The 202,946-nt window shown below is 38.2% G+C and overlaps 10 protein-coding genes and 1 long non-coding RNA gene across 23 annotated transcripts in view; 5 read left to right on the plus strand and 6 right to left on the minus strand.

Annotated features, from left to right (window-relative positions):
- The window catches only part of dntt (deoxynucleotidyltransferase, terminal), a 62,061-nt gene extending 43,003 nt beyond the window's left edge, over positions 1–19,058 (minus strand). The window contains exons 1-7 of the mRNA XM_088421616.1: positions 19,014–19,058; positions 17,304–17,478; positions 12,887–12,997; positions 8,217–8,387; positions 4,874–4,945; positions 4,534–4,657; positions 2,873–3,005 (exon numbers count right to left, since the gene is read on the minus strand). Coding sequence (XP_088277742.1) covers positions 2,873–3,005; positions 4,534–4,657; positions 4,874–4,945; positions 8,217–8,387; positions 12,887–12,997; positions 17,304–17,387 — 695 coding nt within the window. The 5' untranslated portion in view covers positions 17,388–17,478; positions 19,014–19,058. The remainder of the gene's footprint in view (positions 1–2,872; positions 3,006–4,533; positions 4,658–4,873; positions 4,946–8,216; positions 8,388–12,886; positions 12,998–17,303; positions 17,479–19,013) is intronic.
- A 7,227-nt stretch (positions 19,059–26,285) lies between these two features.
- On the plus strand, positions 26,286–42,254 carry blnk (B cell linker). Of its 5 annotated transcripts, XM_088422221.1 has the most exons (21): positions 31,915–31,965; positions 32,091–32,110; positions 32,456–32,502; positions 33,933–33,998; positions 35,365–35,411; positions 36,169–36,212; positions 36,425–36,518; positions 36,770–36,873; positions 36,997–37,069; positions 37,228–37,308; positions 38,362–38,387; positions 38,516–38,567; positions 38,756–38,780; positions 38,886–38,910; positions 38,993–39,023; positions 40,137–40,215; positions 40,316–40,344; positions 40,491–40,540; positions 40,622–40,705; positions 40,795–40,956; positions 41,898–42,254. In XM_088422221.1, exons 3-21 carry the CDS (start codon positions 32,459–32,461, stop codon positions 42,048–42,050), a joined length of 1,269 nt encoding a protein of 422 aa, XP_088278347.1. In that variant the 5' UTR covers positions 31,915–31,965; positions 32,091–32,110; positions 32,456–32,458; the 3' UTR covers positions 42,051–42,254. The 5 variants fall into 5 exon arrangements, with proteins under 5 accessions (XP_088278344.1, XP_088278346.1, XP_088278347.1 ...); XM_088422218.1 differs by lacking the exons at positions 31,915–31,965; positions 32,091–32,110 and adding an exon at positions 26,286–26,402; XM_088422220.1 differs by lacking the exons at positions 31,915–31,965; positions 32,091–32,110 and adding an exon at positions 26,297–26,397.
- znf518a (zinc finger protein 518A) lies at positions 42,110–50,486 on the minus strand. The gene is made up of 3 exons (XM_088422217.1): positions 50,346–50,486; positions 44,975–47,071; positions 42,110–44,030 (listed from the first exon to the last, which is right to left on the minus strand). Exons 2-3 carry the CDS (start codon positions 47,055–47,057, stop codon positions 43,369–43,371), a joined length of 2,745 nt encoding a protein of 914 aa, XP_088278343.1. The 5' UTR covers positions 47,058–47,071; positions 50,346–50,486; the 3' UTR covers positions 42,110–43,368.
- A 2,783-nt stretch (positions 50,487–53,269) lies between these two features.
- On the plus strand, positions 53,270–57,582 carry ccnj (cyclin J). 2 transcript variants are annotated; one of them, XM_088421751.1, is made up of 6 exons: positions 53,270–53,340; positions 53,828–53,920; positions 54,525–54,735; positions 54,809–55,108; positions 56,490–56,649; positions 56,790–57,582. In XM_088421751.1, exons 2-6 carry the CDS (start codon positions 53,852–53,854, stop codon positions 57,076–57,078), a joined length of 1,029 nt encoding a protein of 342 aa, XP_088277877.1. In that variant the 5' UTR covers positions 53,270–53,340; positions 53,828–53,851; the 3' UTR covers positions 57,079–57,582. The 2 variants fall into 2 exon arrangements, with proteins under 2 accessions (XP_088277877.1, XP_088277876.1); XM_088421750.1 differs by lacking the exon at positions 53,270–53,340 and adding an exon at positions 53,522–53,587.
- A 1,075-nt stretch (positions 57,583–58,657) lies between these two features.
- Positions 58,658–75,082, plus strand: btaf1 (B-TFIID TATA-box binding protein associated factor 1). Its single transcript, XM_088422067.1, has 38 exons — positions 58,658–59,054; positions 59,772–59,895; positions 60,779–60,893; positions 61,021–61,155; positions 61,638–61,837; positions 62,459–62,592; positions 63,126–63,255; positions 63,336–63,404; positions 64,302–64,391; positions 64,470–64,565; positions 64,719–64,895; positions 65,102–65,242; positions 65,376–65,500; positions 65,699–65,819; positions 65,973–66,077; positions 66,224–66,373; positions 66,629–66,771; positions 66,891–67,065; positions 67,160–67,363; positions 67,852–68,272; positions 68,363–68,547; positions 68,630–68,783; positions 69,157–69,266; positions 69,479–69,680; positions 69,784–69,932; positions 70,029–70,181; positions 71,420–71,541; positions 71,611–71,778; positions 71,847–71,924; positions 71,990–72,119; positions 72,243–72,384; positions 72,462–72,592; positions 72,707–72,829; positions 73,034–73,186; positions 73,357–73,565; positions 73,652–73,811; positions 73,920–74,090; positions 74,280–75,082. The coding sequence occupies exons 1-38, from the start codon at positions 59,041–59,043 to the stop codon at positions 74,427–74,429; spliced, it is 5,559 nt and encodes a 1,852-aa protein (XP_088278193.1). The 5' UTR covers positions 58,658–59,040; the 3' UTR covers positions 74,430–75,082.
- Positions 75,083–79,054: 3,972 nt separating this feature from the next.
- Positions 79,055–113,270, minus strand: cpeb3 (cytoplasmic polyadenylation element binding protein 3). Of its 3 annotated transcripts, none has more exons than XM_088422231.1 (11): positions 113,135–113,270; positions 110,994–111,829; positions 103,588–103,672; positions 96,935–96,991; positions 91,809–91,832; positions 89,976–90,143; positions 88,641–88,730; positions 83,314–83,432; positions 81,990–82,104; positions 81,148–81,329; positions 79,055–79,649 (listed from the first exon to the last, which is right to left on the minus strand). In XM_088422231.1, the coding sequence occupies exons 1-11, from the start codon at positions 113,268–113,270 to the stop codon at positions 79,422–79,424; spliced, it is 2,040 nt and encodes a 679-aa protein (XP_088278357.1). In that variant the 3' UTR covers positions 79,055–79,421. The 3 variants fall into 3 exon arrangements, with proteins under 3 accessions (XP_088278357.1, XP_088278358.1, XP_088278359.1); XM_088422232.1 differs by having other exon boundaries at positions 113,035–113,233; XM_088422233.1 differs by lacking the exon at positions 91,809–91,832 and having other exon boundaries at positions 113,135–113,264.
- Positions 113,271–113,671: 401 nt separating this feature from the next.
- Positions 113,672–128,897, plus strand: marchf5 (membrane-associated ring finger (C3HC4) 5). Of its 2 annotated transcripts, XM_088422333.1 has the most exons (7): positions 113,672–113,743; positions 114,001–114,095; positions 120,849–121,051; positions 126,227–126,357; positions 126,529–126,712; positions 127,569–127,735; positions 127,851–128,897. In XM_088422333.1, the coding sequence occupies exons 1-7, from the start codon at positions 113,672–113,674 to the stop codon at positions 127,965–127,967; spliced, it is 969 nt and encodes a 322-aa protein (XP_088278459.1). In that variant the 3' UTR covers positions 127,968–128,897. The 2 variants fall into 2 exon arrangements, with proteins under 2 accessions (XP_088278459.1, XP_088278458.1); XM_088422332.1 differs by lacking the exon at positions 113,672–113,743 and having other exon boundaries at positions 113,757–114,095.
- Positions 119,302–122,801, minus strand: LOC148420160 (uncharacterized). The gene is made up of 3 exons (XR_015866497.1): positions 122,698–122,801; positions 121,394–121,451; positions 119,302–121,072 (listed from the first exon to the last, which is right to left on the minus strand). It is a non-coding gene; the product is annotated as an uncharacterized LOC148420160 (long non-coding RNA).
- A 645-nt stretch (positions 128,898–129,542) lies between the features above and the next one.
- On the minus strand, positions 129,543–147,527 carry ide (insulin-degrading enzyme). 3 transcript variants are annotated; one of them, XM_088422326.1, is made up of 25 exons: positions 147,395–147,527; positions 145,367–145,551; positions 144,885–145,092; positions 143,667–143,836; positions 142,639–142,761; positions 141,917–142,029; positions 141,639–141,801; positions 141,442–141,534; positions 141,251–141,342; positions 140,915–140,995; positions 140,692–140,795; positions 140,500–140,602; positions 140,257–140,379; positions 140,067–140,149; positions 139,444–139,588; positions 137,456–137,566; positions 137,233–137,353; positions 135,203–135,294; positions 134,701–134,812; positions 132,994–133,161; positions 132,568–132,840; positions 131,632–131,693; positions 131,437–131,509; positions 131,301–131,368; positions 129,543–130,171 (listed from the first exon to the last, which is right to left on the minus strand). In XM_088422326.1, the coding sequence occupies exons 2-25, from the start codon at positions 145,524–145,526 to the stop codon at positions 130,076–130,078; spliced, it is 2,937 nt and encodes a 978-aa protein (XP_088278452.1). In that variant the 5' UTR covers positions 145,527–145,551; positions 147,395–147,527; the 3' UTR covers positions 129,543–130,075. The 3 variants fall into 3 exon arrangements, with proteins under 3 accessions (XP_088278452.1, XP_088278453.1, XP_088278450.1); XM_088422327.1 differs by lacking the exon at positions 147,395–147,527 and adding an exon at positions 146,974–147,099; XM_088422324.1 differs by lacking the exon at positions 147,395–147,527 and adding an exon at positions 146,758–146,896.
- Positions 147,528–147,909: 382 nt separating this feature from the next.
- On the plus strand, positions 147,910–163,235 carry kmo (kynurenine 3-monooxygenase). Of its 2 annotated transcripts, XM_088422328.1 has the most exons (15): positions 147,912–148,056; positions 148,457–148,526; positions 148,629–148,726; positions 149,960–150,049; positions 150,986–151,034; positions 152,071–152,158; positions 154,310–154,475; positions 154,553–154,624; positions 157,317–157,438; positions 157,924–158,071; positions 158,150–158,207; positions 158,599–158,681; positions 159,648–159,749; positions 159,878–159,937; positions 161,536–163,235. In XM_088422328.1, the coding sequence occupies exons 1-15, from the start codon at positions 147,994–147,996 to the stop codon at positions 161,680–161,682; spliced, it is 1,416 nt and encodes a 471-aa protein (XP_088278454.1). In that variant the 5' UTR covers positions 147,912–147,993; the 3' UTR covers positions 161,683–163,235. The 2 variants fall into 2 exon arrangements, with proteins under 2 accessions (XP_088278455.1, XP_088278454.1); XM_088422329.1 differs by lacking the exons at positions 159,878–159,937; positions 161,536–163,235 and adding an exon at positions 159,448–159,483 and having other exon boundaries at positions 147,910–148,056.
- opn3 (opsin 3) lies at positions 163,003–170,479 on the minus strand. Of its 2 annotated transcripts, none has more exons than XM_088422331.1 (4): positions 170,127–170,479; positions 167,431–167,750; positions 165,212–165,463; positions 163,003–164,753 (listed from the first exon to the last, which is right to left on the minus strand). In XM_088422331.1, exons 1-4 carry the CDS (start codon positions 170,431–170,433, stop codon positions 164,508–164,510), a joined length of 1,125 nt encoding a protein of 374 aa, XP_088278457.1. In that variant the 5' UTR covers positions 170,434–170,479; the 3' UTR covers positions 163,003–164,507. The 2 variants fall into 2 exon arrangements, with proteins under 2 accessions (XP_088278457.1, XP_088278456.1); XM_088422330.1 differs by having other exon boundaries at positions 163,003–164,774.
- Between the last annotated feature and the right edge of the window lie 32,467 nt (positions 170,480–202,946).

Consider the following 202,946-nt stretch of genomic DNA (forward strand, 5'->3'; position numbering starts at 1 on the left):
TGTTTTGATTTATGCAGTTATAAGTCAATTCCCTTAATGTTGGGGTTGAAAATGAGGAAAAAAAAAAAAGTAAAACTACTCAGAGAAATACAGTAACCTTTTCTTATAATGTTTATAGGCCTAAATGTATATTTTTTTTTCTTCTGAATACATTTATCAAACCATTTTCTATACCTTGGGTTTTTTTTTCAGCTTATTGTTATTTAGAATTGTTTTCACAAGATTCTGCACTTACATACACCAGTTAAGTTGTATCAGAAAAGTTCCAGCACTGGTGTCACAAAATATATCTCTCAGACAATGCCAACCAAAACTCAGCATCAGTTCTCCATTCTTATGATAACGAGCATCTGCAACTAATACAGCAGCCAGCATTTGTGCACAACATGATGAAGTGAAAGCCTGCTGCGGTTTGAGAATTTGAGAAGCTGTTCACTGTCACTAAGTGACAGTCCTGATAATTACGATTTTGAGGAAGATCCACAGCTAAGACTTGCTGGTACCATTTGAGAATTTTACATACATTGCTGGCAAAATATGTGTTTTCCAGCCTAATCTATTTTTAATCCCCCTGAACAACATTTTTTTGAATCTTGTCACCCTTCTTCCACAGCTGTCTTTTCAATAAGGCTAATGTCAGTGGCATCAACAAATCCTTGTTGTGTTACCTTGCTCTGAAGCGCATGACAGCTTGACTTATACTGCAGTGTGTCAGCTACCATTTGCAAATTTGGGTTTGGCTCACACTTTATTGTATGCTATCTGGATGCATCTATTTAAGGAGATTAATAAAGGCTGTTGGTTGTAAGTAATTGAGCTAATAAGGGACTTCGAACCATGCTGGAAATTATAGGTAATTACAGCTGTCGAAATTTTAGAAGGGTGCTTTTTCAAGAATGACACAATGAAGAGAATTAGTGGGTGATTAGCAGTGATGCTGGCAATTAAATGAGCACATCAACTATTTTTGTTACACCCTAACTAGCATCTACTATTTCAAAATAAAAGGTAGTAATGTTTTTTTCACCAAAAATAAAGTATATTCATCTTTTACTGACTTACAAGTCATCGTTCTCCTATATAGTTCTATATGCTTAAAATTAGATTTCAAAGAATACTCTTCAAGAACACACCAAATATGAGAAGGATATTAAGTGTGCTCCATCTTGCTGAGTTTGAAGTCATAAAAGCACTCTCATCGGGCCTGTTATGCTTTTCAGCAGACTGCTCTACCATAAATCATGTACTGTTGCTCCCCATCATCTTGATGTTAACTATCCGTGATGCTCCGATCGTTTTTTCCCCCCTCATCTCTTTTACCACATTTTCCCTTGAGGAGCAGTTATTTACATAATCAGACATCATTCCAGCTGTCACTCAGCCCTTTGAAGTTAAGAGTTACGATGTAGTACATGGAGGAACTCACCACTCATGTTTCTCTCAAGTCAAGAGAACTTGAATTCCAAACATTGGAGCAACCAAACTATTTTATTTGAGCTGTACCTTTAGATAGCCATTGTTACCTAATGTTATAATACTATTTTTACCAAGAGAAAATGGCTTCAGCTCCCTTGCAACCCTATTGAGGGAAAGCAGTTTGGAAAATGAGTGTATGATTATGTTCAAATCTACTATTTACTACATACTCCTGAGAAAAAGAAAAACAAAGCATAAACAAACAGAGAAATGTATTAATAAAATAAAATGTATGAAGGTAGTAAAGCAAAATGAGTACAAGAAACCAATGGGGTCAAAAATGGTGTTAAAAAAAGCTGAACAAACTGCTAGTCAGTAGCCAAACAAACTCACTTGCACACCTATCTATAAAAAAATAGAATTCAGAAAATGTTGTGTTGAATTAACTCAAGACTCATGTTTTGAGAATGTGGTAAGAATCCACAGGGCCTGACGGAAGCCATATCAGGAATGGGGATGATAAGCAAACGCCGCAGGAGGGTCTTAACGATGATTCAAACCTAGAATCCCCCAACTGTGAGCTGGCCAATGATGCAAACCACTGTCACTATGTGTTGCTGAAAAAAATCCAAATTGACAAAAAAAAAAACAACACACAGCCATTACACTGCAAATTTATGAGGAACCTAGTAAGGCAGAGATGATTTTCTCATTTGGGTTATCTTGCAATGACAATATTTGTTGAGTGCTTGTACATTGGCCTTGTATGTTGGTCAACTAAATACTATTAGAGACCAACAACAAAGTGGGAGCTGTCATCCATGTTGACTTAAGTGCATTTCCTTACTGCCCCTATATTGCTCCTTCTGAATTATTTAACACACATAGCAGACACCCTACCGAATATAACAGTATTTTTACAATACCGGGACGAGACTGTAGCAAAAAGGGTTAGATATAAAGAGGCGACCAGCTGATGGCGAAAAGAAGGCACTAACAGCTGCACACAGTGGGTTAGACCACTTAATAGTCAAGGTTTGGGATAGCCAGAAATAGGAGAACTGTCAAAGACTGGTTTGACCTTTGACCCTGTTTTTCTGGAGCATTCTGAATTGGAAATCAGTTCATCTGTGTAAAATTGTCCATAAATCAGTTCAGGGCTGCAGAGTGTGGTTGGGGACCACTGCGTACCACTATTACAAATCTAAACAAATTGATTAGCTAATGGAATCTATAATGCTTAACTTTAGGAATTTCATTGTGCAAGTCAACTCTCACAGATCTAATCTGACTCATTTGTGGGCACTTGGCAACACAAAGTTGCTCTCTCAAATTGAAGGACATTTTGCATTCCCATGAGCATAAACAATATCAGGAGAACAAAAGCACAAAACAGGAATAATTGCTCTATGTCAACCACCACATCAACAGAGAGAGGACGAGACAAGTCTTCTACCTGCGGAAGCCACCTGTCAGTGCTATTACGGCGTCCGATGTGATCAAACGGACAGCTTCGTCAATAATGTTCTCCAGGGCTTGAGCCTCCGCTTTAGTGACAACCCTTGAGATGTCTCCATAATGCAGAAAACCTGCAGGGAAAAGACCATGTGGTTATTAGTCTGGGAGCCAGCCATCAATCACAGGCAGTTGCTTTGGGGAAGTGGAGAGTCGGGGTGAATTAAAGGGAGATACAATGTGATATGTTGTGCAGGAAGGCGACTAACTGAAGCACGTCAGTAAATGATGAACGGATGTCATTTTGGTTTCATCTATCTCAACCATTTGTTTTGTTTTTGTCACATTGTTCCAGGGGAGAACATTAACTCTATTTAGCTTGGAAGAACATAAAACACCCATTTCTAACAAAAATTGTAAAAATGCCTTATCATATGATCCACTCAACAACACCTTGCAATGTATAACTGTGATGATAGGAGTTCCAGGCATCTTTTTCCATCCAAAATGCTGTATTTGTCTGCGCGGAGCGGTCACTACTCTGTTTAGAATGATGGATTGTGACCAGTTTGATGTAGATGTCAGGGAGTGTGTGCTGTGTAATCTAATATTTTGAATGACTACTTCTTGTAGCACTTCCATCCAACTGCATTGTGAGCAGTGAAAAAAAATACAGAAATGATTCATCCATCCATCCATTTTCATCCTCATCCGTGCTCGGGTTGCGGCGACTGCAGCTTCAGCAGGGAAATGATTCAGTAGTCTCATAACATGCATAAAACTAAAAGGTTTATTTCACTGCAAACAATTTGGAAAAGTGGGATTTAGCTCTCAAAAGGGGAGTTTTTGGCTCCTCTTGCAGGTGGGAGGCCCAATTCAGGGGCCCAAGGAAGACATGACAATGGAAGATTATGGGCGATACCTTCAAATATATTCCCTTACGGCAACTTTGATGAGGCTAGAGTTGAATTATCAGAGAAACAGCTCAGGTTTAGCCTACTGCATAAGGGCAAAGCCCCTAGGTGCAGCTGCAGAGACTGCTAACAATAGCAAAAAAGATGCTGACCATAGCGAAGCTCTTTTGCAAACAACAGTAAACTCAAGAACACCCCACATTTGAGCAAGTACGCTACAAACAAAGTGTTAATGTTGAGTTCTATTTATTTGCCAGTGGACTCAGGAAAACAGCATCATTGCTCCTGATGGTCGAAACTAAAGGTTGCAGGCAATACTTGGGACCAGACTTAAATAAAGCAGTAGGTAAAAGGTAAAACTGCATGTGTTAAAATAAGTAAAGGACTGTCACCACTTTTTGGGTTATTTTATATCAATCGTTTGGGGTTTTTTTTCTGCCACAATTACACAGTGTATCTAAAACTAAGTTTTTACATCACACAACCTACTTATTAAACACAGTCTTATTCAACATTTACAGAAAGATAGCTCCTCAACTTCTGATTTCTAAATCATTACATGATTTAAAATTCCATGAGTCCATTGTGTTTTCCTGGAAATATCCTTCAATTTTCATCATTCTGTTTTAACTGCAGATTCCTTGCTGTAGTCATCTCTATTTAAAGGAAACATACAGTGTTGCAGCCCCCCTCCCCTCCCTTGAATAATCTGTGAAATAGGAAAGGAGATGATATGATGTTGACATACCACTTTGCTGCATCCGGTTGAGCTGAATGCTGGGTTCTGCCAGAATGTCACTAAATGAGCGCAACCCTCTGCGGTACCATTTCTCTGCCGTCTTCAGTCCAACCCCAAACACACTTGTGAACAGCTGTCAGGAAATCAGGAAAGGGCTTCATTAAGAAGCTCTGACATGACAGCTCTTAAGAAGGGGTTAGCAGTCAGAGTTTTGAAATGCTATATGGATGGCCTTTAGAGTGGGAAAAATGCAAATCATTTTCAAAGCAGTTTGACTTCAATCGAGAAAGCAAAGGGTGACAGATTGATGATGATATAGAGCACCTGGATTTGTTTTTTATCTACTGACCTTTAAGGTCTGATACCTTTCGCTGGAGAGTATTCGCTCAACTTCAAATGAATGGCCACTTTGAAGGATCTCCTGGAATACACAAATCGGTCATTTTGTAACCAATGATCTTTTTACCGTGGAGACATGACACGGCATTATTGGTAGCTTGGGTTTCCTTGCATTGTCTCACATTAAATACACAGCATTTTCTTGGTCAGATTATGACAAATCTAGGTCAGTACAGTAATTTTCCAGAGCCCATATGGATTGAAGAACTTTTCATCAAAATGTTCTTAATATTTTTTTGTCAAAACAAACCCTCTTTCCCATTAAAAAAAAAAAAAAAGTTGACAATGGCACATCTCATTAGGGTTAATCATTAACAACATTTCAGATCAATGTCGTTCAAAGTGTTGATTTAAATCTCTGAAATGACTGTTCTGGTCTGAAATTTTTTCTACTTTACACCTTTCTACAAGTGATCACAGTAGAAATCCTCTACAATGAAATCATGTTTACAGCCGGGAATCTTTCACAACAGGGGACTTTTAACAATAGCAAATCTATGTCTCAGGCGTAAACATAAAATACGTTCGAAGCAATCTACAATCTGACTGAAGTTAAAAACAAAACCATCCAACATTGAAAAAAAAAGAAAAAAGAAAGAAATTGCCAAATCTCTAATAAGCATTCATTTACATATATCAATTTCTTGCATAATGTCTTTCACTTTGCTTCATCCATCTTCCATCTTTATTACTTTGATCCCGTCTTCAAGTGTTAAACTTGGTTTATGTCTTTTTTCATGCAGGGGGGTATTTTTGCACATGCAGGTTTTGTTGCAGAGGAATTTTACTTGTACATATTAAGAGTCTACATAGAAAGAGTGTATGTTTTACAGCCTTCCTTGATTGTAATTTTGCAGTCTTACAATCTTACTAAGGCCAAATACAGAATTGAAGCTGATGTTTGACTTACTGTACTGTTTTCTTGCTCGCAATGTGCTGTAATATGTCTTTTAACCTATTTTGTCCTATATATGGAAATTTCCCAAAATAGCAGTGTTCTTTTATACTGTGCCTTATAATCTGGTATGTTTTGTGTTCTGAAAAAGATGGTACTCTGAACAGCAACATTTCTCCTGCCTCCCACTCCAAACTTGGTGCAGCCCCACTTGGAGATGACAAGTTACTATAATACCGTGATGTATTATAAAACGATGGAATATGCATTTTTGTTTGCGTGACAAGGAATTGGGAGTTAGTCCGGTCACTTTTTATTTTGTCCCAGAATGTCCCCCAACACCATATAACCTTTTTGCAGAAAGGCAATAACCAAGTTATTGTTTGCTTTGAAACTTCAGGGTGTTCCCACTTTAATTGTCTGCCTCAGTAGAGCACAACTAATTAACTGGCCATGGTATATTGGTCTTCATTAAACGTAATGGGTCAAGTCTGTCATCATCTCTTTTAAACGTACTAAAGCTTGAAGTTTAAGGTTGTATTTCTGTTGCACAATACATTTCTTTAGTGTTGTGAATAAAGTGATGACCTCACAAATCAATTTGTCAATGAACCTAACATCTATACACAAAGTACAGTGCAGCAGAAAACAGCACACACCCATCTGCCTGTCATCACCTTTACCATCTTAGCATTTCACATACATACATATGCACACACATGCTATTCATCTCAAACTTTGCCTCAGTGCTGCCAACCTTCACTTCAGTCGGTTTCTTATCTTCATTCACTTCTGAGTGTCGCTCTAATATTCACAACCATATCAAGCATTTTGTCTTTATCTGCTTTTGCTTTGTTTTATGTGTCATGTCATTTTCTTGCTTTGATCTGTGATCCATCTGCTCAAAATAAAAGGAAAACTGTAGTGGTGGTTGAGCATCAGAATGCTGCAAAGACAACAAGAACAATAGGTCATTCATTGCCAGTCTAATTTAGTCTATTGTGGGACAATCATGTTGGTTTATTCTGTGATTCTATCTCAGAGATGACAGAGCTGACAGATTTTGAAACATGCACCGAGAGATGCACTTCATGCTGTAAGTTTAACACGTAAACTAACCTTGCATTGTCAAACAAGGCCTATCTTCAAGAGCATCGTTGCAATTTTTTGCCTGACAACCTAGCATTTTCTTATCAGGCAAAAGAAAAAAATGACGGACAAGTGACCCAAAAAGACCCCATACCATAAAAAAAAAAACAAACAAAACAAAAAAGCCAAAAAGCTATGCAATGTTTGTATGTGCATGTGCAAAGTTTAGTTTAGCTACTTGGAAATTGATGCCTTTTTGAAAGATGAGATTAAAATGGAAAATTAGTAATTATTAGTTATTATAGATTAGTATAATTTTTACATAGTTGATTTCTTTATATACTGTAATTTAATTACTTTATTGAGCACATATTTTGCATTAGAAACAATGTCACAAATGTATACACTGACTGCACTGTCGTTTTTTGATAGAACAGGAAAACCCCTACTATAAGTGAATTCCACAAAGTAGGATTTGCTGCAATTTGTTTCATTAATTCTGCCAGTATCTATATATTCCTGGCATATAGATGAAATAAAATTGTATAATTTATCACAGGATATGCTGACCTAAACAATAAGCGGAATGAAATTACAAAGACCACAATTGGTGTTTGTGTCCACGATCATTGACGTCATTTTGGGAACATACAGAATGAGAAGTAGAAAAGTCCTTCAAATCAATTTGGACTAAAGGCATTGTAAATATTGTCACCTCCATGTGTCATTCCTTTCTTTGAATTTTGTTAAAATTGACACAAATCTGTTAATGAACTGCATACATTCTTTTTATTTAAATGGAATTCAAACATTATTTTTAGGTGTCGCACAGGTTAGTGCCTCCGCCTCACAGTTCTGATGTCTTACATCTAAGGAGTTCAGTACAGTATGTCCCATAACTAAACCCAGGAAAGAGATGAGCCATGATAATGGTTACCTGAGCCTTACAGGCTCATAAGATATTAAGAGGCTTTCTAAGATGTCTGGCCTTATAAGATGCCTGGAACCTAAGTGGCTGCCCTCTAAAATAGCTTATATAGCTTATAAATAGCTGCTTAAGGCATATTCCAAAAAGGCAATATTAGTCAAAATCTCATGTTTAAGATAAGCAAGAGTGCATAGAACATATTTGTAAAAAAAAAAAAAAATGTTTGAGTTCCAATTTTAATGGTTAAGTGTAAATGGTCACTGCATAGTGAAATATGAAAAGAAATTCCTACAGCCACACATTTCACAATTTCCTCACAAAATTTATGTTGTGTTTCTCTGCTCTTTGTAAGCATTTTCATTGACTGCCTAAATGTGATACCTCCATGATTGCCTTGGTGTGCTCCTCCAGGCAGGGCAAGCCCTGAGTGGCCCCTATGCACTGCACGGTCCACAGCAGACTCTTCAAGACAGACGCAGCTCTCCTGAAGACAAGGCTTGAGCTCTTGATATCATTGAATTCGTAATTCTCTGCCACTACTTCCAAAGCATCCTGCAGGTAAAAGAGGCCAGGACAGATCAAAAAGAGAAAAAAGGAGGAGAAGTTAAGACACATTATCTTGCTGATACATAATATCGATTGTTTATTTTCTCCTTTTGCATCAGTCACAGAGTAATAATTAGCTTTTTAGTACCTAGATTATGAAAGCTTGACCAAGCAAACATGTATCAAAAATATTTATTTATGCAATGACCCGTTCAGAATAGCACACAGTGAACTGCTCTTTTTGTCCAAAATAAATAAAAAAGTAAAAGACAGAGTGTCAGAATTCTCTTCTGGATTACAGGGCAGAGAACTGGTGGTGAGTCATATAGTAGGATAGGATTAGGGGTGTAAGATTCAAAGAAATCACAGTTGGGTATGTGTCTTGATTTTGTGGTCACGGTTCGGTACTAGTTTGGTAAAACAGGGAAAAGCAACAAAAAGTCAAAAGAACATTTTATGGTTTATTTTCATTAAATTGTTTTGCAGACAGTAGAGCAAATATGGCAGCTCTGTGATGCACTGGTTAGCATGTCCTCCTCACAGTTAAGTGATCCGAGTTCAAATCCAGCTGGCTCTGGCCTTCCTGTGTGGAGTTTGCATGTTCTCCCCTTGCCTGTGTTGGTTTTCTCCAGCCACTCCAGCTTCCTCCCACACTCCAAAAACCGCATATCATTTGTATTGGACATATTAAAATGCCATTAGGTATGATTGGGCATGTGAATGGTTGTTTGTTTCTGCAATTGGCAGTTCAGAGTGCAAACTGCCCAAAATCAACTAGGATAGGCCCCAGCAAGCCTGGAGGGAAAGAGCAAGTCACTTTGAATTTTTCCTGTTTCAGACTAACCTCTAACCATGTATAACCTCCCTAAAAGTACAAATAAGATTTGTTGAAAGATTTGTTTTCTTTTGTTAATGTTAAAAAGGATAGACGTTTATTCATTCTGAATCAATTGTGCAGTGTGTCATTTGATGATGTTTGCCATTTCTAATACTGTGTATGAATCACGTCAAAATTTTCAGCAATTTGACCAAACCAAGGAAGACTCCATATTTATGCCTGAAGCCAAGCCCTGGTTTGAGGCTGCTGCACCACCCGCTGTCTCGCGCAGACATGCAGCCTCGGGTCAGTAAACAGGACACTAGCTCACCCAGGGATGCACTGACCCGCTTAGTGCACCACATGGAGATGAACCAACTAATTCGCTTGCAAACAAACATCCACAGATGACTCTCAAAACAGCGTGCAATGCACAGAAGCAGAAAGCTGGGCTGGTGAAACAGCATGTAGTATGTGTCCTGGATCTGTTACAAGTACAAGTAGTTTGTCAGTGGTGTGTTGTGGTACGTCTCTGAGATGACTACCTTTATTTATTTACTTATTAAAGAGCTCATTTACAAATATTCATTTTTCTGTGACTGGCTATTTCCTAAGTTTGGTCATGTGGCGTTGTGCGCAAATATGTCAGTCAACAGCAAGTGGCAAAATGGCCAACCCTTGGATGGCTAATGCTGCCTAATTCATTATTTCGCAAATGTGACATTAATCAGAGTATCTTGTCTAGACCACTGAGGTTGCATGGCTCATTCTATAGTAAAAAGAAAAACAAAAAACTTGACTTCTCCATTAAATTGGACACCATAATATTAATAAGCAATGACTGTTAGTATAATTGGTCTTTACACCAAAAAAAGTCTAGCAAATGAAGCTGGCAAACATAATGAGCAAACAATAAAGCAAACAAAAATATTTAACATAATTTTACCTTACCCTATACGAGCACAAACTAACCCTCATGGAGCCAGTCAGTTTCTGGTGTTGAATCTGCTAAAAGGAGTGAGTATAGTGAGCAAACACAGCACGATGGGCCTCATCTTATTAATGAGGAAATATGGCTCATTGGGGGGGAATACTGCACACACGTTGATGCAGCATGTCAATTTACCTCCCATCACCACATATTGTGGCCATGCCTGGGAGTCATACCCACATAGGAAACTGCCTCGCTGCATGCGTACATGGAAAGTGTGAAAGCACGTTTGAAACCCCACTGAGAAGTAATTAAACACAGTTAACAGCTACAAGGGTTTTATTTATAATCATCCCATGCACCGATCACTTACATGAAATGATTACACCTCAAAAATGTGTTTTTAGCCTGTGGAGCTGGTGACAGTGAAGAGGGATGCTGTTTTGATGATATGTGAGGAATTATAGAGGCAATTGCTTTGGGGTGAAGGACAACACCTCATTTTGTGTTTCCACAAAATGGTCTCACATTGTGCTTACACGCATGTATATAACAACAACTCTCTATCCCTTTCTTTCTCTCTCTCTGTGGGGGGTTGTGGGAAGCAAGGACACCGATGTGATCAAAAATAATAATTTAATCAGACAAAGACAAAAAGTGGGAAAGGTCAAAATTGGCATACGAAGTAACAAACAAAACCCAGAAATGATCTTATTTCAGAAAACGTGGATAGACTTACAGAAATGTTGTCTCGCAACTCAAGAAAAACAAGAATGTAACTTTTTGAACTCCAAAGCTCTGAGAACCCCCTTTCTGAGAAAAAAGCAAAAACAATCTTTCACAAGATAATATTCATTTTTTTCCTCTGTATTTCATGCTTCAAACAGTGATTTTTGTCGAAAATAGCATGAAAAATGAACCGACACCACTTCACTGTATTCAGCATTGTTTTGTTGGGTCCTCGTGGCCATGGCTTTTTCTTACCCCACTGTAAAATTTGCATTTTCATCAAGTGGCCCTCGCCTATTGGCTCCTACCCATACACATAGCAAGAAACGAGATAGAACGACGGGAAGAGAGACAGACGGAGACCAAGCAAAAGAGAGAGAGAGAGAGACATAGACAGATCATTTTTAGCACTTCCTGTGACTTGAACTAGTAAAAATAAATAATTAAATGAAATAAAATGTTTGCGATCATTTCGAATTTCAAACTCCTAATACAGAAATATGTGTTGTAAATCATGGGAATACACCGCATGGATTACATAGTCAAACGGGTGTGTGCATGTGTAGGTGTGTATTTAATGCAGCCCGTCTATCGTCCAAGACACAAATGTCAATTTTTATGTCTGCCTCCGTCAGATTTGTGTAAAAAGGATTACTCTGGGGGCTCAGTCGAACGAAGATGACAAGAGTGCAGCCTTGGTTTGTGTCTGTGCAGTATAGATTATGTGAAACAAATTAATAGCTGGACTAAATTATGAGGGTTGAAAAATGAATGGTGGTTGGATACGTGAAAAGATCGCAATTGGTAGTGGCGCGGTAATGAAAGTGTAAGAAATGGAAATGATCACCCAACAGTTCATAGTAGTGAAACAAAGAGTATCTCGTGCACAAATTATAGTTGACAGCCATGGCTGTTGGTCATGGTTGCACCTCTCATCACTCTCTGGTCATACCACAACACACTATTTCCTCTGACTGGCTCAGATGCATAAATCCCACAAATGTGTCCTTCCAGTATGCTAATTGTCCTCTCTCTGGAATTAGGAAACAAGAAATGTCTTCTATAAGAAATCGCAAATGTTGCATGTTTTTTGTCTTGTGCAGTCACTCACCAGCTTCACTGGGATTGTACTAAGATGAAGATGATTTCCCACTGCTACATAAGACATCGATAGGAACACTAGTCAAAGCAGTCTATTTTGTGAGCACACTGCTTCTTTACAGGTTGTATTTTTTTAACCACAAAAACATGGCATATGAGAGTGTGCGTTTTTTTTATATATTTTATATTATATATTTTTATATATATCAAATAGGTAAAAAAAAAAAGAGTATTCATTACAATATATTGCCTGTATTTATCTTCACTCTATCTATGGGTTCTTCAATTTAAAACAAAACTATATCCAGGCTATGTACTTTCCCTGTTTTTTCAATACCACATATTGGGAGTGTCAGTTTCCCAATCTGCTCCAGCCCCCCAACACCGAGTCACAGATTTATCATTGCAAATGCCATGTCCGTCATTCACTTGGCCAATCAAGTGCCTGAAGGTTATGTATATGTCAGCTCTGTGCCACGGGTTTGTGAACATGTCAACTGTTATGCTTCCAGGGTGTCGCAGCTACAGCTACAGAAGCATTTCATTTACCACTTCAACCCAATGTGTGGACTGTATTTCAAAGTGCTGGTAAGCGCAATAGCAATAAAGAACTATTATAAATATAATAATCTAAAAAAGGGATTCTTACATGAAGCGAAAATGGAAACATCGCAGGAGTTCTTTTCGTATAAGAACTTGGAATTTTGCTGCCAGGATTATTGCCTCTTTGTCTTGAGGGACAATTCTGGGAACATTTTTTTTTTATTAATACATTCAGGCAAAGTTAAATCGTCTCATGTATTGAGAAAGAAGAAAGGTGTGGCTCAATACATGATTTTGCTGACAGGTTAGGTTAGGTTTGGTTAGGTTTGGTTTTCCAGAGAAAAATAACTTAGAATGGATTGTAGAGAGATACATGTTTCTTACTGTCAATATCTTGTTTTTGTTGTTTGTGCTTGTCTGTCTCTGGCAGGCATATTGAGAAATCATAGGAACGGGGGCAAGTGCCGATCCTTCTTGCAATGGAAGCATTTTGTCCTGTGAACAAAAACAAGCAGGCAGTTCAAAAAAAAATACATATTGCTTTTGTGTATGTCCTTTCCTAGCAGGTAATATGTTCTTTCCTAGCAGATACTTGAAAGATGCTGAGTTCTGTCTAGATGTCTAGATGCATCTGCTAATTTACATATATGCCAAACAGAGCCAAACTTCAAGCTGAAAAACATAAAAATGTAACCGTTTGCCTTGAAAAAGTTATTTTATAACGGCGTGTCTCCAGGGCAACAGGCTAATGACACTCATCTCACAGTCTGGCGGCATCCAAATCCATTACAGCGCTGAACCCATGGCATTACAAATCTGCTTGCCATCATCCAATTTGCCTCCTGTAAATTGCCTTTCAAACTAGCAAGAAAAGGTTCAACATTTGTGATATTTATGTCAAGGGCATAATAAAATATATTCAGATAATTAGACATCACAAAGATAATATTGTGTACATCCAATTAGTCTTGGATTTAGTCTGAGAACCTGGACCGGCAAAAAAGGCGTGCACTTCAGAAGCAAGCATCAAAAAGGTAATGAGAAGAATTCTCTCACTACTTGGTTGAAGGAACTGTACAAAATGTTGATCAAAAGTTTTTGTATACATAAAAGCAGTGAACAGAAGCTTTGGTCCTTGTGAGGTTGTTGTTCAAAAGCAAAATTGTATATTACATTTTCATTTATGCGAAACTAATCACATGATGGATTTCTCCTAAAAAAAACAAACTATAAACATTAATATGCAAGATTTTATTTCTAAAAATATTCATGAGTTATTATAGTTTCAAATAATCACGTCTACAACATGGCTACAAGCTCACAACGTCCCATTAACTGATATTTTTTTAGTACCTGCCTGCATGAAGGCTCCTCATGTGGTCCTTGGGGCTACCTGCTGCTGGTGGGCACCACATTAACGACCCAAGTTGTACAATACATAATATAAAGAATTTCTTAATGTTTTTTTTTCCTTTCCATGCCTGATGCAGTTCATTAGACACAATGCAGCTGTTTTGTGCAAGCAAGGTCCCACCTCTTCTTGAATTTTGCACCTGCCCCTCTATGACTACATGCTAGAATACAAACAAGGTTTATACGCCTCTGTGGGCCAACTGCAAATATTGCATAGCAATAAGATATATACTTTCAAATTTACTTTGGCTTTCTGAATACCATTTATGACTTAAAAAACACTTTATTTCCACAATATCAACAAGCGTAAAACATAAATGCCCCTGAGCATCTATTTGCACTTTTTCTTTCATCTCTCCATGATAGATGCTCGAATGAATTTATCGCTCTTGTACAATCGCCAATTCATGCTCCCTTGTTCACTTTGCTGAAATTGTGCATCACAACAGAAGAGAGTTTACTGTTACCTGGGGACAGGCATCAATAAATGCCAGCATGGAATCATTTGTGCTGTCATTAAATGACGAGGTTTGCAAGGAAGATAGTAACAATGCCCATGTGTCATTTAAAAAAAAAAAAAAAAAGACATACATTTCAGGATTACCTGTATATAGTAGCAGTGTGGCAAAGTGTCATTGTGACCATTTCAACCTAGAAAAACTTCATGGGTATTTCATTCTTTTGTTTGTTTGTCTGTTTGTTTGTTTGTTTATTTTAGATCAATATGGAGCAGTGGTTCTCAAATAGAGGTATGGGTACTCCACCCAGGAAGGTGGTACTCGATTTTAAATACAACAAACAAACATGCAAAAAAAATCCGTAATAAATCATTTTAAAATAATTAATGAATTTATTAAATGTTTCTGGAAAATGTAAGTTTATAAAACAAACTTCATGTTCAGTAAGTTATTTATTTACATTATTGTAAAAACTCAGATTCTCCCCTATACTGGAATGGTTTGATCCAACTTGTCACGTACCACCTGTCGTTACCTGTCATGTTAATGATTTATTTTTGTGAACAGATCTCTAGTATATCCCAAAAGAGGAGACTTTTAAGTTGAGATTTTTTGTGGACCAATATTTATTTGTAATTATTTCTTTTTGAGAAATGGTCTGACATTATATGTTGATTATTTTTGTGGACAAATCAATATTCATAATTAAGTTAATGATTTCTTTTTGAGAAGAGATCTCTACAGTTATCCAAAAAGAGGATGCTTTATGTTTAACATTTTTCTGTGGACAAAGATTTCTTTACAATTATTCCTTTCTGGGAACAGGGCCTGACACTTTATATTGATTGTCTTTTTGTGGACAAATATTTATTAAAAGAATTAGTTAGCTCTTTTTGGGAATAGATCTCTTCTATGATTCAAAATAGGACACTTTATGTTTAAATATGTTGAAAACCTATTTCACAGGGGGTACATTACATTACAGAAAAAAGGTTGAGAAGCACTGCTATAGAGTATAGTGATCAGATTTTGAAAAAATAAAAATTGGGTAACAACAAATTTGCTGAAAAATAAATATACAATTATTTCTCACCCGGAACTATTTTCTAATAAGTTTAATCGCAACTGACCGGTGTTGGGTTATTATTTAAACTTAAGTTTATTGCTATCTTGGACGATTGATCAACAACGCCATACCATTCAATACAGTCGTATAGAGCCTACCTATTTTGCTTGGTGCCGCTGTTGAGCCAGTGTAACAAAATTTGAAACTTCTGCCCATCCAACTTCAGTTGACATTAGCTGTTCTAAATTAAAAAGGTTTGTCATATTAAAAGTAAAATGTTTCCATGTACCTGCAATGGACTTACCATTGCTGTTTGGTGCACTGAATTAGTATTTCTATTGATGTTTGAGATGTCCTATTGCGCAGGTGGTCAATGAACGCACCTCTAGCCAACCGCATGCTCAAGTACAGTACTCGCGTTCTTATACTACTCCACATAACTATCAATCGTTAAATGTGAGCACTTTTTTTGTAAAAAGAAAAAAAATGTTTACAATGGTCAACAGTCTAACTTCATTTCAGTCAAAGTAAAGTGTTTGAATTTATTTTAAATGTGGTTTGTCATGTGTATCACTAAGACAGCCCTGTGATTGACATAAGTATGGCGCAAAAATAATTGGCTTGCTGGACTTTAAAAAAAAAAAAAAACTCAGAATGCGACCTACTTAAAATCAGGACAAAACAATGCGCCTGGCGAAATCCATCAGAACACGAGGCTCAAAACCAGGACTTCCCCGGTTTAGCCTGGACCTCTGGTCACCCTACTCTGAAGGAACTCAAAAACCCCATCTGGGGAAAATAAAAAACCTTCAGAAGGGGCCGGAAGTGGGAGGAACACCCTTCCGCGTGCAATAGGTTGTGCTGGATGCCGAGTGCCACAAATGACACATTGTCCCACAGTAAGTTAAGCAGTACATCTCAACTAGACCAAAATAGATTAAAGACAGAGAAAGGTATTTGTTTGGATTGCCATTTAGGTGTTTTTAGTTTGTGAGCAGAATCATGGAAAATGTTACATATAAGAAACTTTAGAATGTGTTCAAAATTGTGAATTGTGATATGCAGTGCTCAAAATATTAAAATGAGAATGTGTTTATATTGTGTTAGGAACATTTGGCAAAAGTTCGCAACCTTGAACAAACCCTGGAAAATCACTATACCCCTAGCAACCATTGCAAACAGTCGCCCTCATTGGGATAGGGGCTTTAAATCTTCATTAGGAAGACACTTGGCTACTGAATGTGACATGTATATGTTGCTCTGTTCACCATTTAAGTCCAAATGGAAGCTTGGACCTGCCCCGTTATTGAGTTTGGGCTTCTTTGTGTTGATTCATCTTGTATTTTAAACCTTTACATGCCAAAGTAGCAAAATTGCAATAAGCAACATTTACACTGTATGCCGAGTAATATATAAATAAATTAAAAAATAAATAAATTAAAAAAAAAAAAAAACTTTGCAATTGCACTCTTGGTTAATTTGTTAACTTGCCTGAGAAAGATCCCTATCTCTGTATACAATGCATTCTGATCTATTGCCTCATTTCTGTCACTGTGCATTCTTTTGATTGCAGAAACTCCTGCTTGCCAAAATGTGGTCCCATGAAATAACTTGTCGTATTTATGCAAGTACACTGCGCACTGTACACTAAATTTCTTTAATAGCTCAACCATGTCGAAGGCCAGAACTCGCACTAAGTGCTATTGTATGAATTGAGTGATTTAATGGAGAGAAAAAAAAATCAATTAAAAGTAAGGTGTGTTTGAAAGGCTTGGTTGTATGGTTCAAGAAAACACCCTACTGCTCAGTTTGAAGAGTCTTTTGTGCTAAGGGTTTCTATTTCTGTGTGTTTTATGACCCGAACCTGAATGAGGTGTCTGTTCTCCACAGCAGCAGGCTTTCCCATTCTCATGCTGTCAGTGAACCAGCTGATATGCACCACTTGCATCTTGGAAAGATTCTTCAGATCACACTCCTTTAACCACGCCCAGAGGGATGATGCCCTGCTGTCTTCGGATACCACGTGAGTGATCTCATCACTGTAAAGGAAGAGGAATGACTTCTTTGTTTTGTTCCAGTGTCAAATAAAATACAGGACAAGTTAAGGTCACATGCATTCACCCCATACTGCAAAGAGGCCATGAGTTTTCTCAATAAAGTTTATGCACTCCTGACACAATATTGTGGGTGGTGCTTAATGAGCAAAAAAGCAAATCAATAAGTCAAAGAAGCATCATATAACTTTGACAAGAATGATATAACCCCTGGAATTATCTCATAGACCACCAGTGTCTTCCCATTTGCACCATTGTCACCCTCAGAATAGTGACAAAGCAGATCCGAACAGAACTCGGGATACTCATTACACACAGTCGTAATATGCCATTTAAAACACCATGATAGCAGACAATTGATTAATCATTTGTGCTATTAACTAGGGGTGTCAGATTAACAATGTTTTTGTGATCAATTCATTACAGTCACACTTAAAGTAACTTCTTTTCAATCGTATCACTCTAATTTTTAATCACTGTTTTCTGTATTCTGATTAAATCCGTTTTTATGCATCAGGCTTCTTGTGTTTGAATTGTTGGGGGTTGGAAAACAAAAGTCAATCACACGCCAAAGTACACACTGGTTGGCTGTTATTGTATTTGGCATAACTTGATAGGCTCCTGTTGTGGGTGGGAGTGCAAGTTCGGAAACAGAAAGAAAACATAAAAATGGAAGAACATGTGAGTTGTCAGTCCGATGTATGGTATACTGTATTTAACTTTAAAAAATGCCTCAACGGGACCGTTTATCAAGGCAGAGTGATATGCAGGTAAAAAGGAGCTTGCTTACCACAGAAGTAACTTAAATTTACCCTACCACATAGAGGCAAAGCACACTGCAAAGTACTTGTAAAACTAAACATGAGAACAAACCAAAACTGAGCAAGACAGCAAAAGACAGAGTAGAAAATATGTTATTATTCGAAATTATTTAAGAATTTACAAAACAAAACATCACTATTCTTCCTAATGGAACTAAAGGTTGCAGTCAACCATTATTTTGGACTAGTCATAAATGCAGAAGAAGGTAAACATTTAAACAGTATCTGTGGAAATCTGTTGAAGTAAATGACAAAGGCAACATTTACATCACAAAATATCAATCGTTTGATATGGCACAACAACACAATGTACCTATATTTTTTTTTAATGGTTGAGGGTTTTTATTACCTCTAAAAACTTTAGGTGACATTAAAAAGAAAGTAATTAATCAAATAATTACTGAATTTGATTAATTAATCTCACTTTTTTTTAATCTTTTGACAGCACTACTCTTATCACCATCCTAAGTGTAGCAGACCCCCCGATCAAGGTTGACGCTTTTACTGGTGCTTGGATCCTTTATTTATGAGCGACATTGTCATTTTTCATCTTCATCACCATCACCTTCACCATCACCATCACCGTAAGAGCTGAAATCAGTGATCAAGATCAAACATGTACAAACAAACTCAAAGTATTGTTCCGACTGTGATCAAACGTACCCGAAGTGAAAATTTAAAAAGGAAATGAAAACAGACCTTTTGCCTCTTCGGAGGGACTTGCTGGCTACTGTTCAAACAAAACAACCCTCAAAACTCAAAGCTCCGTGCCAACAATCAAGCCATCTTTTATATACAAAAAACCGGAAGTGCGAAAGAAAAATAAAAGTGTACGATACAAACCGGAAGATGCCTTTCTAGGAAACCATGGCCATAATGGTTATTTACACTAAGTATTATATGAAATAAGAACACTGCAATTGACTATTTTACAGGCAAGAATTTAGAATTTCATGTGTATCATCAAAAAAGTCAAACTAACATGCAAATGAACAAGAAAGCCCAGAGGTGAGCCTAGACACAAGGACGCGTAAAGGTCAGAGAGCTCTGATATGAAGAAGTCTCTGAGGTCAACTCTCTACTGCCCAGTATTTTTTTTTTTCCCAGCCAATAGCTTTTAATTTCTTCTAAAGAAAAATGGGGACTGGATGAGAGTGACAAGCACAGAAATGAGAAGAAAAAAAATCTGTTGCATTGTTTTGCTCTTTTTTTTTCTTAAAAGCAGCTATCTGGACTTTTAAATGAAACATAAAATTAAGCGTCATTGTCTTAATCACATGGATCATACCATGAGGACATCATTGTTAAATAATGCAAACTAGATTCGCTAGTTACACTTGCACAACCAAATGAGACGACGTGCGAAAGCTGTATGAGATTTTCTTTTCGAAAAGACAATGCAGTTTCTACTTTGAGGCATTTGTTCAACAGTGCAAGCTACAACCACAATAATACACCTGTGGGTGAAATTGCTGTAATGCAGCTCTCCACTTAAAATTTCCTTTGTACCTATTGAAAGGGCCTCAAGTAAATTCTGATCAATGCAATTAATAACTGTATGACAAAAATAAAATAATAATTTTATTTATGTGAAAAAAAACTGACACAACAGTCCAGGAAAATTTTATAGTTCATCGCTTCAAGGGTTTTCATGGAATAGTTTATGACCCAACCTTAGTAAGCTTATTGGGAGTGCGGCATATGCAGCTACCTGCATCTGATCAGGCCATATGCATTTGGAGGGCAGTGTGCCTTTGACTTGTGTAAAACTAGAAATGTGTGCTCTTGCTTTCAAATCGCAGCTGATATCAGTTTTGTCGGCTTATAGAATTAATGTCAGTTTGAGGTAGGCGCGCTCTATTTCCTGCCGTTGGTTTCAAACTATTGTATCAAGCCGAGTGTAACCGAAGCAGCGTTCAAGCTGTGTTTCTGGGAATGCTGCCATCGCCAAGCTGTCACGCTGCTGGCTGGCACACAGACACACATACATGCATACACACACAAACACACATTCACATTTATGGTTATACAATACTCATGAGGACCCTCCATTAACAGTTTACGCTACATACAGCTTAAATCAAAAATAAAAGGAATTGTGTGTTTAATGTATAGAGAATAAGACAAATGATCGAGGCTAATAAAGAAAGCAAACTTGTTTTATGAGCATGTACTATTTTTTCACAAACCAGCCCTGCTTTGGATCGTCAAAGAGTTGCAACTCACTTTTGAACTTCCTTTCAAATAAGTTCCCATTCTGGGCCTATCATAAAGATCACATTTTAAAGACCTCTTCCTGCAGATTTTATTTGAAATTGTGGGTATTATATTTTAAGATGATAAAGATGACAAAGATGATAAAGTCTCTTTTTTTTTTTTTTTGCCAATCGCTGTTAGTTTTTGCCAAGAAAATATATTTTGGATGGTCGCAACATTTGTGAAAACATATGAATCTTTGCACACACATTGTGCTTGGCAAAATAATCAATGTTCCATTCATTTTTTGTGCGGTAGCACTGTGAACTAAGTCGGTGTGAATGTGCTGCATTGACAACATCACCGAAAAGGAATCTAACTGGTGTCTCTGTGTGCCCTGTAATTGGATGGCAACTAGCTCAGGGTGTGCTGAATATAGCTGCGATAGGCTCCAGCAGGCCTGCCGCCCTGGTGAGGATTAGCAGCTATGAAAACGGATGGATGGATAAATGGATGAATGGGTGGATGCATGGATGCTTTGTTTTCGATCATAAAGTGGAATATGTGTACAATTTTGGGTTTACCATTTAATGGGCACTGTAACAGTTTGGCATATGAATTTTAGAATATTTTTTCAAGTCAGCCCCCATATTTGATTTAGTGTGTACTACTCAATATGATCAGAAAACTTGTTGGAAGGAAAAAAATAAAAGGAAGTACTGTAGTACATTATTTTTTTTAGGATATTATTTAGACTTATGAAAACATTTCTTTACATTTACTTTTTGTGTCTCTATAACATGGAAATCCAATGGGGGTTTTTTTCAGTTCATTTTTTTTCTTTTTTTTTTCAGCCATTAAAGGGTTGATAACACCTTCAATAACTGAGAGAAAAATAATAATCAAGACGTCACATTCACAGGAAGCACACAACAGTTGATTCATTATGGACTGTAACAAACTGACAGAAAAATGATCCCCGCCAATGGATTAGGCAGCAATGTACTGAATAAATTCAAATAAGAACACATAAAACATATATAAAACATATATTTTTAAAAATAAATAAATAACAAGAGGCCAGTTTTGTACTTATACTGACCATATTATGAAATCCAAAGCCAAAATTCAAAACCTCTGCAATTGAAAATTGCATTCTTAAAGACAGTGTGTATCTTAGAGATCTTAAAGATAAAAACAAAGCACAAAATGACAAATAGCACTTTTTCCTAACCTGAGTATGTCATCCACAATAAAGCCTTTTGACCTAGCCAGTTGAGTCAGAAAGGTTCTCCTGCTGGAGCCCATTTTTCTCTCCACAAGGTAGAGTCTGATCTCCTTAAACTTCACCACATGCCTGGGGACATTGACACTCGCTGGCTTTGACCGCTTCCTAATGCAAGGCACAATGGCAGCATGGAACATCTTTTCTGGAATGAGCAAAATGCTTCAGCATCGTTTCTCCATCAAGAAAAAACTTAACAGTTCCTGTTGTTTTTTTTTTTTTTTTCTTTTCTACGAGTGTAACAGTTTAGAATGTTTCTGGCAACAGGTGTGGAAGTTTTGGTGTTTACCAGAGTAACACCTGCAATGTTTGATGACTTGTTTGTTTTCCTCTCCTATGAAAGTGGCCCCGTTTGCCAAAAAAGATAAAACACCAGTGATGGGCTTTAAGAGGAAGTGTGCCTGGCAGCGTTGTGCCCAACAAGTTAACTCAAAAGTTTGACTACAAGTATGCTCTCTTGGAAGGAGTGAAGCTTCTCTCCAGAGAGTTGCCTGAATTCTGGTCACCTCGCACAGCTGTCCTGCCATGTCCAGTTCATTTTGCCACTTGCTCACACATTATGTCCAGACCAAGTCAGCACCATCTGCTCCACCACTTTAATTAGTTTACTGTCTAAAATTGAGAGTCTTTGAGGAATTTCATCCGCAAACTTTGCAAACACAGGTAGACAAAGCTGATTACAGTATGCCTGAAGGAAAAGTGGTCAGAAGAGCAAAAACTGAAAACTTCAAACTATTTGGAAGGACAGTCTATTTTTCTTTCACTGTTGTATAGCTGTGATGCAATTATCCACAACAAAAAATATTTTAATTGAGATGGAAAAAGACTCATAAGAGACTTTCCCTCGACAGTGTATTGAGTAAATGTTTCTTCATCTTTCTTCAGCTGCTTGACAGAATATGTTACACCGCTTGCGCATAGCTTGGCTTTCTTTTGGTTAACGTGTGTCATAGAGCAGAGTTGACTAATTTGACAGTTTACCCCTTGCCCGCAATTACTCAGTAGGGCATGAAGGTGTTTGGCCTCCTCTCCAAATGAGGACCATTACATATTAATACCACTAGGACAAATGACTTGACTCCCTGTAGCAATGTCTGAAACTGCATTGAACCCAATTTCTCAGCTGATTTCCTTTAACAGTCAAATTTGGACGCCAAATGATGTCATCCAATAACTATTGGAGGCTTCATAAAAATCCATATCTTTGTCTAGTAGTTGCTGCCTTCTTTATTGTATCTCCAGGCTTGTTTTTTCTTTCTTACTTACTTGGGTGGCAAAAAGCAGCAACTGCCATCTTTACTAAAAGCCATCCAAACTATTGGCAATAAATCAATCAAAACAAAATATAACATTTAATTTGAAATTTATCTGATATTTCCTCTATAGACTGTATAAAGATTTGTCTCAGCAGTTGAGATTTAACTTCCAGTCCAAAACCACCTCTTTCAAGAAGAAAATGGCCTTCTACTGTGCCAAAAATAAAAGAAAAACATCAAGTGCATAATCACATTAAGCTGTCCTCAGCATTGAGAATAAGGCTGCATCTATCAAATATATTTGACTTTATCCTATTGAAAATCCATGTAAATAAAACAGTAAAAAAATTGCTTGGTTAAAAAATATATATATATATATATATATATATATATATATATATATATATATATATATATATATATATATATATATATATATATATATACACACACTACTCACCACATTATAATACAATATTTTTTTTAAACAATGTCATAATCACTACAAGATATATTTAATGTACAGTATTTTTGTGGTGAAGCATGTCAGGTCCCATATTTTGTCAAGAAAAAATGCCAGCTTTGTCAAAACCTTCTAATCCTAATTTGAATTGTCATTATCTGAGTTAATTCTAAGAAAGCTTATTATTCCACAGAAAGCTTCTAGTCAGTGCATGACATCTGAACACAAAAAGCTATAAATGAAGAACAATTGTTTGCATTGTGTGCACTTCCTCCATGATTTGCATTTTCTGTATTAAGTTAATGAGCAACTGTCGCAAAGTTGTTTTCATTGGAGTGATTTCAATTGACGTTATTTAATGCAACAGTAAGCACATACACACAATCTTCTCCCATTATGTTGTAGTTAATAGCTCGAACACGCACCCATTGAGTGTCATCGGTATGGACAAATTATAGTCTGACATTTCAGGAAACATTCTCATCGAAAAAAGCGAATGAAAATTGTAAGCAGAACAACACTGACAAGTGTGTGTCCATCCGTTTTGAATAATTTTACCCTTGTTAGGGTCATGAGAAGTAGCCGGGCCCATCTGAATTCAAGTGAGACACCATGGACTGGCTACCATACAAACAGCTATTCATACCCAAGGACAATTTAGTCTTAAATTAACCTAGCATATTTGGAATGTGCGAGGAAGTCAGAGTATCCGTAAATGTCTTCACATGCATCGTTTCCACAATCGTTAAACAGAAATCAAACTGGGGGATACAGACCTCAGCTAAATTACATCTGGATTTACTCTGAATTGTTTGAGTCACAAAAGTCAATTTTTTCTGCTGGTCGGCTGAAATCGTTCCCATCATGACGATGTTAATGTGTGAAAAAAAAAACATCTGGCATCAGATATTTGGGGATCTAAATCAGGCCTTAATCATGTGGGTGAAATGGCTGCCAGAGACCTGCTTGCTTGTAAGAATCTAGGTTAACCAAATAGAGTACAATATTTATTATTTTGTATTATTTATACTTCCATTTGTCAAACCTCTTTAAGGCAAAGCCCGTCCGTAGCAGTGTTTACATAAATTTTAACTGTGTGATCATTTGTATTTCAGGTTTCACTCAACAACTATGGCTATGAGTCATTTCATAGTTAGTTATTTCCAGGATAAACAAAACAAGAATGCAAATGCATTTATAAACAAAAACATTCGAAGCAGTGGCTAACATTATGGTGATAGGCACCAGTGCAATTTTTTTTTTCATGCACATGTGCGTGCACAGCCACTCTAGAACTACTACTCAACGACAAAGATTTTTGCATGGCCTCCAATTTTAAAATTGTGGTTTTTAAAACTGATATTTAAAAGATCACAAAAAAAGGTTTCAGTATGGATATATGTTACAACCTTTTGTTTGAATTCATGCAAAAGACTAATTACAGCACCAGAAAACCATAAAGTGCTTTAACATAGAGCTGACAATCCCACTAACTTCACTCCCTATCCCGTTGTGTCATGTATCAAATCAAGATGAATCCATTGGTTCGCCAACATGCACGTTTGTTTGAAAAAATGGCAAAGTCTGTCGTATTTATATCGGCAAAGTCCGATAGTCAGTGTTTTTTATGCAGTCTCTGTTTTGGTAAGGTACAGTTTCCGCACATTTGGAGTGTACTTGTGGTAATGCATGCCAGGGACATTTTTCTAAATGCACCCTTATTTGTCCATAGTGAAGATGAAGAAGATAAGCCTAACCCTAACATAAATGAGGTATTTGAACACAGGGCTTGTTTCTTCCTGGTTCTCAGTTCAAATGCCTACAGAGCAACATAAGAAGCCAAGCTGCACAAGACATTTTGAAATGATTGACGGATGTTAGGTGTGGACATGGTGGGAGAGAATGCGGACTTAAAATGCAGGGAGGCAGGCAGGCGGGGTGTGCTAAAAATAATAATTTAATAAGAAGATGACAAAAAAGACTTGACTATAGTATTGTGAAAACTCAGGAATTGAAATTAGTAGAGATAATGAGGAACTCAAAGCAACAAACCACAGTGACATTTCGATTCTGACACGAACTGAGAGAAACAGGCAAATAAATACACTCAAAACTAAGTAGATAAAGAAGGAAGACCTAGGCATGAAACAATAAAAGCAGTGAGCTGATTGGCAGACATGAGAGAGGCAGAAAAGTATTAAATCACACCCCTATGTCATTATCGCTTCCATTACATCGCTTCAAAGTCCTAATAATGAATAACATAATAAAACAGTACTGTATAGTAAACAAGGTCAGGAAAACTGATGCACATGCAGTAGTTTACAACAAAATGGTCCATTCTATTTAGAGTAATATCTCTTGAAAGTAGTTGTAAAACATTTGGGAAGTGAGCACTCAATCAAACAGGCTCTTTTGTGTGTGCAAACATACAAATCATGTTGATCGAATGTTGCATATGGTCATGGGAAAAAAGTTGCACTAATTTTACATATGACCCAAAAAAGAACACATCCAGAATGTTTTTACATTTGAGTTGCAATTTAGCCTGAAATGGACGCAAAAGATCTCAAATGAACTCAGAAAGGACTGGAATGCTCGCAACCTCGGATGCATAGGTGGAATCTCAATGTGCGTTTTTGACCATAAATTGCTGCATTAGTAAAGGATGTGGGAGACTAATAATGAAATGACCTCCCACTGCGCACTTCTCTGTGCTGAAGCCGAGAGCTGGAGCTGCAGGAAGTGACAGGTCAGTCTATTACTGTACTTCCAGGGGCACGCGCACTTCAACTCGGAGTCTCCCTGCTGTGACTGAAATCAACTTTCCATCCAGTGAGCAGTGTGAGGTGTAGGACCAGAGCCAAGTGCCCTTATTTATGGGTAAGGTGAGTGATAAGAACAACAATATGAAGTATGCTGAGAGTGCTTATGTATGCCAAGAAGGCACATTGACCTATTTCCTCTCTAAATCAGGCTCTTTTGATTACTTTACAGCACCTTAAGTCATCATAACATAAAAGATGACAAGAAGGCATCCTGTATAGATTTAATTAGGGTGGCTTGTAAAATAAAATGTCAACATTTAAAATAATATACTTGCAGTGACTGACTGTTATGGACCATCCGTCATTAGACAGAGGAGACCATCCAGTTTATGAAGAGGTTTAATGTGGACTCTTGAATGATAGAGGAATTTTAACATTGAATCCATCTTTAAATAATAAAATGGGAGTCATGCAAAGTCATGCTATCAGCATGAACAGTTTTCTTTCAAGAGTTTCTACACAATTGTGTATCAAACATTACAGAGAAAAGAAAGCATACTTTTAGAACGTGAACACTGTCGATTGAACTGAATGTCTGCGGTTGTCAACAAGACTGAGAATAAGCGAATGGCGACTCATGAGCAGCTGCCAGTATTGTTTTATTTTGCTTTTTCAACTTGAATATAACGACCCGTTATTTGTTCCGAGGCTCATATCTGTCTTGCAGATATGGAGTTTGGCATTCTAATTACTTTCAAATAGGCACATCCTATTAAGCAATCGGATTATGCTATTACAAAAGCACAATGATCACATACAAAGGAGGCTGTTAGTAAAAAATGATTAACAGGCAATTTGGGATGCTGTGCATTCAGTGCAACATTTTGTATACTTTTCATAATCACACTACAGTATTTCCAGTTGAGTCTCTAGCTTGTTTGATTCTAAATCATACATGCATTATAAACATGACCATCATGATAAATACAAAATGAAAAAAAAATCAGTTGCCATACTTCTCTTTGCAGTGGATGATTAATCAACTCACATTGTTGTTCTTGTTGAACTGGAACTTCTGCTTCCACTTTCTTACTAAGAGTAAAGAGTTTGTCATTGTTTTGCCTACGTTGAGGCAATCTTCAGTGCACCTCCAAATTCATTATACTCATGTCTTTATATTTCACGCAGCTCTCAGCATGTTACTATAGTGCAGTTCTATTTTGCCAGTGAATGCATGGTGCCTTGAGATATGAGCCAATTACCATCAATGAGCTAGTTTGCTTTGACTTGCAAACAAGATTTCAATGTTCTATATTTAAAATGAACACATAGCATGGGCTATCAAATAACATCTGTATCACAATCTTTTAACTTTTTAAGAAATGCAAATGCAATTTAATCACAGCCATTAAAAAAAAAAGAAAAAAAGAGAACCTGCCAGCCAATTTCAGGCATTCTTACAGACCAAAGCAAATGATTTTGTTTAATTTTCCCAAACCATATCGCCATGAGTTCCCATAAAACGAGTAAAAGTTCATTGACATCTATGGCACTCCTTATAAAGTTTTGAATGTCCTCTTACAGCCACAGTGCTCAAAGTGTTAAAGAAGACATTAAAAATGTTTTCGTTCCTTTTTTGTGGAGGCTCGAAGGGTTAAGGGCATTTCCATTCATTTCAATAAGAGAACAATTATTTTAGACATGTTTTGAATTGTGAGTGTGGTCACTGAACCACTTAAATTTGTATCTCAATATACCACTTTACTGTTAAATTATTAAGCCTGGCTATTCAAAAGTGAGTTTTATTTTTTGTGTAAGGAGGGTTTGAATTGAAGCGCTTCACAAAAAATTGTTTGTTATAACACAAATGCATTGTCAACCATTTATCCACTGTAACATTGTATTTGTTCAAGTAGAAGATGGTGTGCATAGTGAGGAAGCCGACGAGAAGAATTTCCACCCAAACGTTCTATATAATATAATTTATAGCAATCACATGATGAGTTCAATGATTTAAGAAAAAAATATGAAATAACCTTGATCTCTTGGCAATTTGAAACGAGGGCAGTTTTCTGTCATAATTTTCACATTTTCAGTACCTTTTGGAGCTTGAACACAGCACAACCAACTTGGTGAGAGGCAATGTGGAGAACCAATCACAAGGCATATACACAAACAACCAGTTTCTCAGTTTTGGGCAATTTAGAAATTTCATTGTAATAAACACGCATGTTTTCAGAATCTGCACCTGGAGAAAACCGGGACAATACAAATAATCAAGATTTAAACCCAGACCCCATGCTTCCTTCAGCAGAAACAGTCTCGTGCAAACAAACCACAACATTAAATGTTGGATCTCATCAAGTTTTTAATGGGCTGATGCTTTTGTTATAGCTGACATCCATCAACATCTAACATCCCATTGTCTAAATTGTGTTATACTTATTATTACAAACTGTTAAGCTAAGCTTGTAAACTGGATTTTTATAAGTTAAAATCATATGCAAGTTGAGTCACATGATGCTGAGGCAAGCAAAATAGCCACACTGCCGTCACTGTTACTCATGCTCGAATAACTTCAAGAGTCATTAAAATGAGGGATTTTTAATTTACCTCCGCCAGGCAAAGATGATTGCTGTTGGTTTTATTGCAAATCTGAAAGTGATGGAGAAAAAAAAAACGGCTTTATTTTCCAGTATCATTACACAAAACTGCATTCAAGTGTTCCAGTACACATACAGTATACCGACTCGAAAACTCACATCATTAATGGCAATTTTTGAGATGTGAGTGAATCTACACATGATGAGAAAATAATTGTGTATTCTTACTGTTCTTATTGCCTGTGTGTGTACTCGACATGATTGAAAACCGCACAAGGCCATCATATCGTCATTGACAATCTAGACAATCCAGAAAGACTAATATGAGACAACAAATCAACAGTTCAGCTTTTATTTCCAGGTATTTACAGGCTTTCACTGCAGCCTCGTTAAGATGTTGTTTGTTTTGGAGGTTTGTTTCCTTCAATCTCCTCTTCAGCAGTTGAAATGCATGCTCTATAGGGTTCAAATCTGGAGACTGACTTGGCCAGTCTAAAACATTTCAGTTCTCACCCCTGATGAACTCCTTTGTTGTTTTTGAAGTGAGTTTTTGGTCATCTTGCTGCATGATGAAGGATCTCTCAATCAGTTTGGTTGAATGTTTCTTAAAAAAAAAAAAAAAAAAAAAATACACACAAAATACTTCTGTAGACGTCTGAGTTAATTTTGCTACTTCCATCAGGTGTTGCGTCTTCAACAAAGATTAACGAACCCGTCCCAAAAGAAGCCATGCAAGCCTTAGCCATGGCATTGCCCCTACGATGTTTTACAGATGAGATTTTATGTTTATGATCATGGGAAGATCCTTCTTTTCTCCAAACTTTAGCCTTCCATCACTTTGGTAAAGGTTCATCAGTCCATAAAAGTTTATCCCATAATGTTTGAGACGAGTTTCTGTATGTTTGGCCAAAATCTAGCCTTTTCTTCCTATTTTTTTGCTGATCAGTGGCTTGCATCTTCTGGTGTAGCCTCTGGTGTAAGAGAGACTGATACTTTCACTCATGCCCTCTGGAGGTTGTTGGTGATGTCGCTAGCAGTTGTTTTGGGCTATTTCTTAGCAGCCCTTACAATGTTTCTTTTATAAACTGTTGTTGTTCTTGATGGCCTGATAGACATCTGTTACTTACTTCACCAGTGGTTTCTTTCTTCTTCAAGACATTCCAAATAGTTGTACTGGCTATGACCAATGTTTGTCCAATGGCTCTGGCTGACTTTTTAGATTCTCTCAGCTTCACAATTGCTTCTTTTATCCCCTTAGACAGCTCTTTGGTTTTCATGCTTGTCACACCTCTCTTCTCCACAGAAAAAACACATCTCTGAAACTGAGCACTACCAAGATCAACTGTTTTTTATTTGAAATAATTATTTAATTAGTTATAATATATTAGTCATAGTATATTAGTTATAATTAATTAGAAATTAAGAAACACCTGAGCAACAAAACATACCTGTCAGTCACATGTTCCAATATTTTTGATCACCCAAAAATGTAGTGCTCCCTTATAAATAATGTTCTCCTCTATGTTGTGTATCAGAGCCAGATTTAAACACCAAGAAATCAAAGTGGAAATGTTGAATTTTAGTAAATTATAGTAAATAAATAGAAAATTAAATTTAAAAAAAATAATAAACTGAAGAAGCTAAGCTATTAACGATGTACTTTGCAGTTGCAAGGTCTGGTACTTCACATTATACAACTGGGCAACATAATGTATATAAATTGGGCACTAAATAACTATATCTAACATCCAGACAATACAAGTACAAAACTGAGCCCTGGTCATTTTTACACTTCATCTTCTAAGAGACTGTCAACTTGTTTATATCATGAGCCATAAGTGTGATTCTCAAAACGTAACTACCCGGTATATCACAAAACGGGAAGAAATATGAATTGGTCAATTTTTATTGGAGATGATAGGGGTTTCATTCTTCTTAAAATATATTATAATGTTATTATATTCACACACCTGCCATATTAAAAAGAGAATGCATAATAATGCCATTCAAACACCATTCTTACAGCTTTTGAGTTATTAAGATTTGAAAGTGGCTCTTCACATGGCTTCCGGTGTGCAATACAAAGGAGAGATAGACTGCAGCTGCGAGAGAAGTTGTGTCTCATTTGAACAAGCACAGACATTCCTATAAATAATTCAACATTGGGATGGTGCCTAAGTATCCACTGGGGTGGATTATTTGATATTTTATTCGGTGTCAGAAGGCTAAATCTGATTTATACAGACACCTCTTTCCCCAAATGTAGGATGCATGATGATGAAGTGTGGGGTCAAGGTTCACTTTCTTTGAAGGAGGTAAAGCCTTTCATATTAAACAATCGTGCTCAGTGATTTACACATGATTAAATCACAAGACTGTTCTTTAAAGGGTTTCACTGAATGCTTATTTTGGGTGCTGAGTGTTACCTGGAACATTCTCCCAAAGGTCATGTCGGATGCTTTAAAAGGATCTCTGAGGTGCTCAAGGCAAATGTAAATGGATGTTCTGTATGTATTCAAATAAAATACCTGTCCATAAAACTAATAACTGCCGATATTTAATACAGCGCGTGAATGTGTTTCTTTGATTCTGTTTGTTTATATGGTATTTTACTGTGACAGAGTTCGGTGACATTAGGACAAATTTAAAACAAAGAGCAAGAGAGTTGGAACAAAGAATGACCTGCAGCTATGAATTATGAATGATGAAGGGAATACATAATTTAGTTGGTATTGTTGCATATTTTATGGTGATCATTTTTCCTTTCATTTACGATTGTCTTGCTGCTCAACAGATATAAAAATTGCCTTAAAAATTACAACTAAAACAATTTTTTTCCAGTTATTGTTGCTGGCAATATTGCATTGGGGTTCAGCGGGTAGCATGTCTGCCTCACAGTCAAAAAATATTCCAATCTCACTGTGGACCTTTATGTAAGTAGTTTGCACACAAGGGGCGGAGCTACATGGTGGCCAGGGGGGCCTTGGAAGTGGGCACATCTTGTCACTCTGGCCACATTTCTGACAAACCTCATACCTTTTGATTTATGCGTTTTTTCTGCCATGGTTCTTTATATAAAGGTCTGTATGTTTAATTGTATGTTTAATTCAGACACCATGTGACAACTTCTTTTTGTCAGGTGATTTGTTTTGTACATTTTGGACTAAAATTGTTCATACAGCATGTGTATGTTCACGTTTTGCAGACGATTTACAGAACTAAGAGGTCTGTCCAGGGTCAAGTATCACAATTCAGGAACACCTTTTGCAATGCTGTTCATTGTCTGTTGTTTTTATCACACTGATAGGGCTGCAGTGCCGCTTAATAAAATATGGAAATAAATGTGTGCCCTGGAACATCCCAAAGTGACTCCGGTGACACCTCCAAATGACATGCAAGTTGCATGAAAAAGCTCATTTCAATGAAGGCAAAGGGCATTCACAAATTGATGAAGAGAAATACTGCCATCCACTGTTTGTAAATAGGCTGACATATGTAATATCACCGACATTAAGACCTCGAGTTGTTTATCAGCGCTTTCTTTATACAGTTGGTCTTTTGTTTGAACAGAAAATGTCAGATGGCAAGATAAGCAAGTTCAGCCTGCTCAATCTACCGTAAGTAACAATGAACACACTCTAACCCTAAAATATTTGTTTGTTTGTTAATTTTGGTTTGAATTGTTGAATTTTTGCATTATGTTTTTCATCAATGTGACACTGCAGATGTTTACGTCTTAATTAACAGTCGACATTGGTGCATCCATAGGCTGCAATGTAAATTAAAAAACATAACTTTTAAGAAAAGTGAGGGATACATAAACATGTGACATGCAAGTTGGGGCAGTTCCACAGTTCAGGGATATTAAGAGAACGCTCTATCTCTCCTGATTTTTTAACCTGGCCTTTGGGACAGTAGGGTTCTTCGGAGTGAAAAGATGAGAGGTGATGACATAATTGTACAATTTTAAACACAATTCTAATACCACTTTGGAGTCATTGTAATTTAGTTTAAATTAATTAAACTACTGCGATGAATTTGGCATGTTCATATTACAGACTGAAGAAGGAGAAGCAAAGTTTGACAATACCTGAAAGCGACCACGAAAGTGCAGTCTTACAGAGCTACTTAAAAGAGCCACTTATGCAGAGTTAGAGCCACTGTATGACTTCATATGTTGCAAGTTAGCAAGTGCCTTGTTCATTTATCATGCTTTATATCCAAGGTGGAATGGTGAATAACCGACGACTAATCATAAAAATCATCATAAAAAAAACTTGGTTACATCTAAAAAGGACGTCTTCATTTGCACCATGAAATGCTGGAAAAGAAACCTGGATAAGTTGATTTGTTTGACACAACTCAAATAACATCAAATTTAAATAGATTCCCATAGTAGTCCCATAGTTTCACATTCGTTACCTCCAGATGTGTTCAGTACAATAGTATAAAATAAATTTACTGCATAGGGAAGTGCAATCACAAGCTTAACCAACACTAGACGATCTCAGCACACGCATCTGTTGATGCAAGAGGTTTGTTGAAAACTGTGGTCACACAAATGTGTGCGTATTTGTCTGTGTGTGTGTTAGTTTCTGTTTATGAGTGACATGGAAAAGAAAAGAGAAGTGATTCTTTTTTTTTTAGCCAATCATATTCAATTTCAACCTCTTGATGACAAAGGTGTGATTTATTTAGACTTATTTTAAGGAATGACATAAATGACATAAATGTAAAGCCTTGGTTTGACCAACAACATGGATGTTATAAGCAGAATCAAAGCTTCGGCCACAGCAAAGATTCGGTAAGCTCTGTGAATTTTTCTCACCATGTGAACTATGACATCACCTTTTTTCTTGACTTTAATGAAATAGGAATGTGTTAAAGCTATCGCTGTAAACACCAAAGGCACATAGAACCTAACTTTGCCTTTGCTCTTCTAAAAAAAAAAAAAAAGTTAATAACAGGAACTCCCCATTCAATCTGCTACCCATTCATGTTTTTGTGGCAGGTTCATACTGACCAACAAAGTGATTCTTTTTTCCAGGCAGCTTCAAAAGATCACTCAGGACATCCAGAAGAATGATGGCTACTACCTGAATAAATTTAGAAGGTATATTGAATCTTTTGACATTTATTTTTAACCTTTGTATAAGATGGCTCTATCTTGATATTTGACAGAGGTTAAGACTTTCAATGTCAGTCTTTCAGTCCGAAGTTTGAAGGTATTTTTAAAAGGATCCCCAAATACAGAAAAATGACAGTGATTGAGGATGTGATTCGTTTATACCTGTCAAACAAAGTATAGAGGCTGAGGCTGTTTCACGTGGAATTTGATGCATTTTAGTGTTTAATCTCATATCCATTTTGGTAGACTTGAAATAGATTTTTGATTTCCCACTTTGTGATGAATCAAAGAAAATTGTAAATTGTTTGGTGGGAATCTTGAAAATGTATATATCTTAATTGTATTTTTATAGGACAGTAGTAACAGTATTCAATAGTCCCAATAACTGTCTATGTTCTCCTACATTTGCACAAGTTCCCGCAAAACATGCCCCTGTTTGTCATTGGAGGATGATGACAAATCTCAAAAGAGAAATAGCTCATGTCATGTTTATGTATAATTTTTACAGGTCAATGGAGAGGGTTTTCAAAGGAGAGTTTGAAACAGTCCATGCAGAAACATGCACCTGTTTTTGAGGGGTCAAAGGGAATCCTAAAAACAGTGAGAGACTAAAACAGTATATGGATGACATATAAAAAGCATCAGTAACAGAAATCAAATCTGTAAAATAAAGACCTGCTATTTAGCAAAGTATCGACTTCATTAAAAAAAAATAGGAAATGAGTCACGCTCATTAAACGATCTGAGCTGATATTTCCATGACTAGAGTTATAGCAGAAGGACATACTGTATACTGAGTTTCTGGATTGAAAAGAATAGTAGTACAAAACATGGCAAAATATACATTCTCTTTTCTCTGAAACCTTGATTCATTAACAATTAAAATTTGTGTTATTACAACATAATAATAGCTACGTAAACATTTGTCTGTGTATTGGTGGAAAATGTTTCTGATTTCACAGTAATTTCCATTGGAATCGTTACAGTATAAAGCCAAAAATAGCTCAAACAGATGGTCTCTGTTTCACTTACTTTTTTCTGATATGAATCCCCTTTAGGGGAGAAATCACTCAAAGTTGTTACACAGGGGATTTGCGTGACTGAACCTGTTTACATGTCTGCTCAATTGAAACCTGTCTCCACCTTCTAACACTTTTATCATCTTTATATTCAGTATAATAGCAGGCTCAAATTTATTTATATGGAAATCAACAATATACAACATACATACGTCATACAACAATATAACATACTTTGTGTTTAAGCAGAAGAAACACAGTATTGGATGGATACCTTACTGTATACTTTTCAGCCATTAATTCTCTGTTTATGTTGTCTTTCCATGTGGCAGACTTAAAAGCAAACCAGTTCCAGAGGTACCAGTGAGAGACTACAGAGGTAGGATGTCACTGAAACACAAGAGCTTAGTGAGATTTTTTTTATTTTCAGTGCAGTGGCATTTTCCAGAGTAGTAGGGATGTTTTGCTGTAGCATCTGTTTCCCTTTTACAGTATTTTTTTGGGGTTGTGTTAAGTAATTTATTAGAAATATTTTGTAATCATTTTATTACAATAAGTTGTTGCATCCATTATTTCTGTCTCAAGCTGGTTTCGTTTTACCTGACTTAATCTTCACTTTATGTCTGTCAAGTTCTTCAATGCCTTCTAGAGGTCATTGTGCGTCTGCCAGTTTTGGACGTGGAAAAAGTTCTTAATGCATTGCAAAAATCCATTGGTTTATGTATATTATTCAACAGATTTGTTTATATCAAGAAACAATATACAAATATTTGAATTAAATACATAATTTAATTAAATAGACATACAGTATTGCCACATCTTGTAATGAGATTGCTGATTGTGAATCAGGATCATGATATACGCCAAAAAATTTGATTGTTTAAAGTTTAAGATTGACTATACAAATTTTAACATGCAGTTTTTGGAGGCAGATAAATCACAGATTTCAAATTTTTCCCTATGTGTGTTAGAGGCCAAAATTTCCAAAAGGTTGCAGTCTCCACCACACCCAACCATGTAGCTCCGCCCCTGCTGAAACAATGCTGACTGAGGAATAGAGAGATGTGTTGTAAATTTAACATTAAGGTTTTTATGAATTACTTCATATATTAATTGTTACAATATGGTGATTGCAGATGACAACATGGTTGGTCAAGAAGATTTTTGTGAATCGGAATATGTGAGTTTTGGAAAAAAAAAAAAAAAAAATATATATATATATATATATATATATATATATATATATATATATATATATATATATATATATATATATATATATATATATATATATATATATATATATATATATATATGTATGTATGGCAAAATTATTTTAACAGCTCTACTGCGCTAAAGGTGCACACCTTTTATAATGCATGTTCTTCACAGGATAATGACCACGATATCAACTATGAGCCACCTCCCAGCCACAAAGTCTTTACCACAACCTCTTCTTCATCTTGCTTAACTGGGGACTATCTTGGTCAGTGTACCAGTCACTATCACTGGCAGTGAACATACTCGGGCCAATTCCAAACTTAAGCATGTTTTGACTCATTTTCTGTAACTTTGATAGTTTATCTCTTTTTTTTTTAATACAGCACTACAGTAGCACTAGTTGAATTATCTGCATTCATGTAGAGTTTTTAAATAGAAATACTGTCAAACCAGCAGCTCGCAGAGATTCCGAAGAGAGCATTATGCAAATGCTTACACTTTGCTTCTCCATTCCAGACAGCAGCCATAATGGGCCTAACCTGGAACACAGAAAAGCCTTCAAACGCGGCAAAGAATCACCAAAACTGCCCCCAGAGCCCACATGCATGAGCAGGAATGATGTAAGATGATGTTCAAGATACAGGACTTTTGATATTTTTCTAATGAATTCAAGCTATCTTGTAGATGAGCAAATACTTTTCTCCAAAAGTGTGCAAAAGTGTACTGTTTTTGTGGCTCTACAGGCCGACTATATCAGTCCAGATGGTGGCAATGAGGATGACAACTATGTCGAACCTGCAGACAGCCCCACTGCTAGTAAGCTACGCAAAAAAAAAAAAAAAAAATTATATATATATATATATATATATATATATATATATATATATATATATATATATATACACACACACATATTGTATATAATAAAAGCTGCTACTAAATACATCAATGTTTTTTTTCTCTCTTATTACTAGATCCTAAGATATACAATGCAAACAGAAGCATGAAAGAGGATTCGATGTTCCAACTAACTTCACTTTGTCAATCCAGTCCAGGTAGGTGAAACATAGTGCAATAAAAGTTTTGGAATACCCTAAACTTGTCGACTAACATCTTTACCCTTTGGACAGGCAAGCACAAAAATAAAAAAATAAATAAAAACATCTGTGGTGAGCTGTACTGAAAACATATTTCAGACCATTTTAACAACCGGTTTAAATGTCAAACACATTTCCATACTGTAGGAAAGTCAAAATTATTCAATTAATTGACAAATAATGAAATACCAAATTAAGCTACAAATATTTTCATAAATGAAAAATGGTTTAGGACCAAGCCAGAGCCTCTCATCATTTCTATAGTCCTTTATGAAAGTAAGCTGATTAACTTTGGTCTTTATTGAAAATAAGATATTTGCAAAGATTTTCTTTTAGTTTAGTAGAAAACGACAACCGAGGAAGTACTTGAATGAGTCTCCAAAGATTTGGGTCCAAAATCAAGCCCTCTCGTGTGATATTGTTCAGTTTTTAAATCACAAAACAATACCAAACAATTGGTAAATAAACTAAAATTGGGGAAAACAGATTTGTGATACACTTTAATGATCATCTTATTTGCTCAAGTTATAGAATAGTCAATACAAAAATCATTTCTAAAAAGATTAACTGTACTAATGACAGCCCTACTTGTAACATTCAATTTCTATAGTTTAAAAGGTCTAGAAACAAAAATTTTCACTTAACTTTATATTAATTGAAAATGTTGTACATGTTTCATCATCATCTACATTTTTGTTAAGAAAATAGTGTGCTGTCTATAGTTTACCATTTTCTTGTAACTTAATTGTTTTTTATCTTTTTTTAATAAACCACTAAACAATATTAAAACAGCAATAGCAGATAAAGGGGGAGGATCATTTTATATTCCATTCTACAGAAAAACAGAATTCTATCAGATAGTTTGATTAACCAATGGAATAATCAATTCGAAAATGATTCAACAGTGGCAGCCTTAATATGGGCTACGGTAATCACAAAGAAATTCACTTAATAATGTCCATACATTCAGCAGCAAACTGAATCCCAAATTTGGCTTCTTTTTCTTTCCAGATTTTTATGAAGTTCCAGACCAAAAGGTGGGATTTTTTCATTTAAGTATAAATATTGGTTTGACCAGTAACAATTACAATGTGTGTGTTTGTGTGTGCGTGTGTGTGTGTGTGTGTGTGTGTGTGTGTGTGTGTGTGTGTGTGGGATCAACCAGGAGCAGCAGACCGAAAGTGATTCTTCATATGAAATGTGGGATCATGACAACCGTGAGTATCAAATGAAAGAAACGCCAATTATCTGACACTAATTATCTGTAATTACACTGCAACATACACAGAGAAATGTATTGTGTTACGCCACCTAGAGGAACCGGTGTTACAACAAAATATACAATGACGCAAGCAAACCTTCAGAAAGCAAACTTAATTCTGTGATTTCTTTTCTCAACCTGCAGAGCCCCCCATACCTTTGCCAAGAGGGTAAGTAACACACGCACACACACACACACACGCACACACACACACATATACTACTCATTGACATTACATTCTATGATATAATGAGGCCTGTTTTAATTTTATTAGGTCATCAAAACCTCTCTTGGGGAAGGTAAGTTCAATCAATCAATACATTGCATTAGTTTGAAATATGTCATCTAAATCTGAAATTATGTGCATGGCTCTTATTTCAGACACAAGATGTAAAGCAGAGAGAATTTGAGCGTAAGTACTTGTGTTTAAATGTTTAGTATGAATGTAGGCAAAAAGTGACCGTAGAACCTGAAGTTGAGCTAAAACCTATATAAACTACTCAGTCTATTTTATAAATAATGTAATAATGTGAATATCAAGTACATACTTGTTTTTACTTTACCCAACTTTTATTCAACAGTCAAATGAGCCGATGAACCGTACAAGGCGGGTAAAATCTTGTGACTGAAGCCAAATTGTGGCAGGGTTTTTATTTTCTGGACCTGATTTTCCTGTCTCAGATGAATGCAAGTCGCAAACAATGTACAAATATGGTGCATTCAAATGCCGTCTGGCATTTCATACTAAAACAGAAAAACCTGTGCAAACGCCACATGTTGAAACACCACGGGCAAATGTTGAAACCACATGGGCTTCTTTTCAATCTACAAAAGCTGACACATATAGTATCAAGAAGATTGATAGGGTGAAACTAAGTTGATATTTTACTTTACAACAAATGGTCTATTGGTCACTCATGTTTATAATACCTAATCAAATAATTAGACTTTTGTCTACCATTCTCATGGTTGATATGTAAATGAATCAAAATAAGGAATAAATCTGCCTTTGTTATTAACTATTTTTTTTTATAACATTTACCACAAAATAATCTGGAGTACAATTATCTCAATGAAAACAAACAGGTGTTAAAACACTAAACAAGAACAGTATACAGTTTTACTTTGTTTCCATCTGTCATTTCGAGACCTGTACAGGTGCGACGTTACAGCCCAAAGGCTGTCGTGTGGTGGTGTGCAAAATATTTTTTTTCAGTTAGAGTTTCGATTTTTGTCCGGGTGTTTCTCATTTTCAGATGTTGGTTTCAACCACACGTTTTAATTTCGGCTCAACCCTAGCACAGATTAATTCTACGCATAACTTGATCGATACGGCTCTACTGTACCGTAAAGATTTATTAGCTCATTACGTGAAAATTGTCTTCAAATTAGGTAGCCAGCTGGGCATATCTGCTCATTTGACCATGATGTGACCCTAATGAGAAGAATCTGTGTACAAAATGAACAGTTGAATACTGCAATGAATAAATGAATGCATACTGCTTGATGTCTGTGTGGATTACAGGACAAACACTACCAATGATTCATCCCGATCGTAAACCACATCCTCTAAAATCCCTCACTCTGGACGTAAAACAACAAAAGTAAGGCACATGGAAGATTTTGAGTGCAAACCCAGTGTCAAATTTGTCTCATTTTAAGTTTAGCCATTGTGACCTACTATTTGCCTTGCCTTTCTTACAGAATATCACTTCCAAATCTTGCCTTTCTCAGTAAGTAACGTTAGAATTTTGTTGGCTACTCAAGTGTTGGCTACTCAAGTAAACAACCACTTTTGGGGAGCTTGTGTTTGGCAGTGTGCAAATAACTTTTTTCGGGGTTTTGTAATCCTGGCACTGAAGTTGTCTTTGTGTACCAGAACAAACTGACAGCGATTCTGTTGAAAATGGGACCACAGACCAAGACAAGGTTGTCCTCGAAGAGCTGTAAACATGAAATGAAATCAATAAAAACTTGACATTGACTGATTTAGTTTCTTCTATCTTTTAGGATGCAGAGGTCGATGGGAAACCTTGGTTCGCCGGGGACTGCGATCGCAAAACTGCAGAACAGCTGTTGTTTTACTCAAATAAAGTATGACTCTTATCATCTTCCGCATTTGTATTACATATCGGTAAGTACTGAATGAGATTTGCTCAACCCTGTGCTGGTTTCCGCTTCAGGACGGGGCCTTCATGGTGAGAAAGAGTTCCGGACTGGACACAAATCAGCCCTACACTTTGGTGGTGTATTATAAAGGCAGGGTGTACAACATCCCAATCCGCCTCTTACACACACATGCAAGACAGCAGTATGCACTGGGGAGCGAGAAGAAAGGAGAAGAGGTACAATTTGCACATTTTGTCCATTTTTTTTCTTATGTCATAAGGCCATGCCAATTATAGAATCAGTAACTGGAATTTTATGAAACAACATAATTTAAATAGTAAAAATTAAATCATGAGATCTCGCGGTGCTTTAAACGGGCGGATACACAGCACTTCTCAATTTTAGCTTATAGCAAACTTCACGAGTCCACCGAGTACCCTTTTTTGTTATGTTTCTTTGTGATACTCAGACGACTTCCTTGAGGAATTCAGGTAATCAAAAAAAAAAAAAAAGATTATTATGCTATTGTAGGATATAGCACAAGTCTGGCACTGGTCTAATTGAGTGGAAGAGACATGAGATGCATTCAAATGCATCTGGGCATTTCATACTAAGGCAGAACTGAATTATTTCTTTATTATTTCCTATTATATATTATAGGTGTATTTATTATTAAAAAACTCTATAACCTGTGTTATCCACTGCCTTTACCTTGCAACGGTCAAATGAAGGGATAAGTGACACTAATAAAATACTGATGCCTTCAAGCGGGAGTAATGTTATTCTAAGTGTAATGAATTTGATAACTACATTATTTTGCATGTACAGTACAACTAACACTTTTGGAAGTAAAATTTGCTACTTCCTGGTGACTGAAACTTAGGTCACTTGTACTCAGGTAACAACCAATCACAGCTCAGTTTGAGAAGGTCATTGAACAAAACCAGAGTAAAAGCCATAATTGATCATTTTCTGAGTCGTGAGAACGTGATGTCAGTTCAGCAAGTGAAGAAACATTTTTAAAGCCATTAATTGTACATGGAAAATACTTTTGTTAATGGGTAAATTATTAACATTTTATCGCTGTAAAGGGGTAAACACACATCTCTTTCAAAAATGTGACATTGTGCAACTAACTCAATTCTTAGTTTAAAAATGCTTACTTTTTCCCTTTTAGTATTTCCACAGTGTCTTCCACATCATCCAGAAACACCAGAAGAACCCGCTGGTGTTGATTGACAGCAAGAGTAACAGCAAGGACGCTGCCAGGCTGCTTTTTCCTGTCACATCTAGACATCACTCCAACGTTTTGGATGCATTCTCGTCTTAGTGTGTAACAGCCACCAGCTCAGAAGGCCGCGCATGTGGCACTAAAGTAGCAGACTCAGATGACTTTGCACATGTTTATTGAGAGGCTTCGCAGTGCTCACGCAGTAATCAAATGAACAAAAAGGCTTGCGACAATGTAGCAGAAGCAGGATTTTTTTTTTTTTTTTTTACACCTAGAAGTTGTATTTCTCTTTAAATAAAGCAAAAGCAATATATAACTCAGTCTCTTTTAATCATGTCATGAGGAACACAAAATTTGCACTTATTCTCTGATCAACAAAAATGCTCATGCATAATGCTTGCATAACAAAACCAATTAAGGCACTTAATGGAAAATATCTCATACTTACAGTACCACACGTTTAACTGTACAATTAAAAGTCTCTTAAGTGATAATTTGCTAGTGAGACACAGGCAGGGATGGTCCTGGAATGACAGAAATACACACATTACAGCGCTTGTGCTGTCAATACTGAGAGCAAATGGCTAATTTAGGAAATGTTGTATCACAGGAGGACAACGGTAGAGATTGTTGTCAGTTTGGGGTGAGGTAAAGGAAATCGGAATCCTCCTTTATTAGTGCAAGTAAAAAAACTAGATTATCATTTTCAAGTCAAGCAAAAGTAAGGTTTTGCTTGGGTGAGGGAAAAACAAAAAAGCCAGCCTAAGTCAGATTTTACAAAACTATCATTCACTGACATCATAAAACACAACTTTAGGTATAAAAGCGTAGGATGTTAAAGAATATCTGCTCCCACTACATAAATTTATGAAAATATTTCGGTCACAGAAAATACCAAATATGAACGATATTTGGAATTTACAAAAATTTTACATCATTTCATTGGCCCAAAAATAACGTCTATATATAAGAGCCATAAATAAATGTTGAATAAAACAGCTTATTGCTTTTTCTTCTCCTTTTAACAATACATAGTTTTTGGTATATTTGACTAACTTGGGTCTTGGTATCCCATTCCAAAAACATAAATATGTTAGCTACAGCCTACCCGTACATGATTTAACCTTAAACTGTGTGGCAACACACATTGACAGTGTCTTGTAAAATGGGACAGTGTATTTCAATTAAAAAAAAAAAAAAAAAACACTTGTGTAGACAAACACAAAAAAGATACAAATTAGTACATTGACCCCATGAAACAGTTATAACGGAGCTACTCAAACTGGACGAAACAAAAGATGATGGTAGGTAATGTTACCCTGAGCTTGTCCAGGATGTGCAACATGATTGTCACTGCTTCTGATTATTTTGTTGAATTTTAGTCATCTTCCAGACATATTTTGTTTTCCAGTGTATGCTACATTGAAAGGTTTTCACATTTGGGCCTTTTCCAGTGCATCAGGTGCCTCTTCCTGTGGACCATCCACACCTCTTGCTTTTCAAAGACCCTGCCACAAAACCAGCAACTGAATTTCTTTGCCGCCATCCTGCTGGGCGAGACTCCATCGACCACCTCATATTTTTTCCTGCTCAGTCTCCGAAGCCTCAGTTTCAAAACAAACCTTTCCTTGACCAAGTTCTCTTCGTGCAACAGCGGTTCGGTTTGATCATCCATATAATTGCTGTTCTCCTGGGTCCCGTCGTTCACGGCCGAAAGCGCATTCAGAGTCTTCTGTGATAGAACGACCTTCTGCACCTCTCCCTTGTATCTGCTGACCACATTCATGATCCTGGCCACCTCTGGAATGTCTGCATCCGGGTGATTGAGGACCACAACAGGTTGGTCTCTCACCGGGCGCCTTATCAACTGGGAGGAATTTACAGCTATCAGTTTTAAGGTTCTTTGAAAGCTTTTTGGAGCTGGTTGCCAGCCGCGAACAAAGGCTGGCCATGAGTCCTGTGGGACTGCTTTGTCCAATGGCCGATCGGAATTGCTGGGACGGTCTGGAGACACCCTTATACAATAATCATTCTGTTGTGCAGACACTGCGAGCCTTGCTTCTCCTGGATTGACCACACCTGTGAGATTAAATTCGACACTCATTTAGGCTTTGTACACACATAGTCTGATGTTTTGCAAACAGGAGACATTGTGACATTTTCCTTATCATCCACATGTCCCTGGAGATTATTTCTTTAAATTAAAAAAAAAAAAAAAAAAAAAAATGGAGCAAAGATGAAATTCGCATGTCCCTCCCACTCTGTGTTTGGCTGTGAAATGTTATAACCGGAGTATTACATCACTGTCTGTTACAAATCATAGTGTGGAAATATTAGAACGGAATTTGCAATATTTTCTCTCCATTCATTATGTAGAGGTGCCACTCATAGTTGCCCTGACCGCAAACACATTGTCATTTAACAAGCAAATATGTAAGCAATTGTCACCAAAATTTAAACAGTTCACAATAAGTTAGGGATATTGTGAGAGACTCAGTAGATGTCATTCATACAGTTTTACAGGTGGTGTGTTGATATTGAAGGAAACCGCATGTAGTGGCAATAAAACCTGAGTCTTGGGGAGGACTAAAGTTCAAAGGATAACTTCAAAATAAAATCATTCCAAAAGCATTCTGGCAAAACATAATATCTGACGATGAGGAGTGCTATATAACATATGCGAAAATTTGACAATGTTTTTTTTTCGTTTTATCGGTAGCACAATAGACCAGGAAATTAGTCCAAAATGAGCAATCTATAGCGTATAGGACATTCATTTTGGGGGATTAAGTGAAGTGCATATTTAGATACTTAATTGGTTTGAACATCAGATGTTATTGATATTTGAACGATAATTTCTGCAGGCATAAACTTGTCCTACACGGAGGTGAGAAATTGTTTTGAACTAAATTGGGCGACATGTAGAGAAGGCCTTAGAAATATATGTGTAAAGACAAACATATAACAGTGGGTTAAACCCTCAGCCATTTTCTCACTTTAGAAAGTATAATTTGCAGGCTTACCCTGTGGTGTAATAGCAGGTTGGGAAAGAGGGGGCGACTTGCTGTGACTGCTTTGAGTGGCTCCATCAACAACTGACACATTGCAATCTGGGGAAACATTGGAGGAGGGGAGCTGCGAGGTCTCGGGACACACAACGACTGCAGTCTTTGTTAAAGTGGACACCATGCGCTTGTCAAGAACTGGTTCCAAGATGTGCAGTGATTTTTTTGCACAATCACGTTTTCTTTCTGATGGCAAATTTTCTGACACAATGGGCTGGTCTCTGAAAACATTTTTAGGGTCAGCTGGCTTTGCAGTGCAGTGTGGAGGAGGTTCAGACGCTGATTGGGCATATGCTGATGTAACCGGTACAGAGACCTGTACTGTCGTTTCAGGATTTGGTGGTTCACGATGGTCCTGCATAGGAGGACTGTCAATTTTAAGTAAAGGGCTTTGTGACACCCACTGCCTCTCTTTGACAGGATTTTTCTTCAACACAATCTTCAAGGCTAATTCAGAACTTATTTTCTTTACTTTTTTTGATCGGGACTTTCTTTTCCATTTTCTTGTCAAAGTCTTGTGTTTGTCATTAAATGTGGCTTTCTGCTCTTGGCTTTCATTTGTGTCCATTAGTTCACCAAAATTATTTAGTTCATCTAAACTAAGTTGCACATCTTCAGGCCGAATGTTCCCCCCATTATTCAAGTTGGTCTTTAATTCCTGGTTCTCTCCATTTTCCAGGACCTGGACACACTCAAGTGGCTCATTGTGGTGGGATGTTAATGTATATTTTGTTATATTCTCAAAGCAATGTGGATCATCGTTTAAAATTACTTGACCTCCCTTTTGGCCAACGGCATAAGTATCACCAGCAGAATGTTCAGGGTTAAGAATTTCTTTTTCTGTATTCTCCACCATCTTCAGCTTTTTGGCATAGGCAGCACAATTCTGAGCCATAGTTATCTTGTTCTGAACCGTGAAGACAGTGAGATCCTCCGTATTCGTCATGACGCCATTTTCTGACTTTGGATGGATGTTAATGTCTTGAGGAACATTAGCCAGAACTGACTTGAGAGCCTTGCTCCATTTATGCTCACCCTTTTCCCCCGCAACAGATTTCATTAAAAGCTGCTGGGTCTTCTCTAGTGTAGTTTGGGGATCAGACAAATGACAGTATTTGTCTAGGAATTCTCTACCTGGGAGAGAAAGGCAGTCATCTGTCAACCAGCACATCTCCTTCACAGTACTTCTTGTTAACCGAGGCTTAACTTGACTGTTGTTGTTGTTTGATTTCCTTGCTATGGAACGGATTTCCTTTGTTTTCGGGTTGCCTTTCTGGCAACTATGATTTGCATTAATGTGCTTTGCAAGCACCCACTTTTGAGAGGCTTCAAAGGTGCAATGGGGACAAGATAACTTTCGATTCGCTGTTATGGACCCAGACTGAGTATTGTCCTTGTGAAGATCAATCTCATTTGCTCTTTGGAGGCCGAGATGGTGTACACACAAATGCTCTAAAAACACAGTCACATCACCAGTTGAGAACCGCTGACATTTTTCACATGAATATTTGCCATTGTGGCAGTGACACGTCGTGAGATGGGCACTCAGTTCAGACCATGTGCGCTTCACATCGTCGTTACAAATGCTGCAGTTTGAAAAAGTGTCCTTGTGGCTCAGTAGATGAATCTGAAGGTAGGAGAATTCGTGTGCATCAAAAGGACACATATGACAAGAAAACACAGGTGAACTCCCGATGTGGTTTTCCTCAAAGTGTCTCATCAAGTCTTTGGGAACATATTCCAGATTGTCCTTGCATTGACTGCACCTAAACCTGAGTGCATCTATAGGCCTACTATGGTTTGTCCAGCATTCATTCTGTTGTGCTTCCAGGTGGGGCTTCTTTGATGAAGGCCGCGCTGTACTTTGCTTGCGTTCCTCTGGTAACTTCTTTGGTCCATTTTTAGCTTCACGTTGCATAGTTGGGAGCTGAGCCGCACGCTTCCTTCGGCGAAGCCGTTTGTGCCAAATTCGATTCTTCTTGAGTACACACTGTTTTTTATTTGTAGCAGGGGTAGCTTTGCAATTATCCACCAAATCCATTGGCTATTCCGTGTCTGAAAGTGAGAGGCAAAAAAATGATCACACAAGGCATAAGCACTTAAAATAAACTATCTTGGAATAAATACATGCCACTATTGCAATTTCAAAATAATATATCATTTCTTTTCATTTACTGAAACACACTGTAATTTGTAAGATAATGAGTTAAACCAAATAAAAAGTCTGGACCAAGTGTGTTGAAGAGGGCAGTTAAAGCTCATCCACAAATTTGTTTCATGAAGTAAAAAACATCAGCAACAACAAAAGAAACTAAAATGGCTGTTGAAGAATGCTTTGGTGGGCTTAGTGTGCAAGAGGAGCAACATAACGATGGCAATGACTTCTAGGTGGCTGCTGTTTAACTAACAGTGGTAGGTTTGAAAAAAAAAAGTTAAACTGGTTTAAGGTATCTTAAATAGGAGTCTCAGATTAACAGATTGGAATCAATTAACGAGTCATAGTTAAGGATTTTTAAAAATTGCGTTAATCTAATGTTTAACCTCCAAATGTCTGCTTTCTGTATGCTAATAGATGTGTTTTTTGGGATCCATCAAAGGTCAATCAAACTCTGGAGTGGACACTGAACTGATTGGCTATCACTGTGTTTGGCAAAACATCATAGGCGCCTGCTGTGGGAGGGCAAATTCAGGAGCAGAGAGAAGATATGAAAATGGAAGAGCATGTGAGGGTTGTCAGTCTGATGAATGGTAACATTTACTTAAAACAAACAAACAGACAAAAAGCCCCAACAGCACCTTTGATTAAGTTAGCATGATAACGTTCTTTGGAAGGAGCCTGCTAATCAGCAACCGCTAACAATAAAGAACTAATGTAGCTACCCCTAGCATAGCTGAATGCCAAACTAAACTGGAGAATTGCCCTGGATTTGAGCAAGTCTGCAAAGGACAGGATGGACCATGTTTTTTGTTTTGTTTTGTTTTTTTAAAGTTCACTCATTCGGTGCCATTGATGATTACAGATGTCGAAGATGCAGTTTTACTGAGCTCCACAGACAGCTTTAGAAGTAACAGTTCCATTTTAACTGAACTAGCAGTGAATTAGGTCATTTCTAATTATTTGGTGAATGACAAAGGAAAGCAGCACAATTCATCCTGATGGTTAAGCGTTTCAGCCAGCACTTTGAACTAGTCTCAAATACAGCAAAAGCTAAATGGTTACATCTGTAATAGAAAATAAATGGTTAAGCCACATTTTTGTTGATTTATATCATTCTTTTCATCTACATGTAAAAAATATTAAAATTAGATTCATTTGATAAATTACAGATATTAATGAATTCATGTTTTTTTTTATATATATAAATCAGATAGCACTAATCCAATTCTTTGTTCTTTTTAAAGAAATCCATCCATGTGACCTTCTTCTTTGGATATATTAAATATTGGATGTGCTTTGTAGCCCTGAAATTACTATGCAATATTTTATTAAATTGAATCTTAAACTAAAGGTAAAGTGCTTCACACATGTACCAAATTTGGTTGCAACCCTACCACTAAAATGTTAAAAATCAGAATGTGTATTTTGCTTGAGAGAATTTGTCATTATTTTGTATTGTTTTTTTTTTTTTTTTAAAGTGTTGAGTAAAGTGTTAGGTAAATAGCATCTTTGCTGATGTGAAGTATTCAGATAAACTCCCTTAACACGCACAAACACTTTGGTTGTAACATAAAATTGCTCATTGAAGGACTGTTGCTATACAATGTAAAGTTCTGTAAATTTACAACTTCGTAAAGAGTTGATAACTGTCAATAAGTTGTGTATTTCAAAATTTTTCATTCATCATTACAACTTAATTTTCTCTTCGTGTGTATGTCCCGCTAATTTGATTTGTCCCCCTAGCACCGCCCCTGAAGTCTTACTACAGTATATTGCTCCCTCTTCTCCATACTCCTACCACTTGCTAACAACTGGCATATGTAGGCGTCACGCTGTCCCCATCTTCTGGGCAGTATAAGAAAAACAGTACTGTCAGCAAAGACTTTTGGCAATCCAATACAAATAGGCTACACCAGCTATTTTTCAATTTGTGTTATATATTATATATATATATTATAGTGGTGTATTTTATTTTTGTTTTTAAGAAATTGCAATTGAAAAGGACACTGTTTAGATGTTTCCTTATTCGTTCCAGGTAAATAAAAAAAAAAACAATACATTAGGCATTTAATTTTTGATGTTACCATTTTAAAACGGTAATTAAAAAAAAAAAATGGTTGCATTTTTCTGTTTAATTCTGGTCTCCAAACCTCACAACCTATTACCCAAAGGAAAAACACACACAAAGAAACATAGTCGAAGACGGTGTGGCAGTAGGCGGGGGACACCCTGGACTGGTGGCCAGCCAATAGCAGGGTTCACAAACAACCATTCACACTCATTAATGAATGGCAATCAATCTTGGGCATATTCAGTTTTTGAGATATAAGTGCTTGGCATGCACACTAAATACACACGGGGTAGCCGAGTTCTGGCATTGCACCCCAACAACAACAAAATCTGCATCTTGAGCGTTTAAACACAGTTTGTGTGGGCACAGTATCCGTTAGTGCCGAGAGTAGATAAATGAATGGAGCAGCAGTCCTCTGAGGCACTAATATGGGTGCTGCAGGTCCACCTGTTGCAGACCAAGGTTCAACTTGTTCTGCATGGAAATCCTATCATTTCACTTTGGCCAAACAACACGGAACTCCTTTCAACAACCAGGTGTTTGGGCCATCCTCGCTGTGTATGCAAATTTCATCTTGATCAACATTTACAGTGGAGACGCTAAGGAATACTGTCGTTGGAAATGTCTGTCGGAGTTTGCAAAAGCACCGATCATTTAGGCAAAAGAAGTCTCCAAATTAATCATATCATAGCAGCCTCGTCCCTGAGCGGGGCGGCCATTGTACTATAACTTAACCACAACAAAGTGAGGAGACAGTAAGCGACAAGCGCTTAGGGAATTGGGAAGTGACGATTTGAAAGCAGCAGAGTGAAAGACTTGTCGTTAAAGCAATGACAAGTCCGAGGAAAACGCACTGTGTGTGTTCGCTATCGAACTAAGGGCGAAAATGTTTGGCGAAGTAGCGTTTTGGTTATTTTAAAATAACGTCACGCACCAAGCGCTTGCATAGTCGAAATAACTTGAGGAATAAAACCTATCGCGACAAAAGTTACGACGCTTGCACTTTTTAACGTGGCGCCGCGGTAACAACGTAATCGTGACTACCAGGTTGCACAAATCAAAATCGAAGCAGTTGTTTATACAATTGTCTCGGTTTTTACCTTTTCTTTTGTCGGGAGCTTGACAGCTCAGCGAGTGGCAGCCATGATGGTTTCATCATCCGGGGATTACAGTCTCTGAGCCCCTTTAGCTTTTAGCCTTTAGCCTGATGGCACCAAGCCGCAGCCTGTGCTGTCTCAAAGGCCTCCCGCTGTCTCTACCGACAGCCCGCTCGGTGCATATGTGGATACAAGCGAATTCTCGAGGAATTGCTCTTTTAATCGGCGATGAATGATCTTCTTCACACTGGCCTCTTTTACGCAAAAAAAAATATACATAATAAGCATGTGACTTAAATGATTGTTTGTATGAATGTATGGCAGCATTTAGTTGTTACACTTACTGTTGTATACGTGTTTTATTAAAAAAAAACGATAAAAACATGGTTTGGTGGAATGATAAAAACATGGTTTGGTGGAAAGAGAATAGGTTAAAGTGCAGACTTCGGCCAAGAATAAACACATCTGTCCTGTGGGTGGCAGTAAAGTACCAGTTTAAAAAAAGAAATAATGACTTGAAAGAAATAATAGTCATCAATCTTCTTTTCAATATTTATAAACTTAACATCAGTACATTTTAATTAAATAATATATTTGCAGCACCATGAGTATATTAATAAGCACATTCAAGGTTGATGGTTCGAATCCAGATTTTGGTCTTCCTTCGAGGAGTTTGCATATTTTCCCAGTGATAATGTGAGTTTTCTCCAGGTACTTTAGCTGCCACCTATATACCCCAAAAATGCATGCCATTTTATAAAACAACATGCATATTCACGTGTATTTGTATACATGCAGATGTAAATAATAAAGGAGAAATATATCCATCCTTTATCATCCGACAGGGAAACCTAGACTTTCTTTCCCCCAGCCACTTCGTCCAGCTTCTCCAGGAGGATTCCCAGGCATTCCCAGGCCAGCCGAAAGACATAATCTTTCCAACGTGTTCTGGGTCATCCTGGTGGGCGATGACCGGAACACCTCACCAGGGAGGCGTTCGGGAGGCATCCTAGCCAGATGCCCGAACCATCTCATCTGGCTCCTCTCAATGTAGAGGAGCAGCGGCTCAACATTGAGCCCCTCCTGAATGACCAAGCTTCTCACCTTATCTCGAAAGGAAAGCCCGGACACCCTGCGAAAGACACTCAATTCGGCCCCCTTCATGAGCTGTCAGCTTACTATGATGTGTATCCCAATGGTCCTAAAAGCTAAGCTGCCTGTGGCTTTCAGCCCATGGTAGGGTCACCCCTGGCAAACAGGTCCTAGGTGAGGGACCAGATTAAGCTTGGCTCATTAAAACCTTATGATAATTTGAAATGTTGGATGCAAGTTGCCCTTGTATGCAATCGGGTCACCGGGGCCCCACTCTGGAGCCAGGCCTGGATGTGGGCCTGATGGCAAGTGCCTGGTGGCCAGGCCTGCACCCATGGGGCCCGGCCGGGCTCAGCCCAAAAGTATATAACGTGGGTGCCCCTTCCCATGGGCTCACCACCTGTGGAAGCGTTCATAGGGGTGGGGTGTAGCGTGAACTGGGCAGCGGCCAAAGACGGGGACCTTGACGTTCCGATCCCTGGCTGCAGAAGCTAACTCTTGGGACATGGATGTTCCTCTCAGCTTTTATTGATATTTATAGAGAAGTGGTGGGAATTGATTACATATATAATTCACACTTTTTTTTTTTACCCTGTTTTAATTGCGTATTGAATTTCTCTTCTCTTATATTTCTCATATATTAAATGTATATATTTTGCATGTTATAGGAAAGAAATAGAGAAACATACAATAGTTATATTCAACCTCAAAGCATATATGCTTTACCAGTGAGTTTACAGGAGTCAGGTATGTATATGAGCTATGAGCTCACAATGACATTTAATCTCTAATTCAAGACAGTTCACCAGTTCATCAGTTCACCACAAGCCTTGGTTAGGAGGGAATTGCTCATACGAAACCGTCCACAATGATCCTATAGCGATTGATTTAATGCCCGAAAAAGGAAATGGGCTGGATAGAGAATGAGCGAGTTGCGCATCTCGGATGCATGGTGCACAAAAAAGAGCTGTTTTTAAACCATCTGAACTGCTGGAAAGATTGTTTTTTTTATGTATTCTTTTTTCAATAATCATTGCCTGTATTGGGACAATGCAGGTTCTAAATGACCATATGAGGTGCATCCTGTGATTCAAACCATATTTGATGCCAGCACTGACTTTGCCCCAGTGTATTGGGATAGTACCAATGGCACATATCCCAATGAAATGTCTTTAGAATTTCATGGAACATATTGGATTACTTACTTGCTCAGAAACGTAATGTTTTCACAAATTGCTAATGTTGTGCTTCCATCCTAACACTGGCAGAAAAACACACACACACACATATATACATATATATATATATATATATATATATATATATATATATATATATATATATATATATATATATATATATATATATATATATATATATATATATATATATATATACACATAAAACACACACATATATATATATATATATATATATATATATATATATATATATATATATATATATATATATATATACATACAAGCGGAAATGTTTCTCATTCATAAAAAAAAAAAAAAAACATGACCGAAACAATTAAGGAAAACTGTTCTTGAAGTTGGACTGATCTATTGTTCTGTCTCCATCAGTTTTGCTGTCCAGGAAATAGCTTACCTTACTTAGCTACTGTGTTTTTCCTCGGTTTCAAGACATTCACAAAATCTGTTCAACACTTCTAATATGTGTTACATTTTTAGTCTAATTCTTCTTCTTTTTATCAATACGTTCCTCTGGACTAATTCAGTGGGCAAATGGCTTAAATTCGCAAACACGAGCCTGTCAACATATTCAGTGATTGGTCGTTGAATTTGTCAACTTATCTTTAATTGGCCGAGCCCTGCTGCTTACCCGCGGTTGCTGAGCGCTCTGATGCTTTCAATGACAAATTGTAAATGTGCATAATCAGGTAAATCTGGTTAAACCAAGGTCAGCGTTTCCTTGCTCGGGAATTCCCTTAAACGATTAGTCCATTTTTACTTTCTCGTCAGCAATGAACAATACAAGAATATATGCCTTGGAACGCACCATTGCTTGTTTCGTTTTGTAATTGATGGGAACGCACCTTGATGTAGTTATTTCCGGTGGCGGTGTAGACCGCAGCAGTGTTGGTCGGGTTCTTCTTAAGCGAAGAAGCTACACTGATTACTGGCAAGGTGAGAAACCATGTTCTTGTGAATATGTACTGAAATTTATTTCGGCAAAACTGTCCGCTATATTGCCTTTTTGTACTCACTGGGTGAGTGTTCGAACACTATTTAGTGATTTGAAACATAAGAAGGAACAACACAAAATTGCTTCCAGCGTGAACAGTGGTGCCTGCTAATTTATACGGATGATCGTTCTTCATTCAACTTTATTGACAAACGAATTGTAATTTCATTTTGTCCCTCCAGATGCTGCCAAAGTTCCTGTGTTAAATGGAGCTAGAGGACCAATGGTGGAAAGGACAGCTAGCCAAAGACATTTACCAGGCGCTGCGAAACAATGTGAGTGTCTTGGCTAGAGGTTTGAGTGCCATTGAAAGCAGTCATTCAATGCAGTTGACAGCTCAGTTGGCTGAAGTTCTATGCAGAACGTTGGCAACGTTGTCACTAAGATTGTTAAAGCATTTGGTGACCAGGTGTGTCTTGAGCTAAATCACCTTTTTTTTTATTTTGTCAATACGTATTTTTAAAAGATGTCCTAGTAATCTGACGTCACTAATGATCAACGTTTCGAAACAAGTGTTTTTATTAAATTTAAGGTTTCTGTTGAGTAAATGTGTCACAGTTAATGTTTTTTTTTTTACCATTATCAAATCTTTTTTTCCTTCCCAATTGAGGTTGCAATTTGTTTGTTTAGACATTTTCTGTTTTCTTAACACTAAATGGTGTATGCTCTTGTAGCTGTTCATCAGTCAGCATCAGTAATCGGTTTGTGCCATTGGTTTGTCACAATTACATGTTATGCAGAATTTTAATTATCAACGATGTCTATCAAGTCTTGTGTTATGTGCTTTCACAATGTGTTTTGAGTGTTCAAAGTATAGTGGCAAATTTTGGCAAACTACAGGTGCACTGCTTTTCTCAATTGTTAAATGTTGTCATTCAGGAGCTCAAGCTGCCTTCCTTCAAAGCCCAGTCTCCTCAGCTCAATTTGAGGCGGTACTTTGCTGACCTCATAGCGATCATCAGCAATCACTTCCAGTTGTGTCCCACAGCTAGACACCTTGCTGTTTATCTGCTGGACCGCTTCATGGACTGCTACGATGTCACGGTGCAGCAGCTTCATATGGTCTCAATTTCATGTCTTCTTTTGGCTAGTAAGTGTGAAATGTGCAAGAAGGCTATTTCTGCACTTTTGCATATAGTAATGCTCTGCTATCCTTGCTACAGGTAAATTTGAGGAAAGGGAGGACAGGGTTCCAAAATTGGAGACTCTAAACAGTCTGGGGTTGATGAGCTCCAAGAACCTAATTTTGACCAAGCAGGCTCTACTCCACATGGAGCTTTTCCTGCTGGAATCATTCCAGTGGAATCTGTACCTTCCCACAGCAGCTCATTTCATAGAATACTACCTTTCTATATCAGTTCACGAGGGAGATCTTCATGATGGCTGGCCTATAGCTTGTCTTGAGAAAACGAAACACTACATGGCCAAGTATGCTGATTACTTCCTGGAAGTTTCCTTGCAAGGTAACGGTTGCACGGGTGCTAATTAGTTTCAATACAGTAGTTTTCATCTCTTGTACTTTCAGGTCTTGAATATTTCTGCATAATTATACTGGATCATATCCAAGAGCCATATCATGCTTTCAAATATGTACGTATTACAAATACATTTATCATTGTGGTTTCTTCCGCTTTTGGCTAACCACGCACAGGGGCGAGGCTATGTGGTGGCCAGCGGTGGCAATTGACACCCCTTGAATTGGCTGTTGCCACACCTATGGGGGCAGGTCCCAGGCTCCCTGATTTTCTTCCACAAGTTATGATTATCAACTAAAGAATAAATCATCTAAATGCTATTGTAAAGACATTTGTCTTCCGCGATTTTCTCTTTGAAACTGCGCTCATGCGCAATTGCACACTGCTCTATCCCTCTCAGCATACAGTAAATGTATACAGTGCATCCCCTCCACACACACACACTTTAGCTCATTTTTAAGTATACTGAGGATACATAATAGGTGCTGCTTTTAGAATTATTCACCTGACTGTTAAAATGTGTTTGTCATCAAAGATTTGCAATTTTGATCTTTGCCATCCATTGTTTAATTCATTAATACTCACCGATCGTAGCAGTGCTCCCAATTTCATTGTATACCTGTGTACAATGACAATATAAGGCATTCTATTCTATTCTATTCTCTTTAAGCTTAAAGAGTGTGACTTGAAGAACATTTTCGTGTTTAATTATTTGGGTAAAAATGTTTAGTCATTTAGGTGAAGTCCTTAAAATCTTAAGGATTATCTGCATTCACAGTATTTAATATCACATTATGCACAATTTAATAGTTTATCTTTTCAACCATTTATTCACACATTGTTAATGAAAACCATTACTCGTGTCACTCCTCACTTGATTTTTTATTCCAAAATAACATGTTAAAGGCTTTTTTGATTAAAAATTCACATTTACTTACATTAATTCTGGACAAGTCATGTCCAATCTTGGAAGCTAAGCAGAGTAACTAACCTGGTTAGTTGTTTGGATGGGAGACCACCTGGGAACACACGGTGCTATAAGCGTCTAAGCAGAGCCCACCTTAGGTCTCTTAGGACTTTAGTCCGCGGGGAACAGGCCTCGGGCGCAATAGGCCAACCACCCAATCGCCTTAAAGCCCAAACAGTGACGGAAGCAGAGATAGAAGCAACAGCACCTAACTCTGCCCAATGCCTCACCCTGAGGCTAAAAGGAATCTGTTTGACATGTAGTATCCATAGCTTGATATACTTTTTAGTAACATATGTACCACATCATGTACATCATCTTGTGCACCAATGGCATCCAACTTGTATGTAAACACAATGCTAACTGTCTCCCCTATTATTGTCCTGTTTGTTCCTGTTCTAGATCATGTGTTTTTATGTTTTGCACCCTCTCTGGTTGCTGCTGCATGTGTGGCTGCTTCACGCCTCATCCTGCGCATATCCCCCACATGGGCACCCCGATTGCAGCAGCTCACAGGCTATACATGGGAGAACCTAGTTCCATGTGCTGAGAAACTCCTCATGTGTGTATCTTGATACAATGACTTGGAAAAATTCACTGCAAACCTCATGAAAAAATACTGTTGTCAAGGAACACAAATGAATTTATTGTGATTTGAACGTTTTAAACTCTTTGTTCATCCATTTTCCTTATTTTGTCCAGTGCACATGACAGTGATGTCAAAGAGGCCAGCAAGCAGAAGTGCCAGCAGCCCGGCCAACAGCAACAGCAGCAAGGTCAGACAGTGTACCACAGTTCAAGCCAGACAGCTACTGTGACCCAGTACCTGCACCGGCCTGGTATGCAATATGCCCAGCAAGCAGCACAGCCAGCTCTGGCAACAAACCACAGGCCTGCCTCATATCCAGCACGCCCTGCCACTCTGCAGGTCTCAAATGCCCCGTTGCAGGCCGGCGTGCCCTACAATTGTGCTCCATGCTTTGACAGGTGATGGACTTTTGAGATTTAGTGATTGAGAAGAAACTAAATGGCTGCTATAAGATATTCCATTGAACAAAAAAGAATGTTTTTAGTTTGAAGTGTTGGATTGATGAGATGGATACAGCACTTTGGACCAACGTTAAGGCTATGTGCAATATGCATGCTCTGTAATGAATTTTTGTGGGGAACCAGTTTAGGATTTTTGTTCATCTGATAACTTGTATGAGTGCTGAGTCCTAAGAGTGAGTTTGCACAGCTTTATTACTAGTATCAATATAATTTTTGCATCAGTTGGCACAATCATTTTTCTCATTTCTATTCAAGGCAAAGTACCTTAGAAGTATTGAACAGAAAGTGCCTTATAGCCGTGTTAATGACTGCTAAGTTGAGGCAATCGTGACACAGGATTCGTGTTTGTGGGTGAGGTTGTTTTTTCTCTAATTGTATTGATACTTTTTTGTTCTTGTTTTGTTGTTGTTGTTTTGTTACATATTTGTGAACTGTGCAAAGAATAGAGTCCTAAGAGATAAATTTGTTGCTCTTCTGTATACAAATTATTTCTGTCAGTGCTGTGCACTAATTCTTATTTTTAAATAAAATACAAATCTCTGTTAAACTAAATATGTCGCCTAAAATAATGTGTTTGGGGTCACCTGTATTCATCCAAATTTCCATTGACACCTTTGCAGGATTGCTTAATCTTTATGCCTCATGGATTTCGCTCATGCAGTAGTCTGGGCGGATCCACTGCAGTTGTCCATCAAGAAATTAGTGCAAAATACCATTACAGGGATACCAAACAAAAACAGTTTCATGGCTATTTACCTGCCTTAGTTTCCAATAGAGTGTTAAAAACAATACACTACCTTAGTTTCCAATAGTGTTAAAAACAATACAAGTGTACAATATTTGAAGATTACTGTACTGTACATTTCACTGGCTAAAAATTTGACAGTGGTAAGTTAAATACACCGATACTGTATGTACAGTATATGGTCACTATTTTTGGCAACTGGTGCGCTATTGTAAGAGCTTGAGGACCGTCCTCCCAAAATTTTGGAACATGTTCCTGAATTGCTGGTAGTGTGTTAGTACTTGGCTGCTGTCCAAGGTGACACATTATACATTTGCAAAGGCCACAAACAACTCTAAAAAGCGCACATGACCCTTTACTATTTTAGGTGTTCACATATTTTAACTGGACTTTAAAAATATAAAATCACTCACAGATAACAGGGGAATAGAATAATAATCACGAAAACAAATGTATGACCGCATTTGAAAAACAAAGCCTTGTCAATTACAATTCATAACTACGTTGTTGTGGGGCTTTATGCAAACGCACAAATTGGTGTATTTTCATCAAATCGTGCTTTTAATGATCGCCTACAACTACGCGAAAAAATAATGCTACGTATTAAAGACCAAAAAAAGCGTCCATTCACGTTTTTTTTTCTTTATTCGTCTCCCCTTTTACATGTGCGATGATTGGCCCGCTGTGATGTGTGTAACCAATCAGCAATCGCCTACCACAGAGGAAGGAATAAATGCAAGATGGCTCCTCATATAAAAACAGTCTACTGGGTCGCCCTCACAGCGCCGCAAAATAACTCTTTATACTTAATCAGGTTGAAATATTTATCCGCAAATAGTTCTGAAGGGTGACGCAAGCTATAGATTGATATGTATGTGGTATTTGGTAATATTTTGTGCCTGAAGATACCGGAAAGGCAAGAGAGACAACTTTGAAGCCATGCATCGACTGTGATCTCGGCGTCTTGGTTCGAAACACTTGGGGCGGTCAGTTGCACACCCGCAGACTGCCGGGCCTCGACTCGCTAACGTTAGCCGCTAACTAGCGAATGACTTCGCCTGGTATTATTCGTCTCTTTGGACACATTGAACAGCAATCGCGTTGAGTTCCTAGTTTCGATTTGAATGTGGGACAGAAGGACCGAAAGGATTCCTGAACATGGCTGTAACAAGGTAAGAGTGGCCTGCGTTACGCCAACGGATGATCGTTGCAATTTGTATGCGTTGGACTTCAGTTAAACAATTGGCTAGCTAGCATGCTTAACTGTGTGGCTTTCGGGTTACCAGATATCGGCGTAGCGATAAACAATCAACGGCCGGTTCGCAAACACAGTGTAATATTTGTGCTTGACTCGAGTCACTCGTCGTTGCACACAATGACGATCGTGTTAACGCTGGTTGTGTGTTGCTCTTCATCTTATGATGCAGCGATGTTGAGCACCACCGCTTGCTTAATCGTATTCAAGTTGCATTATAGATGGACGATCACGACAGCGCCATGACATGGTTGGGTTGGCTAAACCTTCTAAACATGGTTAATTTTATTTAACATCATTCTACGTTAGAACTTTGGCATGTGGCTTGTTTTTGGCTTCAGGTATTTTACCTGAGGGCAAACGCCTCGCATCTCTAATCCATGCCAATGGTGTATTTATAGGCTGCTTAAGTTAAGTAAAGTACTTTATACCCCCACCCCCCAATCCCGATACCCTTTTAAACTAAAACAGAATATGAACAAGGTAAAAATGTCCATTCGTGAATTACACCTACTTCCAGCTTCACAGTGCAGGTACTTGTAATTGTAAGGCAATTAACGTTGGCTTATACAACTGCTGCATTCCCTTTTGTTTTTATTGTGATTACCTTATGTACTGTACTTTATATTTCTAGACTTGATCGTTTGTTCATCCTACTCGACACTGGAACAACGCCAGTAACTAGGAAAGCAGCCGCCCAGCAGCTTGGAGAAGTGGTGAAACTCCACCCGCATGAGCTCAATAATCTTTTATCAAAGGTATACTTAATTGTTTTACGACTGATTTTTTTTTTAATGAGTCTCCTGAGATGACTTTGTTTTCAGTTATAATTATCAGGGGTGTACATATTTTTTTTGCACATAACAGTTTTGCCACGGTTCTTAAATGAGCACTAGACGGTGTTTTTTGGCGCCTTTTGATTTTCTAACTCCCACCAATCTCATGGTTCTGTATAAAAGTCATTACAAAATGTTTTGATAGACTGAACAGTGATTAGTGTTGCATAACAACAGTGTATGATAACCTCCCAAATTGTATTTTTACTATGGATTTGAGTCTCCATTAAACTATGTACATTTTTATAGATTTTACATAACTCAAATGAACTAACATTAAGAGCAGCACTTTAGCTTACCTATCTTAACAAAAGGCAGCCAACAATTTACTCACACGGAGTAGTACATGTTATGTATGTATGAGCAAAGAGCTAAGCTACTCAAGGCAAATATCGTCCTCTTCTACTCTTTTATCGCATTAAAAGCTGATACAACATCAAAATTGAATTAAAAACGTATAGAACTCCATTTGGTTTTCTTTAAGAAAACTCAATTTAGCAAAAAAAAAGCAACTATAACATTTTAGCGTTGCAACTTGACCTCTTAGCAAGCAGAAGTTTCTTACCAAAGCTCACACGTGAAGATACATTTGATGCTAAACGTTTTTTTTTGTGTTGGCTGATTAACTTGAAACTGGCTTGACTATTCTTAGCGCTCAAAAATGCATATTTAGACTTAAACTAGAGCACAAAATTCAATTTCTTGTCCTCATCGTTCTGCAGCACCGCTTATGTGCACCCTTGGCTGTTCTGCTCATCTGACACTTGAATTGTCAATGCAATAAATTGGCGCTGTCTTTTCTAAGGTCTTGACCTATCTAAGGAGTCCCAATTGGGACACTCGTATAGCTGCAGGCCAAGCTGTGGAGGCTATTGTGAAAAATATTCCGGAATGGAACCCTTCCCCAAAGCCTAAAGAAGGTGATCGCCAAGACTGGCCACAGAAACACTGCATGCTTTTTTGTTTTTTTTTGTTTTGCGGATGTTAATGGTAAGCAAAACTAAGTAACTGTGCTTTGTGTGGTAAGTTGTTTTTTTTTTCCCTTAGAGTCTTTATCACCAGAAGATCCAGTATGTGACCGGCTGAGTTTCTACCATTTTGACATTTCCCGCCTACTGAAACATGGCGCATCCCTTCTGGGATCTGCTGGGGCGGAGTTTGAATTGCAAGATGACAAAATGGGTAAGTTTTGTGTTTGCGTGCGTGCGTGTGTTTCAATAGTATTTTTTAGATGTTTTACCTCTGAGGCTTAAAACATTACAAACATACTCCCTGTTTACACTTAACTGCAAAAAGGCCCGAGAGCACATTGTTTGCAGTCATTTGTAACAATGTGTGCACCAACTGCTTTTCTAAATGTTTTCATTAGCAGTTTTCTGACTCTTGAGAATCTGTTATGAGAGATTGTTTATTATCTTGAAAACCACAAAACAGTCCTTTGTTGTGCTTCTTATGATAGATTGTGACTTGAACATGTCATAACTGAACTACCAAATGTTTTGCTGAAAGTGTTTTTGTGATTCTAATTCATTCGATGCCATTTATGGATAGAGAAGTCAAACTTTTAATTTAACTGGGCTGGCAGTGAAAGAGTTATTTGTGACTGCTTCACTAATCACGTTACTGGATTGGCCACTCGGTTCTCAACTGTTTTGTATTCTTAGGTGAGATGGATCCCAAAGAACGACTGGCCTGTCAAAGAAAGCTTCTTCAGAAGAAGTTGGGACTCGACATGGGTGCTGCGATTGGCATGGACACAGAGGAACTGTTTAATGATGAGGACCTCGACTATACATGTCCAACCAGTGGGTCAAGGCCTCATGGAAGCAAAAACACCGCAGGACCCAGCTCCCGTAATCATGTTGTAGGTCTTTATTACCATCATAGCTTTTCTTAACCGGGACAGAGCATGTGTAGGCTTTTGCTATCAGGTGTTTTGCATTACCTGTTCTTGCCTGAGACATGTGGTTTGTGGCTTAGGAGTTAGACAAATAATGCAAATAATTCTTAGAGATCATTATTCTGTCCTTATGTTGGTTTGTTAGTAAAAAGGGTTATAATATAATCAAGTATAGATTAGATAACTTCATAGTTATAAAGAATTTCCAGTTATTGTTGAGTGAAATGATTTTAAAGTAGTCCTATCTCCTGAGAGATCAGATTGTAATTCAAATAGCCATAATTCTGCTTCTGTGTTAATCTGTCTTGCACTGAATGACATTAATAGAACGATAGGTTTCAGCAATTTATAGCAATCTTACAAAATTTCTTATCCATGTAGGATCTGTATAATCGTCATTATTACAGCATACCTGTAAAATGTGTGAAGACAGTTTTTGTTGATGGAACAATGTTAAGTCAATTAGATTTCATTTTGGACTACAGCTGCAGTGAATTTGATCATGCCTGAATTTTTGGTGATATATGTGTGTTTGTGTTTTGTCATATAAAATAAAGTTAAAAATATATATGTATTTTTTTCCAGCCTATTCAAGCTGCAGAGTTGATAGAATCCGAATTCCGGCCAGGTATGAGCAATCGCCAGAAAAATAAGGCAAAGAGGCTGGCAAAGCTTGTCGCAAAACAAAAATCCAGAGACTTGGATCCGAATGAAAAAAGGTGAGACAAAGCATAAAGGGAAACTGCACAGTGCGCTTTTACCTTTCAGTTATTTATATACAGTAAATTTAATGTGAGTAATTGTTTCCCCAGTATGCTAAACACAAGAAATTTGTAAAATGTTGGAAGTAAAATGTTAGATTTTATATACAATATACAAAGTACAGGACACCGTTAAATAGTAAGCCTGTGCAATAGTACTGATCTGTCCAGAAGCAATATTTTGGAAAAGTTGTCCTGGATGGGATAGAAGAGAGTTTAATGGACCCACCTCTTAGGTATTTCAGCTCATAAGTCTTTAAGGGTAGCATTGTAAGCAGACACAACTTTATGGTAAAGCATCCTCAAATGACCCTGTCCCATTTTTCTCTTTGATGGAAATGGACTCGAGGTATTTTTGTAGCAGAGAGCATACAAATGAAGTATGACATGTTTTAAGGTTGCTATCCTGAAAGTGGTTTAATTGTAATTGATTTAAAAAAAATAAAATTTGCATGGATAACATGATGACCTTCCATTCCTTATTCTTTCAGCAATGACAGTTTTGAAGGCGAGCCTGAAGAGAAACGAAGGAAAACCACCAACATAGTTATTGACCAGCCAGCGACAGAGCATAAAATCCTCATCAACAAAGTTCCAGATCTCTCCAGTCATTCAGACGAGGTAATGAAACTGGACATTTATTGAGGAATATGTCAATATCTTACAAATAGTCTAAATATACAAATGTTTATTTTTTTTAGACCCTAGAGTGGCCTTTGGAAAGCTTCAGTGAAGAGCTCTGCAACGATCTCTTTAATCCTTCCTGGGAGGTAAAAATAAAAACATTCACGTTATTGAAAGTACAGGTTATGTGTCAATTGGCAAAACAATTTTCAGTCACTTATTAATATACTCGTTGATTAAACAAAGTAATCCACATTGGTGATTTGAATGGAGCCATTACGTCTGCCAAAATGTTTACATCACAAGCAGTTTTACTTTTTGTTAGCTGCACATTTAAGACTGTACAGTTAACAGTTGTGAATGGGGGAATTTACAACATGCATGCAAACACAGGCGTCAACGCAAACATGAACTGAAGAGTGAAAAACTGGTCAATCAAGGGCATTATTGTCCCGTGCACAAAGTACAAAACCCAAGTGCTGTCCCATCCCAAGTTTAGGCACTGCATAGCCCCTCCCACCACACACAGAAGCACTGTCTCATCACATCTGTGCAGCTTTTTCCTCTTTGCTACACCCAGTGGACTCCTTCTCAGGGTGTAGCACTACATTTTCACAATACATATCTTAACTCATTCATATTGTTGCAGTCATGTTTTTCTAGTCAATGCGTGCATGCATTTTTATGTTCCTCAGTTCTGCCTCCTCTCAAACCTTGTTTTACCCAAATTCATTTTTTTTTTGTGAATATTCATCACAATATAAACAACCATAGAGTGAAACTCCACGTGCATGGAAAGATTATTCAGCTGTGTAATGGTATCCAGAAACTTCATTATGCCTGACCAAGTAGCCTGGGGGCGGGAGGACTAAGCAGTGAGCATGTGTCCAAGCTGTTGTAATTTCCTGCACTAATCACATGATTTGGATGTAATTCAAATTAAATCTGAAGGACGGCAAATTGATTGCTGTTTGAATTAGAGCCCAAAAAATGAGTTGTGTCTACAGCCCAGTAGTCATGAATGTGACCTGGCCTGTTCACAGATCCGTCATGGTGCAGGCACTGGCCTTAGAGAAGTTCTCAAGTCCCATGGTGCAGGAGGTGGTAAACTCATGGGAAGCACTGCAGAGCAGGTATATAAACATTGATGTGATTTGTCATTTTTACCAGAGAATTTTGGCACTAAATTTTTGGCTCTTATGTTGGTAAAGATGTTGCGGCAGCATGAAGAGTGGATACAAGATCTTGTCATCCGTTTGCTCTGTGTTTTTGCTCTGGATCGTTTTGGAGATTTTGTATCGGATGAGGTTGGTTTTTGTCTTCTTCTTAACACTAATAATTATTATTTTACATTGTTGTTTAGTTTAAAACAACAAAAAAATATTAGTATTTGTACCCGACTGCTGCAGTCACTACGCCAAGCTCGTATTTTTACTTGACGCTTGTTAATCTCTTACCAGGTAGTAGCACCTGTCCGGGAGACTTGTGCTCAGACGCTTGGTGTGGCTCTTCGCCACATGAATGAGAATGGTGTCTCTATGACAGTAGATGTGTTGCTGAAGCTGCTTAAAGAAGACCAGTGGGAGGTCCGTCATGGAGGCCTGCTTGGAATCAAATATGCTCTTGCGGTCCGACAGGTACCAGCTCTTCACTTTGCCTGTCATATACTGAGAAGTGTGTGTGATTTGATCACCATACGTTTGAGAATATTCTTGGTGGTAGTGGTGGGTGGAGATGTCGGAATAAAATTTTTCCCTCATAGTAGCATGGGTAGCTTGTTTCGATGAAGGGAACGGTATTCTTTTGTAGTGAAACATTTCCGCTGTCTGTTCTCATCTCATAGGACCTGATATCAGTTTTACTCCCACGGTTGCTCCCTGCCATCACTGTGGGCCTTCAGGATCTTGATGATGACGTCCGAGCTGTTGCTGCTGCAGCACTTATCCCTGTGGTGGAAGGCTTGGTTCAGTTATTGCCCAGTAAGGTTAGTTTTATGAGTCAGTAACGGTACTGTTTCTTGAAAATATGTTGCACAGCACTAAACTTGTAGTGGAATTGAATATGAACGGTAACTTGTAGTGGAATTGAATACGAATGGTATTTTATGTGCACCACAGGTGCCGTTCATCATAAACACATTGTGGGATGCGCTTTTAGATCTCGATGATCTCACCGCTTCCACCAACAGCATTATGACATTGTTATCGTCTTTGCTCACCTATCCTCAGGTTCGACAGTGCAGGTTGGTCAAATTGACTTTCATGGGGTAAACGCTGTTTCAAACTTGATTTAGCTAAATTGCACAATAACAGTCCAGTTTTTTTTTTTTTTTTTTTTTTAATGTCCTTTTAGATGTGGCTTTAACACTTATTTCATTGGATATGTTATACGAGAATACGCATTGAAATTGTGTAGATAAACTTTCTTGGTCTCTTTCTAGTATGCAGCAGTCATTAACAGTGCTGGTCCCCCGGGTTTGGCCCTTTTTGAGACACACTATCTCATCAGTTAGACGGTCTGCGCTGGAAACTCTTTTCACGCTGCTTTCTAAATCAGATCAGGTAAAATGTGGATAAGCATTACTGGCAATGAAATGTCCAATGTGTTTTTTTTTGTTTGTTTGTTTTTTTAACTACCGCAATATTTTAGTGTGAAAGCTTTCTGTTACTATTATTATTATTTTTTATTTTTCAATGTCTGTTTTTTTTCATCAGAAATGTGCGATGTGGATCAACCCCATCCTGCAAGATATGCTTCGTCACATTTTCCAGTCTTGTATACTGGAAAGCAATGAGGAAATTCTGGAACTGATCCATAAGGTTTGTTCTACTTAATGCAATACCCATGTGTTTGATGAGCACTGCTAATCAGAAATACGTATTTTCTGGCTGTTTTTGTATCCTATCCATATAGTTTAGTAACCAGCACTGTATGACGATGTGTTTATTGTTTTACTTGCATACAGGTGTGGACAGAGCTACTCGCTCAGGCTCCGCAACAGTATGTGGTAGCGGCCAGCTGTCCATGGATGGGTGCCTGGCTTTGTCTCATGATGCAGGCCTCGCACATTCCCATAGACCTCAACATGTTGCTTGAAGTCAAGGCTCGCTCCAAGGTTTTTTCTTCCTTCCAAATCATACCACTTGAAGTATTTTTGCGGAACAAATTGATATGTGATAAGGAGTGTTCCAATCATGTTAAAGTAATATTTTTTTCTGGGAATAATGCCAAAATATGCTGGCATTTTATATTATATCAGCATAATTTATCGAACTGTGAACATGCCTCAAGCTTCTTTGTATTTATCTGATCACCATTTAATAGAATATTTTTTCACAAGCTATTGAGTAGATTTGTGTTAATATTATAGGATAAAGCTGGGTCAAAGACACGCCAAGGGACCAATCAGGTAAAGGAAACAGTCCAGGAGTATATAGCAGGGGCGGAGTCAGTGACCGATGACCCAGTTTCAAGGGACTATGTGGTTATCCGTGCTCGTCTCATGGCTGCAAAGTAAGTCGTGGCTTTTTTTTTTTTTTTTTTCAGCATGACCAATGTGGCTCTTTCAATACTTTCAAAACATTTGTCTTTATTTAATTAAACTGTTGCTTTGGTTTCTTCCCTTCTTTCAGATTACTTGGGGGTCTATGTAGGTGTATTTGTGACCCTCACCTCAACGCTGCATCTCAGGAGATCCGTCCAGCTGAGTCTCTAGGGCAGCTGTTGCTCTTTCACCTTAATTCAAAGTCTGCACTGCAGCGAATAGCTGTTGCTCTTGTACTCTGTGAGTGGGCTGCTCTGCAAAAGGTGCACTTATTTTTGTTATTTAATTGTGCATAAGCCCACTACTCGTGCATTTAAGATCAAATATTGATTCATCTTTTCAAATGTTCCCACTCAGGATTGTCAGATGGTGTCTAGCACAGTGCGTCCTCGCCTTCTCGCCATTCTGTCAGAGCAGTTGTATTACGATGAGATCGCCATCCCTTTCACGCGCATGCAGAATGAGTGCAAGCAGCTCATCACCTTGCTTTCCGAGGCTCATATAGATATTGAAGACCGCATCAATTGTAGTGTTTTCACTATTGATCAAGCCAATGAGCTGGTATGACTTCCAACACACATCGTCAATCACACATGCATTTTCAGTCAATGAAAAATAATATATTTTTATTTGATGGAGACACTGCCTGATGATTGGGCTGTTTATTTTGTAATATGTGACTCATGTCCCCGTCTGCCTTGTCAGCGGGTGTACAGCAGGCATCTGAAAGAGGCAACTGGATTTTGAATGAAGTCTTTTCACTCCAAATAAATCTTGTAAATTGTAACACCTTTTCACAGTATACACATTCTTTTGTAGTTTTTTTTTTTTTTTTTTTAACCTGCTTCCCACAGCTTAATGCAAAGATACCCACAAAACTAAATTGTTGGAAAATATCATGTGTATAAGGACCTGCTGAATTTAACAGGTGATTGGCAGGTCACAAAATACAAATAGATGATAAACAAAAAGCTTTGCACCCAGCTGATGAACAATGACGTCATAGGTCTCTGCATTTTGTCTTAATGCCCTTTCTGCTTACTTCCCAGTTAACTACAGTCTTTAACGAAACAACAGCTGGTTTGAATATGACGACAAAACCATGGCAGGTATTGGACAACAAACGACAGCAAGCACAAGCCACAGTAATGGAAACCAGCCATGAATGGCAACAGTTGCATCTCCGTGTGCACATGTTCACTGCCTGTGCAGTGATCAACTTGCAATTGCTTCCCGATAAACTCAACCCACTGGTCCGACCTCTGATGGAGTCCATTAAGCGGGAGGAGAACACACTTATTCAGGGCTACGCGGCTTCTTTCATTGCCAAGCTTCTGCAGCAGTGTTGTGGACGCTCACCATGTCCCAATCCCAAAATTATCAAAAACCTTTGTGCATCAGTTTGCGTGGATTCTTCACTTACCCCCTCATCCGCTTGTCCAGTGCCACCCACACAGGAAAATGCTAAAGGTAACACTACTCCAGCCAAACTGGTCAATGGAAATGCACTTTGGATTTGATCTTGATAACTAAGATTTTTTTTGTGTCTTTTGAAATTAGGCGGTAGTTTGGACAAAGACGGCCTGCATCACATAGTTAGTAAAACTCGAGGCATCATGACTCTGTACCGACACCAAAGGGCAGCGTTTGCAATCACCAGTAAAAGGGGTCCTGTTCCGAAATCGTCCAAGACTCCCGCCTCTGACCTTCCTCCAGGCAGCACCATTGGCATAGATAATGATGAGGTATAAAACCATTGGGCTGATGACTCAGAGCTATTATAGTGTTAGCATACAAAACAAATGCACTGAATTTTTGCTGTTTTAGAGGAAGCCATGTCTTATTCAAAGAAGAGGGGCGGAGTTCTCCCTGACAACCATTGCACGGCACTTTGGTGTTGACCTCACAAAGTCTCTACCTTACCTTTGGGAGAATACAGTGGGGCCTTTGAGAACAGCAGTTAATGAAAATCATGTCATAGGTATGTTGAATAAGTAATACCATTCATGATTTTCACACTGTTCTAAGCAACACTCTCGTTCACTGACATCGATGACTATAGATGTTCATAATCCATTTCTACAGGGCTGGCAATGAATGAGCTAATTATTGTATCGGGCACCCTACATTGCTGGGGATAAAAATGCATTAATTGCAAAGTACATGAATGATATTAGTATGATAATCATCTGCCATTTTGCAGAAAAAAAATAAATTCTCAACCATTGACTGCTATAGATGTCAAAGATCCTGTTTTACTGGGCTGCTCGTGAATGATTTGACTATGACTCAGCTCAGACACACTATTTGTTGTAGGTGCTTAAAAGTACATTCCTGTGTTCCTTGTTTTGTAGATAGGCAAGTTCAGTTGGAAAGAGGAGATGTTGCAGCTCAGGAACTGGTAAACTCGCTACAAGTGCTTGAGGTCATGACTGGAGCAATGTCCCATGAGCTCAAGCCTCTGGTATGATACTAATTACTAAAGGCTGCTTGCTCTATTGTAATTGCAATTAACTCTTGGTTCATTCTGTTCAAGTAAATTTGCTGACCAGCCTATAATTGATGTTGACTTGTTTTCTCTGGGCCAGCCAGTCGCAGGCTCAGAATGTTGGTTTGCAGAGGGATTACATGGTTATTGAGCTGAAACAGCATGTTTGCTTTCCTCTTCAATTTCAGCTGCTGGAAAACCTTCCTCATCTGTTTACCTGCCTACAGCATCCTTACACAGCAGTGCGTCACATGGCAGCACGATGTGTGGGCGTACTTAGTAAGATATCCATGCTGGAGACCATGGATGTTTTTCTTGAGTGTGTGCTTCCGTGGTTAGCTGCTATTCATGACTGCACTAAACAGGAAGGGGCTATTGAGGCGTTAGCTTGTATCCTTTAAATAGCGTCACATGACTTGCTCTGATGGCGCATTTAAAAATAAGCCCTTTGTGTATTTTTGGGTGAGATTGTCCTTGACCAACTTACTTTTAGGTGTCATGGAACAGTTGGATGTGGATATTGTGCCTTACATTGTACTGCTGGTTGTACCAGTGTTAGGGCGAATGAGCGATCCGAGTGACAGCATTCGATTCATGGCCACGCAGTGCTTTGCGACGCTCATCCGCTTATTGCCACTGGAGGTAGGGCCTCGCGAATAATCTTCCGTGCGGTGTTTCTAACACTGGCGTATTTAATGGGATTGCCAAGCACTCTTTCATCTATGGCTTGTTTGGCAGGCAGGTATACCGGACCCCCCTGCAATGTCCGCTGACCTGATCCGACAGAAGGCCCGGGAGCGACAGTTCTTGGAACAGCTGTTAGATAGCAGGAAGCTAGAGAACTACAATATACCTGTTCCCATTAAGGCAGAGCTCAGAAAGTATCAGCAGGTATGCAGCTTTCTCAGGGACTCCTGTTCCCTTCTCTTTTCTCCTCCAATCGCACCATTCAGAACAATCGATTTATTTTTATTTTTACCGTCCAAACCATTTTATTAAGCCATGGTTGTACAATGGTGCTGTGGAATCTGTTAAAGCGGTTGTGAGATTTAAATTTGTCTCTTAACCTATCGGACTGGTCAATATACATTTTTTTTTTTTTCCCTACCTCTGGCATCAAGATGTAAATATAGTAGGTCTCCAAGACATAAAAGCAGTGATTTCTGAGTGGCTGTTAAGCTGACTGCTTTTCAGTAGTTAATTTTGTTTTCCCTTTTTTTTTTTTTATTTTTTATTTATTTATCTTTTTTTATTAAATACTGGGTTTCTGCTATATGGTCTAGATCAGGGGTGTCAAACATATGGCCCGCGTGCCGGTTCCAACCCGTAAAAGTCAGTTATTTAAAAATGTTAAAATCTGATAAAACCGGTTTAAAAAAAAAAAAACGAAAAATCCTCATGTATCTGTGCCTTTGGGCAAATTGCAACCCACAGTGAGAGGCGCCGCTCAATGTGACTCATTCTCTTTGGCTGCCTCACATTCACTTCCTGGTTTGTCGTCTTCAGTGCAACTAAGTTAGCTACTGCAGCTAACCACTGCGGCTATCGTGGCTAACATGTTTATCCTACTTTTACAGAGTGTTTTATGGTAAGAAAGCGAACCCTCGTCGACATGAAATGACAGAATCCTCATCGTACTATTAATTCATATACATAGTAATTGACTGATTTGTAACAAAGTACTGTCAATCATTTTTCAAAATATTGTGCATATTGCGCATGGTAAATGTTTGCTATTGTAACAAATGCTGTATTGTATATTTTGTATAAAAATAAGAGTTGATATAATCTTGACAAAAGGCTACCCAAAAAAAAAGATTTTGGAATGATATATTTTAGAGATGTATCTTTAAAACTGCGATACCTTTTTTCTCAAGGTTATCATAGCGTCAGATTCTGATTATCGTCCCATGTCTAGATATGATGTTGTGCTCTTATTGTTTGGACAGTCATAAAAAAATACTAATACATGTGTTGTTTTGAACTTATAGAAATTATATACCATGATTTTAATGGTCTTGCCCACTTGAGAATAGATTTTCCTCCATCAGTCCCACACACTGAAACAATCTGCCCCCCCTCCCCGCCCCCGTCCACATTTGTACTAGTTTCCTTTTTTTATTTCTTAGGATGGTGTGAACTGGCTGGCCTTTCTAAACAAGTACAAGCTCCATGGGATCCTGTGTGATGACATGGGCCTTGGAAAGACTCTGCAGTCCATCTGCATTCTCGCAGGAGATCACTACCTCAGGTACTGTACAAAGCCTAAATGGGGAAATGTAGGTGGAGCTAGCCTTCTTATTGGTTGATGCCTTTTTAGGGCTCAGGAATATGCTAAGACCAAGGCAGCAGATTCTATCCCATTGCCCTCTCTAGTTGTGTGCCCACCCACGCTGACTGGTCACTGGGTGGATGAGGTAGGCAAGTTTTGTGCCAAAGAGTATCTCAATCCATTGCACTACACTGGTCCGCCTACAGAGAGAATGCGGTAAGGTCCTAAGTTTGTGCGGAGTGTATTCACAGAAATCCTGAATGACCCGTTTATTTCACTTCCAGGTTACAACATCAAGTGAAAAAACACAATCTCGTAGTTGCATCTTACGATGTTGTACGCAACGACATCGACTTTTTTAAGTGAGTACCTTTTTTTTTTTCTTTTTTTTTGAAGAACATATTTTAATATGGATTTTCTTTTGCAGAAATTTAAAATTCAATTACTGTATTCTTGATGAAGGTCATATAATTAAAAATGGAAAAACGAAACTTTCCAAAGCCATTAAACAACTGGTTGCAAACTTCCGAGTTATCTTGTCAGGAACGCCAATTCAGGTAAGGGCTGCTACATACATACATACATACACATATATATATATATATATATATATATATAAAATTGTGTGTGTGTATGATTTTTTTTTTGTGCAAGTCTTTATGTCCTCTTTTCGTCCACAGAATAACGTTCTGGAGCTCTGGTCCCTCTTTGACTTCCTCATGCCGGGCTTTCTGGGGACCGAGCGCCAGTTTGCTGCGCGTTACGGCAAACCGATACTGGCCAGTCGTGACGCCAAAAGTTCCTCTCGAGAACAGGAGGCCGGTATGGCAGCACCTTTCTCATTTTTGTGTAAAAGTTTCTTACGATATCAATGTCATTTAAGCGCTCTCTCCTTGCAGGTGTCCTGGCCATGGAAGCGCTTCATCGGCAAGTGTTACCCTTCCTTTTGAGAAGGATGAAAGAGGATGTACTGCAGGACCTTCCTCCCAAAATAATTCAGGACTACTACTGTAACTTGAGTCCTCTGCAGGTATGCCACGGACCCGGCATGCACTTGTCATATTTACATTACGTAGTGTGTGCACGTATGCTTTTTACAGTCTGAATGCTACTGTCTCTGCGTTACTTTCCAACAAACTCTTAGGTTCAGCTCTATGAAGACTTTGCTAAGTCTCGGGCGAAGGCGAGCATCGACGACAGCATCTCGGTTGCCTCCACAGATCAGGAGGAAAAGCCCAAACTCAAGGCCACAGGTCACGTCTTCCAGGTAACTCAACACGACTAGCATTCATTCAGCCCACTGATTTTTCAAGTGGTGGTCACAATCTATTCTAAAACACATATTCGGTAAAGAAGAATTCTTTTTAGCAAGAGAATATTCAAGTGTGGTATACAGTCAAGAACCATTTTAGGATGATTGGCACCGTTATTTGGCTGTTCTTTGATAGTGGAATTCATCATTTTTTTTCAGGCCCTTCAGTACTTGCGGAAGCTGTGCAACCACCCGAGCTTGGTTTTGACTCCGCAGCATCCAGAGTACAAACGCATTACTGAACAACTTGCAGGACAAAATTCCAACCTGCGGGACATTCAGCATGCACCTAAACTCTCTGCACTCAAACAGGTGATCGTTAGACTTCAGTATCCCTTGCATTTGTAGGCTGTTGTTTGACCAAAATTGTGGGTGGAATCTTGAATTTAAGCAGCGATAAATATGTGAAGCATTCTTAAGACAGCTCTCTATAGTGGATCTTTATGGTTCTGTTTACTGATTGAGTATCTGCGATTGTCCAGTTGCTTCTCGATTGCGGACTCGGTGGCGGGGGTTCCGAAGGCAGCACCGAGGCAGTGGTGGCTCAGCATCGGGTGCTCATTTTCTGTCAGCTGAAGAGTATGCTGGATATCGTTGAGCATGACCTCCTGAAACCTAAAATGCCCACAGTCACATATTTGAGGCTGGATGGCAGTGTGCAGGCGGGCCTGCGACACGCCATTGTCTCCCGGTGGGTGTAGTGCTGCTGCACACTTTACCTACACGGAACTCCCCTTCTAAATCTGGACTACTGTGTTTTTGTTTTTTTGGCTCCAGGTTTAACAATGACCCATCCATTGATGTGCTGTTGCTGACAACACATGTTGGTGGTCTTGGTCTGAACCTGACTGGTGCTGACACGGTGGTGTTTGTGGAACATGACTGGAACCCAATGAGGGACCTGCAGGCCATGGACCGTGCACATAGAATAGGACAGGTATACACAAATAGAGCACATTGCTTTGTGGTATGACGATCAGAAGTACTAATAAGCTATGAGAAAAGTGCACATGCTAAAACTCATCTTTTGTGCTATGTCATGCAGAAACGGGTCGTCAACGTGTACAGGCTCATCACTCGAGGCACCCTAGAGGAGAAGATCATGGGCCTACAGAAGTTCAAAATGAATATTGCCAACACCATCATCAGCCAGGAGAACGCCAGCCTGCAGAGCATGGGAACAGACCAGCTCCTCAACCTCTTCACTCTTGACCAAGTGAGAATTCCTTTTTGAAAGGGGCCTGATGTGAAAATAGCTAGCGAGGAAGGCTAATGAACCTGTTTCTGCGTGTGTTTATTTTCCAATAGAGAACAATTTTAAAGTTCCAGACACAAACGTCTATCAGGAAAATTAACTGTATGACAGCGATCTGAAAGAACAAATGTGTATTTCTTGTCTTTGAAGGGTGACAGAGGTGAGAGGGGTGAACAGTCAACGTCAACCTCAGGAAAGACCTCTATGAAGTCAGTGCTGGATGGCCTGGGAGAGCTCTGGGACCAGCAACAGTATGACAGCGAGTACAATTTGGACACCTTCATGCACTCCCTGCAGTAGCGCCGAATGACCTCACATTATGTCACATGGGCTGGCCAAGCAGGACCTGGTCAGATACTGACAAACTCTAGATGCAGGCCTCTGTCCGTATTCGTGCTCTAAAGCTCATTTTGCAAACAGTTCTTCTCAGACTTCCCTCTTATTTTCTCCCTCACAAGATTTCTTTGAATCGTCTACAAAACTGTGAAGGTAATTTAGATCATATAGCCTTAGCAGCGAAAAATCCTGTTTTTGCTTCAGTAGCTGCTGCGACTTATGGCCCGCTGTTTTTTTTCTGAAACACAGCGCCATTTTCTTACTATGCCTTCCCCTCTCTGCGGCAGAAGCACAAAGGAATCACGTTAATTTAGCCAATCCAAACATAAGTGACATACTTGCTGTCACACCACGTTGTCATCGGACTGGCTGAGCACTTCCATCCAACAGATGGCGCTGTTTAGTAGTTATGCAGAACTCTACGAGGTTCACGCGTTTAAAATAACCCGAGGAAAAGCTCTGAGCGTGCAGCTTCACACAGACTAACCCTTTTTCAGGTGCCAAGGTGAACATGGTTTCTGAAATGTCAAGTATTTTAAAAAATGGACATGTACATATTTCTGTAATAGCTGCCTTTTGTTTATGAAAATGGAGTTGTAATAAATTCTACAAAACTGCTTGAGCTTTGTCATGCAAATATAATCCTTTTAGTCCTTTACAGTTGAATACAGAACTGGATGACACAAAATGAGTTTCTATTGAGTTTCTATGAGTTTGTGTGGTTTATTTAATAACTTATGGTGACACTAACATGTGGTTCTGTACTACAGGAAGCCGAAAGAGCAATCACAACATTCATGTGTATTTGGATGCAGATACTCAACAGCTCACATACCCCCAATTATTATTTTGGTAGCTGAAACGTGATGAAAGTTTTATGAATATGAGAGGAAGCATAGATAGCGTAGATCAGTGTCTCCCAACTTTTATTGAGTCAAGGCACCCAGTTTACATTAGAAAAATCACAGCACACCAAACAAATGTCACAAAAGTATGAAATATAGCCTGAAATGATTCTCATCATAATTTACTCATATAATTGGTGGGAAATTTCGGGCTTGTTTAATTGACCACAAAGCTAATAATTTAGTTGCATTCATCGCAGCAGTATGGATAAATACATAGCTTTATTGTACATTTTGCCATGTAATGGAAGAGTTTCATTTTTTGTTTTTTTATGCCAGATGGAAACTAGTCATTTTGGGACTAATGTAATTGGATCATCTATAGCACCCCTGGTGGGCTTTTATGACACACTATTAACGTACCACAGCACCCTGGGTTGGGAATCACTGCCCAGTTTAGGCATACATTTTGCACCGGTCATAAAAAAAAAAATACGCTCACACTTAGAGATACAGTCACACTAGACAAATTAGACCTGGTCTAATGGGTGATTGTTTAAGAAGAGACGCACACTTTACTATGTACATCAAGTCAGCTTGAGCTCATGTGTTAAGTGGGACTTGGCCATGCTGCTAAGAGAAACAAGTGGGATATACAAAGTTTTTGTTTTTTTTTATAAATTGCTAATTTGGTTTACATTGCAGATCACTTTTTCCCCTCAAACCCATATCTTAGGCCCACTTATATCCACTCCATAGATAATTTGCACATTGACACAAAGCTAAGCATTTCAAACAGTCCAGACACATGTGACATTAGATTAAAAAAGAAAAAAAAAATCCAGCTTCAAAAATAAAAAAGGTCAAATCAATTTTAAAGAACATCACAAATTAATTTATTCCAAGTAAAAATACAAAATAATATATTATGAATGACATTGACCAGATATGAAAGTCTCCTCTGTATAAATCTTAAGGGTTGAAAAATAAATCAATGAAGGCAAATACAAAACATAAATGTGGAAAAATTATATGTTTTTTCTTCCCAAAATGATGAAATGAAAAATAGTGGAAAACATTCTCAGTACAAAGGCTACATACTACTGGAAGGTAATATAGCAGGTAGTCAGTAAATACACAGTAGAAAATTATTTTTGTGAATCACAATGAAAATAATTCTGCAGGAAAGATTTATGCCACTTTTTTTCCAGGTATTTTTTTGTCTTTTTTACAAATAGTACAAACAGTATTGCACGTAACAACAAAGAGGTTCTTAGCTTTAGAAGGGGAGGGGGCAAATTCAAGTTTTGTATGGGCAAAAAGCCACCAATCACACTGCAATTTGGGGGCTCTCGATCAAGGTGTTTACTTTCATTGACATTCTTTTCTTCTTATGAGGCCAAGCTATTATATTAGCGTGTTTAAAAAAAAAAAAACACAACAAAAAACACTAAGACATTTGCAGCATACCTTTTTTTTTTTTTTTTCTAGCAAAATTAAATAAGTGTCTTGAAAATACCAAACAGAAAACCCCTTTTACAACTGCGTACAGCGTAGTAAATAAGTGATTATAAAGATACAAAAAGTGGGGACAAAATAGTTTTTTCACTTGATATCTGTGACACGACCGCTAACAAACTAGGCTATATTCTCACACGAACCCAACATTATATTAGTTCTAAAGTTTACCTCCTTCAATTGTCACCATTTAAAAATGTTTGAACATAAAATCAAATAAGCAAATAAAAAACATCTGTTAAATAATTTCTCTTGAATTAAATTAATATATATTTTTTTCATCGAACAAACTTAGAAAATAGCAGTTTCTCTCCTATAATATTTCAAAATTGAGGTATTGCAAAAGATTTTGTCAGTCAGAAAGCAAGCTTTGTCATCTTTTTTGTTGTCTTTTAACAAAAACAACTGCGGACTCAAACAGTATAAAGAGTAGTGCATACCAAACAGCTAGCGAAAAAAAAAAAACACATGAAAAGAAAAACCTGCCTTGGTGGGGGAAAAAAAAAAGGTATCACAAAAACACCCACAATTCACTTCTACAGGGATACACAAGAATCGTGGTTAGCCTCTAGATTCTTTTCATCTTCTTTCCGCCATAAAAAATATATCTTCTGCTTATTTTTACTTTAAACGGACAACACAAAACAAACAAAGGCAAACAACAACAACAAACAGTTTTGTGACTAGAAGTGGAGATGGGATTCGGGGCATGGCACAATCAAACCCCAACAAAAATAAAAAGTGAACATGCGTGACCTTGCCAAAACCTTGGAAGGCTAAGCCACTATGGATTGCCCACAAAACAGCTATAAAACCAGTGTCATCTGCCATCACTGCGCTCCATAACCTTTTTATACAAAACGCAAAGAGATTGTTAGCAGGTCGGTTACTTCAAGCTTTGCAGGACAAAATAAAGGGGGGTCATTAAGGTACCCCCTAATTTGCACATCTCTATATTATTCTACCGTGTGAAGAGAACATGTGCCATTTGTCAACCCTCCAGTAGCTTTGTTTATGTTCTTCCTTATCACTGCCACCACTACATACAGCGCCTCCTTGAGGAAAGCAGGACATCAGCATGCTAGGCTGTTAGCCAACGGTCTCAATTTCTTTGGGACGTATACAAATGATCCAACACTCATTTTCCTTTTCGTTGGAAAGAGCAGCTCTTAAATGTATGTATGCGTGCGTGTTTGTGTGTGAGAGAGAGAGAGATGCACACGTGTATACGACAGAGGTCATGTGAGACATCACTATGTCGAAGATAAACGACAGCTAAAGCGAATCACAGTTCTAGGCATACACTGACCTAACTAGTTACGGTATAAAAATTGCACGATTATAACAACAATCACTGCCATAATAGTACTTCACCTATCGAGAGTTGGTTATTATTTTACACCTCATCGGATTTGTGATATTTCAGCGTGCATCTACTCTTAACTGCCTCTCGATGAATCTGTATTGTTGTGCAATCATGGGTAAATATTAAAAAGTCGATTGCTTGCAGCCGCCTGAAATCAACTCGCGCTTTAATGGCAGCCATCATTGTGTTGGTAGCGCCTGCGGATGTCTTCTCCGGTGATGGGAAAATGAAGCACTTGCAATAGTTTTTTTTACTCTTTTAAATGCTACTCTTAGTTCGGAGATAAAGGATAGTGCAATGGAATTTAATTGCATCTCCGCTGCATCTTTAAAGCAAGAGTGCCACCTTGAGGACCTAAAATATATCACAAGAGCTTCATGAGGCTCCATTTTTCCAGAACTAGTTTTCTCTTGCACGCAAAGTGTGTGTACTTCTGGTATTTGATCATATCACCGATTTAGCAGCAAAGCCGTTACAGCATTACATTTAGAAAATGCTAAGAAAATGTAACTTTACAAAAAACTAAAGACATAGAAATTATTACTAATCTGTTTGCGCGTATAATTATAACTGTGTTATACGTTATTATTTTGGGGCATTACACCCCCCGCCCCCTCCCCCCATTTGTTTTTTTTATTCCACCCAGTTTCTGAGTGCACTTGTTTAACTGCTTTTGCTGACTGATTTTCTCTTGGGGCCTATACTGTATATAGTGTACTTATGACTATACTGTATATGCGTATATATACATATATACAGTATGTGTATGTAATGTATATTAATATGTATTGATGGATACATATATATATATATATATATATATATATATATATATATATATATATATATATATACCCTTTGAAAATAAGTGCGTGCGCTTTAAATTAAAATAATCTATACGTATAGACAGGTACAAAACTAAATTAATATATTTTTTTAAATATTCATAAGGATCCACCTCTATCGTCATGGAGGGAGTTCAGCAGGAGCTCAAAGAGTGAAATGAGAGTAGTCAAGTTACATCCAACGTGTGTGAAGTGGTGTGCTAAAGTGCAAATTTGAAATTTTCACTTCTCGCATCGTTTCATCAGACATGTGACAAAAAGTTGGGCTGGAGCGTGTGAAGGTGGGATGCTTTGCGTTATTTCTCATGATTAGCTTATGGGTGGAGGGGCTATTTTGTGTGTGTATGTATCTGGAGAGCGCAAGGTCGGGCAGACACACTACTCAGCTCCAGCGGAACGACACGTGGCGCGGGCGGTCGCCTCCCTCCTTCACGAGCGGCTTGTGGAACTCTCGGCCGGCCCGCGAGTGGATGCTGGCCCAGCAGTACTCGCAGTAGTACTGCAGACATGTGACGTTGGCACAGAAGAAGGGGGCAAACTTCCCCCCGCAGCGGGCCCCCTGACACTCATCACACATCTGATCGTCAAGCACATACGGCTTCACCTCCACCTGAAAGGAAGATCCAAACGAAACAATCATTCATAAAGGTGCCGTTGGGTAATTTGGATTTTTCTTTCTTCTATCACCGACCGCGGAAAGAAATGAGGGCATAGTCGCTATGGTGACGGCGTCTTGCAGGCATGAATGCAAACTTTTCATTTTAACTATGAAATATGAATATTGGAAAAGAAAACGAGGTATTTTTGTTACACGTGAGAGAGTTCTTTGGATGAGATTTTTGTCTTGGTGACATGAGCGGCTTTTAAGGCAAAGAGAGATGATTTTTTTATATGTTAAATTTTATTTTAGGGCGTGAGAGGATTTCTAAGATTTTTTGTTATTGTGATAATTTTGTTTTATCAGCGTGGATAGGTTTTGTTATGTTAGTTTTTTTGGTAAGTATGACTATGTGTGAACGGTTTTGCTGTGGATGTGAGTTTATTGGTGCATGTGGTGTGAGTAAGTAAGTTGTAAGTGAGTAAGTAAGTAAGTAAGTGAGTATCAGAAGATCTTGTTCACAGTGTAGTTTTATTTGTATGTGTGAGAATTTATGTGTGATAGTGCTGGAGATGTTTTGCTGTGTGTGCTTTCTGGTGTGGTTAAGTGTTTTTGTGCTGTGTGAGAGTTATTTCGGTGTGTGACTGTGTGTATTAGAGTGTTTTATTCTTTTTGTGTAATGAGTGTGAGTTTTGGAGTGAGAGTTAAAGGCTTGTAAATGAACAGTAGAGGTTTTGTCAGGTGAGCGATGGTTATTGATTTGGGTGAAAGAGAGGCTTTTGTTATGGATGTGATTTAGTTTTGTCTTCTTGGTTGAGTGAGAGGGATTTTGATTGAGTGTGCGAGGTTTCTTTGTGATTGTGAATGTTTCTTGAGGCAAATGTTATTTTTGGCCAGTACAGTCATGATTCCCATAGCCGCCTGTCGGTCATCACTCTGTGATGCCGTAGTTGGCGCAAACTTGGGCGCTGCAATATGACTACTTACCCAGGATGAGTTGACCCTTAATCGACTTTGCTTTGTTTACTGGGGCACAGTCACCAAAATATTCCCTCAACGTTGAAGCATAGAATTACTCAAAACATCATGGTTTGCCGAAAGAACTAAGATTTAGAGGGAATAAGCAGTGAGTTACACTCAAAGTTGTGTCTTAGCTGTCTGCTATTGTCCACACAAAATAGGTGGGGACAGTGAGGGCCCCCGCCCTAAAGAGGCTCAGTGTTCTGGCTGACAACCAGTCTTGTTCGGTCACAATCTATGCATGTGCTATTGGTTAGCGTTCCTCACAAAAGCACCCTACAGTAGAGCTCGGGTGGGTCTACATCTATAGGGATGAACTATAATTAAACCAATCGTGTGTGTCTGCAACTGAAAACACGTGCTGGCTCGCGGTGATGAGACAGCCCAAGCGAGCCTCCCTCCACCATAATGAATGTTGTGATGATCACGTAGGTTGTGGTTAACATGCTTCCTTTGAATATATAGAGACGGGCAACGTGAACTTACTCACCCTTTTGTCGATGTCATTGTGTTGCAGCTGAACAAAGCGAGCACTGATGGCGGCAATGTAGCTCTGCTGGTTGGAGAAAGCCACACGGCCCGCCCCTTTTGGGTATTTGAGCTCCGGATCGGTGTCGATGCCCGCGTAGCAAACGCCTCCGTACAGCCGATCCATGATCATAGCCAGCTCCACTGCAGCGAGAGAAAGAGACGGATGATTGTTGGAAAATTCTTAAGAATATTTCTCGGAATTGTACATAACAAACTCATGATAATTACAAACCTTCATATATACTACTCCAGGGGTGTTCAAACATTTTGCAAAGAGAGCCAGATTTGGGTGAGGTGAAAATGTGGGTGGCTGACCATTGTAAATTTTGGTCAGACATTCTATTTTTTTTTTTACATGGAACACCTATTAATCGAAACGCATTTAAGCAAATCACTGCCTTTCGTATTCTTCTTCATTATGTCTTTGGGTTCATTAGAAACATTATATAACAATGGCGAATAAATCTGATTCAAAACAGTTAAATAAGTAACAGTATTTAGCAGTGAAACTTACATTTCATATATGAAATATAACCACTGGCGATTACTAAATGTGCCATGAACGTTTAAATTCAATAACAATGAAATAGGTTAAAAAAAAAAAATCACATACTGGACAGAATGCTGCTGCCCTCTGGTGTGTGAATGTGAAATTACATCTAGCATGTATGTTATGCACTGGTAAACAGGGCTACAGGTTTAGACATTAATTTTATGACAGATCTGTGGGTCGAATAAAATGGACATATGTATCGGAAAGCCATTTTAGAAACTTTGGAGGCCATTAGGTATAGCAGCTACCTGCACGCAGAGGCCGGGGCACTCCTCCTACAAAGATGGTCTTGCGAGGGTCCAAAGGCTGGGAGCCATCCATGACAAAGTCACTGTCACTTAGGTTCCATGGACGGATCTGGACCTTTGGGGAGGGAAGAAAGCAGAGAAAACTGATGTCAAAATTGACACCCAATTCCTCTCTTCTGTTCAAAGTCTGCAAAAGATTTTCCAGATGGATTATTCTGTGTTAAGTACCTCAAAATTCACTGTATATAGTGTATTTGGGAGAAACAGACTGCAAGGCTTTATCACCTTGAGTGAGGGGCAGTTAGTAAAATGCCGTCAGCACACTGCAGGGAGCTATATTACAACAAAACAAATAACAATGGGGCAGAGGAAGTGGGGTCTGAGATATGAGATATATAAGTGACTGTTAAAATTTTGTTCTGAATCCTACAATAAGCAACAAGCCAGTGCAATGACGATAGGACAACAGTCATGTGGTTAAACCTATGGGCTCTAGACCAAATCATATTCTCAAGTAACTTGTGACAGCCAAGTTTTGTCAAAAGGTGACAAGAAATTTGTAATAGTCAAAAAGTGAGGAGACCAAAGCATGAAAGATCATTTTTACTTTAAAATTGGTTCATATGGACATTTAGATGTGGAAAATGCTAGAAAGAGTTAAGCTTTAATGTGTTTAAAAAAAAAAAAAAAAAAACATGATCTGATCCTTTGGCCCAAAGGTTTCTCACGGTGTGATCCTTCTCAGATGGCAACTTGAGAAGCCAACCTGTCAGAGGCAACAATTTCATCCTTCAGTTTTTAACTGCACTGAGTTTTGGAATGGCCGATATTTGAGTGATATATATATATATATATATATATATATATATATATATATATATATATATATATATAGAATAGTGAATAGTCAAACCAGGCATATAATTGACGACTATTGAAATCCATTGGGAGGAAAGACATTTTATTTCATTCATTCTACATTTGTAAATTAAATGATTGGTTATTGATGATCAGTATTTTTTTTCTGGCCAAAATCGTCAGACAATAAAAAAAAAAAAAGAAACATGTTTCCCCATTGAAATGAGTAGAACAACTTTAAGTCTGTTTGAGTCCCCAAAAAACAAGTTTTTACTATGAATAATTGTATTCAACAGAAAACACACATTACTAATATAACTCTATTGGTGCATGCACGTTGGCCAATAGGGCAAATTATAATCCATAAATACATGGGGGCCACAATATAGCTGCAGTAAATTAGTGCTTTTTCACAAAGCATTTACTGTAAGAAGATAAAAAATAAAAGCTTTGTGCCTCATCTCACCGGCTTGTCTTTGATGGTAGGACTGGACACACACAGGTAGAGCTTGCCGTCCTCCTCGATACAGGCATCAATCAGGGCCTGAACAGAGGTCTCTTCTTGGAACAGCAGGAAGGCATAACCTGGGAAATTATGACAATCTTTTGCATAAGAGTCAAAACGAGGACTGCACAATTAATCGAACTTTAATCACGATCATGATAAATTTAGCTGATCCTTGGCATTATTAACACTAAAAAATGCTTTAAAAAATCATCCCATATATAGATGGCAGTAAATGGAGTCTACAGCATACAAATGATCTAAATTCTTTCAAGCATTTTTAAACAGACTCTTCATCTCTTCTCAATGTGGTGCTCGCCAGGAATTGTTTACGGTATTTAGGCCACGGTATTCCTTTTCAGACGAATCATAAAGGTGTTTGTACCGGTGAACTTAGTTCACCTGCCATGTTCGTCTGCCATGTTTTCCACTCGTGAAGAAAGGCCGGAAAATACGCATTGTGGAGTATCTGGTCCGCGTGGATTCCGCACGGAGGGGCGTGGTTGCCAAAAAACGTCATTTTGACAAGTGGAGTCGTGCGGAGATCGCGGACGCATCAAGCATAAAGCACGCTTAACATTTGAAGACAGGATAAAAGTAAAAAAAATGAAAGATGGATGAAAGATGCGAAAAATTGATAGAAGTCTGACAATGAACTACAAAATTATAGATTTGGCAATTTATTTCTTTTTCCTTTTTTATTTTGTTGGATGGTTTGTTTTTAACTTCAGTCAGATTGTGGATTGCACAACAATTTTTTTTTTATATTTACATCCTAGACATAGATTTGCGATAGTGTAAATTCCCAGGTTGTGAAAAATTTCCGGCTGCAAACATGATTTTGTTGTAGAGGAGTTCTACTGTATTTGAAAGGGAGCCAGATATAGTTCAGTGATGTCTTAGAGGCAAAAAGAAAAGGAAAATCAGTCAGTCACTCCATGCCATTGAATTATTTAGCACTGGGAGCCTGACGTTTCCCCGAGGTCAGCACCATTACGCATGAGGAAAGATCAGCTCAAGCATGCTACACTCATTCAACAACACAAAGAAGGTTTTGGATTATTAAGGCGCAGAAATAACTAATATTTACGAACACTTAAGATGTTTTGCGATGACTTTTAGAGCGGTCTCCTCAAATAAGGACATGAGCTTTGAGGATCATGATTCAAGTAAGTATATAAATGAGTACGTAATTCAGTGAGTTAGTTCGTCCATCTGTCTGTCCGTCCATTCATCCATTCATTCTTACAAGCTTATCCTCGAGTCAGCTATAGAAAATGGATGATGGATGTAACACTTTTTTCCCCCCAGTTTATTGATGAAAAATGTTTCATAAAGATAAATCAATCTGTGTCCCAGAACAACAAATTTGACTGCATTAACCGCATTCCCCCCAAAAAGTGTTTCAAAGTGTTTTACTTTCAAAAACCTTGAAACGCACACAACTGAGGCAGCCAATTCATTCAAGTGTATACACTCTAGCGTGTATCGAGGCGTGAGCATGTGCTGCCGGCAAAAACAAAAAGGGAAAGAAGTGGCAGCCACACTAAGATTGCTACAGCACTGAAAGGGACTATTTCACTATTTGTGTGTCAGGCAGGAGTTGTGCTTGTCGTCTTTTACCCCAAGCAGTGATTGGTATTCAAATGAAAGGACATGGACTTGGACTTTAAGATGATTTGAGGTTGGGAGTTGTCATCATAATTTCTCATCAATCTGGGGAGCATTATACAATATAAAATGGGATTGCCATAAAGAGCTGTTGGACATCCCATCTCAGCAAAGCAAAAGAAGTGCAGTCTTAACCAATTAGGAAAAAAACGCAGGGCGTGAAATGGCAGAGCTGGCCAGTAGCTCACAATCTTCCTCAAGAGGGAACAAAATGTTCCTTGACCCCGGGCAAAAGAGCCAAGAATGGAGGGCAGACGAGTGACTCATGGGAGGGAAGTGGGTAAGTGAGAAAAGGTAGAAAAGCAATAGCATAGCACCTGGTATTGTTTTTTTTTTTCTTTTTTTTTGTGACCGCAATCGAGGTATAACGAACATAAAATGCTAATGTGTGGCCTTGAAGTGGATTTAACGGATGCACTCTACTGTCCAGAGAAAGCTAAAAATGCATAATAAATAGCCACAGATTAGTACGTTTTGCTTTATTATTTTCACGTGAAAAAAAACGCTCCCTGCCCCTACTTTTTAACTTTGAGCACCCGCCCTTCCAAAAGTCTCAGTATGCCCCCTGCCTAGCTACCCATGTTGGTTGGTCTATTACCATAATTAGATCTCTGCACCTTACATATTTTTTGAGGATTACTTTGATTTACAAAGATCTCTTGGTCTTTGCAAAGCAAAGCACTGTACAGTACTGAATACCAGAAACCGAGAACACACATCTGCAGTAGCTTGTGCTGCAGATTTATATGACCAGAGAGGTGGGGGGCAGGGTTGTGGCCGCAGCATCATTTTCCACCCTAAAGATTATTGTTTACAGTCAGAGTCCCTCGTGCCTTATTGTAGCTCAAACAATAACCTTCCTGAAATAAGGGCCAACTTTGTCAAAACAGGAAAGGATGGTTTAACTTAGAGGAGCCTGGTTGTTAATCAAAACAGGGACTAGAAAAATTTAACTCACTCACTGCCATTGACGGCAATAGACGAAAAAGATCCATTTTTACTGTGCTGGCTCTGAGTAAACTAATGAATTCACTGCCATTGATTGCTATTGGTGTCAAAGATCCATTCTTACTGGGCTGACAAAAAGTGGTGAATAAGTGAACTCAACTGACTGCCATTGAGAAGTATAGCCGTACAAGATCAATTTTTACTCGGTTGGCAAAGAATACAGTAGAATATGGTAACTTGTTCACTGCCATGGATGGCAAAAGAGGTCAAAGATCATTTTTTTACTCGTCTGGCAGAGAATAAGTTCATTTGTTCACTGCCATGAACAGCAAAAGATGTCAAAGACCCATCTTTACTGGGCTTGTAGGGAATATGTTAACTCATTCACCGACATTGACGAATAGATGAAGATCAATTTTTACTGGGCTGGCACAGGATAAGTTAACTCGTCCAGTCCAATTGATGACAATAGATGTCAAAGATCCATTTTTACAGGGCTGGGAGTGAATATGTTAAGTCACTCATTGCCATTGATGGAGATAGACATCAAAGATTCATTTTCACCGGGGTGGACGTGAATGTCACCCAAATCACTACCATTGACACCAAACAAACAAAGAAACCTACAAAGGGGAATAATGAAAACGTTACAGAATGAAGGTAAATAGGCTAAACTTTAATGCATCTTTCTATCTTCAGGTTACTAAAGTGCTTTTATATGCTTTTATGTCACCAGGTTACTAAAGTACTTTTAAATGCTTTTATATGCTTATATGTCACCAACTCAAACGGTGAAATAAGGAACAAATGTTGTCATTCAATGAAACAAAAGCTCACACTGATAACTACACACTTCAACAGTGTTGCATGATACTTTCCCGAAAACAAAATAAATGGTTAAGTTTTCCAAAAATGTTGAAACCTAAGTTGTCCTCAAAATCTGAAATGACACATAAGAGGTTTGCAACCTTTTAGTCTTTTCAAAGCCCTCAATACAGTAACTTTTAGGTTTGTCAGTTCATACATTTTTATTACCATGCCAAAAAACTGAGACAACCACCTTAATTGTGTTTGTGTTCATCAAAAGATGGCATTAAGATATGGCTGTAGTGGATTACATTGTGCAGAAGTATGATTTTGCTAAGAATTATGCCATTTTTACACACTGAAAGCGAGTGTTCACACGATTTTGCCTTCTGATTTAAAGCCCAGTCACAGACCAAAATAGCTCCTTAACATTTGCAGCATCGACCGTGATGACTACGCTTGGTGATATAGGGCGGAGGTACCTGACATCACCTTAGGGACCGGACTTCATTGTGGTTGCCATGACATCACAGACGTCTGAGAACTGAAGGCTGGCCTGCACTTGTGCCATGATATATATTTTTTTTCATGCCAGAGAATTATTTATAGAATATCAGAAGCATTCACAGAACGTTAGAAGAAAAATAACCGGTTCACATAATCAACATGCACGAAGTGACGTTCAATTTGCAATTGGTCTCCACTGGTGCTCGACTAAAAATACTTGCTCCTCTATTTTCCTGTCTGGCTGATAACAAACAGGTTACTGTAGCAAGCGGGCACACAGCTGACAAGATCAAAGACAACAATTGGTTGTAAAACCAAAACAAAAAGAATATTCTAAAAACACTCATGAGCAATTAGTAAAACCGACAAGTGATAATTAAGTGATCCATGCTTTTTATGTTGAGGCAGCATGGTTCAGTGGTAGACTCATTGTTTCCCAACTGAGAGGTTGTGTGTTCGATCCCCCGACCATTGTGACCATATCGAAGTGTCCTTGAGCAAGACACTGAACCCCTAGTTGCTCCTGATGCTGTGTATATACATTAATCAAGGTATCAGTGTAAAACGCTTTGAGTACCTAGCGTGGAACATTGCTATACAACATACAGTAAGTGTAAATGCATTTACCACTTAAATTGTTCCGTGTCCACTGTTACAAGATAGTGCTGCATCCCAGCACAACAGACTGAAAAAAAACTCTTTGGAAACAACAATTCCCAAATGGTGAATACGGTTTAAAAAAAAAGATACGACAAACTAACAGACTCCACTCCTTTACATTGGCACCATTCCTCCGCTGTTGCAAGCTAATTCCTCTCAAAGATTATCATATTTTTGCTGCTGGGTGTAACGTTAGCAGAAGCAACCATTTTGACAAGGAATCTACCCAATGCAGCAAAATAACAATGTTGTGAAACAGGTGCGGGAAAGAGGTCCTCTAGATGTGGGGTATTACTATGTGTATGGGGAATGCTAGTTAATAGTTTCCCTAATATGACAAACAACAGCTCCTGGGCCAGAGGGCTTGATGAAGATGACGTTGCTACTCTCATTCCTTCCTTCCTGCAAAAGCTACCCTCCAGGTTGTTGAGGAAAACATTGACCTGCCTAAGATAATGTTCCAATAAACAGCCAAGAGGGTGAAATTTTATGGTGTTACGATTACTGCGGCTGGGCTACACAGATGAACAGACAACGTGATGCTTTCTCAGTATGAGCTATGATTTCTGGGTCACATGGAACAGTTTAGGAACCCTGTGGTGGTGAAAAACATCCAAGGTGATACATTATTTATTGGTGTAGTCTTTGATGTCAGGTGGGAAAATACAGCTTTTGTTTGGACAAACTAATGTTACCTTTAGGCGGGAAGTAGGATTTGCTCTCGGCTTTGTGGGGCCAGTCGACTACCAGGTGTCCATAGCGACGGAAACTGTTGGTGATCTCATCTGTTGAAATAATGAAAAAGAGGGGAGGGCAGTAATTGTTGCGCTCATGCGTAATGACTAATATACATTACCACAAGACAAAGTACAGCATGCCATATTTTCTTCAATATTTGGATGGACAGCCACAATCAACGTAAAATAGCCACTATTTGGGTCAATTTCACCAAACTTTCTGGGTTGAATTGCACTAAGGCACTCCCTAAAATTTGTCATTTTGAACAAGACAACCTCAGAAATTGGATTCTTTTTAGTGCTGTCGAGAGATTTAAAAATTGAGGGATTATTTAAAATATGTAGCATTTCATCTAATTAATCTTTTTTTATCTCACCTAAAAAATCTTAGAAAACCCCTTCATGAGAGTTTTCATTTTGAATTGATATAGAGATGTTGTGTTGTTGCGGCAGATCAAAAGATAAACAACAAAACAGTGGCTTCAGTCATCCATTATCTTTGACAAACGTTAAAAGATACAGTTATAACCATTGACCTTCTGCTGTATTTTAGACACTATAGTCCCAAGTACAGGCTGCAACCTTTTATTTCAACCATCAGGGCATATGTGGAGTCTTTTCTATTTCAATCCCCAAATATTTAGAAAGAAACCCATTAAAAAAAAAAAAACATCGTCCATTTTGTCTATCGCAGACTTGCTCAAATGAGAGTGGTCTCGAGTTAGCTTGGCAAAGAGCTTTTCTAAGGCTGACTAAATTAATGTCCTTGTTACTATCGTTAGCTGTAGCTGCAGTCACAGCTGGGTGCTTCACATTTATGTGGTAGGCTAAACTTGAGCTGCTTTTATAAGCAAACCACACAAAGAATGGAGCCTATCATGTTATGTCAAAAGCAATGACGATCAGTGTCCGCTTCAGGTTATGAATGACCTTTGTTTTCTAACCCCCAACAACTCAAACACAAGAAAGCATGATGTATTCAAATTTAACTAAATAACAAACAGAAAGCAGATAGTTAGGGATTTAAAATTCGTTTAACACAATTAAAAAAAAACAACAATTTAACTATGACTGTAAATAATTGACCTTAATTAATCTGACCCCACTAGTTATTTTACACAAAACAACACAGAATGTTCTGTTAAGTTGAACCACATAGTTGGGTTATTTTTGAACGGTTGTTTATAAAGTGTACATTTTAAAAATGTGAAAGTATGATAAGTTCAGTACACTAATTTTGAATGGCATCGGCAAGATTTATTTACTTCAAAAGTAGCATAATAAACAATTTACCTTCATCTATATCAGGAGGTAGGCCTCCAACAAAAACCTTGCGGGAGTAGCGCTCCATTCTCTCTCCGTTCTGACAGCGGGTTGGCGAGTGCAGGCCGGGGGTCAAGGAGAGGTCACCGTGGCCATCATCAAGTAAACCATCTTCAAAGGGAAAAAGGTAGGAACGACCTACCGAAGAGGGGGAAGGCAGGAAGAAGAGCAGAGGGACCGATGGGGGGATAAAACACGAGAGAGCAGATCAGAATGAATGTAGGAGTGGGACAGACGTCCTCAAGGTTTTTGACGCCTTTTCCCTCACGCCAAGTTCCAAGTATGTCAAAACAATTTCAAATTGTGAGGTTAACCTGCGAGTTGCTCATTGGTTGTGCAGATTTCACTTTGAGATCCCTACGAATCTCCTGAGATCCTTCTCAAATCTCAACAACTAAGAGTTGCTCATTGTGAAAGTACTAGCGAGACTCCAACTGAGGACCGGCCCTAGCAGGTGTGGGGTCATAAGCGAAATTTGTATTTTTTGGTGCCCCCCTTTGTCAGTGATTTTGATATGTTTGCAAAAGTTGAAGTTTTATGAACAGCTTTAGTTATTAAGAACATCACAATTTTAAAGTGTAAAATGAAATGTTTTCATCATTTCATTGATGTTGAATATCATGGGTGTGGCATCTAATTTTACTTTACTTTTTCTCATCTTTTATTTCACTCTTCAAAAGATTGACAGTTCATCAAGAAGATTAATTCCTTATATCAGTCACTGGCAATTGGCTGCATTAAATAATGTATTTACATGCGCTAACTGACTTCTAATGTGAAATACTTTGACTAAAAATGTAAAATTTTGCTATGGGGTATTCATCTTGTTTTCACATACCAAATTGCAAATGTTATAAAATTAGAGCAATTTACAGCAAGTAAATTAGGCACCTAAGGGTTAATTCAAAGCAGGTAATGCACAGTGTGCAAAATTGGTCAGGAATGTTGATGATTTCAAATAGCAAGTAATAATTCTTTGTTTAAATAGATTTATATTGAAGGTGACTTTTCAGCCGAATTATGGTGCCCCCTATAGTCCAAAGAACCCTTACTGCCCGTCTTGCCTTATGGATGAGCCGGCCCTGGTCCAACTAACGGAATCAGTTTCTCTGTGTATTTTTAAAATACTTGGCCATGACGATGAATCCAATTCTGATGTGCCAAGACTGGCATAAAGAGCGTGATGGAAATGGAATTGTTTCTTCTCTATTACACCAAAATAAATCACTGCCTGACAGGTTAAAACGCCCATCCATTTTCTGTAGTGCTTGTCCTCATCGGGGTGACAGATAAACTGGAACCAATCCCAGCTTACTGTGTGCAAGAGATGGGATACACACTGAACTGGTTGCCAGCCAATCTGAGGGCAGGTCAAAACCTATTTCGTACGTTAATGCATTATCTCTAAAATGCTAATTTCCTGTAATGAAAATTGCTTGCTCTATAGGATGGCTTCTAGGGTCACTATAGTGACTTCAAACAACTTATTATCTATCTACTTTGCGTCCGTAGTTGAAAAGAAGCATGTTCATACCATTGCAATGGGTTATAAGGTGTATTATAATGGTTATGATAGATATGTAGAAGGAAATAGTGCAGACATTGCTGGTTTATCAATATAGCCTCACGAGGGTGGCAGGCTTGCTTGTGCCTATCCCAGCTGACTTCGGGCAGCAGGCTGGGGACACCCTGAACTGGTTGCCAGCCAATTGCAGATATTAGAATTACTCATTTTTTCCAAAGGGAATACAGCACTGATGTGAGCAAAGCAAGCAGGAGCCGAAAGGAAGAGCTACATATTACCTCTTCTGCGGCCAAAGCTCCGGGCTGCTTGTCGGGAAAGTGAGGAAAAGAAAGACAGATGAGAGACAGGGGGGTCAGGGCATTAACAGGAGTAGGGGAGATACGAAGACATTTTGCGGAAATAACACCAATCTAGGGACATCACAAAGACAACAGTAAAAACACAAATGGCCATTCCTAAACTTGTTTAACCAAAGGAAGAGGATTTTTAAGCTGCTGAATGCAAACTGCTGCACTTGCCTTCGCAAGCCTCTTCATGGAACTGGCTGACGTATTTTGTAGCCTCACGCAATAACAGACACTAGGATCGAAGCTTAATGAACCAGCAATGGCTGACATTTATGCTAATCTTCAAGTTTATTCACAAATGGGACAATAAAGCAGAGTACACACATGACTTAAAGGAGGCCTAGTTAGTCATTATCATGACCTTGGTGAAATATTACAATTTGCGCTCTGGTCAGGAATGGAAACATGTGGATGAGTGGAAACTTCCCACAGGGTATGTAGAGTGGGTGGAAGGAGACTGGCATGCGGAATAGAGATGGACAGGCTGTGGCCTCAAGGCTCATGTTCAATCAATGGAAAGTTAAAGCCACAGCCTTTACTTTTAACAACTTGTTATCATCGAGAGTAGACCTGAGCATTACATAGTCCTTGGGCCACATATACATATATAATTGGCCGTCACACTCTTGTTATGAAGCAAAAATTAAAGGGATATTTTACTTATTTTGCCATTTCTGCAATAAAAAGTGAACATTATTTCTACGATTGGATAGTTTCATTTTTAATATACAGTACAACTAAAAACTTGGGGAGTTAATCTCCAAACCTTCTTTAGCATAATGTTCTATTTACTCGCACTTGTCTAAACGTATCATTCTGAAGACTATTACATTTGTGGAATATGAGTTAAGCAGCAATCCGCCTGTTTCTATCGTTCTCAAGGGGAGGCCATTTTGCCCATTGCTATCGACTGAAAATGACATCAATGTTGTGCAGGACTCAGATAAGGACCAATCAAGGCTCACCTGTTTTATGAGTTTATTCATGTGAAATTTACAAGCTGAGCATTGAATGGTTGTTATTGAATCCTGAACAAATTGCCATGCAATTTTGTTGCCAGCAAGTGACAAAATGGCCACTCCTCGAGATTGGATCCAAACGTGAATTTTACTGATAATTTCATATTCCACAAATGCAATATCAATAATAATACAGTTTAGACCACAGGGGTTGCATGGAACATGTTACTGTAAAATAAAAAAATAAATACAAAATGGGATTGACTTCCCTTTTAAATAACATCACAAAATTACATCACATGTGCTCAGAGCTTGGGTAATGACCAATAATGAGCGCTTCCCTGTTTTCTGAATTCAATCATGTAATGTTGGCAAACTGAACGTTACCTGAGCACATCTGATGTCATTTTCAGGCGACAGCAAGGGGCAAAATGTGCTTTTGAAGGTATTACATGTAAAACAATGAAATTATCAATATAATTATAGCCAAAATATTAACTTTTTTTGATGAAAATGAATATGTACACCTTTAAACTTAATGATTAACCACACTGTAGACGTACTTTTTACAAAAGTTGAAATGAATAGTAACATTATCCTAATGTGTATATGTGTCATGTAATTTATCTATGACATTCCAACAAAGGTTTCATGTTCTAGTTGAAGAAGAGTGGCTCACATAAGTATGATCAAAACAATGCCCCTTGGGAAAAGTGCTCTACCAATAACAATCACCTCTAGCCACGTACATAGTATTTAAATGTGGCAAACATGCTACATACGAGACTATCTTCTTAGCAACACTACCCAAGCTCTACTGTGAGATTTATTTTGACACAGTATCTATGGTACTGTATAATTTTCTCCCATAATACTGAACCCAGCCTGTCTGACTTTTCAGCATATGTTGCTGTCCAGGTCGCAGTACCACGGACTGGTTTGGTGGAGGGTTGCTAGTTTCACAGAGAATGCTCATTTCTGTGTTACAGTGGCTAGTAAGAGAAGAACAACAGGGAAATCCAAATATAAATGTACACACTTTTCTCAAAAACAAAAACAGAAGCTTAGAAGATATTCAAACTGGCAGATTCCGTCAAATTACGCTTGGACCTGTACAGATATCATTTTACTCCAATAAAACACTTGAAGCGTAACGTTTTGTGTTACTGATGACGTCTCACGCTTTAAGAGCAAAATACAGTTTTCTTCAGAGAGAGTTAGTGGGTGGATGATGATTTATAGTATCGCATAGCCCTGGCAGGGGTAAGATTTTCTCATGGGATTATTAAAATACTGTTTATCTTGCCTGCACCCTCCTTCACGCACACAAAAAAGTTCAACATGTCTCACTAAATGCTAACAGCAAGAGAAAAAAAAGAGCTCTTTTGGCTCCTTACCTCAAAAACAAATATGGACCTTTGCATTACAAGGGGGCCATTGTGGGATTATTCTCAGGGAATATGTTGTCTCTGAGGCTCCTCTCCTTCACAACGTTTTCATTAAAAAAAGATCTGACTCTCCAATCCCCAAAAATCTGGGCAGGCTGTCTGTAGTTTTGCCCTTTCTCCCCTAGCCTCGGCTGTAACAAAGTCACCTAGCAACTGGGGAAACACAATACAGCGCGGGGTGCAATCCCATGAAGGAGATGGAGATAAATAATGGATTGAGACTACATCTCAGTGTTAGGAGTTTGATCATGGAGCGAAATGAAGTTGGGTGATTTCTTTGGTCGTGATGACTTGCACATCTTTCAGGTGATGACGTAAAGTGAGCCATGGACATTATTACTCTGTCAAGCGAGCCACACCACTAAGTATTTCGCAGACTGACACTTCAAGGGCTATCTGGGGATGGTTCTTACCTTACAACTTACAACTTCTCACAGCTTGGAGCCTAAAGGCTAATGGTGACAAGAAGAAGAAAGTGCTAAAAGAAACTATAAAGTTAAACCAAATCTTCCTTGTCGGCACCTTTCAAAGAGGCGGAAGCTACTTTTGTTGTGACATCTTTGGAAGATCTGGGTTTCCCTTAATGTAATCCCATGACACAACAAGATAAAATCAAACCCAGACAGATTCTCTGTGAATATGTGACTATGAAGCGAATAACATGAGAAAGGTGCAGTGTTGTCAAAAAAGTTATTATTATTATATTGTGTCCAAAGGCACTATAGAATACTGACCAGAAGTTTCAATTTTATTAGCCGTTATTTCTTACATGAATGGTTTGGACAAGTGACTCAAAAGTTGTGTATTATACCCATCGGAAACCAATTCATGCATTTTTAGAAGGCGATCTGTATGAAACCCTGATGGACCTCAAAGATAAAATGATGATGCATGAGGGTGAAGATGGCAACCTGACCTCTTCATCTGGTTGATTATCTGCATGTTGGTAGACCAGCACCAGGAGATTCTAGTCTTACATGTGGGGCTATTTATAGTGATGCTATTCACAGGTCAACTGTGCAAAAAGGTTCATCCTTGGTTTATGGTGTCAGGGAACCCAAGCCCAAATAAAGGGGAAGCAGGTGCTCCAAATGTTTAGTGGCACTGGACACTGTGTTTTGGGACTACCATAGGAAGTGTCAGAAAAGTCCCAGGACTTCTACTCATAAAAGCCTGACAAAGACACTCAGGGACAGCTTTGTCCTGGGACTATTAAAGCCCTCAAAAACAACAAAACAAGAACACACAGAAAAACTAAATAACGATTGCACTTAAGTGAAACTATTCTATTCTACTCTATTCATTGTTCACATTTATTTAATATGCACCACTTGGAGCGGCCTTCCCAATTTCAATAACAATAGAAGCATTCTAATCTGCACCCAGATTAGAGGGGCCTTTTTCTAATTTTTTAAACTATCGAATTACATTGCTCACATGTACAATTCCAATTAATTTTCTCTTAATTAGAAAATAAAATGGACTCTTCCTGTTATCAATGCCCAACATGAATATGCAGATGGACATGGGCTTTAAAATGTGTTTTCAGTTGTTTGAAAACCCTGAAGTGTCTTCACGTTCCCCAGTTGATAACCACTGCTCTAATATATCACTCCCTGCATTTATTATAATTTCTTTAAAGCACTTTTGTTTTCCTACCAATCTGTATCATTACTATTTAGAATGCACAACCACCAAGTCCTGAATAAAAAACAGGCTTTTATTCTTCAGATAAGCAAAGTCATTAGTACAAGCATAAAAATAAACTGTTCAATTAATAACATATAAATAATCAAATATGCTTCAATGTAAATGATGTGACAGACTTGAATGCCCAGAAGTTGAAGAGTATTTTCACCTGTCTGTTTTGGCCAAATTGATTAAGTTTATGCACCTATAATCTATCGGACATGCAGAAACTTTAAGGAACAGTACACTTATTTAGCTATTTTCAACAGTAAAAAGTTTACATTGTGAAGAATCAATATGAAAACTAAATTATTTTCATGTTCAATTAATTGTTTTAAAACACACTTTTCCATTGTTGTTCTAAAGATTACATGCCATGCGCGCTAGGCTCGGGTAACAACGAACCATGGCTCATCTCTTGGTCATGAAATTCGCAAGCTGAGATCTTTAAAGCCATTTTATGTTGACATCAAGAGTTTTTAAAGGTATTATTGGTACATAAAAAATAATTGTCATCCAATCAATTATAGGCAAAATAATATTTTTTTAACTAAAGAAGTAGATCATCCTTTTATACAGAAAACAAACAGTCCCGCCTCTAAGCGTATCACATTATTTACATGAACCAGGAATAACAGGCCATGCAAACAGTCAGTACTAATGTGACCCGGGTACAAATTCCATTCCCATTGTAACACTTAAGTAACAATTCTCTGTCAACCCATCAACGGTCGCCACTGTCGTACTCCACCGATACACACGCATTTGTACTAATTACAGCTCTCTACCGCAAATAGATGCCTTCCCTAATAAGATGCCTAGTGATCATTGCAACTACTTTGGACCTACTCTATATGAGGAAATACACTATTTGTCAAAAGCAAACATGTCACAAAATACCTCTTATAAGCAAATACATAACTCCTCCTATAGCAAGACATTTCAATGAAATGGTACTTACTGTTCAGTGGCATTATGTGTTCGGCTCCAGGATGATGGAAGTTAATGCCCATACGTCCTGGAAAGGAAAAAAAAAAAGCGTGAACAAAAATGGCGAGAACCTTGGTAGACATTTGGTTGATTCTCTTACTACCACAGACAATAAGAAAAGGACACGTGATCAAAGAGCATAAATGGAAAGAACACAAATCCTGTGAATATGATAAAGCTGTTATTCATCACATCTTTGATATGCGCACACACGTATACAGGCAGACGAAAAAACAAAACAAAGGGATCTAAAAGATTGGGAAATCAACAGAGCTTTCATTCTGCTACGGTGACAAAGGCAACCCCTTCAGTCAATGCCTTCACGGGGAATGGTATGGTGTGAGACATTGTCATTCTGGTTCTGAGTCATTCCAACCATACAGTCAGCAGCAAGAAAAACATTTTGATAAATATAATTAACATGAAGAAACTAGTGTTTCCTCTTGGCTGAACATAATTTAGAATGACAACTTGATTTTGGAATGCCGACTACATTTGAACGCACCACTTGTGCTGTAGCGTACAATGACAATAAAAATTTGGGAAAAATGAATAACAAGGAGCAAGCCAATCTGAGGGTGACCACCACTCCGAGGGAACACATCAAAATAAAATCTTGGTAGGGCTATTGCATTGACATAGTATTTGGTGTGTTTGTTTGAAGCTAGCCTACCTAGAACGTTGGTGGTGGTGTGTTACATTACTGTATGTTGTTGCAGCCTACTTAACATGTCGGTGTGCGTCAAATAAAAAAAAAAGTATGAATATCGGATTTAAAAAAAAAAAAATCCTCATATACTTTTTAAGTACAGTACTAGGACCCTTTTTCACCGCGAATTGCCAAAATCCTATCATATCGAAACTTAAATGATCCAGGTGGGTTTCTTTCTTCTTTCACAACATGACTAATCCTCCTTTTCTGATAGCAATTGTGCAGTGTCAATTGAACGTGCAGTTGACAAAAATTCACACATTGTTTTCACCAATAGAATCAATGAACAATGTCAATTGTTCTGTACGGATCACAGAATGAGCCTAATGAAAGCTAACATTCTTCAACACAAATGAACTGTCGTTTAAAAACAATTAGGGATGGTCGACGGCACTTGATTCTCAGTTTTGCTATTTCATGAGGCACAATGTCCAAAATTTACAATGCAAACAGCGATGCAAAACCACTTACTGGTATTTTGAACTTTGCCGACTTGTGCTTAGGGTTGATACAATGTTTAACTCTAAAGCGACATGTATACGATCCAGAAAAGCTGCATGTCACAGGTTGTTGTCGCGCGAACAAGACGGCATGGTAAAAGTTACTGGATTTGGCTGCAGGCACAACATAGTTGATGAGAGAAGGCCTCTTCGTGGCTTGCAGGCAAGTCTTCCAAGCAGTTAGGCCTATGAGAAAATCAATATGACAATATGCCTCAGGCATGAAGAAATGAACAGTGTTTACTTTAGGATTTAGACTCTGCTTTCTCTTTTTCTTTCACCAACAAAATTTGATGATGACGTGATGTTCCAGCGCCAATGGGCAGCTCTGCAGAAAAACATGCTTTGGTCAACAAGAGGGGAGCTTCTTATTTTGCTAGTTATGGTAGGACTGACTGGATTCAGAGTTCAAATCTGTGCTTCTGTTACTTCCTAACTGAAGATTGTAATATAGCATTCTTGTCCATAGGTGTGAATGTGAGTGTGAATGTTGGTTAATCAAGGTGTGTGTTGACTAACCATCAATCCAGGATGTGCACTGCCAAAGTTAGCTTCAGCCTTCTGGTGAACTTAACAAGCTGGTTTGAAATTGGATGGATGCATGGGCATGGCTTGTAATTTTAAGAGAATCCTAAGGTAAATCTCAATAAAATTGTGAACTTCGAAAAATAAAGGAAGATGAATTAAAAAAAAAGACGAATGTGTGCTTGGATATTTCACTGAATCATTTACTGATAAGAGAGAAAACACCATTGTCTATGGCTGTCTATCCTTCTATGAGTAATTTTAGGGGTGGTTGCTTTTCTAATACCTTGAAATAGCTCGGGCTGTCTGCCATCTGCTCCCCCAAAAAGTTGAGCGGGAAGGCCAGAGGGACCCCCCAAATGGACCAAATGGTTACTGCCAAAAGTCTTTAATGCGTATAATTAACAAGGAATCTGTTGGGTAAAATCTCCATTGACAATTACAACATTAGTCATCGTCATGCTGATAGGTGGCGCAAGAATCCTGAACAGTGGAGCTATTTTAGCTAATCTTAAAATTTGACTGGTGAACCTGTCTTAGGAAACGGCTTAGTTCAGGATGGGGTGGAAGGTGGGAAAGGGGTGGAATGTGGTAATGTAAGAATACATTGTAAAAATACAATGTAGAATACACAAGGACTACAACAATAGTAGTGAGTTTGGTGTATCCTTTTAACCAGCTTCAAATCAGTTTTCTAAAACAGGCTTTATCCTGTTTCATTTTTATTAATAGAAATATCCATCCATTTATTTTCAATAGCCACTTATCCTCACTAGAGTCACTGGCGGGCTGGTGCCTATCCCAGCTGTCTTCAGGCAGTAGGCAGGGGACACCATGAACTAGTTGCCAGCCAATGGAAGGGAAAACAGAGACAAAGGGCAAATTGGAGTATCCAATTCATCTACCATGCAGGTTTTTGGGATTGTGGGAGGAAATTGTAGTACCCGGAGAAAACCCTCGCAGACATGGGGAAAACATGCAAACTCCACACAAGAAAGCCAGCACTGGAATTGAACCCGGGACCTGAGAACAGTGAGAAGGGCCTGCTAACCAGTCTTCTTCATTGAAATAAATGATAAATTAATGACAGTTGTCACTGTCATGCTTAATTGAGTTCAATGTATATTTTTAATGTTAAGTTCTTACACCATTCTGTGGTATTTGCATGCTCCCTCAAAGTTTAAAAAAAAAAAAAAAGTATACAGTGCGAGGAAGCTGGGCGCAATTGAACTGGGCAATCACAATAAACAAATAAAGAATAAATAAATAAATAAATAGTCAAGAGTCACACCACATACACATTGACCTTTGCACAAATAACCCATTTGCTGCAGCAGAAAATCTGCAAATTTCTGTTCCTTTTGGGAAACCAGAGGGTCCCAAAAACAAATAATCTTTTTTGCATATAGAAAAAGATTATTTTGATCAGCATCAGAGCTTGACAGTGACAATAGCAAAACGCGTAATGGAAAAATTCAGCCAAATTGCTCCCCTAAGATGCATGCTGTTGAGCAGGACCACAGCATTTAGCATCAATGGAATACTGAGGGAAAAAAAGCAAATAATACCTAGTGAGAAGCACCTGACATGGCTGGAAAGACTGAGAGTTATTTTCCGCATTTGTCAGCATGACCTACTTCCTCCCGTGCACACTTGCACCAACAACCCAGGATTTGAACATCAACATAGAGAAAATTAATTCAGCAACACAACAGAGAAGGTTTGTTTCCATTGAAAACAAAACTATAATTAACTATCTGAGTCAAAAGTACCAAAAATAAAGGTTTGTCTGTAAGTTTGAGAATTTAGCTGTGTCTGCTCCATATAATTTTTCATTGAAAAAGAAACTTTCAAAAGAGATCCGGACAAATGAACTTCTGATTCACAGTCTGAACAAACCAAATGTTTTTATTATTAATGCGAGGTGAGATTAGCCCAGTCATGATTGCACGAGCTGTGAATTTCCCATCATAACACAATACAATCACCTTGACAGGATTTATTGGACATTAGTAGCAAACTAACCTTTAACGCGGCCACACCTATCATCTTATCTACATGCAGTCACAAAATGTTTTTAAAGTACAGGTCCTTCCCTTTCTTGTAGTGATCATCTCAGTGTAATGTGCTAAAAAGGTTATGAGGTCAGGTCCAGCACGTCAAGCAAGCTAATATTGACCTTTCACCTCAACTTGATTTAGCCTGACCTCTGTCCCCATAGTCTTACTTTCAACATGTCAACAATTTCGGATTGCGTTATGTAAAGATTGGCCAAACGGCAAAGTTAATCTGACACAATCAACTCACACTTGACCCATATGGAGCAAAAGAGCGTAACAGGGGTGCAACATTCCTGGTCAGATAGTTTGTAAACAGACTTCTGGTGCCCACAACTTATTTGACTTGTGTTGTACCTGCAAGGCTTGTTTTGTTCCTGATAAAGACCTCGTGTCAACTCATATCTGCAGACCAACGCTTTTGTCAACAATGTAGAAAGTCAAACAGCTGCAGTATTTGTTCGCTCTCAACTTCTGATAAATTATACTTCCTTACAAATGTCCATTCTATAAATTGAGCAAGAACAAAGACTGAAATCAATACTTCACAGGAAAAGACCACAAATAGCCAACTTGTAAATCAATGACAAGGGGTTGTCTTAACCACATCTATCTCAATCAGTTAGTCCACAACAAGACCCAAAATATTGGGGCTGTTTACAACATTTTACCACTTTTCTAACCCCAATATGTGGTCATAAAAACGCATTTGGCTTACCTTTTTTGAATGGCTCATTGGTTTGTGTTAAGCACATACTCTAACCGCAGTCTTATTGAACAACATAAATCATTAAAATATGTGCTGGGATGCCATTTACCTTGCCGTAGTACCCACATTACATTACCACTTAATGAGCCTAACTTGAACACAGCACATTGATTTGTCTGTCGTGTAATTTAACAACAAAACTCGACATGACTCAAGGACCCAAACTGATTACTTTGTTACTATGGTGAGTGGTGCAAATATGTCTTACATTAACAGTAGAACGTATGAAGCAAGCGTATTTTGTGCGTTGCCGTCTAGATCAGGAGTAACATAATTAACATAACCCTGATCACTAACATATGAAAACCCAGATATTGTACTGTCTATGTTGAAAAACTGAATTTTTTTACACAACCTGATCCTGACCCGAATATTTACTGCTTGTAAGCAAAGCTAATTTACATACTACAATTTGTGTAACAATATTAATGAATTAAAGGGGATAAAAGCACAAAAATTATGCTAATAAAATATAATAAATCATGAGTAGTTATATCTACTCATATCCACATAGATTATTTAAACATATAGGGGAGTAGGGGAAGGGTGATTGTAATTGTAATTGTGTTGAGTAATTGATTTTAAAATAACTTTAAAGTGACAACCCTAATGGTATGTCATGCATTGTAGTTCGTGTTATGCTTTGTCTTAGTCATAATTGTCTTAAGCAGGTGCTCCTTGTTGGCCTGGTAGTTTGCTTGTTTTATTTCCCTGTTAACTTTCAGTCCATGTTGGATCATTTTGCCTTCACTTCAGATCCTTGTCAGTTTTCCTGGTCATCTCACATTCTTTATGAGACACATGATGAATATTTGCATCATGGGATGTAAGTGTTGGTCTTAACACTTAAACTCAAATTTGACCAATACCAATGCAATATATTTGACAGAATGGATGAGGGATGTGAATAGGACCCTTTCAGTTGGGAATGCAAAAACAGGACCTGCTAGGTTAATTTTTTCTGGTGAGTAGAGTTTAAGGATTATATACAGAAAGTGTGTTTTTCAGTAATAACTTGAGATTAGGCAAACTCTCTACATGTTCTCATTAGAATACAGTATATTACACTCTGTTACTGAATGCTTCATTTCCATATTCACCATATAACCTATATGAACAAAGATGACTTTCCAAGCCACAACATTGTGTTAATGAATTGATGCATGTTGCTTCTTACATGCACAATATATTTTTAGATTCCACAGCATGGACCAAAGGAATTGGAGCTCTAACAAACAGGGTGGAGCTGTTCTGTGCGTGACAGGGAATCTTGCAGCAGCCATACGCCTCTCTACATGACAACCACAATGGTAAGCATACAAGGGATGCGCACCCATGTTTTTGCACCACTTACTCTGTGATGTTTTGATAATTGCTGTTAGTATGATGGAGGAAGTGGGCAGATGTAGCGGCGATTGTAAATGCGATTTACAAGCCCAACCATGAATAGGGCCTCTTGTATGTATAAATATGATCACAATCATACAGTACAGTTGCACAAGTTAGTTAGATTATTACATCTTAGTTCCTTGGTCATAAGATCAACAAACAATTACAAACATTGAGGATGAAAGAAAGGGAGAGAATAATTTGCTTAATATTGCATGGTTAACATTAATTATGATGCAGAAATTTGAAGGTTAAACTTTATCAGCGGTATTCATTACGATCAGAAAATGAAGAATCATGCACTGAAGAAAATGGTGTTGTTCAAATGTATTATTTGTCATATTTGTGCACAAAATCATCTAGATCCAGACTTTTTAAAAAATATGTCTATTTTACTTCAAATGATCTGGATTCAGATGCTTTTATTGCATGCAACTACTTGATCCAGTTTGATCCATCCATTCGTCCATCAATTTTTTTTAAAGAATGCAATGCTTTTTTCAGTATCAAGGACCGATAAGATACCGACCGAAAATGATACAAAACAAACCCCACGACCCATACATACAGGATAACATGGGTGTATGAATATTCCTACTCTGCAAAATGATTCCTTCACAAAATATCAGCAATAGTCATTGGTGGGCATTCAGAATGAAGGGTGAGCTTTACCTTTGTCATGGTCAGTCCTTATGATATCCATTAAGGAATTCTCCAAAGAGTGCAAGCTAAACGCATCAAAGGGCCGATTCCGGTCCTACAACATACAATAAAAAAGAGAGGGAAAGAGGTCACACATTTTAAAATACAAAATGAACTCAGTGCAAATCAAAGTATATCCATGATATATAGATGCAAATGTATTATAAACAAAATAAAGTATTGGTAACTGAATAAATTGTATTGTCTTGAAGTCTAGTCCAGAGTGAGAAATAAGGGGCATCCATCCATCCATCCATCCATCCACCCATTATCCAAGCCGCTTATCCATCCATTATCCAAGCCGCTTATGCTCACAAGGGTCATGGGTGTGCTGGAGCCTATCCAAGCTGGGGTACATCTTGAACTGGTTGCCTGCCAATTTCAGGGGCGCACAAGGACGAACAACCAGTTGTATGTACGCACAAACAAACCAAAGGACAATTTAGAGTGCCTTATTGTAAAATGTAGTGATGTAATAATTAGAAAGGCAATTAGTAATCCCAATTCTATGACCAAAGTGTACAGGTATGTCCTCAAAATGAGTCACTTGTTGAAAGGTCCACACTAGGACCTGATTAAATCGGCCGGACGATTTTTTACCAGCCAAAATTAATCAGTCAATTGGTCGAATATGTGTGCGTTATTTTAACGCTTTATGTTTATTTATTTATTCTAACCGTTCACAGGAACTGTATATAAGTAGCAACAGTGTCATTGTTTATTACATTTAAATCTATACCTTGTATACTTCAATACAAACCATGAAATTTGTGAGCAATGTGAAGATGTTCTACAACGACTAGACTTAGTTTACACACAACCTAAAGTCAAAGTTTGCTTCAAAATACTGTGTGTGTGTATTTATATATATATATATATATATATATATATATATATATATATATATATATATATATATATAAATTGCACCATGCAATGCTAAAACCAATCTAAATGCCCGATTGCTTCCATGTAACAGAGATGGCTGTGAAGCTGTCATCAGTGGAAGTTGGGTTAGTTGTCATGGGTCACAGAGGGATTCATTCTGGTCTTTAGTTAGCACAAATGACTAATCATGTGCTGCATATTCTGTCCTTGTGATGAAAAAAACTACAGATCGGTCTTTGATCTCATGAGGCACTTCGATACCTCCCCTTCATAAACTAGAACAATAATCAATACTATGTTGAATGGCTCAAGGTCAAAAGAAGCACTCACAGCTGATCAAACGCCTACTGTCCGTGAATGAATGAGTTAGAGTGACATGTGTGCCAAAGGTGAGGACAGAGAGTGACTCGCTTCAGGCTAGGCTGCATTGTATGCACACCCACACCATTGTTACTCTTTAGGCTGAGCATTCAAAAACGTTATTCACCCACACTCTGGACCAGACAGCAACACGCAGATAAAAATCTGCCCACTTGGTACAAACGCTAAATACTTAAAACGCTGAGCTTTTAGTTTCCTTGCCCTCCCCTCCTCAGTGAGCAGTGTGGATGCGCACAGTTGGGGGCGAGGTCATTGAGCTCAATCTGGTCCAGTGACCTAATTGGATAATACTGTGTACTCTCCAACACAGATTTTACATTTAATGCAGCGTAAAGACACGAGAGGTCAGAATGAAGAGTCAGTTGGTTTTCCCTCCATAACAATGTGTGTGTATGTGTATGTATATATATATATATATATATATATATATATATATATATATATATATATATATATATATATATATATATATACACACACACACACACACACACACACACACACACACACACACACATAAAATCTCTGTCATCGGCCTCCTTGACTAATAGTAATCGGCGGTGGTCCTGGGAAAAAAAAAAGAAGTTCGATCTCAGAAGAGAGAAAGGGCTCAGAGAGTCGACCAAACCCAAGGTTACACTTGCCATAAAAACTTTAAAAACTAAAATTGCGGCGCTCTTTTTTTTTTTTTTTTTGCAATTAGGTTGAGGCAGTTCAAATTGCTGAGTACATTGAACTCAGAACACAAACGGCAGAGGAAAAAGGCAACTGATAATGATTACTTTTCAGATAACAGAAACGTGATTTACAAACTTTACAGCGACGGTTGTCCTGTTTATAGAATACACACTTTTTTTAAAGAACTAATAAGGTTGTTGACAAGAAATTCTGGTGCTTCTGCATATCACCACGTTGTGCTTTTTATCATATGTAGGAAGGTTAAACTGGCAGCTACTTTACAGGAAAAACAGAATGCAAACTAAGAGCCTGGAAAACAAGTCACACCTTGTGTACTTGCTGATGTAAATTTCCTTGGCCACACCCTCAATTTCTTTTAAAGCTCCTTCTGGTTTACATGACCACCATACAACATTTGAATCCTTGTTTGAAGCTGACATGAGATCTGAAGTGATAACAACTACTGATAGCAACTACCATCCCTTCGTATCAAGGGTATCTCCAAAGAGGTTCATGTGACTTTGTGACTTAAGCCTCACACTGATTTGCTAAGAAGAATTCCACACATTCCCCACCTTTAAAGCGGCAGCCAAAAGCCGCCTGGTACACATCTGAGCACAAAGGATGTAAGATTGCACCTGTGGCATTTCAAAAACAGTCAGGACCTGAGTTTCTAAAAATTTGCATACGCAATAATGGGCAAAAACTTTACTTCTCATGCGATTGTGCTAAACAAGCAAAATTCAAGTTAATTTTTCAGGCATGCTGATTAATTTAGCACATGTAAAATGATTTATCAAACCTGATCTCAATTTAGGGGACTAATTTGCGTCTTTAAATACAGCATCTAAAAACGTTAGCATGCAAAATTGGTAGCCTGACAAGCCACACCCACTAGACAGTGGCTCTGGAAAACTTCCCATTGACAGCTGTTCAGCCTGGTTCAAAAGGTACTGTTCGTTTATTTGCTTCATCGTGAGCAACGTCACTCTTCAGAGCTGGAACAAAGTCTGTCCTCCTCATAACATTCAAAGTAGCATGCAGGACAGACATAAGTTTGTTTCATTCAGCATTTAACTCAGTGGTAAATGAGGGGACACTGTGACAACTATGACAGCATGAAACATCATATTTTTAGCGCAACAAAGACATAAGTCATTCACTACTGTATCCCTTCCACTAGCCATGTTGACTTTACTCCGCCTCCATCGTTACTGTTTACTACTTGGTTTCCAATGCATTGCTTTTGTGGCGTCATGTCCTTTCTTCACTATTTGGTTCTTTCAACTTGTCTGCCTTTCATGCTGACTGCCCAGACTCATTCACTGGTACAGTGGTTTCCAGGGTAGCAAAGTGGTGCCAGCCCAGTGATCTGGCACAATGAGAATTGTCAGAGAAAACTTTCAGCTACAATGAACATTTTTGATACACAATGGCCAAAAATCATCTTGACCTATCTATTCAACAATGCCATGTTAAAGCTTTTGAATGATCTAAGAGCTGAGAGAGCCAGTCACAAGAAGGAGTCATGCATATGGCATGTGATAAAACATCTTCAGCGCTGCACTTCCTTGCTTCTGGATCATTTAAGAACATTGAGGCAATTGGTGCTGGTCTCTCCCACTGCAATATTTTAGAGCGGGCTGGTCCAAGATTTGAATTCAATGTTACAAAGGACAGATGCATGCATCCATTGCATGACTCTTTTCTATGACTGAATACAAGGCAACCCTTCGATCAGGATGGGCAACTTCGCCACAATTTTTCATCAGTGCTACTTGAGAGCCAGTCATGTCAGTAACAAAGTTAGTGTTTCTATTTCTAGCCAAATAATCAGATTAAAGTTACTTTTCTGATCACCTTTACCTAATTTGATATACTGTATGTATAGAATTCAAAACGTAGTTAGCTTGACAAAATAGAAAGATGTACAGATTATAACACCAGGATGGTCATTTTTATGATAAGCAGGATGGTTGGTATTTATGAAATGTAACTAATAAAGTTACTTGCAATCTAAGTTGGTTATTTTTTCAAGCAAGTCTCAAGCAAATAATCAATAAAATAACTAACTTTTTCAGGGTAACTGTGGCAACATTGTTGGAGGTCATGTTCACATCTTAAATCAGATGTATGACATAAATGCTATTTTAGACATGGACAAAATATGTTTTCTCAATATATAACATTTTGATGGCATTCACAAATTGAAGGAAAACTCCTTGTTCCATGATTGCCAGACAGGCAATCACCTCTTTAGTGAGGTTGTGTCCATTCTCAACTTGAACATAGTGGTCGGGCCAGAAGTCTAGATGGGAGAAGCAACATAAACGAAACACACACAAGACGAGGCACTTAAAGGTGAGATCTTAGGAACCTCAACAGGCACACCTGTCATGTCATGAGCGCTGCCTGTGACACTGTATGAAAGCTTTGGCCCCGCCTACTGCTTGGCTCAGCAATTTGCCTGAGTTTCACTTCAGTAAACAAACCAGTTGACTTGTGGCACCCTGACCTTGCATTGTGGTGATAACTCCTCTCCAATTATGGTTGTAATTGTTAAGCAGTTAGGTGTGAGCTGTGACTGAGATGACATCAGTGAGGCACCCAAAGACCCTTGAGGAAAATACTTAAAGTTATAGTTATTGAACTAAGGCAATTGCAAATACAGTATCTATGCTAGTAGTGGTATTGGACAGGATTTCAACAAGAATAAGTATGAATGGAAAGTTGCTACACGGTTGGGTGAATGGCTAACTCCTATCATTACATACCGTACTTGTGCATTTGCCACTTTCAGTTGATGCCATTAAATTCTGAATATGCATAACTTTATTTAATTATGACAAATAAAGTCACATGAACATGTAAATGGCATTGCAAAGAAATGTCATTTAACCAGTGTACATTATTTCAACACAACTTGGTGCTGATTGTGACCAGAGTTTTAATAGTTTGGGATTTTACATTGTGGTTAGTATGTATTTCAGTTTCATGTTTATTTATTTATTTTTAATGCTCTGCGATCGGCTGGCAAACAGATCAGGGTGTCCACCGCCTACTGCCCAAAGACGGCTGAGCTATGCACTAGTGACCTTAGTGAGAATAAGCACCTATAGCAGGGGTTTCCAAACCTGCTCCTCGAGGGCCGTGTCGTGCATGTTTCCTTCAAGTGTTTCCCCAGGACACCTGATTCAAATGATCAGGATCGTTATCAGGCTTCTGCTGAGCTAATCATATGAATCAGGTGTGTCAGGAGAAGAAACCTGTAAAACATGCAGGACACAGGCTCTCGAGGAGCAGGTTTGGATGCCCCTGGCCTCTAAAAAAAAAAATGGATAGATGGATGGACGGATAGTTATTCTTAATAAGTTAGGTTTTTTTTTTCATCTAGTAGGTTTGCTATATTTTTGTACCAAATCTGGTCAATTTAAATTGGTAAATGTAGTTTTAGTTAGTTTGGTTAATGAAAAAGTGTTGTTTTTTGGGGGGTAGTTATGTTGTTAGGAGTCATTGGCTACAGTAACCTAGATTGACATTTTGATTGTGTACCTAGGAAGACATTATTGAGGAAACACATCCATGTTGCTTGGCAAATATAGCAGATGCCTGACATTTTCCTATGCTGTAATTGTGTTAAAGGACCTGAGAAAATTTGAAAGGCAATCATATCACTATTTCCTATCAAAGTGAATGTTTAATCCCACAATTCCATTTGAGAGTTATGTTTCTGTACCCACAATATGTAATCATTACAACACTAACAGGTTCGACATATGATCTAGTCTTCACAAACCATGTTGTGAAGTTCTAAATCAGTTTTAAATTTGAGGAGCAGTTGCTGGCCTCTTATGATGATTTATTTTGCAGTCAGCATGTATAAACTAAGGGGGAAAAAAGGACTGGCCATGTGAGAAAGGCAAGTCAGTATGGGCAACAGTTAGGTAGTCTACTTGCAATTGGATATGCCAAAATTGAGAAAGGTGGCCTCTGAAACAGTCTAGAGGCTGTTCATAGAAGTAAACATACAGTAGACGAAGCCTGTGAAAATTGTGCATATCTAACTACAGTAGATCTAAACATGAAAAAACAGGTTATCAAAAACGGAACGGTATATTTCTGTAATCATTAGTATCGAGGTCTCAGATATTTTTTAGTCATTTAAACAGAGAGAGTAAAACATATTTTCACACTAATTGCTGGGAGTGAACACCGGCTTCAAAGGACAAGTCAAATACGTACCTATATATTTTTTACAATTCTACTATGTTCAATGCCCTCACACTAGTACAACCCTTGCATTCTGATTAATATTGTGTTTGTGGAATATGAACTAAGCAGCAAATTCCACTCAATTTTATCCATCTCAGGGGGCTGTCATTTTGCTACTTGTGTGTGATGTCAATTTAAGTCCCAAGCAATGGCAAAATGGCTGCCTCAGAATGATGTGTTTAGATAAGTGAGGCAGTATAAAATATTATTGTAAAGAAAATTTTCGACCTGATTTTTTTTATCCCACGATATGTAAATGCTCCTGAATATTAAATATGACGCCTTAGCGGAGTACACAAACATCTTGCATGTCAACAAAGTTTTCATTAGAAATCTAAAATGAGCTGGGATCAAAACAGTTTTTGGAGAGCGATATGAGTATCTTGCTAGATCACTACGTTTTTAAATGGAAGATGTTGCTTCATTGCAATGTTGCCATCATTCAGTGAAATTATTCTGTGTCTCAATCATTGGCAAAACAGTGTGAATATTTTGGATATTGCATTTTGTTATATTTTCTTGTTCACGCAAGACACAGCATAACACTGAATGCGTCATGTGCCAGTTAAACATTACAGCAGTGGTGTCCTAATTATGGCCCGAGGGCCATTTCCTACCCGCAGAGCATTTTTCAGTGGCCCATGACAAAATTTCTAAACTTGACATCTAAACGTGTCACCAAGGCTACTTTAAATAAATAGTAGCTATTTAGTGTATATACTGTAAAGCTTTTCTTGATATGCCAAAAAAATACATTAATAATTCTAAAGTAATTGTTTAAAAAACAGTCAGGTCTTATATTGTTTTCCTTCTTAGTGTGCAGTGATGGGACAATGCAGTTTCATGAAGCACATGTGTTACTGTTTTACTTCGCTCGAGGGTACAAAATCACAAAATCACACAAAATCTTGAAAAATATATATTTGCCTTATCGCCTTCAAAAAAAACGGTGGTTTGCACTTTTCAATTGCATTTTTGCACATCATTTTTATTTATGTATTTATGATTGTCTTGTACTTGAGCCTTAGAATTTCTTTTTATATCTTCATGTTTTTAAAATGACAATAAAAGACTATTCTATTCTAAAATGAATATTAAGGTGACTTGGAATGTCAAATGGTATAAATAATAATGCCATATCGTGGGAGTGTGTTTACCTGGAAAGGTAGTATATTGCTGTCAGTCCTGAAAGCAGCGTCCTCGTTCCAGGCTTTGGGGGCAAGGGGACCAGGTCTTGGAAATTTCGGGGGTGCAATAACATTGCTGCCATAAGGTTTTTTCATGGGGGAAATTGGGCTCACGGGAGAAGGAACTCCAACACCGACGCCCACCGCTCTGCGCGGATCCCTGCCTGCCTGCAAACCGCTCCAAGGGTGGTTGGAGCCGGTGCTCCACCCTGCGTTTTGGTGATTGTTCCAAGCCGGTGACGATAAAGGGGAAGACGACCCTTTAGCGGCGTTCATGATGGTCTGATAAGCGTTTCTCTGGGGGAAGGGGCCTTGGTTAGGGCTGAGGGGGGATCTTCTCTGCTGCGCCGGTTGTTGATGCGGTTGAGACTGGTGGGCGAGTCCCATCTGCGGGGAGAAATTACCCCCGAAGACTGCGTTGACGTGGTGGGGGAAGTTCTGGAAAAGCATCGTCCCGTTCACGGAGGGTATTCCTTGGAAAAAGCTTTCGTCCACGACGTTAGGGTTTCCCGTGGACCAAGAGCTCCCGAAGGAGGGGGACGGGGAGGAAATGGGACCTTCGGTCTCATGTGGTTGCTGGTGGAAGTTCAACCCAGGCAGGATCGGGGACTCCATCGACACTTTGTCCGCGGTGCTGCTCCCGGTCGACGGACTCTCGGACCCCGATGATGAGGACGAGGGCTCCAATGACGGGGTCGGGGGGGTACTGGCGGAGGGAGGATGGTCTATTTGCGTCGGAGCTTGCTGATGGTGAGCCTGGGTTGCGTTTTTGTCCATCAGTAAATCATCCTGCATGTTTTGAAGAGCTGCAAAACACATGTATTTTAACATGTAATTGTTGTATTTCAGCCAAGCATGCAGCAATTGCCGGGCTGCCGCGCCCGTCCAAGTGGAACAACTCAGGCGAGGCTCTGGCGTTAGCAGGACCATGCAAGTGCAAAGCCCGTTTGGTGACCAACCAATAATCGAAAGGAAACGCACTTATCAAGAATAACACAAACATTCATAGGTGCCACGAATTACACAGAGAATATAAACGTGGAGATAGCCATCCACCCGCTGTCGCCACGTTGCCTTTTCCCCTTCCACGCAGGAAACTCAAAACTGCAACGTGAAACTGAAATGTGTGTGCGCATAGGACCTCCCCTGTGCTCATTTGCATACGTCAGTAAATACAGCTGTCCTCCCATAATAAGAAAAGGAACCGTGACTGGTAATTAGTTATCGGGGTAGCCATGAATTGACACGCTTACCAGTCCATGCTAAATGCTGCACAATGACGCGTATGGAATGCTTTAATAATGCGCATGCATCCGGGCGTGTATGCTCTGAATATACTTGTATGAGGTAGCTCACGAAGCCAAGGGTGCAAAGACGTCCTGCGAAGGCTTGTATAGTGCACTAGTTGGTGGGGGTCCGCAATGATAAAGATGGAGCGCTAGAAAAAAAAACAAAAAACGACGCGTTTGAATAAAATCGTCCGCTATACTATGCGTTTTCCTAGTGACAAGAAAAATATACGTCACATTTCATTGAAACCATTTTAATTAATGTATTGCCGTGGCCTACAATTACCACCACCACCCATTTGCATAATTGGATTAAAAATGAAACAAATACACCCAACTTTGGTTCAATAAATGGCGACAAACAAAAGCAGTCACGCCAAGCGGTGTTCAAAAAAGTCTTTACAAATTTGGCAATATTATTGCATATACAACATCCAGGCGCAGAGACATTGATTTGTCTACCGGATACGGAACACAAGAACAAAACAAATGTACACATCGTTTCAGCTGTGTCATTTCAATAATTACATTTCAATGTAATCGCAACAGCCTGCGTTGCATACACCCGTGCAGTTAATCCACGATTTCTCCCTCAAGAGCTACGCTTCCAAGGTCATCAGAACAGCCCAACTGTCCTCACCCAAAGACGCATTGCCACAGCATGAGTTCACAAACAGCTCTTTCGCACACTAATACAGACGTGCGATACATTTCATGCTTGCCTTGCCTTGAAATCCCCCTTTAATCCATATGTGTGTCCCTATCACAAAACAACACCAGCAGCATGCACCACAGCCGTTTGTCACTCTGTCGCCAAGTTACCTTGATTCTTCACCCTTTGGGGACTCGGATGACAAATATATCTGTTTCCCTCGCCTAGGTTTAGAAATGACAAACGAGCAACCCTTGTTCCGAGGTAGTCAGCAGTTGCTTCAACAGCTGATTGACTGCGGCGCATGGATGATGCCGTAGAGAACTCTGGGAATTGTAGTTTATAAAATTAAAGCGCTGGCATGAACTACAATTAAATATTTCCTTGTATACCGAACGTCGGCAATAATCTTGAAAGTACGATATACAAATGTTATGTATTATATTATATATTAAAGGATACATGCAATTTTTTTTTTATATGTCAAAATTTCCAAAAAGATTAATTCACTTTAGTGGTTATGTTAAACATAGATGTATTGTGATTGTAATTTATGATTACTAAGCTGTAATAAAAACATTTCACATCCATTCTTAAATATCAAGACTACAGTACAGTAGTTTGAGACCGTGCCCTTTAAACTACATTTCCCACGTAGAGGTCGGTGTGTCACGTGGGAAAGTACTGTTTTGATGACGCCATCAGACATGGCCGTGCAGTGCTGCGTTGCTTCACAGCCGCCTGTCATCCGATCGGAGTCAATCGGTCACGACTATGTGGTAATATGAGTGACGGTACTACTAGGCCTTAGCCAGAATAAAGATGTTTGTTGTTTCTGATAGTGTGCGGGGTACAACGAAGTGATAGATAGCGGGCAATGGCCACGAATCAATAGATTTTTGCTTAGTAGTAGGTTAGATAATAGTTGGCGACTCGCGTCAACAGGGAAGGCCTTCGTCGCTAGCTTAGCTAGCACCAGTCCCTAGTGCCCGTGACTAAACGGGTTTGTCGTTCATGTGTTTATCATTCAATTTAGTCATCGGCTCTACCAATACGGCGTCTGAAAGACACATTTTTCCCCTCGACAATGGCGGACGAAGAAGCGGTGGTCTTGCAGCAGAATCTCGACAGGTGAGTGTCTGGCTGGCATGCTAAAGTTAGCCACGTATGTGTCATGAAATCATCTGTTATTAGCCATGGACAGACATAAACACAATAACATATAAACAAGATGAAAATTAATGTGATATAACACAAATAGTCAATGGAAAAATAAATACAACGAGACGTACGATTATATTTAAAACATACTGTTGCTCGTTAAGAACACATTTATTTGCATGTTTTTTTTTTACATTAATAATCATTTGAGTTATTCATTTTTAATGAAAAACGGTCTAAATCTTTCACATTGTCCCTTAAAAAATCAGGGAGTTCCCAGGTTATGAAAAAATGTCATGAAAATAAAAACCAAAACCTAACCAAATCAAAACCAAAACGTGTACCCTTTTTTTTTAATTACAAAAGAAAAAGCAATATAAATCAACATTTAACAACTATTTTTACCGTGTTTATACAGGTTACAGCTTAGTGTAAAACAGCAAAAAAAATAATCAGGTGCAGCGAAGTGCGTGAAACTTTAAAAAAGAATAAAGAACATTCCTATTTGTTTGTTGCCTAAATTGTTGTGTTAGCTTAATTTCTTGCTTTATGAAAATGTTTCCCTGCATATCATACAGTTGTGTTGCTAATTGCAAGTAATAGTCCCGTTGAACATCGCTAATGTCTGATTTTTCTTGTGTGTCCAGGCACAAGAATTTTCATCTTAGAGAGTTAACTGCCAGAAATACAGAGCAAGAATGAATACCTTGTTTTTCAAAGTCTTGTAGATTTTAGTCTTTCCGTCTCCGAGCGTTTCCCACTACGCTTAATCAGATGTATTTTGCGGTCACTCTTCCACGGTCATTTCCGTTCTTTTACTTATGGACTCCCTGATCTACAGGACGTAAATGAATCACATTCAAATCATTCATAAGTACAGCCAAACGCATAACAATAAAGAGTCACTTACACGTTGCCGTTTTGGAGCCGATGATATTAGATTTAATAAATGAGGAGCGTATTCTTCTCCGTTATACGGAGTGTGAACTTCTGTATTCGCGCTAAAGTTGTCCTCTGAATAGGTTCCGGGCTCCGGAAGTTCCATTACATGGAATCGATCGTTAATGTAATATAATCGTCAGAAATTTAATGCATACGTTTTTTTTGTTTTGTTTTGTTTTTTCTTGGGTTCAGGAATTTCCGCTTGACGGGTCCATATTTGGGAATACTTACTGTGTGTGTGTGTGTATATGTTTGCAGATTGAGCTTTGATTGGGCACCTGAGCTCTGAACAGTTGTGATGCCTTCTTTATTTGACAACAAGTGACTAAATGGCCCCCAGAGATGGACTTAGAGATGGATGCTTAATTTATATTCCTTTAAATACAATTTTAATCCGAACACTGTTTTTAGAGTAGTGGGCCGCAGTGAGCATATTATTGCAAAGAAACACTTTGACTTCCTCTTAAAGGAAAAATAAAATTATGCACACCTGACTAGTCATGAATCAATCGCAGGGCAGAGAGAGACAGTCACAGTCACATAGTGGGAACTGAATCCATGATTCTCAACCAAGTCTGGCCAGTGAAGAATGTGTTAGACAACATTGTAATAAAAAGGACACTATTAAATGAAGCCAGTAAAAATGATGTATCAGCATTATTGTGCTCCTACGTCTGACCAGAATTTAAATCTTCAGGTTGAGTGTTGAACAGGTGCCAAATCCACAATTTTTTTTCCCACTAAAATGTATTTTGACACAGTGTTGCCTCATTGTCATCAGGCTTCTCAAAGCATTTTCCAAAGGAGAACGTTGCGATTGTGTAGCCCATTTATATGTTTGCAAAAGACTGTCGGTTTACATGTCAACACTACTTTGGAGTCTGTAAATGAAAAAGTGTCTCACACTAGAATTTTGCTGTGTTTTATGTGCAAACATTAAAGACCCCTTGCCATGAGTTTTATATTTAAAGTGTAGTCATACAAGGGTGCTTCTCAATGCATTTTTGGATCAGAGCCAGATATGTATTAACTTAATCTTAATTAATAGAGGCCAGCAACTGGCATGGCATACATATGTTATAGTGTTTTCTTTTTGTTGATTTCGTGTGTGAAACTTTACAAAAAACACATACACAAAGGGACACACAAAGGAAACTGTTTTTTCTACATTGTTAATAATTTTACCTCTTCCAAAGTTCTGCATCTTATTCATTTTCTTTTGGACAGTTGTGTAATCCACTATCACTTACAAATATGAGACTCCATAAGCTCTTATCTGGGCTTGTTTCAGGCTGTCGTTTCACTTGTGCAACTTGCGAAGAACATGTTGTGGGACCTTTCACAATTTTCTTCACATGCTATCTTAGCTCCCAGTGATCTAGAGCTAGGTTATTTTTCCACTTTGTCAATGAACATATAAATATTTGATTTCCTCTGACTTAAATATTGAAAAAGAAGTGTTGGATTGCACTTACTCAATTCCATTTTGTCAAATAGATTCATGAAATGAAAGCATCCAATCCAGTTTTAACTAGAACATACTTAAGCATTTATCTGGATCCAGATGATTTTATTGTGTTCAACCACATGACATGATCACATTTTGTGTATTCAACATCACTGTTCCCCAGTGTAATACACTTGCTTCAATCCTTTAAGTCAGTGGTTCCTAACCTTGTTAGAGTTTCTGAACCCCACAAGTTTTATAGGTGCATTCCCTGAACTTTTTATCAGTGAAAAGTTAAATATGATTTTTTTTCTTCAAATTCAAGACACATGTTTGTCTTTTTTTAAGTGGTTTTACTACCTGAAAATGGCATTGCAAATCATTCAGCTAGGATGCTGACTCTCACAACATTCAGTGATATACGAGAATACATGTACATATTGATCCGACCACTTTTTTGCTTGATATTTAGTTAAAATAGGTTAAAATATTCAAAAATCACACTCTGTACTAACTCATCATGTTCAGTTATGATGACAATGTTTTGAGCTTTATAAACTCATAATGTTTAGTTAGTACGTCTAATTTTTCAGCTATATCAACAAAATGTTCAGCTTTGATCCATCCTTCCATTATTTCTAGCTGCTTATCCTCACTAGGGTTGCTGGAGCTTATCCCAGCAGTCTTTGGGCAGTAGGCGGGGGGCACCTGGACTAACCAATCGCAGGGCACACAGTGGCAAAAAAAACCCATTAAGACCTAAGGACAATTTAGGGCATCAGTTAGACCTGCCAAACATGTCTTTTTTCTAAATGTGGAAGGAAGCCAGAGTGAGCCCATAAGAGCTCAGAGAGAACATGCAAACTCCACAAAGGAAGGCCGAAGCCAGCTGGAATTGAAGGGGCCCCTTAACTGTGAACCGCACGTGCCAACCACTCATCCGCCAACACTGGCATTGTCAATGAATGACTGTTCAATTCTTGGTATGTTTGAGTTTAAGCATGAACAGAACTATTTAGCTTTTATGAGCAATCTAGGTAAAAAAAAAAAATAAAATCAAAGTTTTTTTACATGCAAGTCTTTGCATTTTGCGTGAACAGTTTAAAACATTCCTCTCACAGTTCAAAGATCGTGGGTTGAAATTAGGGGCCTGGTCTTAATGTGACAAGTTTCCATGTTCTATGTGGGTTTTCTCTGGGTACTTTGGCTTCCTCACACATTCCAAAAACAAGCATGGCAAATTAATTGAAGCCTCTTGTCAATATGTGTGAATGTGAGTGTGAATGCTTGTTTATCTGGGTGTACCCTGCAATGGGCTTGCAACTCTGTCAGGGTGGACCCCGCCATTCACCTCTCTTAGATAGGCTTCAACATACCTGCGACACTGGTGGGGAGGATGAAGTGGTACAGAAAATAGATGGATGGATACTGTATAAACATTCTAAAAGTGACATGCTGCTTGCCTCAGAAGTTTTACTGCAGTGTCATTCTGCTTTGCTGTCTTCCTGTCGCCTGTCTTTAGTTTCATTTCTCCTGATCTCAGCTAAATGAAGGGCAACAGCTATACCCTCGAGTATTGCAGCATTTTCATTTTGCAGCATTTGATAGTGTCATCAAAGTATTAAAATGATAGTATGCCATGATGACAAAAAATGTCTGCTAACAAAATATTGGATTAGAATTCCATATAAGGGAAGCAGACATGACTTTCAAAGAACCCTAAAGGACAAAAACAGTTTGCCTGAAAAAAAATGCTGAACAAGGTCTGCAGATTTTATAGATAATAATAATTCCATATTGTCAACTAGTTCTGAACGATTAACTGTATTTACAATACTAGATGAAGCAATTTCTGGAGAAATATCGCGTGAATACTGAAAGCTGAATCATTATGTTTTGGTAGCATGAGGAATGATGTGGGAATGATTTGGTATCATGGAATAGAATTTGGATTATGTGTAATGCAAGTTAATGAATGGATACTGAGCAATGTGCTGCTCGCGCAATACACTATACGTTTACACTTTATGGATCCACGGTGGAAAGATATTGAACGATATGGAAGTGTTATACAGTAAATCCTTAAGTAAATAAGGTATATGGTAGTAGGGATATGAGTAATAATTATGAATAAGATGAACAGTTTAAAGTTGAAACTTTTGGAAACAGTCAAAATTGGAAATTACAGGAACAAAAAAAAATCATTTCACCTTTTGGCTTTTATTTTGAGATTTTGAAAAAAAAAATATTGGTCAAGGTGACTAAACTGTTTAAATTTGAAACTTGAGAATCTGTCTTAAAAATTGTAAAATTACAGGTAAAAAGCGGGAAAAATAAGATTTGTTGCTTTCATTTAGGAATTTGGGGAAGACAATTCTGGGTATAAGATGAACAATTAAAATTTTAAATGGTTTGAATCACTCAGAAAATGTGAAAATTAGAAGAAACAAAACAAGAAGATTAAAAATGTTGCCTTTTTATTTAAATTTTGAGCTGAAGTGTTCAAATTGGTCAGAAGAAGTAATTTGACAAAAACCCAATGTTAGCACAATTTTCAAAAATTAGGTTTTTCTGCAGATCCCACTAACATGGAATAAAGGGAAAACTGAAGCTCATTTGCTTCCATATTTTCCACCAGAAACAGGTCCGAAGCTGCCGTGCAAGTACTCCATTTTTATCAACCATTTCTTGAATGTATTTTACCTTACAAAACAAATTATTTTTCAAACGGAGGCACTTTTTTTTTTTTTTTTTACTAGGGTTCTGTTAGCTTATGTAGAAGCAAAAGGTGAGCTACAGTCTCACTCTCAAGTTTTGGATTGCATTTTCGTGGTTTATTAAATCTATTCCTGCTGTGAGGCTGGGTTACCAGAATAGGAGCAAATGACTCTGCGGGAGCACTGTGCTTTGTACCCAACTGTGCCCATTTTCTCTGTTGTCATTCTTGAGACATTTTCAGCTCCCTAGTCACAGCTTCTGCTTTGCAATAAATGTACAAGTCACATTAGTGACTTGCCTCTGGTGAGCTCAAAATTAGATGATGACAGATTTACTCCTTCCTTAGTTTAAGTAGAAGTATCCATGAGTAAAATGAATAATCGACCTTGTAAATACACCAGGTTAAAATTACAAACGCCGACTTTGTCAAGTAGTTGACACAACCCTAAAGAGAATTTTGTGGCACGTTGAGAACAGTTGACCATAGTATGAATATAGGTCATACAGATTGACATGTGTTAGTTAGCAATCTCTGCCGCTTATTCTAGGTTCAGACCAAACACAAATTGTTGTTACCCCACGTGTCTCGTGTGATTTTGTTTGCGAGGATGACTACAGTGGGCCTGTTGCAACTGAAGAAGGAGGTGACTGGCAGTTGTATTTACTGTGTTGAATGTTATGCTAAATACTATGCTCCGCTGAACTGCAAGTAGATTTGAACGTATTTGCAAATACATTTGAACGTACCTGCATGTATGTTTGAACAAGCTTGTTGGCCAAAAATACTTTAAACTACTGGTGTCAAACATGTGGCCCATGGACCATATCTGGCCCGTAGGGAGGTGTAATCTGGTCTGCAGGATGATTTTGTAAATTATTAAACAAAATTATGAGAACTGAACCCATTAGTCTGCTGTTCATAATACATCGACAACAAAATCTTACTTTTACAAGCAATGCCAAGATCAGTACTGTAACTTAGAAGTAGAAGCAAAAAGTTGCCAGGCATGTGCAAAATACTTTGCCTTTCGCTTCAGAGGACAGAAAATGGAACCAACCCAGTCCACTCGAGGATAGATTTTCCTCTATGTGTCCCTTGGTCTGAAATGAGTTTTGACACCCTTTCTTCAAACCTAATTTTGGTAGAAAACAATATCAATTACGGATTGATCAGCCGATTAAGAGGAAAAAAATTGTGTTTATGCTGTGTGTGAAGTAGTTTCATCCAGGTCCATTCTTTGCAAAACGTCATTGCATTGCTCCCCTCATTGTTGCTTGTAAAAAAATAACATGTGCTTCCTTGTTTTGAATGACAGGTCTTAAAAATGACATCAGAAAATTTTGTTACAGTATATTGATAAGGACACGAGGTTACGAAACAGATTTATGTGCTATAAATAATAATATCAATGTTAGTTGTATACAGCTGGTGTAAATTGTCAGAGAACATTAAGTCAAAATAATTGGCAGATATCAGACATTTGGCAGAATTTTTTATTTTTTATTTGGCTTATAATTTAAAGGGCCATAATCGATTAAATCGGCCCATCTTTCCTTTTTGACATTTCAGGTTGTGCATTTTCTTCATCAGGTCTGTCATCATGTATTTCTTTTAGGAGTTGCTGGGTATGCTTTGCAACAGATGAAGATGACCGCACAGCAGAGTGGGTGCGTCCATGTCGCTGTCGGGGTTCCACCAAGTGGGTCCACCAGGTCTGCCTACAGCGCTGGGTGGACGAGAAGCAGCGTGGCAACAGCACAGCGCGTGTGGCCTGTCCGCAGTGCAATGCAGAGTATCTAATTGTCTTCCCCAAACTGGGTAAGTGTCGAGCCAAAAGGGCTGGTTAAAAAAGCAGCAGGATTACAAATTTCAGTAACATGATTGTATTTTATTTTCCATGCCTTTTTGGTAGCAATACTAGACTTTCATATAAGTCATTATTGCAAAAGCTATATGTCAGTAGTGTATATTTTATAAAGATAATGTAGGTAGGTAAACAGTAGGTTGTTCAATGTTGATAGCGGTGATGATGTTTGGGAGAACTGACAAGTTCAATTACCCTGACTTGTAAACGTGAGCCTGTTATTTTTAAATATCTGCTATTACAGGTTTATAGCAGATGTTAAAAAAATACACGAGGCCCAAGCCTGCTGAACTCACCAAATTTCGCTTGATATCCATATTTCGCTTGATATCCATTTTTCTGGTCATACATATCCTGCAATCGCATGTAAGGCATTGGTACAAGGGTGCATGTACAGTGTTTATCCTCAAAACACATATTCAGAGCTAATTAAGCACACTTGTTCCTGAATTAGCCATCAGCCACAGGGGTACTCGAATTTTATCTTCAAAGAGCAAGATGCTGCAACGTGAGATGAGACCTGGCCTCAAGACAATGTTGTCTGCAGGAAGCCTGAAAGGTTCATTTATATTTATAGAAACCAAGGCTGCGCTGTCACTCATGTAGGTGCTATAAGCAGAAGCTTCAGCTCACCTCCTACGCCCCAGTAAATAACCTGGTGAATGTGATATTTAGCACTTGGCTGGAAGCTTGCTATTTTAAGATGAAAGCGTTAATCATCAGGATTAATTGGTGCTGAGGTCCCAGAGGAACTCATAATTACTGCTCTACCAATTTTAACACTGACAAAGTTGTTTAAAGCTGAGCATTTGAGCTGAGCGATAATGTTCAAGCATGACTTCCACAGTTGATTAATTGTGTAATTTACTCCTAATTAATAAGAGAGTTTGAGCTCTGGAATGCTTTAGAGCTTGTAACATAAGAGCACCTTCAAAACGTGTGGCCGCCCCTGATGGGCACTGGGTCCGCCATCTTGTTCATCGTGTCAGGGACGCTTTATGGATCCACAGGCTGTAAGCCTCAATGATGGAACAGTGGCCTTAGTACTAAGTTGAAATCAAATAGGCTAGCTGAATTGCTGTATGCTATTCATCAATGTTTGAAGTCCCACTTTAGGGTCTTTGTTATTTTGTATCGAGGCCACTCGTATCCCGTCTCAAATATTAGAAGACTCGCTAGACTAATAGCCACTAGAAATTAGGCCCCGACCCATATGGAATTTCTTGGCGCCGATTCAGATGTTTTATGGATAACCAATTAACTCATCAGTTGAGAACAACCAGTCGTCCACAGTGAATAAATCATACAATGGCAAGGTGGTTTTTATGTCGTAATTTTTATTGAGAGGGGTTGATATGCCGGCCCTTAAGATTGCAAACTGTCTACAGAGGGAGTGGTCCACCATTTTAGTTTGAGAAAAGAGATAATATCAGCTGATTAAATGAGCTGTCGGGCCCAACACAGAATACATTATAATGTTTGGAATCCATCGCTACATTTTTTTTCGATTAAAAACATTTGGAATCATGATATCATTTACAAGGTCACATTATTTTCACCATTTCACCTTATTAATCTATTGGGAAAAGAAAAGATTTACCTTGTGTTGATTTCAAATAGAAAAGTCTTCCAAGTCCTACAGTTTGGTGTCAAGTCTGGGTATTGCCAGAGGTTTGGGACTAGGGAGTTGGAAGGTAAACTAGGTCAAGTGTGAGCTAATAAAACAGCTCATAAAGGCTTTGAAGAAAAGTAGTGTGAGCCTTCTGTTGAGTTAATGAATTGTTACAGCCTGTGTATAGGATCTTACATTATCCAAGCTTTATAAAATTGACTGTCCTATTGATTATTTCATGGGCTAGTAATAATCCCCCACCCCTATTGTTGTTGTTTTTTTTTTCTTTAACCCTTCTAAAGTTGAATGTGAGTCATCCATCCATTTTCTAGAGCAGCTTATCCTCTCAAGGGTTGCTGGCTTGCTGGTGCCTATCTCTGCTGTCTTCAGGCAGTAGGCGGGGGACACCCTGGACTGGTTGCCAGCCACTCGCTGGGATATAACTACGAATTGCCTATTATTTTTTGGATATACAGTTTTTCTTAGACACAGACAAAATTGGCCTTTGCTAACCAGTCTTCAATCTCGCTTTGCAGTAGCACAACCGGCAATTACCGATTAAGGTCAACAAACAATAACTACCATTTAGTTCACATACATTAGTATATGCGCATTACACATGCATTACTCTCTACTTATCTACACTTGAGAATGGAGCTGCCTGTTAGCAGCTATGAGGTTATTGACTTGCTCCTCTTCTTGACTTGCAGACTGGCCCCATTTTGTGATTGGCTGCTCCTTAACTGGTTAAAGTACATCTAAAACCGAGCCACTGTACGGTAGATTGCTCCGATAGGTTATATTCTCGGATAATACAGCCCTCGTACTTTTGGGGGAGTTCTTTTCATTTTGGGAAGCTCTATGTGCTTATTATTGTCTTTAGTATCAAATCAGTAATGTGTTTTGAAGCACACCAATAGTATCAGCCACTCTGCCAAAGTGCACCAAGACAAGTAATTGAACCATAAGTCAAGACCGTCTTTACATACGTGTTTTTTTTCCTTCAAAGGTTTTTAAGCGGTTTAATACTTGATCATTATTTTTCTCACTTTTTGCAAATTGCAAACTCTCCCAAACTTAAGATAAGTTTTGGATTGAGTCTTTCACTCTTGCCACCATTTCATCACTGTGTACGTCTGTGTGAAAAACAGTGGCATAAACATGTTTCCGGAGCTTCAAGGCAGATATTGTTAGGTAAAAATATTTTTAAATTCAACTTAGTCAACTTTTTCCCCCCCAACCCTACATGTGTCTCATGAAAGGCATTTTCTCTGGTAGTTAAGCGGTTTTTCACATATGTCATGCTGACCAATAACTCTTTTGCAACAAAAGAAAACATGGGAAAATTGCAACTGGTTGAGCAGCACGCCTATGACCGACACTGTCTTGGATGGTACGTTTTTGGTATCTTCGTGGCACCCCAGTCCGCATAAGATGCCACGGCACAACACCATTGAAAGAGATGATATTGTAAAATAGACTCTAACCCATCATCCGAGCCATCAATTTCAGCTCACATGTTGCTAAAACATACATAATAAACATTCGAGTGGCAATACAGCGACCCTGCATAATGACTAAAAATGAACGCTTATTGTATAATTAATTAGATAAACTGGGCTTTCTGTTCTATTAACGTCAGCACGGTGAGTTGAAAGCAGTTCAGCCGCATCACTGCTGCAGTGACTCTGCTTTTTCCTCGTAGCCTTTATGTACGCCAAATACTTGATAACTCTGCTCATGTATAGCCATCCTGTTGAGTTTTACTTGTGTGAATGATAAAATTGTCCTTGTTTGACTGCACATGCTGTGCCTTAATTAGATGTCAGAGTGATAGCGATTTTACAGCTTGCTAACACTGATGACAGCTTTCAATTTGGGGGAGGGAGCTAATGAGAGTGGGGGGGGGGGGGGGGTCGTCATCTTCTCAGGGTTCCTGCCGAGCTCATCTCAATTCCACAGATTCCCCGCCGCGAAGCCCCACAGCCACATATCAGCTTTTCTATTTACCCAGCTTTTGTTTATTGTCGGACAAGTGTGGCGCAAGAAGCGATGAGCACTCGTATTCCTGTGCGGCGGCACTCCCATCAGCACCTGCTGCAGAGCCAAAGCCCATCAACACGGCTCAGAGGACGGCGTGTCCTCAGCTGCTCCTCCTTTGCAGTCAGCCTGTGCGCACGGCGTCAACAGAACTGCTCAACAGTCTGCCTGACACGCACATATTACCCAAGCACTTACCCTTTTTAATTATCTTAATTACAAAATCAGCTGTCAGTGCATGTAATGAAATGCCTGGCTCGCCATCCTCCTGGCGGATCATTAAGGGGTCGACCCATTTTCCTCCAGCTCAGGCAGGGAGAGAAGTGGAAGGAATTCCGGTCATCAAAAAAAGACAAATAAATGCACTCAAGCATTGCAAGATTAACTGGATTTAACCACTGGTGTAGTTAAAGGAAAAAGAAAAAAATATATAGCTCTGCGATGTTTAAAAGGCTGGCAGGAGATGGGTTTGTACTAACTACACATATTAAAGTGTCATGTTACTCTTTTCAAAGAGCTCAATGTTTGTATGAGCATGAGAATTTTCCGGGGGGTTTCGCATAAAATATGAACTCACCATTAACAGCAAACTAATGAGAGCCCTCAGCTTGTTTCTTGTGGGATGTCAGGAGCCTCAAACATACTTTTGAGGCTGCCGTCATTTGCGAGCTCTTTTTGCACAGCCATGCCAGATTCACCTCGTTTGGTAACAAATAGGTCCAGAATCCGTTCCTTGTCAGTTTGTGTGTCCGTACAGCAAGAAATCCTTAATTCAAGTAAGACTCCTGGCATTGCTGACCAGAAGCTTTCTTTTTCATCGAATTCTAGGCTCATCATCTGTCTCTCGAGTCCTCCTTTTCCCCTTATCGAACACTTTTGTTTCTTACTCATTTTACTTCATTGTGACCGGCACCGTGGAGCAGTGAATAGCACGTCCGCCTCACAGTTAAAGGGACCCGAGTTCAATTTCAGCTGGCTCCGGCCTTCCTTTGTGGAGTTTGCATGTTTTCCCCAAGCCTGCGTGGGCTCCCTCCGGGTTCCTCCCGCTCTCCAAAAACATGCGTGGCAGGTGAATGGGACGTACGAAAATGGCATATAAACATGTGACACTAAAGTCTTCAAACACACAAGTAGCAATAATAAAACAAGGAAACTTTGACAGATGTTACTGTCCTTGCCTTGTGCGGGAATTTATTTTTCAGTGGATTTTCAACACTTCCTGTAAAATGTGAACTCAATGTCTTTTTCTTCAGTTACTCCTTGCTATGGCACTTTGAAAGACTTGCCAACACTTTAAGCATGTTTCTCAAAAGTCAGGATGTCAACCAAGCAACATTCAAATTGTTGTAACCGTCCATTTTTGAGGTTCATCCACGTATGATATATTTGAAAGGAAATCAAGTTTTGAATTAGAATATATAAATACTGTACCACAGTTTTCATTTGGGCTGATGAGGATCACATTTGTCTTCACCAGGGCCTGTGGTCTACGTACTGGACCTGGCTGATCGACTCATCTCAAAAGCCGGACCCTTCGCCGCTGCCGGCATCATGGTGGGCTCCATATACTGGACTGCCGTCACGTATGGCGCTGTCACCGTCATGCAGGTCTGACCAACAAAGCTGCGATTGTTTCGCTTTGATTTGTCATTTGAAAAAAGCTAGCAGTCAAATTCGGACTGATTATTTTTTTAAAAAGATTCGCATCACAAGAATAAAAGTGGAAGTGACCGAGCCCGGTGGAAGTATGTTGTGCTTGATATTCTGTCCTACCCGCAGGTGGTGGGCCACAAGGAGGGTCTCGATGTCATGGAGCGGGCCGACCCTCTCTTCCTCCTCATCGGCCTGCCCACCATCCCCGTCATGTTGATCCTCGGCAAGATGATCCGCTGGGAAGATTACGTCTTGCGCCTGTGGAGGAAGTACTCCAATAAACTGCAGATCCTCAACAACATCTTCCCCGGTAAGATTTGTCTTTTTTTATGCTGTAGTAGAAATCACAGTGCTGAGGAGGTTTTCATTAAATATAGTCTGTGGGCTTTAGGCATGGGCCGATAATCGGGTTGACTGTTTACCGCGGTGTTGAAAAGTCAAGGTTTCAATACCCGCTAATGCTGTCTGTAACCGGTAATGAGCGATTTTCTTTTGCTCTTAATTGACCCAAGGGGGCATTTAAATGGAGCAGATTGTGTTTGGTTGCTTGCCGAGTTGACTCAAGAAGCCGTCTCTATGGCAGTTGCTGGGTTTTGTTTTGTTTTTTAACCCTCTTGGCGTGCATGGAGAATAAGGGGTCTCTTGTCTTCACCCCGTTGGACCTAAGAAGCATGCTGCTGGACATGACACGTTTGCATGTCTAAACAAATAAATCAAGATACGAAGCTTAGCACACACTGGCCTTTTTGGATCTGAAAAGATGGCTGTCAAAATGCGACTTCAAAAACGGCAAATGTGTGTGCTCACTTCTAATCAAAAACACACGTTTATGCTAATGCTAGTGAAACAAACTTACTTTCTGCATAATTGTAAAGGGTTACAGGTGATAACATGAGAAGTTAATTTGAAAACATGCCACCATTGTTTGAGAGGATTTTTTACAAGATGGCTCTCAAAACATGGCAAATGTTAAGTGCTCATGTTTCATCAAAAACATATGAAAAAAAAAAAAATAGAGCTCTAATTTTGTGACAGGGTGATCGCTCAAGGTTATCATACTGTCAAAATTTGACGATGTCACTGAAGTAAACTTTGATGAGGAGCGACAAACGGCTTTGTCTCTTTTTCGACGTCACAAGTCAAAGTCAGCACGTTCATCTCCGCAGGGATCGGCTGCCCGGTCCCTCGCATCCCAGCCGAGGCCAGCCCTTTGGCCGATCACGTGTCGGCCACCCGGATCCTTTGCGGCGCGCTGGTGTTCCCCACCATCGCCACCATCGTCGGGAAGCTCATGTTCAGCAGCGTCAACTCCAACCTTCAGAGGACCATCCTGGTGCGTGGACCCACAAAAAAAAAAAAAAAAACACCATTTCATGTGATACCAGTTTTTATAAAAAAAAATGTCTATATAAAATGTCAGTATGTGCTAAAACTCATTTTCTCACCAGGGAGGAATTGCCTTTGTGGCCATCAAGGGGTCTTTCAAAGTGTACTTCAAACAGCAGCAGTACATGCGGCAAGCCCACCGCAAGATCCTCAACTTCCCTGAGCAGGAGGAAGCCTGAGGAGCCGAGCAGATGTGAAGCAGACTGTCTCACCCTCCTTAAGATGATCTTCAACGATAACACCCCACCTGAATCCTGCCAACATTTCTTTTTAAAACCACTGACGCTTCTACCTGCTGAAAAGGGACATCGCAAACATGCGCAGCAGAGCTTGTGTACACACAGCAGCGAGTTTAAAAGAAAAAAAAAAACAAACTTTTTTTATTTCATTTTAATAAGAGTTTGGGATATATATGAAAGAGAATAAAATGTAATGTATTGGGAGTGCAAACACTACCAGGAAGCGTGTAATGATTTACCTGCCAGGAATCTTTCTTTAGTTTGCTTCATGAGTTTCCTTCTCAAACGACTCCCAAGAAAACAATGTGAACAACTTTTTTTGTGTTTTCAGGCCTTGGCAATGCCGCAAAGGCAATCACGTCTTATAAAACGAAGGGTTTTTACTGCGAGGAAAGCCAACGTGGACATGCTGGTCCCATAGGAACACAATAGTGAGGATACACATTTTGACGAACAAACTTGTGTTAGGTGATCACTTCTGTAAGGTGGATGTCACTGGAGACACGCGTGAATGTTGTAATGCTACAAGCTCCTCGAGCGGCTCACTCGTTTCCCACGCAGCAGCCTTCATCCAATACTCAAAATGTTCCATCAGCAACAATTAAAGAATGTCAATAGTCATCTGTATGTAAGAATTTAACACTAGTAGCTTTCACTGCTTTTTTTTTTTTTAAACCAAATTGTGAAAGATTGGAGCTGTGACCACAATAAAACCCTGAGAGATTTTTCACGATATAAAACTTCATTGTGTAAAAACACTGAGAATTTAACCTGCAAGTGTTTAATTTGGTGAACTTTTCCTGCACTCAAAAGTGTCACTTCAGTCCTTTGCTATCTATTCTGTGAATAAATGTATTTTCCAAGTATAAATACTGTTATGTTGTAACACATACTAACGAACAAAGCACGTCAGGGACTCTTGTATTCGAAATGCTTTTATTTTGAAAGTCTTCCAGGAAGCACGGCATGACAACTGTTACAGTATTTGACTTTTAGGGCATTAACCTGCCCCTAGAGTCGAGTCACGATGCATAACACGTCAACTTTGTTCTGAATAATAAAACGACCAAACGCTGACAGCATTAGCCGCTAGCTAGATAATATGCACGGCAAAGACTACTTACTTCACGCTCAGGTTTCGGGAGGTCAAAATGGAGTTTTATACTGTAATTAGGCGTAATCCGAGTCCGATCCTGCGATTTTTTCCCGTTGTTCCTGCACTTTTTCATATGGGATAAAACCCTCCCAGGTGAGAAATTAGCTTCCAAAATTGATGAGGGGAATTTCATAAGTCTTTCCAACCATCGCGGTATTCTTGGTGCTTCCAGAAACATTTCAAGTTGTACATTAAAATTTGTGGAAGTGCAGAATATTGACACCGTGAACCGTAAATTAAAAAAATATATATAAAATTAGAATGTTATTAACGTAGGTTAAAAAAAGTCTTGCATGGAACCAGTTGTGGCCATCTACACACACTTATAGTAGTGCACTCAACAAATACAATGACAAATATAACTTGATCATATTTATTTCAATCAACAAAATATGAATGCAGATGGCATACCAATAAAAATTGAGTCTGAAACTGAATTAAAAAAATCAGCATGTGAGTACCCCTGAGATGTATTTTTGAAATATTTTGAGTTGGAATAAAAAATAATAAATAACGTTATCTATGGGTGAAGTTCTTCATGGTAAGCTGATTTAAAAATAGCTCAAAAGGGTCCCAAAAATGTGAAGAGGTTAAAAAGAAAACCTTGCGATGTCTAAAACCATCATGACGAACATGACGATGAGTAGAAAGTTCTTTTGTCAGCTGATGTCTGGTTCGTCTACAAAAAGCTTAAACGGGACTGTGACATCATTTTTTTGAAGTGTTGCATCTTCTGTTCAACTGGAACATGAGGCTCTACCATTTAATCACAACAATTGTCCAAGCATCTCCTAGTGGATCCGGCCTGCTTGCACACACATTCAAAAGTACTCCACGAAACACACACACATGCAGGTTCAGCCAAATCCGAGTCTCGCCAACAGCCCAGCGCTCACAGTTTGGCCGCCATCAAGTTGATGTGAGGCCTGACCAGAGGGAAGAGCGGCAGGCTCCTCTTGAACTCCGTCATGTCCTGGACCAGCGACGGCTACACAAACACATCAACGGTTACGACTTTAAGCTCGTACTCAGTGGAGTGGTTCCAGTTGAAATGTTCACTTTTGATTGAAACCGACGGCGAGTGAGCTATTTTGATCGTTATTGAGGTTTTCATTTTCAGGAGGACCTTCTCATGCGATGTAAATCTTGTGTTAACGGACCAAGCAGGTTTCAGTATGAAAAAGTGGATTTTTTTTTCACAGGCTGTTACCAATTTAAACTAAACATTGGGGGGAAAAGCTGCCACTTAAATAGCCCAAAAAGTATGACAGAGTGTAATTGAGCCCCCCCAAATCTCTAAAAATGTCTTCCACTAACAACCCAGGGTCAACTTAGATCACAGGTGTCAAACTCCAGGCCCGGGGGTCAAATTCGGCCTGCCACATGATTTTATGCGGCCTGCGAAATGCTAATTGCGACTTCAAAAGTTCTGTCTAAAATATCAAATTTGCAAGTTTTCTTTAACTTTAAAAAAACGGTTTTGGGGAAAGTAACTCGCATTTCTTTTCTTTCTTTTCTTTTCTCGCATTTTTTTTTTTGCTACCAATCCCTCTGGAACCGTTTTCACTGGCCTCTGAACTCAACTAGGTAAATATGGGACGATCATATTTAAAATAGATTTGATTTACGGTCATAATGGCCCCCCGTCGGAAACTGGAGGTACAATTTGGCCTACGATTAAACTGGGTTTTACACCTCTGACTTAGATCATCAGTGATTTAGTAAAAAAAAGGAAGGCAAGGCTTCCCGCTAAAACTAATCATTTTAAATATTGCCACCTTGTGGCTTCATAGGACGTTGCAGAAAGAAAACGTGAAAAAGCCTAGCTTTTCAGTACATGGGCACGACAGGAAAAAAATGTGGTTAACTTGTGAATGCTAAACTGGCAACGTGTGAGGGATTATTGCATATTCTATACTCTTTACTACAATAATCATTCTCATCATAAAATCCTCAATGTATAAGCAACAAAGAAACGGTGGGATAAATAAGTACGCTACGAAAAAATGTAAAAAGTAAGATCATTTAAGGAGAATAAATGAGATTGTGTGACTCGTTTTGGCGCTGGCGACAGTATTTCAAAATGCTACACGGAAAGTTAGCTAGTTAGTATTCACCTGGGGTAGAGAGGGCGCAGGTGCCAAGTTAACATCATTCTGAGCGGGAAATTCTCCAACGAGGGGACCTAAATGAAACACGAAGAGGTGAGCCCGGACCGTGCTGCCAGTTGGTCACGCGACTGCCAGTACTTACAGCTGTCCATCTCCCTGGACAGTACGTGGACCGACATCTTGTGTCTTTTGGGCGCGTTCAGCGTCAGGCGATCCTGTGGAGCGCACACAAAAAGGGGCGGATTGAACTGAGAGCATTTTGTTTCACGGTTTGGACGCCGTTCATAAGATTACAGCTCCACCATAGACAAAGTGGACTAAAAGGGGATCTACTTACACGGTAGAATTGCATAATGTCATCTTTACTTAATGTCTTCAGGTGGGCCACCTCAATATTATCTGCAACCCAACACAAAAAAATGGGTGCGTTAGTCAGGCTTACACTGGTCAACATTTTTTTTTTAAACTAGATTCTACAACTGACGCAGAACGCAGAACTTTAATTTGGCATATGAGCTGCACAACTCAACAAAAAACAAAGTGGAATATTATTTTTTTTTAAAAAACATGCAATAACCTTGGTTCCATAAAGAAGCACACCCTCAAAACTAATACTGTACTTTATTGCAGCACTTTTGACTCTTTGCACTAAGCACTCAGGGCTGTCAAAAATTCAAATATTTTTAGAATCAGTCGACCGATTATTCCATAGATTAATCAAATATCAGATCAAATGTATTTTACATTTAAGCTTATTAGAAAGCCATTTTTTCTACTCTTTATGATTGTTTGTTTAGTCATAAAAACAGCAGCTAAGCAATAATAGGACATGAGAAGAGCTGATGTTAATCATCACTTTTCATTTAGGTACAGATTTACTCGTGTTTCAAAAGTAAAACGCACATCAGAATAATCACTGTTAAGAAGCTGAAACCTAAGAACTCGTCGGTGTAATGGCGGAAAAAGCTAATTCAACTTGGTCCAACTTATTTCTAATAACAAAAGCTTAGCATTTGAACGGGGGGTATAGACGGTTTTATCTTTGCAATAAGTATAAGGACACCTTCCGCACAGACTTGACTAGAATGTCTGAGTATGCGGGGACTCTTTGTCCATTCGAACATAACAAAACTTTCAACTGCGGATCCTGAAAGGGCCTCGCGCAGATCTTTGACGGCGTCTACTAAACTTATCCATGCAGGAACCACGACGAGCCGCGCGGGAGGGACTGAAGGGATTTCTCAGAACGCGAGGAACAGCAGCAGCAGCTCACCTCGATCAAAATGATACTGCTGGGAGATGATCTCTCCCCAGTACTTGGCACACTCGGCGGAAAGCTTTTTGGGCTTGTCCAGGCGGCGGATGGCCAAGGCCTGGATGTGCTTCTGAAAGTCTTCCTCGCTCATCTCCTCCACCGATCTCTCCATGGTGCAAAGGAAGGCCTCGATGCGGCTCTCCAGGTAGTGCGGCGCCTTTTCCGACTGGATGATGAAGCGAAGGCCTTGGACTCCGTTGGCCCGCCTCGGCCCGCTGAACACGATGTAACCTTTGGGGTGTGAAGGAGAACTTGGCTCAGAATTCACCATTTTGAACAGTAAACCCTGGTATGGCCTGTATTTTTCCACCACATTAGTGGGGGGTGGGACGATGAGGTCACATTGAAACGTGAAGGCCATTCAGTCAAGTGACGCCATCTCACCCAGCTGCTCCTTAGTTCTCAGCGTGTTGAAGCACGGCTCAGAGATGATCTGGCAGAAGAGCTCCAGCAGCATGTTCTCATGGGTGGTCTGCATGTCCGTCTGGTAGTAGATCTCGATGCCGCAGTTGTTATGCACCTCATTCCTCTGCTGATAAACATACCAGCCACCTGCCAGCAACAAATGTATTCGTTGCACCGAAGCGCAAAGAACATTATTGCTCAAGGAGGTTTTTGGGGTTGACTTCCTCCTTAAGTATTAAAGAATCAGTTGGCTGCTATAGCTAAAAAAACATATGTTATCTCTTGAAATCATTCTGTGCCAGCCTATTTGCAGACATTCCTTTGCAGTAAAAAAGAACCAGGAAAAGAACATCTGGGCACTGTATAAAATTAGTCAATGCTAAATACTTTTGAATATTACGGAGTCATTACAGATGATATGATTTTAATTGTTGGTGTTTACATGAAGACTATAAGATATAAAGATGAAAGGTTCCACATCTTTCTTGCTACGTGCTATCTATGTCAAGCGTTTTTTTTTTTTTGCAAAGCGTTTTACTGCGAAGCAATGAGAACCTGTTTTCACCTACCAGGTACATAGCTGGTTCAGATGGAGGACAGTTGGGATGAAGTGAGTTTGACTTTAAAAGACTTGCTTTTTTGCTGACAGTTCCAAAGCGGACTCTTAAAGTGTTTCATCTGACTTTTTTTTTTTTTTTTAAGAGTGAAGTGCAAAAATCATGCCAGGTAGTCTGGTTCCTTTTGAGCTCATTTTCAGTTTGTGAGTAGGACTGTAATCAAACTTGCTGCCGTGGTATAGAGTTTGGCTCATGCACTCAAGAGGCAGCGAACTCCTTAAGATCTTACAGTACTTGTCCAAAATCTATTGAAGTGATCTATTTGGCTCGTCGGTAGTCGAAGGAAAGAATTGGAAATTCAGAGTGTTCTTTACCTAATCTGCTGATGATACTTAATGCTTTACAACATTGTTTTGTGTCATTAAAACATCCTGTTTTGGACGTACTGTTTTGGTTTTGTCCTTTAGACAAATAACGAAAATGCATTCTTTGCCGTTTTCAGACAAAAATGAGGTGTATTCTTTTTAATATGTATCTGGATTGAACTAAAGAAAGCATTGCAATGAGGTCTATTCTTCTAACCCAATCCGGATTCAGACTACCGTTGAACGATTTTTCAGTTTTTGAACAAGACTGCGATTTCAGAAAAGGTGATCATAGCATTGTTTTCGATGCTATGATCACATAAAATCGTGCAGGTGTATCCAAAGTTGAGGCCAGTGAGTGCCCTTTTATTTCTCAACCAAAGCATTTTTGTGTTTACATCCTGTGCTCCTGCCTCCTTAAACCAAGCCCGTAAACCTTGGTTGCTCCTCATAAACCTGTTTTCCTCTTCAAACCATTTGATGTCCTTAACATAATCAGGGCGGCAGTACAGATGACATGCTTTGCGTGTACTTGCCAGGGGGAATGAGAGTACTTTTTTTTGGCTCAATGACGTAAATTCCCACTTGATGGCCATGAGTCTACTTCTGTTGGATTTCATTAAAGTCTTTTCCAGAATGATGTTGCATCACCAATGACGTGGGCATGTAGGATGGGTGAGGACCCTTGTGCGTGGATGTGCAGAAAACTGACTGGCTGTCAATTACGAGTGCTTCACTGGAGTGTGAGGGAGTATGAGACCTACCGTCAGGAACCTGCACCTCTCTGTAGCGGATGAGCTGGCTCGGTAGGAGTGGCTTAGTGTGGGCATACTCTATGAGAGTGTCCTCCACCATTTGTATCATACCAAGGGCAGACTAAAAACATGAGAGACAAAGAGGGCTGAAAGGCCTTATAAACATCTGATGAGGTTTTACAAGCTGAAAACCATCAAGCAACAAACGCTTTGCCCTCATTTATTTTTGATGAGTTTTAATGTCACAAGTTTGCTTTTTAACTCTTTCAGCGCCAGCAATTTTGATACTATTTTGCTCTTACACTTGAAAAATAAGTACCAGGTGTTGAACATTTACAACCTTGAAAGATGCTAAAAAAAACATCTTTGTGAATGAAGGTTGAAGTTGTCTAGTGAATTTGATTGTTAAAGTAGCTAGAGTACTTCCTACAACAAACTATTATTTTCCAAAATATGTTAAATGTTAAAATTAAAAACACCCTAAACTCTTTTTTAGAAGAAAAATACAAACCTCCTTGGTGATGTTGCCATGGAGAAGGGCTTCAATATGTAACCGTGACAACAGCTGAGGTATGAAAGCCTTGAGCCGCAGGAGAGTTACATCTGGAATACAAATCACAGCTATCATTCTAAGAGAAACATCACAGTGAGATGATCCAATTTGCTGCCAATGAATAATCGGTTAAAGAAAAATGAGAACTATTGTATTTTGAAGGTGAGCCTTGACATCAGTTGTTTCAACATCAACTTATGTGAGCTTGGTGCTTTGGTCAACTTTTGAAAAAAAGCACAAGCTCAAATTTAGTAAGTCAGAACATTCACGGTTCTTCAGGATGTGAACGGGTCTACAATTAGTTGAGTCTTGATGTCTGATTTCTTGACGATTGCAACTTATTCAAGACATGTCGAGGTTCCCCTGCACTCAAAAAAAAATCCATTTCACATTTTTCTAAAAATTTGTTGTTTTCATCGACACTCCCTTTTCACATATATAATATAATGTATACTTAGGGACTCCTTAAAAGCTTTCTTTTTCTTCTTTCTTGTAGGCACGTCACCTGTCACTTGAATGGGCCTTTCCCCTTCCCAAATACATCTGTTTCTCACTCATTTAACTTATTTGTGAATGACATATTGCTCAAGTGACCGAAACGAATCCAAGAGAATCTGGCCAGTTTTCAAAATGAAAGGTTTTTCAAGAAATAGCTTTCAGACTGGGCTAATACAGAAAACAGAAATAGTTCATTATTTCAAGCGCTGCTCAGTACCAGTTGATGACGGTTGGGGAACTCTGCTTTACATGATGCACAAGCTAATGTATAACGTAAATTAGGCTTGCACTTGGGAGTTCACTTGCATTTGAGTTACACTTCTACTGTTGACCCATGAAATGAATGATGTAGGTCTGAATTTCTGCATTGACTGGACGTCTGCAAGTCTTAATTTCTGCATTGACTGGATGTCTGCAAGTCTACTTAGATTCTTTACAGTAGGATTCCTCCCTAGTTTGCAGCGAGGAAACTGTCATCTCAGAATCTCGGGATTCTGAGCATTTCAGTATCACTGCCTAGTTTATCTATACGAAACACAAACAAAACGTCCATCCATTCATCTTCTATATGGTTTTCTTCTGTGCTGATCATTGTGATAACACCCCATATGCTGTTACTTAGATTGAAAATACATTTGAGCGACATTTGCAGCAGTGGAATTCATTTAGCCAGAATAGGAAAAGATCAGCAATTACCCCATTCCAGAAAACTGAAAATGTCACTACAAGTTTATTTGTTGCTTGTGAAATATCTACATCACCCGAATTCGCAAAGATGCTGCTAACTTCAACAAAAACAAGCTTATTAGAGATGCCAAACATAATTTTTGTTTTACGGCCTGCACAAAACGTTTTCAAATCAGACCTCCATGACACAGATTAAAAAAATAAATAAATATAATTCGTAAGCATTTAAAAATAGCTTCTCCAATTTAATTGGTTAGGAAATATAAAATATTCACTTACAAGTCTACGGAAATCCCTTTTGAATCTAGTGTTGCTAGACTTAAACTCAATTAAAACTATGCCTTTTCTTACTATATTTTTTTAGACGTTTTGGAAGACATTTTTTTAAGGATATTACCATATTCCTCATTCATGTATGTAAGTATCATTATTAGGGCTGTCAGCATCGAATCTTTTAAAATCAATTATCCTATTGATAATTCCTTCAAGTATGTAATCACCCTTTTAAATTTACCAAAGTTAAACGCAAGTCGATTTGTTTTGTGATCTACAAAGACTGAATCTGAGTTGCAGTGGATATAACAAGTCATTATGTATTATCTTCTTTACATATTACATTTTGGACACCAAGAAAACTTTCCTATGCTGACGGATTAGCATTAGCACACAAGCTATTAAGGGCAACAAAAACTTCACACACACACACACACGGCGGTCACCATTGCAACACTGCGTACGCCCGCAAGAAAGGTTTGTGTGAATAAGTGCTCAATAAATATGTATATATTAAAAAAGCAATTCACCCTCGAGAGCATCTCTGAGCTCATCTTTGGTCCAAGCCACCTCAGTCATGAGTAGGCGAAGGTAGTACATAGCGTGCTGGTGTGGTTGTTCTGCTCTGAAGTTATTCAAAGACCTCATGTACTGAAGAAAAAATAAAAGAAAATGTAATCAAAGCATACTACACAAGCTCATATGGTAGACTAGCGAGAGAACAGCAGTAGAGATGATGATAATACTGATTACCGCTTCCTTGATGATGTCAAAACGCTTCTCATCGATCTCAAAAGTGGCCATCTTCTCAATAATTTTCTTCAAAAGGATGTCCTGCTTGTCATTGTAGCCCTTAACAGAGAGCTGGAGCAGTGATAAAGAGGACATGGTTTATAAGCATGATCAATGGTGGTCATATGCTAATTGTATTCATTTATGAATTTGATGGTTGTCTCTTGGCTTATGTGTGACTATTAGGTTTGAAGACCAGACAGCCAGAGTTAATAGAGCCAGCCAGGGATGAATGAAGAAAATAAAAAGGAGAAACAATTCTGTTATTGAAAGCCACGACCACCGTGTCATCTGCACCCTTCATGATTCAGCAGTCACTCCAATTCCTACCCACATCAAAAGTCATCTTTCCTAACATTAACCTTGACAAATGACCAGCTGGCAAAACTGATAGTGCTGACTCCAAGTAATTAGACACAGCTCACAGATACACAAAAGTGATGTCTCCAAGTAGAAACCACCATCATTTTCAATTAAAGGCAGTTAATGATCAATACAAACAAACAGAGATTAATGGGTTACCAAAACAATGCAAAATGTTAGTGATAGCATGGAAACGCTTTTAGTAATCAGGTCAAAACCTTGTATTCTCGTTTGTTAAAATGTAGTAGAATCTCAGAATTCAAATTTCGGGATGCTTTGTTTGTTATAAGTGTGATGAGGGAAGAATGCGCCGAAATAAACACAAATCACAACGGTTTTTCACTCTTCATGGGCCTGCTATCTAATCCCTGTGCATGGTCAACAGTAAATATATTGTTACAAAAAAGATCCTTTTCGATTCACAGAATGCAATCCGTGGCTAAATTTATGATGTTACAAGGACATTAACCTCGCAACGAGCTGATATATATACTTAAGGAATACAATGTTATGGTATGGATTTATGTTTAATAAATAATGTATACAACTGCAGTAAATGGCTAGTGTCGTAAGATAAAAAGTTAAAATAACTGGCAAATTTTGGCCATTTCGTTGATGTTTAACTGGCCGGCCGATTAAGCAGTCAGGCCTTAATATGAAGGGCTTTGGATGTACCAACTTTTAGAATCAAATACTTATACTGCATGTAATACTGTGAGGCACTGAAACCTCTTAGACCTGTCTTAAAAATATATAAAAACCCCTACGAAACCTCAAAAGCTCGGAAACAACACCAAACAAGCATTTAAAGTGAGCAGAGACAAGCAAGCCATTTCACTTCCATACTTGAAAGGCCTCAAATGCTCCGATTCCCTGCAGGACTCAACGGCTTACTTACGAGGATGGCATTCATCCCTGAGGCTATGCCATAAACCAGCCCTGCCAGGCGGGCTGCATATGTATACTCTCTTAAATCATCCTTCAGTAACCTGAGCAACAGGTAGGCCATATTGCAGTGCAGTGGATCTGCATATAAGTAGCGACTACAGAAGGAGGGGGGAAGGATAAAACAACAACAAAAGACAGTTGATGGGAATGACAGGCGTTCCAAACATGTGAAGAATGACAGGAAGAGTATGTATATGCAGCCTCATGACTGGCTTTCTGTTTCTTATCAACATCTGGAGAGGGCTCATGCTAACTGCATTAGTTGCGCAAAACAGATACAAGGATAAAACTGCCGCGCCTGACTATATGAGGCACAAAGAACAGAATTGATAGGAATGAGTGTTTTAGGAGGTGTGTGTGTGGGGGAAGGGGGGACCACAACTGATGAAGGATGAGAAGATGTAGATAGAACAAAAGCTATAGTGACACCGGCCAGGTCTAATTTATGCAGATCAGTTGTATATTTTTATCACCATATCATATTAATATTTTTTAGGTTGACTTTTTTCTTTTTTTCAAAATCAATGCCACTGACATCTGGCCGAGCCATGATAGCCCACTCAGGGAAAGCGTAGGAAGGAGTTCTTTAAGTCTGGGATGCAACATGAATTTTAAAGCGAGGGAATCAGAATACTTACATACATCCCATAGACGGTATTTTGAAGGTCATAGTTCAAACCAGCTAGCTCGGCTGCATATGCATACTCGTTGAGGGAGTCCTTTAGGAGCTCCAGGTATAAATAAGCCATGTTACAATGTAATGGGTCCACGTACGCAAATGGGCTGCAGGAAAATAGCAAGGGTCAAAGAAAGAAAGTGCACTAAGTACAAATGAGAATGATTTGCTTCTTTGACATGAGGCATAAATTCTTGCAAATAAAAAATATAAACAATGTAAACTATTATAGTTCAGCAATGAAAATTTGATTCAACTTCAAATTTTGCAGGTCATTAACCATCCTATTAAGTTATAAAATAAAAAAAAAAATACTTTAAAACTCATTAGCTCTTAAGGGAGAAAATTAAAATTGTGCAGCACAATGACCCTTTTTTTTTTTCCTTCTGAACTCCATAATTGTTTTTTTATGGCTCAGTGGTATATGATATTGGCCATAGATAAAGTTCTGGCTCAGTCATGTCATGGAACAGAGGAAAAGATTTCCCCTGAAGGTGTTATGGCCAACCGCTCTGTAATTAAACGTGTGCTTGAAAAGGTAATTTTGCCGAGTAGTCTTCCATTGGCGACTGCATAATTACATACCTGAAGAACTCAAAGTTCAGACACGCTTTTGGGAGAAAGAATTTGTCATCCTGCTTGAACCACACCTTGCTCATTGCTGTGTCCTGAAATAAGACCGCACATAAGCTACTCTCATTTTTGTGTTTACTCATGCAGAAACCAGAAGAACACGGCATTACTGTGACGTGAAATCACAGCAATAAACACTTGCCTTTATTAAAGCAGGAATGGCAGGAGAGTCTTTCTCAAGAGGGTAAATTTCCAAGTTGGTGGGGATGAACTCGTTTTTCATTGGCAACTTGAACTTCCCGTTGAGATCCGCACTGGCCCATTTCTGAAACAAACGTACAAATTAACTTTACCCTGATGCCATTCATCAAAAGAATTTTTCTCAAGCAGAATCCAAATGCCTGCAGAGAGGTTTGATCAACACACTACTTGCAATGACACACACCTTGATGGTCTCCTCAGAGATAGCCTCTTGTTTGTACTGCGTGCCATACCATTCTTCTGTTTTGTCTGTTTGACCTTCAAATGACTTTGACACCAAAACAACCCTGGAAAGAGAGGATAGAACAATAGAACTTCAAATACAAGTAGCTTTTAAGTTTAATAATCTCGTCTTAATAAATAGTCTTACACTAACCTGACATATTCTGCTCTCAGCTTGTCCAGCACCATCTCAATCAAGTCTGGCCTAAAGTCTTCTAAAAGGTACTCTGCTGCGAGAACCTCTTTGAGTGGATAATACTGGGGAGAACAAATACATAAATAATATAACACACTTGCATCACAAAGTGCCAGATGAGAGCCACGAGCTGGGACTGTATTCTGTGCAATCACGTTTTTAAAATGGAAAGGACACCTACATGTAGTAAACCAGACACCTTAGAAGTGTAGCCACGGGGTCGCTCCTTGTCTTTAAACCGGAAGGCTACCTTGTTTAAATCCTACAGAGAAAGGCAGAATTCACAGACAGAAATTCCGATTTACAGTGAGATCAAAAATCAATAAATTGCAATGATGATTTTCTTTTCAAAATTGTACATATGACTAAGGGTGTCAGATTGGGATCAATAATTACAATCAGTTAAAGCGCTTAGGATTTCATCCCCACCCGGGGCTTTGCCTCCAAGGAATGTATCTCTTTTTTTAAATGTCTTGACAGCACTTTTTAAAAAACAAACGTGTGTAATGCTAGTTACCTTGCACTCCTGAAACACCCACTCCTGAGGTCCCACTGTGCGCAGTTTCTGGATATACTGAAACATGTGAAAGATAATGTCCTCCACGTGCACTGTTGATGACACCCACATGAAGGTTATTTACAAGTCCGATTTTTACACAGACAACAGACTGGCAAACACTCCATAGGTAAATATCAAGCACTACTTACAGAGGCCTTCTTCTGTCAAGTCGACATTTATAATGAAGAACATGAATCCTTTAGCTCCTTCTTTTTGACCTCCAACAAGTGTATTGACCCACCCTAAACACAATGACGATTTTAGTATAACGTTTCAATTTTGATGGAAAATGTCGAATGCTAACGTTGTAAAATGTACCATGATGAAGACACTCTGCCTGTCCTACCTTTAGATTTTAATTCAGATAACAAACTTCCAGGACCTTCGTGACCAATCAGATGTCCTAAATAATGCCCTGGGTTTGACTTGTAGTATTTCTGCAGGTCTGGGATGGGGAACGTCACGTACAGATTCCTAATGTCTTTGATGGGCACCACTTTGTAGAATTGCTGGCAAAACAAAAATAAAAAATTAAAATAAAAATTCAAATGTCAGATTAATTAATGTCAAATTAATCTGAAAAATTCATAAATCAACAGCAAACGGTAAATTACAGAAACTCACTTTTAGATATTCATAGTGAAAGGGGTGATCAGGAAATTCCGGGATGGGCACATTCTTGTTCTCTACTTCTGCAAATAACTTGACCACCATAGCGGTCAGTTCATCTAGGGATTCTGTGGGGAAGAAAATGTTTTAAAACGTGAGCTATGAACAACCAAAGCTTGGTAAAAAGAAGAAAAGATGCTTGACAACAATCCATCCGTTCATTCATAAACGACTACTCCACAGCAACCACCCAGGGACTTTGATGATGAGCAGATTTGATTACAGAAGTCCATTTTATTCCAAATGATCATAAAAGTGCAAAATTTAACTTGTGGAAAATAAACTTTAAAATCACGACTTAAGTGTTGACTTAAGGATGTTCATAGTTTACATTCTATCAAGATGCTGAATTTTGTCCACTTATTTCAATATTGAAAAAGATATACTTTGTATATAAACACCGACCCTACATTACATTGTACAATAGTGTATCAGTCTTTTATTATTCACATAATTTGTTCAAAAATCCAATTTCTATCTATTATCCAATAACAGCAATTTCAGATCTTTCGGGATTAAAAACCAATAAAGATAAGGTGAGAAGCTAAACCAAATCAACTAACAGTACTAAGACACACACACAAAAATTTTTTAATACCGCTAACTCTAAGCATAAAGAGTTCTATGAATCACATAACACACCTTTCTCTTAAACAAAGAATATGAATTTGTCTTACCTCTTCCTAAAACACAGAGACCCATTAGATTGGAGGAGTAATACGTCGAGTGAAACTTAAGGAGCTCCTGGCGGACATCAATGCCGGCTTCAGATGGTCTCGTCTCAAGGGTCAGCTTGTTACCTAGAACAGAAGGCTACATCATATTTGTTTCTTGAATAGACCAATATAATTGGAAATGAACAATTCTAGATTGTGTTCTTAAATGGCACATGAGCAATTGTGTGACGTCCAATTTCTAAGCAAAACTATTTTAAACTTAAAATTTTAAAACTTTGTACACAAAGAAAATTGTGCATTAAGTCATGTCTAAAACTTATGGATCTTATCTGCATAATAAAATTATAAATGCAAAATTAGCTTACAATACAGTAAGGGCCAACCCATATATAAGATAAAGGCGGGCCTAAACCGTCTTTCCTGTAGTCTGTATTCATTGAGCTCTCGTATTTAAAAATACAAAACTGCCATCAGGTGTTCATTTTCAAATGTAATACAGCATTCATTTCATTACAAAACATTACTTTCTCGTAAACAACCTTTTTCGACCCAGTTGTCTAGGGCAGCAAACACTGCACTAAAAAAAGTAGCTTTGTTGCAGTAGTAGCCAGTACTAACCATGTTTACCTACCGTCATTTTAATTACATAATAAAATGATGACCAAAAATGAATTGGAATATTTATACATTTTAGATTTGCCCTTTTAGCACCATTACAAATGGAAAATGCATCTCGGGTGCAAGGCATATAGGTTAAATAGGTTTTAAATCAAGTAACCATTTTTCAAGATGAATGATCACAGACAACCAAACTGTATCTTACTTGACATTTTCTGTCACGTCATGAATTTGAACATGTAGCGTACATAAATGACAGTACATAAATCTAAATAAACCGGGGTGACAAATGCCTATCATCGCTTTAAACAAGGAATTTCTATGACAGTCAATCATACTGGGCAAAGTTCTTTCAAGTAAAAATAGAGTATGACCCTTGTATAAAGTGTAGTCTATTTAAGAGGCGCTACCTGTTCCAAATTTACTGAAAGGGTGATTTGGGTTGCCAGTGGCCTTCTCGAGTTGAAAGAGCCTCCAGGCATCATTCATTAGGTTCTTGTCATGCTCAGAGTCCACGGCGTTCACTTCGCGATCCTTGCAGCTCTCATCAAACAGCGGGCACAAGAAGAACTGAGCAAACCTAAAAATTACAATATGACAGTAAATGGTCATCATGACACAGAAGATGCTCCAGCAACAGTTAATTTGAAATGCCATATTCCCACAACCATTGAAGATTTTTTTTTTTTTTTATATATGTCCGTTTTCTTTTGTGTACAAAGATTTTAGTGGAAGTCTACTTTTAAACACAAGGGGCCAAAAATTAAAGAAAAAGGGCAATTTTGGGGGGGAATGATTAAGAGTCACTCGCTTAGCACCTGTGTGGCTCACTTCATTAGGATTGCATCAATGATAGTCTACACTATTTTATTTTCATGAGACCAGATGGGTCACACATCACACCAGCAGTGCACAATAATTAGCCTATTCCACAAACAGGTGCCAGCCACACTACCCCTCATTTACAAATAAGGTAACAGAATATCCCTCAATAGACTGAGTGATTTTCCAAACCATCACAGCTGATAGGTGAGCCGAGAACCCTGCAAAGCAAAGGCCATCCGGATCCTGAACAAATCCCTCACGCACTAATCTGCCTCATCACCAGTCATTTTACCACAGGCACAAATGCACCTTCTAACCCTGCACAGTGCAGGAAAGCTGCTAAATACATATTATGTTGCACTATCTTCCTCATATGAATACAGTTTCTTCACTCATCTATGCCATAATATGCTCAGAATGTAAGTCTATGCATTTATTAGTGGTTCATTATTACTGCCCCTATTGCTTTATGACTGTTTTGTTTTTATTGCCTACCTTATTATTTGCTCTATTATGGAATGTAGTCTGCTTGGGGAAATGAACAGAATAAGAATTTCATGAACTTAAGCCTAAAATGGTGGGTGGGAGCTCCATCAGTGGTTAGAAAAAGGTGACCTCTAATAAATAAACACAACAAACAGTGGGGCTCTATAGTTCTTTAGTTGGCTATTTGGTATTTATTAGTTATTAGGCAATGTCCTGGTATTTCCAGGTAAATAATTCCATTGTGATTCTAGGGGCGATTTCAGAGCATCTAAATTGTTTCTGAAGGCTGAATTATATGTAAATAAATAGTCCTTTACCTATCCAGAGCTCCTTCTAAGTGCTCATGAGACACATCAAAGTAATAGTTAGTGTGCTCGCCACTCGTGAAGGCATTTGAGCTGCCAGCATGCTCACTCAAGAACTGGCTGTACTCATTTTCTTTTGGGTACTTCTTTGTTCCCAGGAACAGCATGTGTTCACAAAAGTGCGCCAGGCCGGCGATGTTTGGCGGGTCGGATAACGAACCTGAAATTTAAAGGTAAAAGGAGAAAGTCAGTAAATTTGCATGTGCTGTACACGGAGTTACATCTTAATGTTTGTAGCACTACATTCATGCTGCACACAACTAATTGGCTACATTGCAGCACACTGCAATATCAAAGGTAATTTGTCTGAATAAGCTTTTCCTATTACAAAATAATTCTAGTAACTGGGTATTGAAGACAAATGCTTATTCAAGAAACTATGCGAGCAATACAACTGGTGGTTATTCCGCATAGCATTGTTCTTTATTTCTTACCGATGTGGACATCCAAAGCAGCGGAGGATTTGTCTGTAGTTGGGTCACTGATTAGCATGGCTTTCAATCCATTTTCAAACTCCAGGCCTCTGTAAACTCGCTTGTCCTCGGGAGAGCGAATTATGTCAGTGACCACTCTCCTCAGAGCTGGGTCAGTCATTCTGAGTGGAGGAGATGACACTAACCTATAATAGAAACAGTGTTGTACAGTATGAGCACATACTGGTATATTAATAAATATACAAATCTTGATTCCAGTGAAGTTTACTGATGTAAATTTAAATAGGTGCACAACACAATGATTTGCAAATCTATTTAAATCTCCAGGACTTCATCAACAATGGTCCTTAACATATAATCAATAACATCTATGCACGCAAGGCATGGCAAGGCCAAAAATTCACTGTCATGTTGCAGCATAAATTGCTTGAATTTTGAGTTTGAATTAAGAGCAGAACATTAAACGTTCTAAATTTGATTAGTAGTTTTTTTTTTAAGTCAATTTAGCTTTGCTTGGAAATATAAAACCCATTCACAAATACTGTTGTAATTTTGACAAGGGGTGTACATACTGTACCATTTACAGTTTACAAGTATTGTAAAATAAATATTATACTGTATGTACAGTAAAACGCCCCCAAAATAAACCCAAATAGTACGAACCGGGTCGGGTATCACTTGTCATTAGATCAGAATTTCTAAAGCCAGAGGTGCCCTGAAATTAAGTGGAGGTGGCCACATCCAAACGTACATCAAATGCATGGGAAAATGTAAAGTTGTGTGATTATTATTACGGTACTAGTATTACATTAGATACACAAGGCTTGTGATCACAATTCAAGTTTATGGGCAATTCTCTAGAATTGATGCGATCAAACAAACTGTAATTATCACTTGGCAAATCCTCACCGGTCTAACACAGAAGACAAAGCATCAGCCAAGTTGGCAACAATGTAGACACTATAATAGTATTCGTCTGCGGTATAAGCGTATTATTTAGTAGGTAAAATTTTGTAAAGCAGATGACTTGTGCTGTACACAGGGATGTGTGGCGCCACCCACTGTGGAGAACCTGACTCATCAACAATGAATGTTGGGCCAGCAAGCGTAAAATAAAAAAATAAGTGTCTATCGAATTTTATTGTACACTTGCGTGAGGAACGATTAAAATGCGCTAATTGTGTTGCCTTTCCACACACACTTGATACCAGGCACGTAATTTAAAAACCAAGTCAATTGGTCATAAAATGGAAAAAACTGAGGTCAACCCGGTTTAGCGGCCCCGGCCGGTGCCTTGCATTACTTATGTAGCTCGGGTTAGCTAGCTTGACTTAACGCTGTAACAACACATTTACTTCCTTTCGCCGCATCAGTCGCAAGTCAACACTTACTTAACTCCTTTGTTGTTATTGGGGTCGCTTACAGCTGTTGGGAAATATCGCGTGCACTTCGCCGTTCGGTTGATGCACTTAAACATACTTTGTACCCATGGACAACAAACCTTGCCTTTCACGCCGCCATCTTAATTCAGGCACATGTAATCGATCACGGATGTCAACGAAAAGATGCGAAACGTGTTACATCGTCCCAAGAACTCCAACATTTACCTTTGTCACGATTGGGTGTAACTTCGAAGGTCATTAAAACTTGCTCTTTGCACACGCAAAAATATTGCGAGCCGATAAGATGGCACGTACGCTTGAATCGATTACAAGTCCTGTGCGTCGAGTGTATTGGACAGATGGTTTCAAAGCTTTGTCTTGTCCTGCGCGTTCACCGGCACTTTCACAGCTTAAAGCAGAATGATCACGTACTTATTTAATATACAACGTTCTATTATAACATAACGTCGTCATGAAATTCGTAAGTAATATGTTGCGACATAGATCGAATAAAAAGGAGCTCAGTCTAAAGTCCATTTGTTGACAACAGTTGAGTTCTATTTAAGGATGGCAAGTATTGGTATTTAGTATTCGCCCTTTTCAGTAAAAGAGCTGCAAAATTAAGAAGTCTTATTATAAAACTCACCAGCCTCCCCAAACTTAGGTTTTCCATTAATAATGACCCCTTATTGAGGGCCTGTGTTTAATCCATTACGGAAACAAATAGCTACAGTGTCTTGTCAAACTAACATAATGCTCATCTCAAGCCTTCAAGTCGCAATGGGTCAACTCGTTTGCCGTAAATGACGTCAACACAAGCAACCACTAGATGGAGACACATTTCTTTACTTGCACAAAACCAAGCCTGACAAGGTCCCCTGACCAATGTGTACGTATTATATCCACAAACAAATCCAGACACTGATTTTGAAAGTATGCAAATACAATACACGGACAGTCCTGTATTTTAAAATCCGCACACCAAAACTCTTTTTCTGGCCTTCATAACAGCCTTGCCCCCTGAACACACACACACACACACACACAAAATAACAATTAGGTTAAAGTACAAAGGGCAACATATGACAAGCAGCTTGTGTTTACTTTGAAAGCAACTTGTGTTTACTTTGAAAGGTCTCACACTAATATCATTTACTTTGCTCCTCCTCTTGTAAAATTTTACACAATGCACCGCTCAGTCGCGGTGGAAAAGACCTGACTGAGTGAGAACCCGGTTGAGCAGGAATGGATTATTCAAGTGACAGGCCGAAGAACAAAAAAGTTGTAGCAGTGGTGGGTGGTGGACTGGTAAGACAAAATAAATAAATGCCCATTATTTTTCTTTTGCTTCATATTGACATTACTAGAGCAACCTTTGGAAGTCACTCAGTGCTTTAAACCTCTTGAGGCATTGTGGTCATATTCTTTCACTTTATGTAAAAGTATTGTAGTATGAGCATCTTAATAAGTGCCACTAGTGTACATTGACACTTTTGAATCTTACATGTGTGCAATGACATTAAAGAAGTTAAACATGATCTGGGTCCAACTGGCTTAGAAACATTATTGATGTTCTGAGAAATAAATTTAGCATGAGAGCCAAATAGACTTAAAGAAGTATACAGATTATATAAAAGTTAACTAGCTTGTCCATTTTATTTTATTTTTGGCAGTCTGTCAGTGACGAGAACATTCATTTTTGTTTTAGGTTGGTGCACTGAATGCCTGCTTCTTTGCCAAAAGAGGTTTTGATGTGCATGTGTTTGAAACTCGTGACGGTATGATAGATGTTTGAATCTTCCTTGACTCATAAATCTAGACTTCATCTGACAATGTGACACAGGGATATTAATAAATTAATTGTTTGACCTCTTGGCCAGATATCCGGCAAGCACAAATTGTGAAGGGGAGAAGCATCAACCTCGCATTATCTCACAGAGGCCGTCAGTCACTCAAGCATGTCGGAATTGAGGAAAAGGTTTGTTGACATTATTTATTTGTACAGTACATAGAACATTATGGTGAATTTGATCAAAACAAAGGCAGACAGATACTTTGTTTAAGTTGCCTCCTGTTTTTAACCTCACATTCAGTATACCCATTAACAATGTCTGTTGTCACACCGTGGCAACCAGAGATATAGCTGTCTCTGTCCAGCCTATCAGTTACTCCACATTTGAAGAGCTGCTTTGAGTGGTGGTGACTTCATTCAGTCCTCAACGCTTCCACTGTGGCGCAGTACGCCCACTTCCAGATCCATTGGTTAGCGCTTGCCCATGAAATTACCAATCCACCTCTGCCATAGTTGGGGCACAAAATTAGAGTCCTTAGTGAAGAAACTCAGAATATAGTTGACACTGAACATGGAAACACACCACAGTATTGGCTGAATGACCTCGTTCCATGTTTTTCCATGTTTTTATATATATATATATATATATATATATATATATATATATATATATATATATATATATATATATATATATATATATATATATATATATATATATATATATATATATATATATATATATATAAATATGCTGTGTTACTTGTATGCCAGTTGTGATGAGATGAGACACACACCTTCCAAAACATTTGACTTTCTTCAGTCCTTAAAACTGCCTTTGCCCAGTGTCTCATTTATTGTTGAGTCAGGAAGTGTTAAGATGTTGTCCTGTGTTTGTGAGCTGGATGAGTCATCTCTGTGCTCATAATGTGGTTTGTTTATGTAGTTACTTCATTTCTCATCCGTCCTTGAATTAATTTAAATCATGGTACTGTATTATGCTGCAGCTTTGGCCCAGTTCATTTTGTCAGACACGTTCTATTCAAGTAATTTCTTGATTGAACAATTTTGAAGGTGATAAGGCTTGAGTATGCTCAGTAAAAATAAACTCAGCTTTATAAAACTGTTATTAACCACGGTTACTTCATGAGATACCAAGGCAACAAGTACCTTTTCCTACATTAACAGATAGCTGTTCCCCCTCCGGAACTAATATCACAATTTAAAAATTGCATTTTATGTTTACTTGGTTGTCGTAAAAATGACATTACATTTGATCAAGCAAGGACATGTCACCAAATGTTCACCAATGTTTACTACTTCATCCTTGCGACGAAGGATCTATAGTTTCATAAAAATTGATATTGGGAATATAGTTTGATATAGCTATGTACTATGATGTATTGCTTCTTCTTTTAGATTGTTTCTCAGGGAATCCCCATGCATGCAAGAATGATCCATTCACTAAATGGTGTACAGTCTCCAATTCCGTATGGCAAAAAGGGCCAGGTGAGTCTTCACTATGTTGTGTTACTGTGTTCAACGTATTATCTTAAAATAAAGAGCATCTTGAGTCAATCATTCTTTTTTAAGTTTACCATGTGGATTCCTTCATATACAATGATGATTTATTTTACTCTTAACATAAGAATGAAATTGATTGTTTGCAAATTCTTCCCACTCCCAGGATCATCACCATGTGTTAAAAAGTTAAATGACAACTTAAACAAGTATAAACTTTACTACAGTTTTCTACGGTAAATCAAGTACAAAGTTTCAAAATAACAGAAATGTTAAAATTTCTTCTATTTTTGGTTTAACGTCCAACAAAACAATTGTGCAGTTTTCTCAGGCTCAGCAGAATCTTTTATGAAGTTAACTGACTCTTTAACAAACATTTCCCTGAAGATGACACTGTTTTATAGTGATTTAATATTGGCTATCAGATTTTATATTTGATGCCAATATTCATCAAAATGCTAAATATTGGTGTTGATAAATGGCCCGGTCAATAATCGATCTATCACTGGTTATCATCATACAAGCACCTTTTGCTCTGTTTATTGTTACAACTACTGTTAGCATTTTGGCAGTTGGAATTTTGTTTTTCACTCAACTGGACATTTACCAGGATAAGCATGTTGAATGGCATTGAAGCATTTAAGCAACAAAACCGAATAATTGCATACATGGCTTGTCAAACATACTTTACCGCTCCCCCATCATTGGTTCTTTTTCATAATTAAAAATAATTACATTTCATTTGTAAAAAAAAAAAAAAAAAAAAGTTTGTCTGGCACGCACTGAGGACATGGAAATAATAATTCTCATTAACAATGAAGCCCAGAGGCATCTGGTTTTCCATTTTCTGTGAACAGTGTGTTGCCTGTTTGTGGAGCTATAGCTTCGGGATCACACATTAATAAAACCATATTTTCACTACAGTACATCCTGTCAGTAGACCGAGCCAATCTGAACAAAGAGCTACTAACAGGTGAGACCATTATCTCGCTTTCCACAAACCTACTGAAACAATTCAATGGATTACCACTGAGGAGAGAAATGTGGCAACTGCAGTCATAACAATGACCAAATTACAGTAGCACTTGAAATTCAAAGTGGCATTAAGATAATTATTTGAACACTGTGAAAAATCAAGTATGGTGGCTGATTAAACTTTCGGTATTATGCTGTGTGCTGCATCCATTTGTTCTCTGTACCTCTTATCCTCATGCTGTAGCTGGGTGCGCAATGAACTGGTTGGCAATTCATAGTGACATTCAACCATTGACAATCATTTTTATACCAGTAACTGGACTAACTTTAGTAACTGGAGAAAATCCACATAGGTGAGGGTACAACATGACATCACATTTCAGCTTGTGAATGTCACATGACCAAACTCAGAAAACAAGTGAGCCGGGATTGGTTGTTACCTTAGCTCTCAGCAACTCTGATTTTATTTATAGTCAACAGCAGGTGGCAAAATGGCCGGCCCCTGAGATGGATGACCAGAATATTGACCAAAAAGGCTGTGTTTAGACTAGGACCCTAGTGAGGATAAGTAGCTATAGAAAATGGATGGATGGATACTGGTGGTAGCTTGGATGGATACTGGTGGTACATTTACAGTATACCATACAAGCTGTAACAGCAAATCCCCTCTGTGCACGGATTAATTGGATCTGAGAATTCAACTTGAAAGCTTCTGTGCTTTTTTTTAAATCAATGAAAAACAGGTTGATTTTACTAATTTAGTGCCTCGGTTTCCGCTGCGAGATATTGTATGACAGCATGGCTCTGTCTTTTAATTAATTCATTTAATCAGACTCCTGCAACAAAAACAAACATGAATACATTTCATGTAAATGTATTTATTATTTTCATTTTATAAAAAGCTTAAAAGAATGGGTGCAGGGGACATTTCAGTTTTGCAGGAAAATGTCGAGTCACAAACTCACATTCAACTGCTCCTGTTATGCCATACAAACTGTTTTGTCTCTTTTAAAAAAAACATTTCACTTCAACAGAGGCTGAGACATATGCAAACACCAAGTTGAACTTTGACCATAAACTACTGGACTGGAGTGCTGAATCGGGTCTAATGACCTTTGTCAGGTAAATGTTTGTATCACTGAATAAAAACCATAAAAACACACACTTAAATGTTAATATATTGATATAGACACAGGAGAACATGCTGCTTATTTGAATTCTTTGTTTTAACTCTTGTTTTATTGATCATGTTTATGTACCAGAATGCAATTGCAATTGGCCATGAACATGTTTACTGCCGAGAGTGTGGTAATCATTCAGCCCCCTTGAAGCGTGTGACTTTTTGACTTTTTTTTTTCTTTTCGTAGCCTTCAATTTGTGTGTCTTTTGAGTTCAATGCAATATACAATTTACTCGCTAATTAAAAGAGAAACACTTCAAGGTCATCTCATGGGAAATATCGGTAAACACAGCATGCTGGAGGGCAACACATGTAATGGATTCTAGCAGGGTTTCTTTTATTCTATATTTAACATATCCTTTTACATCCTGTCGTCTGCTCATTTTTATTTGATGATTTAGTGTCTGGTGGCCAATAATGTAGTTTGCTGAATGAGGCACAAATGGATGCATTTTCATCAGGTTCTGCATTGAAGCAAATGTGTAAAGTGATCTGTAAAAACATGCACCTCACACATCTAGCACACAATCCACACGTCTGCACACTGTTCCATCCTCAACAGCGAGAGCTAATTTGTTGTCTCCAGCTTGTGTGATTACATATACAGGAGCCTAGTTCCCTCCATAATGGGATGAGAGGACGTGATAATAGATCATAAAATACAAGAAACATGGCATGATTTAGTTTTTCCATGAGAGTGTTGCCTTAATCACTGAACATTCATATCATGTATTCAGTATATAATTGGCTTTCTAATTGAAGAGCAAAAGAAAACCTTCATCCCCTTCAATATTTAGAAATAAAATATATAAATGTTAGGAATGTTTTATAACATTTTTCGTAGACCGATAACAATGTGACTCTTGATATTAATACAAAGTTCCGATACCAATAGTTCTTTCGATACGCAAGAAAGATTCACAGACAGTATGTATTCACATAAAGAATTTTACCTTGAAATTTAATGGAATTAATGGAAATTTTCTATTTTTCTAGTTTGCAATACTTGTGCTATACTACTTGTGCTCGTAAAAGCGGCCAATACTAGTATCGGCTGTCATTGTAAGCACCGATACCTTGAAATGACGCTAGCTTTTGTCCCAATGCGATACTTGTATTTGCACTTGCCCATCCCTAATATATACAGTATATGACCAGTTCTGGCGGAAGGATCTGCATACTGATGGATAAGGTTTTGGGTAAATGACAAATATCAATTGTGTGGACAAAAATATAAATTTTGAGATTTCTCCAAAAATACCTTCCTTAACATCTCTATTTTCATTTTGCAGTAGTGAAAAGTTTTAAATTGTAGTCAATGTATATAAAAATAAGGGGTTAGTTGTCATGTTCTGTGGGTATTTGTTGTCTGGGTTAGTATCTGGGTTTTCTGTTTTGGGCTTTTTCTGGGTTTTATTTGTGTTTAAGGTTGTGGGGTTTATGTTCATGGGTTTAAGTTTATGTCTTGTTCCTTTCGTGTCTGTCCTCGTGAGTGTGGTTGTGTCTACCTGTATGCACTAACCTGCTTTCCTTGTGTTGGCCAATCAGCTCCCTCTTCCAATTGTTTCTTGTCCAGGTGTTCTGTGTTCTCTCATTTGTTGTTTGTTTGCTTTCAGTTCTTGTCGAGTCATTGTCTTGCTGTCATTTTGTCCAACTTTTGCTTGTCCAAACGGATGTTCCCGTCAGTTCCTTGGTGTCCTGTTGAATTAGTACCATAAAATTAATATTATTGACAATATTTTTGCTTTAGGCTAGAGGTTCTCAAGCGTTTTACACCAAGTACAACATAAAAAAAACGCTTGATTCTACAAGTACCCCATTATGACCAATGCTTAACAACGGAAGTATCATTTCAGCCTTTATTGTTCATTAAAAAGAATATAAAAGTTTCACATTATTATTACCAAGACACGGTAATATCTTGCATATTTTGAACACAATACATAATACTTGTGGAAAATACATAAATGATTCAATTAGACACTACGTACTGCATATACAATGTATGTACATAAAGTAAACAAAAAGTAGCCAAATAAAAGTTTGAAAAGAAGGTATGTATGAGGGTTTCCATGGTTCCCTTTACTTTTCAGGCCGGACGGATCCACCAAGCAGATCGAAGCAGACCTCATTGTGGGTTGTGATGGAGCCTTTTCAGCAGTCCGCAAGCAATTTCTTCGTCAAAGCCGCTTTAACTATAGTCAGACTTACATCCCTCACGGCTACATGGAGCTCACCATGCCGCCTGTCAGTGGAGAGGTCAGTTCTGCTTCCAGTGCAATAATCCAACTTTTCGGACACAGATGTTTTCACCCCCGCTGCATGTCCACCCTCAGTTTGCCATGAAGCCTAATTATCTCCACATTTGGCCCCGGAACACATTCATGATGATTGCACTCCCCAACATGGTGAGTGGGATTTATGTTTTTTCCTCAGTGTAGATGCATGATTTAAAATGTCATTACCTGACATCATTTGCATACACTTGGCATAATCTGCATAATCAGTTCAAAAAGCTTTAAGTGATGATTGACCCACATTGATGCCCTTCATCAGGTAATTGGTCTCCTTTGCCTATACAGACTTGCAGACAGGGAATGCTACACTGTAAAATGTCCTGGCACCTTGTAGTTTGACCTCATTTTTACCCAGCATTTTTATCTGTTATGTCATAATGTTATTTTTCATTTTTGCTAACTTTAAAACCCTTCTCTGTCGCTCTTGTCCCTCTTAATCCCAAAATAATTTTTCTGCACGGCTGAGTCAGCAACTGCTCCTTTACTCTCATCAAGGAGACAAGGTTAAAGCACCATACTCACTGTGCTTACCAGCTAGAATGTCTACAAACTTTTTGATATCTGATTCAACCCTTGTGAGGATAAGCAGCTTTAGAAAATGGATAGATGTAAGGATGTATTTTTGTGCCATTTTTACTTGCATGCAGCCTTCTTATACCCCCTGACAACTACCACTTATTTATATTAACTCATTTACCGCCTTTTATGATTATAGATGTGAAAGTTCCATTCCTCCCAGGCTGGCTGTGAAAGAGATAATTATTTTACATGTCACCATCATATACTGTATCAAAGAAAGAAAATTGATTAATACTGCAATAATCAGCTATTTCACAAAAGGCCATTTATCTCATTCACTGCCGTTGATGGCGGTAGAGCTGTGGTTCCTTTTTATTGGTCTGGCATTGAATGAATTAACTGCATACAGACGTTTAAATTTATGTATATAATACATAAAATACAAGCATTTCAATAAACCCTGCCACCCTCAATAAAGTGTTGTGGCACCCTGGCCACCCCATAGAAAAAAAAATTCTGGGTGCATTTTTACAAAAAGTGAAAATCAGCCCTCACAGGACAAACCTTATTGATGGCAACACCTGCTATGATAATGATAGCCATTACTTACACCAGATGGAGGTCTGGGATTATCATATTCAAAATGAATAGTGAATTTGGCGGATACAGTGGATGGATCAGAGCCTTGTATTGAACCTTTACAAACAAATACACATGAAGATGTGTGAATCAATGCAAACTATTTCTTAAAAAAAAAGGGCACAGTGAGCAACAAGTGTTTTTTCCTTGCAGTTGGACATACGTGTAATCAAATTTATCAAACTTGTCCTTTTTATTCATTAACAGAAGAAGGCTCTGTACATGATAATGTTAACTTAACATTCTTTTTCTTGGAGTAGCTGGAGAACTGACTGTCCTTCTTGTAATTCCTAAACCATTATTCAAGATCGAGCAAACATGTTTGAGCACACTGACTATTTCATAAAAGTAACGCTCTTCTTTCTGAACAAAGTGAAATGGAATTATGCTCAGATTGTATACCCGTCATGTTCTGATAACTCTGAAGGCATCATCACCGTTTAAAATTGCAGTTGTGTCAGGATTGATTCAAACCTTTAAGATGAGCTGAATATTGTTCTAGATTGAAAACACCGAGAAGTTAGAGATGATTCATAGTAGGCACATCAGCAGTCCTTTTTCATTTAGTATCATCAGATTTCATAAAGGACAGATTTTAAATTTAAATGTCATCTGCTGCTGATTAGTACTGCTGGTATTGTTGTTTTCCTGGCTGACATTGTCGTCAGATTAGTGCTGTGAGTACAAAACAGGTTTGTAAATACAGTACCGCAATACTAATATCACTCAGTGGAGTGCTGACCCCTATGTGACTAAAAAAAAAAAAAAAAACAAAAAAAAACCTTTCTTCATATTTAGCTCTCTTGGTGAAGCTGACGTAATTGTAACTATGGACAGGGATGCAAATAACTGGTACGCAGGTATACATGCTTGACAGAAATCCCTGATGCGTAACGTGGCGTGCTTCTCTTTGCGCATTTGCGTACTCTACTCTAACTTTCATTCATGTCAACAACCGAGCCTGAGCCCAACATTTGTTTTTTTCCTAAAAAGTGGTTCACAGATGTGCCGTGGCTTGAAGCACACTCAAATGTGGTGCAAATTTTACCACTCATGTCCTCAGCAGACAAAACCAATGTTTTGATAAAGGGTTCAATATTTTCAGTCATTCTTTATATGACAAGTATTAAAAGAGCACATGAATATAGTGTAATTTATTGCTAAAAACATGCTAATCAAGAAACGACTGCTGATCGATTTCCAGCCAAACAGTAAGTCTTTGTAGACTTGCTCAAAAGCGGGGTGTTCTCAAGTTTATTTTGTCAGGGAGCTTTTCTATGGCCTGCTACATTAGTGTCTTTGTTGTTATCGCTATCTGTGGCTGTAGTTGCAGCTAGGTGCTTTGCATTTATGTGGGAGGCTAAATTTAACCTGCTTCTGTGGCAAGAAAGACCATTCAACTAAACTACAATGCTGAATATTTTTGATACTTATGTGTTATTATTACTTGTGTTCACTGTGTTGTGGAGTTATTTCTTTGTAATCTTTGACATCTGCGCGGATGAGTTCTTTCATGTGTTTCATTCGCAGGAACACAGCCATTCTGAATAAAAGAGATGCTGGTATTTCATCAGAATCATCTCACACCGCCTCTTCCTGAATGAAAAGTTCTGAAATCCACTTGAATCTCTTTTATTCTTTATAGGACAAGACTTTTACCTGCACTCTGTTCATGCCCTTTGAAGAGTTTGAGAAGATCACCACAGGAAATGAAGTCATTGAGTTTTTCCAAAAATACTTCCCTGACGCCATACCATTAATAGGAGTGTAAGTGACTTCCTCACCTCCAGCTCTCTCACACTCTTCCCTCCCTGACTTAACCATTTAATAATCCTTTGCTTTTGTTTTGCCGTCCACCCAAGCCATGCCATCCTCAGAATATTTCCACCTCATCAACTCCATCCCGGCAAGCGCAGTCTGTGAAGTGTGAAATTAAAGTCTGACTCTTACATGTCTTTGTGCCACCCAGTTTTAATTGAAGGTGAAGCGTGTGTTGAAACTAACAGACAACAGGAGCTCCACCAGCACTCCAGGCTATCTCACAGCACTAACCTCATTTGGAACATGGGGAGCAAACAATTGCATGTTGCTTTGTCTGGCTGGTGAACTCCACAAACAGTTGCACCAGCTTACTCAGATGAGATGATTATGCAGTAAAAACCCAGTACAACCCATGTGTGCACTCCTAACAAACATGTTGCTGACCAAACTCAAATTGAGATCAATTTTTTTTCTCCATTTATGTTTTGCAGTGATGCTCTTAAAAGAGATTATTTTCGATTGCCCCCCCAAGCCATGGTGTCTGTCAAGTGCTCCCCATATCACATTGGAAGCAAATGTGTCCTTATGGGCGACGCGGCACATGCAGTGGTGCCGTTTTATGGACAGGGAATGAATGCTGTGAGTAACATCAAGGGAATTAACAGATATAATACAAGCATACAATTATGGGTTTGCTCATTTATTTATGTTTTGTAGGGGTTTGAAGATTGCATTGTCTTTGATGAAATAATGGAGCAGCTCAATGAAGATTTCAGTAAGTGTTTGTAACAGTGGCTGAAGCCCCTTTAAAATGTTTTTAAGCCCTCCAAAATTCTTTTTGGGCATTTTTATTTTTTACTTTAGCATTTTTTTTCCAAACTGGACCACATTTCCAGTATTAAGGGCCTGAAAAGTATTTTGAGTGTATAAATGCACCTAATTAATTTTTACCATTACAAATCTGTGGGTTTTTTTCAGTGTTAGTGTCAGCATCAAATCCACTTAATAGAATACAGAATGTCCATATTTACACAAAGTCAAGCCATGCCACAGACTTATAAAACGTTGTACTCATGCGCCTATTGTGCTGGGGGGCCTATCCCCCCCTCATGCATATGGTGTGTCATCAATTCCAATCAGGAGTTTTGCTATTGCTTTGTGCACAGGTGCTGTACTGCCCGAGTATAGCAGAGTGCGGGTTCCAGATGACCATGCCATAGCAGACCTGGCCATGTACAACTACATCGAAGTAATTTATGTTTTTTTTTACATGTGTTCAACATGACCTCACCTTGTAACATGCAACAGAGCAGCAACTTCAGGGATGGTTAAATGTTACCTTGTCAAACGGTGACTCGGGGTGGTGAATGCCTGGACAGGGGCAGAAGAAAATAAAGAAATGTATTCACACCACTTGTACTGCGAAGGATCACCTGCAGCCAGTGGAGCGTAATGGCACTATTTTAAAATATGGCCATTACCACCACAGAGCACTGTAGTAAAATACCAAATCACTCTCTGGATTCTTAAAATGAAAAAAGAACTCATTAAGCTATGAAAAAAAAACAACAACATTTCCATTTGTTCCTGTTGCTCTTAATGGGCCTTGCATATGCAAATCACATTGTCTTGTGCTCTGTTTATTGCACTTTCAAACTTTATTGAAGAGCAGCAAACATTGCATCATCTCTTTGGGTGTAACCGCAGTATGAATCAAAGTATATAGTCACCATAAAGATCTTAGCCAGTAATCTCTCTCATTGCATACAATGCATATTATAATAATAATAATGATAATGATAATCTGTTGTTATCCAAGTAAAGAACAGATGTTTCCAAAATGGATCTGATGAACTCTGGATCTAATGGCTATATATGCTAATTTATGCAACGCGTATTTTATGGACAACCTGCAAATGATGTAAAATTCAAATGAGGAACCTAAATACCAACTGATTTGAACATTGTGAAGTGAGACTTGAAAATTGAAATAGGCCTCATCTCATTTTATACAGCATTGGTCTGCACGTTCAAATTCATGAAGTCAAAAGGTGAGTAAATAATAGGCCTCAGCTTTTGCTATTGGAGATCTTAAACGCGGCTCTCTGAATAGACACACTCGAACCCATTCATGAATTTATCATTCATTTAAATGACTTGAAATTTCAATAGTCATGAGATTTATTTACAAACCCGCTTTGTGTTTGTCTTACAGATGCGAGCCCATGTCAACTCCAAATGGTTCCTTTTCCGAAAGCATGTTGATAACATCCTTCACTTTTTCATGCCAAAGACAATAATCCCACTTTACACAATGGCAAGTACAAAACATACAGTACAGTACAGTATCAGTGGGAATTTTTTATGTACAGTACTGTAATTATTTAACGAGTCAATAGTCATTCCAAATAATTACTATTCTTTACTTTCCTCCGTCTCAATTAGGTGACATTCACGAGAATACGGTATCATGAAGCTGTGAATCACTGGCACTGGCAAGATAAAGTAAGTCCCTGCATTACATATCCTCAAGTTGTGACACCCACGAGGATCCATACCTCAATTATGCACCGGGTGTGTGGTGACATTTAAAGAAATAATTGCTTCACATCAAATGGGTGTAAAAACTGGAAAGAAAAGAATGATGCCTTAGGCTCTTGGTAGCTTTCATCACCTTTCCTGTAGCCATTTTTGTGTTGTGCTGCGACTCATGCAGTACCTTTGACTTCAGTACACTGCACCTTGGTTCGGTTTGGGTGTATAGTTCTATATAAAGCATGCAACTCACCTGTGAATTAAAAAAAAAACAAAACAGGCACAGTGCAGTGTTTTCTGAATGATGGGGATGTCTGTAAACAGTAAAAGCAAACATCATCCTTTGCCAGTGCTTTTTGGTTTGCCCCCGTTCAGTAGTGTTCTGGATTGAAACACATAGCAGCATGGATGGTGTCATTGAATAAATAAATACATTGTTTATGGAAATCTATTTCACCCCGGATACACCTTCGGTTGTAAAGAATATGCGTTTATTACATTTTTTTTTTTTTTTGAGTGATTGTACTTATTTCTCCAAACATCCAGACACTCAGCACAAGGAACATTTCAGAGCATGAATGACTGTTGCAAATGAGCAAAATAGGAAGCATCTCTATTATAACAGCGTTGTCCTCTAAGGGCTTTTGAGATCTCTACAAACACTCACTGTTTGAAATGAAAAATCTGTTTTGACAGAGAAAGTAAAGTGTGTATAGTGGTGTTCATCTGAAGAAAAAAATCAAAAGACTTTCTAGGGGCCTTAAAATCCATCAGCCACTCAACTTTTTTTTCAATGATGGCACCCCCTGTGAAATATGTTTTTTTTCTGCCAAGTGCCCCCTAACCAGCAAACGATTTGGGATGAAAAAAAAAACAAAAAACAAAAAACAAACAACTTCAAACATTTTGCTGTGCCATCAATGTCTGATTTATTGAACTGGAACTACGTATATGTTTTGTGGTATCTCAAGACAAATTTCATTCAAGAACTCCAGAAGGTAGATTGCATAACATCTATTTTATTTGTAGCTCATCTGATGGAAATGATCAACAACAATGCACACCCATAAAAAACAGTGAAGGCTTACAATATTTTTGCAAATGAATCACTATAAATCACTGTGAGTAATATGTTGCTTCATGTTCAAATTCATTTGTTCTTAATTCGAAAAGAAAAATATGCTTTTTCTATTACAGCCAATTAGAATTGCTGATACCTGCAAAAACCCTGTTAAAATCCCACACGACACCTTGCAGTGCCATTATGTATCCCCTGGGGTACACATACCTGATTTTTTAATCACTGTGTGAACTCAGCAACCTCCAGCCTAACTCACAGCTATAACATATAGATAACATCATGGTATTTAGTGTATTTTTAGTGAGATGAATATATAAACATGTTAAAATTATGATTGATTGCTGATATTAAAATTCAGCCATAGGCACAAAGCCTGAGGTTTTGAACACCACACTTCACATTTTCATTCAAGTGATATGGTCACTTGAACTTTTCAGAATGGAAATACTGAACTTCTAATATTTAAAATATTTGATTCTTTTTGTAGGTGATAAATCGTGGCCTGTTTTTTGCTGCTACTGGAGGAATTTTGGGAGTCTCTTTCCTGCTCATTAAAAACCCCACACTCATCACCAAGCTCAGCATCCCCACTGAGAAAATGTGGAACAAGCTTGCAGCATTTGGTACCGCCTAAATACTTGGCAACATCTCTCACCTCTGACTGCAGCAATTAGTACCTCACTTGCATTGCTGAAATGTGTTGAATTCAATTTTGTTCACGATGACGTAATGTCATAAATGATGCTCCATTAAATTAATTTTGTGATCATGTGAAAATGGCATTTAGAGCCCAGCAGTACACCTTGTAGGATTAGATGATACTTATATGATACAACTTATTTGGAATTATTTGAAAACATTATTATTAAACAAAGGGAGGATTCAAATATACCGTACATAAAAATAGATATTAAATTTAAAAGCACTCATACTGCCAGAGCAACAACTCAAGGGCTTCAGCCCACAAAGGCAAATTACAATTGACTATGACCAGATTTGGTGTAAATATATTTTGTATAATAATAATATAATTATATAATAATTCAAATAATAATATCATTTTTTTTAAATAGTTGCCAGATGTACAATCTTATCGAGGTCTTTTTTTTCCCCCTCTTGCTACCCAGGTTTATTTTGGATTATTCCCACAATCCAAAAATGGTATGTTTAATCCACTGAAGGCTATAAAAGGCCCTACTGTAAACAATTCACCAACGTGTGTAAATTGTCAAAACCCATCCCTATACCTATCCTATAAAAACCGCGAAGGATCAAAAATTGTAGCTATGACATTGCACACAAACAAACCCTTGGAACGACTCTTTCATTATCCTCTGCAGTTCTGTTGTCATGGTGATGCCATGCACATTCAAATGAGGTCCCCTTGATGGCCCTCCTGAGCTGGGAACAAGGGGCAAAAATCATATGGAGTCAGGTCTGGTGGGGCGGGACGTTATCTGATGTTCTTCTCAGTCTGGATGCTGAGGGCATTGTTAGTTGGCAGTTGTTGTCGGCAAGCTGCCGAAACATGACCTGCTGCAACTCGCTCCTCTTCTCACACTCTGAATGAAACAAATGCCATACTAACTCTTTGGAGATGCGCAGGTTATGGTTATACACTGTATAACACTAGCGCATACAGTGTCTTTTTTGATACCACTCCTTGAGGTTTTCTGACACATTACATTGACACAAAAACCACCCATATGCCCACATCTAATAGGCTTTCAAACAGCCTTGGAAATCAATTCGTCAACTTCTATTCATAAAGTTCAGTCCAGGAGGTTATGAAAGGCACGTCTGACAACACTTTGTGGTTCAAGTATTCTCTTATCGAGTTCACAGTCCTCCTCATTCATGCTGTATCAATCTGCCAGTTTCAACAGTGATGGCCTTCTTCACACTGGAGAGATTTTGATTGAAAACATGAAAGCGTGACAGTCAGGTAGTCAAAAATAGTTTCTCTTTATTGAATCAATTTACACAGTTTATAGTGTCATACCAGCATGTGCGACTGCAAGCAAAGATTCATTTTATTTTTCCTCCAGCCCACACATGTCAAACTCAAAGCCCGGGGGATAGATCTAGCCTGCCACATGTGCCCAAAAATAAAAGCAAATTATGTGCATCAAATTCATGTCAATTGCAAATTTTGTTCACATTAAAAAAACTGTTGAAGTATTGCAATCATTTTTGTTATCAATGCCCCTTTTCAAATAAATGTGACAGAATTTGAATAAGCATTTTTACTGTCCTCTGATTTCAAAATTAGTCATAAATCAATTTGTTGTGTACAGCATATGTACAGCGTATGCAATATGAGAAAATCATACATTGGTTTCATAGCCACAGCAATGATAACTAGGACACCATACCTACGACATGGCTCATGACAAAAAAATGAATTTTGACACCCCAGATTTATACCCAGTAGCTTTTGGATACCAACCATAGTAAAACTCACTCAGTACTTGACAAAGACCTACAGTTAGCACGAATAGGGCAAGAAAAGTTTTTACAGCCTATAGGTTATATCACCATTTGAGAAGAGTAAGAATATATACTTTAATTTTTAAACCCTGTCATGTTTAGTAGGTAGGGATGGGACAAGAGCTCATATGACAAGATTTCATCAGATTAGCTGCCATGACCCCAAGAACAGTTGGATGACTTTTCAGAGGCAGTTTAATCGAGGTAAATGACTCTGCAGACTTTTAAGCTTCCACTCTATTTTCCCACTGATCATTTTTGAATGAACTAGACTGACTCAAATGTGTCTTCTCCATGGATCTTATGTCACTCCGTCTCATCAATCAAAATTAATGGGGAGAGTTGTCTAAAATCTCAGTTTCATTTTTTTTTCATCCGAATACCAAAATAGTTGATAGCTGCAACCCTGTAAAAGTAATACCGGATGAATGTATTCTTTTCAAAAGATTTGCGTGACAGTATTTTGTTTTTTTTAAGTAGAAGAAAGAAAACAATGAAACCATAGTTGCAAACAAGACTATTTGAAAACACTGCAAAATAAATTACGCCAAACAGCGCAGTTAACACAAGCGGCATATGTTTTGTTAAGCTATCTCAGCTGCAGCTGAAAAAATGCGTTTAACTAAAGTGCCGGTTTGTGTTTGCACACTAGATTGTTAATTGTCTTGCTAAAAAAATTGAAAACTGGAAATTTTTAATTAGGCAATATTTTATAATTCAGATTTTTCAGAACTCTCATCTCGTCTGTTTTTTGTGGACTCAATCTCGTGATACATCTGGTCTCGTGGAATTTGTGTCTCATCCCATCCCTACAAGTCAGCGATGTGGAGATATGCAGAAAACCCGCAGTGCGGTGATTGTCGAAAAATCCCGACTGAAGATCATGTTGATTTTGTCCTGGAAAATGGAATTGTATGCCAGGGTCTGAGGCAAACCGCTGCACAGGAGGAAAAGTCAAGTCTCGGGGGATCAGAGTGGCCTCACTTGAATTACATTGGCAGAAGACTCTGCAGGGGACGTCACGTCGAAGCGGTGAAAATCATCACTGGTAATGATAAAGACGATGGAGGAGGAGCTGAAGGTCACCCTCTTTTTGGGTCTCTTTCTGCTGCCGCATGAACTTGAAACAACGATGGGCCTGATGGGGCGCTCGACCGGTGCCAGGGGGCGCTCTTTGAAGCTGTGCTGCAGCCAAGACAACCTTGAGCACAGCAACTGCAGCAAACAGCGCCGGAACTGTGAGGCAAGTAGGAGGAAAGAGAAGAGCGTCTGGTGCTTAATGTGACGATGACATTCACCCCCTCATTTATATGCCAAGCACACCAGACATCTCTCTTAGGATAACAAATGAAAGTGACAATTTCCCACCCACATTCCATTGTGCCTGTTTACTTAAAACATCTGGTGCGCTCTGTTTTGTGCGTCAATCACAAGTGAAGAACAAATGCCCCTTTTGAAAAAAACGCCATTGATTTGCTCTACTTCTATAAATTTGGAAGCCACTGGAAAGGGGGATAAAAATCATGCAATGCAAAAGCACATTTCTTGCAAAGCGCGCCTATCAAAGTGTTACATTCGGATGATGCACCACCATTTTGGGACTCTTCTTTCAGAATACAAATTCGCTCCCACACAGATAATTTGTAAAGGTTGATGAATACATGATTACCAACCTTTATGCTCATGAATACATAGATGAGGGGGTTGTAGGCTGTGCTGGACTTGGCAAAGAAGGAGGGGATGATGGCCACAGTGGGCGAGACCATGCTTTTCCTGCCAAAAGCCACCATCATAGACACAACAGCGTAGGGCGTCCAGCACACCAGGAAGCAGGAGATCATGAGAAGAAACATCGCAGCTACTTTCTTCTCGTATCTCAGGATCTTGATGATCTGGACTGTCTGAAGGTCCTGGATTGACCGCAGCTAACAGAAGAGAACAATAGATTAATGGGCTGCTGCCTCGAATTTGTGGGCCCCTGGGCTAAAATGAAGCAAAAATATTAATTAAAAAACTCGAATATTCAATGCCATATGCAATAAGATGATTTATTTTAAAATAATTCAATAGTAACAGGTCTAATTGGAATCCACTACCAGACTTTGAATAATTCAATTATTGGATTTTACTCATTAGAAAGATACGCTTAGCACAAATGCTACATTTGTAGTTTTTTGTATGTGGAACAGATCATCACCCTCAATAATAAACGGAAATGACTTAAGAGTGGTTCTGATGAACATTTTTTTTTTTTTTAATAAACTCTGTGATATGTTTTCATTCTAAAATCTTCACCATCTGTAGTGTGATTTTCCTGGCACCAATAATGGATTCAGAATACAATACTGTACTTGCTTTTGAAGATTTTCATATAGCTTCTCCGACATGCTGTAATCTGTAATGAGGTTCACATGTGCGTCTGAGAGCTTCATGGACGCAACAGACAGGCTGAGAGCTCTTGCAGCTCTCTCATTCATGTTTGTAATAGCTAGGTAAGGAGCTCTGCAGGTGACTGATGTTTCACCACATCCATGCCTTAGCTGCCCAAACTGACAGAATTCACAGTTTGGCAAGATGGCCGCACAATAGAGAATCCTACCATAAATGTGCCAAGTGCTTTTGGAGGAATTATCAAACTTAACACAAGTACAGTATTTAATTGTAGTCATCACTGCCCACACACTTGTCCCATTTCTTACCAGGCGACAGACGAAATAAACCTAGTAGGCACAAAAGCTTTTTATAATAATAGAGCTAGAAATGAAAGGCAGCAGTCAAGTCAGACACTGAAGGTCGCGGCTCCTTTTCATGAAATGTAACGTCCGCAATATGTGCGTGTTCTCGAGCCTGCAGAGGAGTATAAGAAACACGCATCACTAAATTCCACCATAGAGTATAGTTTTTTTCACAGGAACACGGTTTATTAGCTCATGATCGAGCAACCCTTCAACAAAGATTCTATTAGCGTTGAAACAAATTTCCTTGATTGATCATGGAGAAAATGAACAATTAATTATGGTAATTGTTTCATCTCAGCTGCTTCAAGCCACCATCAATAAATCCACACAATTAGGAGAATTCTTAATTGATGAATTGCCTCATCAATTATTAAGCTAATCTCTTTCTTTCTAAGGGGAATTTTATTTCCTTTTTTTTTTAAATGACTGGAAAATTAGCCAAGTGGGTGTGTATGAGCATATCTCAAAGGCGGTTGAAACACTGGACTGGAAAATTGCTGAAAATAGCTGTAAACATAGAACTGTAATCAAGGAGAAAGAAAAAAAAAACTGCCTAATATGCTCAAGAGAAATTGCAAAAATTAGTCTTTCAGCAATGCTTCAAACCTAACAGAAAAGTCAATGAAAGGTCACAGACCTCTGCCAAAATGTATAAAGCGTATGTTTGGCCATCTGTTTTGTTGGTTCACAGACAGTAGACAAATTGGTGGAATAATTATGATTTTGGCCAGTGGACAGGTCAGTTGGGCAGTTAATGCCATAATGACTCAATTGGTGATTATAAATGCTTTTATCCACCCCTTCATTCAGATCCCCATCAAAATGTATTGGTTTAATGCTTGAACACCCCATCTACAAAGGTTCAACACCTATGCTTTAAGTAGAGCCGTCGTCGCTTATATTCCTGTGTAAAACATGCTTAAATATGAAGAATTAATGATCATACAGACCAGTCATAAGAAATGTAATTGTGGCCATTTGATTCTCCAGTCATCTAATTTCACCTTTGATTGACCATTCATTTGTGTGTTTTCTTTACAAGAATTCAAATGAGCCCTTCCCATTCACAAGCTTTTGCAACGGATTATTCTGACTCATTCATAACTCGTGCTCTCATGCAACATCAGATTCTAAAAAAGGTTTGACTGGCTCACCATTTGTACCGTGTAGAGGATGTTCCCATAGCAGTAGATCATGATGCCAACGGGTACGAAGAAACAAGCCAGTAGAAAGAGAAGGATGAACGACGCATCGTTTGGGTCCTTGGATGCCCAGTCCAAGGAGCATCCCAGCTGGTGGATCTCCAGTGTGTAGCGGTTCCAGCCCAGGAGAGGAGCTCCAGTCCAAGCCAGGGAGTACAGCCAGATGTGAGCAATGGCCCGCCACGCCCAGGGAAAGTCCACCACCTGGGCATGGACCACCCGGATGTAGCGCTCATAAGCCAGCGCCGAAAGCGTCATGATCGATACGATGCCTGATGATGGAAGTGAAACAGATCACCTCTTAGGATCTGGTTTAGCATCTGTTTGTGAAAATCTTTGCAGCCTGGCACTTTTTCGGCCTTAATCTCTATGTGCACAGCTTCTACTTTCTGCGCATGCCGGCATTAATCTGTCTGTTGTGGTTTCATCAAAAAGGTATGTACTGTACTGTACAGTTGATTCCTTTGGTTTTCAGTCAGCACTCACACGTGCTCTCCTACAAATAAATATATATATGTATATATATGTTTACATACATATATATACTATATAATACATACATCTCTCCAATTACATGCCCTTAATACCCTTGTCAAAGCTGTCATGATTCATTTATCTCCTCATTACTGGATGAAACGCTGAACCAATGTCAATAAACGGACAGACAAGCTTCGTAGGGAGCCGGATTCAGCTTCCCACATAAAATTTCAGCAGGATTGACATGTTTTGCCAGAACTGAAAGCCATTATCACTGCAGCTCCCCTGGCTTGCCTTTGTGTCAGTCATCAGGTGCAATTATATAGCATATTTGTCAACAAAGGACATTTTTTCCTCACCCTGGAGGACGCAGAAGGATATGAGCTGTTTTGTTTCTCAGTTCTCACTAAGGATTTGAACACTGCATGAAGACTCCATTAAGTACAAGCACAAGCTCCATCAAAATTCATGACTTAACCAATGTAATGATGTTCTTATTTTATGAAAACAATACAATTCTTATTTATTGTCTGTATTAGTTTTTGGGACAGTTTTAAAACTTGCACTACATCAAAGAGAAGTGTTTCCCATAAGAATTTTTAAACATTTTCTTAATAACTAAGATAAAATGTCTGCGTAGATGAGTCAGATTGCGCATTTTTTTTTCCCAACACTTTATTTCACGGCTTAAATCTATTCTATCTTTTATTTGTTATTTGTTGTTATTTGTTATTTGTTATCATTTTACGTTAATTCCAAGATGTTACTCAAGTAAATTTCTGTTACAAGTTTTGTACAAAGCAGCATAATAATAATAATAATAATAATAATAATAATAATAATAATAATAATAATAATAATAATAATTTAGATAAGTATCCTAATTATCTAAGAACCTCATTAAGTGTCTAGGTGAGAGAAACTTTATTCCAAAGTCTTGCACTAAGTAACCTAAATGTTGGGGTTTAAATTGTCATGTAGTTAACATCAGAAATGGGAAAGTGGTGCTTAAGTATACAGTACCTTCCCCAATCTTGAAACCTGCATTAAAAAGCAAATTTGTCCTCCCATCTGAATGTGGGCCAAATCTACAGGACATTTCAATGTCACTCCATTGAAGACGCACGCAAATCATTAGATGAAAAATGTAAATGAGAGGTCCACTTTCAACTATCCTTGCGAGCAATAACTTCTCATCTGTGTCTGTGTTTATAATACAGACTACACTAGTCTACTTCCAATTACGAAGTAATGTGGACTACATCTTCTTGCTGATCACTAGATAATGACAATTAAACAACACCAAAAAGCCACTTTCATGTAGCATGACTCTGCCGTTAAATAACAGTTATGGTTTTAGGGCGTGTCATCCTCCTTGAAATGTAATCCCTGCAGTAGGTGGATGTGTCAGGAAGACCCCTGTGTATTCATTCACACTTGACCGCCACACTGGAGGCAAGATGAATGTGTCAAGAGCATTCCCTTGCTCAGGAAATAAGACTGAATGTTTCCTACATAATAACGTATTGTACCAGTGTTTTACATATGTGCTCAATATCCTCTAGTCTATCTTAAGGTGCAATCTTCTATGAACTTGTGACACTCTTCTTAATAATACATAATTAAGAAGATCTTGAAGGTCATTTCCAGTACAGCTCTACAGTGGAGACATAATTCACAACACAAATACTGTGGAGGAGGAAATGTGGAGAGAAGGTGATGATAGAGAAAGATGTCCAGCTTTGACCTTCAGTTCTTTTGGATCAACAGAAGAAATATTTTATTAAATTCTAAAACACCATGAGATCATACTAGTGCAACCTACCATTAATTTACCATTTAATGCGTAGATCAAAAGAAACACAATTGACAAATATTAAAATTAGACATACTAGGTTGGCAGTGTGTTTTGTTTTGTGTATTTTGATAGTATTTTTTTTTTAATTACACATATCTACTTGCGTCATACAACAGTTATGTTTGAAGAAGGTTTGGTCAAGAATATTTCCTGGAAATGTATCATATTAAAAGAGGAGGCTAATAATTACAGAAGATAATAATACCATAACAGTGGCAAGACCATGATAGAAGAAACGATGCAGGTATTTTTTTAATCAACTATTAGAAAAGTGTTTAGGAAAAATATTTGTCTTTAAGAATATGATTCTTACCGAATAAACTGTTACTGAAACCGTCCCACACGCATGTTGCTTGGCTCCAAATCCATCCACGTTTGACGCACGAAACAAACGTAAAGTTTATTCCGACAACAGAAACCAGCAAATCGCTTAAACTAATGTTGACGAGTAACAAATTGGTCGGCGTCCGAAGTCTCTTGAATTTGCAGTAAAGTAGAATGACGAGTACGTTGTTGCAAAAGCCAAGCACGCCAATGGTTCCGATGGCGAAGGCGAGAAGTTTGTAGGTGCCGAAAGCAAACAGGTGATGTTCGGCTCTGGTTTCATTGTAAGAATTCATTGCGGGGATAAAAAGGTGGGTCCGTGCATTGTGGTGGCATGGGTGTGCGGCTGCACAGGAGCGCGCGTCCAGCACGACAGCGAGCGCCGCGCAGCTCATTCAAACAAACCGCAAGACAGCACGCCTCCTTCGAAACTAGGTCAATGTATCAATGTCACATGACACATATTAGAAATGTTTTGCACATGCGGCTGAAAATCCAGTTGAAATCTCTAACGTTTTGAGAAAGCTGGGAAAGCTCTCCAATGAAAAGAAAGTTATGGTAATATTTTGAAAAAATTGAAAAAAATTGTCTAATTTCTTTATGTACACTAGCAGAACCACATGAGATGCGATGTGTGCACGTTCTGTTTTAAAAACAAATAACAATTTTCGTAAGAATGGCGCAGCATTTGATACATTAAAAGAAAATTATGCCACCAGTAAAGCATGATGTTGATAGTGTTATGGGTTGGGGCAGCTTTGCATCCTCAGGACCAGGACAATTTGCTGTGATCCACGGAAAATGTTACTCTACTGTTTACCAGAACTTCCTGAAGGAGAACGTCCAGCCATCAGTTAGTGCCATTTAACTCAAGTAGTGTACAAGTACTCAAGTACTCAACTCAAGTACACGGCAGTGAGTCCATCTTAGAATGGCCCAGAAAGAACAAAATTAACACTTTGGAGTGGTCAAATTCAGATTTAATTTCAATTGAGATGGTGTGGTGTGGCCGTGAACAGGCACGTCATGCTATAAACTGGCAGTTCATGGTAGAGTCAAAACAATCCTGCAAAGAAGAGTGGTCCAAAGTTTCCTTTGGACATTTTATTTCAGTTATTGCTGCAAAAGGGGGCACATCACACTATTAGGTTGAGGGAGCAATTATATTTTCAAATTGGGTCAGATAGGTTTATATTTTTTATATCCCCTTGGTTAATAAAATGATCATTTAAAAACTGCATTTCATATATCCTTGGGTTGTCTCAGCGTGATATTGAAAATGGTTTGATGAAGTGAAAGCTTTGTGAGTGACGAATGTACAAAAACACAGCAAATAGGAAGGAGTCAAATACCTTTTCACAGCATTGTAATTTGATGTGCATTGAAGGTGACACAACACAAAACATTTCTTTCATGCCCAGATGACTCATGCCCATATTACTCCTCTCGACCTCGGTGGAAGAGCAGATTTAATGCTGTATGGGCATTTCCGTGATGGTGGTAAATCTTTAGACAGGCTACAAGGTGGAAAACTGAATTACAAGTGGCTGACTATTATGAGGTAACACCCAAAAGATCATTTGTGTTTTACCATCTGTTTCATTGTGTGGGAGCTCAATGCAAAAAGTCACCTTCCACGTTATGGAGACACTAATCCATGATTTGCAGGTTTTGTATGATCATCAAAATTACCTCCAGTGACTGTCGCATGTCTGTAACATCATGATTTAGGACCTCTCTCTATCTCCCAGATGTTTTGTTCACAGAGGAGGTCCACAGTGGCCAAAGGTTGGAAAACTCCTGTGACCTCATTTTCATGAGCCGTCACATTGATTAAACATGGCAGATACCTCTTGAGTAACAATATAAAGCAGCCTCAAACTGCAGGACAGAGAATCTTAAAATGAAATGCACAAATGCAAGCCCTAAAAAAGGTTAGTCATTGTTTTTTTTTTTTTCAAGATATATGACTATTGTAGTATGTGATGACTATGGACTGTGAGGGTGGATTTGCAAAGATCCAGGAATGGTATCAGAAAAGGTGCATTTCAAATTCAAACTTTTCATCTTTGAAAAAATGCTGCCAGAGTCGAAATATAGTTTTCTCGCCTCCTGTGCTGCAATTTTTTGCAATCCTGGAAGGAATCTTCTGAGATCTTCCGCTGCTTTGCTATCACAGCCATCCCCTTGATGAACCTTTTGAGCTTGGGAAAGAAAGAAAAACAGCACACAGAGCAAGGTGAGGCGAGGACTGTGAGAAGTTTGCGCCAGGACAACGATGTTCTCAGCCAGGAACTTTCAGCATTGTGAACAGGTGTGTTGTCATGGTAAAGCAACCGATAGTCGCCCTGCCACAGCTCTTGCGGCTTTTCGCTCAGTGAACAAAGCAAGTGATCGCTTTGTAGATGCGTTGGGGTTTGAAAACAATTATTTGGTCACAACTGTCCTGGAACCTTATCTGACACGCCTAATATTCAATTCTGTGTATTATGGTCTCCACCAAGAAGGTTATTTTTTCATATATTGCTTGTTTGTCATTTAATTATTAGACTTTCTTAAAAAAAGAGAGAAGTATTTAAAATGATTAAAAGCAAATTTTTGGGGGGGCAACAATGTTATGCTTTGCCAATGTTGCATCATATGACAACCCCTTTCATTTTCAGCACGTAAAACAAAATTTGGGGCAGTTTATGAAGATGTCAGATTTGATGGGGATCCCCTGCAGGACACAGTGGTGTTGTAAGGCCTATTTTTAGGGGGTTCAAGCCCCCCTAAAATGTTCCCAAGCCCTTCTAAATGATTTGCTTGCATTTGTAATGTATTGTATTCTGTTTTATTCGCAAAAGGACCAACTTTTAACTGTAACATGGCCATAAATTGTTATATATAAAATGCAGCTATTGTAATTCATCATCTTTTTTTTAATTACAATCATAAATCTGCAGGTTTCCTCTTTTCCTCTGGACACCCCTACAAAATCTGCCCCCCTTTTCTTTGGTGAATGTAAAGATATGAATGTGATCATTTTCCACAATGACTGGATTTGATTGTTGCCATTCATAATCTCTGAGCAGATGTTTTCAACTCTGGAAAAAAACTCTTTTGCATTCATAAACACTGATATTCACATCACTGACTCTAAAATAAAGTATATACTATTAGACATTTTCCACCGTTTTATTCTGCAATATTTGACCATTTCAGCCTTTTAAATATTTCTACAAAGCCAATTCTTTGAAGTAATTCTACCAATATTCACACCTCTCATTTTCATTTTGTGTTTGCGTCACCTTAAAGGGCATATTGCCAGATTTGAGTGCATGCCTGCAGGTTTGTTCGCTCATTACACATTTTTTTATGCATAACTACATTTCACCCCGGGAGTATAAAGGTGTAAATTTGTTGACATGTCATTTTGAACTCAGTGGTGCAAATTAATGCGCCGCGAATGGAAAATGAAGTGCATTTCAATTATTGCATTGCAAAGTATGGTATCTGCAGAAGAGAGTCATAAAAATAGGGTTTAACTTTCAAAGAATACCTTAATTGTTCAAAAGAAACTAAAATTTTATTAGAAAAAGGTGCATTCACTTTGACATTTACTTTTACCCTCAGAAGAATGTAGTAACAAATCCAATGGTGATAGTGTGAAGCCATGTTAAAAATAGCCTATTTAAAAAGGTTTTAAAAAAAAAAGACATTAAGAAATCATTTGTAAAGGTTTCTCCGGAATCTTTGCTTAGTTCTTTTGAATTTAATGCTCACTATTGTAAAAAATAACTACCATAAAACTGCTTAAACTATTTGCTGTATGCCAGAAATATACTGTACAGCTTTGGAGTCTTATCCCGCTCATTGCAGAAGAAAGTCTGCCCTCTCACCAAATGCTTCCTGCTCTTATTCTCCCTAGGCCGCCCTTCCATATAGGGAAAGCAATACCTAACACATGTGACTCTGTGTGACCATAAGTCCTGAACCGCTTTCCTCTAAAGTTTGTGTGCAGATAGTTAGGAATATTCAGAGCAAGTAAAGGTCAAGCTCAAGTCACCTATCAAATCATACAGTATGTGCTAAACAGGTCTTAGCTAACAAACTTTAGGTACAAAAACTCACATTTTAATGAATGAATTATATTGATATTTGAAAATAATTCTAACTATTACTATGACCTTAATTCCATTTCTGTTCTTTTCAAGTACCTTTGAAAATACATTAAATTCACACAGGAGAAGGTTGTTGTTGTTTTTTTTTTCCATCATTACACTTAGGAGTCACTGATGCTGGCATCTATCCCAGATTCAGTTTCTTTAAACAGAGTGGAATAATATATGCTGTCAGATGAGTGTTGTGTAAATGTTGAGTCATAGGATGTCTAAAAGAAACCCAAAAGTTTACCCCAGTCTAAAATCAAATAGAGATGTGATCTATAGCCATGCTGGCACAAAGAATGCACTTGGTAGAGACCTGAGGAAACAATCTGCACTTTGCAAATGTCTTTCCTTGAGTGATTGGAGATCGATAGTGCAAATTATAAGTGAATATTAAAAAATGTCACAGTTCCATTTCACTCAGTTTGTGTTAAATGCCATGTGGCTTTCCAACAGTGGCCAGAATAATGATCTAATCACACTCAGCCCCAGATTGGTGGCTCAATTCTATAACAGTAAAATAAAGCAAAAAGTAAGTAAATTTCACCCAAATTCCTTAAATAGAAGTTAAACAGCAATCCTGATTTAAATGACAGAGAAATCACAGCTTTATTAGGTCATTACAATCTTTCTGCCACAGTATTTCTATTAATGTTAAATGGTGGTAGATAAAAGTATGCCATCAGAGGTGAAACACTACTAATGTAAACAAAACCTGTGTTATGCTTTTAAGTGCGTCACAGTGTGACACCTTAAAAGGTTAACATTGTCACCAGTTATTTGTTCTTCTCACATGGCTAGCGAGACCATGAGCATTATTGAATGCTTTGTATTTCTTTTTTCCCTCCCCTGTAACTGCCTGAATGTGCTTCACTGATGAGACACAGCTAAGCAGGAACCTTGTTACAATAGATATGAAGTCTAGAATCTAGAATTCAATGTTTATTGTCACATACGCAGTGTAGAAACAAATTTCTCGGTACAGTAAAATTCTTAATTGCTGTCCACACTAATGTCATAAAAAAGAAACTCTACCATGTTAAGACAAATAAGAAGGAATAACCAACACATAAGTACAAAGTAGAGCACATGTAAGAACCATAAGTGGGTAGGTTGCGTACAGATACCTACAATAATGTGCAAGTGTGCATGGTGGATAAAATAAAGTCCATGTGTGCATGGAAGATTAGGTACAGCTATTTAACAAGTGGGAAAGAGCAGCATTAATAGTGCAAAACAAAATTCAGAAATAAGGTGCATGGTCTTGCATGGCATGCTGCCGTCTTCATGCAATTTTGACTTTGTGCCAAAAATGCCATTTGGAATGGCGGCCAAACTGTCAAGCTAGGTATCACCTGACCACCAGCCTTTGGAAGATTTAGCTTGTTGTTAATGTAGTCAGGCCGTTTTCTTTGTAAGATCAAGCTTTCGTCTTGCTCCTATTTCCAACGGCCCAGACATATATGTAAGATTATAGATTGTTGTCACTGCACAGAATAGCCCCAAAAATTCTAGCAGCTGCTTCAATGCTTCTGCATATGACAGCAATTTTCCTGATGAAAGCCGTAATTATGAGTTTTAATCTTGTCTTTTCATTCATTCTTGTGGGATGTACAGTTCCAGGTATTATCCTCATCCCATATTTTCTTAATTTATGTACCCCTTTTCCTAACTGATACCTTCACACAATGATATTTGTCTGATGTTGTGAATGCTTTGTGTGGCCTGTGGATCATGCTGGAAGATTTGCCTGAAAACAAATCCTCAAAAAGGTTAAGCCACAAGTGTGGTCAATGAGAGGTATTTTATAAAGGCTCAAGTTTTAAGTTTTTAAAAGACCTCTCTATATACACATACAGTTATTCTCATTGCGAAAAAGAACCCCTTAATCTGAAATGGACGCCAGTCAGCCATTTGATATGACAACGGTGAAGGAGACGATAGATGGGGCTTCGTTGGTTTAAATTCCCAATGCGGAGACCCCCACACGGTTGGAAAATGGTTGAAACCTGAGGAGACTGTGAAAGGACTGTGACAGAGAGAGGCCATCCAATCCCGTCTGAGTCAACATCTTCACATGGTGGGGACAGATTTCCCTCTCAGGTTTATTGTGGTTTAAAGGTCAGGCGGAGGTCTATGTAACACCAGAAACCCATTAGTTTTCAATTTTAGAGTAACATTTTTTGATTCATTACTAAATTGATACATAGAAAGCATTCATTGTCACCTTTTTATTAATTTTGAGTGTGTCCCATTTTGCATTTGATTGGAAGTCATTTTACCCTCAAATGAAGGCCTTAAAGTTTTCCATCATCTGACCTACTTAAAGCCTTTTTTTCCTAACACTTTTTACCTTCATTTGACATATCAAAAAAATATTTGCTTCAATTACAAGGTCTCAAAAATAACTAGCTGAAGCAATTTCTGGAGAAATTGTGTATGAAAGCTGAAAACTGAATGAAAAATTATGGAAGTATATAGAAATATATGGAATGATTTGAAATCATGGAATATAATAGAATGATTTTGAAATAACTGAAATAATATTGAACAATGTGGCATCATGAAGAAAGATATGAAATTTAAAAAAAACTTGATTTTCTTTAACAGCATTTAGAAATTTGGTTAAACAGTTGCGGTAGGAATAAGATGAAGAAAAATAAGTTAAGAAAATAAATGAGGAAAAATTTAAAACATTTACATTTATGACTTTCCTTTACAAATTTGAAAATAAATATACCGTGATAAAGATGAATTGAGCAGTTTAGAGAAAGTACTGGTAAAAGCAAGAAAAAAAATATTTATTTGCTTTGACTTTGTAATTTTGTTAAAGCAATTGCTAGAGCAACAGTTTGAAGATGGAACAATTTGAATTAGAGGGAATAAAACAAACTGATTTACAACAGAACCGATAATATGAAGAATACAAAATGCATGCATCCTCGCAAAAATGGGCATAGCAACTGGACTTCTGCCACTGGGCATTTGTTAACACAGAGGTACACATTTAAAAATGCCTACATTTTGTAAAGCCAGCAAAATATTGTTCAGTTCAAACTTTCACTAACTAATTATTTCCTTAAGGTTTGAACTTGGGCAACTAGACCTTTTATTCCAGGAGGGATGCCATGACCTTGATCACTGTAAACGCAAACGAGGTATAACAGGTAAAGGACGATCAGTCCCTCTCATCTATTATGCATTACCCTTGGACTTTGTGGGAGCAAGGCTGAGTCAGAACCTTGTTTGAAGTTATCGAAACCCATTAGGAATAAGTTTCTCAATGGGGAAATAAGCTCTTTTGTTCATCTGGAGAGAACAAGACTCCATAAGGAAGGTGGAGGTTTAAGGACATACATACGCATGCATGTTTGTTCATTTGTTTTTCTCACAGAGAGAGAGAGAGAGAGAGAGAGAGAGAGAGAGAGAGAGAGAGAGAGAGAGAAAATCAAGTGAAATTATTTTTGTTAATATGATTGTCAGTGATTGCGTGGAACCTCAAAAATGTAAATTGACATATTCTCAAACCTCCATTTTTTATTTCATTTTGCCATACAATGCGCGCTGTTATAGTTCAGATATCTGCAAGATTAACTACCTTATAACTGTAATCTTTTTTTTTTTTAATTATGTCCAGTTCTGGATTGGCTGATCTAGAGCATCAGGAGACTTTTAGCTGGGCCAGGCTGTTCTATGGGCTGCTCGGGTCAGTATTCTATGTGTACACTTGAGGTTTTTGCTGTTGTTTTGTTTTGTATTTATCATGTAATAATTTTTTTGTGAGTGTAAGAATTTGTGAGTATTTATTTTGGCATGTGAGAATGTTTTGTTATGTATGCAAGATTCTTTTGGGCACATATGTTTTTTTTGTGTGAGAGCTTTTCTTGCTGTGTATGAGAACTTCTATTTGTGTAAGTTTTTTTTTTTTTTTTATATTATGCAGTGTTGATGTGTGTGCTGCGCATAATCTACTGTTAGCAGGCACTAATTTGCAAGTTGCACCTACAGGCAACAGGTGTAAAAGAGAACACCATATTTGAATAAGGGTATTTGTTCTTTATGTAGGTTTAATAAATCCCTTGCATGTGCTAAATTAATCTATCTGTTCATACTTGTCCTTGATCATGTCAAATGAGCAGTATAGAAACTTAAGTTTATCTGAAGTTTTTCTGGTACCTGATCAGTAAATTAGCCTCCATTTCTTACTAGGTAATCAATCAAATTTTCACACATTTTCTTTTGCACATAGACAACTGTAAATTGAACCTTGTTTGATTTTACTATGAAATTGTCCAGCATGGTGGGCCTTCTTTAATCTAATTCATACAAAAAAATAACAAGCAAAGATTCTGTCATAGAAAACAAAATGAAACAAAATAAAAGGCTGACAAATAAAAACCTAGCCATTTTTCTGCTTCTGCCCTTTTGTTCACTTATTTTTTTACCCGCCTTCACTCATGTTATGATTTTTTTTTCCAGGTGCATGCTCTTTGGACTGTGATTACAGCAATTGAGGGCATGTTACTGGCTCACCCAATTTTGTGAAACTTAGCAAGAAAGTCTAAAAGCTCTGCAACAAGAATAGACTGCAGAAGAGCATGTTGTACCCACATGAACCTATTAAAAAAAATACATATTACAATTAACAACTGATGACATCAAAGAGGAGTGATAACAGAGATACAAAATTAAGTATTTGATTGTTAAATACTTTGTAAAATATGTTGAGTTGATTTTCTTGTTATATTAGAGCAATTCAGGCAAAATAGACGACTTAGCTGTGACCAACAAAGAGTGCTGTTGATTTAGTGTCAACTTGTTTAAGGAAGAACAGCATGATGTCCGCCAGGGGAATATGAGCAACATTGGTGCAGACTTCCTCTGTGGCACGTCTTCCCTCGACAGCATCAACCTAGGCCAGGAGTAAGGAACTCCAGTTCCTCGAAAGTCGTATCCTTCCTGTTTTTGGAGTCTCATTCTTGCAACACATCTGATATAAAAGATCACCTTTTAACCAAGATCTGTGGAAGCCTGATAACAATCCTGATCATTTGAAACAGGCGTGACGGAGTAAGAGCATGAGAGAAGGAGAAGAGACAGAGAAAAAGACAGTGTAAGAGAGAGAAAGTGAGAGCAAGAGAGAGAAAAAGGGAGAAAGTGACAGTAAAAGATAGAAATTAAAAGAGTGAGCATCACCAAGAGAGGCAGAGAGAAAGAACGAGAAAGAAAGGGAAACAGAAAAAAAGAGAAAAGGCAACAGAAAAAAGTGACTAAATGAAAGATATGGAGAAAGACAGCAACAAAAAGAGACAGAAAATGAGAGATTGGGATAAAAAAGGATTTTTTTTCCCCACACTTACTCATCTTGTGTAAAGTCTTTTGAAAATTCCAATCTTTTCATTCTTTCAAAGTTGGTTTACACACATAGGTCATTTTAAATGGTCCAAATCTTATTGCCCTAAGCAACAAAATAACTGACATGTCTCTCTTTTTCCTGTGTTCACATGAATATAAACAGGAAGAGGTTTGCTGTCCAGTAAGTACAGTCATAAGTCAAAAAAGCATCACCTTCACTTCCATGTTAGCAGATTCGGGGTGTAATAATTTGTCACAGTAAACATTTGTCAAATGTTATCACATAAAGGGCTTAATTTTTACAATTTCTGCTGCAGGCGTCTTGACTCAAACTAACGCGTCAGTCCTGTGCATGCGCAAAACGCCTAGACGACAGTTGTTATTCCTGCCCTCAATGAGGACAAGACTTGGCTGTTCACATTTAGCTCAGATTCAGCCATGTTCTGTTCACATGCCTTATGCCAGTGCCGGATGAATGTCAACTGTGTTAGCTTCATCCCAAATCTGGGATAGATGTCTTTGCTATGTGGGTTACTTTTACTGTCAGTCATGAGACTTATAAAAAAAAAAAAAAAAAATAGAGCTACTCTTTAGCTGGAAAATATTTGTGTGTGTGTGTGTTTTTAAGGAATTTGCTTGTCTGTGCTGAAAACAAAATGCGAAGGGTGATTGCACTGAATTGATTATAAGGAAGAACTTTTTTTTTTCTTTAACAGATCCATTGTGTGATGTGAAATTATTTTCTATGTAATTTAGACAACCACTCACACTCACACATAAGGGCAATTTGGAATGTCCATTATACCCACAGTGCATTTTTGAGAATCGTGGGAAAAACCAGAATAATACTTGAATATTACCCATGCATAAATGGGGGGAACATGCACACAGTGAGGCTGGAGCTGGAAGCCATTGGGGACCTCAAGAACAGTGAGGCATGTGTGCTAACCACTCATCCACTGTGCCTAGTAGGCAATATTTCATTGAAATTTTAAAGATCAGCCTCACCCCTCACCCTCAGCAGTGACTCTGTTGAAAAAAATATCTTCTTGACAAACTGGCTGCTGTTTATTTTTTCTCATCCATCCTTCAGTTCATCTTGATACAAGCTGCAAGCTGCAGGGATGAGATAAATATGCATCTTTCCCCAGGTTATTTGGATCGTGCTGTGCTAAGAGGATCACAGATTGATCCTGTACAGGTGTGTGGAAGCATGCACAATTAAATCTCCATACTCTAAAATACGTGCCATGCATAAACATGCACGTTTGAAAATGTTGCTGAAATGTCCATTCAAATGTTTTTAAACACACTAAGTTATGAAGAAATGACAAATCTATCTGAAAAAAATCTAATTTAAATACTAACCTATAATTCGTAGCTATGCTATTGTAACTATGTGTCTGTTAAGGCCTGGTCACACAACCCAAATCAACAATACTGTATGTGTTCGCTACCCATTTACCATTTAATCACCAAATACCTTCAAATCAGAGTATTTTTGCCCAAAAAATATGTCATAATCCAAAAAAGAGAAAAATCCAATTGAATTATAACGGCAAATGTACACCATTGTCTGTTATAGGCGCTGCACATACTCTTTTCAATATATATATTTGTAGTGTACCAATATCAGCCAATGTGAAAATAGAGCCACATTATGGAAGAGACTTATTTTTTAATTTAAAATCACTTCAGCCTCCAGCACAGCCTAACTAGTGGAAAACTAACAAACGTGGGATTGTCTTGTCCATTGTCCAGGTTTACAATCATTCATTAATTGATTTAAAAGTTTAATATAATTCTCATTAGCCGGCTAAATTGTGCACGAGCACTTCCTCCCTGACAACAATATGCTATGAAGCATTTGAGTCCAATGGAAAAAGTTTGATTCAATGTTGTTACCAACAGTCAATTCTCTACAAAGTATTCACAATTCACACTTGTATTGATTGTTATATAAAAATCTTACTGAGGTGGAGAAGAAAATAATGCTTAGAATAATGCTAAGAGCCAGAACCCAAAACCAATGCAGAATATAAAAGGGGTTGCTTAAAATCTCTATTCCAAATAATGTTCACCCAAAAGTGTTTTGTTTGTTAGTACAAAACAGAACTATAAAGAAAAAAAGCCACTAATGAGCAGGAAGAAATGGTAATTAGCAAATTCCCACAATGCACTATACTAATCAATGGGTAGAATGGCAACAAAGCCCAGCCGGAATAGCAAGGAAGGGCGAGGAGGATTTCCAGGAAAATGGCAGAACTCACCGTGAGAAACAAAAACACACAACTCAACAACAATCAACTCTAAACAGAATTTTAAAATAGAGCAAGACAGAATGCAGCACGGCAAACAATTAAAGCATAGCAACAATCTGGCACCTTGATTTTTTTCTTCTATGGTGTTTAAACGGCAGCTGGCATCATTCCCTTTTTAAGTATATAATGAGGCATATCATTCCACATTGATTACACCCTCTCGTCTGGTCTATTACTTTTGCTTTTTTCCATTCCCCAAACCCTCGACCATACCTTCCATTTACCTGGTAATTTGCTGCATAACCATGATTATTACCCTCAGTGTGCCCTTAAGCCTTGGCACGTGCTACTTGACTGATTCCTAGTCCCAGAATTACCTTACAGATCATGATTGCTTTTGTAGAATTTAATTGATCACATTGTTTAAAATACATTCAACTCAAAATCAACTTTTTTTTGCTGAAGGACTGTATAAACAGATGTTTACATGTTATTATTTTGACATTTTAGTGCCCCTTTGTTTAAAGCAAGGGTGGGCAACTCCAGCCCTCGAGGGCCGGTGTCCTGCATGTTTTCCAGTTTTCTCTCCCTAACACACCTGATTTAAACCATTAGCTCATCAACAAGTTCTGCTGGAGCTTGAGAATAATCCTAATCATTTGAAACAGGTGTGTTTGAGAGAGAAAACAGGAAAACATGCGGGACACCGGCCCCCGAGGCCTGGAATTGCCCACCCCTGGTTTAAAGAGTGAATTCGGGCCAAAAATCATTCGTGTTGTGAAACTTCAGGTTAGACACGGGGATAAATACAGTTTGGCGGTTTGTTCTCTCAATGGTCAAGACAACTGATGGCATTCATACACGACTCCTTATAGTCGGAGTTGGGATATCGCTACTACTGTCAATCACAGCCTGAGCAGGCCTGAACCTCTCAACCCTCAGAAGTCATGTCAAGTCAAGTCAAATTTATTTCAATAGCCCTTAATCACAACAGAGCCTCTAAGAACTTTACAAGTGAAAGAATCAGAGAACAAATTCGCAACAGCATCCCCTGAACAAAGCTCTCTGAACAGGAAAAAATGTCAAATCGTGATTTAGGGAAAAATAAGAAACCTTGAGAAGGGACTGGGAGGAGGAGGCCATCTCCAGGCTCAACAGACTGCAATAAATACCAAGTGCTAAGGTAACGCACTATGCCACATCAACTTACTCTAAGTGTCCATTATGAAGATGATATGATGCTGGGAGATGCCTTCGGGTAGAAAATGAAGTCAGGGAGCGGATAGTTCAACTAAATGCGTGAGTATAAAAAGACATCCTTAGATGGGTTTTAAACATTTCTACTGGGGTGGCTGCTTGAACCTCTATTGGGAGGGCATTCCAGAGCACTCACACATGAATGGAAAACGCCTGTGATCCTGCAGCCTACTTTTTAGCTCTCGGGGTCACCAACAAACCAATGTTTTGTGAGCAAAGGTTTTGGGATGAACCATACAGTATTACTAAGTTGACAAATGAATAAGGTGCTAAGCTGTGTAGTATCTCATAAGTAATTAATAAAACCTTGAAATCATAGCACAGGTGGACCAGAAGCCAATGCAAATTGGTTCGTATCGAGGTAATGGGGACAAGCCTTCTCATCCTGTCAGGAGTCTTGCTGCAGCATTTTGTACTGACTGCAGACTTTTGAGGCTCGGCGTGGGAAGACCAGAGAACAATACGCATGAATTAAAGTCTCTGCCTCACTAGGAGATGAAATAGGGCACATCTTAGCGATATCACAAAGGTGACAGTTGCTTTTGTGCATCTGAAAAGAAAGTGTTGTCGAATACCATGCCAAGGTTTTTTGCAGAGTCACTTTGGATAATAGTACATTTATCATTTGGTGAATGCATTCTACATTTTGTTGTGGGAAATAGACTGAGGCTGAAAATCCAGTGCTACGATTGCAACGTCAGTGTAGATATGTTTATCTTCTACTTCCTCAGCAGAAAACATCATAATCACTATTAGTTTTTTTTAAGACATTATTATTTTTCAAGGGTTTTCAGTTTAGTGTTTAGTTTTACTGTAAATTAGCAACACAGGATTCACTATCTGGACTGATATCATGCAGGAAATCTTATTATTCTTCTTGTAGTGTTTTCTTTTGGCACACTTTGATCCCACATACAATATACCTGATCAGGAAGTGTGCAGTCCTTTGCAGCCCCCCAGTATTGTGCCCTCTTCTTTATTTAAGATCATATTTTAGCCATTTTCAATTATAAAAAGTGAATATTTTGTCTATTGTTAATTTGATAGTTAATCTGTCACATAACATATCTGTCAACATACAGAAATGGTTTTACTTTACTCCAAACCTGCCTTCGTAATGTAGGCACAACTTTACAAACCTTCACATTGCAAATATTATGGACAAGTGACTGAAGGAAAATCTGATTTTTTTTTTTTTTTCACTTTTGCAGCAATTAAACTCCATGCGGCAGAGCTATAAGCCGTATTTAACTCATTTTTGTCATTGATACATATTCACAACTGTTATAAAATTATTAGGAATTTTTTATTTATTTTATATTTTATTTAAAACTGGATTTTTTTTCATAATTAAAACTCTAAAACATGATTGAATTATTCCTTGTGCACACATTAAATTTATTCAAAGGCACCATCTTATCTGCTGGATTCTCAAACTGGTTTATAAAGACGGAGGGGGAAAGGCCGCAAGCCTCAGATAATTACTCTAAGCATATAGAAACTGACAAAAAAATGTGCTTAAATCGATGTGGACTGCAGATCATATTCACAGTGACATTTTGTGCCTTAGACCTTTTAACATGTTGAGACAATTAATTAGTGGCATGACGAACAATCATAAAGAGAGAAATTAAATGACAGATTTTATATATTTAATTGGATAAACTTTGTGCTGAATATTCATTATAGTCTTATCACAAATGGCTAACATGCAATGAAACTGACGCTTCAGTCCCCAATAACCAGATTTAATTTAAGATTGCTTGGAGAATAGTGTGAAAAAAAAATCAGATCATTCTTTAAAATATGCAAATATTCATCATAGTCACCTTGTATGTCAGTGGGCTGGAAGAATCAGGCAACTAAGCGCAAACATTTTCACAATTATTTCTCCAAATCGAGTGGTACCATAGCATAACATTCAGTCAACCGAGTTATACAAGCTACATACATGGCAAATAGCAAGAGAAAAATAACTGTCTACCTTAAAAAGTAAACACAAGCTGAATAAGTGCAATGTAGCACAGAAGTGAAATTTCTGCAGTTTCTACAACCAAACATGCACAGCAAAAACATTTATTCAACATCTCAACGTCTCATTTATTCAATATTGTCATTGAATAATTTAAAATATTCGTTAAGAAAGATGAAATAAAGCCGCGTTATGCGAACTACTTACTCTAAAAGGCCTATCATTGATTCATTTACTCCAAGCTCATGTGCACTGGCATGTTTTTTTTTTTTTTAAGAACTAAGTTGATTGCCTTCCACTTGCTGGCTGCATCATAAGCAGTACTGCACATGGGAATAGCAATCCAAAATCCGGATAGCAATCCAAAATCCTCAGTATGTGCCTTTTTGATTTTAAAACAAGAACAGTTAACACTTAAACACTGAGATCATCCCAATAACAAATAATAAACATGATTTTGGTTCAAGATTGAACAAGAACTTGACCTAGCTGTGATCAGGAAAATCAGCACCCTATGATTATTTTTTCACTGTTTAAACTGCAGGAGTTTGAGCGAAGAGAAATGAGGCGTGCATTCAGAAATGTGATGGTAATTTCACATTGGCCAGCTTCCAGACTGGATCTTAATTTGCAGTCCTAATTGCAAAGGACAAAACCTCATGATTTACAATGCCTTTTCAATTAAAGTCTTTCTAACCTCATGCTGCATTGAAGAAAACTATTCAATATAACAGTATATAATAAATATAAGCAAAGAATAATGCTGTTGTGGAAGTGCTAGTGACCAATTGGAGTCTTGCTGTGATCAGCCGCTACCTGCAGGGCAATAATAGCACACACAAAACATACATATTAAAATGTTTTATGTCGATAAAACACTGAGTAAAAATATTTCCATCACAAAAACAAGAGTGTAGTGTAGATGCCCAAAGGGTATTTGGACACCAGCCAGGAATCATAGTAGATATATTGACACAGTACACTGATAGTGATATTTTGTCCCATGCCCTAATTAGGTAGATATTTCTCAGTGTGTGGTGTAAGATGATTCGATTTTAGACAATTTCAAAAACTGACACTGACATGAAAGAAACTGAATGGAATAGCAGTGGTGTTGCTTTGAGAGTTCATCGCCATGATATTTGTGCGTGACAATATGTCATTTTCATGTGGATTTTCAGTAAAAGTTAACAAATGCACTGAAATATTAAACATATAAGCTTATATACGTATATAACTTTCAGGATGCAGATATTATGGCAATTTTGGTGATTAATGCTTTTATCTATTTTCAAAATCAACACAGTGCTCTCTTGGCAAGGTCATTTGAAAAAGAAATATTTAACCTGTCTTTTTTTAATCTGGTTGAATAAAAGAATCATCAAAACAAGGACGCCACTATGTTCTTTGAGAAACATTATGGAATGATAGTAAAATCTCAGCGCTATCTTATGCATGGTCAATACTAGTCTCTTTTTAATTGCTTTCCCCTCCATTGTGTTTTCAGCAGACAGATTATTGATTGGGCCCCATTTATGATCTTGGCATCTGGCGGCAAAACGTCTCTTGTTATTTGAGGTCAAGCTCACGCCCCTGCTCACCCGTGATCCTCAGCAGGATATCCAATAGAAAATGCATGGATCCTTGGAAAAGAGAGATATGCAGGGTATACTGTATATTTACATGAAATGTACATTATGTACAATTGAACATAACATTACAAAAAAGCCTCAAGCTCCATAACTGCAGTATAATTTTGTCTGTGAAAATTTTTTAATTAAAAGAAAAGAAAAGCTAATGCTATTGATTGACTCATTTGATCCTCAAAACATATTTTGTAAAAAATATTTTTTTTATGAGTTCAGACATTCAATTAGTCTTTTTCAAAGATTTTCCATTGTTAGCCAAAAGGGGTGTCTAAAAATGCTGGTACTAAATTAATTACATACTAAAGAACTCATTTATTTTATACTGTACATTAAAGTAATCATTTACACATAAAGTAATTGACTACTTTGAGTAACTGATTTGTTGATTGGTAAGTACTGGCCATTTTAAATCCTCCTTTGGCCATACAAATGAAAAAAAAAAGAAAAAGGGTGGTGTGGGGTTGAATGTGTAGACTTTTAAAAATGTAAAATTGTTTTGTTATTACAAAACACATTTTGAGGTGATCACATCTTGAAAGCTGTTACCAACAGAGATGCAGTTGATTTATTTTCTTCTATTTTGTGGGCTGAAAAAGAATGTCATGAGATTATTTTTGAAAATTCAGGACCTCGACTTGACTAATTAACTAGAACGCAACAGTAGCAATTTTCATAATTAAAACACAAAAACTAAATTTGGAAAATCATCTCTCATTTGTACAATATTTACCTGTGTGTCTTTTTTTATATTTTGTATGTCTGGCACCCATCACAGATGCCCCAAGAAACACTTTCTGTGTTTTTGAGTGTGCAAAATGCTTGTGTGCTAAACTGGTGTTCAAGACAGTGGTGCAGTGTGAGGATGAGGTAAGTACAGTATTTCAAGGTCAGCGGGGAAGATGGAACAGAGTGAGGGAGTAAGGAAGAAAGCAGTAAGAAGTAAGAGAACCAACCAAATTGATTAAATGGATTGCTGATGAATCAAAACAAGAGAAAAGTGCAGACAGGCTAACAGCCAACAGCTCAAGGTTACATTCCACTAAAAACACATCCTGACAATCAAAGGAAGCGACCACAAGTTGTATGTTGTCTTTTTCAGTATTTTAAAACAGATCTGATCATGTGACTTTATTACCAGTTGATTTGTTTTTTCTTTAGCCTCAATCTGTTGCGGGTTCATCAACATATTTTAGTAAAGGTAGTGTTTGACAGAAGGCAGACGAACGAAACAGAAACAGCTGGCATTGGGCTACATACCAGCTCTAATGAGCCCAAACACACGCATGCACATATACACCCCCGTGGACCCTTGCATGCACACACACAGAGATGTTGTGAAAGCCCGTTGTTTACAGTTATAGTAAAGTACATCTGCAAAAAACAAAATGTCAAAGTTGTTAAATGAGCAGTTCTAACCACAGCGTCCTAATCAGGAGAGAAAAGAAAAATACTATAACTACTTCTGCATCAGTACATTAGGTCCCAGCAATACAATTTCAGGTGTTTACCAGTTAAGGACAGTGATGATCTGTGTCAAAATGCGTTTTTCTTCTGAATGAACATATTGCGCTTGTAGATATGGGAAGCTTTCAGATAGTCAGTCATGGAGTATCACAGTAAAGGAACATCTTCCATTCTCATTAAATTCAAACATGCTGAAGACTGCATGTCTGTGTTGCATGCTGATAATTTGTCTGACAATCACAGCAGTGCAGACAGCATGTACAGTATTTGTAATGACTGTGTGAGTCAGCACTGAGCTCCTTTGGGGATTTGCTTTTTCTTTACTGTACTCTGAAAGCCTTTTCAAAACATTAGATAATATTTTACTTGACGAAAGTAAACAAACAAACTGCTTGGTGCACTCAGTAATGTCTGTCATTGCAAAATTACGTCTCAAGCTCATAACGAGGAGTGTGTCGCTGCATTATCTCAAAATCTATTGTAGGCTTATTTTATGATTTTTTTTCTTAAATTTTTAAACAATACATCAAAACCAATCATGAACAAAATGATGACAACATATACCTTACATGATATGTCATTTAGTGAGCTTAATTATTATGACAGAAAAAAAAAGTCTGGGTTTTAGAATTGTGACACAGATCAGATTGATTCCATAATATCGTCCTTGACTGAACATGTACCTTTTTCTTAAGGCAATAAGACATGATACACACATTCTTTTCCATCATTGGGCTCATTTCTTAAATGTAACCTGAACATTGACATTTTGAGACCAATTTTTTCATCATCTTTTGGCTAATACACGTTCAAGCCTCTTCCTCCTTTTCCAGGCCAAACAACATAGCTGGTCTCACCCCTAGCTTGTATACCGTTCTTTTAAATTTAGCAGAAACTCATCCATCACACATCACACCTGACACTTTTCTCCACCCGTTCCAGCTTTAATGCTCATGCTTCTTCACCCCTTTTGCAAATTTTCTATTGCTCTGAACTGTTGACCCTAAATACTTAAAATCTTCTTTATCTCTTCCTGTATTTTCTTTCTTCCATGGGTCCCTCTCATTCACACACAAATACTGTGTCTCGATGCAGCTAAACTTCATTCCTTTGTTTTCCAGGGCAATCCTCCATCACTCTAGCTCCTCCTTCACCCGTTTCCTCCTCTCACGACAGATCACAACATCTACTAACATCATAATCAATGGAGATTCCTGTCATACCTCTTCTGTCAGCCTGTCCATCGCCATAGTGAACAAGGGGCTCAGAGCTAATCTCTGATGAAGTCCCATCTCTACCTTGAAATCTTTTGTGACACCTACAGCACATATCACCAATGTCTTATTCTCCTCGTACATGTCTTGCATCACCTTACCATACTTCTCTTCCATTCTAGACTTCCTTATACTGTATCACAATTCCTCCCTGAGTACCCTGACATAGCCCTAGATCTACAAGGACACATTGAATCATTTCTTTATGAATGATGAATTCAATGTCAATCAAATGATTTATGATTATTATTTTTTTCTACATCATTGTCACATTGCTTCTCACTTCTGTATGGGTGGGATAAGCTGTCAAAAGCATCGGCAGTGGCGCCACCTCTAAGAGTGACTCATCTGTACCATCGACTGCAAAAACATTTTGTGACAGACTGACATTTTACCCACCCCTGGCAAATTGCTGTCCAATAGGGTTAGATTTACCGCTGACAGCTGATTGTGACTTTTGAGCAAGGCATCTGTTTTTAGACCTATTTATGTGAGGTGAGGACCTCAAGCATTCACTGCTTGAATGAATGTCATTTGAGATGTGTGAGCCAGCCGTAAATGGTCTAAGAGGTTATCCTATTGATTCTTCATTGAATGGTGATGGATGATTTGAATCTTAGATGAAAAATATGTCTTCAAATCACCTTGGGTGAAAGGCCCAGTAGGGTTGAGCTGACTATGTCAATTCTCATTTTTCCTGCTACAGTAGAGCTATTTGACCCTGAAGTAGACAGTGGGCTCGTGGGGATTGGGTGTGCTTGTCTAAAAAGGTTTTGAAAAGGAGTTTAGATAAGTGATTGTCTGTGTTTCTGTCATTCCCTCAGGTGCTGCCTGTGCCTTTTACTTTGAAATGGCAGTTTGGCAGGTACATGAAATAGTTGTGTAACCTTTGCTTGCTGCTTTGTGTCTAACAGGGCAAAAGAACACAAAAAGGCAATTGAACATTTGTGACCATGAAAAATGCAATGTGTGTTGTGATATTTATGAGAAACCTAACAGCTATCTTACAGTCAGGTAAGGGCTAGGATTATCATGTTTTGTCAACTTTTCTGCAAGATTTCTGCAGTCTGTCTATATAAGTGATCTTTAATATTCTTCGCAGGCATCTCTGGAAACAAAATCAGTTCCATGATTGTTCATTTATTCAATGTACAATACTAATACAGATACAATACACTTATTCAACATACAATATTTTGCTGTTGGAATGACAATTAAGGAGAGTAGTTGCATTTTTTTTCACTGACGGGCTTTTGGAAGACTTGCATAGAATAATTCTGCTTCTTACATACTTTTTTGAATCTCAACACTTTCTAGCAGTGTTGCCCAGGTATGTGAAATCCAGAGGCACAGATATCAAAGGGTCCAAACAGGGCCCAGCAACTGTGTAAAAAAAAAACTCCAACAAAAAACAGGTCAGTCATGCTGTGTCGTTGGTTTGGGAAGAAGAAATGCTAATTTGTCCAATCGCCTAAACTTGGCACCTGCCAGTCATGATGAGTCTTGATGACGTGCCATGAGTTGAAAAAGCGAGGGGATGTAAGCGTCACACGCTCAAACAAAAATTTGGTGATTACGTTATTTGTTTTACACCAATAGAAACCACGATGTACGGATAACATCATTTCAAATTCTTACTTTCTAGTATCATTCACCATTGTAACAAAGTTATCATTTTCTACATCGCTGCAAAAGTGTGGCTCTTTTTCGCATCTGAGTTTCACCTTGTTTGTTTACCCCACAAAGGAGAATTCAATGTTTTCTTATTAGGCTCCAATGTAACACGGTTGGCTTTACATCAGCACAGGGATTACTTTTTGATTGCTTCTGTCGTTTTGGGCAGGTGGAAAGTAGGACATTGAGAGCAGATTCACTGGTATGAACAAACATGTGTGAATCCATTGGCATTGGAGACTCCACACATTCACACATTTGGATACTCACCACATTGGTTTTTCTCTGCTTGGCAGTGATAAAAATCCCTGTCAGTGTACAAGACGGATGATGCCAAAACTACTCACCTGGAAGAAAAATGCAGGATCTTGTCTGTGTACAGCTTGCTGTACATACTGTAATTTTAGTACAGTAATAGCTATGTGCCAAATAAGTTGGATGAAACTCATCAGGGGATTAATGCTTAATAATGAAGAAGGCTTCTCATGATTAGACATTTATCCTTCTCACAGGAACCATGTGGTAGCTGAATGGAATCTTTCTAATTTGCAAAACTACAGTATATCTGACAGTGGTTTATTAATGTTGCTGCTGTCAGAGCAACACTTCCCTCAGAACAAGACATTTACTCACGTTTTTCTAAAGTTCCTTTGATGTTCCTTATCACATGCTTGCTCTGAAACAAAATCGCGACAAAATATATGATCTACTGCCTGCTCTCTCCACCGGTCTCTACTCCTATATCTATTTTACAATTTCATTGTATACCTGCTATACAATGACAATAGGTATTCTATTCTATTCTATTCTATTCTATTCTATTCTATTCTATTCTTTATACACAGGTGGTGTTTAGACTAGTGGGGCAACATAGGACATATTATTGCAAATTAAATGGTTGGGTTGACTTAACCCTTAAAGTCCATTTACTATTCATGGCTCCCTACATACAGTTGTGTGCAGATATGTTAAAAATACCAGTATACTGTCTAATAAAAGTGACCTGATCTGTTCTGCTGAAGTCATTAATCAAGGATATCAGGTGACAGGTAACTGTACATTACCTGGTGATGGTGATTAATTGCCCCGCAGTCACGGCTCAGCAAGAAAGATGGCAGTCTTCGCCAGTCCCATTCTTACTATAGGTACTCTGCTTGATGGGTGGGATGGATGGTGTTTTAGTGACTCTGCCATCCCCATCCAGCCTTTAAAGGACATTTCCCAGTGAAGCAAAAAGGTTAATGGCATTGCCTCCCATCCATGATTTTCTATGAAGCCATGTAGTGCAAATACATGATGACTTCCAACTGGGGAAGCAATGGCTGTCACGGAGAGCATAAGGTGAAGCCATAAGTCAAACAAGGAAACTTGAGCTTGATGGAAAACAAATCACCAATCACTGACAGTCAGGTGGGTTTCCTCTGGGGTTTTAAACATTATTGCACAGGGATATTAAAAAACAATGGTCATCTCAAACATGAAGAAGCTGTTAGTTAGTACTTGTCCATTTTTTTAAACAGCTGAATATATGGTTCCAATCTAAATGTAGACCCAAAAGCAAAAAAGACTACATCCCAAATAACGGCGTTACATCAACAGACAAGAGGTGATCAATTCATTACAGTCATAGTCAAAGCGTTATTTTTGTAATCAATCTCAAAACTTCAATATTTCTGTATGCCATTTAGATCCATTTTAATGCACCAGAAGCAGCTGAAGTTTAGCCTACCACATAAATGCTAAGCGCTCAGCTGCCGCTCCAGCTACAGCCACAGAAACCAACAAAGACGCTAAAGTAGCAACGATTGGTAAATCTTTGCCAAATCGAACTTGCCAATCTGCGATGGACAGAAAACCTAAAAATTTCCAAATTCAAATTTTCAACGAATCATTCGCTTACATTTGGTCTAATTTTTACGGAAAATGGGTGTAGCCATACAAAAATGGGCCTGCATTCATATGGTGTGCACAAAATAGTTCATTACACGTCATCCATGTTTCCATCATTTTAAACTGCCACCCCCTAACTTTTCTTGCTTGTGTAACCTTCAGTGTGTGGTATTGATCCACAGTGAATTTATATGCAGGGCACTGACCAACTCCAAACACTTGACTTTAATCACAGTCAGTAGAGCAACATGGTCATGTCATGAACAGTCACCAGGGACGGAGACACTGCAAGCATAAATGGATGATAAAATGCAACTAATACATTTCTCTCGTAATTTTGTCTTCAATTAATCTAGAATGCATTTTTTAACAATGCCGGAAGGAAACCGAAACACCAGAAAAAAAATCCTCGCAATCACTGGGAGAACATAAAAAATACAAACAAGAACACCAGTCATACAGTGCCACAGATCTGAAGCATATTTACAAAATTGTTATTTGTGTACAGTGCAATGAAATTAAGTCGCCGTGACTGACTTGTCTTGTACATCTTCTTCACATTTTAGAAGTGTGTCTACCTCAGTCTAAGTTATTAAAAATGAGGCAAGCAATCCATTCACATTTGAGATTCAGTTTGAAGAATTTCTTCAATGATAACTTCACGATTAAAAAAGGGTAGTGCAGAATGTAAACAAAGTGGTCGAGATTCATTAACTCAAGGACGAGATAATAGAGTTGAGCACAACATAAATATGAATCATGTATGTATTGCCACACTGAATATTTTTCCCATTTACTCTGAACAACCATTCGGATCTGGGGCATGCATGTGCATATAATAATATACTATATTTCCTCTTTGACACAGCACAAGAGTTGTGGTGAAAAAAGGAAATTAAGTCAAGTACAATGAGTTCATAACATAAGAGTGCAAGCAATTAAGCATCAGTTTGTATGCAACATGATACCATCCATTTTGTTCATTCTTGCATGGAACTTAACTGCTCTGTCGCGCTACAATGGGAAATTTAAAGTGTTGCACTAGGCTCAAGACCAAAATATTACTTATTTCGCTTTTTATTTAATGTCTTAATATCTAAAGTCAATTTGTAATCAAGCAAATTATTATTACTAAAAGAGAGCAAAGCTCTTAATTCACTTTGTATAAAACTCCTTGATTGTACCTGCCTTTTGAATAAGGGATACGGTGATGCCGTCACTGCTGTCCCAATTTGAAGGCCACTTCAATGGCATCTCACGTCCGACATCCAAAAGAGGGCATCTGAATCATGATGCAGCATATTGATTGCATCTTCATATAATTGTCTGACGAATATAATGTAGGGCAAAGTTATTACAAGAGCCACGCCTAACTTTGACTCATTAGTGCAAGTAACACAATATGAGAGGTGTCAGGGTCATACGTGTTATAGGCTAGTACAAATGTCCTTATTTGAAAAAAACAAATACCATTTGCTTCTCTGGTAGGTTGCTCACAACACAAATTATCATGTATTTTAATGTACCTAAATTAGGGAGAGGCGAAGAAAGAAATGTTAACTAAAGACTAGCAGCATGTCTAGCCTTTTTTTTTTTTTTTTTTACAAGGTTAAAAGTATTCTACCTGTCCCAGTTTAGACGGGGGACACAAACAACATCACAAGCCCCTGAACTGTGAAAATCATAAAATGGTAGCCTTGCGGATTTGTTCTAAACCGAGACAGCTCTGTAATAGTTCATGATGACACAGTAAAGGCTATTGGTCAAAACATTCAGTGCTGGCAGGGTGCCACCCAGTGGTTCCACACATGTTAGCAAGTACACGCTCTTTGTACTTTCTTTTTAACTCATAACCACATAATAGAGTAATTACTGTCCACAAACATGTTTGGGTCTCACACAAGACAAGAACCAAAGTCCTCGGTATTTGGCATGTGAATGGTGACTGTATAATTAAATTTCACGGGCACCAAAACCTTTCCAACAGTTTATATCTTTTTTTGTTGCCTCTTACAAAATAGGATTCTCACGAGGTGCTTTTCATGGACACAACCCTCGAAAAGTGTCCCTCAGATTCGCTAATAATTAAGTGTTTGATTTCTTTTCAGTATTCAATGTTATTGTTTTGTGCACATTGACTGGATCCATCTCTGGCCACCCATCAAGTTGTCATGCTTCAACATGGCGGGGTGAGATGGTGGCAAGTATGGACCCAAATGCAGGGAGGTAGAGCGTGTTAAATATATATAAACTTATCCTAAGTAATATTGTATCAAAAAACAGGATTCATATATTACGAAAGACTATTACGGAGACAGGTGTCAGAAAAGACTGGTATGAAAGCAACAAAAGTAGGTGACAGGCGACAGGAACAACAGGTTAAAAAACTACTATGACATCACAATGACCCCGCACAAACTGAAAAGGAAACTGGAGCTAAATACACCCACAACCAACGAGACAACATGGAACACCTGGGCTCTGCACTTCTCCAACCCCTAACTAAATCCTAGAACCACTTTAAATACTCCTTAGCTCCTCCCTCGAAGCAAATCATTTAACTGATCTTCCAATAATATTTAGGATTTATAACAACAACATAAGTGGGCAACTTACATTTTTTTGCTGGTCTGACATTTGTCAGAGCCCCGCCCCTTTTCTGTAGACGTCAGTCATTTTTTTAAGCCATGCAAAATTGTAATCATCGGTCAGTCAGTCCGTCAATGTATTTATCTTATCTCGGCTTGTTTTGGATATCTCGCAAGCCTCAAATTCAATAAAACAAATCAAAACAAAAATTCGATTATGGACCAGTTTCAACATTATCTAAGCATTATCAAAGCATGATATTATAAATATGAAATATTTCCGTCAGTTTCAGCCAGTCAAAAAAGTTTTCGCTTACAGAGCCAGGATGCTTTCTTTATAATGCAAAATAATTGTGTTTTCTATTTGCTGTGAGATTTCAAGAGCATATTTGTTGCTTTGTTTTCAATAAGTCAAAGCTACAGTAAAAATGATCTTTAGACTGGCTGTGAATCTAATGCCTGAATAACGGATAAAAACTAACAGTAGAGGACGCTGCTCACCAATCTCACACAATTTAACGTAGTCATTGGGTTAGATGCATTTTGACTTGTAAACATTTAATGCCATCACATGGACTATTCAAAAACAGAACAGAACAGATGACCTTAGTAAAAAAATGTCGAATAGCACAATTGATTTTTTTTAGTATAGTATACTCAAGTTCTCAAAAATAATACCTTAAGTTGTAGTAAAATGTATTCACAAAACTATTTCTGGAAGGAATCTAAGTAGCACAATCCACATAAACAAGACCAACAAATAACTGTTGTCAGGACAAGTTGGAATCAAAGAGAAAATGAGGTTTTCTGTCACGCAAGATGATTGAATAGAGTTTTATTTTGCCCTAACTTGCTGACAACATAAGACACGAGACCAGGGCTCGATTTATATTTTGGACTCATGTACTGTAACCAAAAAGTGAAGTTTGTGTCTTTGTGTCACAGCTGTATGGATCTGTTTTGGATTATTTTTCTTATAGGTTCCAAAAAGACTTGACCAATAGCAGTAATAGGTGAGGGAGGGTTAACAGACATAGACAAGACATAGTCACACTGGTACAAGCAATGGAACAACTGGTGCCAACGTCAGGTCATGTCTTTGTCATTAAAAATGTGGAGATAAAGGTAGTTATATTGTAACTATGGGTATATAATGACAATTTCTCTTTTTTTTAGGTAGCTATCTGTTTATGACATATCACCTATTTTTACTGATATAAGTTGATTTGGCCTATTGGAACAATGGTTAAAATGCCCATTTATTTGGAGTGAAGTTTATATATACATATCTTGGTGGACTTCATAAAACTTCGTGGACAAATCATTTTAAATAATTCATTATTTTAGGTTTTGGCAGTATCATGTATAATGATCAATTTTAATTGCTGATGCGGATTTATTGACGTTTAAATGCCCCGCAAAAAAAGCCTGTGTAGCCCGGTTATATGTAGGTGTGCTTCTGAGGGGTATTCGAATATCACTGAAGGAGTAAGCGTGTAAGTGAGGAGTGCCAATAGCAAGTGCATTTATAGTTAACTTGTCAGTCTGGCATGCAGAAAACCTTCACAGAGGCACCAAAAGGCAGAGATTGATTATTGAAAGTTAATGCCATCGCTGGGAAGTTTTTTTGGCTTTCAGGGCTACTTGTCTCATGCACGCATGCATATATACTCACACACGCACACACACACACACACACACACACACATATATATATATATATATATATATATATATATATATATATATATATATATATATATATATATATATATATGTGTTTTATATATATATATATATATATATATATATATATATATATATATATATATATATATATATATATATATATATATATATATATATATATATATATATATATATATATATATATATATATATACATATATATGTGTGTGTGCGCGTTTGTGCGTGGGTGTGTATGTGTGTGTGGGTTGCAAGTGGATAAGTGTATGTGTGTACATGAGTGCTCATAAGTGGTGGCCACCACTTATTATAATTGTGTCTGTTTGACAAATTCTCAGCAGTCATCATTGTCCCAGTAGGGATGGGCATGGTAATGTTAAATTATCAATCAACTTGACCTAAAAACGAAATTCCTCACTGGACAAGTAGCCCTGAAGACCATTAACACTTACCAGCAATGTCATTAGCTTTCAATAATCAATCTCTGCCTCATGGTGTCTTTCTGAAGATGTCATGCTCTTCAAACTGCTGACACTAAATGTTCTGCATCTTATGCATCTTATGCATCTTATGTGGTGTTTATTTGTTTATTTTGTAGATCAGAGTGGAAAAACTAATAATTTATTATGACATGTTTCCTATAAGGTCTGAGTGGATTTCATGTTATGTTAAACAACTTTAGTGAGAATTTAACAATTTGATCTCTGTAGAGATGCAAAATTGGTGTTCCCTGCATCCATACATTCTCTCACTCATGTATTGTTAGATTAAATTTGGTCGACCTAAACTTTTTAAATGCATCCTTGGCCTCTATGCAACGTATTCATTCATTAGTGCTAAGTGATAATATCTATATCTGGATGGAATTTAATTTGTCCACATAGTTTTGGCTGATCAGAAGTTTTACTGAGTACACCAAGAACAGGCAAGCTTTAACAAGATTGTACACTAAATTGCAAATCACAGTTTAAAAGAAGAAAAACATTATTTTATTTATTTACCATTAATTGAATATGAATTAAATAAACTTACAAAAACATACTAAAAATGAAAAAAATTACATCAATAAAATGCTTGCACTCACCAAAACACTTAATTCAACACAAAATCCATTATTTTTTCTTTCCTCAAGAAGAAATCAATGAATTGTTTGTACAGTATATATTGGTTCAAAACTAATTCAAACAACCATCACACAAAAGCCCCGAATCTTCCTGATGTGTTTGCATGACTGACTGGTGATAAGAAAAAATTACCAAAGAGTCTGAGGCACCCAGTTCGGCAGAGGACTCACACATGTAAGTGGGGAATAAAAGGAATCAGAGTGGGGTCTTACCTTAAAAGGCAGAATCCTGAAGCCTACTGTCCATAACGGAAGGAATGCACTCCTCTGACCTGACCGCTTGATGTGCATAAACTTCATGTTTTACTGCAATGTTCCTAGTACAATAGCCCATCAAATCTAACTCTGGAGTCTTAATTCATTGTATGAGGAATTTAGCATGCATTTCGGTCGGGGCCATGCAAAAAATGTGTTCACACGTCAAAACACTTCTGCAAGTTACATAAACAAGAGCCCAGAAATGACAATGAAGTGAAAAAACTTTGCCAGGTGAACAGTCCTGACCTGACCTATTTTTCTGTTCTTTAATTAAGACTTAAGTTTGGCCTTTATTTGTTGGCATCAACTACACTAATCATAGAACAGGCATCCATCTATCAATAGATGCCCCTCCCATCCGTCCTCAATGACCTGACTGCATTTCTGGCTCCAAGGAGGTGACAGCAGTCAAAGTCATCCCGTTTAAGTGACAGGGATGTTGTTGCCCCACCAGCTCAAAAAAAGTCACATGATGTCACCCAGCATCTATAAGGGGAGACCCTTCCTTTAGCTTAGCGCCACTCCTTCTGCATGGCATTAAAGGAATTCACACACTGCCGCTTGGCCGAAATGCTGTAAAGAGCAAATGTATAAATACAGTACCTCCTATTGAAGATACAGAACTCTCTGAAGCAACGTGGTGGACTGTTGCTATATTGCATCGGAAAACGCAAATGTGAAAGAGAGAAAAACAGTAGCCTGTGATCTAGGAAAGATGACCTTTTCTTGGTCAGGCTTCCTCAGAAGATCTTCCTATAACAAATCATCGAACAGTCTAACATTCTTCTGAGCACATGCCCAGTTACATTTTTCCCACAGGGAAATAAAAATGAGACAACATATTAGTCATGCATTCTTGACACTTTGGTGTCCTGGGACAACCTCAGAACTCACCCAAATGTATTTGATTGCATCAATGTCATATTCGTCCGTTCAATGTAAAAGTTATTGTATCCAATGTGTACACCAGCTCAGTCTGACACAGTATTTTCAAAATTCTGCCTAAATTATTTATCAAAAAAAATAATGTGATGATGAAAATAATGCAATCTCCCAATACTAGTGTCAAAAATATCCCAAACTGAGTAGAAATGGACCAACCCGATTTTTTAAGTGAAAAGTTTAAAAGTTTAGTCAATCAACTTTTTTCGAGTGCAATTTTTTTTAACCAATTGTTTTGCACTCTTAAAACAGTGAGATTAAGTTACCTGTTTAATGCCTAAAGTTGGGTCAGTCCATTTTTTATGCCCGATTTGGATTATTTTTGACACAGCTGATATCTTGTCATAATTTTCAACTGAGGTTCCTTACACTCTAAAAACAGTTGGGCCCAAAATAATACAATAGTGTCAACCAATCCATGTTTTCAATTTACCCCAACATTTGTGGCAGTCCATTTTTTGCCCAATTTGGTGTATTTTTGACCCAACTGTTTTTAAATAAATAAATAAAAAATAAAATAAATAAAAATAAATTAAAAAAAAAAAAATCATGTCACAATGGAACTAACCCTACCGATTATTTATTTAACCCTAAAAGTTGTGTCAGTCCATTTTTGAACCAATTGTTTTTGATGGCATTTTTTCTAACCAACACCTTTAGAGTAAGTGAAATATTTCAATTTCAATTGAAGAAACCTGTCCTTAACTTAAGATTCCAATAAAATGCAACCTCCCACTTTGTGTTATCGTTAGCGTATCCTGTGTTTGACTCAACTTGCAGGGCACCTTGGCTAATGCATCTGGGTTTCGTCACAGAGGTATTCTGGTGCCTCAGAGACGACAGCGCCATGTTTAGCTCTCGCCCTCGTTCCTGCGCGGCCCTCACGTGCTGAAGATACAAACCGAATTTTCCATGGTTACTGTCGGACAAACAGCAGTCAACAGTGCAGGGAACTCAAGCGATCCATAGTCAGCCGTAGTGTGTGAGCTTACTTGCATCTGCACTGCATCACCTCTTACGCGCTTTTTTTATTCAGGCCTGAGAAGGACCTCAACTTTCAAAAAGCCTCCTTTTGTTGTCTTTTCAAAGGGATCTGCTAACTCAGCAAATATCTAGAACACTTAAGTCCAAACTTCTTCTGGGAATTCTTTAGTACATTTTTCCCAGGATAAGTCTTCTGGCCAGGTATCATGGTGTTCGCATGTAAATGTGTAGCATGCCGACTGTATCAACAATAAAGCTGTCTGTCCAGCAAGCATGGGAATAATTTCACAGTTCTGAAAAATACTTTACAAGATGGGGTGGGAATGCTATATAAATATTTCAGCATGAACATGTTTTTGTAATGAGGACATTGGTGGATTTTTTGCGTTGGTGTCATGATAGCAGTGATATGATTGTATCAAAATTTTTGATTTTGTCCATGGCCTCTTCATTATTTGCTCTCTGTGGTCCTCAGCTAATTTGACTATGCTGTTAACAAGTTAATGCTTTATCTACCCAAGTGAAGAGTTGAGCAAAAGCATCTGTTAGGGACAAGGCACATTTTTACACCATCGAGAATTTTCTTGCGTGTTGTCTAAGTCAGACACTTGGCACTATGAATTAAATTTAAGAGGATGTTTAATGCGAACGATGTCTTGAAATGGCATCAATGTGCAGTTCTGAGGTTCTGGGTTGATCCAGGCTCCCACTTTCTAGTCTGGATTTTTCATATGTTTTTGGGATTGTGTGAATTAATCAATGGCTTTCTTTCAAATTATAAAAAAACAAAACAAAAACAAAACAATAAATCAATCTTTCATGACAATGTGCTAAAGCTCTGATTCAGGAAATATCTTTTCCATGCTTATGTTACATTCCACCGTGCGGACAGCACTCACTCTAATGTGTCAAATTTAAAAACCTTCAATCTTTATAAACATATGTAAACACCTTAATTTGATCAGAATACACGTTTTGAAATTTAGATGAATCCCTCCCCATGAGTATGTGACAGCAATCCAAATTCCTCTTGCACGGATACACATCCAGTGAGAGCAGCTGAACAATAATGAGATTTTGTGCTACAATTTGTGTCTCTGGTGTCTTATTCGTAAAGGTTCCCGTCTCATCAGTCACTCACTGTTCAGGTCCTCATGAGATACTCCTTCACTAACGCCTCCAAGTGAAAAACAGTGTGCACAGTATGCGCCTCTGTTCTTAGACTTGGGTGGAAATATTTGGTCTATGCTTTTTTTGGCTCTGGTGGCCCTTAGCTTACAGCTTATTCATCAGTGAAGGGACAGCTTCAGCTCAGACAGGAAAGCTGAGGTACTGGTCTCTGGTTTGCTGGACAAACAGTAAATACAGTGTTTTCACTGGAAGGCAATTCACTGGAAAATTCCAGGGTCATAGGTAATGGCAATGTCCTTGTCTACCACCCTAGTGATGTGAAAAAGCTGCACTCACTGCCTTGTAAGTAAAGTGATTGAGTCGTATTTACACATTTAACGTCGAAGTGAAGGAGTGTTTTGTTGATGTATGCTACATTAATGGTTTCCTATCCTCCGCTGAAACACAAAAATAGTCCATTAATATTGAATAGACAGCCATAAAACAGGGACATGGTGTTCAGAGTCAAACATATGTCAAATATTTGTACTGGATTTCATAAAACACTGGTATTTCCTGGAATTTTTTGTCCAAAGATCTCTGGCATCTCCACGGAAATTCTTCTGAAACATTACACAACTCACTAGAAGGATTCTTTTTAAAATCAAAGGCTGCTTGCTTGGGGTCCGTTCTGAAGAAGGCTGTCATCAAGTCAGTGCTGGTGTGAAAATAGTAATTACATTGACAGCAAAGGTTTTCATTACTCTAGCATGGAATTTGCATGCCTGTTGAGACTTTTTTTGCACAAAAGCCGGGATTTTCCAATGGCTTCGCATGTCCTTTGTGATGACATGGGTTTTTTCAAACATCTGGTTCTATGACTGATTCAGATTGCTTCAGCAAGCTGGTTGTGGTTGTTTATGGATACTTGAAGGACCTTTGGGAAAGGTTTGCCGCAATGGCCCGGTCAATGTAGAAAGAAGAATTTAATTAATGTGTCTGGGTTTGGTTGATTATTTTCACATGAAATATGCTTCCAATCACAAACACAGAGGGTCCTGTTTTTTCTTCTCCAGCATGGTTAACGCAAATGTGCAGATATATAATGAAAGGACATTTGAGCTACTGCTGAGGTGGCTTAAGAGACTACTGC

Source organism: Hippichthys cyanospilos, chromosome 8 (assembly GCF_059441005.1).
Source record: "Hippichthys cyanospilos isolate Australia breed blue-spotted pipefish chromosome 8, RoL_Hcya_1.0, whole genome shotgun sequence".
Classification (NCBI taxonomy): domain Eukaryota; kingdom Metazoa; phylum Chordata; class Actinopteri; order Syngnathiformes; family Syngnathidae; genus Hippichthys; species Hippichthys cyanospilos.

Coding starts and splice junctions, on each gene's coding strand:
- blnk (XM_088422218.1), top strand. Junction 35,412..36,168: donor ACCAGTGAGAGACTACAGAG/GTAGGATGTCAC, acceptor TGGTGATTGCAG/ATGACAACATGGTTGGTCAA. Junction 38,781..38,885: donor CCCATACCTTTGCCAAGAGG/GTAAGTAACACA, acceptor TAATTTTATTAG/GTCATCAAAACCTCTCTTGG.
- znf518a (XM_088422217.1), bottom strand. CDS start 47,057: ATGGATTTGGTGGATAATTGCAAAGCTACCCCTGCTACAAATAAAAAA. Junction 44,031..44,974: donor ACCTGCTATTACACCACAGG/GTAAGCCTGCAA, acceptor TTAATCTCACAG/GTGTGGTCAATCCAGGAGAA.
- ccnj (XM_088421751.1), top strand. CDS start 53,852: ATGGAGCTAGAGGACCAATGGTGGAAAGGACAGCTAGCCAAAGACATT. Junction 53,921..54,524: donor ACCAGGCGCTGCGAAACAAT/GTGAGTGTCTTG, acceptor GTTGTCATTCAG/GAGCTCAAGCTGCCTTCCTT. Junction 55,109..56,489: donor CCTGGAAGTTTCCTTGCAAG/GTAACGGTTGCA, acceptor TTCCTGTTCTAG/ATCATGTGTTTTTATGTTTT.
- btaf1 (XM_088422067.1), top strand. Junction 61,838..62,458: donor CCAGCTCCCGTAATCATGTT/GTAGGTCTTTAT, acceptor ATTTTTTTCCAG/CCTATTCAAGCTGCAGAGTT. Junction 68,273..68,362: donor CACACAGGAAAATGCTAAAG/GTAACACTACTC, acceptor TTTTGAAATTAG/GCGGTAGTTTGGACAAAGAC.
- cpeb3 (XM_088422231.1), bottom strand. CDS start 113,270: ATGCGCCGCAGTCAATCAGCTGTTGAAGCAACTGCTGACTACCTCGGA. Junction 103,673..110,993: donor GCAATATACTACCTTTCCAG/GTAAACACACTC, acceptor TGTATGTTGTAG/GACCGGAATCGGCCCTTTGA. Junction 83,433..88,640: donor ATCCTACTTCCCGCCTAAAG/GTAACATTAGTT, acceptor ATAATTTCCCAG/GTTATGCCTTCCTGCTGTTC.
- marchf5 (XM_088422333.1), top strand. CDS start 113,672: ATGGCCGTGCAGTGCTGCGTTGCTTCACAGCCGCCTGTCATCCGATCG. Junction 126,713..127,568: donor CCTCAACAACATCTTCCCCG/GTAAGATTTGTC, acceptor TCATCTCCGCAG/GGATCGGCTGCCCGGTCCCT. Junction 127,736..127,850: donor ACCTTCAGAGGACCATCCTG/GTGCGTGGACCC, acceptor TTTTCTCACCAG/GGAGGAATTGCCTTTGTGGC.
- ide (XM_088422324.1), bottom strand. CDS start 146,843: ATGTTTAAGTGCATCAACCGAACGGCGAAGTGCACGCGATATTTCCCA. Junction 137,567..139,443: donor ATACCGTCTATGGGATGTAT/GTAAGTATTCTG, acceptor TCACTGCTCCAG/CTCTCTGTTAAGGGCTACAA. Junction 131,694..132,567: donor GCAGTATCATTTTGATCGAG/GTGAGCTGCTGC, acceptor GTTGGGTTGCAG/ATAATATTGAGGTGGCCCAC.
- kmo (XM_088422328.1), top strand. CDS start 147,994: ATGGATTATTCAAGTGACAGGCCGAAGAACAAAAAAGTTGTAGCAGTG. Junction 148,057..148,456: donor CAGTGGTGGGTGGTGGACTG/GTAAGACAAAAT, acceptor TTTTTGTTTTAG/GTTGGTGCACTGAATGCCTG. Junction 152,159..154,309: donor GGTCTAATGACCTTTGTCAG/GTAAATGTTTGT, acceptor TTTACTTTTCAG/GCCGGACGGATCCACCAAGC.
- opn3 (XM_088422330.1), bottom strand. CDS start 170,433: ATGAATTCTTACAATGAAACCAGAGCCGAACATCACCTGTTTGCTTTC. Junction 165,464..167,430: donor TCCTCTACACGGTACAAATG/GTGAGCCAGTCA, acceptor CTCTTCTGTTAG/CTGCGGTCAATCCAGGACCT. Junction 164,775..165,211: donor ATGTATTCATGAGCATAAAG/GTTGGTAATCAT, acceptor CTTGCCTCACAG/TTCCGGCGCTGTTTGCTGCA.